We start from the raw sequence: 275,203 nt of genomic DNA, 5'->3' as shown, positions 1-275,203 counted from the left end.
CCTGGCAAAAAAAAAAATCCTAACTTGATGGCTTTATGGGCAAATTGTACCAAGTATCTAAAAAGCCAATACTATACATTTCCATTTTCAAAGACCTATGAGGCCTGCAGTACCTGTTTCTAAATCCTAACAGACAAGTAATCCTCAATAAAATGCTGACACAGTGACTTCAGTAACATACCAAAAGGATTGTACACCATGACCAAGTGGGATTTATTCCTGGAAGGATGACTCAACATAGGAAAATTAATCAGTGTAATAGACCACATTAACACAATGAAAGGGAAAAAGAAATATGACATTATCCCAGTCGATGCAGAAAAAAACACCTGACCGACTCAGCAACCGAAGCTAGGGATGCAGCACGTACCAGGCACTGGGTTCAATGCTCAGCAGGCATTGCTCCCCAAATAAACGCCTTTTCATAATTAAAAAAAACACACACACTTCAAATTTGGGCATGTTGGCACATGCCCACAATCTTATCTCCTCGGGAGACTAAGACAGCAGGCCTGATTTTTAGAGAGTGGGTTGGGTTACATGGCAAATTTCAGTCTAGCCTGGGAAACTTAGCAAGATGCTGTCTCAAAATTTAAAAAAAAAATCAAATAGGTTGGCAATACAGTAATAGAAGATTTACTTTATATATGCAAGGCCCCGGGTACAATCCCTAGCTTTGGAAGAAGACATTCTTCTTCCAAAGCATGGAAGCATGATTCTTCTAAAAGGGAAAAATGCATTTCATTACCTAACTGACTAAACACCATGCCGAAGCATGCTCAGAGAACCTATATTAGCATACAATCTAACACAAAGGCTGTTTTCAGGATTCCTATGGTTCCTGAGGCCTTGGGCCCACAGCTCTCTAAAAGCTAAAATGTAATCTCCAGATAGTAAGCACATCATGACACATGAGAATTTTGTAATACATATTGTAAGACATATGCACAAAAAAGCAGTGACTACACTTGAATAGCTTCTAGGGGCTCTGGGTGACTGGTTCCACTACAGTGAAGTAATTAAGGACATCAGCTCAAGAGCCTAGCTCATCCCAGCTCTGCAACTACTGTGTGGCAAGTTACTTAACCTCCCTCTTCCTCCTCAGCTTGCTCACCTATAACATAAGGATGAGAATCATAACCTAAACATAACCGATTGCAAAGGGTGACTGTAAGTATTAAACAAGTTAAGATAGGTAATGTGTCACACCTGCAATCCCAGCACTCAAGAGGCTGGGGGAGGAAGGCTGCCAAGAGTTTGGAGCCAAGCTGGGCTAAGTAACAAATAGCAGGCCAATGGGGCCTATGTAATCAGACTTTGTCTCAAAAAAAACAGGTAAAGTGCTACAACAGTTTCTGCCCAGAGCAAGTATTATAGAACTGTTAACTAGCTGCTTTCTTAAGAGACAAAATGGACAGTTGCATTAGTTTTCTGTGGAAATGTGTACCTATAGGCTCTGAGGCGTAACACATACTGCTTCTGCCTTCCTTTGACATCGACTTCCAACCATTTACTGGGAGATGATCACTACCTTGAGACGGGGAGTGTAGAAGAGGTCAAGATCCAAGTAACTCTTTTAGCTAAACCCCAAGTGCGTCTGTTTATCGCCTATCCCCACATTCTGTGTGAATTAGGAGGTGACGCCATCAGCAATCATTTTACAGTAAGGTGCTTCGTTTAACTGATTGCTTTTGCTTTCTCCTGTTCAATCTCAAGAGTTGGCAGAGGCATGCAGATTTCGGGAAATTGAAGGAAATCCTAAGAGTCATACGTGAGTCATCTGTCTTTTTTCTTCACATGCAGTCATCAACTCCTGCCTTTTTTTTTTTTTTTTTTTGCTACATCTTTCGTAATCATCCCCAATCACACCAATATTCTCTCCTAAACATTATAAGGTGGGAAGACCTTCTCACCAGTAAGTCGTGATCCTACATAGGAGGTGTATATATGCTGTGCATGTTTCTAATAGAGACTGCCATCTGCCACCAAGCTTCACACTCCAATGGCTCCCTCTACCCAGACCAGTCTCCTTGCTTGCTTTTCTTCAGACTGTGCCCTGATCAAGATGTTTAAGAGCAAACAGAGCTGTTTTGCACAGATTGATTTTACCGGTATCTCTTCTGACCAAGCTGGGCTCTTGACTGGCCACTTCCTCATCGCTGCGCCTGCTTAATCTCCACTATACTGTTTCTCCATCCAAAGTCTACCCTTTCTGAAGCTCTAGCTCAAGTTTTCCTAGTCTGTGAAACTGCCAGCCTTCGTTTCCTCTCTTCTGAATGCCTATTGTTTCAACTACATGTTCCAGCCATTATGAAGCCAGTCTTCAATATATGATTAGTCTACATATATTTTCATGGATCCCAACTAGTCCCCATTCTGGTACCCTGGGAGGTACCTAACTAGCTCTTCTGCATGCCAAGACTCCCTCTTACTTCTTTTGAAAGAGGCACTGGGTACTGAGTGGTTAAGGACATAGCCTGTGGAATCAGGTTGCTAGGATTGGAAGCCTAGCTCCTCGACTTTATTTAGGTAAGAATCTCAGCCTTAGGATGCCTCAGCTTCCTTGTACACAAAAGTGCCCCCCAATAATAACACCTGAAGTTTAGGCTGCTTGTAAAGGTTAAATGAAATAGAAATGAAACTTAAAATTGGGGATGGTGGCACACACCTATAGTCTGAGCATGGAGGAGGCTGAAACAGAATTTCAGGGAGTTCATTCAAGGCTAGCCTGGGCTACAGAGCAAAACTTCAATTATGTATGAAACTACAAGTCAGTCTCTAGTATACTATTCTCTCTAGTGTGTATATACTTTCATGGATCCCAACTAGTCCTATACTGGTACCCTGGAAGGTACCTATCTAGCGCATCTGCATGCCAGCAGTTCAAGACTAGTTGTTATAACAACCATGCCACAATGTGGGCTATGGAGCTAAACAGACTGCACTAAACTAGTAACTAAATTTGTAACCTCCTACCCTGCCGAGTTTCTCTCCATAGTACTTTAGTACTATATTTTACTTAACACAAAGAAACACACAGCTTCTGCCAATAGTATAAACTAGCTTCATGAGACTTGTCAAAACACAGCTTTAAATAAAAAGAAGTAAAGCACTTCGAAAACTGCTGGGCAGACAGTAGACATGGAAATGCTAGCTGTTATTAAGCAAAGCCCCGATTCAGCTGCTGCACTAAACAGACCAAACTAAACCAGTAACCTAATCGGTTTTTAAATATTCAGCAGGATCAAAATGAGAAAAGCACTTAAGATGTACGGCGTTCCCAACACCCAAACACAGAAATTACAATTAGAACAGTGGTTTAAAACATATACAGCACAATCGCTTCATTTCATCCATGAGCAAACTGTCACGGATGGAGGGGATAATGACTAACCTTGAGTCTCACAGCCAGTCAATGTCAGTCACTAAAAACTTCAGCCTCCGAGTAACTAGAGATGGCAAATGCTTTCTACACCACAAACGCAATTCTCTCGATATTTCTAAAAGGAGAAAAGTTTCTGTAGTCTAAGGTACCAACGAACTATCATGACAAAAATAAGTCGGTAAGTTGAGGGTTGACGGTCTTGTCTAGAGGGCCAGCTGTTGTTCCAGGTGTGTGTGGGAAGGGACCTGTAGGAGGGAGTGTGTTGGGATGACACGGCGGCGAAAATCAGGACACCAATGAGATAGGTGACCTAAGGTAAGTCTGTGGACTTCAGTGTTCCTAAATACCTACAGAAACCTGCTGCCTCGGCTGAAGGAGAGATACTTCACGGACAAAGATCATTCCGTACACTCTAAGATTCTAAGTCAACCGACCTTCAGAGCCTGGCTCAACATAAAACAAAGCAGGCCAACACTTGAATAATTATCAAAGGCTGGAGGTCTGACTCAGCCCTAGAGCACTTACCTAGCTTGCATGAAGCCCCAGCTGCCCTCTCCAGGAACCCAGGAAAAACGGGCAATTATAGACGGACAAACTTAAGTGGACCTCAGGTCTCACTCAAATGCCAATCTTTCAGGAAAGTCTTTCTACTCGGTGGTGCCATTACAACTCCCTACGCTGTCTTGTCTCTCTCTGTCTTGTCTCTCTCCGTAGTACTTTAGTAGTATCTGACATACCGTATTTTACTTAACACACCGAAACACACACCCTCTATCAATGATGTAACTAGCTTCATGGCTCGGGGACTTGATCCATTTTGCTCACTGTGACATCCTCAGCCCCTAGAAACACTGCCTGTCACAGATACTACATATATTTTGTTGACAGGGCATGGGAGTTTCCTAATTAACAACATTTCAGCTTTCGTTTCAAAGCACAGTACACTTGGTAAACATTCGTTAAGCAAATTGGTTTTTGTGTGTGTGGATGCGATAATAAAACCTATTTTAAAAGTCCCAGATCTCCATGCTTGCCAGGCCCAGTCCATGAGGAAATCATTCACCTTCGATTTTCACAGCAGCTCTGCAAAGTTCATTAGTTAAAAGTTGCTCACAAGCACAAGGGCAATGGAGCAACTTCTCAAATAATGTATACAACTTTTCCATAAATTTAAGATTTCTCCCCATAATATACGGTTTATTAAAGGTGGGAGGCATCAGATGCTGGTCAGGTCTTCTCAATGGATTTCTTAATGCCAGAGGAGGTCTTGACCCTTTTGTCCTTTTGCTACTAGGACTAAGATCTACCTTTAGAGGCTCCCTTTAAATTCCATCGCCAAAGCCACACTTTCAAACTGAGCATCTGTGAGCCTCTGGGCAAGGAGCCCTGGGAAGTTCCCAGCTCACCAGGACTTGGTCGCCACCCCCTGGGTCCCTCATCTCTTCACAGGCAAAGCCACTTGTTTGGGTCATTTCGGCAAAATTAGGTTCCCTTCAGTCCCCTTCCTCCAGATGCCAGCCTCCTTGGCTCTTCCCTAGTGCGCAAGGGAAGTGAGATGGCTAGTCGGACTCCCCAGCCACCGCGCCTGGGAAACCCCCAGCTCCCAAGTCCCCCAAATCCAGCAGGATCCGGGAGACCCAGCACCGGCGGCGAAGACTGGCGGCCGCTCACAGGGCGTCGAAGTGGCAACCACCTTGGCGCACACCCTGGCCGCGACAATCTACCCCCCCCACCCCACCCCCGGCAACCCCAAGGCACCCTGCCCGCCGGTCCACGTCCCTGCCAGCCACGTCCTCCGGGTGGCTGTCACCAACCTGGGGGCACACTCACCTGTGGCCGCGGCTCCTGGGCTCACGGTGGCACACAGCAGCAGCGCCCACAGCCCACACAGCCGCGCTGGCCGCGCCATGCAGCCCCTCGGCTCGGAGCGCGGCCCGGCTGGAGCCGCCGCAGTCTCCGCCTCCTCGCTTCTCGCTCCCACTTCCCGGCCGAGGCGCGCTGGAGGCCAGAGCCGGCGCAGACGGGAAGGGCGGCCCCGCCCACGGCCGCAGGTAATCCGAGCGCGCGGGGGCGCCAGGGCGCGGGCGGTGGACGGGGCGGGGCACGCGGCTCCCGGGCTCCCACCGGGTGACACCTGGCCTCCGTCCGCGCCACCACCTGTTACAGCTCCAGAGGACTCCTCACTAGGACCCAAGGCGACTTCCTCTGGAGCTTTGTGGCAAGGCTCCAGCCACTGGCCTCTCTCCACTCCCACTTCGATTAGGATGCGTGGTTGTCCCAGGTGCCAAAGGCTGCGCCCTGCTAGGCACTAGGGCAGGGTCATGTAGGAAAGAACCTTGTCCTGGGAGTCTGGAAACCTGGCTTCCAGCCTTAGGTCTCTGAGCCCTTGTTTCCTAAGCTCTGACTCCTACATTAGTAATACCTTATTTATTTCTCTGGGTGGATTTGCTAGTCCAAATACAGGACTTTAGTGGCAGGCACTCTGTTTTGTGGAAGGGGACAATGACGATGTATTTAAAAACTGGTAATACATTGAATGGGATTTTTAAAGTGGCATTCCCCAAACAATGGACAGTGCCACCATCCTATGTACCCGTATTATTAAAACCATCAACTACTAGCCGGGCGGTGGTGGTGCACGCCTTTAATCCCAGCACTCTGGAGGCAGAGGCAGGCGGATCTCTGTGAGTTCGAGGCCAGCCTGGTCTCCAAAGCAAGTTCCAGGAAAGGCTCAAAGCTACACAGAGAAACCCTGTCTCGAAAAACCAAACCAAAACAAAACAAAACCAAAAAAAAAAAAAAACCCACAAACCATCAACTACTATAGATTTAATTTTCAAGATACATATTGTAGACAGGTATGGTGTTTCACACCTGAGCACAGTGGCCTAGATTGGACAAGTACTTAACAATTCTGGGACTGAAGTAGAAGTACTGCCACCAATTCCACACCAGGCCTGGATGCAGTGTAAGACCATGTCTTAAATGATGGACACAGTGAGCATGGAAGAGAGGAAGTGGAAAGAGAAGAGAGAAAGAAAGAGAGAATCATTGAAAAGCTCAGTGACTAAAGGTGATTGCTCCCAAGCCTGACAACCTGAGTTCAATACCCCAAACCCGCATGGAGGAAGAAGAAAAGTGATTCCTGCAAGTTGCCATCTGACCTCCATGTGAGCACCATGGCATGTGCACACACATCTACACAAATAAACGCAATGAAAAATATAAAGAGTATGCACTGAGAAGCTCTAGAATTGTTAAAAGGCTATGCATTGGATACGTAATACTGGGTGCTAATGAGGGTTCCTGAGATTGGTAAAGGAGAGAAATGAATGAGCTTTTAAAGTTTTGTAGTGCTGTTGTAAAAATCACCACAAATTTGGTAACTTAAAGGTTTGGTTCTAGTACATTTCTAGAACTCAGAAGTCTCACTGTGCTAAACCTAAGTGTGGGCAGAGCTCCTTTCCTTTTGGAGATTCTAGAACATAAACTGTTTCCTTGGCTTTTGCAGCTCTGAGACACTGCCCACATTGCTTGGTTTGTTGCTGTTAACACTCAACCCTCTGTTTCCATGGTCCAAATACATCGCTTTCTCTCACTCTGGCCAACCTAGCTCCATTTTCTTCTTATAAAGACCCTTGTGATTAGAGAGAGCAATAGTCCACAGTCATAATCCACACATTTCAAAGGGCTTGATTTGGGGACGAGGGAGGTGGCTCAGTCGATAAAGTGCTTGCCACACAGGCATGAGGACCTGAGTTCAGAGCTCCAGCAGCCACAGAAAAAGCCAAGTACAGAAAAGTGAACCTATAATCCCAGCCCTGGGGAAGTAGAGACAGGAATATTCCTTGGATTTTCTGATTTGCTAATCTGCCAGTTTAGCTAATTTGGCAAGCTCCAGGTCCAGTGAGATACACTGTCTCAAAAAATAAGGTGGAGAGCAATTGAGAAAGACAACTATAATTGATCTCTGACCTCCATCCATATGCACACACACACACACACACACACACACACACACACACACACACACACACACACAAACAAGCACGCATACTCATCTATTGTTTAAGCCTTGATTTAATAATATCCGAAGTCATTTTTACTATGGAAGGTAATATACTCACAAGTGTTAAGCATTAGAATATGGCTGGGGGAAAAATCCCCCTATTTTTGTCCCTCTTTTCATGATAAAGATATTTTGGTTAGATTAAGTCAATATAGACACCCAAAAGTAGCTCTAAAAAGTTGTCAATAACCTATACCCAGTTATAGTATACCTAGCCTCAACCTCACCCAGAGGCCATCAGCATGTTTGGTCTAGCTAAACAAAGACTCCACTCTGGAATGACGGCTCTTGAGTTGAGTAAATATTTGTGAAGTCCAAGAACTGTGGAAGAGAATCATTAAAGGCAGACCTTAGCTGGAGGTGTCTGGCCCTGTGGCTACTTGTGTGCTTAGCACGCACAAGACTCCGAGTTCTGTCCTAAGTGCCAAGCAAAGAAATTTAAAAGAAAAGGTAGAGCTTGCCAACCAAGAGCTGCAAACAGTTTCTGGGGGCAATCACATGAACATGGAACTATGGGATGCAAAGGAGCATGCCTTATTATAGGGAAGGGGCAAGAAAGGTTTCTGAGAGGGGAGATTGCTTGCGGTGAGTCTTGAGACACTGATTCTTACTGTTGAAGGTTCACAATAAAGCCGTAACTATATATGTATTATCAAACAAAATAATGGTTATGAGAATAATACCATCAGAGCCCATGGAACTGGTAGCTAGTACTGCCCTTTTAAACTCCCTCTGTAAGTAGGTTGGCACTCTGTAGCCCAAGGCTCCCCTTCCCTCATCACCTCAAGCATACACACTTGTTGACATGTGCTATAAACATTATACAATAAGTTTATGATAACATTTCCAAAATGATTATGCCATCTGCCTTTTAAGGAGTCTCCAGTTGGAAAAAGAGGCCCTAGGGACTGGCCGCGTGCCATCGTGGGCACTGCCTGGCCTAGATTGAATGAGTGCTTTAGATTTGCACAGTAATGGCAAGCAATGATAACAAAAAGTTAAAGCAACGATTCATCATTAACGTCCAGAAATGGCTTTGAGAGTTGGAACACTGGGAGAGAAAAGACAAAGGGTGGCACAGGCTGGGGGAGGGGACAGGGTTCCTCTCCCCCAGCTGACCCTGGCTTACTGTCCATGAGTGAGTCTATGGAGCCAGTTCCCTTTCCTTCTGACTTAAACATCCATCAGCATTTCTTTTTTCAATCCGGGGGTGGAGCAAGAGAGGGTTTAGGGGTGCTGTTTCCTCAAAATCAAACTCTTATTGTTTATAGGTTCTGTGCTTTTATTCAAAAGGCACATTAGACTGGACGGGGCCATTTCTCTGGTGTACAAGAAGAAGAGAAACAAATGGAAAGCTTTCCAGGAACTGCAGTATACAAGAAACTCTGAGTTTGGCTTAGAATAATCCAAATCATGATGAGGCAACAGCAAGTTTCGTTTTGACCCGTCCAGCCCATGTGACTTGGGCCTGAGACTACCATCTACCTCTTTTGCACTTTGGACTGGACTGTGGCTGGAGTTCTGAGCTGACCTATGAACCTGGATGGGGGTTGAGGCCCGTTGTTCCTTTCTTTCTATTCTTCCTCCTCCCTGTTCCTACGTTTGGACATGGTCTTACTGTGATGCCCAAACTAGCCTCCATAATGCTCTTCTCCCAGCCCAGCCTCCCTATCCCTGATACTGGGATTATCAGTGAGGCCCACCTCCAGTTCAGTTAGCTTCTGCTGTCTTATTTTTCTGTAAAGGAGAGGATGATTTTTCTAGACAGAGTCTCTCATTGTAGCCCAGACTTCCAGACTGTTCTGGAAGTCACTAGTTACTATGTAGGCTGGCCTCAAACCATCAGCGTTTCTTCTGCCTCAATCTCCAGAGTTCTGGAATGACGACAGACAGGCATAGCCTCCATGCCTAGCTTCAGCTAGCTATTTTCATTTTCACTTTCTCACCGAGGCTTTCCTCCTTTCAGGAGCTGGAAAGGAGCAGAAACAAGATACCTCAGAGGAAAGCATACGATGTGCCTCCTTTCCCTAAATCAGGCTTCCCTCTAGCCAGTGAGAAGGAACCTCACAAATTCAAAAAAAGGACACAGACAGCAGAGTACATTTGTGGGTTTAATGAAAACTGCTGATCTCTTAGGAAAACATTCCACAATGTGTCCTCCAGCTTTTATTAAGGAAGATCCAAACAGATCCAGCATGAAGTGCAAGGCAAGAGGGGAAGTCACAGGGAATTTCCCTTTAATGACTCTAGAGCAATGGCTCCTAACCAGGGCCACTCAGCCTCCCCGGCGACATTTTTCGGGATATTTCTGGTTGTCATGCCTGTCAGGGATGGTTAGGGAGAGAACATTCTTGACATATAGTAGATAAGGCCAGGGCTACTGCTGATCATCGTCCAATGCACAGGACAGACCCACAACTAAGATTTAGCTGTTCGGAATGACACACTTGAGCCAAAATTGATAAATCCCAAACTAGGATATTCTTCCTTGGCTTTTATTCTTGACTGTTACTGGCCCATTATCCTGTGCTTGCCTGTATCCGAGGTGAATGCTAAAATCACCTGGTCTTGACAGGCTCCTTCCGTACATCACACCCAGCTCCTCTATCATACTGTCTAGCCATGCAGGCATTTCCTACATTAGAAAAATATTTCTCAGCTCTGACCCTGCCCAGACACACGGGGTCCTATTTCCTGTCCTTATCAGCTGGCCCTGAAAACCAACAGAGTGTGTCTCAGTGCACAAATCTGACCAGTTTACTCTTCCATATAAGCTTCTTAAATGACATCCTTTTCTCTGAGTGTCACACAAGCCTCCAAGTTCTCTGTCTACAGATTTGCCTCATTGGAACAGGTTGATTCTCTAGACTTTCATCACCAGCCCTCTCCTCCTAGGGCATTCAGATTCCTGACACTGCCAGATAGCTCATCACTGGTAGGCTGAATGTTCCCTGAAGAAAACTGGCCTATTTTTTTTCTGTTCAAGGAATGGAACCCATTGCCTCACCCCTGCTAGCCAAGTGTTCCTATGGGGTATTTGTCAGTGTTTGGACATGTTTCTGTTTGTCTTGACTGTCAGGTAGATGAGGAGAAAAATACTCCTGACATGTAGTTGATAAGCACATAATGAGTACCAAGCCAGCCAAGGATGAAAAACAAAATCGTCTTCTAAAAGAGAAGGGGTGGGGGGGGGGTTAAGAGATGATGCCTGGGGTTTGCAGGCCAGCCAGCCCAATCAGCTAGTTACAGGCCAAGCGACAAACCTTATTTCAAAAAAATGGAGTGGGTTCTTGAGAGAGGGCTCAGCCATCAAGAGCACTGGCTGCTCTTGCAGAGGACCTGGGTTTGGTTCACAGCACCCACATGATGGCTCAAAATTATCCATAACTCCAGTTCCAGGGGATTCAGTATCCTCTTGTGACCTCCAGGGACACCAGACATGTACGTAGTACAAATACATACAGACAAACAAAACATTCATACACATAAAATTAAACGATCTAAAAGGGAAAAACAAACAAATGAAAACAAACAAACAAAAAACTGTAGCTGGAGAAATTCTCCAGTTCCTGCTGCCAAGTCCCGCCAGTCCCGGAGCCCACTTATAAAATAAACACACAGACGCTTAGATTATTTAAACTGCTTGGCCATTAGCTCAGGCCTATCATTGTCTAGCTCTTACTCTTATATTTAGCCCATTTCTGTTAATCTTTACTTTGCCACATGGCTCGTGGCTTACGGTACTTTACATCTTCCTTGTCCTGGCGGCCACTCCAGGCAGTCTTCCCTCTCCTTCCTCCTTTCTCCTCTCCGTTAGTCCCGCCTATACTTCCTGTCTGGCTATTGGCCAATCAGGGTTTAATTACATATAGCGATATCCACAGCAAAAAAACAAATATATATATATATGGCATCAGTGGAACAATACCCAAAGCTGACCTCTGGCCTCCACATGCACACACATGTCCCTCCACATAAACACACCCTCTAATACACACATGCACACACATGTCCCTCCACATAAACACACTCTCTAATACACACATGCACACACATGTCCTTCCACATAAAACATACCCTCTAATACACATATGCACACACCTGTAATCCTGGCACTCAGGATTACACAGAGAAACCCTGTCTAGAAAAACCAAAAACAACAAACAAGAAGCTCAAGCCAAAAAAAAAAAAAAAAAAAAAAAAAAGGCTATGGAGACAAGGATAGCCTTGAACTCCTAATCCTCCAGCTGCCACTTCCTGAGTGCTGGGATAGCAGGTAATCATACCCTATATATTCTGAGTGGGGAATCTTCTGCCTCCTCCTCCTCCGTCTCACTACATAGCCCTGGCCATCCTGGAACTCACTCTGCAGACCAGGCTGGCCTCGAACTCACAGAGATCCGCCTGCCTCTGCCTCCCGAGTGCTGGGATTGAAGGCGTGCGCCACCACACCTAGTGAAGGCAGGCTTTCTTTCATGTTAGGCAAGCACTCTGCCGACTGGATTGCGGCCCCAGCACTACAGCTTCTTTAAAGAAACCGAAAGTGCTGTCATTGTATTAGACGCCCAGCCAATGTAGCAGGACTCTGGATGGCGAGCAGAGGTTGCCCCTTGCCCGTGCTGCGGTCTGTCTACAGAGGTTCACTCACTGTTGCTCCCTGGCCAGGCCAGCTTCCATCACCTGCCGGACTCCCATTTGTTGTCTCCACACAGATAGGTTCTCTTTGCTCAGGATCTTTCCCCCTCCTGTCACATGTCACATTGTTGGTAACTACTTTGCTCCCCAAAGCAAAAGTCTTTCCTGCCTCTTTTGTGAGTGTGCCCAGAGCACCCAGTAAGTTCTGCTGCCATAGTAAATAGAGGGGTGTGGAGGGGGAGAGGGAGGGAGAATGATTTCTGCCCCAAGATTCCAGCCTATCCAAGTGACTCTAGTTAGCCTAGGAGAAGGGTGACTGACAAGGGAGAAGGGTGACTGACATCCGGGGACTTGTCCTTAAGCCGTGCATATAGAGCAAGTGGCCCGCTCTTACTTAGACTCTGAGTTTATCTGAGGTGGCTTACAGAAGACATCCCCTGGCACCACCGAAAATACACAGATGACTGTAATGTGGTTAGCAGCACATGCCATGCCCTCATTACTCATGTTTAATTGAATTGAAAGGCCTCGCTCCTTAGCAAGTGTTTTTCTTGTACAGGTTTGTTAGAGGTCACCGAAGGGGTTGCTGTTTGTGAATGAGGCCCTACGGGAACCTTCCAGTGAAACCTGAGCGATAGGAGGCTATCACAGCAGCTGCTGCTGGGTCCGTGTCCTGAAGCCCAGAGACTCCTGAGCCCCTAAACTGAGATCCTATTTTAATTTATGCATAAATCACACATTTTTAGGTGCTTCGAAGAATACTAAACCAACTAACGAAAGGCAACAGTGTCTGTGCTCCTAGCCTAAGCTTTGGAAAGTTACACAAGACAATTGGAGGAAATTCAGAATAATAAGATAAAATGTTATTAAAGATAATTAATAATAAGCAAGTGGCGAAAGTCGTTTGTCTGTGGGTAAAGTTCAGAAAAAAAAAAAAGTTGTCAGGTTTGCTTTGAAGACCTCATAAATTAGGAGTCTGTTAGGTCCCAAAGCTGGGACAAATGGCTGAGGTGCTAGTAACATATCAAAGCAGATGCAGTGCGGGCTGCCAGGTTCTCCCAGCATCCCTCAGTCCCTACCTGTTGTCCGCAGGGGCCTTCTGGCTGACATGCCCCATGCCCTACCCTGAATTCTCCAGCCAAGTTATTGGGCCCCTATAGAACTCAGCCATTTTGGCTATGCCAGTCTCTTGGCCCAGGCCACCCCTCTTGGTCAGCAGCTCCTCTCCTCTTTCCCTCACGTGGCCAGGGTCAGGAGCATGTTTACTCTGGACTCTACCAGATGTCCCTGCCTCTGGCTATGCTCTCTCTTTTATCTCCAATGAACCTTCTCCACCAGCTAGGAGCAATCGTGCCCTTTCTTTTTTTCCTCTCTTTGGCTTTTCTAGACAGGGTTTCTCTGTGTAGCCCCAGCAATCCTGATGTCCTGGAACTCACTCTGTAGACCAAGCTGGCCTCACATTCAGAGAAATCCCCCTGCCTTTGCCCGAGACTGCTGAGATTAAAGGCATGCGCACCACCGCCCATGTCCTTCCTTTTTTTATTTCTTTTTTCATTCAGAACTGAACTAGACCTTCAAGAATGGAGGAGAGATGTGGCTGGGGGTGGGGGTGGGGGGGCAGGGGAGGAGAAGAGAGGAAAGGAGGAAGTCAGCTTGTGTGGCTTGATCTGATAAGCAAGGCTTTCCAAACAAAGTGGTGATGTAATAAAGTGGTGTTTGGAAAAGCTAGCTTTCTAAGATGAGTTACTAAGATTGTTAATTCTTGTCTAGAGGTCTGAAAGTCTGGGGATAATTGAGGTATTGGCAACCAGGCACAAGGGTGGCCTTCCCTCCAGTGACAGTCCAGGGGATGCAAGACTAATGTCAAAGTCGACACAGTGACCTCCAGTGAACCAAGCAGTGCTATTTTGCACAAGAGTATGCCCCTGGGCAAGGAACTCCTCACCCCACCAGAAAACAGAACAGTGCCGGCGCCCTGGCCTCCATTTCTCAGGCTATGAATCCCTATTCTGCTTTCCAACCCTTCAGTCACTGAAAGAGGAAGGACCTCGGAGTGTTAGCATATAAAGGACCTCATTTGGCTTCTGGTACCAGCACCACTGGCATGAGTCCAGCATCCCAATCAGAACCCCCAGTAGCCTGCTCAGTGTCCTCTCTCCACTATGCATCTAAAACCCTCTCCAGGCCCCTCTCCCTTGCCTGGCCCACCCAGGCAGGGCTGGTCCAATCTTACCACTGTCAATAAAGCTTTTTATTTTCTTTTGTCAGTGGAGCTTTTTATTTAGAGCCCAGGGTTAGCCTTGAACTCCAGGCAATTCTCCTGCCTCAGCTTCCCAAGTGGTGGGAAGTTCCAGTCCTGAACTACCATACCTAGTTGAAGAGCAGATTTTAACAGCCAAGTTAATGTAGTGAGTGTATCCTCATTGATCTCTTTAGCATTGCGTTATTACCACATTATTATCCCAGTCTCAGGGTTCTGTGTTTAAATAGTCAAATATACCATTTGCACATTTGAGTCAGCCCCTGCACCTTGAAAGCTGCCCATTGTTTGCTTTGAAAGGGAAGGATGATAATATTTACGTTTAACCAAATAAAAGTGCACTTTCGGACCTCAGTCCACAAAGGTTCTCTGAGTAGGAGGCTCTTTGTACACCAGTAACTCTTCCCCAGGAGACAGGGCTCTGATTTGTATATCATCTTAACTGTATCCCCATGGGCCACTTTGCATATCTGCCTTTTGGCTGGATCCCTATGCAAACGTGGAGTTGAGGCTCCCCCTTTCACTTGGAAAACAACATCTTGGAGTGAGAGCGAAAACCAAACCCATTCCTGTGCAGCCCCTTCCTTACTCCCATCTCTCTCACACCCCTTCAGTGCATTGCCTTTGGGGACCCTGGGGAATAGAAGAAACTGACTTCCACAACAGCACCCTTTGCCCAGTGCTGTGAGTGCAGCCACTTAGCTGAAAGAACTTGCCGGCTTTCGCTCCGATGCAAGGCTCAGTTATTCCACACCCCTGCGGCTGTAGCATCCATGATGGAACCAGTCCTTCTGAATTAGATGAAATTTGCTTCATGGTACAATGATTACTACAAATGATCCATGAGTGTTTGAGGAAAATGTCTAGTCTCCACTCATTGAACCCAGTGGTCTCTATGTATCCATTAAATCAAGTTCCTGGATTGTACAGGCCAAAACAGCGTACTTGTATTTTGTTTGTTTTGTTTGTTTGTGGGGGGGTTGTTTGTTCATTTGCTTGTTTTCTGAAACAGGGACTCTCTATATAGCCCTGGCTGTCCTGGAACTCAGGACATGTAGACCAAGCTGGCTTCGAACTCGCAGTGACCCGCCTGCCTCTGTTTTTGTTTTATGACAGAGTCTTAATGTGTGTAACTCAAGGTTACCTCAAATATATTATGTAGCCCAGACCGGCCTTCTTAAACTCAAAGTCCTCCTGCCTTGGCATCCCCTGAGTGTTAGTATTATAGATGTCTGCCACTACATCTGGTTACTTGTGATTTTTATTTTTTTATTTTATTTTTTTGTCTTCTGGACTTACTAATTATGAGGAGGCGAGTATTAACATATCCTTCTGTGATATTATGTTTACTGTTTTTCTTCTCTTAAATGTGTACTTTGAGGCTATTTCATCAGATGCATGCAAATCTTTAAAATTGCTATTGCTTTTTAGTGAACCAGACCTTCATTATTTAGTTAAGTACTGCTTTTTGCCCTAAAGTCGGTTCTGAGTAATCTGAGGAGGCCTCCATAGATTTCTTTTGGCTGGTATGCACAGGATATATCTCTTTTCAGTACTATTACAGTCTAGGTTTGGAAAAAAAAAAAACCTCCAATGAATGTTTACCCAGTCCCTAGTCCGTAAAACCTACTCAAAATGGGAACTCCTGTTGGAATTGGTAGCACTCTTTCATATTTCACTTTGCAGTTCCCTCATTGCTGTGCTTCCTCATCAGCTCTTCTCCTTTCTGCTAGCATTGTCTTATTTGTTCTCGGCCATTTTTCTTTCATTTCTCCTTTGCTACCACCCAGTTTCCTGTTTCTTCTTATCCTCTATCCCCAGGCCAGCTATGTGTTCAGGCTGCAGTGGTGAAGCCATCTGGGGAAGAGGACCCCTGAGGACCTGCACAGGAGTAGGCTGGCCCTAGTCCACTGATTTTCATGCCACACAGTGGCCAAGATACTGGCCAGCACACATCCATCCAACTGTGGAGGATGCTCTCGGTTGGCCACGGTAAAGCTAGCTTAGCAGGGATCATCGGTCTCTGTGAAGAACTGTAAAGGCAGGAGAGCTTCCCCACAAGGAGGATGTTCAATTCCCTAGCGTGTTCTCTACTTACTGGAGGACAGCTCCAGCTTTACTCTCCATTCCTAAGGAGTCCTGCTATGGGAGAGTGGGTGGGTGGGTGTCACCGCACTACCAATTTATTTATGGTCAGACCTGGGTCTGGAAAGAGGAACCATTTGTACTCAAACACATTGTGGTCAGGGGAAAATTTCATCATCACTGTGTAACAATGCTACAACTAAACTTAGCAAGCTGCATAAATATGAATGTGGGGGGGGGGCGCGCGTGCATGTTTGTGTGTATGTGCGCATGTACTTGTATTCATGTCAATGTGAGAAAACATCTTAGTTTCCAAACTGGAAAAGGGTCCCATCTCATCTGACATTTGTTGTTGTGGAGATTCCTCACTCTGGTTGCTTCAGCTTTTTCTGTGCCCCATGTAGCTCGACATTCTTCTAAGGCCTACTGTGCCACTGCAAGAACAGTGGCGCTGCGGTGGAGTTTTGGGTGCTTTTCTGGTCTCTGGTGGTTTCCACAATCAGACTGAAATAAATAGAGGCGCCGAACTTCCATATTTCCAGTGGGTCTCACTCAGATTGGACAATCTAACCTTTTGATGGCAATTATTTTATTCTTCAGGATGAATTTTAAGTAGATGCTATTGGTATTTTTGAATCTTTCTGATTACAAAGTGCAATTTCACCTAATAGTATAGACAAATGAACTACGTGAGTGATTGTCAGCACAGTTGACAACACAATTCCTTTTTGGTTTCGAGGTTCTAGAAACCAAACTGAATCTAAACTCTCCTATCTATCTTCATCCTATTTCCTGCGTATTTATGGCAATTCCAGGAATAATCCATAGAAAATATACAGAGATAGAACATGAGATATACAAATCCTGGGAAGGGAGAGAGTTTGGAGAAATAAATGGAGAAGAGGGAGAAACAGAAAGAGAAAGAATATGAAGAGAGGAGATGAGACATGAGAGAGTGGGTCTTTTGGTCTCAATATCTAGATAAATATTTGACTGAAGCGACTCGGAGTTTTACCTCTTCTAGTATGCTCTACTAGTGGTTCTTAAGTGTTCCAATCCCAGGACTCTTTAAATGCCTAACAAAATGCTGAGGGCGGGGGAGGTGGCCCAGTGGGTAAGAGCACTTGCTGTGTACGCGTGATGACCTGAGTTCAAATCTCTAGCATGAACACAAAGAAGCTGGCCGTGGTTGCTTGTCCCTGTAACACCAGTGCTGGCAGATGGCCCTAGGCAGACGAGAGCAGCTCACTGGCGCGCCAACCTAACTTCTATCTCGGTGAGGGACCCTGTCTCAAGGAAATAGGGAGACAAATGATAGAGGAAGACCCCAAATGTCCTCCTCTGGACTCTTGCATACATGCAGCACACAGGGGTGTGTACTTACATACTCTCATGCATGCAACATGCCACAACACGTACACACATGCACATGTACGCTCACGAACATACACATGTGCGAGTACACACAATATTTAGCACCTAAATACTGCCTTCTTTCTTCCCTCTCCTAGGACTTCATCCTCTGGTCACTCCTTAACAACTTAGCAGGGAGTTGACTTCTGGTTAACCTAACCTGTGACGAGTGTTTGGCAGTGTCCGCCATAGTAATATTTAAATTTTTAAAGCAATTAGTTTCTTCAGTCACAGGTGCACGCGACTTTAAACAAGCTAAGTTTAGAAACTTGTAGATATGTGGGGATCATTTGTTTCATAAACAGAGTCTTTCATTCTTATAAGGCAATTATAGATGATTTAAAATAAGAAAAAGCAGACAGGGCTGGCGGTGGTGGCGCATGCCTTTAATCCCAGCACTTGGGAGGCAGAGGCAGGCAAATCTCTGTGAGTTCGAGGCCAGCCTGGGCTACCAAGTGAGTTCCAGGATAGCCAAAGTTGTTACATAAAGAAACCCTGTCTGAGAAAACAAGCAAGAAGCAAACAGACTATAAGGAATAAACCTTAGGGCAGTGAAAATAAAAACTGTAATAAGATACTACTTCTCAACTGTTAGCATGCCTACTATTTAAACAGTGAATTGAAGGCAAGCCTGGGCTGCATGAGGCTCTGTGTCAACAACAACAAACCAGAAATAATGGTTAACTGGACTTGATAGTGCACACATGTAATTTCAGGACTTAGAAGGCACAGCCGGGATGATCTCAATAAGTTAGCCAGCCTTTTCTACATAGCAAGTTCTAGGACATTGAGGGCTACATAGTGAGACATTGCCTAAAAGGTCTCCCCCAAATGGCCCCTCCCCCCAAAAAAACAAATGTTGGCAAAGATAAGGAAGTATGAGCTCCTATTACTCACTACTGGCAGGGATGTAAATGGTATAAATGCTATGGGAAACAGTATGGAGTTTACTCAAAACATTAACTGCAGTGCTAGAGATGTAATTTAATTGTAGCACCCTGTTTAAGATGTGTAAAGTGTTGAGTTCAATCCCTGCCACTGGAAATAAACTAGATGTGCTACTCTCCAGTTATCCAGCAAGTACACTCCCAGGTGTGTACCTGAGGGAATTAAAAGCAGGCAATCAAAAAGGATTTGCACCCATGTTCTCAGCAGCACTGTTCACAATAGCTCAATAGCAGCAACAACCCAAATGGTCGGTAGTGGATAAATGGAGGAAAAAAACCATGCTTTATACATACAGTGGAACAGCATCACAACCCATGCTACAACATGGAGGGATTTTGAAGCCTTCTCTCAATAGAATCAAACAATGTCAATCTGGTAAATGCTATGCTATTCATTTTCATCCCCATACAGACACAGGGGTTGGAGATGCAGCTCAGTTGGTAGAAAGAGCTCAGGCTGGGCCTTGCCTGGCAAGTACGAGGCCCTGGTGCCTCAGCACTGCACAAACTGGTTGTGGTGCATTCTAATCTCAGCGCTTGGGGGGTGGAGGTAGGAGTGGAAGGTCAACACAGTCCGCAGCTGTGTAGAGTTGGAGGCCAGCCTGGGCTACATGAGACCCTGTCTCAAAGGAAAAGTATAACAAAATGTATTTAGGGACTGGGGTGATAATTCTATCAATAAAATGCTGTCCCTAATTCATGTAAAAAAAAAAATCTGGGCTTAGTGGCACAGGTTTACAGTCTCAGTACTGTGGAGGAGGCAGAGACAGGTGAATCTCTGTGGTTTTGAGGCTAGCTTGGTCTACATAGTGAGTTCCAGGCCAGCCAGAACTACATAGTGAGACTCAGTCTCAAACAATCAAAAAAAATTTTAAAAAATCTTAAAAAGATAAATATGTTAGAATTAATTTTAAAATGTTTTATATGTATGGGTGTTTTCCTTACATGTATGTCTGATTACCACTTGCTTGTCTGATGCCCATGGAGGGCAGAAGAGTGTATCACATTCTCTGGAAGTGGAATTTTAGATGGTTATGCGCTGCCATGTGGGTGCTAGGAATTGAACCCAGATGCTCTGGAAGAGCAGCCAGTGCTTTTAACTGCTGAGCCATCTCTCCAGCCCAATATGTCTAAATTCCTGTGATACATCATTAAATTAGTTGTGTTAAAAATATTAATGATGGCTTGGTTGTAGCTCATAAGTTACTTACTTACTTACCTGACATGCCCAAGGTCACAGGTTCTATCCCCCAGTACCATAAAAAGGGTTAAATAATCATTTGTTTTTAGTGTCCTACCATGAAAACATCATGTTAAGTAAAAAAAAAAGTTATTCAAAAAAGACTGAATGCTATATTATTCTATTACAGAGGTATTTAGAAAAGTTAATAAACAGAAAGTAATTTAATAGTGACTTAAAGCTGTGTGCGGGTGGTGGGAAGTGACTACCAGTGAGCCTCAGAGCATACTGAAATTGCTCAAGTTTGCTGTAGCCATATTTCATAGGGATGGTTCTGAGGATAGAATCCCGTGCACCAGGCATGTTTAGAAAGTGCTCTATCACTTATCTATATCTCCAGCACTGAACTATGAATGAGTAAATTATATTAAAATAAATCTGCTATCACTGGGCATGATGGCGCAATGCCTATAATGCCAGCACCCAGGAGATGGAGGCAGGAAGAGCAGGAGTTCAAAGCCAGTCTCTGCTATCTAGTCAACTTGAAGGCAGCCTGGGCTACGTGAAATCCAGCTTCAACCTTCACCCCTATCCCACCCACCTCAAAGCTGCTATTGACAAAAAGGTTAATGAAAATGAAAACAATAGACAAGACTCCCTTGAGGACTGTCTTTCCTGACTGGTCTCAGAAAGTAACATTTTCATGCTTCTGTGTGGAAGATTAGTAGTACTGAAAAGCTATAGGCAGATAGTTCTACTAAAGTTGTATTAATGACCTACTAAAAATAGTGCCTATCTGCTTTCAGTTATTAACTCATGCATACACTCCCACTTACTGCACAGCAACAACCTTTGTACTGTTGCTGTAAAATTACTGACACTGAAAACAAGATTTCACCATAGTTAAGAGCAAGGACTCTGTAGCCAGACTGTCGGGTGGGAATCCTTGCTCCAACACTTGCTGTTAGTGTGGCTGCATTCAAGTTCCTTGAATTCTCAGAGCTTCTGCTTCCTCCTTCTGAAAATGGGGATGGTAGCCCAGCGGTGGTGGCACACAACTTTATTCCCAGCACTTGGGAGGCAGAGGCAGGGGATCGCTCTGAGTCTGGTCTACAGAGTGAGATCCAGGATAGCCAGGACTGTTACACAGAGGAAACTTGTCTCAAAAAAAAAAAAACAAATAAAATGAAAAAGAAGGAGGAGGAGGAAAGAGAGGAGGAGGAGGGGGAGGAGAGAAGGAGGAGGAGAAGGAGAGGAAGAAAATGGGGATGCTTATGATGGCCCTTACTTTGGATGTCATTGGATCAAATGTGTTCAAACATGGAAAGTTTTCAGAACAGGGCCCAGCACCTAGCAAACAACCAATAAAAGTATTAGCTACTGTTCTTTTCAGAAAATGGTGGGCAATCTCTTTGACAAATATTGATTTCCAGTCCATTGTAAAACCTTAAACATACATTTTAAAGGTAACAAAGTGAGTCTTTTGACTGCAGCACATGTGCTAAGGTGTCATTCTGGAGCTTTGCAGTATTATTGGTTCATGGAGTATTTTTAAGGTATTAAGTCTAATTAGTGAGAAAGAGGAGGGTTTATATGAGCGAGAATTGTTGAAACCAAGGTTGGATAAAGCACAGGGACAAATAACCAAACGAATGGAAACACAGGATCTATGAACCAAAGGCTGAGGGTCCCCAACTGGATCAGGCCCTCTGAATAGGTGAGACAGTCGATTGACTTGATCAGTTTGGGAGGCATCTAGGCAGTGGTACCAGGTCCTGGGCTCGTTGCATGAGTTAGCTGTTTGAAATCTGGGGCTTATGTAGGGACGCTTGGCTCAATCTGGGAGGAGGGGACTGGACCTGCCTGGACTGAGTCTATCAGCTTGATCTCAGTCCTTGGGGGAGGATTTGCCCTGGAGGAGGTGGGAATGGGGGTTGGGCTGGGGGGGAAGGGGAGGGAGGCAGGAGGGGGGAGGACAAGGGAATCCGTGGCTGATATGTAGAACTGAATAGTGTTGTAAAATAAAATAAAAGGAAAAAAATTATAAAAAAATAAAAAAGAAAATGACATTTTTCAGATGAGCGTGGTGGTGTTCCCCTTTAATCACAGCGCTTGGGAGATAGAGACAGGAGGATCTCTGATTCTGAGGCCAGCCTGGTTTGTACAGAGTTCCAGGACAGCCAAGAGAAACCCCGTGTCAAGAAATGAAAAAGAAAATTAGGGACGTTGTTTTTGCTTTTCTCCTCCTCTTCCTCCTTCTCCTCTCCTTTATTTCTTGAGACAGGGTCTCATATAGCCCAAGTTGACATCATACTCACTATTCTAGTTGAAGACGACCTTGAACTTCTCATCCTGCCTCCACCTCCCAAATGCCAGGATTACAGGGATGCACCACCATGCCAGGCGAAATGGAATTTTCTCTTAAAAAATTGATTATACAATGTAAAGGGCTTATTATTCTACGTGTGTGTGTGTGTGTGTGTGTGTGTGTGTGTGTGTGTGTGTGTGTAGTAGGTTGGGTTTTGTTGACTGACACGATCTCCTTATAGGAAGGAAGGAAGCAGGGACATTTTGCTCAGTGGTTAGAGGGTTTGTTGCCAAGCTTGATAATCTGAGTTTGATCCTTAGGATCCCCATGTTGGAAAGAAAAAATGACACCTACAAGTTGTCCTCTGAGCTCCAAGTGCACACACATAACACACACACACACACACACACACACACACAATAAATAAATAAACAAACAATCATAAAATGTATGTTTTTTTTAATGCAGGCCATTCTATAGCATTCTTGGTTCCAAAGCCGTAGCTCCTCTCTCAGTGTGTGTTGTATTGGTTAGTATAGGTTCATCTGAGAGCAACAAAACTCCAAAACCATAGTGGCATCACCAAGAAGAAAACCCATTTTTCCACAACAGTCCAGACAAAAGCAGCCTGGGGCTGGTATAACGTGTTTGAACCCCCAGTGATTTCAGACACCCAAGTTTCTTCTTCCATTTTACTATGACTCTATAAATCCATTTACTCATGATCTAAGACATCTGCTGGAGCTCTAGGTTTTATCTTCAAGGTCCAGCTCCTGGTCTCCAACTCATGGTAATTCCTGATCCCGCCTCCTGAGTGTTGGGATTGCAAGAATGAACCACCGTGCCCACCTGGCAGCTGTCTCCTAAGGAAGAGCCCAGGTAGCTTTCACATGGCATTTGATTTTATAGCCCTTTGGTTGGAAATTAATCATGGTACTTGTTACTCTGGGTGGTCTTGTGTCTAGCGAACAATGAGGCAATCCATTACCGTGGCAGATAGGAGAATAGCCACTAGAAGATAACCAAGTTTTGCATTGAACTTGAATCTGCCATCACTGAACCCCAAGTCACTTACAAATTACTCCAAGGTTTGAATTTTTTCCTCTTCATTTCTGACACCGTAATTCCTTGTAGTCTCACCTGTGCCTTTCATGTATCTATTTATTTTGCAAGTATCTATTGATCATCTACTATGTACTAGAAATTACTTTAGGAGGAGAAGATCCAGCAGTGAACATGAAAAAGGTCTTGCCCTCATATTTTATATTTATTTGAAGGAGACAGATCAGACACCAAAAAATCCAATGCTATGGACAAAGATGAAGTGGATTAAAGGGATGAGAGTCTTTGCCAAAATGATATGTGAGCTGGCTGGGTTGGTACATTCCTATAATCCTAGCATGTAGGAGGTGGAGGCAGAGGATAAGGAGTTCAAGACTAACCTCCTTGGCTATCTAACAAGTTTGAAAACAGCCTGGGTTACATGAGGACCTCTCTCAAAATTACATTTAAAAAAAAAATTCAGTCTGCTGAGCGGTGGTGGCACATACCTTTAATCCCAGCATTCAGGAGGCAGAGGCAGGTGGATTTCTGTGAGTTCAAGGCCAGCTTGGTCTACAGAGTGAGTTCCAGGCCAGCCAGGACTACACAGAGAAAACCTGTCTAGGGGGAGGGAGGGAGGAAGGACTGGAGAGATGGCACAGTGGATCACAACTGCCTGCACTCCAGTTCCAGGGGCTCCACACCTTCTTCGGGTTTCCCTGGGCATGCAGGCACAACACTCATACACATAAAGTCAAATAAGGTGAAAGACTGCAGTGAGCAGCTCCCGGAGCATACAATCTGAGGCTTACCTGTGGCCCCCACATGCATGTACACACACTCCCACATATGAATAATTCACACACACTCATATACACATGTCCAAACGTTTACAACAAAACAAACAGATTATTTAACTGCTGAGTTGACTCAAGGTGGTAAAGGTGGTAAAGGGTGGAAGCAGGGAGGGAAGCTCAAGGCCATTGTGGTTTGGCAGCCATGAGATGAGAGCTGTTTCGACGAGGATAGTAGTTTGAGAACATGCAGGTTAGGTGTATAGATTTTAAAGGTGGAGCCCAACACATTTTACTGAAGGATCAGAAGTTTTGAAATAAAGGGGGAGGTCACATCTGAGACAACTACATTTCTGGTCTAAGGACATGTTTGAGTGTCCATGTCACTTAATGGATACTGGGAACTCTTGGCATCGAATCTGCTTGGGAGACAGAAACTGAAGTTTGAGCTGGGCCTGGCTGCACAGACCGGTAACCCTAGCTACTTGGAAGGCAGAGACAGGAGGATCCAAAGTTGAAGACTACAGTGACCTAGAGAATGACTTTAAGGCCACCCTGGGCAACTTAGTAAAACCTTGTCTCAAAAATAAAACACAAGAAGAAGGAGGAGGAGAAGGAGAAAGAGGAAGAGGAGGAAGAGAAGAGGAGGAGGAAGAGCAGAAGGAGGAGGGGGAAGAGGAGAAGAAAGAGGAGGAGGAAGAGGAAGAGAAGAAAAAGGGAAGAGGCGACCCAGAGGCTGTCTGCTTCCTGACTATGGACACAATGTCCTGAGCTCCTTTGGTATTTCCCCCTAGAGAGGACTGTACCTGCACACTGAGAAGCAATGTAAACTCTCGCTTCTTTAGACTGCTTTGGTGAGGTATTGTGCTGCTTACAGTCCTAAACCATAGCCTGAAGCAACATAGCCAGACTGTATCTCACAAATCCAACAAACAGAAGTGAGAGGAAAACCTGGGAAGGCCATGCACTGTGTAAAGGACCTTTCCTTGCAGTCCGTATCTTTGCTTAGCTTGTCCGTGTCAGAAAGCACAATGAACAGACATGTTTTAAAACCATGTGAATGTGGGTGAAGAGGGAGATAAGCATAACACCCTCGCAGGGAGTATGCTGCACAGGGCTTGCATGGCTAGATAGAAGGAAAGTCCATCCCTATTTATTTGAAAGAGAGCCTTATTATGTAGCCCAGGCTGGCCTCAAATACAATACATAGCCAAGCATGTCCCTCAACTCTTGATCATCTTGCTTCTGTATCCCAAATACTGGGATTACGGGAATACTCCATGACTCCCCCTCACATTGCCATTTATTGGAGCACAGCCCCATCCCTTCGTTAAAGATTGCTTGTTTGGTTTTTTTGTTTGTTTGTTTGTTGATACAGGGTTTCTCTGTGTAGCTTTGTGCCTTTCCTGGAACTTACTCTGTAGCCCAGGCTGGCCTTGAATTCACAGAGATCCTCCTGCCTGTGCCTCCCGAGTGTCAGGATTAAAGGTGTGCGCCACCACCGCCCGGCCATTTGTCACACATTGTTGATGGCAGCTCTCATTTTGCCATAGCAGAACTGAATATTTGTGACAGATTTTTCTCATTATTCCCTAAACAATTCAGTAAAGTAACTATTTACATAGCTTTTCATTAAGTACTTTAGAGATGATTTAAAATATATATGGGGCTGAAGACACTGCTCAGTGGTTAAGAGCACTTGTTGTTCTTGTAGAAGACCTGGAGTTCGGTTTCTAGCACTCACATGGTAGCTAACAACCATGTGTAACTCCAGCTCTAGGAGATCTGACACCCTCTGATAATGTCTGTGGGCACCAGGCACACACATGGCATACACATGCACAGACATATATGCAGACAAAACACTCATAAAATAAATAAATAAATAATTGAAGAAAGATATGAGGGCATGTGTAAGTTACATGCAAATAGTACATCATTTTCTTTAAGGACATTGAGTTTCCACAGATACCTGTAGGATGTTCTAGAACCCATTTTGTATGGCTACTGAGGGATCACTGTACTTCTATATTTGGCCTTGTATGAGGTTTTTGCTACTATAAATGCAATACCTAATATGGTCTACTTATGAAGAAGAGGTTTACTTGGTGCACAATTCTGCAGGTCCAAAGTCTAAAGAGTATGGACCCGGCTCTGTAGTTTAGGGCTACCCACTGACGCTGACCACCTCATGGCACAGATAGCAATGGTGGAAACCCATTTGGAAAAGAGCCAGATTTTCATTTAGTCAGAAAGCTGAGGAAACAGGAGGACTAGACTTATTCATTTTATAATGGACCTCTCCTGAAAACTACAGAGGGATGACCAGAGAACTACTTCATGCCCCAATGACCTAATGACCTCCCTCTGGACTCCATCTCTTGAAGGCCCACACTACCTCCCAATTTCATCGCTTTGGTGACTAAGTTCCCAACACATAAACTTATGCAGGAATACAAACTGTGTTCAAACCCTAGCAGACCCTTTAGGAAGAAAGTACACTGACTGCTATTCTAGAGCACTTGTAGGTTTATAACCTGCAGAGCTGGATAGAAGTCAGTGTGACCATTGAGATGGAGAGCACAGGAGGAAGAGCGTGTGCAAAAGGAAGAAAATTAAGTGCATAAGTGAGGCTGGCGAGAGAGAGGTAGAATAGAGCAGTGGGTAGGGGTGAGCTAAGCAAAACTAAGGATATACGAAGAAGCTTCATGGAAATCCACTAGCTTATAAGCTAAAATATCTATCTATCTATCTGTACCTATATCATCTATGAAAGAGGAGTTTGAATGGAAATACACTGGGCAGTCAACAAGGCTCCCAGAAGTCATTGGTCATTAAATGAAAAACTCAGTGCCAGGCATGGGATGCATTCCTACAAGTTATTCATTCCTACAAGTTAGCAATGATCTCACCCAGTGCTGGACTTTGAATGCTACTGTCCTGAATGACCCGCCTGGTAAGATGCCGCCACTGTGACAGTTATTGGGAAAACCAGCTGCTTTCTGATTGAATATGAGGCCTGCTCCATAAGAGGGACTTTCATGCCTGACATTGTAAATCTGGTCGAAAGTTCATGACTTGGGAGATCATAGGCTCTAGGAAGAACCTACTATTGTTGTTGTTTTGCTAAATGGTCTTTCTGTCAAACTGCTTTTTAAATATTTATGTTTATAGCTATAGACTTATGTTGCTCCCAGTTTTGGTGAGAGAAGCCTCTTTTTGAAATGGGTAACAATTAATGCAGAGACTGATAACTGATCAAAGTGCAAAGTGTGAAGAACTTGGAGTACACAGCTGTGGATTAATCATCTGTACTACCCTCCCCCAATCCAAGGTTCAGGGAACATCTTGGAAGAGTGGGCAGAAAGAATGTAAGAACTGGCAGATGAGTGGGAGAGCTGTGAAATACTTATTTCTAGACTGGACATGGTTGTTGCATACCTCAACTCACAGCAACTATGATTACCTGCACAATATAAAGCCAGTGAAGATTCCAAGGGGAGTGGGAGGGGCAATGTCTCACTCTTGGCAGAGATGCTGTTGAGTTATTCACCTTTGGGGACATGGCTGCTAGTAGGTTGCTCAGACCTTAATGGATGGCTCTTCACCCATGCACATATGGACAGTGCTAATTTGACTTGGGGGTTAGCAATAACAACAAAAAAGTGGAGGACATGAGGTTGGGTAGAAGATGGAGGGGACACTGGGGAGAGTTGGAAGGAGGTAATGATGGATATGATCAAAATAATTCTATAGATATATGAAAATTTCAGGGAATAAATAAAAATACCATTTGAAAAAGGGAAGAAGAGGAAGATTGTGAGGGCATGATATTGACAAGTGTCCATGGGTCACCTGGAGAGAACAACTCAGTAAACAGTTGGGTATGTGGTTTTGGGGCTCATGAGATTGGCCCTAGCTGGAGACTGAGGAAGTATATATTAACACTCTTCCCCTTCTCCAGAAATAAGTTTATAAACGTCCAGAGTATCTTCCTACTAACTGCATAAAGGGTCCACTTATATCTTAGGCTTTGATTTTTGATTTAGTAATAAAAGTTTGATGTCTACAGAATTCCATGATGATTAATCTTGGTGGTCAACTTAACTGGATTTGGAATCACCTAGGAGACAGCTCCGGGAGTGTCTCCATGGGGATTTCCAGAGAGGTTTAACGGAGGGTGGAAGACTCACCCTAAATGAGGGTGGTACCTCTGCATTGGCTGCAGTCTTAGACTTAATAAAAAGGGAAAAAGGAAAAAGTGAGCTGATCACTGGCATTTGCTTCTTTCAGCTTCTGAGGACACAATGTGACCAGCTGCCTCACCCTGCTGTTGCCATAACAGAGAGCTGCAGTCTCCAACTGTTAGCCAAAAATAAACCTATCCTCCCTTAGCTCGCCTCTCCTCAGGTGTTTAGTCCTGGCAATGAGAAAAAGAACTAATATAAATCCTAGGTTTGACATACACAGCGGATGAAGAGTAGAGGGCTCTTAAGAATTTATTTAAGGGGTTGGACAAAAGGAAAGGAGAGCCCTGCTAGACTCTGGAGTGAATCTAAATTGGCTTTTATTAGTTACGTAAATTATGTTGGGAGAGGCAGAGTATTAGTCAAATGGCACAACGTTGCAGCTAGACAGGAAGAATGGAGCCTGCTAATCTTCCTGACAGTGACCATAGGTTAATGCATTTCTTGACACATCCCAGAATCATTTGAAAAGAGGGGGGAAAAATCTCAATTGAAAAACTATACAAGCCAGGCAGTGGTGGCTCATGCCTTTGATCCCAGCACTTGGGAGGCAGAGGCAGGCAGATCTCTGTGAGTTCAAGGCCAGCTTGGTCTACAGAGTGAGTTCCATGACAGCCAAGGCTACACAGGGAAACCCTGTCTCAAAAAAACAAGAAAAATAAAACAAAAACAGCAAGCAAAGAAAAACTGGATCGCTAAGATTGACCTGTGGGCATGTCTGTAGGTGATTTACTTGATTGTTAATTGATAGAGAAAGCCCGGCCCAACGTGGGTCACACCATTCCTGGGCAGGTGGTCCTGGGCTGGATAAAAGCCTAGATAAGCATTAGCCTGCGTGTGACCCAGCAAGCATCATTTCTCCATGGTTTCTGCTTCAAGGTCCTACCCGAGTTCCTGCCCTGACTTCTCTCAATGATGAACTGTCATCTGTAAGTGTAGTCATATAATCCCTTTTCTCTCCTTAGTTGCTTTTGGTGAGTGTTTTGTCACAGCAACAGAAGGAAAAGTAGAATAGGCATTATGGGTAATAATAGTATTGGCATTGAAAATTTTTGTGTAAGGGTCTGGGAGCATAGCTTCAGGGGTAGAACATTTACCTAGCATGTATAGGCCTGGGTTCCCTTGTCAACACTGTGGGAATAAACAAACAGAATGGATTAGGAAACTGAATGTATCTTCAGTTTACTAAGATGTAATGGTTTCTTACAGCTCAAAATCTGCAGTTTAGCTATGTGGTTTGCCACATGCAATCCCAGCACTCAGAAGGTGGAGACCAGTCTGGTTTACACATAATTCTAGGCCATCCTGGGCTACAAAGAGATTCTGTCTCAAAGAGCCAACAAATAACAAAGCTGCAATTTTATCCTTTCTTGTTTAAATGTCAGCTAAATGCTGGGGGGAAGGGCATAGGGGGACCATTTGATTAGTTGTTGTCTAGGTTCTGCTTAGGCAAACAGGAGGAAAAAGGACCCAAAGCCAGCACAAGTGGATTCCTTCTGAAAAAAAACCGTTTGTCCTGGTATGAAAACAGTGTTTCAGTATGGAACATTATTTCCCTAGATTGAACCCCTCTGACTGGATCATTTCAGGAGGCTTTGGTAACAGAAACCAAGGTGGAGCACTACAAGGCCTTGGGTTAGAACTGCCGAGGAGACTAGGCGTCCTCCGACAACTGCCTCCCAGTGTCTCCTCCACCTTCCTTCTCTTTGTTCTCTCATCTCTCTCTTTTCTCTTTGATTCCTCTCTCAAGGAACCTGAGTGGAAAATGTCCCATCAGCTTGTCTGGATTAGATCCCAGCTCTGCCACTTAGTAATTAATCACAAACAAGTTTGCTAGTTTCACTATCTCTTAGATTATCCACTACTAACAAAGAAATGATTAATAAAATACCTTCAAAGTTATACTGAACACTGAATCAGATACTTTCTTCAAACTTAGAACAGGGTCAAGGACTATGTGCATTTTTTCTGATATCTTCTTCAATTTCTTTCTTTAGAGATTTAAAGTTCTTATCAAAAAGGTCCTTCACTTGTTTAGTTAGTGTTATCCCAAGGTATTTTATATTATTTGTGGCTGTTGTAAAGGGTGATGTTTCTCTGACTTCTTTCTCAGTGCTTTTATCATTTGTGTATAGGAGGGCTACTGATTTTTTTGAGTTGATCGTGTATCCTGCCACTTTTCTGAAGGAGTTTATCAGCTGTAGGAGTTCCCTAGTAGAGTTTTTGGGGTCACTTATGTATACTATCATATCAGACTATGTGCATTTTTAACGACATCATTTCTTTGCACACCCTTCTCTTCCCCCTCCTTACTTACCTGTCTGCACCAATCCAATGTGTTGCGGCCTCAGCTCGAGTCCTCCCTTATGATTGCTGTGCTTGAGTTTTGTTTAGATATTATTCTATTTGGGGCAACAGAAATGTGGAACCTTTGTGACTCAGGGGTGAGTCTTCACCTGGCCAAGTTCATTCTTGGTATTAGTCATCTTGGTGAAAGGTCTGTCTCTCAAACCAGAACAGAAAAGCAACCCACTAGCCAACCAAAAAACAACCTAAGAAATGACACCAACAACCAAATTTGAACAGGTTTGTAATGGGAGTGAAAACCTTTCTTGGCATGTCTAGTGAGATTCTGACCTACTCCATCTTTATCAAGATGGCAAGGAGTCCAGGAGGCGCCTGCTGTGGGGAGAAATAGTTATGGGTGGTGAGAAGCAAAGAGGAAAAAAAAAGCCAGAAACCAAGGGAGGTGATGCAAGTTGTACCCATCTCTTTTTAGATTAGGTGACTTGGTGTTTATTCTGTTTTGGTTTTTCTTAGAGTGTAATAAAGATCTCTCATCGTCTGATCACTATTGTTTTAATTACATTTCTTCATTTCTTGAAGTTTACCCATGAGCTGTAGCCTTTAATGGCTGAGTTCTCTCTCTCTCCACAGCCCTTTATTTCTTCAATAATAAAGTTGAACATCTGTTCATAAGTTTAGTGGACATTCGTACTGTCCTGAAAATTGCCTATTCATATTTTTTTTTGAGACAGTGACTTATGTAACTGCAAACTCACATTGTAGCTCAGGATGACTTTGCATTTTGGATCCTACTGCTTCTAATTCCCAAATGCTCAGATTACAGGCGTGTACCATTGCAACTGGCTGTAAGTGGTACTGGGGAAGAAACTCTGGGCTTCCTGATACTGGGTAAGCACCCTATCAACTGAGCCACATCCCTGGCCTGCACTTACTTTCTTTACCTTGGGTTGAAGCCAGGGTCTCACATATGCTAGGCAAGCAACTAAACCTAAACTGTGTATCCAGCTATACTTTCCTATCTTCTTATTGAGAAATGTCATCTTATAGATTTGTAAGGACTCTTGTTACTATAGTTTGTCTAAGATTTTTTTTCTTAATGTCAAAATCTGTGTGATCAATTCAATCCTCAAATTTTGTGCAAATACATAACTAGTTGTTCCAATGTTATTTACTCAGCATTTCCAGTAATTCATTAAAACTTCTTTTGAACAGTGTCTTGCTATGAAGCACAGGCTGGTCCAGAACTTGGCTTCCTCTTGCTCAGCCTTTTGAGTAGAATGAAGTTGTGCACCACCATACCTGCCATCATTTTTATATTTTTTCTAATAAACTTTAAATCACTTTGTCAAGTTCAAATTTTTAGTCTGGAAGTTTTATTGGGATGATCTTGAAATGATAGACGTTTGGGAGAGAAATCTCATCTTTATGACTGACTTATAAAGGATTTACAGATCCCTTGATTCCAGATTTTATGCTCTTTCTTTCAATTTTTTTTTTGAGACAGGGTTTCTATGTGTAGCCTTGGCTGCCCTGGAACTCACTCTGTAGACCAGGCTAGCTTCTAAGTCAGTTATCTGCCTGCCTGTGCCTCCTGAGTGCTGGGACTACACAGGCATGTGCCACCATTGCCCAGCTAGACTTTTTTTGTTTGTTTTGTTTTGTTTTGTTTAGGACTAATGATCTTGGTTTTCTTTTTCCTTTTAGTTTTTTTGGGGGGTGTGGGTGGGGGCAGGATTTCTCTGTGTAGCCCTGGCTGTCTTGGAACTCACTCTGTAGACCAGGCTGGCCTCAAACTCAGAGCTTCACCTGCCTCTGCCTCCCAAGTGCTGGGATTAAGAGTGTCCACCACTATGCCTTGTTTAGAATTAATAATCTTAGAGGCCCAGTTTTGTTTTAGTATTTTTATTAGAGAACCAAACTGCTTCTCAGGTGGCAACAAGGCATAGGAGTAGAGTTGGTTGGCCTAGTTAGTGCAATGCTGGTTGCTAGTCATGAGAAAGACTTCACTTTTCTGGAGGGCAGAAGGGACAGCCAGAGAGAGCATGAAGCCAGTCTTCAGCAGCCTCTGGTCCCCAAGTCTGGTTAACTTGAAAGTCAAGTGCTGAGCTAGGAACAGAGGTCAAGCTGAGCATTACTGCTTGTGATATGCAAGCATGTGTTGGGATAGATAATTGGAACTAAAGGCAGAAACAGCAATTCATGGGCATGTTACATTTCTTCATTTCTTGAAGTTTGCCCATGAGCTGTAGCCTTTAATGGCTGAGTTCTCTCTTTATTTCCTTCAATAATAAAGTCGAAAATCTGTTCATAAGTTTAGTGGACATTTATACTGTCCTGAAAATTGCCTGTTCATATTCTTTTCCTTTTTCTTTTTTCTTTTTTTGGAGACAGTGACTTATGTAGCTGCAAACTCACATTGTAGCTCAGGATGACTTTGCATTTTGGATCCTACTGCTTCTAATTCCCAAATGCTCAGATTACAGGCGTGTACCATTGCAACTGGCTGTAAGTGGTACTGGGGATGGAACTTGGGTCTTGCATTGACTTACTGGTGAATGACCAGCAGGAGTCCTTAAAGGAATCCAGGCCTGCGAAAGTCCAGTGAAGCAGGTAGTCCTTCCTAGACAGTGTTTCTCATCTTCTATGCTGTTCACACCATCAATTATCTTAAAGATTTATTATGTGCAGATGTGGGTGGGTATGTTCACAGTGAGTAGAGGTGTCAGATCCTCCGGAGCTGGAGTGAAACAGTTGTGAGCCACATGTTGGGCATGCTGAAAACTTAACTCTTGTCCCCTGGAAGAGCAGCCAGTGCTTTAAACCACTGTGCCGCCTCTCCAGGCCAAAGTCAGAGTTTTTGTTGTTGTTGAGGGGGACTGCCTGTTATATATAGTAAGATGTTTAATAGTATTCCCAGCCATCGTCTGTGGAGATGTTGGTAGCAACTCCTCTGCCCAGTTATGGCAACAGAAAGTGTCTCTGAGTATTGCCAAATGTCTAGTGGCCGGTAAAATCACCTCTAGTTCTAGCTGGGCGTTGGTGGTGCACGCCTTTAACCCCAGCACTCGGGAGGCAGAGCCGGGCGGATCTCTGTGAGTTCGAGGCCAGCCTGGGCTACCAAGTGAGTCCCAGGAAAGGCGCAAAGCTACACAGAGAAACCCTGTCTCGAAAAACCAAAAAAAAACAAAACAAAAAAAAACCAAAAAAACCACTGTTCTAAGATGTAGATCAGGGGTTCTCAACCTTCCCAGTGCTCCGACCACTTAATACAGCTAATACAGCTCCTCATGTTGTGGTCACCCCCAACCATAAAATTATTTTCATTGCTATTTCATAACTGTAATTTTACTACTGCTATGAATCCTAGTGTAAATATCTGTGTTTTTCAGTGGTCTTAGGTGAATTAGACTGCCAAAGGCATCTCGATCCACAGGTTGAGAACCACTGATCTAAAGTAACAATCACTACTGAGAAAAAACCATGAAAGTGAGCACTCCAGATCAACTAGTAGGATGTCAGTGGGAAGGATGGAGCAATTTACAGTCAGTTGGCTTCCTGGAAAGAGGAAGTGCAAGGTACCCCACCCCCACTCAGCCACATCCTGGTAGCCCAGCGGGTGGTGACATAACTGATGTCCTAGGGATGTGTCATGATCACAGCAGGAGGGGTAAGAATAGACTAGGGGCCTAAGTTGCTCAAAGCCAAGTGAAAGAAATGCTTCCCGCAGAGCATGGGGCAGGTCGGAGGAGGACCTAGGGTCCAGAGGTATTGCTCCTAGAGAAATTGTAAGTCTTGGTTGAAAGGGGACATTATAGGCAGAACCACCTCAAGACCTATACCCAAATCCTGTCACTCTGTCCCAGTTGCAGCAGCTTTGGGACGTGCTCAAATGCCGTTAGGTGTAATTGGCTCATGGTAGTGGGGCTGGGTTCAGCTCGCTAGTGGAAGCTGAGTAGTAGACTGTAGCATGGGGATATGGGAGTGCTCCTGGAGAGAAGAAAGAACTGAGTGATGGGGAAAATGTGGCTCAGCAATGTTCACGGGAGGCAGAAGCTAGTGCTTCACCATGAAGGGAAGGGGAGGGTATACCCCAACCCTACGCACACTCCCTAAGGTTGGTAGTCCACATGTGCCAACGAAGTTCTTTAGGCTGAGTTGCTTCGAAAGTGCTTGTTATACAGAGAAATGAACTGGGTGTGGTTGCTCATGCCTATAACCTCAGTACTTTGGAACCTGAGGCAGGAGGATTGCTGTGAATTTGAGGCCAGCATTGGCTATGCAGTGAGACCCTTTCTCAAAACAAACAAACAAAAGAACAAACAACAAAAAGTCAAAACCCCCCAAACCCCAAGGCAAAACAACAATAAAATAAAACAAACACAAAGAGGAACGAGTAGGAAAGGAGAAAGGGGAACTCTGAAAAACCTTCCCGGATTCAACTCAAGGGAGCCACGGACTAGTTAACTGTGGGTGTCGGCAGGGAAATCTAAATGAGAGGCAGATGTTCAACTTAAGACTGTTCACGACAGTTTGCTATCCCAAGCAGCTGCCGTATCTTTCTCCCAGTGGAAGGAAGCCAGAGGAGGTTCCAGGAAGCAGCGAGGCAGGTAGAAGCCTGTGCGAGCAAATGAAAGACACTTGGCTTCTGTTTGGAAAACAGGCACAGGACTATTATTCAGCTAGGATATGCAGTGTAGCAGTGCTGATTGGTAAGGCTAACATGTGTATGTGTTTGCAGGTGTCCACACACACAAAATTACCTGCCTAAAATGAGGGCAAAACCTTCCCTCATCTGGCGAGAGTGAGGGAAGCCACAGGTGACCTATGGAATATCAAAAGTCAAAAAGGCCTGACGTTGACCTAATCATTGACCATTCTACCTAGAATGCAGTGGTTAGAACCAGACAGAGAGGGGGTGATGGATAGCAAAATTTTCTCAAGCTTTGGGGACAAGATCAGAATTACAGCTAACATATGATGTAGCAATTGTTTAGATGTAGCAAACACCGTGTGTGTGTGTGTGTGTGTGTGTGTGTGTGTGTGTGTGTGTGTGTACATGCAATGTTCCCATGTAGGTGGGTATACCTGTTACATCAATTACTGTGAAGGTCAGAATATAACAAGAATATATAGGTGTCAGCTCCTTGGATACTTTCCACCTTTTAAGATGGTGTCTCTCATTGGCTTTGAACTCTAGGGACCAGTGAGCTCTAGGGATCTGGTTCTACCATTTTATCTCAGTATTCCTGGAATTACAAGCACACTCTTACCATCCCTGGCTTTTTACATGGGTCCTGGGGCTCCAAACTCAGGTTGTCATGCTTACAAGGCAAGGGCTTTAGTGACTGAGCCATTGCCCTAGCACCTTCAGACATTATTTTCTACGTACATGTCAACTTATTGAGCTCTTAGGGTATGGGTAAAATGAATACCTCCATTCTACAGGTGAGGAAGTGTAGGCATAGACGGATTGAATAATGTGCTCAATGGAGAGTTGGCAATTCTGACACAGCCTGGCTCCAGTCAGTGCACACACTAGCTCTGCTACACAGAAGAATGCCCAAATCCGCATCCGTAAGCGCTCCACACCAGCCAAACTGTGTCATCTAGAATCACAGGGTTTTAATGAAACCCATCCAGAGGCTACTGTGGTGGGTGACAGTTCTAATTAGAAATGAGAAGAATCACAAAATGGTTCAACCTACTGGGAGAGGTGGATTTTTTCCCTCCCAAATACTGAAAACTCCATAGAGAATGTTACACACACACACACACACACACACACACACACACACACACACACACCCTGTGTAGTGGTGATTGGATTTAATGAACAGACCTCACATAGCAATGTAAATGAAGCGGAAAATTTTCCATTTCCCATTTAAGGTTCTGCCTAAGGTTTATTCAGCACATACAAGCTAGTTCCTTCCCGGTGCTTAGAGCTCTGTCCACTGTCATGCTGTGAAGCCTTTGCTTGAGATCTAGACTGGCTGTGCCACTGATTGACTCTTTCATCAGACTGCAACACGTTATCTGTCTTATGCAAATATTTCCTATCTCCTTGAACTACAACCTCTCGGAGAGCTAGGCTGTCTGTCCACATAATTTTGCTCATTACAAAGGGCTCCAGAGAGATCAGTTTCTATAAAATTAGCCTTCTTCTCTTGAGACTACTCAAGTGCCCATTCTGTGCCAGGTTTTGGGTAAACAGAAGAAACTCAGGCACCAATTTCATACTTCTGAAAAAGTGGAAGATGGGCTTGTTCTGGGTTTTCCTGGAAAGTTACAGAATGTTGAAGCAGGACATTACAGGAAGGAGTATAGAATAGTTGAAAACATGGAAGCAGATAACCTGGTGTCATATCTGATTTTATGTATAACTGGGGTCCATTTCCTGATCATTTGTGTGTTAATTTCTATGTGACACATAGGGATTCTATAAATAATTTAAAAGATTAGGAAACAGATGCAAATCCTTTTGGAGGAAACTTCCTGAACTACATTTTAAGAGACCTACTAAAACCCCACAACTAACACCATACTAAAAAGCAATGACTCACACTCTGCTCCCAAAGATGAGTCATACAATGTCTGTTCTCACTATTGTCACTTAAATTATACAGGAAGTTCTAGTGAGGTGCTGGGTAAGAATATAAAACAAAAGGCAACAAGATTAGAAGGGAGCAAGGAAAGATGATAGGATATTAAGTGGAGAAAACCCAAAGTACCCACAGAACCCTATTGAAGGTCATGAATGAACCTACCAAGGTTTCAGCTGAATATAACACTTAACTCAGTAAGATATAAGCTTGAAATAAAAAAAATCAAGCCTGAGGAGGTGGTTCAATTGGTAAAGTGCTTATTGTGAGTGCGGGAGGACTTGCCTTGGATCTCCAGTAGCAACATTGTTTAAAAGTCAGGCATGGTGAATACCCTGTAATCCCCGTACTGGGGACGTGGAAACAGGAAGAGTTCCTTGAGACTTGCTGGCCATCCCCAGTCAGTCTAGCTGAATTGACCAGCTCCAGATTTGGGGAGACCTTGTCTCTGGAGGGGCTGAGAGATGGTTCAGTGGTTAAGAGTACTCGCTGCTCTTGCAGAGGTCCTGAGTTCAATTCCCAGCACCCGCATGCTGGCACACAAACATCTATAATAGAATCTGATGCCCTCTTCTGGCATTCAGGTAGGTATACATGCAGACAGAGCACTCATACATAAATATATAAATAAATAGGGTGGAGAAGCAGTTGAGGAAGACCCTCAACATTGACCTCTGGCATTCACACATATACCACACAGACAAAAAAAAACCCAATTGTTTCTATAAACTAGTAAAAAAAATCTAAAAATGAAATTAAGAAATTTCAATAGTATCAACAAATTAAAAACAATTAAAGAATCAAATAAAAACATAAATACAAGACTTTGACTTCAAAACTACGTAAGAATTAAGAAGACATTATTGCTTTTGCAGAGGACCTGGGTTCAGTTCTCACTACCCACATGGTGGCTCACAACCATCTGTAACTTTAGATCCAGAGGATCTGATGCTCTCTTCTGACCTTCAGGGCACCAGGAAGCACATGGTATATAGACATACATGTGGGCAGAACACTCATACATATAAAATAAATACATCTAAATAAGCTTATGCTAATATTCATACAACAGGACCAGAATAGCCTTTGAAATCTTGAAAATGAACAAGGGCGAATATTTTCCATTTTTGAAACTTACAACAAAGAGAAAGGAATTAAGACACAGACACAGACACACAGACACACAGACACACACACAGAGAGAGAGAGAGAGAGAGAGAGAGAGAGAGAGAGAGAGAGAGAGAGAGAGAGACTATCTTTTTTAAAAAATAAACACCAACTTTGCTTCATACTGACTCATCCTGAAATTCTGTCTTGCAGTGTAAATCAAGATAGGGGCCACACCTGAGTGGAGCATTCTCTAGCTGTCAGTATTCAGCTGTCTCCCCAGCTGCCACTGACAGGCTGAGACAGGAAGATTGCTTAAACACAGGCATTTAGGGCCAGCCCAAGTGGACTAGCAATAGGAGATATATATTCAAATAATATCTGTGAGATGGAATGTTCCACCAGAATGTATATTAAAAAACAAACAACTTTGCAACTCAACAATGAAAAGGCAAACTTCTTGATTTTACCCGACTAATGAGGTAAACAGACATCTTTCCAGAGAGAATGGAAAAATGGTCAGTATGCACATGAAAGAAACCGCAACTTTGTCAGCCACCAGGGGAATTCAAATGCAAGCCACAATTAGATACCACTCCACTCCAACTGGGATGCCAATAATCAAAGAGGCAGATAATAATGCTGGGACAGTCAGGAGAACTTGGAACCCATGTGTACTGCTGATGGAAACGCAAAGTGCTGTAGCTGCTGTGGGAAAGTTTGGACAGTCCTTCAAAAGTTAGAGTTATCATGTGATCCAGTAATCGCACATCTATGCCCAAGAGGAATGAAAATACACTTATACAAGCACCTGTAAACTCATGTTAAGATTAACAGTGTTCATATTACATTCATTCTGTAATGTAAATAGCTCTAATGTCCAAGAATGGATAAAAGACAGTATATTTATATGAAAGAATATTATTCAGGCATGGAAGGGAATGGATTAGTGATTGATATATGCTATATGGATGAGCTATGGACATATTATTCTACGTGAAATAAGTCAGGTACAAAAAGATACATACTGTATGTTTACAAGCGGCAGATCTGTAGAGGAGAGTAGATTAATGGTTGCTTGGTGCTGAAGGCTGAATGGTAAGGACAGGGGAATGATTGCTAATGCATATGGGCCTCTCATGGGTGAGAGAACATTCTATGAGATGATGCTTGTACAACTCTGTGAATGTACCCAAACATCAAACTGTGTACTTCAAACAAATGAATGTATATGGTATGCAAATTGTATCTTAATAAAGAGGAGAACTCAGATGAGGAAAAAAAGAGCATGCCGGAGAAGTTTTCAAATGACACCACAGAGGCAAAGTCTTTGAAGAATTTAGCCTCAATTTCCACTAGGAAAATGGATAAACAGACATACCCCTTCCTTCGAGTGACCTTTATGTGTTTAGGGATTAGGAAAACCAACTAGATAAACAATGTATACTCTTACCGACCAACTCTGCTCCCTGTGCACAAACTTACTCCCCACCTGCTGTTCTTTTCATCTGCCTTCCTTTGTCTGTCCACAGCTGAAGATTTATGCTGTTAGACCAAGCTGCTCTGGCTTAATGCTTAGGTGGTATACTTCACGCTCAACAGACCAAAGCCCAAGGTTCAGGGCGGGCACACACACACACACACACACACACACACACACACACACACACAGGAGGAGAGGAGACGGGATGGGGGAGGGGAAAGGAGTGAGAGATGTTAAATTGATCACTCTGGTCAACCAGTATTTATACTAAAAAGCCTGAGCTCTTATTATGATGACTTGTGTAGTTCATCAGCTAGTGACTCATCCTGAGTTCTATGATGTGTTGGTCACAGTTCAAAGGCTGTTGCTAACACTGCTTTCTATCTTATTTTTTTTTTTTAAAAAAAAGATGTTTATGCTACTTGTAGAGGGAGCCAAATCATATAAATAATGTAACAATAACAATTCCATATATGGGCATGATGACATCTGTGATGGGCTACTACGAAATCTTGCATGAAATGAGCCATTTTATCTATGCTTTTTCCACTGCTAAAAAAGTTCTTTATACCCCTGGGTTACCCTGAATTACTGAAGGGATCTGAGAGTCCTTTGTAGATAGAAATGTAGTTCTAAACTTGCCACTGTTCGATCTGTGTTTCTACACTGACCCACGCCATGTTCATGGAACTACCAAGGTCTCTCACAGTGTTAGCTAATCTTGCAACTGGAGAAAATAGTCCCCACTAAAGCCACCCCAAGGGATTCCTCAACAGCTTTGAAGCTGCACAGGATTTAGAGACTACAGATTCCCAAGGATGTTTTTATTTAGCTTCATGGACATCCTCAGAAATTCCTCCTGCCGTATGAGGTAGAGAGACCTGCTCTGGTGACAAGTGCCCTCAGATCAAAGAGGCAAGCCTGGGGTCTCCAGGATATCCTTTCCTTCCCAAGTATTCCTGTTAAAGCATGGTTTAGGGTCTTTTTTAACCCTGGCCGTAACTACTAACAGGCACTGGTTCAAATTCTCTCCCCAATTATCTATGTCCTGTGGGTTTTAAAAAAATGTTTTCTTCCCCACGGAGTCACATGATAATGACTCCAAGTTCTTATGAAGAACGATGCTAAATTCAAAGCATTATTTCCTTCACTTCCAGTTACAAATAAGTTTTACCTTTTATTGGGTTCCATTATACAATTATACAGTCTTGTTATTATTAAGCAGTAATTAAGCAAAGTGAATGAATGGTTTTGAGCTCTACTTTTCAGCATATAGATTTACCTAAAAAAGTACAAACCAAGCACAGTGGTGCAATTTTCCAGGCACTTTCAAGTTGCTTAACTATTTACAAATACGTAAGCACCCTGTATGAAAGAAAGCATGACGATTTTGGTGTCAGGAGGAAACACTCCACACATATCGAGTCTCTCAATTTGAACATTTGCACAGCTCCGAATATTCCTGAGAAAAGCCGGTCTCATTGTCCTTTCTTTCCCAATCTCTTCATGCTTCAGCGTATCTTGGGGAACCATAAGCTCTGTCACTGGAGGTACCACTAATTGCACAAAATACATGTAATGTGTTGTTCATCCAGGGAGAATGCATTGTGTCTTCTTGTAATATCTGAAACAAAAGCAAACAAAACACCACACAATCATCACCAGCTGAAACTGCTACTGCCAAAAAAGACTATGTATATGAAATTACAGGCATATTTTAATTTATCACTGACACTGGGCTATTTACAATGACGGAAAGCAGAAAGAGCAAAGAATAACATTACCGGCTTCAGTCTTCACAGCTGAGTTACAAAGGCAGCGTATCAAAAAAGCAGAAAAGATTTGGTTACTCATTAGGAAAAACAAAAGGTCAGGAAATGCAAAATTCAATTAAAAGAGACAGGGTTTGACCTTTGAATTCTATTTTAACATGTCATCACAAAAGCTTCAAGTAGGGATTACCCTTGGAAAAGAGTTTATGGATCATCTATCTACTTTCTTTCTTTCTTTCTTTTCTTTTTTTTTTTTTTTTTTTTCTTTTTTCGAGACAGGGTTTCTCTGTGTAGATTTGCACCTTTCCTGGAACTCACTTGGTAGTCCAGGCTGGGCTCGAACTCACAGAGATCCGCCTGGCTCTGCCTCCCGAGTGCTGGGATTAAAGGCGTGCGCCACCACTGCTCGGCCATCTATCCACTTTCTAACAGTCATTCTCAGAATCAAATAGTCCTGCAGACTTGGATAATACTAAATAAAGGTAGAAATCAAAAGTGCCTATTTGAAAGAAACTATGATCATATAAGCTAATCAATATAAAAAATGAAATAAATATAAAATATGAATGTTATATTTCCCATGTATATAAAGATACATTCACGTTGGTATATATATTTTAAAAGTTAGTCTGTTAATGTGATCAAAAGCCAAAGCAACAAAGGTTTTATGCTTAAATGAATTAGAGGAAGGAATGGTATGCATATTACATTGCCTCTCTTTGAGTCCTACCCTAGGTCTTAAGTTTTTTATTTGGTTTGGTTTTTTTTTTTTTAAATATTGGGTTTCGAGGTTGGAAAGATGCTCAGTGGTTAAGAGCAGTTCTGCTTTCTCAAAGGATCTGAGTTTGGCTCCTGGTACTCTCATTGGGAGGCTCACACTGCCTCTAACTCCAGCTCCAAAGGATCCTACATCCTCCCTTTTCTTGCCTCCATATTGCACACACACACACACACACACACACACACACACACACGCACGCACGCACGCACGCACGCACGCACGCACGCGCGCGCGCGCGCGCACGCACGCACGCACGCACATATACACACAAATGAAAAGAAAAATCTAAAAAACTATGGGGTGTGCTGGTTAGGTGTTAAATTGAACACAGGCTAGAGTCATTTGAGAAGAGGGAACTTCAGCTGAGAAAATGTCCCCATCAGATTGGACTGTAAGCAAGCTGTGGGGGGGCATTTTCATGATTAATGATTGATGTGGTAGGGTCCAGCCCACTGGGCAAGTGGGCCTAGTTTGTATTAAGAAACTAGGCTAGCTGGGCAGTAGTGGTGCACACCTTTAATCCCAGCACTCGGGAGGCAGAGGCAGGCGGATCTCTGTGAGTTCGAGCCCAGCCTGGTCTACAGAGTGAGTTCCAGGACAGCAAGGCTACACAGAGAAACCTGGTCTTGAAAAACCAAAAAAAAAAAAGGTAGGCTGAGCGAGGCATGGGGACCATGCCACATGCCAGTAAGCAGCTTTGCTTTACTCCGTGTTTCCTGTCCTAACTTCCTCAGTGATAGACTGTGATAGGGGTGTGGAAGCCAAATAAACCCTTTCCTCTCCGTGTTGCTTTGGGTCAGAATGTGTTCTCATAGCAGCAGAAAGCTAACTAGGACATGAGGTTTGTAAGTTGGCTTTGAAGCTTTAGTATAAAGCCCTGCTTTACAATAACAGTCCTATGCGTCCTGTCATTTGTGTTGTTATAAGTCATAGGCTTAAATCTTATAATAAAGGAATTTCATCTTCCAAAAATCTTAACTCATGACCCTAATCTGAAAGCATACTACAGATTTAATGGATGACTAATCAATTATTCATATCTGTCAGATGTGACAAGCCAATGGGGTTGTTCACTGAGACCATGTCTAAAAACCTACTATATGCTACAGTGGCCACCACCAACTCTACCTAAATAAGAAATCTGCAGTTAATAATCTTAAATTATGCTGGGTTACCTTCCTTGCCCAGCCTTAATACGAGGCCTCAACTTGGTAGGTCATGCTTTGTTAGCACCCATGGGAGAACAGAAACAGAGGTGGATTGGGTGGCACGGGGGCGGGGAGGGAATGGGAGGAGAGAGAGAAGGGAAACTGCGATAAGGATGTAAAATAAATGAAAAAATTTAATTAATAAAAAATAATCAAGTTATTCTTTTAAATTTTTATGGTCAGAAGCTTAAAACAAAGCTTAAAATATAAGTATAAAACTTACTGTATACTTTGCTATACTGTAATAAATTACATGGAAAACAGCCAAAGAATATTCAAGCCATTTCTTTTTCAAGGAATCATTTACAGGGCTCAATGGAATAGTTCTATTTAGTGTGTACTTACTTACATTATGTCTTATTTTGTGGTAGTATTGTCAATCTTAACATTTATGAATGAAAATTCTTTTAACCTAATAATTAATGAAAGATATCAATTCATTTATAATATTCATTCTAAGGTTAATGGTTTGCATAAACATGAACATATAAAAGGAAAAGTTTTCTTAGGTAATGTTAGCTCATGTTAGTCTAAAATATTGGTCTCCAGCTAAGAAAAATAGCAATGGCTTAATGGAGTAATTGATATAGGCAGGTGGGAGATGGCCAGCTTATTTGAAAAATTCATGCTTTAAGGAGGAAAATTACAAAATGACCATTCTAAATATCTTGATCATAGCAGCAATAATAAATTGAATAATTTGCCTTGAATTTGAATAATTTAGAATTCAAGACGAGGCAATGCAGCTGCATGCAAATGAAGTAACTGTCCGTTGTTTTCCGTCTTCCATGAAGGAGTCATTGTTACTGTATGAGGACTGAGACTCAGCAAGCCGACGGCTTCGAAGAAGCAGCTACGTACACCATTGAATAATACAATTCACTGAGGATAATGATGGTGCAGAGAGCTATGCTCCCGGTGTGCTAACAGGTGAGGGTGAGATGCTGACAGTGATGGACGCCCAACACTTCCCTGCCTCCCTAGTCTTCTCCCTTGGCTACTCTGGGAAGGAAGGAGAAAGGGGTCTCTGAAAGCTCATCAGCAAGAGATGCCTCCCTATTTCCATTCAGTCCTAAATAGGCTAGTAAGGCAAAAAGAAGCCGAAGAACACCGAATGCTCCTCAAGCCTCCAAGGTTCCAGCTACGAAGAATGGATGCTTAGGAGACTGGACTTGACCTCATTAACCACTTAATTCTGGTCCACCCTGGTTCTCTATAATGAGCAGATGACAAAGATTAGAAAAGGAACCTCATGGTCACATCCAGTGATGAGATTCCTCGTAGCTCTTTAAGTTAAAGCATACCAAAGAAATGCAAAGACCTAGGAGGTTTAACTGAAAGTCAGCTAGCTTGTGTGGTCTGACGAGTCTTTCTACCATGCCCTGGGCCAAGCTATAAGGAAAGCTATGTGAGAGTCTCCCACAGGGAGTGGCTGCCTTCAATCACTGAAATCCAGGTCTAAGACAAATAAACTTCTCCCTGTGGTTTTGTTTTCCACCCCTGGGATGGTGTCTTGCTTATATAGCACAAGCTGGCCTAGAACTCCATATGTAGTCCAGGTTGGCCTTGAACTCACTATCTTCATACTTTAGCCTCCTGACCACTGGAATTACAGACGGGTATCACCCTGCTAGACTTTAAGGACCAGCTTTCAGAATATACTCTCTGGAGCCTGGCAAAGTGGATCATGCCTATAATTCCAGCACTCAGAAGGCAGGGACAGGCAGGAAGGGCGGGAGTTCAAAACTAGTTTTGGTTGTATGTAAGTTTGAGGCCCGTTTGGGCTATATGAAACTTTGTCTCCGAGACACAGTTTTTATCTGCTCCATGTTTTCATTTATGAGGAAATGAAGAAGGCTTTACGATAAGCTCAAATGTTGTCAGTGAGGAACCAGACCATTATGCCATAACTTTTACAAACATGATAAAAATGTTTAAATGGTTAACTGGCAATCCATATGCAAAGTAAATGTAAACATAACTTCCAGGGCCTCAACAGATAGTCTACCAACACAAATTAGGACTTCTACAAGGGTCAGAGGATATGTAAAAGTGGTAAGTGCTTAATGATGACGGGATTTGGCTATGAGCGAAGATCGAGTGTTGACTTTTATTTTTTCAGGCTGTTTCCCTAAGGTAGTTATAATTGTGACTAATACTCAGTGATTCAGCCTGTCACCTACGTCACAGTATCTAGTTTAAAAAACCTGTTATTGTATTTGCTTATGTGTGATATATGTATTTGTTTATGTGGGTGTGTGCACAGGTTCTTGTGGATGCACTGTCTGTGTATGTGCTTGTGTGTGTGGAAGCCAGAAGGATAACATTTGCTTTCGGAGACAAGTCTCTTACTGAACCTGGGCCTCATAGACTTGGCTAGCCCGGCTGACGAACGAGCTCCAGGTCTCCCCGTCTCCACTGCACTCCAAGCGCTGGGGTTACAGGTGTTCCCTGTTTTATGGAGGTGCTGGAGATCTGAACTCGGGCCCTCATGCTTGTGCGACAGGCACTTTACTGACCGAGTCATCTCCCCAGGGCCAGTATCTAGCTTCTTATAGTCGAGGTAAGAACATTATATAGGAACTGGGTTACCAAGCCAATCTTTTCACCTCTTTGGGATTCTTCTTGAGAGACTCTGGTCAATGTTCACAGAAGATCAATCTGGACTTGCTTAGCTAGCTTTAATGTCATAGCACAAAGGATAAAATGGTCTCTTACTGATCATTACTTCTGCAGCAGTTTTAGGTAACTGCTTCATTCACATTACATGACTAAAATGGCTGAAGATATGAGCTAAGCAAATTTTAAAATATAAGCTAATGGGCCAGTGAAGTGACTCACCAGTAAAAATGCTTGCAGTCAAGCCTAATGATCTGGGTTCAATCCCTGGAAGCCACATGATGGAAGAAAAGAACTGATTTCATACATACCATGGCACACAGGTGTAATGTTACATGCACACATGTGGCATATATGCAACACACACCTACTTACCATATCCACACATGCATACATCCATACAAGGTAAAGAAATTAAAGTGTGATAAAAAATTTAATATAAACCAAATAATTTTAGGGTAATACATTTCAAACTAATGTATTTTGCTAAGTAGTACTTTAGGGAGCCCAGATTCTGTCCTTAGTTTTAAGAATGTTAATACTTGCCTGCTCATGGATAATGTCAGACAATTCCTTTACCATGTCTCTAAAATTGGATTTTAGCCCTTCATGGTACTCGACTTGATCCTCTTTAATTAGCCGCTCATTTAGTTCGAGTGCAATGCTACATGCCTGTATGAATTTCCTGTGGATGAACATGAAAACACAAAAGATTAAAGTTTTGTTACTTATTCTTACAAAGTATCACCAACCATCAGTTTGACAATTTACTTCGACTATGACTTTTGTAAAGAAAGATTAGAAATTTCCCCTTCCTCACCAATAGTTATGGTCACTTCTTAAGTCTCAAATACACTTTAACTTTCTTTTTTATCTTTCTTCTCTGCTTTCTGATCTGTTTGAAAACCTGGCTCAGAACCTGGTGCATGTCTTTAATACCATCACTCAGTAGGCAGAGGCAGGTGGGTCTCTGTGAATTTGAGCTCAGCCTGGTCTACATAGCCAGCTATGGGCTAGCTTAGGCTATGTACTGAGACCCTGTCTCAATCCAAAACAAAAATCAATACCTGGGAAGTTTAATGGAGTTATTTCCTGTCACTCATTCAAAAAGAATTCATTTGGGGCTTACTATTTCGTCAGTAGTGTTGTGTATTACAGGTGTGAAGTACTTGGGCCGGTAGGAATAGGGACACAGAGTAGAGGAACTACCATAAAAGTCTTTCCCCCCATTATTTCTTAAGTTTATATTAATTTTTACTCATTTACTTTTCATGTGTTTAATGCATACAATTAAGAGTGGATGCACAAGCAGAAAAAGTACGCCATGTTTTGTATTCCTGTCATAGCAACTAGTAGAGTCTTTTGTACATGCCAGGCATATACTATTAATAAATACTGGCTACTCTGCAACCTGGAACAGATGATGGCTCGCGGACAGAAAAAGTAAATGACAAAAGTCAGGAGCAAACAAACGTATAGGTTACTATCTTTCTCCTTAGTCTACTTTGCTCAATTTGTCCTCATGTTCTATAATTAAATTCTGTTTACATACGAAGCAGACTTGTTTTTTTCCTGACCGTTCAGACATGCCTTAACTTACAGGGCTCCTGACTGCAGACAAGCTAAGGCATTCTCCAGACCTGCAGAGTCCAAGTGGAAGTGAGAACACAGGGAGCAGAAGGAAGTCTGTGCAACCTTTCCAGCTCCACTTCGCTCCTTCCCTAAATGGTCTGAAATGCTATAATGCAAGGTCAATCGGGCAAAGAAGGAAATCATGTAATGAATGTAGGCTTGTGTTTGTGTCACTTAAAATATCCAAAGCAATAAAGCAAGCTGGCATATTTAATCCCTTGGGTCACAGGAGCAGTGTTAGTACCTCAGAGCATGAAACAGATCATATGGCTCCTGGCTACTTAATGTGCCATTTGGAGGTCAATTAATCAGTGCAAATGCAGAACGCAGAGAATGCCCTTACTTGGTAAACATTTTTATTGCTGTTTTTTGAAGAAAATGAAGAAAAGAAATAGATCCGAAGACCCACACTTACCTAAACATGTCTTTCAACTCGTTCACTTTCTTAGGGGGATACTTGGTCGCATGACTTTCACTTAGGAAAGCCCTCGCATAGGCTAATGGACCAGCATTGACCTAAATTACACAAGAGAAAAAATTGACAGTGTGGCCAGCATGTAATCATGAGGAGATTTTGCATTTTCCTTTTCATTAAAACCTCCAAGGGCTGAGGGATAGCAGATACACAATAAAATACAGAAGAAACCCATAGCTTAGAGATCTATTTATTATGCTCATGAGACGTTTGTGTGAAAAATCATTAACTAAAGGATTTATCTGGTAAAATTGATACACCAATAAATTAGTTAATGATTTCTGACATATAAATACAGGGCTTGGCTGGTCTTAGAGATTTATGTTAAAGTCCTCTGACATAATACACAATTCATAGAAACTGAATGTGATTTATTTCTTACGTTTAAAAGAATACAGATCTTTTTTTCACACCCAATAAGAACATAACACACAACTGGAGCTAGTGCTTGCTCTGTGCCCTTACAAAAGTGAGAGAAACAGCAAAAGCATTTTTGTGCTTATTGGGCAACCAACGTACCTGCACAGAGACACAGCCCTGCAACTTCAGCTGAAGCTGAATCATGTCCACATCAGCCGAGGAGCAAAGCTTGTGCAGCTCTGCGGTTTTATCCTTTATTTCATCAGTAGCAACATCAATTGGTTTTAAATTCACCTGCTGTTCACAGGTTATAGGAATCCTCTTTTTCACATACGGAAATGAGTTTGAAGCTACGAAAAAGCAAAGGCCAACTTTAGAAAACCTTTTATTCGGTGGAATTCAAGGAAAAAATAAACAATCACCTTGTTTTTGCCTTCTACTTTTTCTAGAAAAATTCCTTAGGGTGCCAACCAGTTCCTTCTGCTTTGAGATGAAAGATAAACTATCTTTATGAGACACCTTTAAGCAGCTGGGAGTGACATATGGAGAAACGATGTTTATTACAAGGACATGTTTGTATAAACTTGTAAAGTAACAAGTGATTAACATTTCAGTTAGGTGTTCCTGCTGGCCAGCTGGTACTTGTGTGTAGGAAAAAGTACCAAGACAGATATGAAAGTAACACAAAGATTCCTACTCACTGGTCAAGATGGTCCGCCGTTTACACTGTTCTTCTATGCAGCCTTGCTTTTTTCCTGATAAGGTATAAGGGGCCTCAAAAACAAATCTGTTGATATTATGGTTTCTTTCAAACTCTGTCTTTCTTTCTGTGAGTTCTTTGTCATCGAAATAGGGCTTCACATAAGTGACTTGTATATGAGCAAATTTTGGATCAAGTTCTTTGGCATTTACCTATAAAGAAAAGTTGTTTGTCTTTTTAAAAAAAACAAAATCAATGGAAAGAAAATGGAAGTATTTACTGCTTTGAGACTACACTAGAAACAGTGGCATTACAATGTGCTCCTGATGGACTAGAAAACTACCTAGGGGAGATCGGAGCTGTGTTTTACAGAGAACTTGTTTGTGATTATAAGGGAGGTACAGAAAATCCAAAGAGATTACAGAAATACAGGAAGAACAGAAACCACCACTGTAATCTTAGCCCTCAGCAATTAGCATTATCCACATTTCACACATTTCTTTCCATTTGTTTCTATGCATACATATTATGAAAAGTGAGATCACACCAAACAGTTTTGTAACCTGATTCCTTAAATACTTACTAAAATAGTTCTGCAATATGTAAATCTACCTCCATTAAGAAGATAATATAAGTACTATAGTTTATACTGGGGCATTGACACTGTTTATTTACATTATTTGAAACAGGGTTTCATGCTGTATCTCAGGCTGGCCTGGGATTCATTAGGTAACCCACAGTAGCTTTGAACTTGCAGTTTTCCTCCTACTTTGGCCTCTCCAGTGTTAGAATTATAGGTGTGAGCCACCACATGTGGCTTGAAATGACTTTTAATGGCAGACACTTTGCTTGCTATTGAAAGTCATCCTTTGGTGAACATCCTTGAATTTGTAAGTGTGCTTTTTTGTTCTGATTGTTTGCCTTAGGATACATTTTTCTTAGAAAAAATGTTCAGTTCAAAGATTTATATAGCTTTAAGGATTTTAATAAATTAACCAAATATGCCACAAAGTAGCCTACCGATCTGGACAGCCACAAGCAGTGTTTGATATCATGAGTAGATATTTTTAAAAAGATTTTATTATTTTTATATTTTTATTTTACGTGTATAAGAGTTTGCCTACATGTATGTATGTGCACCATGTGTATGAAGTGCTCGCCAAGGCCAGAAGTAAACATCAAAATCACTGGAACTGGAGTTAAAGATGGTTGTGAGTCACCATGTGGGTGCTGGGAACCAAGCTGGGTCCTCTGCATGAGAAGCAGGGGCACTTAACCACTGAGACACCTCTTCGGCCATCAAGAGTAGTATTCTTGCCTACATCAGTTTAATCCTAGCCAGCAGAGGAAAGGGATCACAAGAAAACACGGGGATTCTATATGGAAGACAGAGAAGTTTAGTTGTAGGGCTGGGGATGTAATTCAGCTACTAGAACGTTTGCCTAGCGTGTCATGTATAAGGTGCTTGGTTCAATTGCCAGTAACAACAACATTGCTGGCCATTTCATGAGGCATCTAAACTCCATGCCAAATATTGCTGCTGCTGCTGCTGCTGCTGCTGCTGCTGCTGCTGCTGCTGTCCTTGCTGAAGGTTCATTCACCTGTGTATTCTCAACCAATAGCATTTCTCCTGAACTCCAGACAAAACTCCGGATCTGCTTTCCGTGTTTTCCCGACAAAATCTGCCTTGTGTCCTGGGTGCTGGTGACTTGCTTACTATCTTTGCCATTTATCAGTCATGTCTGTCTGTGTTTAGTGAGGAGAAAAAAGAAACAAACAAAAGCAACAAAACTCTCCCTGTGAACAGTCTTTGTATCTTTTCACTCTCCACACATGCAGGGGATGGTGTATGTCTTAGCACTGGTTAACTTCTTTAAACCCCTTCCATTTACTTGGCCCTCTCTGGAAACACTAACCTTTCTTTCCTGTTACACTTATCTTAGCCAAAAGACTCAGACATAATTCTCTCACATTTAAAAGCTGGACTTTTCTAGAAAAACCTCAGTCAAAGTAATTATTTAGCTAAGATGAAACACAAATAGGAAATAAAAGGTCAAGTAGTACTAGTATTACACAGTGTACATATGAATAGAAAAAAATCCTTCCTAGCCATGTCTCTAGGCCCATTTCTCAGGGATAGTCATGAACAACACTTTTTTTTTTGTATCTTGGACTTTAGATATTTCTTAAACTTGTATAGATAAGTTTATGTGGATTTCCAGTTTGGATACAAATGTACTTACTATCCCTACTGTCTTGCATCTTGCTTTTTATTCTCTAATGACATACTTTGCTATCGTCAGACTGATATGATAAATCCTTCATGCTGCAGACATGGTGGCTATTAAGACCTACACTACTCGCACCTGGGAAGCTGAAAGAGCTTGAGGCCGACCTGGTCTACACAGGGAGTTCCGAGCCTCGCTCTCAACCCGCGCCCCCCGCCCCAAGGAAAAAAAAACCGCAATAAAAATAAATCACTCTTTTCGTTCCTAGGCAACTAGACATTATACATTACATTATTATACATTATTAGTAGTATTCTCATGCAGGTAGCTATATGAGTATCAGGCTCTTCCTAGGCTTTTATAGCACGAAACTTCTTTAGACAAATAGCATTACAAAATAAATGTACATATAATAGAAAACTTTTGGGCCAAAGGACACATACATTTAAGAAACTTCTATTCAAATCGTCTGTGCCTTCAAGCAGATTTTGTTCTTTGGCAAGCACAGTGACTTGTTTTTGGTTTGCTTGACATGGTATCTCAGGCTCATAATCTGTCCCTCTTCCCCCACACCCCAAACACACACACACACACACACACACACACACAAGAATGCTTTTAGTTTTACTTTTTTTTTTTTTTTTTTTGGTTTTTCGAGACATGGTTTCTCTGTGTAGCTTTACGCCTTTCCTGGAACTCACTTGGTAGCCCAGGCTGGCCTCAAACTCACAGAGATCCGCCTGGCTCTGCCTCCCAAGTGCTGGGATTAAAGGTGTGTGCCACCACCGCCCGGCTTAGTTTTACTTTTAAACTTTAAAAATCGAATTCCTTATATCAAGTGGCAAAATAGTTGTATAGATCCTATGAATTACCCTTCTGCAGCTTTTAAACCATCTCAGGGTGACCTGTGACAGCAAAAACAACATAATGCTAGGCTATTGCTTGTTATGTTATGTTAGTTAGGAACAGCCAGAAGGCAACCATTTTGGGGGAATAGTAATATATACTTATAGTTTCGGCACTCAAAAGGTAGAGGCAGGTCCTGCAGTTTAGGCCTGCCTAGGTCAGATCCTGTTTAAAAAAAAAGTGCTTGGCCAGCATGAGTGTTGTGTAACAACTTTGTAAAGGGTAAAGTCCTCCACCTTGATCCCTAAGTTACAGGCTATTCTAAAGGAGGTGAAACCTTCCATTCATCAAGAGACACAATGTTCTTGACATAAACTATTCCATCTTGCAGGAAAGCTTAGTTAAGGAAGTAGAGAACTCAAAAGCCTCATGGGGTCCCTGAAACTGACCATCTTCACTAGGGCTCTCCTTTGCCAAGCATATATAAGGGCTGCTGAGAGACATTCACAGACAATCAGCTGCTGGGAAGTGGCTCAGCCCATATAAGCTGCCTGAAAGAGACACTTTCTAGTCTGTGGAACTGCCTCCTTTGTGAGCTGTCTTTTAGGGTGGCCTTTTAGTGATACATCTATCTGTCTTCGAGTCATTTCTAGTCTAGTAACTAACATTTTACCTATATTCCTATAAATAACCCTGATAAAACTCACTGGTTTAACAAACTGAACTTTGGTGACATCCTTACTTGGGCCAATCATTGATTTTCTATCTGGGATGAGTAGGTGTTTGTTCATGTCTCCCTGGGAATAGTGACATACAACACTGGGTTACGTAGGGAATTCCAGACCAGCCTGAGCTACAGAGTAAGAGCTTGTCTCATAACAAAGCAAAACGAAATGACAAAAACAAAAGTCTGCACCTGCGCAGTACAGATGCAGTGTTTTCTGAACATTTCAGATCCACAGTTGTTTGACTCTGTGTCTGTAGAATCCACAGCTACAGGGGAGCGGGTGGGGGGGCTCTATTTTTATACAAACAGGAATGGTTTCTTGTACAGAAGTACAGAATGACGTCAGGAGTCCTGACAGTGGTTTATCAGCAGCAATATTGGGCTGGTTTTTGGAGGCAGAATAAAAGAGAAAGATGCATGTGGTCCAGAGAGTCTGGCTCACCCGTTACTTCTACAGCAGTTAACATGGGCACGAGCTGAGATTCTGCGGCTGCAAGGACAGGGAATTTTCTACTATCAATTCCATGAAAAACACAAAACTAATGAAACTAGAGAGGTATTGCCAAATATTCATTTGGAACCTTTCGTCACAGCTACTTTTAAAGGTCTTAAAACCTATGTTCAAGATCACACCATTCCCAAGAGATAGAGGCATGTCTAGGAAGTGAAAAGATGAGATTTTTCTCTGTCAGTGATGTCTACTTGATTTCAGGTGCTTTGTTGAAAGTTACTGAGAAATACAAACTCTGTCCAGTGGAAGTACTTTCCTTTCTACCTCAGTAATGAAGTCTCATCCTGGCAAGTGTTAGGTCAAAGGCATTCCGACCGATTTCCCCAAGGCTGTCTAGAAGGAGCAGTGCATTCCTTACTGCACAGCCTCTCTTGCTAGAATTCTTCACACCTTGGTATAATAGGGCCTAATGGGATGGATAATATTTGGGGCCAGACCAAAAATATCTCTCTGGAAACTGACTTCATTGGAAATGCACAGCACTAGGGATGTTGAAAAGGGAGCACTGTTGTGAGCTCAAGACCAGCCAAAAAACAAAACGAAACATTGGGGGGTTGGGAGCTGCAGTAAAACCTTTGACAGTACAGGCATGAGGACCTGAGTTTGAACCCTAGAACCATATAAAAAAAAGCTGGGTGTGGCAGTGCACACCTGTAATCCTTGTCCCATGGATGTAGAGACAGCAGAATCCCCAGGTTTGTTGGCCAGCCAGGCTAGCTAGTTTGGAGAGCTCTGGGTTCAGGTGGATAGTGACTGAAGAAAACACTGACTTCTACCTTCCCCATGCATGAGTTCACATGTGCATATAATCACATATGTACACATGTAAAATAATAACGATAGTAAAATGTAAGTATGGTCACATTGTTGAATTAGGGTTATTTTTAGCATAATGTAACAGCCTTCTGTGCCTCTGGATGATTTTACTCATACAGTAGTCAACTAAGAATCATGCTGTACTTAATATGAAGGTTTGTGTATAGTCTTATTGTAGCATGCTATGTTGTGTTTGGTTGGTATCTCTGGCAGGACTGCTCTTTTGTTTCAAGGGAAACGGGAGGAGTGGATCTGGGGGAGAGAGGAGATGGGGGGAGGACTGGGAAGGGAAACTGTGGTTGGGATGTAATGTATGAGAGAAGAATAAAAGACAAAAGAATCATGCTGTAGAACTGAATGTTCAACAGCTAAACTGATATCATCGTCTCTTCTATTATTATTATTTTTTTATTTTTACAAGATAAGGTTTCTCTGTGTAGCTTTGGAACCTGTCCTGGAACTTGCTCTGTAGTCCAGGCTGGCCTTGAACTCACAGAGATCCGCCTGCCTCTGCCTCCTGAGTGCTGGGATTAAAGGCGTGCGCCATCACAGCCCAGCCTCTTCTATTATGATTAATGAATGCTCTTAATGTAATTACATAGTCACTTTCTACATAGTAACTCATTTAATGTGTATAACAACCTCATGAGGAAGATACTATTGTCTTCATGCTACCAATGAGAAAAGTCAAGCACAGAGGGGTAAGTGATTTTCCTATAGTCTCACAGCAGAGAATGAAGACTTGAGTGTTGGCCCCCCTGACTTCAAAGCCTCCATTCTTTCTGTCATTATCTAACAGGCTCTACTTCTATGCTTCTATCCCACATATCAGGAGCAATGTACAGAGCCTGGAACAAATGAACAGTGATTTCAAAATGCATGACACAGGTTACCTTGTCTGAATCCTGAATTATTTTGACATTTTCAGTACCAAATTTTTCACCATACAGTTTCACAAGTCTCAAGGAAATCTCTGAAAGGCCTGTGAGCTTGGGTTCTTTATAGATGTACTCTTTTCCATCTTCTTCTTCAAAAAAAGACTATTATAAAAGTAAACAAATAGTATATGAAAAAAAGCATTCCAGGAAAATCTGAACAACTAGTGACAATATATTTGAATACACATAAAATAATACTTATTAATATTAGCTTTAACATATTTATGCTGGCTGTTCTATGTCACCTTGACATAGCTAGAATCATTTGGGAAGTTGGAACCTCAATAGAGAAAATGCCTTATCAGATAGTCCTGTGGGGGCATTTTCTTAATTAACGCTTGATGTGTGAGGGCCCAACTCACTGTGAAGGGGTACTAACCCTGGGCAGGTGGTCCTGGGGTCTATAAGAAAGCAGGCTGAGCAAGGTATGGGGAGCAAGCCAGTAGTAATCAGCACTCCTCCACGGCCTCTGCATCAGTTCCTGCCTCCAGGTTCCTGCCTTGAGCTCCTGCTCTGACTTCCCTCAGTAATGGAGTGTGATCAGAGTTGTAAGCTGAAATAAACCCTCTCCTCCACAAGTTGCTTTTCGTCATGGTGTTTTATCACAGCAATAGAAATTCTAAGACAATATTAATATTTTAATTTTAGTATATTAATAATATATTAAAAGCCACATGCATATATTCAACCTTCTAACTTCGAATAACTGAGAATTGTCAAATGCACAAGTATACAAACATATTGTCTGAAAGAGGGAGGTGTAATCTGGAAATATTTTTTATTTTTATTAAGTAGTCCCATGTTAGATTTTCTTTCTTCTGTATGTACTCAAATTCATAAATATATGAACATATTATTGGTAGGAAGAGGAAACAAACATGGATATCTTTTTTATTTTCATTAGGTTTCCATATTAATGTCTTCCATGTGTTCTTTTTTTAACAGATTGTTTTTGCTTTTTAAAATTTTTAATTATTTATTTTATTCTTTTATTTCATGTGCATTAGTGTTTTTGCCTGCATGTGTATCTGTGTGAAGGCATCAGATCTGCTGGAACTGCAATTACAGACAGTGGTGAACTGCCATGTGGGTGCTGGGAATTGAACCCAGGTCCCCTGGGAGAGCAGCCAGTGTCCTAAACCACTGAGCCATCTCTCCAGCCTCCTTCCATGTGTCTTTAGTCTGTCTTATATTACAAAGCTTTAATGACTAGATACTTAATGTGTATTTCAGAAGCTTAACAGAAAACTAAACTGAGGAAGAAATCTACACCTTGCATCCCTGACCTAATTAGACAGGAGAACCAAAGTGAATGAGAATATTACAAAAGGAGCAACAACTGTCCAAAGGGCATCTAATAAGTCAAAGGAGAACATTTAAAAAGCCAAACAGCTTGGTGAACCAACTTTACTAAAGCACACTTACCTGGCCATAAAAGGCAACTCTGAAGAAAGTACCTAAAAGTCGTTTTTTGGTGTGCATAACCTCCAAAATTTTTGTGTAAGCGCCATGAAGAGTTCTATAGACTTGAGTCAGTTTCTGAAAAATGAGAATATATATTTGTGGTTTTGTCAGTCATTAAGTGTCCTCAAGATCAACGTGCAAGAATAAAAAACCACCAATGTTTAGGTTTTTATTTTAAAGTAGATTTCTTTTGCTTGTTTTTTTTAATTTTATTTTTGAGACGGAGTCTTGCTATATAGGCCAGGATAGCCTGGTACTCACTTCATTACCCAACTATCCTGGGCTATTAGCAAGGCCTCATCTCAAAAGTTGCAATAAAGGGGATCTGACTGCAGTTGAATGGTATAGAAATTGCCTAGCATGTGTGATGGCCTGGGTTCAATCCCCAGAAGTGCAAAACATTTTATAGCATGTGAATATGGGAGTTCTACCTAGTTATGTATAGATTATTAAGTTCTTGTTTTATTTAATTTCTATGTGTGTGTTTTGCCTGCATGTATGCCTGTATATCACAAAGATCAAAAAAGGGCATCAGATCCCCTGGAGGTTTGGTAGTTTTTACAATTCAGGGAAGAAACTTAACATTTGGACTAGAGATAGAGCACGAGCCTAGCATGCCCAGTGTCCTAGGATTCATCCCTGGCACCACAAATAAAAAGGATATTTATTCTATGATAAAACTCCAATGTCACAATACAATGAATCACCTATTTTCTTCAGAAGATATCAGAGTGAAAAGATAGGAACAACATTATGTTAGTGTTTTACCAAGACTGAAACAAAGTATGGAAGGTAATGATGCCAATGTGTCCTACCTCAAACTCACGGCGTTTCTCATAAATTGGAATAATCAACTTGGATATTTCAGAAATGACTTCATAACGCTCTGCCTTCCACAAGCCATCCACACACTGTTCTAGTAACTCCAGCAAAACCTCCTGCATTAAAAGAAATATTCAACTGGATATTAAACTAGCTTTAGATAAATCAATTTGAAACCATTTTAACTTGGAACAAAACAAAATGGGCTATGTTCAAGCAAATGCATAGAGGTATATACAACATATATATATACACATACACACACTAGAGGGGGGCGGGTTCTCTGTGTAGCTATGAGCTATGTCTGTCCTGGAACTCACTCTGTTGCCCAGGCTGGCCTCGAACTCACAGAGATCCACCTGGCTCTGCCTCCTGAGTGCTGGGATTAAAGGCGTGCGCCACCACCGCCTGGTTGCACAGAGGTATATTTGTATGAGCACATCTTCCCCCTCTCTACTTCTTCCTTTTGAAACAGGACCTAGCCATGAAGCTCAGGCTGTCCTGCAACTGGTGAGCTTTCCACCTCAACCTCATTGAATGCTTGGATTACAGGTATGTGCCAGCATAGACTGCTACATGACAGTCTTTTCTAAATCAAATGTTACAAGTACTGGAAAATTAGAAATATTTCTGGAATATGAAACCAATGTCAACAGTAAATTATATTTGTTTTGTTTATGTGAAAATGGAGACTTTACTTACAGATAATATCATGTTGAATTAAATCTTTTGGTTGTTCCAAATTATGGACTAAGTTGACCTGGAAGTTGAAGAATGATTTACTAGGGGATGGAAATCATGCCAGGGTGAGACAGGGTGAGTGGTGAGGGTGGAAGAAAGGTGTGGTTGGATACCAATGAATGCTGTATGCACACATAGAAATATCATAATGAATCCTATTTATATATACATATATATCATGTTTTAGTAAAAGTAATTAATAGAGAATGTATAAATACCTAACAAGGCAAATTTCACTAAGCTTATACATGTCCATTGCTATTCTTTCATATTGAGACAATATTTGCATAGAATATTAGTCTTAAGAGAATGAGACAACTTTTCAAGCTATTGCATTAGTGATTTAGGTCTTCTTTAAACTGATACAATCCAGGGAAAGAACTCTCCCTATGTTTTGACCATTAGGGATAGGATATCCTATGATAGGGCTCTCACACCTTCCGGAATTGTAACAGCTGCTTGAGACAGTTTCGTGAAGCATCATCTCATGTTCTCAACAATAAAAAGATGAGGCCAACTGTTGTGCTGTTGACTACAAGTTTTAGTAACTTGTTTTCCTTCAGATCTAGGGAACTGATTGCCAAAATGGCCTGTTTGTCACTTAGACAATCAAATTTATCTTCTAGTTCCCGTTCCTATTTAGCAGGTGGCAATAATCTATAATTACTTAGGTGGGAAGTAGGTGCAGTTTTGACTTTACCCTGGTATGCGTTGAATTGTATTCCCCTAAATGGTAAGCTGAAGTTCTTACCTGCCTCAGAATGTGACCTAATTTGAGAAAAGGTTGTTATAGATACAATCGATTAAGATAAATATACTGATACAAGGTGAGCCCTCAAGACAATATGGCTGGCATCCTTAAAATAAACAGCAGGTGTCCAGGGAAAATACAATGTGACTACAGGGACAGAGACAGAATCCATGTAGCTATAAGCCAAGGAATGCCAAGGACCAACAGCTATCAGCAGAAGGCAAGGATTTCTGGACTCCAGAATGGTGAGTTAATACATTTTTGTGTTTGAAGCTACCTACTTGGATATGGCAGCCCTAGTGCTATGCTCTTAATATTTGCTTCCCTCAGATTCACATGGGAAAATTCTAACCTTCCAGATGATGGTATCAGAAGGTGAGGCAGTTGGGGGTGATGATGTCATAAGGCAGAGCAACCATTAATAAGATTTCAAGCACCCTTTCAAAAAGAAATCCCAGAGACCTAGCGCATCCCTTCTACCAAGTAAGGGCACAGCAAGCAGGGGTCATCTACGAACCGGGAAATTTGCCCTCCCTGGATACATTACCCACTAGAACTCTGAGAAATTCACTTCTGCTGTTAATAAGCTACCTAGTATAGGGTATTACGTCTAGGGTGCAACTGGGTGTTAAATAGCTTTAGACAAATCAATTTCAAACCATTCTAACAATCTAGGAAACTAATACAATCTCTTCCTTTACTCATCCTCTGAGCTTATTGCCAAGCCCTGTCACTTTAACTTCCTAGGTACTTCTCAAATATGATCCATTTCCTCCATTTCTCCGTTTACTGCTAAGACTCAAGACTTCGGTACCTTTTCCCCTGACTTTCCCCTTGGCACTTCCCAATACATCCTCTACACATAGACCACAGGGTTCTGATCATGTCATTGAAAATCTAAAAACATGCCATCACTCACAGAACAAGGGGCAAGCTCCTTCATGTGGTACACGAGGATTGCAATGATATGGTTAACGCTTCTATGATCTCCTCATTCAACAAGCCAAGTGCTCCAATAACAGAGAAAAGCTTACTAGTAATTCTCCTGAAATATCCTTTGCCCTTCAAGCATCTCTTTAGAATAGCTTAGGTACTACCCTCCTAGATGTTTTTCCTGGTCTGGATAAGGAAGGCAAGGTACAAATACTTTGTTTCCCATTCTATGAATCAATGGGGTAAATATTTATAGTTCTACAATATTTGCACACTGTCTAGGTAGCTGACATTCCAAATAAGCTGAGATTCTTTAAGGGTGGGAACAACCTTATTTATCTAGACTGCCTTCTTTTGTAACTCATAATCAATGTGAATACTTGAATAAAGAATCAGCATATTAACATTCACTGGCTATAATAAGAATTTCAGCAGGCTGGGTATGGTGGCACATATCTCTACTACTAGCTCTCAGGAGGCAGAAACAGACTGATCTCTGTGAGTTCCAGGCCAGCCTGGTCTACATGGCAAGTTTCAGGCCAGCCAGGGATACATAGTGAGATCCTGTCTCAAAATACCAAAAAGTCAGTTAAAAACTAATGGTGTTTATTTCAGGAATTGAAAGTTGTTTAGTAATTATTTTTTAAAAAGCTCAAGGAATATACCACTACATAAGCCTAATAAAAGAAATAAGTGCAGAAAAAGGTGTTTAATCAGATACAAGTAACACACAACTTGAAAAGATTGTATATATGCATTTAGAAATACACACACACACACACAACAACAATGAAATAAAATGAGGCCATGAATTTGAAAAAGTGTGTGGGGGGATACACAGGAAGGTTTGAAGGGAGGAAAGAAAAGGGGGAATGTTGTAGAATATTATTTTAAAGTGTGTTACTTTTATTTATGTTGCGTTTGTTTAACTCTGTGAAGCTGCGATACTTTGCTTGTGTAAAACACCTGATTGGTCTAATAAAGAACTGAACGGCTAATAGGTAGGCAGGAGAAAGGAAAGGAGGAGCTGTCAGGCAGAGAGAATAAATAGAAGGAGAAATCTAGGAGAAGGAGATCTAGGAACCAGAAAAGGAGGAGGACTCCAGGGGCCAGTCACCCAGCTACACAGCAAGCCACAGAGTAAGAGTAAGATTTACAGAAGTAAGAGAATGGGAAAAGTACAGGGGCAAAAGGTAGATGAGATAAATAGGATAAGTTGAGGAAAGCTGGTAAGAAATAAGCCAAGCTAAGGCCAGGCATTTATAATTGAGAATTCGTCTACGTGTGATTTATTTGGGAGCTGGGTGGCAGGCCCCCCAAAAAAGAGTAAAAACAAACAACAACAGGGAAAGTGATATAAATATATTATAATCTCAAAAATATTAAAAATAAATCTTTAAAATTATATCAATATTTTCTTAAAAAATCAGTATCTGTCCATGATAGTAAAACTGAATTCTGGGTGAAAATGAATACAAGGGACCTTCCTTGATCTCAAAGAACATCTACTACACACTTAAGGCCAAACAGTGTTATTGTAAACCTGGAGACAATGCAAGGATATATATATATATAATATTATTATATATAATAATATAGTATATATATATATATACAATATATATACATATATCTGGTGAAATAAGGCAATCAAAAGAAAAAGGGCATACAGACTGACAAAAGTAAAATCGTGTTTCTGTGGTATGATTGCATATGCCCTAAATCATACAGAATACACAGATGACTGTAGAAAAGCTGACAAGCCAATTTCTTTGGGGGCAGAAGCTCCTTATGCTGCTCAGGTTAGCCTAGAATTTGAGATCATTTCTGCCTCTGCCTTCTAAGAATTGGGATTACAGTATTTGCTGCCATGCCTGGCTCATGGCAACTGCTATAAAATATAATTTTGTAGGATGGTATACTGCTTCAATCTCTGCTTCTGTGTGTGTTTTTTCTTTTGCTCATATTTCCAGCCTTTGTGAACTCTTGTCCATGTTCTGTCTGTGTTGTTCACCTTGCTTAGGCTCTGACAAGGCTACAGCTTGCAGATGTTTATGTCCAACCTGATGTCTCTTTACATTCAATTCTGCATTTCAAGCAGTCTGATTATTTCCATTTTGATAACCTTTCACCTCAAGTGAAACCTCTAGTTTCTTTTAAAATAGCACTCACCATTATTCCAGACCCCAAAAGACAAATATGGCATCTGTTCACTTGTATGTTGTGTTGGCTGTTAAGTCTGTGATAAGCAGTCTACAATCCACATAACCACAGAGATTAGGTACAGAGTAAGGGACTCGGGGTAGGATTGGATCACCTTACAAAGGGGAAACAGAATAGTTATGGATTTATGGATGGGGGGGGGTTACTGGAACAGGAGGATCAAACAGGAGGGGGAGGAAAGGGTAGGTTAAGGGGGGACTATGGTGAGGGACAGCTAGAAATAAGGGCTATTTGAGGATTATATTGAATCCTAATACAGTAGAAGCTTCTTAAATTATATACATAAATAAATGCAATCTACATGGAATCATCAAATAATGGCGGGGACAAAGCCCCAGCTAGACATCTCTTGCCACCAAATGAAACCTCCAGTGCTGGGAATGGGTTACATCTACTCAAGTTGTTGGCCAAAGAGGCCCCATGGGAACCACCAAACAACCCAGGCTATTGCCAAGGCTATCATTTGCTGTTCACCAACTGATAGTAAGGTCCTATTGCTGAAGACAACACATAATTCACTGAAAACAGAGAAGTCAAGCTGGTGCCTCTCTAGAGTCCCCATTCCTATTGACTAGTGTTCATAGGACACTGGGCTGCACTCTGTATGCTACCGGAGGAGAAAGGCAAACAAGCCACAAACCTTGTCATCTACAATCTGTCTATAAGTGATCTGTCTATAAGATGCACTGGTGCAACCAGAGCACAAAAGTTGTAGGAGGAACCAACCACTATCTGATTAAAATTAAGGCCTATTTCATGATGGAACCCATGTCCAGCACTGCCTGGGTGACCAAGAACCTGAGACTAGATAGGCCATGGACCTAGGGGATAATGGAATACTATAGTTCTGGTAGAGAAACATTGCTGTGGATATCACTCTGTATAAATAAAACAGCGATTGGCCAATAGCCAGACAGGAAGTATAGGCGGGACTAACAGAGAGGAGAATTGAGGGAACAGAAAGGGAAGGGAGACACTGCTTGCAGCCGCCAGGACAAGAAAGATGTAAGGTACCACTAAGCCACAAGCCACGTAGTAAAGTATAGATTAATAGAAATGGACTAAATATAAGAGTAAGAGCTAGACAGTGATTGGCCTGAGCTAATGGCCAAGCAGTTTAAATAATATAAGTGTCTGTATGTTTATTTTATAAGTGGGCTCAGGGACTGGCAGGGCTTGGCGGGAGCTGGAGAGAAATTCTCCAGCTACAAATGGTGCCCAAAGGGTTGGCAAGAGTTTCCACCTAAAACCTTAAAAAAAAAAAAAAAAAAAAAAAAAAAAAAAAAAAAAAAAAGAGCTAAAAACAGCTTCCTAGTTGTCTCTCTCAAGTTGGCGGGTTCCTGGCGTTCACCACCTTTGACCGGCAGTATGGCCGGAATGAAGCATCTGCCAGTGGCAGATTACACTGTGTGGTAGATTTAGTCTTTACTAGTATTAAAAAAAAAAAGGAAGAAAAAAAAAAAGGTTTCTGGTCTACATGCTGCTTTGATAGAAGCATAGACCCACTATTTCTGAGAGTTGATGGCTCCCAGAGCTGGCAGAAAACGTACCACCATCATGTTGGGAAGCTAAAGTGGGCAGAGCCAGCAGCCACAGCGCCCTTTCAGACTTAGAATGCTGCAGTTTAAAGCAATAAGTTCACAATAAGACTGATTCAGATGGAATAAATTACAATGTATGTAAAAATGTACGTAGGCTTGAAAGGGAGAGAAAAAGTAATATATATAGTTATATAAACAAATAGTTTTTAAAAATAAAGTCTTTAAAGAGACAGTAAAATTAACATAAAATAAGCCATGTAAAGATGGTTATCACACAGAGAATCTGGATTATGTTCTCTGTGATATTCGTAACTAAAGAAAAACATTTGATTATAAAAGCTGTTGAGTTATGCCAAAATGTAAATTTTAAAGGTACCTTGACTTCAAAATTTGGATATAATGATATGTTACTTTGGAAAAGAGGCTCTGCTTTTGTTTCCACAGAAAGCCAGAGGCTATGGATTTGTTCCAGATTAAGATACAGCAGGTTTGACCAGCCAAGACCCCTGAAAGGTCCTTGATGACACCATGGCCCAGATGATCCAACATCCAAAACCATTTCAAGGCAACTGGCTCAGATGATACACCCTCACGGAGTACTCCATAATCCTAAAATTTTCTTTGTGTCCCCATAAGATACAGCGCCCCCTTCCAACAAGAAATAATAAGAGAAGCTACACCCAAATTCCCAAATATATCAAGCTGGCTTTGGAGATGGAATTGGCTTACTACCTCTGTAAACCCAGACATATTGCTAAAATAAAAGGTTAAGAGATTCTTGTGTCCCATATCAGAAGAGCCCTCTTGTGTGGGACAGAGAAAAACCAATATTTTTATTTAAAACAGGTTGATTATAAATGCAATCTCTTTCTAAAGAAAAAAGGGGATATGATACACATATATAGGATATAGATATGATAAAAGGGTAGATTGATGAACCTACTTTTAAAGAACAACTTGTTTAAAATGTTTTACATTGGTATAGATTTTAGTTTATTGATATAAGTTTAAACTTAATTTTGTTATAATGTATATATATATATTTCTATTTTCATTTGAGATATTATGTTTATGTAACTCATTTAAATTGTAATGGATAATTAAGAAATACAGATTAATAATTAGTCTTCTATGATAGTCAAACTTGTAGCCATGTTAGTTAAGTTTTCTAGGTATACATAGATATACTTCAGATAGATAGGTAATCTTCAAACACTTCAAAGACCTACAGAATATGGTATTGTAAGAGCCAGAGGGGATGGAGGACACCAAGGAAACAAGGCCTTCTATGCACAGGAGGGTTGATGTCCATATGAACTCACAGAGACTGTACCATTCACCAACAGTCTCTCCCTGGATATGCAAACTACACCTAAGGGCAGGCCTCATGCTCAGCAGTATATAGCCAACACAAAACAACCTCAATGGTATTTTTGAAGTTTTTTTAACCTTATAGATATTTTGCTCATATATTACAGGTTCAGAGTTTGTTTTGATGGGTTTTCTGTGTGTGTGAATGTATGTGTCAGCATCTGTATGTTTCTTGTGCTTGTTCTTTGGCGCTTTTTTTTTGTCTTATTCTGGTTTGTTTGTTTTTATTTCATCTCATTTTGTTAGTAATAATATTAGTTTTGATACTTGTTTGTATTCTAAAAAAAGAGGAAAGAAAGAGTATGGATTTGGGTGGGTGGGGAAGTGGGGAGCATCTGGGAGGAACTGGGGTGGGGAAACTGTGATCAGAATACATTGTATGAAAAAAATCTATTTTCAATAAAAAAAGAAAAGTTTCTAGAACTGTTATGTCACATTTACCTTTTTTAACGCTTGGCATTTAGAATTTTATTGTATGGGTGGTATTTTTTATTTTAAAATATTTTTATTTCTTCTTGGAAGGCGGTAGACTTCTTTGCAACACTGTCATGTCCACCTGTCATGTCCTCTCGTGATACGCACTCCCCTCTTCTCTTATCCTCTATCATGTAAATACAAACTTTGGATAGTTCAATTATGTATCTCTTAAAGATATTTGCTGGTATATAAGTATAATAATATTTATTTATTGAATTATTTTCTGCATGTAAATTCCACTTAAATATATAATTAAAACTCATTTTTATAGTTAAGAAAATAAGTACTCATCCCTTTCCCTGCAAATAGTAGCTATCATTTTCCCACAATTCCCAAACCTCTTGTAAGCATCAATTCTTTCTTTTTCCCTTCCTATTGTATTTCCTAGGTATTTTTTGGTTTGGTTTGGTTTTTGGTTTTTTGAGACAGGGTTTCTCTGTGTAGTTTTGGTGCTTGTCCTGGATCTCGCTCTATAGACCAGGCTGGCCTTGAACTCACAGAGATCTGCCTGGCTCTGCTTCTCTAGTGCTGGGATTAAAGGTGTGTGCCACTGCCGCCAAGCTTGTTTTGTTTTTTGAGACAGGGTTCCATGTAGCTCAGGCTGGCCTCCTATGCACTATGTTGATGAAGGTGGTCTTGAAATTAAACTTCTGATTCTCCTGTCTCTACCTTCCATACACTGAAGTATAGATGTGTACCATCTTAACCAGTTTATGTGTAGCTGAGAATCAAACTCAGGACTTATGCATGCAAGGCAAGTACTCTGCCAACTGAGCTACATGCCTAACCTGGATCTTTCACTATTCTGGTTTATGCCATGATTATCACACATCTGGACACTTAGGGCAGCCTTCTCCAAGACTCTGCTCCAGCCCCTAGCCAGTCACCTATCATATCACAACCCATCCCTCATATCGCAACCATGGTAACCTTCCTTGCCTTACATCCCTGACTTTGCATGTCACATACCTATATTATTTCAATGACTATCTCCAGAGTTGAACTTGGACATCATATTCCATCATTTTATAGCCTTTCTATTGCCAAGTCGCTAGGCTTGCTCCTATGTTAGTGCTAAACAGACCTTTATTAATGGACAACTAAAACTGTTTTCTATCCATCTGAAGTAGGGAGCAGGATATTTCCATTTGTGCAACTTTGTGACATACTTTGTCTATTTAGAGTTCTACTTCAAAAGAAGATAATGTTAACTCTAGTTTTGTGGAGTCCTTTTTCATATGCTGGATGGGATCTGGTCACAGGTACTGCATTTTAAAAACACCTTTATTAATCTTATTCCTATGGGTGTTTTGCCTGCATGGATGTATGTATGCTATGTGAGTGCCTGGTGTCCATGAAGGTCAGAAGAGGGTATCAGATCCCCTGAAACTGGAATTATAGGTGCTTATGAACCACCACATGAGTGCTGGGAATCAAACCTGGGTCCTCAGAAAGAACAACCAACGCTCCTAACTGCTAAGCCACCTTCGCAGCCCTCTAAACACTGCATTTGAAAACAAGACAATGGGGAGAGTCGCAGAGACAAGATTCTACCCTGTCAACAGGAATTCCTTTGCTTAGAAGTTTTATGACTTAAAGCTCATCAACCCTTACTAACTTTTGAAGTTAAGCCAGATCTAGTAACTTTTAATACAAATAAATCCTGAAATGGGAAATTTCTATAAATGACAAACAATGCAGGTCCTGGGATCTTACTTCACTGTAATGAACATCCATCATTCCAGCATCTTCTTTCATGGCTCCTTCTTCATCTATATTGGGAGTAATTTTCTTGAAGGCTGAACACCCACTAGGGAATAATTCTGTGTGGAAAATCAGAAAGGGAGTATATTTATTACCAAAAAAAATTTGGTAAATAACAGACACCCTTAAAAGGATACACTATTTTTATAACACAAATGACTTTGGGTCAAAGTCATAAGTACAAGTTTCAGCCATGAAAATAATGTCATGTATTACTCAGATCTATTATAGTCTATCACTCTTCTCCCTGCTCAAAGTGAGCCCAAATTCATTATAAGTTGTGTTTTTGGTGCACCATCTTTCAATAGCTGGTGTAGACGATCTCCTAGTATAAAAATTATGTTCAAATACTCATCCCTTGTACATTTGATCTAGCATCTAGACAAGAGGGCAAACAGTTTTGGGGTAGCAACTGAATGACCTTTGGTAATCATCTCTAGTGTTTAAATTTCACTGAGAGTTGGAAAGGGAAGTCAGTCAGTTATTGGAAGAGACTAGCCAAGGATTTACATGACAGACAGGAAGTGAAACACATGGCAGAGATAAAACATCCATGGAGAAACTGAACAGGGCATTAAAAAAACCCATAGATTTGAAAATTAGACAGACCTGACTCTACCATTGCTTCACTGTGTGAACTTGGATGTTTGTCTCCCTAGTACTCACAAGGTTTCTTCATCATCATCATCACTACCTCTACTACCATAATTACAAGAATAATAATAATAAAGATTAGTTTGTGAGAGTTACATGAACACAGGTTTGGAATAGAGCCTAGCATGAATTATTATTGCTAAATAAGCCTATCAATGTTAGGAAGTAACTTTCTCAAGACAGAATTAAAGAACAGCTGGCAGCTGGAGCCTGGGAAGGAGGGAGTAAACTCTAGCCGAAAAGAACTTTTACAGCTGGGGCCCAAATTGTTCTTGTGGAGTGAGACTCTAGCTGGAGAAGGCCACATGGTTTTACTACAATCTGGGTTTTCTAGGATCTTGTGTTTAGAGGACAAAGGCACATTTCAGATGCGCCTGGCATCAAACTCATAGCCATCCTCCTGTCTCTGCCTCCCAAGTGCCGAGATTATGGGTGAGGTACACTCCACCTAGGTTTGATTTGGACCCTTGAGTTAATGCTTCATAGCTATTGCTTTCATATTTCCGCATGCCATTCTAAAGATGGAAACAGTCCAGGTGATCCCAGGAAAAAAATGGGTAGGATTTTGGAGGAGGGGGTAGCAAGGCCAATTCTTAATAGAAGCCAGAAGAGGAAGGGGTAAGATCTTGAGGTGAGAGCATGGGGGGGGGGGTTGACTAGGAATAAACAAGGGAATGAAGTGCTTTGTGGAACTTTAGCTATATGAGACTGAGTAGAAAACTTGGCAATGAAAGCAGCATTACCCTATAAGGAATGAGAAGAGATTCTATGGAGGAGGAAATTACATCTTCTGGGCTTAGGGGGAATCCGAAGGCCTGAAGCTTTGCTGAACGAGGATGCTATGTGGTGATACAGGAATGCAGAAAACTTGACTCTTGTCTTCCCTGGGGGAAAGAGTTGTGCCCTCTCTCAGGAAAAGAGAGAAGAATGCCAAAGTCTAGTCTTTAGAGAGTGAGATCCAGAAACGCTGAGGTTCTCAGACAAAATGAAAGACATTCTGACTTATCTTGGAGGTTATATTTGGGGGCAAGAAAAGAGTAACCACAATGCCCCCATCACTGCTTCCTCTTGACGTGGGGAAAGGGAAAGGCATGAGAATCTGTCTGGAAGGTATCTCTGGTACAAAGAGCAAGGGCAAGGTTGCCGGTTAGAGGGTGGGGTGGGGTCAGGGTCAATTGCATTCCTCCGTCCACTTTCATTTTCTTTCTTTTTTTTCTGACAGGGAGGGGCAGAAATGAGACAAGGTCTCCCACTGTAGCCAGCACTCACTGTGGCCCAGGCTGGCCTCCAGCTTCTAACCCTCCCACGCCTGAGGGCTGCAATTCTAAGTAAGAGCCACCGTCCCAGCTGCCCTCTTCCCCCTCTCCTGGCTCTTCAGTCCTGAAACAAGGAACGAAAGGTTCCAGCAGTGGTCTTTCACTTGTGCAGATATCCCTGGGGGCCAGGAAAATACTGGATAGAACAAACTTGATTTTGATAAAAAAGTCTAAATGATAGAACATTTGCTTCCAATGTATCAGCTAATTGGCATTCTATTCCATTGCGATTAAGAGTATTTTTATAGCTCTCTTCAAGAGAAATGGCTTAGGGGCCAGCCGAGGGCATAACTCAACAATGGAGGACTTGTGTACTATGAGTACACCACCCTGAGTTCCATCCCAGAGGAATGAGCTTCAAGTACAGTGCTTAGAAATTCGTGCTAGACACCTGTCGGGGATTTAAAATGTAAACACGCCTCTTATCTTCAGTATCAATGGACAATTAATTGAAAACAAAGAATTCTAGAATGCTTTGATGGTCATCACTAAATGTTACTTAAAACATATTTTGCTTAAATATTCGGGTCTTTTCTAGACTCTTCTACTGATGCTGGGTTGCAGAGTTTTCACAATGGATAGTAGCCATCCCTAGGGGCCAGGAAACCACCAGATAGAACAAACTTAATTTTTATTTTTTAAAGAAGTCTACATGATAGAACATTTGCTTCCAATGTATTAGCTAAGACAGCATTCTATTCCATCTTGATCAAGAATATTTTTATAGTGCACTTAACTGTTTTAGATTAGCCAACTATCTTGATATCACTCTCATAGTTTAAGCAGCTAATTGAAAAAAGAAGCTGTTTTGGAGAGTTTTTGAATCACTGAAGCTAAGGTGGAAAAAACCCTGAGGATTTTTTTTTTTTTACTACTGCTGCTCTTTTAGAATTAGGTTTTCTGGTTTAAGGAAGTAGAATTCTCCAGGTCCAAAAATAGACAGAACCTATAAGTAAATATATAAACAGCATTCAAAACTAGCATTTAACATTTCTTTGTTTAAAATGCAAAATATCATTTTCCTCCTTTGCTCTTTGATTTTAATGAAGGATAAATTTGAAAGCACCTTAAGGGTAATATGAAATACATAATGACAAGTTTGGGCTACATCCACTTGTTAAGACACATCAGATTGGTGATGAAGGTAGCTAGCTACTTAATATTTAAACAACTAGAGCAAAAATAGTCTTTCTAAAGCTAAGGATGGACTAATGGAGATAACTCATTCTTGGTTTTTCTTAGGCTGAAGGTCTTTGTACCTGTGAATAAGACAAGATTCTTGGGAAGAATTTCTAATATAATTACCTATTTTCAAAATCTAAAGGGTTTATGCATAATGGAACTCTTACTTCAGGTGCTCACTAATTAGAAAGCTGGGCTAATGGGAAGCCAGTTTCTCTGGAAAGCATTTAAAGCCACAGCACTATGTTAAAGATCTTCATGTCAATGGATTGGGAATGCACAACTTCAAGTTTTGTGTTTAGGGTAACCTGAAAACACATCAGTGTTATAATTTAAAAACATGAAATGAATCTTCTTTTAATATCCATTTAAGAACTACTCATAGGGACTGGGTGTGTAGCTTTGGTGCTAGAGCACATGCTAATCATAACTGTAGCCATCTGACCAATCCTTAGAAGCAGAAAACAGAAGAAAATGAAAGCAATATATGCACTAAAAGGAGAAAACTGGAATACACTCATTTTTTGGTATTTTTTTTAGATAAGTCATCCTTAATTTTTGTTTAATTTAAAGCCCTTATACTTGTGAGTAAAACAAGATTCTCAGGAAGAATTTCTAATATAATTACCTATTTTCAAAATCTAGAGAGTTAATTCTTAATAATTCGTAATGAGCCTGGAATTCTATTTCAGGTTCATACTCTGTAATTCACCCTGACTTAGAACTCACCATGTAGCCCAAGCTGCCTTGGGTTGTTTGGGCAGTCTTCCTGCTTTAGCCTCAATGTGCTGGGATTATAGCCCCCATTACACCTAGCTGATATACCAATTTGAAAACTCAGATTGTTCAAAAGCATTTCAGTATCAAAATATTAATTTAAAATACAAGTAAAATGCTGGAGATATTGCTTGGATGGTAGTATGCTTGCTTAGCATTCACAAATCTCTGGGTTTGGTATCCAGTGCTGCATGAACTGGGTGGGCATGGTGGTGCATGCCTATAAACCCAGCACTTGGGAGCAGGAGAAGGAGAAGTTCAAGGTCATCCTTGACTACATAGCAAGTTTGAGGGCTGCTTGGGCTACATGAGATCCTACCCTGCCCCAAATTTAAATGAAAGGACTGCATAGTTTTATCATTATAGTCATGTTTGGGAAGAATCTCTATAGTGGCCATTATTTTACACACGGCACCTGAACACTGAACCTGTGAAATGAAAAACCATTTTTTGAAAATGAGAAACCCCAGAGTTAAAAAGCAAAAAGACAAGGTTGTGTCCTCATAGCCCAAGCCCGACTAATAAGAAGACTTCTTTAAGTTGCTTTCATTTTGCCCTCATGTTATTTGGTTGACTGGCTTGAAGCGAGCAGCTTGAACACTGATACATAGCAGATGTCTCGATTGCAATAATCACTGCAAATTATCTTTTAAACCTTACTCAATTGTTTTGCTATTTGAGTAGTTCTAATACTCCGCAATACTGTTGGGGAACAGAGAAGCATACAGGCCGATCCCTGAATTGGAAATCTTGAATTAGGATGCAGAGCTATTGATGTCTTTCAAGGGCCTGATCCCCATTAACACTCAGGTATCACTGCATAAAAATGGCTCTAGACACCAAGTCCACGGACAGTTGTTGGGGAAGGATAAGGAGGGAGAATGAAGTGATCTGCCTGTATTATGCAGAGAGAGCTTCTCCTAAGCCCTAGGAAGAATTTCATTTGTGGCAGTCATCCAGGGACATAGTCTTGGGAAATAAACACTGGGCACCAGGCCCAGCCGTGTTCTATGTCACTTATTCTTGTAACCTTCTACAGAAACCGAAGCCAAAATGAGCACTCCAGCCTTCTTTTATAACAACGTCTGTTCAGCCCTGAATGAGGCTGAAGGTAAACATATCTTTAAGAGCCCCATTCTATCCCATTCACAATTGCAAGCTGCAAAGATAAAAATCAGTTTGCCAGCCGAGAGTCCTCCCATCTCAGAACAGGAAGGTCTTACTTTTTCGGTGAAGAAACTCTGCAACTAGAGCCGCTACGTGGACATAACACATGGCAGCCTAGAAATGGACGACAGAGAAAGAAGGGTCAGAATGTGTTCAAAGGAGTTGGAGGAGTCCCAGGGGGAACACAATTCTAAGCAGTCACCTCAGAAAAATCTCCATTTTTTATATGAATTTTGGCCATGCTGTCGAGCCAGGTTTTTCTTAGCTCTGGTGTGCTGGCATAAGATTTAGCTAAGCTATACTGGAGGTCAATTAGCATTTCCGGATCTTTCTCATGCTCCTTCATTTGGGCAGTGGCCATAAGAACAGTTCGGATTCTCTTGGTCAAATCTTTGACTTCTGTGGGAAAAGCAGTTGCCTAATTTCAAAACAAAACAAAACAAAACAAAACCCATATATTTAGCAGTATTATCAATAGGCTCTAAGCATGATTATCCAATCCTGGGGAACTTAATAAAGTTTCTATTCCTTGTTAACAGTTCGTGGTACTGTGTTGCATGTGCCAACTCTAAAGAAGTTTTAATTAGTTATTTTTTAAAAATATGTAACTAACTAGGCTTCAAAGGCGTTTGAACTCGATGGCAATATACTTACAGTACATAAAAACATGACCTTTGGAGTCACACTGGCTGGCTTTGGATCCTGGCTCCTCCACTGTGAATTCTGAATGTTTGTGGTTTACTTATAGCAGTAACTGAAAGTTCTTGATAGCACCTCGGTACCAGGTAGTGATCTGGGGGCTTTATATGCTTTCATGTTTACAATGATCCTATATGTTAAGTAGTCTTCTCGTGCATTTCTACCAATGGGAAAACTGGGGCCTGGAGCGGCTGAGAGGCTCAGCCAATGTGGCCAGGCTGGCAAGCCATGGAGACAGGACTTCTGTCCAGGCAATCTGGCTCCACAACTAGTGCTCTACAGGCACGTGTGCCTGTCTTGCCCACCAACTGTAGCACACACCCCAGTGAAGATCCTGCTGCCAATTGTCCATTTCCACAAATGAGAGGTTGTGAGTCACATGACACTCCAGAGAGGTTAAAGAGAACATTAACCTCTCAAAGTGTTCCTGACCTCAAGCTGGGGATGGGACAAGTACATGACTATGGGACTTAATGAGAAGAAGATAATATGCTGTTCTGCCTTTTTGGCTGCTTTAAAAATAATTAGTATATGCATCTTAGCTCTTTCTGCTTATTAACAGAAACTCGACTTCCCGAAGGAAAGGCTTACCTTCTTGTAACAGGGTTTGTTGGTAAGGGTGGCCTTAGGAGATACCACTAAGTCATTCACAAACAAGTCAAGGGAAAGCAAGAGTTCTCAGTCCTATTCACTTGGAAAATGTCACTTGCTACCTGTCTAACATGGCGTTGAGTGTGGTAACCACTGGGAACATGAATTCTTAGAGCATCAGTAAAATAGCTGAAATAGCATACATTGCTTCTGTGCTCCTGGGATTAGTTGGACTGTACACTGATCCCCTGGGAAAGCAGCAGCGCCGCTTGAAAAGCAAACTTTCCCAGACTGGGAGCAGCTGGCACTACTCAGTGTTTTCCTCCCTGCAAGCAGCATTCCTACGGGAATGGTTTTTTCGGTACACAGTTTCTACACGTCCCAAGCATCAATATGTGGTGACTGTGAGCTTTGCATTATTTTTTTTTCAGATTTTATATGATATTGTCAAATATAATAGAACACGACCTTTCCCAAGAATGGGGACAGTTTATCTCCCTGGAAGGACATCAGAACCTGTCTTCCAGGCAACCCAGTAAGAGATGCATTCTTACACTGCTCTAGTTTTTAAGCAGGTGTGACACAGCAATGGTTGTCCGAATCTTAGGTTTGTTTCTGATGAACTGGGGCTGAGGAGTGACAGTTTTGGACTGTCACAGCAAGCCACAACCAGTGAACAGAGCTTTTGGAAGTCACAAACCCAACAAATAATGAAACCCTTCTGTGCCATTTCTCATCTGTTGCCAATGGATCTGTCAGCCATTGTAAGAAGTGAGATTTTTCTCCAATTTCAAACTCGGTGTTTAATTAGCGAGTATTGTAAACGGTAAAAATTGTTAAGAAAGAAAAATACTTTCATTTTCTGAGCAAGTTTAGAAATCAAGCAGAGAAAACGACACCGATTTTATTACTGACAGATGTGCATTTGTTTAATCTATTCAGTTAATGCTGAATATAATTGCTAGAGATCCAGTGATATATAAAAGCTATCAACTCATAAAGCTCACATTCTATACATTCCATACTAACAATCATTGTGAATTCCGTGACACTTTAAGGGCATAAAGTCCCTTTGTTAGTTACAGTGGTTTTTATTCATTACTGTGGTGTTGGGGATCAAAGCCAGGGCATTCATTGTACATGGTAAGTGCACACTCTACCAGTGACTCACAATCGCAGCCAAAGTGGTTTCAGTTTATTCCATACCTTCATAGGTCTGTCGCTATTGGCAAAATTATTGATAATGAATAAAGACTCTTGAAATCTTGAGCCTCCACTTAGGGCTACATCAGCTATCAGCTGACTTACAGCAATTATTATCTGTGGGAAGAAATAAAGGTTATTTTTTTTTTCAAATAGCTTTGAAGAAATCCTGCTCCGGGAGGTAGGGAGGGGAATCGCTATACAGTGTCCCGGCTGGCATCTAACTTCTGTCTTCCTGCCTCAGTCTCTTCAGTAGCTGGGACTGGACTGCAGGCTCTCGCTGCCATGCCCAGCTTCCCAATGCCCCTTTTAAAGATTTTACACAGTCATGTGTTGTGGTGTTTGATTGTAATCCCAGCACTCAGGGGGCAGAGGTGGAGGCAGAGAGGCAGAGAGGCAGAGAGGTAGAGGCAGAGGCAGCAACAGGATCACTGTGAGTTTCAGTGCAGCCAGGATTCTATGGTAAGACTCTGTCTTTAAAAAAGTACTGATAAAAAAGAAGCAGAAATAAGATTCCACACCACACACCAGATACAATGGTGGCGGTCAGGCCTTCCCACCGAATATGCTCACATGACGGTAGTTATGATGAATTTGAGCATGACTGACCTTTTTCTTCAACAGTTTCTCATTCTATATCACTTGTCTATTCTATATAATGTGCTAGTCTACAACCTTGAGTGAATGTCAAAATAATTCATGCTCAGATGTTAACAGCTGGATGCCTTCCTCTTGATCCAAGAAGACAAGATACAGTAGTGACTATGAATGCTCTGGAGTCAGAATGCCTTACATCCAAATTCTGACTTTATTAGCCAGTTGACACTTTCAATTTTCTTACCCTTGTTTATTTTATCTTATTACTTCCTTGGGTGTGGAGGCCTGAAATGCCACAGCATTCATGTACGGGTCAGAAGACTACTTGGGGGACTTATTTCTAGCCTTCTACCACGAAGGACGGGCCCAGGTATCAAACTCCAGTTATCAGGCTCCACAGCAAACACGTGTATTCACTGAGCCATTTCTGCAGCTTATAGTTAACTCTTCATTGAGCACTTACTGTATACTCGATGCTATTCTAAGTCTTTATCTTTATTAACTCATCTATATTAAATAAAGCACCGACAGAGCTGATATTTAGGCCCAGGGAATGGACTCTTAATAGAAAATTTCAGGCATACTGGTAAATGAATCAAAGCCATATTTTAGGGATGGTGGGTATTCAACTGACTTCACACAAAAAGCTCCCAGGTAGTGCTGGCTGGCTCTACTGTGCAACCATACCTCTAGAGAGGGTTTTTAAGTGATTATTATTTTCTAGTAGAATTGTAGTTGATTGATGGCAATTTCAAAAAAGCCGCTAATGGTTGTTTCCCTATCAAAAACCCTTTCTCCAGTAAAGAGCTCTAATGGGTCAGATCAAAGAAGATACATAACTAGAGACTGTCTATATTACACAGTAGCCTACTGAGCCAAGAAGTCCCAACTGTGCTGAGATTCTGAGTTGTTACATCAAATAATCACAACGCCATTGGAGATGTGAAATAATAATAATTGTCACACAGTGTGTTCTCTGTGCTGCTATATGCACTTCCTTTTTCACCTTTCATACTAACCATGCAAGGTAACAAATACTCGGCCTCATTTTACAGACGAGCAAACTGGTTCAGCCAGATTGAGTAACTCGATTAGGGTCACACAGCACATAAGTAGTCGAGCTATGAGCTAAGCAGATAGTTATCTCCATAAAATTCTGTGATTTCCACAAAATCTTGAGACTAATTTCATTGTTTGTTGAGATGGGGTCTTGCTATGTTATCCAGGCTGATCTTGAACTTGTGGGCTCAAGTGATCCTCTTGCCTTCGTCTCTCAAATATATGGGACAGGCGCAAGCGTCCCCAGGTCAATTCTTTTTTAATTTTTTTTTTTTGAGACAGGTTCTTGTCCTGTAGCCCAGGCTAGCTCAAATGTACAATCCTCCTACCTTAGTCTCCATGTTTGGATTTTAGGCATGTGCCATCATGCCTGGCACTCTTTCACTGTTAAATAAAGGTTCTGCTGATGCACGCAAAACAGCCCGTATCACCTGCCGTGTATTATCTAACAATGTAATTCCATCATCTTACTTGAGCCTCCCCAAAATTCTATGAGGTAGAGTTTCTCCCATTTTATGTTTAAAGAGGTACAGAGAGGCCATTGTCATGGAATCTGAGCTAGGGCATACACTCAAAACTTATACCTTAGAGAAGCCTTCTTGAAGAGAAAAAATGTGTGAGTCATATATATAAGTAGCCACAATAAAAAGGAGATGGAAGTGAAACTAGCTTTATTTATTTGTGTGTGTGCGTGTGTGCGTGCGTGCGTGCACGCGTTCTTGCTATGTGTGCATGTGAAGATCAGAGGATAATTTGCAGAAATCCTTTCTCTCCTTCCACCATGTGTTTTTTGGTGATCAAACTCAGGTCGTCAGGCTTGGCAGCAAACACTTTTATCCACTGAGCCATCTTGCTGACCCGAAGTTTATTTTGATATATTTTAACTACCCCCCTCCCCAATTTGACAAATCATTTCAATATATAAACAATATAAGTCAACTTAGATGCTCTATACTTTTATGTACTTAGTCTTTATACTTTCAACACATCTCAGTTTGGACCAGTCACACTTCAAGTAGCAGATGACCATCTGAGAACTACAGCACAGAACGGGAAAGCCAGACAATGATTTCTTTTGCAGTGCTGAAACTGGGACCCAGAGCCTTGTGCATGCTAGGCAAGTACTCTACCACTGAGCTATAACCTCAGCCCTTTTTTGACCTTTTGTTTTGAGACACAATGTCTCTCATGTTACCCAGGCTGGCATTAATCTCACTCTACCCACAAGGCAGGACTTGAAGTTATTAGCTTCCTGCCTTAGTCTCCCAAGTAACTATAGATGTTGATCTTTGTGGAGGGGGGGTGGAGGAGAGCACATGTTTGCAGGTGCACATCTGTGCCTATGTGTGGAGACCAGGGGTCAACCTTGGGTACCATTCTTCAGAAGTTGTCTATTTAATTTGGGGGGGCAAGGTCTCTCACTGGCTTAAAACTTGCCAAGTAAGGTTAGCCTGACTGGCCAGTTGGCCCCAGGTTTTGCCTGTTGGCATTTCCTCAGTCCTGGGATTACAAGTGCATACCACATGCCCAGCTTTAAAATCTGTTTTATCGCTGGGCAGTGGTGGCACATACCTTTAATCCTAGCACTTAGGAGGCAGAGATATTCAGATCTCTGTGAGTTCAAGGCCAGCCTAGTCAAAGAGTGAGTTCCAGGACAGGAAGGCTACACAGAGAAATCCTGTCTAAGAAAACAAAACAAAAAAGCCAAAATCTAACCAAACAAAGAAAACACACAAAAAAATTGTTTTATCTGCATGAGTACAGGTGTTTAGACTACATGTATGTCTGTATCTCTGTGCACGAATCTGCCTTGTACCCAAGGAGGCCAGAACAGGACAACAGATCCCCTGGGCTGGAGTTACCGATGGTTGTGAGCCACCATGTAGGTGCTGGAAATCAAACCTAGGTCCTCTGGAAAAACAACCAGCGCTCTTAACCACTTAGCCATCAGTCCAGCCCCACGCCCAGCTTTTTAATGTGGGTTCTCGGGATCAAATTCAGGTACTCATGCTTGCATAACATGCATCTTACCAACTGAGCTGTCTTTATAGCTACAGATGTTGATTTTGATAGAGGCCAGTGACATTTGATTGCTACTCACCTGCAAGTGTGTCCTCAAGAAGGTTTTCCTTTTCGTATACTCAAAGTTGTTTCTCATCAAAAGATACAAAAGTGCGGATGCCTCATTCCTGGTTGAGCTGATCTTTGAAGTACAACACTTTAAAACCTCATAGCAAAATGCAGCACACATGTTTACTCTTCCTTTGAAAAAGGCTGAGGGAAACTAACCAAGGAAAACAGAATGAGCATCTGAAAATCTAATGAAATCCACCAATTATCAAGCGTCGACTGCTCCTCACCTAAAACCATGCTGGGTGCTTTAGAGGATAACAAATTTATATGAGGTCAGAGCTCTGTTCTCAAGATAGTCTGAACTTGTGACCATGCAGACAAGCATATGTTAATGGTAGGACAAGTCAAGTCAGTGGAGTAGTCGTTACAAAATGTAAAGGTGTTTCGTATAAATGCTGTCAATCTAAGAAGAGCCCAAGACAGTCCAAAACATATGAGGAATAGAGGTTCAGTGATCTACAGAATAAATGAAATGACTGAATGATGAATGACGCCTCTCAAATGGGGTCTTATAATGGGAAGAACAGTTGCATTGCTTAGTGTTTGCTTTATATATAAAGGCTCATTCTAACGTTCCATGTGCTGAGAAAATGATAAGAAAGCCATTAGGAGTGAAATTGATAATTTTATTTTTAATGAAATAGAGATGGGCAGACTGAAATGTTCGTATACATCTGTCTATTTTCTACTCCACAAACAGTGCCAATTAAGACACATTGTGTCATAGAAAAAAAGAGCACCCAAGTGGTCACCAAGTTTTCAAAACAGCCAAGTGGACCGCTGCTTTGAGAATGTATTCAGCCAGCTGTTTTGTGGAAGATAAACTACATATCTAACATGGGCTTGTTAGAATTTCCTGTGCTTGCATGTCCAGACAAGCAAGCTGCTTCAGAATGCATAATGGCAATTTTTGTGGGGATTCTATAGATTCAGTGTCACCTACTTAGAAACCTTGAATTTAAATCCACATTTCAGGAATTTATCTGCTGTTTTTTTTTTTTTTTGCAGTTTTGTTTGTTTGTTTGTTTGTTTGTTTTTACCTTTGTAGCAAGTGCACTGTTAGGCAGGCATCAGAAATTTAATAAATGCATTCTGATGGCAAAATTGGGAAATCTCAAAGTTTCACAAGATTAGATTAACACTTACTAGACAAGATACTCTAGTATGAAAACATTTAAGGGTGGGCATAGCTCCATGCAGTTAATTCCTACAGTAAGTCTTCTTACATCACTTGAGACACGAGCAATGGCCAAAATCATGAATAACTTCCTCAGTGCTAGTTCTAATGCGCCCTTTCACCTCACTTGCCCACTCTGTACCTCATGAGGATGCTGACACTCTTTCGCACTTTGGCTTCCATGACATCTTCCATTCTTGCATTTTTTTGCCACTTCTGTCACTGTTCCCCTTGTCCTCTTCATAGATTTCTCTTTCAACCCCTTCTGTGTTACCAATGTTCTCCAAAGTTCTGATCCCACCTCCGCTTTCCCCCTATATCCTTTCTGGGGAAATCCAGCCATTCTGCTGAGTTCCCTTATTAGCTGATATTCCCCCGACTAAATTCTAGTTATACTAGCCCTTTATGTTCTAGAATATTCCAAATTCTTTCCTGATGCAAGAATTTTGCAAAAGCACATACTTCTTCCTAGGATGTAGCTAGGTCTTTTCATACTTCATATCTTACTATATAATGTATATCAGTTTGAGACAGTCCCCAAATTATGATGGTCAAATGAAGAGTTTAAAATATTACAGTGGAGTAAAAAAGGTATGTGTTCAGTAGAGATTTTAATGTCAAATTCTGAGTTCTGTTCTCTTTCTAAGTGCAATATGAGGTATGAAATTTGTATTCATAGGATCTGGAGGGAAAACAACAAATGCCTTCAGTGTGCTGTGTTGCTAAAGTATGATGCCCAATAAGTCATGTTGAAGGCCATTTTAACTCACTTATTTTCCACTTAAAATGGGTTAATTGGTCTGTCACCCCCCATCACAAGTTAAAGGCATTGGTACTCTACTGTAGCATTTTGCTTGTTTCTGTCCTAGAACTGAATGTAATTATGAATTGTTCTGTTGTTCATTCTCTGTCTCTACCTCCCAAGAGTGAAACATCCTTAGGTCGGAGAGTATTCTTGTTTTGTATCTCCACAATCATCTCTCCAGTACGGCACTTGAGACTGTGCTCAGTAAATACAGAATAGATGAATGGAAAATGACTTCAACCCAGAGCTCTCTCCAGATCCATGGATTTCAATGTTAGAGAGGAACCTTGAATTCAATACAAGACAGTATTCATTATTTTTTACCTTACGGATAGTTTGTCTCCTAGATTTCAGATCTGAGAAAACACCCACCATTTTATTGGTGAACTGGTGATCAAGTCCAATAATTATCTTTGGTGCATATTCTATCTCCATATTCATGCACCACTGACTTTTGCCAGGCCCTCATCTCTTTTTTACTATGTTTTATTTATATCTTTTTTCACTGTTTGGTACTACCACCACCAATCTCTTTTCTTCTCTTCCTCTCTTCCTTTTATTGTTCATTCATCCGTGTTTCATTATGCAGCTTTGACTGGCCTGGAACTAGCTACATAGCCCAGGCTGCCCTTGAATTCACAGAGCGCTGCCTGCCTCTCTCCCAGCCAATGTCTTTCCCACTATTTTTCGAGAGGTTTACTTTCCCCTGGTCACCCCAATTCTCTCTTAGTACATATCGAATTGTGTTATTTCCCTGCTTAAAACCTTTCCGTGCCTGTCTGATTCCTAAAAGATGAAGTCTAGTTCTTACGATGGCTGACTACCCATTTTTCTACATGCCATTTATACTTGCAGTTTTATCTCCCCAGTCCACACTAACTCCTCCACCTACTGCTGAAGGAAAACTTCTGCTAAGCTAGACCCAGTTCTCTGTGCAAACTTCACACCATGATGGCATTTGTCAATGTACATGTATTTTTCAGCTATTGCCAGTAAGCCCTCAGGAGTACATGCAATAACTAAATTCCTAGTAACTGTTAAATGAATTGTTTCTAAATGTATTTCCATTCCTTTATCCTATCATGCTTGTAGAGAACTCACTTTTCCATGGGTTCCTTTATTCTTAAAGTATACTAAAGAATGGAATTTTTTTTTTAAGAATGGAAATGTTTTTAAAGCTTCACATTTACCTAATTTCTACATACAATGAAAAGTAAGGCTTGTTCGTTGGCAGGTTATTATGCAAGATCCCAGAGTTCTAAAAGTTAGTTGCTGCTTTCAAAGTGCTTATGCACAGTTTTTTTTTTAATAAGCAAGACCAGGGCTTCATTAGTGTTAGTCTTATTGTATGATAAGCAAGACAAAGAAAAATTGGTGAATTTGGTGAGTTAAAAATATCATTAGGTCTGGGAATGTGGTGCCTTGGGTTGAATCTTGAGAGAGAAAAGAGGGTGCAGAGGGAGACGGAGACCCTTGAAAAGGGCCTGCTGAAAATGTCAAGGTATAACAGTAAAAGCAAAAGCAGGCTCCGATTTTATAGGATTCTTTGCCCACTCCTCAATATAGGTGTTGCTTTGCTGTGCTTGTATGTAGAAAGGCAGAGGTAGTTAGTGGCTGTTTGTGTGTGTCACCATAACGGCCGGTCTCCGTTCCTCTGTCTTCCCCTGAGCTCCTAGGAGTTCAAAGTTGTTCTTACCTTACTGATGAAAGATCTCAGCGAGGCAAAGACATGTTTCAGTGACACTTCAGATTGTCCATTTTTAAGAAAAGCAAGATGAATATCAAATACTTTTTTCATTAATGGGTTGTGGCCATCATTATTTAAAAGTTGGCTCTATAAAACATAAAAAGCAAAACAAAGCAAAAAAAAAAAAAGCCCAGTTTATAGAAGCATTTAATTTATCCTCTCCCCTACATACAAGAGAACTAATTTTACTGCATGACCAGTATCTGCTTATGAACCTGCTATTTGGCCGTTGGAAGTTTTTAGACTATTTTGAGTACTTTAGTTGAGAATATTCAGGTGATCTTCAACTTAAATTGGAAATCTTGAAACACCATATAAACTCTATCTAGGATACTGAAACTCTTAAGTCAGGCATGCCAGAGCACGCCTTTGATCCTAACACTTGGAAGGCAGAGGCAGGCGGAACCCTGCCTTGAAAAAACAAACAAACAAAAAACCCCCAAAAAACAAAAAAAAGAAAGGGAGAGGAGGAAGGAGGAAGGGAGAGAGGGAAAGAGAGAGAAATGTTAGCATTTAGAATAGCTAAAAAAAAATTATTCCTCCAATGGAACACATCAAAATACATGAATATGAAAAGAATATTTCATCTCTCATCCCTCCTTCATTTTCTTTTGTTCTTAAAGTTCTCTTTATGCAGCTCAGGGTGAGCTAGAACTTGCTACATACATAGCCCAGGCTGGCTCAAAGTCATGATCCTCTTGCTGAGATTAGACTGACTGGGAGGAATTAATTTTAATTTTTTAATTAACTAACATATTCAAAAACTTGAAAACAAATACAAAGGCAACTGGCCTTTGCATTTCTCTAGGAGACTAATAATTAAGACAAATAACAATTCTTTTTAAGTCTGTTATCTAATTTACTTTTGGAAGTCCATTTTGTATAAGACATATTTATGCAATAGTAACAAACTGAACATTCCATGAGTTCAGAAAACAGATACGACAACCGACTATTTAAATGCCTGTTATAAATGGGCATATAAAACAATAAATAGTACAGATGTACAGAGATATCAGTTATTTATGAAATTTGCTTTAAAATAAATCACCAAGGGGCTCCAATGTATAGTTCAGTGCTAAAGTGTCTGTCTATATGTGACGGTCCTGGGTTCAATCCCCAACACTGCAAAAACAAACAACAAACAAAAAACAGAAAGGAGAAAACAAAAATTAAAATGAAAACATGGAGGCTGGAGAGATGGTTCTGTGGGTAAAAGTGCTTGGCATGAAAGTCTGAGGGGCTTAGTTCCAATTCCCAGAATCCATGTAAGATCAGACACAGTAGCACAGCATCTGGAATCCCAGTAACTTCAAAAAGATCCCACATTCTCCTGTGTCATCACCATGGCCATTTATTATTACAAAGTAAGGGAACAGTGACACACTATGTGCTTTGCATGCACCCAAAATAGGAAGTTAGCATTTGTAAAGTGCTTAAGAAATACATAAATATCTATTTAAAAAATAAAAACATATCAGAAAAGCAGGGAGGAACGAAAGCCTAGTCATGAGACCCGATGTCCTATCTGCTGACATGATGAAAAATAGATGTGTGTGTTATTTTAATCAAAACAAACCTAATGTTTTGCAAGATCGCCTACTATAATTTCTTTGTTTGTTTGTTTGGTTTTTGAGAAAGGGTTTCTCTGTATCCTGGTTATACTGGTCACTTTGTAGACCAGGCTGGCCTGGAACTCACAGAGATCCAGTGCCTCTTCCTCCTGAGAGCTGGGATTAAAGGTGTGTGCCACCACCGCCCTGCTTATACCTCTTTATTAGTATGCTATCCAATTCTCCCTTATAATGTCTTTGAGAAGCACGGGGCAAGTTTCCATATTATATCAGGAAGCCCAAAGCAATTAACTATATTACTTAAGAAAGGGGAGGAAACATACTGGATTGCCTTGCCCAGCCTTAATGCAAGGGGAGGTGCTTAGTCTTACTTTACACGCCATGGTTTGTTGCTCTCCAGGGGATATCAGAGGAGAAACAGAGGAGGAGTGCACTGAAGGTGGGCAGAGAGGAGACAGAGGGAGGGGATGGGAGGAGAGGAGGGAAGGGAAATGGGGCCGGGATGGAAAATAAATAAACTATAAAATGAAAGGGGAGGAAAGAAAAACAGACAAACAAACAAACAGACAGACAAACACAGGCCCAAATAATCTGTAACTGGAGAGAAGGCAGGTGTGGTCCCCCTTTGGGGTTCTCATACTTCTGCTACTTCCATTATGCTCACGTAGTTCTTACTTTCAAAGCATCCTCACATCTATTATCTTAGTTCACCCTTCCAGTAAGCCTGCAAACTAACTGCCTTTACTTTCTTTTACAAACCAAAGGAATGATGATTTGGGTTGAGAGAAAAACATCTGAGAAAATCCTGAGCAGCCAGTCAGTTTGCCTGGACATAATCCTTACAAGCTATCTTGTTGATTTTGGCTGACTGATGCTCTCATGATTTCCAGTAAAAATGACGAGTTGTTTTCATAAAAACATGAAAGAAAACCCTCCCTCCTTCTTTCTTCCACTTCTTTCTTCCCCACCCTCTTTCTTTGTCTACCTAGCCTTGGCTGACCTGGAACGTGTTAGACTGACCAGGCTACTCTCAAATTTGTCGCTACCCTCCTGTCTCTGTCGCCCAAGTCCTGACATTATGGGCATGTGGTGCCATGCCTGATAGAAAACTGATTCTAAAGGCAAATATAAAACAATAGAATTTGAGAGGCAGAGCGGGATCGAGGACCTTCTAGCCTGAATCCTTCATGTTATGGATGATTGAGTTTCAGTCATCTCTTAAGGTTTTACCGTAGCACAGTCAACCTTGGCTTGCCACCAGGGTTCCCCCACTGCTCCTACCTCTGACCAGCTGGTTCCTGTCAAATGTTTTCCTCTCCGGGACACCAACTGAACCCAAACTCATGTTTACCTTGAAGCACTGGGTGAAAAATGATATGGTGTCTAGCACTGTCAGGGAAACTTCAGTAGCAGTATTGCCTTCCAGAAGTGCCTGGTGGAAAATGTCTGCTTCTGTCGTCGCGGAACCTAGGGCAAGAGAAGCAAATTAAACCGTGCCCGACACAGACTTACACAATGGCCTCAGTGAGACAGTCTCGCCTTCTTAGAAGGAGCCCATAGTGCCAACAGACCTAATGAGCTTCACTCCACTTATTCCTTACTGGCTTAGTCACTGCCATTCACTTTTCATTCAATGAGTGATAGTTATTATCCGCACTCTATCAACAGCTCAGCAGCATGTACTTAGGGGTCCGTTTCTTTGGTGATGTGATCTCAGTAATGAGCTGTGGTGATGTAACTAGGAAATCACGTGGGAGGCATCTTAGGCCAACGTGGATGGAAAAATGAGAAAGCCACACAAATTCAGTGTCCTATGGTCAGAGGTCTTCAATGCTGCCAGTGACATGAGGCTTGTTTCTAAATCCCAGGCTATTTTATGGGCTGACAGAAGCAGGCTCATTATACTTGTACAAGAAGCAGAAACCTTTAACATGTGCAGTTTGTAAAAGTCCTCAGTCCTTTAGCTCAGGGTCTCCCTGCACACGACATTGTTTACTATTATTAGGCTTCTTTTGCTGGGACCTATGGAGGACCATATGAAAACACAAGTGTTCTTCCCCGGAGTTTTGATTAATTTCTGCTTTAGAGAGGATACTTTCTCTAGTCTTCTGACAGCCCCCAGATTTCTCTCCTCGTCCTCAATGCCTTCTCAGTGCTTTATCCCTTTAAAATATATCTTCAACAAATAGTATTTAGAGCTCATTATTATATTATTATTTGGTGCTACTAGGGATTGAACATATGGCAAGCACTCTGCCACTGAGCTAGGTTCCTGGCTACTGTTCTTTCTTTTTTTAACTTTTTATTGGATGAGACGAGATCAAATTTGCTCAGGCAGGCCTTGAACCTGTGAACTTCCTGCCTCACTCTCCTTGGTAGCTGGGATGATGGGCTTGTACTACCAAGCCCAGCTAGAGTTGATTCATTTCTGCAGTCAGCACGGGACATACATATCATTAGTCATTAAATAAACAATAGTAACTCTAAATGAATATTATATATGCTATCTTATTAGGATATCAGTACTTTCTATTAAAATTTAATGGAGCTAAAGAGATGGCTCAGTAGTTTAGAGCATCTTCCAGAGGACCTAAGTTCAATTTCCAGCACCCACATGGTGACTCACACCCATCTATAACTCCAGTTCCAGGGGATCAAATGTCCTCTTCTGGCCTTTACAAACACCAGGCACACATATGGTGCACATACATACATTTAGGCAAAACACTGATAAACATAAAATGAAATAAATAAATCTAAAATAATTGAAAAATGAAATTTGAAAGTAGCACCAAAGGATATCTAATACAAAAAATATTAATAATGTTTGCATGGGAAAATTCCTTAATACTAAGAAAAAGATTTAATCACTTATAGTTGTTTTAAAAATCATGCATGTTATTAAATAGTCATGCATGATGAAATTATATAAATAAATACATAAGCAGAGATATGAAAGTCTATCTCTATGCATGAGAAATTATGGTGATTTAAACCAGGATTGAAGATTCAAACTGGGCTTTGGTGATGATGACTCAGTGGTTAAAGTGCTTGCCATGAGTTTGATCCCCAGAACCCAACAAAGTGCTGTGTGGGTTTGGAGTGTGACCTGCAAGAAGGCAGAGACAGGGGAATCCCTGGTACAGGCTGGCAAGCGAGACTAGTCATATCTGGGCTTCACTGAGAGATCCTGCCTCAAAGAATAAGGTAGACATATAATTAAGAAAGATCCCTGATCTCAACCTTGGGCTGCCATACACACCTGCACATATGAACCCACACACATGAACATACCTATATACATGCCACACACACAAACACATGAATTAGAAAAAAAGATTAAACAGCGTTACCAGGCTATTTCCTATGGTTCCCCGCTCCCACGTTTACTTACTGTGATTAAGTGTGAAGGAGCTTTCTAAGCTACTAAGATGCTGAAGTCGAGCCTGCATCACTCCTGACCTGTTTCGAAGAGCTGGCATAGTTTGAGATTTTCGGTCTATTCCAAAGTGTTTTGATAGCCAGGCATCATGAACCCTAGAATACAATTTTAAATCAAGAATTAAAATAAAGCCAGATGGTGGTGGTACACACCTTTAGGCCTGTCACTCGGGGAGCAGAAGCATATGGATCTCTGTGGGTTCCAGGTCAGCCTGGTCTACAAAGCAAGTTCCAGGACAGTCAGAATAACACAGAGAAACCCTGTCTGGAAAAAAAAAATAACAACAACAAACAACAAACAAACAAAAAACCTTAAGTGCTGCAATAAAATATGCTGTGGGATATTCTGTATGGCAAATGTGTTGCTCTGATTGGTCAATAAATAAAATACTGATTGGCCAGTGGCTAGGCAGGAAGTATAGGTGGGACTAACAGAGGAGAAAAGAAAGAACAGGAAGGTAGGAGTCACTGCCAGCCGCCGCCAGGACAAGCAGCATGTGAAGATGCCCGTAAGCCATGAGCCACGTGGCAAGGTATAGATTTATGGAAATGGATTAATTTAAGCTATAAGAACAGTTATCAAGAAGCCTGCCACGGCCATACAGTTTATAAGCAATATAAGTCTCTGTGTTTACTTGGTTGGGTCTGAGCGGCTGTGGGACTGGCAGGTGACAGAGATTTGTACTGACTGTGGGCAAGGCAGGAAAATTCTAGCTACAAAAATACTTAATTGTTTGAATCTTTTAAACTAAAATGTGATTTTAATTGATGTTTCCAGATAAATATAATAGGCTGCTCAAGACTCCATCAACTATTACTTGGATTAAATGAGGCCTATAGGAATCTGTGAGCCATCTCTCCATCCCTTAATTGTACAAAGTTTAATGGGTTTTTAAAAAGTGCTTATACTATAATAATAGAACTTATGCATTTAGAAAGAGCTTCCCACTTCTATAACATCTACAAACCATTGGGGTTAAGTAGATAACACTCCAATACTATTCAGTCTTTTTCCAGGAAGTGATTTTTGCAGGAAGTGAGGAAGGAGAAGAGAGAAGACAGACACTGAAAATGGGAATGGGCTGGCATCAGACATTCAAAAATGAGTATCAAAAGGCACTGGGGCACACACCTTTACTCCCAGCACTCGGGAGGCAGAGGCAGGCGGATCTCTGCTAGTTCAAGGCTGGCCTGGTCTACAGAGTGAGTTCCAGGACAGCCAGAACTGTTACACAGAGAAACCCTGTCTCAACAAAAACCAAACCAAAACAAAACAAAACAAGAATGAGTATCAATCTAGTCACCCAGACTGCTTACAACTGGGTCATAGGTAAACTAAGGACGAAAAAGTTTATCTGTTCTCTTCTAACCATAAGGTGGAAGCAACAGAAGCTGAGATGCTAAGGTCTAAGGTGCTACTGATCAGAGCAGCTCACAATCACAGGGAAAAGACAGTGGAAACTGGAACTCTTATCACTTGAGATCTATTACTAGGCTGTTCCAGAGACACAGCAATTAACCCCATCCAAAGGCATCAATTGGTGGAACCAAGCCAGGTGTGGTCACGCATTTTATAATCCCGGCCCTTGAGAAGTTGAGGCAAGAGGATCAGAAGTTCAAGGTCCTCCTTTGAGATAGTGCAAGTCAAGGCAAACTTGGGCTCCATGAGATCCTGTCACCAAAACCAAAACCAAAACCAAACAAGAAAAAGGAACTGCTGTGGACTTGAACTTTGAAAAATGTACCATTTAGTGCTGGAGACATGGCTCAATGGTTAAAGGCGCTTGCCACCAAACCTAACAACCTGAGTTGGATCCCTGGGACACACGTGGTGGAAGGAGAGAACCCACTCCCACGAGCTGTCCTCTGACTTTCATGCATTTGCCATGGTATATACACCTGTGCAAGATGCCACAAACTAAATACATTTCTAAAAGACTGTATTTGAATCCTTTAATGAGTAGTTCTACTTCATACATACACATACACACTCAAACTGAAATAAGCAAGACCTTTCTTTGGCTTAGGGCCCTTCAATCATTCCTGATTTTTTGTCCAGTGCTGAGAACTGAACCCAGGACTTCACATGCTAAGAAGGTACTCAGGTGCTGAGCTATTTTCCAAGCACAAATTTATTTTCCTTTTCTTCTTCTTTTTCTTTTTTTCTTTTCTTTTCTTTTTTTTTTTTTTGGTGTTATTAAGAATTGAATCCAGGGCATTGTGCATGCTAAACAAATATTCTTTCACTGAGCTATGCCGCTGAGCCCCTCACATATTTCTTTATAAAGATTTAAGAGGCAAAAGAATAAATAAATAATATATAGTGTATATCCTAATTATTGTTGAAGGTTGCTAGTCACCTTAATATTTGGCAAAATTTACATCTTTTTTTTTTTGGTTTTTCAAGACAGGGTTTCTCTGTGTAGCTTTGTGCCTTTCCTGGAACTCGCTTTGGAGACCAGGCTGGCCTCGAACTCACAGAGATCCGCCTGGCTCTGCCTCCTGAGTGCTGGGATTAAAGGCGTGTGCCACCACCGCCCAGCAAAATTTATATCTTAGAACTACCCTTGGCTCTTTGATTTTCTGCCTACCCTTATATTTAGCTGTTACTTAAGTCCTCCTGGAAACACAAGAATCTGCTTGAAATTTAGGGGAATCTCAGAAGGTAGAAACCTTCTGTATCACTCTAATCGTTACCATTTTGAAAACACAGTATTGGTTCACATTAGTTTTAACCTTGAATTGGGATCTGTTGAATGAATCACAGCTGCCTTCATGTTCACCTAAAATCAGTATCTTAGGTTTTATATGCTATGGTGGGACTGCTCTCTGTTGGAAAAGAAGGGGAAGAAATGGAACACTGTAGTGCTGCAGGAATTACCTCGCTATGTTTCTTTTTCCCATGTAACGAAAGTGAAACAAACATACTCTGGAAAGGAAAATGACAGCATGTTAGTATATACTGCTACCTGGTGCAGTTTAACAACTATTAACAGTCATATGTTCTAGAGACCAATTTACAAGAACATACATTTCCTCAAAATAAATGCCAGATAACTACTTATAGGCTTGCCAGATCCTATCTTTCCACATATATCTGCTATAGTTACATCAGAGTTATACATGACTGTAATGGCAGGTTTAAAAAAAAAAGGAAAAACTGTGTAAAACATCCTTTGTGTGCTGTACCATACCACAGCCAAGGTCTCTAGCACTCATTAAGACAAAACATGTTCCTTAAATAAAGAAATGGGAGAAATTTTGTACAATGGTATTAAAATACTCTCTATTATTAATAATCATAAACACATGGAAACAGGAAAATTAACATTTAAATCCCTATGTGCTCACAGGTTCAAAAGCTGTCACGAACAGTCTTGTTTAAGTTCCATGAAAAGCAGGCTAATCTTTCTCCACCCTCCCCTTCCTCCTGTTCATTTCAAAAAAATTCTCAACATCAGTTGACTTCAATGGGAGATATTTCCCAGCGTATTGACAGTGTTTACTACAGTGGGGGGGTGGGGGGGTCAGGGAACTAGAAAGGGGGCCTTGAAGGAGAGCAAGAGGTCTTCAGGGAGGGTTAGTGAAAGAAGAAAATAGGAAAAAATGACACATTAGGTGAAGGCAGAAATGGGGCTAATAGAGGGAAGAAGGGGGCCAGCAGGAGTGGGAGGGGTTAGAAGATGGGGCAAGAAAGATGAACAGAAACGATCTGAATGAAAATGCCATAACAGAAATCTCATTATTTTGTATATTAATTAAAAAAAACTAATAAATTCATATATAGAAGAATCCCCCTGAAATGCTAACTGCTATTCAGCAGATATTTTATGTAATATTTTGAAAAACTTGAATGAACTGTTTATGTATCGATTATCCTTTGTATTTTATATGTGCATATAAATCATATATATAATACATATGTACATTTCCTTCTGTTTATAGTTTTCCTTTTAGCTTTTAATAATGATAACATAGTAGCTCAGCATATAACACCTTTCAATCACTATGGATGGTGTGACCAAGTGTTTTTAAATACCTGTAGATATATATTTCTATATAGATCCATAAAATTGTATCTCTCTGTTCCTGAAGTGAGTAGTATTTAGAATTATTCAGCTCTACTTAAGAGTTCAAAATCTGAATTCTAGCTGTTCATCAATCCAGGATCTGCTTCAAATGAACAATACAGGCCAACTGACAGCATCCTAGTTTTCATAAACATAATAAGACTCCCGCTCATCTGTAAAATCACTGGTTAAGAGTTTTTCTATGGGAATCACATGTATTCCACCTCCTTGATTTTCTTTTATCACTGAGTGAAGAATGCCAGACTCTAGATTATTAAGATAATTTGACATTTTCTACCACATTAGCAAATGAGCTGCTAAAAACACAAAAACTGTAACATCTAAACTCCTTCAACTAACTTTTTCTGAATAAGCGGAACATTTAGGAAAATAGTGCAACTTACTCTAGAAGTACGAGAATGTTTATGAGCTCCTGGGGAGACACTTTATTCCAGTACGTCAAGAGAGTATCTGAAAACAGGAGAAAGAACAAAGAATTGAGTGAGTCTAGCATCAAGCACCACCCCACACTTCATCCCTCTTTCTTCTACTGCCCAACACCCCCACGCTCTGTCTTTATGAAGACAGGATGGCACATATTCCAGGCTGACCTCACATCCGCTGTGGAGCCGAGGGTGACTCCGAATCCTCCTGCCTCCACTTCAGAGTGCAGAAATTAGAGGTCTGCACCACCAAGGGGGCTTCCCCTTCCCCTTTCTTTAGACGGGATTTCACTATGAGAACCAGGCTGGCCTTAAACTTACAAGTGCCCTGACTTCCTGCCCTACCTCCTGAGTGCTGGGATTACAAACGTGTTTCATCACACTGTGCTCAGAATAATACACATACATATTTTTTGCATTGGTTTCAAATGCATCACACAATCTTTATTTCAGCTTCTAACCTTCTTTTTATTTTGTAAATGTCCTTTGGGATGGTTTGCTCCAGTCTTCCTATCATAACTGGAGACAAAATAAGGAAAGTTTTGTTTATCTTTTACCCAAGGCTTAGCCAACTCTAAAATTTCACAATGCTAGGTTTATGGACATTTTTCTGAAGTTGGGTGCCTTTATCTGCACTCAAAGGATTCTGTTAACCAAAACATTTAATAACTTTAGAGAAGGAGACAGATTATTTTCTTCCATTTTCCTCTTTGGATAATGAGGCCGATGATCTATCTATGTTTCCAACTATTTCAGACAGAAGAATATTTTAAATCTACCTCATGTAAGTCTCTCTATAACCTATTTCCTTCATTTTTCCAATATATCTTTTCGGATTTACCTACCCACCTACCTATCGGGTTTTATTTTGTTTGTTTGAGACAGGGTCTCATAGTCCAGATTGTCCTTGAATTCCTGATCCTATGCCTCTACCTCCCAAGTGATGAGATAAAGAGAATGTACCACCCTTGCCCAGCTCTGACTAAAAAAAATAAAAGTTATATAACTTTCTTTTTTATATTCCTCTGATATAGCTAACAGTATTGGCTATCCCTGTTGTAAATGACAAAATCTTTTGTCATAAAAGGTAGACAAATGGCTCCTTTTCCATCCAAGCAACAGCCTTTGGTAGACAGGGACTGAGGAGAGACAATGCTGACTTTATGATGGCGTGAGACAGAATGAAAGGGATTTGATGTTGCTTCTCACATTTTTAATACATTTTTTCCTGATACTGGGATCAAACACACACACACACACACACACACACACACACACACACACACACACGTATATATGTATATGTATATGGGGAGAGAGAGAAACAGAGACAGAGAGAGAAGCGCTCTATCATGGAGCTACATGACCTGGGTTTTTTTTTTTTTTTGTTTTTGTTTTTTTAAGTTTTTCGAGACAGGGTTTCTGTAGCTTTAGAGCATGTCCTGGAACTCACTCTGTAGACCAGGCTGGCCTCGAACTCACAGAGATCCCCCTGGCTCTGCCTCCCGAGTGCTGGGATTAAAGGCGTGCGCCACCACCGCCCGGCCTCTAAATTTTATTTTTAAACTGGAGTCTAGCGCCTCAGAAAATTGTTAAGGTTGGCCTTGAACCCACCATCTTCGCAAGTCAACCTTCAGGAGTAACTGGGATTAAAGCATGGGTCACTGTTCTCAGTTTACTCCCACATTTTTTATAAAACCACTAATATTGACAGTTTTCAATGATTCTAAAATAGTAATCATCAATAATCAAAAATAGTTTTGACATGATTTGTTCTAAAATATGATTTTTCTAAAAGACTAAGCCAACAGCAATTTCTGTCCTCCCCCGCCCTGCCTGGCCTTTTGGTATCTCCCAGGAAAAAAAGGGGCGGGGACGTATGAGGTGCGCATGTGGGGGCGCATGCGCACTCTCCTGCAGCTGCCTCCGGCTTTCCCGCCTGTCCTCAGAGGGTGGTGGCGCCATTTTAGAGCGCGGTGGGCTTTTTCCTGCCCTCGCGCTCTGGTAATTTTCTTTTTTTAACAAAAAGTTTTTGGCTTCTTTTCTAGGAAAAAGAAACGGGGCCTTTCTGTCCGTCCTCCACCAGCTCGTGTGGACCGGGTCTTAAGGCAGCTTCTGGGCAGGTCTGTAAAGGGGTAGCCGGGTGAGGCCCGTGAGGCCGGGTGAGGCCCGTGAGGCCAGGCCTGTCGCCTCCGTGGGCAGGGCCGCAGGCGCCAGTGTCCCTCAGGGGCTCCGCTGCCATTTAGTCGGTGCCACCGCCCAGCCACTGGCCACAGCCCCATAGGTATAGGTGGGCCAGTGCGGCTGCCGGTCACTCGCCAGTGACAGGTTCTCAGCGGAGGGGCTTCGGCCATTCCGTCAGGGCTAGCGCCCAAAGCCGCCGCTGCCGCCGCTGCCGCCGCTGCCTGGGGTTCGCAGGAAGTGAGGCGAGATGCAGGCTGTCAGTAGTAGCGGTGAAGACAGGGGAGATGGTCCAAATGCCTCCCATTTAGGGAGAATTAAGCTTAGTGTGAGCGATCTGGTGTCGGATGACTTTAAAAAGGCGTGGTTAGCACTGAAGGACATCCATGATAAAGAGCTTCACCGCTTACAGATGAAATTGACCAATATGAGGAAGGCCAGGTTGACAGAGGGAAGGCGGTGTGGCCCAGTAGCAAAGACTAAATCAGGGGCGGAGACACGGGAGACCTCCGATTCAAAATCATGTGAGCGCTGTTTAATGCATGAAACATACAAGAAAATGCTACAGCAAGAATTTAGTAACATGCAACAAAAAAGTCTAGCGGAGATTGCTGAGCTCACTGTAGAAAATAGCAAATTAAAAGAAGAAAATAGAAAGCTATCTGAAAAGATAAAAGTAAACCTGCCACGTATTTGTTTGAGTTTTTCAGATAGCGATTATGAGGATTTCATTCCCAGTATTCAAATGAAAAGGAAACAAGTTTATATAGTAAAGGAGCCTTCCCAACCAGTACAGTTGTTTCCTAGGAATGTTGTGGAACCACATAATGAACAGAAACAGTCTCTATGTGATTTGGATGGAAAACCAAATCCAGATGATAATCCACCTCAACTAAGCTGTGAGGAAATCTTTGAAGTGCCAGAGACTTCTCTAGATTCCCCATCTGTTGAGGAAAATCTTGCCCAAGAGGCCAGTGTCTTACCCTCATGTACAGCTTATTCTTTAACAACTACATTGGAAACTTCAAAGAAAGATGACTTGATTAGTATCTCGAGCCTTTCTGGAGTAAAAAAAACACAACAATGGGAAAAAAATACCTTTGCTTGGAGCCTTTCCAGTGTGTCCTCTGGAGAAGCTATAATAGTATCTGAAACCTCAGAGGAAAATATGCCTTGTAAGCCTAGTAATGTATTGCCACCTCTGACAAAGAAAAAAAGATCAAATAGTGCACAGGTGTTTCCTGTGGACTATACTTCAAAATACGTTCAGAGAAGGAGATTAGCACTCTCTGGTTTCAGATACAAAAATGACATTCCAGCGAAATCTGGTAATGCTCCTTTACCTTCCAAGGAAAAACCTTCTCTGAATAATACTAGTGAATCTGAAAATGTAAGAACTTGTGAACAGCCTGAAAGTGATTCTGAGAGGGTTCCTTCAGGAACCTCTGTGTTGAAAAGAAAAATTAAGAAATAAAAAGGAAGAAGTTGCAGCTTCCCTTCACATTTTCTTATATGGAAAATGTGTTTTTTCAATAAGATAGTATTCCTGTAAATTCAGACTATAGAATTAACAAAATGAATAAAACAATATGACTTAAAAACTTTGACCCTCAAATAGTTTATTACTGTTAGCAAAATGTAGAGGGCAGAGAAGGAAACTCTTCAGAACACCCCTGTCCTCAAAAGAACAATGTGTACAAGTAGAACAAAAGTTTACATTAAAGTTACTAAGATTATAACAAAATTTAAAAAGCTATGAGCACTTGAATGATATGAACTTGTAGGAGCTCAACATTTAAATGGATATAGAGTAATGGAAATACTATTTACTAGACAAGATAAGGTCAGTAGAACCAACCCATTGAAAAGGATCTAGAAGTGAACATTTTTTTTAGAATAAAATGAGCATAACTTTATGGCATGCAGTGTGACTTTAAACATAACAAGATAAAGAGATTTGATGTAGACAGCATATATATAAGTTATTGAAAATGATGGGGTTGGGGATTTAGCTCAGTGGTAGAGTGCTTGCCTAGCAAGCACAAGGCTCTGGGTTCAGTCCTCAGCTCCGGGAAAAGAAAAGAAAATGTCCTGAAACCACAAAGCAGGAACAGAAGAACAACTTCATAACAAGGGCAAAATATTTGGCAGACTAAGCAAAGCTCTATTTATAAAGGAAACTATTACATTCATAAGAAAGAAAAGTCATGGTTTTATCTGTGACATCAAAACATGCATCCAGACTTGTCTGTGTATATGTGTACACTGGATTAGAAGGAGAGAAGTAGTCAGCAATGTATCTCTCCTCTCCCCCATGCTCTGTCCTTTTACTTTCTTTGCTCAGAAATACCCATGTATCTCTTGGATATCTTTTATATTGTTGGCTCTTGGAATAGATGAATTAATGGTACAGGAATACTTTTGTTAAATCCATACAAAAAAGAATGAATTTAACAGGAGTATTCCCATACTATAATTTTTTTCATTCCAAGAGCCAACAATACAGTATTTCTTTCACCATTACAAAACTATTATAATTGTGATAAAATGTTTTAGAATATTCATGGTTCTAATAAACCCCATAAACATCATAATCAGTTTCCTTATTCTCCCATTTTTTATCTTTGTGGGAAGGCAAAGCATGAGTTGTGGTTGTTATTAGGTAATCTATTATTTCCTGAAATGAACCTCTGGTTTTAAAAATTATTTTACTTCTTTTCCAAAACATGGATGTCCATCACAGAGCTTCAATCTAATTTTGACAGTTTACTCTTAAGTTGTATATTCCTGAAACCAATAGATTGCAGAATTATTTGTATTGTTTTTCGGTATGAAATGGTAGAATCCCAGCCCTTAGGAGGCTGATTAGCCTGTACTACATGGTTAGTTTCAGGCCAAGCTAAGCTAAATAGTGAGATTCCATCTCAAAAAGAAAAAATAACTATTTGAGTTGTATTAACATATTTCACATTTTTTATTCATATGTGGCTAATAGGTTTAATATTTCTACATCAACTTATCTAGTAATCTGTATTATTTGCATAATTTGTATTGTATAATTTTATATTATTTGTATAATTTGTATTATTCATTTTACTTATATTATTTTGTACTATCACAAAAAAGCAAGTAATGTTTACTAAAAATGGGTAAAGATATTCATGTGCCAAGCCCTAGATTTCATCCCCACCACCAGAAAAAAATTAAAACAAAAAATAGTTGAGTATGCTAGCAGCTGCCTCTAGTCCCAAAATTTGGAAGATAGGCAAGAGGATTGTGAATTCAAGACCATCTCTGACTATGAAAAAAAAAGACTATTGTATTGATGTACTATAGAATTTGTTATTCATATCTGACTAATCTGTTTTAATGTTTATGTGTCACAGAAATAAAGTATGTAATAGTCAATAAGATGGATAAAACAGGCTGGTGGTATATAGCTGATGTGCTAGGCCCTGGGTTCATGTCTCTAGTAACCAAAAAAAAGTTCAAAAATATGGCCTAGGTATTTAGTGGCAGTGAAGCATTTGCATATGCATGTGCAAGGCCCTGGGTTCATCATCTGACACCAGGGGGAAAAAATGAAACAACCAAGTGTGGTGGGAAAAAATGAAACAACCAAGTGTGGTGTGTGCCCTTGTAATTCTAGCACTCAAGAGGCTGAAGCAAGAGAATCGGGAGTTGCCATCTTTGGATAAATAGTGAGACCCTGTCTCCAAGAATTACATAAATTGGGGCTGGAGAGATGACACAGCAGGTAAGAGCACTTGTTGCTCTTGCAAAGGACCTGCGGCCAGTTCCCAGCACCCACATGGTGGCTTCTAACCATCTGTAACTCCAGTTCCCGGGGATCTCATGCTCTCTTCTGACCTCTGTAGGCACCAGGCATACATGTGGTACACATACACATAAAAAATCAAATAAGCAGGGCATGGTGGTGCATGCCTTTAATCCCAGCACTTGAGAGGCAGAGGATAGCCTGGTCTACACAGCAAGTTTGAGGCCATTTAGGGTTACAAAATGAGACTGTTTCAAAAAACAAAACAATAAAACAATAACTAAGCAAAAATAAATAAATAAAAATATTAAATTTTAATTATAAAAGTTACATGATTATGGTGATTAGAAACTAGGTGCACTTTGAATTTATTTTAAATTTACTTACTAATTTTTGCAGTGCTAAGAAATTTTCTTTCTTTTTTTTAGTGCTAGGAATTGAACCCAGGGTGTCACATATGCTAGCCATGTACTCTACCATTAGTTTACATGTACTTTGTTAATTGTACATATTTATGAGGAATATAATGTTACCTGTGTACACTGTATGATGCCTACTTTAGTGGATACTTTTTGAGCAAAATATTGAGAAATGGAAAAAGAGGATGAGAATTGTGTAAAGAAATGTGGCATTTGAGAGAAAATAACTTTAACTTTTGAGGGCATGTAGTTAACCCCTTATTTATAGACAGTCATATAGTATAAAAGAAAACTAGTAATGCTAGGAGATAATACCGTTCTTCTCCAAGAAGAGAAGCAGCCTGACAGTCTGACTGCAAATAACACCAGTGGTGCTGCAGAGACAAGGACTGACTCCAGGCAACACAGTGGTGCTGCAGAGACAAGGACTGACTCCAGGCAACACAGTGGTGCTGCAGAGACAAGGACTGACTCCAGACAACACCGGTGCTGCAGAGACAATGGTGGCAACCCCTACCTTCAGAAAACCCTGATTTTTTGTTTCTGTTTTTCAAATCCTGAGTCAAATAAAGCCTAAAATGTTAATTTTGTATTGTGGTTGTTTCCTTCCTGTTATATTAACTACTTAACATATTTTATGCTTTGCATAAAAATCCTTTAAAATTGTTGCATAATTTTTATAAATTAATAGTTATTTTTAAATTTTATCAGACTCAAATCCACAGGAACTTATTTTAATATTCATCTTAAGGGATATTTTATGACTTAAATCTTTAAAGATCTGTTTCTAACATGCATGTTCTCAATTTACAGGCCTGAACCCATGAGGGGGGCATGTCTAGTAGAGTTCCTGCTGAATATGCTCATTTCTTACCTTCAGAAATCATCTTTACTATATATAAGTAGCACATCAAGAGGTTTCTGATTTCATACTGATCCAGACGATTATAGTGGGATACACTACTCCTTGAAGAACTGTGTCGAGTCTGTAAGATAAAAGAGAGGAGACTTAGGGAACAATATGGCAATTTTACACAGCCTTAATCTCAATTATTTTTTAACTACCTGTCCTATTTGAGAAAACTATCAAAACAAATTTTATGGCATATTTGACAGACAAATGGGCTGAGTCTTCATTACCTAGTAATATCACTGGAAATTACTTTGGGGTCTTCATAAAGGCATAGCCATTAATTACGTATTTATGTTTTACTCCCATATGCTTTATGTTATAATTGCAAAATTTTAAAATACATAACTTTCAGGAAGAATAGCTTTTACGTGAAGGAGGGAATTAAGGTATGTGAAAGCATTTTAGGGCTGGAGATAAAGCTCAGAAGTAGATCACTTGCCTACCATATGCAAGTTCCTGGGTTTTATTCCCCATTGCTGCCTAAAAATTACACTTTTAAATTTGAATCGCTACTTAGAATGTACTAATATCCAACTCCCAACCATCAAATAATCTATTTTTTTTTCCTGTTTCCTCCCAGGCCCCGTTCTACGTGGGTAGCTTTGAGCCTGGGTTTCCTCATTTATTAAAGAAAAAAAAAGGAGGGGGTGGTTTAGCAACATAGCTGTTGTTACAGTTTCCAAAGGCTTCCAAAGCGGTGAGATGACTCTCTGGCGAGATCGAAAAGCACTTCCATTCGTCACTGCCCTTCTCTGTGCTCAATGGGTACCCTGGGGCACAAATTACTTAATCTAAGTCTTTAGTCTCAAACCAGCTAGAAAAGAGCTCAGGTACCCGGGCCGCGCCGATTTCAGACAGAGTCCTGGAAAGCTCTGCTCCCTTCGGCCCTTCTCAATATGGCGCCGCCCAGCGGCCACCGCGCGCAGGCAGGCTGCCCAAATAATCTATTTTAAATGGACTAATTATACAATAATTAAAATAAGGAGGGCCAGGTAATATTTCCAAATTATATCAAAATAATGATCCTATTTTTTAATGAGGTCTGTTTAATACCAAATCATGGCAAGATCTCATTTATTTGAGGTTTTATATAAATAGAACAACACAAAGCTTTACCTTTGCTAATAAATCAGTACTCTTGAGCTGAGCTAAGAGGGAACATAGAACTAAGGTAGGACTTACTAAGAACTTTGAGTTGGGGTAAAACAAACCTTGGTTCTGATTGCTTGTCAGCCATTTACTAGTAAATTATTTAATTGCTCTGACCTTATCTACGATAATATCACAATTCAAAGTAGTGTGAAATAGGAACCTTTGTGAATAAATTACTATTTACTCAAAGGTTCAAAGATGTATATTCACGTGGTTCTTAAGGGGTGCTTCCCAACCAGCAGAAGTGGCATCACCTGAGGACTTAGAAATACAAATTAGCAGGCCCTGTTTCAGACCTACTAACACTCTGAGGGTGAGGTGCAGCCACTTCTTTTTAAGCCTCTAGGTGACTCTGATGCACATCGAACATGCCACAAAATAGTAGGAAAATTGCTGATTTCTAAACATGGGGTCAGGTATGGCTGGCTTAAGTCAAAATCCCAGTTTCACTTAAAAACAGGAATGGGAGTTCATTATTTTTAAAAATATTTTACAGATCCTTCTAAGTAATATATGATTTTACATAATGTCACAGAACTTTACTGTCTAAAATGTGGTATTTTGGCCTCAAGGCAGACACATTTTATATTTTACTTTTAGGCTTAAAACAATATGATGGAAGAGTTAGAAGACTCTAAGACTGTCCACTTGAGGACCTAAAGTTTCTCTCATGTTATTTTTATTTTGGGAACCTTTTCCCCCTGCTGGGTTGCCTCACCCAGCCTTGATGCAGGGGGAGGAGCTTGGTCCTGCCTCAACTTGATGTATGCCATGCTTTGTTGACACCCATGGGGGGGCTGCCCCTTTCTGAATGGAGGTGGAGAAGTGGATGGGGGAATAGATGGGAGGCAGGAGTGGGGAGAGTAGATGGGAAGCAGGGCAGGAGGGGGGTGGGGGAAAACAGGAGGAGAGGAGGGAGGGGAAACTGGTTGGTATATAAAATAAATGAAAAAAATTTACTTGGTAAAAAATGTTATTTTTTAAAAAGAAAGATTGAATCAGCCCTGTGCTGATGTTTTGGTTAAAATGCAAGGCAGTTTAGAAATTTTAAACTGGAACCTCCCCTCTAGGTTGCAGTGAGCTACAGCAAAAGAGTTAGACTCCTTGAGGATAATTGCCTTACTCCCTATCAACAGTTTTAAGACAACCAGGTAAGCTGGGCATTGTATTTGCCTGTCATTGCAATTACTCAGGAGGATGAGACAGGAAGATTGCTTGAGGCCAGAAGTTTGACATCAGCCTGAGCAACATAGTAACACCCCAGTTCAAAGCAGTAAATTGGAGGTGGAAGCAGGAGATTGTGAGTTCAACGCTTGTCTGGGCAACATAAAGAGTTTGAGGCATGCTTGAACTTTTTAGCAAAACCTTGTCTCAAATTTCCACTAAAAAATTCAAACCAGCTATGTGGTGATATTTTACTTGTGCAACCCAATAAAGTTTATCTGAGGGTCAGAGGAAAAAGCCACCCACTATATTAAACATAGAAGTCAGGCGATGGTAGCACACTCCTTTAATCCTATCATTCGGGAGGCAGGGATCTGTCTGGATCTCTATGAGTTCAAGGCCACACTGGGAAGAGAGCCAGGCAGTGGTGGTACACGCCTTAAATTCCAACACTAGTTAACCAAAAAGGTTTGGAGGTCTGTACTGATAGACAGAAAGTGATAGAGCTGGGCAGGAAGAGGAAGTGAGATAGCAGAACAGAATGGCATATAGGCATAGGTATACAGGAAGCAGGTCTCTTTGGGAGCTGAGGGTCAGTAAGGTGAAGTTGGCTTATGGCTTTTCCTATTCCTCTAATCTCTCAGGTTTTAACCCCGATATCTGGCTCTGGGGTTTTTATTTAATAAGACTGTTTAGCAATTCATCTATATAACTATGCTTAAGGGGGAAAAAGACATCCAAGTAGCAGCTACAGGGATAGGAAGGTACTACTAAAATATTCAAGAATTGTGGGATGCATTTTATAGATCCAAAATAGACTATATGCGACAATGCATGTTTATTTTAAAAGATCTTGGTAGCCTAGTCACCAGGCTATCCTATATGTTTAGGTTCTTACATTTTCACCAGTGTTGCCAGGATCTGGAAATCCTGTTGCTCCTTCTGGGATAAGGGAACCTCTTGAATCCTCCCTCTTAATTCCATGACCATTCTGAAAAGACCCATAGGCTGGAAAAAAGTCCAAGTTCTTGTTAGCAACAGGAAGAACCATCAAAATAATTTTAAAACTAAGTACTACATTATTTTAAGTAAATACATATTACAGTGAATAGATCCTGGCCTTCTAAAATGTGAAATTCATATATCAAAACACCACAAGGAAACAAGTAAAGGTGAAGTGATTTTCCCCTCCAAAACAATTGGCAATGGATTACAATTCCTTGGAAGTCATGTAATAAAGCCACGTAATTCACAAGACAGCTTATCTATATTATAGGTAAGGAAACAAACCTAGAAAAGGAAGTGTCTTGCCCAATATTGATGAAAGTTGAGAGGAAAAGAAACCACTGTGTTTTGTTTTTTGTTTTTATCTTCTAGTTTTTTCACTATACTTAGCCATTTTGATCATGCTCAGACAAACTAGAAAATGTGGCTGCATGTGTGAGTCATGTTTTAACTAAACTTCAGGAAAGATCAAGCTATGTATAGTTTTATGAAATATTTCAAAAAGAGTAGAGGTGCATTTCTAAACACTCATGTGATGCATAATCACTAAAGAGCTTAGTTACCTGTGTCTTTGTCAGTGGTCAGGCTCCCTCTGTTTGTAGGTGAAACAAAGCCACATGGAAACTCATCCCTGGACGCCTACAACAGAATACAGTGCCTGAGTCATTTAGCCAATTTTTAAACTAGCACAAGAAATCTGAATTAGATTGTCCCTGATTTTAAAACAAAGCTCACTGTGAAAGTTACATCAGGTACTCTTAGTATTTAAGTAGCATGTTTAAAAAAATGGCTGCTAGCATACTGCAGTAATCATAACCTCTGACCAAATGATATAATTAGATGGTTGCAATTGGCATAATCTCAATATTGTTCAGTTCTCTTCCTTGGAACCAGGGACAACGCTAGAAGCTGAAGTGTAACGAAAGTCTCTAAGGGAACATGAGCTATAAAAGAAAGGACAGATAGTGAAACATTTCCAAATATCACTGTCAAATGTGTGGAATGAACTTGACCATGAACTACTGTGTGGAGAGAGACCAGTGTGACACCTAGTGAGATTACATCCACATTCCACTCATTAACACGATCAAGTGCCACAAGCGAGAAAGCCACCAGGCAAGCTTAAGAAGTGGCTTTTCCATCCGGTGTAGTGGTGCATGCCAGTAACCCTAGCACTCAGGACACCAAATCAGGTGAATCATTTCAAGTTCCAAGCCAGCCTGAACTATAGTCACAGTGAGACCCTATCTCAGAAAACAAACACATGGAGCTGGAGAGATGGCTCAGAAATTATGAGTGCCTAATTGCTGTTGACCAGAATTCATTTCTCAGCACCCATGTTGGCTGCCCATAACTCCAGCTCCAGGGCATCTGACACTCTTTGCTGGTGTCCATAGCCAACTGTACTCATGCACAAACCCACATCTGACACATGCATAAACACATAATTAAAAACGAAAATAAAATTCTGCCCTTAACTGATCTTTAAAAAGCTCTTTCTCAGGAACTTAGGAGTGGTTTTCAAAATTAGCAGGGGCATTTTGCAGGGAAAGTTTTTCCAGATTATATTGTAAAGCAGAGTTCAACCTGTCACTGAACAATATGAAATGACTACGCAAAGTACATAGATGATCTTGGACCATTCAGAACATGAAGAGGGATAGGAGTTAACACGTACACGGGCCAACAAGTACAAAGCATACAATTTGGGCATAATTTTTTTTTTTTTGAAATAGTGTCTTACTCTGTAGCCCAAGCTTGCCATGAATTTGCATCATCATGCCCCAGCCTTTCAAGTGTTGGCACGTGGCCTGCATAATTGTTTTAGTAGGGCCACTGGCAAATGGGAGAATATCCAGAAGCATTGACCAAGAAAATAAATAAATGGTTTGGAACAAATGACCAAATGGTGATATGTGTCCTGGAGAAAAATTTAAAAGCATATGTGGAAGGGACAAATTGTGAAGGTGGAAACAAATGTTTTACATGTCTCTAGAGGGCAAAACTAGGAGCAACTGACAGAAACCCTTTTAGGTCTAAGGTGGGGAAGGAATATTTTAATTATTGCAAGGGCAAAGGTTGTTATGACAGACAGAAAGCTAGTCACCCTTTAAGTGCCTTAAGTAAGTCTTAAGTCACCAAGGGGACTAGAAAGAAAGCTCACCCAGCTGTAATAAACTAAAAGGACTTACCAAGAAATACTAATCAGAGACTACTGAGGATAGGGAGAAAGAAGCAAAGGAGTCTTAACCCCCCAGTGTCTGATGCGGCCTCTGAACCTCAGCCTAGGGCCGACTGATTTAAGATCTGGGTTCTAACACATCCCCACATTATTGGATGAGAAGCATTGCTCTAGGAAAAGCAGGAAAAATGTAAAATATACTGAAAAAATAATTGCTTACAATTGAAATCATATAGCAGATGACCTCAATTCCAAGTGCATCAGGTAAAACAAGATGTAACTCCAAAGAGAAATGCATTCACACTTACAGAATTAGGCATGGCTGCACAAGAATACAAAGTATCTTGGCCTGCTAGTCGCTGTATATTTTCCAAGAGCAGTCCAACAAATGGGAGGTACAACTGTGCTATTTTGGCTTGCTGGTTCTGAAAAATATCAAAACTTTATTGACAAATAATATGTATATACGTCAAATGAATGAAATCGGCCCCAAAAATCAGATTAAGAGACTACAAGTGAACTAATAGCTACAAAATTGAGAGGACTAATTGTCCAAGAACTTGGTAGCTGTTTGGACTTACTCATCAGACAGAGTCCAGTGACAGCTTTCAATCATAACCACATAAAGGAAAAGAGTGTTTGCAACATCAGTGTTACATTATTTATAATTTGGCAAAGATATCACAGACTACAATAAAATAATTTATATCATAAAATGAAGGAGTCAATTTACTTTCAGCCAGAATCATGAAAAAAATCTGGCAATATTTCCAAATAAAAAAATCTTGGTAACTAGAAAATACAACAGATAAGAAAATTGTAGAAACAAATCCACCTGTAAATCAGGTTTTCAAAATAATTATAATAACAAATTACATCCTATGTTTTTCTTATATATGAATGTTAAAAATTAAAGGCTGTGTTGTCAAACATGAAATATTATATTTCCTTGAGTTACTAAATACCAGATAAATAATGTAGGGTTAGTCCAAATTAACTCAGTTTGTAGTTTAATTTTCCATGCCCTTAAATTACAATGTTAATGACATTTAAATACATATTTAAAGTAGTAGCAGACAGCAATCAGAGCTATGGTCACACATAAACAATGTTAAATGTATGTAAGATATTTACAGCCATATCCATGCCTATCGACAGTAAAATCCTATCATAACATCTTTTTAGTATAAAGAACAATTCATATTATGTATTTTATATATGATATACTTAATATGTCTTATTGAACAAATATCAATATGTTTATTTAGGGATATGTGTCTATATTTAAGGGCATTAAGGTATTTGACAGTATATTCATGGTACAACTCTATATGATGTTTGTGTGTGTGTGTGTGTGTGTGTGTACGTCCATGTGAACACAGCTGTCCTTGGAGGCTAGAAGAGTGGGATCTCCCTGGAACTGAAGTTACAGGTGGTTAAACAACCAGATGTGGATACTGGAACCAACCTGCAGTCCTTTGCAAGAGCACCAAGCATTCTTAACTCCTGACCCATCTCTCCAGTTCCTCTATGACTTTTCAAAAGTCCTAATTAGTGTATATAGGAAGTCATGAAAGAGTTTGACTGGCCCAAATATTTATACTAAATATAAGAAAAACACATAAAGCAATCTATTCTCATTTCATTGTCACATAAACACAGACCTTAATATATGTTAATTTAAAAATATGGTTGGAGTGGCTGGTGATACAGAGCTCAGTGGTAGAGTATATATCACTATGTGCAGGATCATGGCTTGTTCCATACCCAGCATCAAAATATTAAAAAATGATTTGAGAAAATGTTTTTCTTCAAGTTATTACAGGTATTTTAAAAAATTTAATGGCCTGAAATGGAAAAAAATAACTTATTTATAAAAATACATTTTCACTGATATTCATACTTCATTCTCCACTATAAACATCATCTGGAATGAAAAAAATCTTAGGAGAAATTTACTAGTGTGCTCCCAAGAACTGTATAGACATCCTTACCTTGTGCTGGTATCTAGTATCAAATGCATGTTTTATCAAGAGATTCTTTATGACGGAGATGGCTGTATATCTGATCTCATAATTGTCTTGAAGAGCAATGGAGGTCTCCCGCAGAAGCAGACCAACCAAGAAGTGATGCTTGCAATACTCATCTGATAAACTGTATTCAAGATTGGAATCTGCAGTACAATAAGATTTGTAACTTTTAATGAAAATATACAATTGATTATTAGACAATTAAAATACTGTAATTATCATTTGATCATATGTGGTCATGCTAGCAAGAACTAGAATTTTTATTATTAATCAATCTGAACAATTCCTCTGTAATACAGAATGAGCATGCAAAATTTTTACTAAATAAGAACACTCCTAATTAGGGATAGATGATTGGTTTAATGATTATTCCAGTCAGCAAGATAGTCATGAAGATACTTTTTCCCCTAAATTATTTCAAGTCTTAGTACTCTGACAATAGAACCTAGAATAAAATAATTCTATATTTTACAATCTTTTAATGTATTTCTTTATATCTGAAGAGATTTCATTTCAACTATAGGCTCAACTTTCTAGAATAAAGCTTGATTTCCTTATCCATTTATATTTATAAAGTGGGAAAAGAAGACAAACAAGACAATCTGACCAGCCCAACAGTATTATTGATTGTTGCAGTGATCGTTACATATTGGCTTGAACATTCACAGTAGACACAATGATAATACAAAAGCCACAACATCTCACATCAATTCATCATCACATCTCACATCAATTCATCATCACATCAATACAGATCTTCCATTTCATAAAATCACCACTGCAAACTGTATCTTTCACTCCTTCTTAAATCTTTTGATCTCCCTTAAATCCTACATATTAATTCTATGGTTGAGACTTGCCTTAGAATAACTCAGAGGCAGGAATCAAATTTAGTAATTTCTATAGTAGACTATATTTTCATTTATTTTAGATAAAGCAAAAAGCTAAGGAAAATGCCTTTCTTTTTTTTCCTGTTGGCTGCTTCAGAATTTAATGCAATGCAGTAAGTATATCCAGTTAGGATTTTGAATTGTTGCAAACTGTCCAATTTAATTCTAAATCCCAATGCTCTGTCCACTCCCTTTCCCCAACTTCCTCATCATTCATCAAAATATGGGGGGGAAAGAATGTGAGCCGCACGTGCTCTCAACTTAGTAATGAGGTCGTTAGAAAGTGGTTTTACTAGCTATAATTTCACCACTTCTACAACCACTAGCCCTGAGTAGAGACTTCCCTAAAGACCGAGGCAGAGGCATACGACTGTCCTGAGTTGTCATGCTCTTTTCTCAATTCCATTCACTTTCTAGATATAAGGACAGCATTGAATAACCAAGGTGGACTTATCTGGGTAGATTTTGCAAATGGCAATTGATTTTTTTGCTTCAGTGACTTGAAAAAAATCCAAATTTGGTGTTTTCAACCACACCTTCCAGACTGTGGCCAAGTAGCCCTTCAACAGGGTGACAGAAAGCAGCAAGCCTGAGAGAGGTGACAAACACTTAAACAGATACGCAGCCCATCCCTTGTCCCCAAGCTGCCTTGGAACAGAGGAACTTGCTTTCTAAGAGCAGGCATTTGAAAGTTGACTCTAAATAACACTGAAGCTGATTTTGAGACTAACAAGCACTTGCCTTAAAGATTTTGGGGTACAAGCAATTAAAGGCTCACTTTGTCTAGAGAGAATTTGAAAAGCAAACAAAGCCCCCATTCATCTTGGCCATTCATCAAATCAATTGTGTTTAAACACAGCACACTACCTTAGAGTGAACCGAGTTAAACCTACCTACTGAAGTCAAACGGTCCACCGCAAATGAAAAAAAATCTAATTAATATATGAAAAGAAAAGGGACAAATAAAAAACATAATAACATAAGAATAGTGCTACATAACAAATAAGCATTCAATAAAACTAGCAATGGAGATTAAAACTGAGGCAGTTCATAAATTTAGTACGTACAAGTTATTTTATTTTTTATATTTTTTTTGCTTTCAGCTGAAATGCATTCATATACTTTTTCATTTAGTCTTAAATAAAATTCAATATACTATTATGATAGAAATATTACTAGTATCTGACATCTGTGTCTTAGCAACAATATATGTCACAATCCAATTTTTTCATATTGAGACTATTGCCACTGAGGCAACGAAGGAAATGTAGAATGCCATTACTAAACCTATCTTCAGATGGTAACAATTCTCAAGTTGCCTTCAAGTTAACTGGTTCCATCAGAAAACATTATGCTACACTATTGCTATCACAAAAGGAAAAGCAGTCCCAAGTAATGGAAAATACAAATACGTACCTTGCACTCTCTGTAGCTTAGGTTTTGCAAATGCCATTGGCAAGTTCAGAGGAATGTAATGTTCATGATTGCAGATTGTTTGGAGAAATTCAAACTTGTATTCAGCAAGAACCTAAATGGTAAATCATGCAACATCTCATATGATAGCCGTTTATTTTTTCGATGATTGAAAAATGATCTTTAATTTCCCAACGTAAATGTTTATCTCCCAAAGTATACTTGCAGGTGCAATCTGTACAGGAAGGGGTTAACCTAGCCGGCCCAAGAGTGCAAGATTTTAAAAGGCCTGTTGCAACACTGATGTTGGCTGGCATCTGAGAAAAGGGATTTTGACATGTTCCCTGTGTGATAAGGTTGTGTTCCTGGTGCCAGTCTGCTAGGCTCTTGGTACAAACAATGTGATTTATGGTGAACACCTGTTTTGCTTTCCTTTCTGAGAGTCTAGAGTTTGGATCTGCTTCAAGACAAAACCAGTTCCCCAGTAAGAACTGTGGTAAACGAGTATACCCCAGTATGTATGAGCATTCATGGCATGAACACAGCCATGTCAAAAACCCCAGTGACTCAGACCCATAGAAATGGCAAAGCCTACCCTGAGTCAGGCTCAGGGAATGGCAAGGCCTTCCCCTGGCCATAGTACACAGGTTGACAGTGTGTGCAGAAGTATCAACCACAGCTTCCTATTCCCTACAGATGCAACCTGCGTGACTGCACCCTGAGATTGTTCCCCTACAGTGACCACCACCTACCTCCTCCATCAGTTGTATATAATAAAAGCCTTCCCATTAAGCTACATACAATAAACGTACTGAGTTTCTGGACTTCTGGTGTGTCTCTATCAGAGAGCACGGCTCACCCAGTCCCAGGTTTTCCGAATGTGTATCCGTTGTTTGTTGATTCCCCATCATCCCAGTTGGGGCAATCTCCAAGAACCCTAAACTCTAAAGAGAAATGCTGCAGTCTTTCGGCTGTATTCTCACCCCTAGTGGGAATTATGCCTTCACAAGAGGGAGAAAGCATGACAGGACTGTGTGGCAATCACCAGATTGCACTTGATCCTGCTGAGTATCCATATCCTATCACTCCAGTGAATGTTGGTCAGAATTACAACTATATGTTGAATCCTGTTAGTGAATTGTTGAATCTGTGGGTGGTCTTGGGGACCCCTCCAAACACTATCCAATAGTCTTTGCTTTTGACAATACTTAAAGTACATAAATGAGAAGAGCAGTTCTGAATGCTCTAGAAGAGACTGTAACTGTCACCTTTGACTTCCAACTATGTCCTTAGAACTTACCTTAGGATCTTTGGGGCTAAATCCTGATATATAGTCATTTATCAAATTGAACACAAATCCTCTATCCATTAGCGTCAAGCAGCGCTGTGAACACAGAGAGGGAAGGTTAGTTATGTGATTCTAAGTGTCTCTTATCATGACTTTAAATAATTTTTGAATTTCTTTGGCATTTTTACAGACAATATGAGAATAGCTGTCAGAGTTTGGGATGACCTTAATGAAAAAGAGCAAAATAAATTATCAATGGGATTAAGACTGAAAGGCCTCAACTGTGTAATTTTCAAAATAAGATACATGACAATAACAAAAATTAAAAGTTACCATCTTTTGTAAACATAGGGATTTCTGGCATGTCTCAAAGGAACTCCACTGAGCAAAGCTAACAATTTTTATGTATATGCATTAGCAACATGTACCCTGTGCTGACAACAGCAAATAGGTACCTTTAATTCAAAAGTTGAAAACTTCGGCGTGAGAAATGCTTCAGTAGGTAAGAGTGTTTGCTGTAGTATGAGGACTTGACTTAGAATCCAAGCACTACATAAAAAAGCTGGGCATGGCCAGGTGCACTCCTGTAACCCCAGTGTCCAGTGCCATGGTGAATGTGGGAGACAGGAAGATATTTAGGGCTTTAGGACTGCCAGCCTAGCTAGCTCCAGGTTCAGTGAGAGACACTGTCCCAAAGGAATATGGCAGTAACTGAGAGATGTACTGCTCCAGTCTCAGTACGTGCACCTGCACACGTGTGTGTGTGTACACACACACACACACACACACACACACACACACACACACACACCCAACAGAGAAAGTCATGAACCCAAAAGCCAACTGAACTAGAAAAAAGCCAGAGATATGATGAAGATTGGTGGGGCCTGACTGGAGTAACGATTGCCTACCCTAACAGCAGTCTGTGAAATAAGCATGGCCTGTCTTCTGGCTCAGCCAGAGCCTCTTCTTTACCTGCTTGTTTCAGCGGGAGGGGAAGTAAACCTGGCTGATCTGATCTATCAGTCAATCCAAAGAGTTATTTCAACAGTCTTGTAAGAATCTAGCTGGGGGCTGGGGATATAGTTAAGTAGTGTAACATTTGCGTAGCATGCAGAGGGCTTGTATCCAATCCTCAACAACGGGGGAAATAGTAACCACAAGCACGCAATTTTTCCAGGAGAAAGGGGAAAAGTTGTTCCTTTGTCTTTCCAGACCCTCTCAGTGATGAAGAGATCCTGAACATATTTTGGCTGCCTTTAACTCACCTTTAGGAAGCTGGCCAAGCTATAATTCACATTTCGGGACTCATCAGGAATCTCGGCATAGCGAATGGTCACATGGGGAATTATTGCAAGAAGCAGTGAATGTAAGACATGATGATATGCCTCCGGAAATCTCTGGCCCCTGGGAAGCTTAAATACAAATAGAAAAAGAGTCAGAGTTGGAAAAGGTCTAAATAAATCAACTGCCATTTTACTTCCAAACACGTACCATCATGAAAGTGGCTTTAAAATGAAGTATAATTTTTCTCTCCACTAAAAATGACTTCACTAATTGTCCAAAGTATACTTTATTCTTGACCCTAAACTTACAGGAACTATATGATTCTCTAGTAATGTAAATGTTTGAAATTATCATTACGCATAGTATGGGTCAATAAGCCCAACTCTGGAATCCACACTCCTGGGCTGCAGGCACATTTCTGGTACACAATATAAGCATGTATCACAGTTTCAGTCAGAATACTCTATGAAAGTCCTATGAGATGGATATTTATTTTATTTCACATGCTTGAATATTATAATTTCTATAGCTAAGAAAACATTTTTGTATGGGTTGGTTGTTGCTAATTGAAAAATCTCAAATCTGAAGTGCTCTTAAACCTGAAACTTTTTGAAACTTGACTCAACACCACAAATGGAAAATTCCACACCTGATGTTATGTGACTGGTAGAAGTCAAAACACAGGTGCAAATATAAAGTCAAGCATAAAATTATCTTCAGGCTATGTGTATAAAGTATCCATGACACATGAATGAGTCTCATGTTTAGACATGTGTCCTGTACCAAAGATGCCTATCTCATTATGTATATGCACATATTACAAAATTTGAAAATGTCTGAAATCTGAAACCCTTCCGGTTCTAAGCATTTCAGGTCAGGAGCTCTCAGCATGTGTCTTTAAAAAAATGAAAAGCAAATAAGAGGAGCCTCTGAGACTGCTCAGGGGTAAAATGCTTGCCCTGCAGACCTGGTTATCTGAGTTTCACAGACAGCATCCACATGCGGTGAAGGAGAGAGCTGGCTCCAAAAAGTTGACCTCTGACCTCCACACATGCGCTGTGGCTCACATGGGGTCCCACCCACACATCATACACATAACAACAACAATGAAGAAGAAAATTAAAATACAAAAAAACAAGTGAATGTGCATAACACATTTCAGAAATATATCTAATTACATAAAGCTCTTTTTAAACTTTATATGTACTTTATTCCTTTCTAAGAAAGAATATGTCTGACTTGCTAGTTTTTCTAGTTGAATCTTTTCAACAGACTTTTATTTTTTAAAAAATATTTTATCACATTTATGTGTGTATTTGGGAAGGTGCCTGCAGAGGCCAAACGATGGTACCCCATCCTCTGAAGCTGGAGTAACAGGTGGTGAGGCTAGGAGCCACCCTTAGGCCCTCTGGACAGAGCTCAAGCACTAAGCCATCTCCCCAGCTCCTCAACACTGACATTTTCAAATCACAAAAGAAATGCGAAACTTTAAAGGCAATGCATTCCGTATGCAAATGACTGTAGACTATTACCTGCAATTATTTCTTACGACATAGCAGACGCTGCACATTCACCTGTAAGAACTGTGGGACCTCAGATTTATGTAAAACTCCCACTGTTTCTATAAACAACATTGGAAGAGTTAAGGGCAAGAATACTTGAGAATAAAAGGGGATCTGTACATTATTGCTATGTGTAAAGTTATCTCTATATTTGTTACACGCCATTCTTATAAATATGTAAAAATTACCATTTATCAATTAAAATAAGCCTAATGTGGTGGCTCAGGCCTATAATCCAAGTACTTGGGAGGCTGAGCATGAGTTTCAGACCAGCCTGGACTACAGGTTGTCTCCAACATAATTAATTAATTAATCAAGAAATTATTGTTGCTTACTTACCTTAATTTTATTCTCTTCCAACAAGTATGTGGCCATGGACTTTGCAATTATTTCAAAGAAAAACCATGAGTACTGAAAAACAAACACACAAGCCTTAACTGCCACCCAAATCCTTGAAGCTTTGCAAAAACTTGTCAAATCACTAGAGATCTCGTCTCTGAGGGTGGATAACATTTTCTAGTGATCCCAATTCACTATCAAGGGCTCCCAGCATACCTCTGCAGTGTTCCAGACACAAACAAACAAACAACTAGCCCCGGCCAGTGGGAGAGGCCAGTGGGGGAATGGGAAGGTTTGCTTCATGGGACGGGGTTATTTTACCACGGACACTGTTTTGGAATGCCATGGTTGGTGATAAAAGCAAGCCACCTTTTAGTTACTTGTATTCCTTCTTTTAAATTCTGGACAGTTAACGTTTAAAGGTTTTATTAGCCTATATTAATCCTATATTAAATGGGTTTAATGACATTTTCATACATGCATTATAATGTATTCTGATCATATTCACCCCATTGCCCTCTCTTATCCCCCTTCCCTTCCCTCTTGCCCTCCTTTCCCAAATACATCAGATGATAAACCTCATTGCTGCCTACACTCAGCCTGGATAACCATCTTCGGCCGCGGTACAAAAATTGGCACAGCTTATATCACCTATGCGGTTGCCCATATCATGTAATCGGAAAGCTAGCACCAAGTCTCTAGCCAACACATCCGAAAAGGCCCATAATTTTATCACCAATTAGAGAGTAGCAAAAATAATGAGAATAATAGCTACAACTTACTGAGTGCCTGCTACCTGCAGCAATCTTGTCAAATATTTCAACTTAGATATGCGTTCATAGCAGCCCAGAGCTGGGAAGTAGGTAGCCAAAGGTCTACAAACTATACACTGTAACAGACACAAGATTCTGCCTCATCTGAAATGTATCTTTTACCCATTTAATCGAGGGCGAGGGGTGTGCTGGGAGGGTGGACAAGGCTCTGCAAAGGATACATGTGCAATGTCATCGAATGAAGGAGGCTCCAGGGCAAAAGGGATGAAAGCAAGAATTCAAATGGAAAGTCCCCAACAAGTATGTGGAGGCTGTTTTTGTTTCCAGTTGTGCCTTCCATCCTTACCTTTAGAAGTTTATTTATGGCTAAGAAATCTGCAGACTGTTTCAATATTGCTATCATGGTAGTGGCCAGGGTTTCGTGTATAAGCTGGGTCTGAAGACTGTTTGGTTTTTCAGGTCTGAAGCTATACTGCAAATAGAACCAAATGAACCATCAGACACAGCCGTCCTGGGAAACAGTCAAGTCATCCATCCCGCAAGAAAGCTTGACTCCACAAACCTTGATGAAGGATCTTAAATAGCTATCGAAGCCTTCTTCATGGCACTTGGACACAATGTGCAAGAGAACCCTGAAACGACAGTCATGAAAGCCAGCAGGTCAGGCTTCAGCTAATTACTCTAGTGTGACTCTCAGATAACAGCAGGCCTAACCCAGAAAAGAACCAAACCGAAGCAACGAAATGCCCCAACAACAAAAGAGAGGTAACAGAAGAAAGAGGTGATGATAGCTTAAATCTACAAGATTCCAGTGCCTAATACACTGGGAGCCTTGGACAATGTACTTCCTGGTTCAAAAGGATACTTTCTTTTGACAGCCCGGATGTTTCGTCTCCTTCGAAATCCGGGTATTCACTTAAAGTATGGGCATAGCCCTGTGATGGAAAAGAGCTCAAGTAAAGTAAATACTGAAAGCCCTGCCAGGGAGGACAAAAGGCACTGAAAAGAAAGATGAAGTGGCTGGGAGTGGCAATCCTAGCACTGGCGAGGCTAAGGCAGGAGGCTCACCATGAGTCTGAGTCCTGTCTGGGCTACAGTCTCAACCAAACCCAACCCAACCCAAAGAAACAAACAAAAAACAAGGAAACTGTCAAGGCGAGGGGGGGGGACAGAGCAGGTGAAATAATATGAACGCGGGAGGTAAACTCAAGAGACTAGTCGTGCCTCTGACACTGCAGCAAGCATCAGCATCACCTGGGAGGCTTCCGAAAAGATTGCCTGACTCTCGGCCTGGTGTTTCTGACTTTGTAGAGCTGAGGTCAAGTTATTAGCATTTTGATAAGCTTCCTGAAAATACTGCGGCTGCTGATCTGGGAAGCGCATGCTGAGAACCATTATATTAGGATAATGCTTCTTAAATTTTCAACGGGACTGTTCCTGGCAGTAGAGATGGGCACATAGCATGCAGGGGTTTGTAGCCTAGGGTCTAGAGAAAGAGGCCGTAGCAACAGCAGAAGCAGCAAAGCCAGGGACATCGAGCACTGAGCTCAGCATTTTCATTAAAGTCTCTTATTTTCATTTTGAAAGGCAAGTGTGTTTTACCCTCTACCCTACAATGTATCCTTGTTTGTTTTCCTACAGAAATAACTTATTCTTCCAAGTCAAAATTCATGGCGTAGTGCCACATTCTGTCCAGTAGGAGAAACACTGATCATGGGCGGCTATATTAGTTAAAACTAAAATGAACTACAATTAAGTACTCTTTCCTCAGAAGATATAGGCACACTTCAAGTGCTCACTAGCCAAATGGGGTAAGTGGATACTTTAGTGGACAACACAAGTATAGAACATGGGTAGAGAAAGGTCAGTTGAAATTTATATTTGTCTTATAAATAGGCATGGAGCAGTAATAGTGCGACAGTGTAGGATTCCAATATCTCCTTTTCAACAATGGATATGAAATTAAGAAGCAAGTATTTGACTTGAACTATACTTAAAACAAATGCATCTAAAAGACATATACAGAACATATTCCATTAAACAGTAAAAGAAGACACATTCTTCTTATGGGCACACAAAATATTCTCCAGGATGTTGTATATATTAGGCTGTTCAAAAAGTCTTAACAAGATTTAGGAAGATTGCAATCATATCAAGTATAGTTTTCAACCACAGTATGTTGAAATAAATCAATATGAGAAGAAACTGTGAAAAATGGAAATGACCATGGAAAGTAAACATCATGCTTCTGAACAAGAAGTCAAAAAAAAAGCAAAGAGAAGAAAAGAAAAAAGAAAGATAGAAATAAAAATAAATTTACAGGAAAAATGAAGTACTTAGAATGTATAATATTAAGTGAGGTCACACAATCTCAGAAAGAATATGGTCTCTTATCACATGTCGAACCTAGGCAATAACGTGTGTGTGTGTGTGTGTGTGTGTGTGTGTGTGTGTGTGTGTGTGTGTGTGTATACAAATATGCCGCCTGTGGGCTCAATATAACAAGTATAAAAGAGAACAAGGCTATTAGAGGATTAGGAAGGACTTAACACAGGTAATAAACACAAGTTATGAAAGAAGATAAATGGCTAATTGTTTTTCTAGTTCTACCTCTGTCATGGAGCTGTTGGTTTTGGTGATGGTTGAGTGCATAAAAATATAATAAAAAGTGAAAGTGTAAAGTCCAATGGGAAGTTCCACAGCTTCCATTTTGCACGGCTATTCTGACTGCATAGAAGTTTGGTGAGATGTACAGACTGTGGGCCTGGTTAATGTAATGTGGTGTGTGTTTGTAAGTTTTTATAATAAAGAAAGAAAGAAACCAACAGGCAAATGAAAAACACTCTTTCAGACAAGTGACAATGAGACAACAAACACAGTTCTCAGAGGGAGGTTTACAGCCATGAGCAAAGAAGAACGACCTGACACAATAGCTTCTTTCATCGTAACACCGAAACTCACATGGTGCAGTTGATGGGAACGTCATCTTCATGGGTCATGTTTGTGAGAACTCGGAAGAGTTGCATAAGAATTACAGGTAGAAACTGTATCATGACTTGGATCTCCATGGCATGCAAACACTAAAATAAGTCATTATTAGTTATGGAAACAAACAGAAACATGATCCAATTTGCAAATGTGAAACAATAAGAAAATTAAGTAATGAGCGATATATCGACTAGACTATCACCTTGCTGAAATGTGAGCTTCTGAGAGAGGGGACTTGTTAATGACATAATGCACCCCGTTTGCCATTTGGATTCTGTGAGCTTAACTGACAAGAATGCTTAACTATACAGATATCAAGTGCAATTTACTTATGGGCTTTGAAGAGAAACCCAACTGACTTTTGGTAAATCTATACTCAGTGACAGGGTAGGGGTTGGAAAGATCTGCCTCCAAGCCTCCTGCATGCTTTCGAAGACAATCTTGGCTTCCAGTTAACCTAATTTGGGAAGTTAAATGAGCCTCAGTAAAGAACATGTCTATACTTTCTTTTAACACATGTATTTTGCTTTATCCCACACCTTCTATAAAACAGATAGTTATGCATTTTACCATTCTTTTACGTTTTCTATTACATCTTACTGTGTGTGTGTGTGTGTGTGTGTGTGTGTGTGTGTGTGTGTGTGTGTGCATGTAGGAGCACGTGTGCCCCAGTGCATGAATGTGGTCAGAGGACAGACACCTTGCAGGAGTCAGTTCTCTCTTCTATTATATGGATCCCAGAAATCAAACTCAGATGGTCAGGCCTGCTAGCTTTTCCCACCAAGCCATCTAGTCAGTCCTCTAGCATTCTTTGAGTATATTTATTTCTTTCACATGCTTGCACTCGGTGTCTAACAAAGGGTGCTACAAACATCCAAATGAAGTGTTGACATATATTATATATTCATGTACACAAAGAAATGTTACAGTGCCGTTTGCTACATTTCTTTCTTTTTTCCACATTCATTCACTCCATCAGCGGAGAAAAAAGAAACCCAACTTGGCTGAGAATGTTTGACCCAGTTCTCTGTGTAGTGCTATGGGAAACACAACGATAACAAGCCAAGTCTCCGTACTTAAGGGAACTCATCATTTCTCTGTCTCAGTCTCTGTCTTCATAGCCTCACATGCACCCTCCCTTTCCAGGACTCCATCATCTGTATCTTAATTACTCCAACAAGGACTTTAAGTCCCTGTGTAGCGTCTCTCCCATCAGGTTCACAGGGCAGGTTGGCTAGCTCCAGGAACACGGGGTTGTCCTCTCAAGGTTTTCCCTCCTTTCCACTTGCTCTCCAATCCTCTCTACATTTTTCTAGTTCATCTACAGTTTCTCTGCATTCTCAGTATATCCAAATTTATTGCCTACTTCCCTTATGCTGATTACATTAAACTATCTTCTACCGAAATGGTTTCCTTTTTCTTTTTACTACGGATACTGAAGATGTGACACAGTTTCCCACATGCTAGGTGAGCACTCTCCTGCTGACCTACATCCTCAGCCCTCTAAGAAGGTTTGTGATGTCTTCCCATTACTGTGAGCAGCGGCTCGCATTCGGGAGTCACGTGGGAGGTTTAGTGGCGTCTGGGGATATTTTTGGCCATCACAGCTTGGGTATGTGTGTGCTACTGATTTCTATGGGAAGAGGCCTATAGTTCTGCTAAACCTTCTACACAAAGAACCATCGTCCCCTACATGTCGATAGTGCTGAACTTGAGAAATCCTGCCCTAGGGAATTAAGTTGAATGTACTGAAGACCTGGCCTCCATCTTGAACCTTAGAGCTGATTGCTGTTCTTCAGAAAGGCAAACACCACCACTGTTCTTTAACTATATCACCTGCCTCCCTTTTGTCTTTGTTCACAGCTTTAGCCAAATCCTAATCGCTCCTCCAAGGCAAATTCAAATCCTCATTTCAGTGAAGCCGTTTCATTTCCTCAGGCAGCAAAGGTGTACTGAGTGCACTTCCAGGAGCCAACCAGCAAAGGAGAAACAAGACAACCTGAACACACTTCCTATCATTAAGCAGTTCACTGTCTAAAGGGGGCAAAGACACGGAACTGAGTCGCTGTAGTACAAACAGCAAATAGGAGGACAGGCAACTGGGCTTCGAGGGGCAGAGAATGTGAGCTAAGCAGAAAACGGCAGGCAGACAAGGAAGATAAGCAGTCCACGCAGGACAAAACCAGGTCTGTCTGAGTTTCTCCCAGTTTATGCTCCCAGCACCCAGAACAATGCCGTACCAGGTGCTTAATAAATATTTGGTGAATGGTTGAATAAGTAAATAAGCAATGGAGGGCAAGGCAAAATGGAAGTCCCTGCTCTACACTGGCTTCTCAATGACCTGCATACCCAATGCCTGCAGTCCGCAGATTTAATACCTGTAGTCTGCATCACACATGTAACATCTAATCACATATGTCTTTCGGTGGTCCTCTGTATTATGAAGACGTTGCTAGCTAACTTATTTTTGCTGTGTCTTCGGTTGGGCTGTAATCTCCATACTGAAGTTATGTAGTTCTGCAAGCCCCATAGCACGCACAAAGGTACTAAATACATAACAAAACTCAAGGAATAAACGAATTCATGAAACTGCCATTTACCGGGACAACAGAAGGAAACCTCTGCACAAGCCTTTCTGCACTATTTCTACAATCACATGCCATTCCACTTACTGCCACCAGAGGGTGTGTGTGCATTGTATAACCATCAGACATTCTACACCCTTAAAAACAAACACCAGCGTACATCTTGTTAAATTGGAATACCAGTATTTGAAAATGATGTCGTATCCCATACCACTCTATGAAAATTCTCAAAAAGCTCCCTCCAGAAGGAAAAACAATGGCCTTAACAAATAAACCATCCATCCATATAGTTGGAATCTTCCTAGATAGTACTAAGGACTAGATTTGAAAAAGTTATGAGAAGCAGGCAGATCTTTGTAGGTTCAAGGCCCACCTGAGCTACAGAGTGAGTTCCAGGAAAGGCACAAAGCTACACAGAGAAACCCTCAAAAAAGCAAAAAAAAAACAAAACAAAAACAAAAACAAACTATACAAATGGGGTTGGGGATTTAGCTCAGTCAGTGGTAGAGCGCTTGCCTAGCAAGCGCAAGGCCCTGGGTTTGGTCCTCGGCTCTGAAAAAAAAAAAGTTACATGACTATTACACTTCTAAAGGTCAAAAGACACTACTGATCATCTCTCTTGAACCAAAATTGAACATTTTTATATGGCAGGCAGGATAGTACTACAAAAACTAAATTCAAGCCTGACCTAGTAGCTCTGTTCTATAATCCCAGTCTAGTCCAGTCCAGTATGGGAGGATGAGGCAGGAGTATTGGCAGTTCAAAGCCGATCTGGGCTATATAGTGAGTGACAGACTAGCCTGGGCAACTTAGCAAGGGTGTGTTAAAATTAAAAAATAAAATACAGGGCTGAGCAGATAGCTCTGTAGATAAATTGCTTGCCAGCCAAGTATGAGGACCTGATTTGGATCTCCAGCACCAACGTAAAAATCTGGGCATGGTGTTGCCAGCTTGTAATTCCATTGGTAGGGATGAGACAGAGAGAGACAGACTCCTGGGGCTCTCAGGTCTAGCTGCTCAAGGCAGTGAGAGAGTCTGTCTTAAAAGACAAAGTAGACAGCTCCCGAGAAACAAAACTCAAGATTGACCTCTGGCTTTCACATACACGCACACACGTGTCTGCACATCCTTATTCACACAGGTATCCACACACATAGGAATGTACACGTATATACAAAATACCGGAAAGTGAGGCTATAGCTTCATGGTATGGTGTTTAAGTACCTGGCATGTGTGAAATTAAAGCCCTGGGTTTCATTTCCAACACAACAGCAGAAGAGTCAAAGGCAAAGCATGTCAGTGCACTTGTCAAACTTCTGCAAGGCTTCCTATCTGAACTGCAAAAAAAATTAACTTCCTCACTAGAGCCTCAGAGGCTCCCCAGCTGCCTCCAGGTCAGGCCTTACCACTCTGTGCACCAGCCACACTACCGTCCTTCCTGCTCCACGACACACTCAGCCAAGCTCCTCGGGGACTCTGCGGCTGTTCCCAGCCCTTCCCCAGCCATGCACTCGGCTGCCATCTTTCTTTAAGCTGCCGCTCAAATATCACATCACCAGAGGCATTCTCTCTGGCCTCTCTAAGACAGAAAGTCTAGCACATTCCTCATTTCCTTTTACTGCTTCTGGTCCCTCCAAGACAGTGGCTCTCAACCTTCCTAACGCTATGACCCTTTACCACAGTTCCTCATGTGGTGCTGACCCCCAACCATACAATGATTGCTGTTGCTACTTCATAGCTGTAATTTTGCTACTGTTGTGAATCGCAATGTAAATATCTGACATGCAAGATATCTGATATGTGACCCCTGCACTACAGCCTCTAACATCTCTACTTGCTCATTTCTATGCTCATCCCCTCTACGAGGAGTGAAGCTGCTCGATAAGACACACTGTTTTCTTTGCTTAGATCCTGATGCCTGCTTCCCAGGAAGCCCGCCCTCCAGGAGTCGTGTGTCATGAACAATTCTGACCCAGCAGATGAGCCATCTTATTTAAGCCTCATGACCTCGGGACTGATGGCTATCACTCTTATCCCAGTGGACAACCAAGAGAAGCTCTGTGACAGACCTAGTAAATGACAGCCCTGTGACACAAAATCAGCTTATGAGTCCGGACCCATACACTCTGTCTCAGGCCATACTATCTGTCTGTCTGAAAGAAAGGGTTCCCCGAGGCCATTGGTAGGCAACCGCATATGGATAAAGGGAAACTCTGTAGTGTCTTCAGATCAAAATGCTGCAGATTTCCCACAGCTGACCTACTAAGGAAGCAATGGAAACAGGTCCCAGGATGCACACCACAGGCACAGCACAGAGTGAATAAGCCACCATTAGGTTCTCTGTCTGCTACAGTATGATATCCTAAAGATTCCCTAAGACTCCCTCCCCTGTGCCACGTGCACACAGTGTTTCTATGTTTAGTGGGCCCTCATGATAGTCTCCCACTAACGGGCACAGGAGGACCATTTGACACTTTATTACAAGGAAAAGTGGTTTAGTCCTTTCTGGCCCTTCCCCCATCACAGCGCGCTCTCCTTTAGTGGCAGTTAGCAGGAAGAGCCAAGACCCCCAAAGCAACTCAAATCTGAAGGTTTCTGAACCATGATGTCAAATTTGGGCTGTAATATTTTCTCCCTAATGTAACCATGCTTCTAAGCAGCCACTTGATGGAAAAGCACAAAAGAGAAAGTGTCCTCCTGAGGCCCAAAGGATTTTCAACCGTTTGCCTAGTTCGTTTTTTTTTCCATGTCAAAATGCAACAGCAGAAAGGCACGAAAAACAAACCTTTCGCAGAAAGCTGCTGCTCATTTACCTTTAAATATTTAATGAGCTCCCCTGGAACTTCTTTGGAGCCTGACTGAATCAGCTGGCAATGATGGAAGAATTTGTGCACATGCAGATCCTGGAACACAGATGGAAACAGCCATATGAGATTTGATTCATTAGTCCCAAGCACACGCTTCCAGCTCTCCCTGATCTGGCATCTTGATGGCCTCTCTATCTCGGTATTCTAACGCCTGGACTATGGAGTCATCTCCGCCAGTGAATGCTTTGCACCTGAAGTCCTCTTGACCATCATATAAAGCAGCATAGCCGGATGAAACTGGTGTGTACTGGAAATTGCTAAACATGCCCAACTAGGTAAACACTTATTTAAGCCCTAAAAAAACCCAGTGTGTTCTATCCAGTTGAGATGCTTCTCTCTTTTAGTGAAACGAGCAGGAACAGAGGTCTGAAATGGCAGGTGAAGGAAGCTCCCAGGCAAATCATTTCTGGTATTCAGTGCCCAACTTTGCCATGACACTCTGCTGGGGAGTCCAGTTATCCCATATGAAGTCGGTACATGTCGGTTTTCTGGACAGTGTGGGCCACACCAGGAGGTAGGAAAATGCAAGGTATATTCTGAACTGGAATTCCTAATTGTTATTTTGGGCCTCAGGGTAAACTACCTCTTTTGACTTAGCCTCAGTTTTTTTCAGGTTTAAAATGGTGATGATGGCCTCTACATGCCTTTTAGAGTTCAATTTCTCCAAACGGTGGGAGATTAAAAATAATCTAGTTTAATGAGGAAACATATTCCAGTATTCAGATTGAGAAATCTGAGTGCGGCAGCTTACCTGCGTATAAATGGTTGATTCTAAGTGGCTCTTAATCTTCAACAAAGGTTTTGCACCATCTACCCATTTGATATCCGCATTCGATTGCTGCATAGAAAATACAGCCATGAACATCTATATTATAGCAAGAGACACATGAGCCCCCTACAGCACTACCCATGCATTTTAACAGATTTTAGAAAGGAAGGTATTAGATTCATCCAAAGAAATACTGGAAAAATAAATGTCCTTTAGAATAAATGTATCCTAAATCATTTTAGATTTCCAAACCTCTGAAGATTTATATAAATTACCACCCCCAAAAATGAATTACTTAATAGATGAGGTGTTTTTTAAGTCATGCCCTAAATCCAGTTTTAAGTTAGTAGAATTATCAGCTGTAAACACAGAGCACAGACTTTCCTTGCGAAGGGGGACTACCCTTCAGACCATATTTGAGTATTCCTGTCCCAAACCACACCAACAGAAGTGTACTTGTAAACATCTAAAACACAATCACTTGTGCAAATGCAGACACCCCCTACCCTTCTTGACTCGGCATCATTCACATTCAAGTAGCCCGGGGGAAGATTGGCTGAGACTGGCAGCTGCTGTTCAAACGTGATAACTCTCCCATCCTTCAGCAAAGGTACCCAGGCAAATCCAACTGCCAAGACAATAATCAACCATGAGAGACGAAATCACAAATGCAATTAGCTACGCAAATGTCTGCAAGCTGGGGAAGAAGGCAAGATGGTGGCGTTTCCAGGGAGCCCAGGTGACAGGCGACTGAGGAGCAGGGCAGGAACAATGCTTTTGGATCGTTTCCTAATCCCAGCCCGTCCACTCAAAAGTTACTGGCTCTGTATCTTTGGCAATAAAGATGGGAGCAACATAGCTTTCTCAGTTAAAAGAGTTGAGGGGCTGGCCTCAGAATCCATGAATATATTAAAGTTTAAAATGTGCCTCGACATCACTATCTTCCTGTGCTAGGGACTCTTTGGGTAGACTCATGTTTTAGAAGGTTCAGGTCCTTCTATCCTTCTATTCAGAGTTCAAAGTCTCCCAGCTGACACCATCTCAGACAGCAATCATATGTTCAAAAACCTCTTACGGTAACCCTGGGATACGGGAGTATGGAGAATTAAGGTCGTAAGTCAAGGTTACAGTGTACACTGATCCAAGGTAGTAAAAGTGTCAATCATTTAGACAGGCAGAGTTTTCCTGACTGGAGGTAGAGGAGGAGGAGGAGGACGACGATGACGACGACGACAAGGGAAATGCGGCCAGGCTACAGTGTTTATGACTTCAGTCCACTGAGAGATTTCCTGCCATCTCTACACTTCTTAACACTTCTACCCCACATAGGGAAATCTTGGCTTTCTATTAGAACACTCCTTATGTTTTGCTACAGTAACAAGAGCCATCTGTGTTACTCAAGTTGTGTAGTGTCACTATTTCCATTATACAGATGACTCTGGCCTTTCAGTGTTTCTAACTCAGCTGTAAAAAAAGAAAAAACAACCCAACCTTGCTCTGGATGGACTTCCGGCAAATGAGAAGGGATGGTAGCTGAAGAGCATTTGCAAATCCACTGCTTTCCAAGTCTTTAAAAGTCTTTGCATGAATGCCTGTGCATGCATGTGCATGTGTGTGCATGTGTGTGTTTATACTGTGAACACAGAAGTCAACACAAATCTGGCTAGAACGTCTTCGTGTACATGTTTAATTTGGCAAATGTTTTTATTCTTAAAAGCCAACCAAAACACACTTTCTCTCAGTAGACTAAAGTCTTTCACAGATGCTGTACCATGTCTGAAGAGCATCTTCTCCAACGCAACTTCAAAAATGCTTCTCCCAGACCTCTGCTCTCAGACAAAGCAGGAAAGGGTGCGGAAGGACGACTATAAATGACAATGTCAGGAAACCTACGAGGCCTCAGCCCCACACAAAGAACTACAGCAAAAGAGTGGGAAAAATAGCCTTCCCCAGGGAGGAACAGCAACTGGCTATCCAATACCAAACGGTCAGCCCGGAACACATACATCCAAGTTACAATGTACAGACTGAGCAGGAATATATAAACATACACATACGCATGTAACAACACTTTAAAAGAGGGCATGGATTTGAAAGAGTAGGGAGGGGTATATGGAAAGATTTGGAGGAAAGAAAGGGGAGGGGGAAATGATGTAATTATAATCTCAAAAATAGAAGAAAGAAGGCAAATGAAAAAGGAGGGAAAGAAAGAAACAACACCATCGATGCTCTGAAACTTTGACCAATGGAAAACATTCCAAACTAGAAACTAGGGAAACATATTTCTTGTTGGTTGACAACATTTTTCCTCATGGAGTTTTTATTGAGCTGTAATTTGTGTACTATGTTTTAGTGAATTTGCAGTTGCTCCATTAACAAGGACTGCAGAAATTTTTCATTACTCTAAAAAGAAACTCGACCGACCTTTGCAAGCTCTCCCAACCTCCCCTTACTCCCCCTCCCCATCCCTAGAAACCATCAATCCACTTTCTGTCTGCATGAATCTGCTTAGGTGACAGTTCTGCACTGTGAATTATCAGAGCATGGCCAAGTGTGTCCCTTAGTTGAAACTCACAGGCCGCACTTGGAAGCTGTAAAGATATACTATCAAGCATGCCATCTGGCTCAAAGGTAGGAAGCCACTTAAAGGGTGGGCAGTTAGAATGGATGAGTGGCATGAAGAATCACCACCTCATGCTTCGCTGAACATCTTGCTCATTTCTGACTAGAATTTGGATGAGGAAATTGCAATTTATCACTCTGGAGGAAAGTACCTGCATGGATTCTCATAGTTCTGTTCCCATCCCATTTCTCCAGGCTCCTGCTCTAGACTAAGTGCAGTTTCAATGAGGATCCCTAATATTCAGTCCTGCTGCCTGATGGTATCCTTCAAACTTCCCCTCAGACTCCCCCAAACCCATTAGTCCTGAACCTGTCACATACTGGTGTATCTTCTTTTGAAAGTTCAGACATTTGCCAGGTACAAGAAATATACAGTCATCCCTTGGAATCTGCAGGAGGCTGACCGGTCAAAGATCATCCAAGCAATAGTAAAATAAATCTGTGCATGCTTGATTCAACTATGTAAAATGGCATAGTATTTCCATCCCTACACATACCCTCCTGTATATTTCAAAGCATTCCTTGATCACACATACTATCTACTGGAATGTAAATGCTTTGTAAATAATTGTTTTACTCCACTGATTAGGGGACAAAAACAAGGGGGGAAGCCTGTATGCATTTAGTACAGATGCATTTTTTTTTTTTGGAATTTTTGAGAAAAGGTCTCTCTCTACATAGTTCTGTTTGTCCTGGAACTAGTTATGTAGACTAAGCTGGCCTCAAACTCACAGAGATCCACCTGCCTCTGCCTCCCAAGTGCTGGCATTAAAAGCATGCGCCACCACCGCCTGGCTTTCAGATGCAATTTTTAAGACTAACATTCACAGGGACTGGGAGACAGCTCAGTAGGTAAAATGCTGGCCATGCAAACGTGAAGACATGAGTTCAATCCTCAGAACCAACATTTAAAAAGTCAAGTGTGGCCATGTACAATTCCCAGCTTGTGGTGCTGATGGAGGCAGGTGGATCCCTAGGGCTTGCTAGCCAGTCGGCCCAGCCTTCTTGCAAAGTTCTAGGCCAGTGAGAGACTCTGTCTCAATAAAAGACTGGGTGGCAGGCACCTAAGGGATGGCAGTGGAGACTGTCTTCTGGCCTGGTCATGCATTTATGTATTCATATGCACAATAAACATATACACACATAGAAAATAATATTTTAATCCATGGATGGTTGGATATACTCATAAGGAACCAAAAGAGTTTCTTACTGGGAGGATTTAAACTTTAAACTTTTTCTTTCTTCTTCTTTTTTTTTCATTAAAGACAGGATCATACTCTATAGCATAGGCTAGCATTAAGCTTATGGCAATCCTCCTGCCTCAGCCTTCTGAGTGTTGCAATTACAGATATGAGCCTCCACACTTGACTTTCCTTTTCTATTAATTCTTTATTCTTCTTCCTGATATGGTCATAGTGTACCCTCTTTCTTTTTATGACCTTTTAAACAGGTCCCCAACTGGTGTCCTTCTGTTCTTCCTTGATTCTTCCTGCTTTATCTTACACTGCCCTTCACTTTGCTTCCTGGCCCATTTTCCTCCCAAACAGCGCGTACTGGAGTCAGTAGCCCTTCAAAAACTCCACCCCTGTCACAAAAGAAAGTCCAATTCACAGCCTGGCATTCAAGGCTTTCCAGAATGCTCTTCAATCGGACATCTTGTGGTTCCCCACTCAGCATCCTGGGCTCCTATGTTTGTCAAGTATTTACAGTTTTCTGTCCATATCCCTTCTTACTCTGACTCTGTAAACGCTGTCCCTTCATCCCAGAATGCCGCAGCTTCCAGCCACCAGAGCATTGACAAGCTCGATCCTAGCCTTTAAGACTTCATTCAAATACCATCTCCTGAAAGCCTTCCCAGAGTCACAGCCACTTGTCCTGTCAGCAGCTGGGTAACTCACTCGTCTGTGTTCAGGGATCACAACTTTCTCAGTGCTATTATCTATCTTCTATTAGATTGAATGTCTGCATAGAACCCATGTAGCTAACTAGATGATATGCTCAGTGAAGATGAGCTCTGACCTGGTTGGTTTTTCTGTCAACTTAACGTAAGATAGAGACATTTGGGAATAAGGACCCTCGATTGTGAAAGTACCTCCATAAGACTGACCTATAGCCAAGTCTATCAGGCCTTTTCTTGATTAATGATTGACATGGGGGAGAGAGTCCAGCTCACTGTGGGCAGTCCCATCCCTGGGCATGTGGTCCTGGGTTCTATAAGAAAGCAGGCTGAGCAATCCATAAAGAGCAAGCCAGTAAGCAGCACCCCTGTGTGGTCATTGTTTTAGTTCTTGCCTCCAGGTTCCTTCTCTGAGTTATTGTCCTGACTTCCCTTCATAATGGACTACAAGTTGCAAACTGAAATCAACTCTTTCCTCCTCGAGTTGCTTTGTGATCACGGTGTTTTATCACATCAATAGAAACCCCAAGGCAAGCTCTAGATTAGATTTTTTTTTTTTTTACTACATTCTCTACGGTATCTACTAATATAGTTCACAGAAAAAATATGCAGAAATAGTTGCTGAATGAGTGCATCCTGAGGCATGCTGACATTCATGAAGTGTAGGTGACACAGGCTATGCTCACAGTCCTTGGATGTTCTTCTAAAGCTGTCTTCCGCTGGTTATTTAAAGCCTTCGTGACACAGGACCAGAACGGGTGCCTCAGTGCTGAAGCTTATTCAACTTCATTAAATCTGTTCTCATTAGCAACAGGCAGTCCCCAATCTCCCTCCAGCTCACAGATGTCCCTGGCTCTGGGCTTACTTTTCTCTTCCACAATAAGCATAACTGGAAAATTCTAGTTGCTGGGCAATTCTACATAAAAGACATAACAACACTGTATCATAATATGTGTTTTTCCCTGAGAGCAGCATTATCACTTTATGTTGCTTAAAGTAGTTTGGCTGTGCTGACAAGCATTTGGACAAAGATATTTGATACACATGATAATAAAATCAACATATAATTACTCTTTTTGCCAATGAATTGTTTTCAGATGAAGCTTGTAATGCTGCCCAGGTTGGTCTTGAACTCCTGGGCTCAAGTAATCAATCCTCTACGCTTAGCCCCTTCAGTAGTTGAGACTACAAGTATACACCAATGTGCTGGGCTGAGCAATGACTTTGTAACTCAGAAATGTACATTTTGGTCAAGGAGTGAAGTAGTTGACAGCTTGATGACAAGATTTTAATCTTACAGAAAGAATATATGACCCTGGCTTTGAACCCAACACCACAGTAACCAAACAAACAAATAATTAAACAGCATCACACAGACCTGGAGTTTCCACTGTGTCCTGCTTTTTAGTTGTTCCTTTCGTGTTGATTTCACAGCTTACATGATAAAAAGTAAAGAGCAAATGATGCTTTGGATGCAGGTGAATGGGAAGCTCAATTTTGATCTGAAATGATAGCAAAATTACATATGACGGTTTGTTTCACTTTGTTTTAGTTCTCAGGTTGGACTCTCAGCCGTGTAGGTCACTTTCACCATGTTGTTCCAAAATACTCCCTCCCCGAAGGATAAGCCAAGTGGCCAAATAGCAGGTATCATTTCAATAGACTTCCAATATTTTTTCTGGTCGGTTTCAGTATTCTCCTGAGTTTTGGGGATTTAATACTTGTGTTGACTTAATACTTTATTTCTGTAGAGTTCAGTGGAGTCTCCCAGCTTCAACTTTACAGCAGAATTTTCTAAAACACTAGATTAAAAATCACATCCTTATACCCAGGTGTGCTGTAACCCAGTACAATCCATTTAAAACAAGCACTGAAAAAAACCCTTATGAACAATGTGCAAATACCATGGCATTAGGGTACCCACAAATCAATGCTCACAAAAAATTTCTCTAGAAAAAAAATACTTTTTTTTCAGTTTTTCAAGATGGGTTTCTCTGTGTAACAGTCATGGCTGTCCTGGAACTTGCTGTGTAGATCAGGCTGGCCTTGAACTCATAGAGATATGCCTGCCTCTGCCTCGTGGGTGCTGGAATTCAAGGCATGTGCCAATACCGCCTGACAAGTAACTTGATTCTTGAACAAACAAAAAGAAGTCGCATATGACTTAAAATTTTAGGTTTAAAAGATGCTTATAAGAAATGATCTCAGGTGACTTTCTAATTAGAAACTAATTTCACGCTTATACCTCCTCTTAGCAGATAAGAGACAAATTAAAATTTTAAATGATTTGATGCATATGTCCTAGCTTAGGCACCATACATACCCTACATATACACATGAAAATAACTGTTTTCTGTCTTTCCTAGTCAATATATAGTGAATGAATCAAAAAGTCTATTATTTTAGACATTCTAAAATCAAACCTGATTTATTATGCAATCTAGTTCTTTGCACTGGTTATAAAGCTACATGTAAGAAACAGTTGATAAGACATTTGGTTCAATTATAGTCCATACAAGGCATGGCTTGGAGTATTATCACCAAGGTCTGTTATAGATCTACAGAACATGCCTGTTCACAGCATCCAGACCATCTGGGCATCTAATGCTCTACTGCACATAAACATGGACATACTCTCTCCCTGGGTAGCAAAAATGTAAGGCACTACTAATTCCTTCCCCACCCCCAAAGAAACCAGGGAAAGTACACTGAGAAAAGAGTGAGTGAAGCCCAAAGCTGGGGCAAGATGCTCCGTAGGGGAGCAGGCGGATAGGGAGAAATCCTGAAAGCAGAAGGGATGGTTTCAGACCAAGCCAAGAATGGAGACTTTGGGGTCCAGGCAGACAGAGCAGAGCATCTGGCCCAGGATGCTCACTCAGGCCACATGCAAACACTAGGAATCAAAAGCAGTCTGCAGATTTGGATAAGCAAATATACAGAGGCCAGAAGAGGCCGCGACAGAGGCACACTGGGCAGTTCAAAGAGATATAAAGAGACAAACAGAAAGAAAGAAAGAGCCAGAGACTAGACAGGAACACCACAGCACTCCCCTTCACAGCCATTCCAGTGAGGTGGGCAGAGAGGCCAGCAGGACTGTGGCACCCAGCTGAGCAGCTTTGTCCCTCTGGTGCCTACTTACAGGCAAGCTGTCCCTTCCCACTTAATACCATAAGGGAAGAGCTAGACATGCCCTCAGAAAGGCTATTCTGGATTTAGTTAATTTTACTTTATGTATTTATTTAACTTTGGTTTTAAATTAACAGTTGAAGTATTAAGTTTCAGTATGGCATTTCCAAAGACAGTTTGTCTACAGTATGGTTCCACCTTGGCCCTGCTGCCCCTACCCTTCCACCTCAACCCCTTATCCCCTCAGCCTCATTTCCACTTCATTTACAGGTATTCTGTAGCGTAACCTTTTCCTCAACACCCTTTCTCTATCCTGGTGGTCTCATTTCTCGTTTCATGGCCTACACCCACATTATGGTTATCAATTAGTTAATTTCTGGCCCTGGGGTTTGAACCCAGGGCCTTGTGCACACTAGGCAAGTTATCTACCTGAGAACTACATCTCCAGATCTCTTTTCACTAATTTTTTAGATACAGTTTCATGTAGCCCAGGCCAGCCTCCAACTTGTTTATGTCACTGAGAATGACCTGGAACTTTTGATCCTCCTGCTTCAGCCTCTCGAATGCTGAGATTATGAATGCTGGGATTATAGGTGAGTATGCATGCTTGGCTTATATTTACCTTTTAATGTTTATTTTGAGATACGTTCCCATTAAGTTGCTCAGGGAAGCCTTGAACTTGCAATACTCCAGAATAGCCGGGATTACAGGCATACAGTACCAGGCCTGGCTCTGGGTTTCTTATTTGATTTTTTTTCTTTTTTCTTTTTTGAGACAGAGTTTCTCTATGTAGCTTTGGAGCCTGTCCTGGGACTCACTCTGTAGTCCAGGCTGACCTCGAATTCACAGAGATCCACCTGCCTCTGCCTCCCGAGTGCTGGGATTAAAGGCGTGCACCACCACTGCCCAGCTGGATTTCTTATTTGAAAGGTGAGGAAATGAAGACCACCCCCCACCAAAGAGAAAGTGGTAAAACAGAGCCAGTCTAATGAAAATATGGAGGGCCAGAATCCCAGCTCCACTAGGAAATTTATGTCCTATTTTATCTTAACTCAGAGACGCCTTTAAAATTGTGAATAAATCTCTCACTGTCATCATAGGACACTGGGAAAACAGGAGCCTCTCCTTTTGATGTGACATTTTCTATTTTCATGGAACAAAACATTCAGGGATTGCATGGGCAGATGAATGGCTTGAAAATTTTTTTAAAAAAAGGAATTAGAAAGGGCTGCTGTAAATAGTGAAATTATGTTTTTACCTCATCATAGAACTCTGGATTTTGGTTGTGATGCGAGACCACAGCATAAGCATTTGTGGTAAAGACAGAGCCTGCGGGTTTTCCATAGATGCACTGCAAAAGAAGGAAAGCGAGTCACCACTGCTAACAAGGTGCTACAGTACCACATCCATTCAGAGACAGTGGGGGGGGGGGCGACGGCCGAGGCCGCCCAGCTACCATCGGGAGCCTGCACGCTCAAGCACTACGTAATCACTCCAGATGCACCCCAGACAGTGCCTAACTCAGCCACCGAAGGGTTTGCAACTTCTGGCCACAGTGAGAAGCTGTGTAGCTCCTCTCCTTTAGAAGAGAGATCCTCTCTACTAAGCTTCTGGCTCTTCACTTGACAGACAAGTGAACCTTAGCCAGCAAGATTGTTTGGATGCTCCTTGTTCAGTGGTAAAAAGATGTTTTTAAAAATCAACAAACTAGCCGGGCGTTGGTGGCGCACGCCTTTAATCCCAGCACTCGGGAGGCAGAGCCAGGCGGATCTCTGTGAGTTCGAGGCCAGCCTGGGCTACCAAGTGAGCTCCAGGAAAGGCGCAAAGCTGCACAGAGAAACCCTGTCTCTAAAAACCAAAAAAAAAAAAAAAAAAAAAAAAATCAACAAACTAAACATTAAAAAAAAATGTCTATTAAGCTCCAGACAAACTAACTGTTCTCTTACATTTAAAAAAAATTTTTTTTTGAGGCAAAGTTTTACTCTATGTAGCCCTGGCTGGTCTGGAACTCTCTGCATGATTCCCACCTCTGCCTCTCAAGTGCTGGAATTAAAGGTGTGCCCAGCTTCTTTTTACATTTTTTTTTTTTTTGTTTTCCGAGTCAGGGTTTCTCTGTGTAGCTTTGTGCCTTTTCCTGGAACTCACTCTGTAGCCCAGGCTGGCCTTGAACTCACAGAGATCCGCCTGCCTCTGCCTCCCGAGTGCTGGATTAAAGGCGTGCGCCACCACCGCCCGGCATCTTTTTACATTTTTTAATGTGACGTTTTATGAGACAATTTTTTTTTCAAAATCATTTTCTGGTATTAGATGGTAAGGCTTCCTATGGTTCCTTGGGATGTTCCCATTCCATGACTACTCTGATTTTCTTCCTCCCACTGACTCAATAAGCTTAAGGATGAATACAGAGCCTCTGGGCCAGCTAAGAAATGAAACTGAGACTCCATGAGTCCACAGCCAATTCTCCCGAAATACAGTTCTCAAGGCATTTTCCAAGAACTGCTGAGACGTGACCAAAGGGCTTCTAAAGTATATCAAAGGATGCTGCAGGCAGGAACGGGAACCAGTTGTCCTTATTTCTAGTGAAGAGACAAGCAGAGGGAGAAAAAAACCCACTGCATTTGAGCCAGCTAATCTTTAATTTAATTTAATGTTCTCTTTGAGAAACATAGGGTCAATACGATATTCACCAATTCCTCGGGAGTGCATAGGCAGCTTTCTCTACTCATCCATTTGGCTGACTTAGACTCAAGCTAGAAGCGAGGAACCAGACACACACTTGGTGATGGCTACCTGGTTTGGGGTTTTTGTCTCAGGCTTCTGATCACCAGGTTTGAAAAGAAAATGTGATGCTGGGGATCCATGGCCGCACTGGATGCTATGGCGATCACAGAACTAAGTTTGGAGGTACTGTTTGGCCAGCCCTGGGGCAGAAGTCCTACCTCAGATCAAAGCCATCCTGCTGTGCTTCTGTCAGCTCAAAAAGCCTCTTCAGGTTTCAAAGAGAAAGGAGTTTAAGGTGTCCTGATGGTAACATTATAAGGTCCCCTGAAGGGAACATTATAAACTATTGAGTCATAAAAGAGGGACCTTGTGATTAGGCCAGTGAAGCAAATGCCAAAACTGAGTAAGTCGACCTTATCCATGCTCTCCTTTTCGCGATGGAACCCAGGGCCTTGTGCATGCTAAGCAAGTTCTCTACTACAGAGCAATACCACCATATCAATCAACATCCCCAGCCCAAACTGACCCCTCTTCCCAGCTGCAGATCCTCCCCATTTTGTAATATATGATTATTGAAACCAATTCTTTACTTCGCATGTAAAATGTCTACTCCACTCTAGCACATTAAACTTATAGCATGACACCATCAAGTACTAAACTTTTCGTCACTACAGTCTGTTCCCAAAATACACACTGATCGACACCAGAAACAAACCTTTAGCGCAGAGGCGTCACTTTCATCCGAATCCCGGAATTCTACACAGACGGCAATGTTCCTAGCCTAAAATCATGAATCAGCCAAAATGAGTCACACAGTGAGTAGAGTAGACGGCAAATAACATTGCAGACGCCAAGAATGTATAGTTTCCTTACCTTGGCAAATGATTTCTGGCTGTCATATTTTAATTGCAAGGGATAGACATACAGATGGTTTTTGTAAATAGTGAAGGGATAACAATATTTTGTCATTTCTGGAACAAACTCTTCGACCTCCACAGTAATATTTTGACAATTCTTCTCAAAAGGCTTCAGGGGCACATATGAAGAGGTAATACAATCTATGGTAGGAAAAAATAAGCAAGCACAGTACATGCAATTTAGCAGTCATTAACACATGGCTGCATTTGTAAAAATATACATAGATTGTGTTTGCAAAGAATGATTTCAAAACAGAGTTCTTGGTGACAAAAAGTCAAACAACTCTAAGAAGCCGAAAAGGACACAACAGTGCTGCTGATCTTCATGGGACCTTTTACACCAGACAGGGGGTGTTATTTCACTCTCAACATCAAATGCCTTGCCAAATATAACACATCATAATTTTGACAAATTTAAACTCTGCAAAGAAACTCACTGCATTTTCCCTCCCGTGGCTGCAATTTCAGCTTTCGCTGCACGTTTTTATTGGTATCAGGGAAAGGAATAAGAGTAAATTTATGCTTCCAATTAGCTCATGGAGAGTCACTTTTAAAAAGTTAACTTGGTGCAGGTGCAAATTTTCACTAAAGAAATAATGGATGCCTGCTGAAATTACAGACCTTATGGTGTGTTACCAATAATAAAATAAAATCCACCAAGTCTCTGGCAGTTTAACCATATGGTCTGTGAGGCTGCCACTGCAGTAATGGTGACGAGCAATCTGCAGGGCTGTGAGACTGTCCTGAGTGTAGACCTAGAACCATGTGGATGGACAAAACAGACCCAGGCGAAAGTGAGTCTAAGACCATCGCAGTTTGGTTGCCTTTTTTCTGATTACTAAGGCAATACATACTAATAATAGAACTTCTGGAGCACAGAACAAAGGTTACAATAGCAATCGATCATGCCACTACCCACAGATAAGTAGCGTGGGCATTTGAGTGTGGCATCTTCTACTCTTCTTTCTTTGCACATTTTATATAGCAAAATGAAAATCTTACAGTATGTATCCAACTCAATCTTGATTACTTACATTTTATCCGAAATCTCACTGAACAAATTATGAGCACCAATTTGAATCATTGCATCAAATTTTATGGTACTTGTGTGCCATATGTACTTGAAGCATACTGACAATCTTGATTCTATTAATTTCCAAGTTCCCTCTAATGTAAAGAATGTTGCAATGACCATCTATATGCATATTCATAAGCTCCTGCCTAGATTTCAATTATTTTATTAAAGATGTATTTCATTATTTGTGTAGGTGCCCACGGAGGCCAAGTTGTCAGAATTCCCGAAGCTGAAGTGCTGGGATCTGAAGTTGGGTCCTCTAGAAGAGTAGCAAGTGCTCTTAACTACTGGGCCATCTCTCCATTCCCCTCAATGATTTTTTTCTATGAAAAAATCTCACTCTTACATGTTTTGAAATACACATTGACTATTGCCCCATGTGTACAATCTTGTAGTGACTTCTCAATGTACTTAAAATAAAATGCAAATCTAAGGTGTTACTATAGTCTATACAATTCTCTACTTCCATTTCCTGCTCCATTGTTCCCAGCACATCCTACCACGGAGCCACACCGGCTTCCTCCCTATTCATACAAAACAAGTTTGTTTTGTATGTACCTTGTTTGGAAACAAAGACCTTGTTTCCATCTCAAGGTCTTTACAATATATAGGATGACCTCCGTTTGCAATGTATGACCCCAAACTTCCTTTGCTGGCTGCCTCCTTCCCTTGTTGGTTAGGGCAGCTGTATGGAGTTAAGACACTGTGCAAACCTGCAGTACACTAATGATAAGTACTCAAGCTCCAATTACAAATGTCAATGTGTATTTGCAATACATTCTTACTTGGCAAATCTACAGGAACACATTCCACTGTGATGTTCAGCTGTCCAGGGATAATCTGCAATTTTGTCTTTTCTGGCCTAGAGATAAAGCAAGAATATTTTAGGGCTAAAAATGATGATTGTTGAATGATTAGTTACCTGAAATCCAACTCAAATTTTTAAGCATTCAGTTTTGTCCAAGTATAACTCACGGTCACTACTTTAAGAAATTGGTAATTCATCCATCCTATTCATTGAGTACAATCATATCACATACTTACTTTTTGTATTCTGATAGCAACTTGAGAATGTCTTCATTTGAAAGCTTGCTACTATCTTGTTTATACAAAGGGGAAAATCTCCCGTCCAGATCCAGAGAGCCCTGAACGTCTTTGAAAATGGGTCTAGAACAGCAGTAGAAAAGCTTTTTAAACCAAGTTGGAAGTGCCAATAAACTCCACTAGCACTGGTGAGAATGCAAACCGTCCAAGTGCTGTGGCGATGCCCACACCACTCACTCTACAACAATGCCACTCTATTTCCAAGCATGGTCCACATGCTACCTGGATGCTCACAGCAGATCTATTTGCTATCACTCCAAACTGCTAATAAATCAGAAATTGACCAACTAGTAAAGGAATGAACAAACCTGCATATCACACAGTGGAATGCCACACAAAACACCCAAAATGAATTACCACACAACATGGATAAATCTAAAAAATACACTGAGCATAAGTAACCAACCCCACGAATACATGCTGCAGGATTCCACTTCTATGGTGAGTTCAGGACAGATAAAATTTCATCTACCGTGACAGTCAGATGGGTGGTTGCCTGGGTGGGTAAGGGTGCAATAGGTGACTGGACAGGTCCAGGAGGAACATTTCTGGGGAGAAATATCCCTTTTATACCTTATCAGTCATGGTGAAAGTGGTCATTACATTTGTGAACACTTACTAAGGTCCATTCTTGAAATTTATGTATATTATCAAAAGTGATGTATTTTATGACCATAAAGTGATAAAAATTGCATTGAATCTTAAAGATAACTTAATATAAGGCATATATATATATAGTTATATATATATATAGTTATATTATTTTGAGGCCCTACCCTCCTAATTTATTTTTTTTGAGACAGGGTCTCACTATGTAGCCTGAGTGGTCTGGAATTTACTATGTAAGACCAGGCTGGCCTCAAACCCAGAGATCTGCCTTCTTCCCTCTACAACGTGAGTGCTGGGATTAAAGATGCATGCATCACCACACCCAGCCTCTTCTACCATTTTAAGCAGCTATTTTACTACTAAAATGGAAAGTAATATATAGGCAGCTAATGCACTGGAAGTAGCAACAGCCAGAAACCCAGTTCTCCATAGCAGAGCCCGTTGCTCCTACTTTAAATATTTATATCTACTAACAGGGGCTTATCATACACTTTGTAAATGCCAAACTTTTATAAGACAAACATTTAGAGTAAATTCTTGCTACTGCTGCTGATAGAAACAATCCAGGAAGGAGAAAATAGCATACTTTCTCACCAGAACTGGGTATCAGAGTTGCTCTCTGAAGCTTTCAGAATTAGTTTTCTCAACTGACCAAACAGCATCAGGCAGTTCCTGTAACTGTCTGGGAACAGGAGAATGCCCCAGTGGCCTAGAGTTAGTGCTAAGGCTGGGTAGCCCATAGCCTCATCTCTACTCTGCCGCATGCTGTAACACTTAGGCATGGGTTTCATTTTCTTTTCCTGTCTTTCTGTGTCTCCATTCCCGTATGCCAAAGATGGGGCAATGGGACCTGTCTCTTAAAAAAATAAACATTAGGCCATGCATGGCAGTGCATGCCCATAACCCCCAGCATTCTAAAGCCAAGTTCGAGCCCAGCCTGGTCAACATAATAGTGAGCTCTAAGTTAAGCAGAGATATGTGGCAAAACTGTACTTTAAAAAATAAATCAATAAACAAAATATGCAGTAAGAACTTATATCAGTATGTTCCGAACAGAGTTAACACTTAATGAATACTATTAATAATAAACAGTAGCAGCAACAGCAATGGACTTTGAAGGTAGAAGCATTACAAGTAATTGTATATCTATATTTCTAAGCCTCACTTTACCTTCTGGAATGTCAACCTTCATTAATTTTTGCCATTCACCTATCCTTGGCAATCATTTGTTTTAACCAGTGTATAAAACAAGGAAAATAGTGCCTTCTCATCTATTAGCACATGAAACATTTTGAGATCCTTACCCCAAATAAAATGGTTATAAATAGCGACAGAAGAGTTGATTCACTTCAAATCTCCTACCTTGTGCTATTCCCCAGCACACAGTGAACATAACTGATTGAATTATTCAGAACATGGTGCCCTTTCCCAAGAACTGCCAGTCAGTTGTACAGGCTGTACCACAAACAAGCTGATGAATTTACACTTTGAAGTGGGGATAAGCAAGAAACAGGCTTCAAGTCCTCACCGCCTGTAGATTTGTAAGATTTGGATAAAATACCTTCATAAACTACAATAACAGAAGAGTCAGAGAAAATGTATGCTTCTAAATACACTATTCCCAAAGGGTTGGCTGAGCTTGTCACCAGGAAACAAGAGAATCTATTAATTATAAGCTTGCACTTCATGACTGCATTCTTTGTCATCGAATATTTAGTACATATTCCAGAATGATTCTATGATAATTTTTAAAGCCATAAACTCAGCCAACTCTGAAAAACTGGGCATATTGTACATAATTCGTCACACATTTTAGTTCTCTGGGGGAAAATTCTATCACGTTAGCAATGAGCTGTATTAAAATATAAGATTAAGTGGCATCCATCAGACTAACCCAAGCCAAAAAAAAAATTCCCTAAAGCAAGAATCCACAAACACAAGAGGGGTTTGGAAGGGAGTCTTGGAAGCACAGAAAATTCTAAAGAAAGAAGCTATACATCCCACGTATCCCAGGACACTACTGGCCTGCCAGAAATAGACCACTGAATTGCTGGTAAGGACACTGGCCCCCAACTTCGGAAAACCGAAAATAGAAGGGTCAGGATTTTGTTGACACGAACCTGGTTGCCCAAGCAAAGGGCATTCTGTATTGTCCAAGGCGACTACACACTTGTTTTGCTGTCCTGTGTACCTTCTGGGCGGTCTGTGGTCAGAAAGAAGAAGAAGAGTTTAAATTTGTTCAGTCTGCCACGGATTCACCCCCAAACCTCCCCCCAAGTCATCATTATAAAACACCAAAATCTAGGAAGAAGCATCTATAAATAAATAAAATATTAAAATATAACATATCCCTGCTACCCATTTTCCAAGACTAAAGTATCTCTTTTAAAATCCTGTGGAGGGCTGGGGGGTGGCGAGTGACTGGAGATGAAACCCAGAGCCTTCCACACTACCACTGAGCCAAATCCCTAACCAAAAAGTGAATTCTTTTCGGCATGTGGTTTTCTCCACGGAAGACAGACTAAAGAGATGTAGGACTCCTCTGAACCACCGTCCTCTGCTAGGAACACTTTGAGCAGTATTAACATGCATTTCCTTCCACACTGTTGACAGAGCCTCATTAGTCATGGAAGAAGTGTGCTCTAGATACAGTTGACCTTTCGACCGCCAAGATAAGGCACAAGTGACAAAAGTCACTGCAATTAGTCTCGTGTGGGCAGCAGCCGCTGTTTGAACAGGCGAAGCTGTCTATAAGGCCTAACTAGGCGGCAAAGCACAGGCTGGATGCCTAGCCCTAGGGACACGAACAGGCTAGAGGCTTTTGTGTACATTGCAAAGACTTTCGTCCACAAATCAGTCGGGTCTCCTCAGCAGCCGCTACTTAATACATGTTATTTGAATACAGTAAAATGCAACATACCACAGATTGACGGCTCTGAAATAGACAGTAACTATAGTGCTATGAATGAATTGTTCCACAAACACTTCCCTTCCCTGGGTCTCAGATTTCTTACTTATAGCATGAGAGGGCAGGCCTCAAGCAAATGGTGTCTAAATAGTCAGAGGCATGATCTAGAGATTCTGATAATGACAAAAATGGCCATTTGAGAACATTCAGAAAAAAAAAAGAAAAGAAAAATCCCCACCATGTATATGTGAACACATCATGCAAGAAAGGAATAAATAACACTGAAAAAGTCTGAAGAATGAAATGGAGCATGACAAATGGCAGCCCTTCAAAGTCAATAATACCCTGAGGAAGTGCTCACTGGCCAGCCTCACTGCATCAGAGACAGGAGTCGACAGAGGTACAGCTCTCACAGACAGTGCCATTTGAAATACTGGTAAAAGCTAAGCTCTCTATTAAGCAGGCGTCTTCATCAATGGTGTTTTACAATACCTTTACTGGATCCGAGTTTTTGATGTAGGGTTCCGCACAGTGTGTGATGTTTCCCTGCAGCACCTTTTCAATTCTCACAACTAGAAAAATTTCAGGATGTGGATTCGTCACTGAAAAGATTCCCTGGGGAAAAATGACTTCTGTTAGCTATTTTTATGCAACATACATATGGCTGTTTGGCAACTGCTATCTTGTAGTGTGGAGAGTACAGAATGTTGATATTCAACATAGGATCATGTCCAGGATTCTAGGAATAGGTAGAAGAACATTTTGTTACTTGGGGGACTTTCTGAGACAGGGTCTAGCTATATACAGCCCAGGCTAGGTTTGAACTCCAAACAATCCTCTTGGCCCTGCCACCTGCATGCTGGAGCACTAGATCCCAGGCCTGTACCAGCATGTCCAGAGGGTAATGCTGGCGGCTTCCAATGTAGCTTTCCAAATGCATGCCGTTCCTGTTTTCTTACTAGCGCGTCACCTGTGTTCAGTCCCAAGTACACGTCCCACTATGCTGCCAAGCTCCTCCTGTTCGGCTGTTTTGCAAGTTGAGTTCTTAGACCTAGTGACTACAATACACATTGTTTGGTTTCACTGCTATGTGCTAAAGATAATGCGGGTCTCCCAAGTAGCTCTAACGACTGAGCGGTTCACTCCCAATTCACACCGAACGAGGTGAAGTAGGAAGGAAGATCACACTTCTGCTGCTCTGCCTAATATAAAAATCTCACCAGCGGGGGCTGAGAAGATGGCCCAGCAGTAAAGTGTTTGCCACACGAGCAGGAGCGCCTGAGTTTGACAGTCACGTAAAGCCAGGAGTAGGTCTGAAACCCCAGTGCTGGGGAGGGGATAGGTCGATCTCTGGAGTTCACAGGCCAACCAGTCCAGCTGAATAGAAGAGTTCCCAGCTTCACTGAGAGATGCTGATTCAAAATAATTAAGTAGAAAGTTGGCTCATGCTCTTCTTGCAAGGGCCAAGAGTTCAGTTCCCAGCACCCATGTTGGGAACGGGGCTCACAGATGCCTGTATCTCCAGCTCCAGGAACCTACATGGACACTCACACCCATTTGTCCATATAGGCACACATCAACACACTCTCAATTAAAAACAAAAAAATTAAAATCTCTTTAAAAAATAAGGTAGAGAATGATTGAGGAAGACACCACCATTGACCTTTGACCTCCACACCTGCATGCACATGTACATACATATACCCTCATGGACATATACAGGCAACACACACACACACACACACACACACACACACACACACACACACACACACACACCTTAAACCATATTATGGACAACTCTGAAGATTCAAAGCTTTGGTGCTGTCATATAAAGGGAAGAAGCAGAGGCTCTAGAACTTGCCTGGTCTCTTTATACTGTTTAAAGGCACAAATACGGACACAGCCAAAGTTACATCATTTTCTTTGAATGTGTGTGGAATAACAACGTCATCTTTTGTCTTTCCAAATGAAAAAAAAATCCTCTAATTACTGTTAGTGGTTTTTGTCTCTCAATTGGATAAACAAATGAATCTGAACAGAATAATCCATCATTGGGTCTTTACCAAGTTTTATTTTCCTGTTTGGTATATTACCAAGTTTGTTAATACATTGCTTTATAGTTTTCAAAGCATTTCAGACACATCATCTCATTAGTTCCACATTGGAGCTGCTGAGTTTGACAGAACACAATAGAAAACAGTTGAAGAGGTTAGCAATGTCCCCTCCCCTCCCAAGTCAAAGAGCCTGGAGAAAGTCTGGGCGATCGACTCCCAAGCAGCAAGCATGAGCAAACACGGAACAAACTATGTCAAATAGGGATGAGGATGTAGACTGCTGGGTTCACATTCTGGCACCATCCACCTCGGGTTTCTAACCCATGAAATGATGGCACTAAGAGTGACAGTGATCTCAAAAACTTCTTGTATGGATTAAATGAAATATCGTACATTAGATGTCTGGTTACCACTAGGGTGGCCCATCAAACGATATCACGGTCACAGAACTTGGCTTCTGGTATTGCAGGAAACATGCTGCGTGAGCTCTAAGCTGGGCTAACAGACTATTCAAGCTGCCCTTGCAGAAGGTATGCTTAGCACTGGACCTTGAGCCTAGTAAATTTTACTTTTTAAATTATTTTTAAGGGGATAAGAGTTTATTCTGTTATTGTGTCTGCCAAATATGGCCTGGTAACAAAGATTCAGGATACCCAAAATTCTATGTTTCAAAGCGGTGACAATGTAGTGAAGGTTTCATAGAGACGGAACAAAGGAAGTCATAAAGTAATGCTTATTTCAAATTCAGGCGTGGAGCCATCAGGAAGGTTGAGAAGAGGGTCCAGAGGCATTTATTGTGTGTATGCATGTGTGTGGTGTGTGAAAATGTGTGTGTTCCCATGCATGTATGCTACACATGTGTGTGCATGGAGGAGCCCAATGTTGACATCAGGTGTCTTCTTCGATGGCTCCCCATTTTAAATCCTGGAGAAGGGTCCGTAACTGAACCCAGAGCTCACTATGTTGACTAGTCCGAATAGTCTCCTTATCAAGGAGATAATTTATAAAATGTGTTCAAAGCCGGGCGGTGGTGGCGCACGCCTTTAATCCCAGCATTCAGGAGGCAGAGCCAGGCGGATCTCTGTGAGTTCGAGGCCAGCCTGGTCTACAGAGTGAGATCCAGGAAAGGCGCAAAGCTACACAGAGAAACCCTGTCTCGAAAAAAAATGTGTCAAAATGTATGTATGCAGGTGTGCAATGTAGCATTATGATACAAAAAAAATTACAAATATCCTAACTAAATCAGTATATCATGTTAGCCTTTAACATGAATGTCACATATCAGTATCTATACAGGATAAATAAGACAACAAATGCATAGAGCAGGTATAAGATATCATGAATATGATACAAATTTTATAAAAGTATCCAGAATTTATATATACAACAGAAACATCTGGAAAAATGTATGAAAAGAGTATTTCATATGGGTGGTTACTTCTACTTTCTTCTTTATAGCATTTAGACTACGTTTTTTCCATAACAATGTAATATTGTAATCAGAAGACAACAATTTTACCTGGGGACAAATCATTCTCTTTATTATCTGAGCATCTCTGCTCATGTGACTCTCACCACTCTGCCTCTGGGCCACACTCTCATTTCTGTCGCATTATAAAAGTCCTTTGTGGCCTCCATTCCAGTCACAGGTCGGAATGCCAAGGAACTGCGAGGCTCTTTGTAAAGGCAATGCTTGGCATCAGCCATTACAGGTGGGACACTGTGGTTTCATCCCTTTGCTTTTTCAAGAACCATTTTCAAAAGGAATTGTTATGCTCCATTAGAACTACCTACTTATAAGAGACACGAGAATGTAGAGTCAGTTTTTCTTCAGAGAATAAACATTTGTGGCACCTACTGCCACACCCAGAAGATCAAACCAGTGTGAATGAGTGTGTGTACATGTGTTCACATGTGTGTGTCTGGCTCTATATTTGTGTTGTATTTCACAAAATGTTTCCACTGACTTTCATAGCATGGAGCCACTAAAAGATGTGGTTCTGCCAATGTGTTCCTAACATGTTCACTGCTTTCCATTTCCCCCTGCCAACCTCAGTCAGCAGAAGACTGTCTGTGGACAGATCTTCTAAGAGGTGGGATGCCCTAAGAAAAACGCCTGGCACTATGAAGTAAGGCAAAGATGCTCCTCTTTCTTGTTCTGAATGTGCTGCAAAAGCTAGCGCTCAACACTCACCTGTTTTATGTAGCATAACTGTGACTCGGCAATTCCATGGACAAGAGACTCAGGTGAATAGCCCTTTGCGCTGCCTTCATTGGCCAGTTGAGTCGAGGCGCCCCACAGCATTTCACGGACAGAGGGCGGGTTCAAGTCTACATGAAAGTCGGCTGAAATTTTACAATTGTTCTTTACATCAAATAAGGCGAGGTTGATGAAAAAGGGCTCAACCTAGGAAGGAAGACAGCTGACATTTTAAAATTCAGACTTTGGGAGATAAACTGCAAAATGAGTTTTTTCTTCAAGTTTGAGTTATTGTGTTACCATCCCAGTTCAATATTTAGTTAAAATTGCACTATTGTTATTCTGCAGAGAAGGAAAGGCATTCAGAAATGAAAACTAGTCAAATTTTAATTTTGTGTAGTGTAAATTCCCAAGTTATCAATTCCCAAAAATTTACAAGTCACATTTTTTAAAAGATGAGTAGAATCCAAAAGTTTCATCTAAAGAAAAACTGATCTATGATAAAATTTAAATCTCTACACATTTAGTGATATGACTCCTAAAACAATGCTAACCTTATAGATCAGTTTTAAAAATTTCTGTCTGGTATATTGCAATGTACTAGACTATACATTTCATAAGAGCTAATATCAGTCAATAGTAAATTACTCAACGCTCTGCCCCATCAGCAAATTCGGAAGACATGATTCCTCCCTACAGATGGCATTTGAAAGCTGGTCACAAAGAGAAATTTCATGCCAGATGGCATAAAGATTAACCCTTTACAGGCAGAAAAGTGCTCGGGTATATTTTAGCTACTTTGTGAAAGAATCAATCATTACTTGGTATTTCTGAAACAACTCAAAACACAAAGATGAACATCAAATACAGTGTCTTTGAAGATTTGACATTTACACAGGCAAGTATTTCTGACCACCTCGATTTATGATTCCTAATATTTACACAGAGCAAAAGTGAATTCCATTCTATAGAACAGTAAGGGAGCCCGCAGGCTGCATAGCATCTGTGTCTCACCAGGGCTTGGGGATACTAATTCATTCTGTGAACCAATTTTCCAAAAGAATTCCTATTCCTTAGTCAAATCCAGTGTGAGGGATATTTTTTCCAGGTTCTGAGGACGTGCTGCTCCTGAAAAGGAAGCACCTTCTCCATCTGCTACTCTAAGTAGGTAAGCTTGCAGGAATCCTCTCAAGATGAGAACACATGTGTATTTTGGCCAAAGAAAGAGATGGAATTCTTCCTGTCAAACTTATCATAGTATGTAAGAGTGGAATTTTCATCCTGCCAATTAGTCCTTACTCATTAAAAAAAGAAAGAAAAGTATTTCTTTACTTTACTGGATGCAGGGCAGTAGAAAGAAAGGTCATACATACATTTGTGGGTGGTCCTTTTGTATTGTCTCCAATGTGACCCAAGATGTTGAAAGTTAAATCATGGCAATTCACCAGGAAACGCTTGGTACACTTTTCTTCAAATGGCTTTACATCAGGCTCAATTCCTGAAAAGTCCAACCTCTACAAAACAGACAGTCTGAGTTATCTAAAAAGACAGGATTCATAGTGACACTGATTGATACAGATTCAGATCGGTATAGTAGACATGGCAGCAGAGTCCAATAGCTCTGTCCAGTCTCCATTGAAGCCTTCTAATGCTTCCATTCAACCAGTTTCAGGAGCCCTTACAGTAGCTTTCAAGTACTGACAGGGAGCTCCTGGAGGCAGATGCTGAGAATGGTCACTAAGGCAATGAACACATCAGAAATCCACACCTTGACCTACAAAGCCCTCCCCTATACAGCAGGACTCCCTTTCCTCCCATTTCCCACATTTGTGGCCTTGTCTTTTACTATTTTTGTCTTTCCCCCTCATTTACTGTTCCAAATCGCACATCCCTCCTTGGTTCTTTTTCTGTTTAGTGCATCTAGTGCGTCCGTCACCACAGGGTCTTTGTGCTTGCTGCTCTACAAGGAACTCTACCCCCAGGGAGCTGGGTGGCTTGCTCCATTCTTTCCTTCAAGTCTCTCTCATCAATTGGCACTTGGGAAGGGAAGTATTTCCCCAACTTCCTGTAAAAAATTATGCATACGGACAGTCTATACCTCCTTTCTCAGATTTATCTCACATTTTTAGTATGCATTTATTTGGTTTTCTTCTTGTTTATAAAATATATCCTCAAAGATGGTAGAATCTGTCTCCTTCAGAAGCCCTTCTGGAGGCCAGGGGACAGGAATAGGTATGAAAGCCTACAAGAATCACACAGTGGTGTCAGACAGCAGATCACATAGACACGGATGTTAAAAACTCTGTTGTGGCATACACATGAATGATAGGTTGGGGGGAGTGAATAGAAATGAGTGATTCGTTTAGGGATGTTTTGAGTTTGAGGTGATTAGTGGGTGACTGGAAAACTAGGGGAGGTCTGGGCTGAAGATAAGGATTTGAAGGTCATTGGCATCTAAGGGTGAGAGACAGCCAAGGAGCCCAGGGAGACCACCTACATTTAAATGATGGGCAGAGAGAGGGGGGCCTGCCTAGAAGGGGTAAACATGAGCTCAGCTGCTAACAGAACTGAGGAATGTACCAGAACTGCCACAAAGATGTATGTCTTTAAAAGGACTTGTAGTTCAAGATAAATACAACTTTTAAACAAAAGATACTGAGAGTCGGTCCCTCTGAGTAGGGCAGCATCTGTGTCTCCTCAGAGAAAGCTCAAGAAAACTCCCCAGCTCCCAAGGCTCACACAGTCTAAGTACCTCTGTCCACTGTCTTTGCAAGGAGGAAGCCAAGTATAGATTATGAGACAACTTATACTTTCATTAAGACCATAGGCACGGTACGCAAGAAGTGACACAAAAGGAATTTGATCAGAGACTACTGCCAATAAGGAAAAGTCAAGCCAAGAAACATAAGAGAGTTCTCAGTTACCTAAGCAGCCCAAGTCAAGACAGGTGTTAGACCTGAAGACTCTTAGATATTACAGCTGTTTTGACCCAGCCTGTGTCTCCGACAAAACTCCTCTTGAAAGGGCCTAGCGCATAAAATTTGTACCTGAATGCATGGTTTTCTCTCTCTCTCTGAGTCTATTTATCTACAAAATAATGCAAATGTGGGACTAGGCAGCTCCCTTTTGAATGTTTATCTATGGAGCCAACGGAAGCAAGTCATGGCCACGGAGATGAAGTCTAATTTCTGCCCATTTATCTGCTCTCTTTTCTGTCTTACTCAGACAGCAGAATGTGGGGTAACTGGCCCAAAGTGCCTCCAGCCCCCCAGTCCTTTCCTTTCTAAGTCCCCCAAGTACAAACGTTGAGACACATGGCCTTCCCCAGCAGTTCATACCCCTTCAGTCAAACTAGCTTTATTGTTCCCTAAGGTCACAGACAAAAATCTTATCTCTCTATGTTGAAATGTGAGCAAAAGAGGAAGTTGAAATTATGGGTTAGTATTTCACCTTTTCTACCTGACACAACATGAATTCCTCTGTGGTGAGATGCCCTTCCAAAATCAACATTAAATTCAAATTCTTTGTGCTTAAAGATTCATCGCCACTGTGGGTTTTCTCATTGGAGCTCACCGATAAACACAGAATCAGTTCAGTTTCATGACCACAAAAACACTACACCACAAGTTTTTAAAGATACTGGATTTAGTTTCAACCGCCGTCAATTGCCTCCTTTGTACTCAGTCAAAGAGCCTGACATGTCCAATTAGAGCCCAGTCACCCAGGGCAATCAAAGGCTCAGTCATGCTTGCAACAAGTACATTTCTGAAGGAGAATCCCAGAGCTGCCATCTCTGAAACTCCTCGCTATTCTAGTTTTTTCTATGTGTCTGTGGGTGTGTGTCTGTGTGTGTGTGTGTGTGTGTGTGTGTGTGTGTGTGTGTGTGTGTGTATCTGTGTGTGTACACGATAGCACATGCGTGAAGGTCAGAGGACAGTTTTCTGGAGTTGATTCTCTTCTTCCACTTTTAAGTAGGTTTCAGGAATTTAAGTCCTCAGGCTTGGTAGCAAGCACCTTTACCAACTGGACCATCTCACCAGCATATATGTATGTATGTATGTATGTATGTATCTATCTATCTATCTATCTCATAACTGACATTAAAACAATATATAAAACTGCTATGAGGAAACAGCAAATGTTTTGTTTTTCTTCAATTTGCTAGGGCTAGGATTGCTGGGTAAAGCGCCTACTGTGCACACATGAGGACCTGCGTTGGGAGTCTAGCTATCCACACACAAAGCCTGCCACAGCACTCTACATCTCTAAGCCCAGAGCTGGAGGGGAGCATGGAGACAGGAGACAGGTGGGGGCCAGGGGCTTGCTGGCCAGTCTGGCTACAACAGTGAGCCCCAGGTTCAGTGAGAGATCCTTTTCAAAATATAAGTTAGGGAAAACGCTCCAAGTCAAACTCTGGCCTCCATGGGTGCACAGAAAGGTTCACACATTCCCTCCCTTGGACACACTCATATGCCACACATGCACACCACACAGTATCAGTTTTACATGGTAATTTTATTAATGTATCCATCATACATACACACTTTTTCAATTTCAAGCCACATTTAAAAGTCAATTAGAGAGCTCTATGAAGCATAAAGAAAAAAGAAATAACAAAATCAGTTTTCCTCAAATTATTTTATACTTTTACTGGACTAAAAACTACTATGCTAGTGTAATACTTTACTTAAAACAAAACCAAGCCAGGTGGTGGTGGAGCACATCTTTAATCCCAGCACTCGGGAGGCAGAGCCAGGCGGATCTCTGTGAGTTTAAGGCCAGCCTGGGCTACCAAGTGAGTTCCAGGAAAGGTGCAAAGCTACACAGAGAAACCATGTCTCGAAAAAACAAATAAATAAATGAATAAATGAATGAATGAATGAATACATGAATAAATAATAAAACAAAATCAAGATGGTTCCGTGGGTAAAGGCACTACCATCCAAGCCAGACAACCTAAGTTCAATCTCCAGCACCCATTAAGGGCTAACTGACTCCACAAAGTTATCTTTTGACTTCCACATATGTACCATAGCATATCTGCCTACACAAATCTCTCTCTCTCTCTCTCTCTCTCTCTCTCTCTCTCTCTCTCTCTCTCTCTCTCTCTCTCTCACACACACACACACACACACACAGACACACACACACACAAATAATAATAATAATAATAATAATAATAATAATATGTTTTTTAAAGTTTCATATAGAAAAGGGGGAAAGAAAACAAAAATTCACTCCCCCAAATAATTTTGTGAAATATTCTTAGTTAGGAAAACTATCCAAATAGTCATATACTATATACTTTTCCTGTTCTACATGCCAACATCAAATAGAGAAAATCCGTATTTCATTAAATTCAGTTCTCTTTGTATTACAGATGTTCATTGCCACTAGATCACAGCTGTACGTAATGGATTCAGAGAACACTGAAATCATCTTTAGGCATTATTTAAATTATCCATGGTGAGCAGCAAGACAAAAGGATCTAAGGGACTGAAAAAAGATATACACATTCTGTCCCATGCTATTAACAGTCCTCTTGAATGAGGAGTCAGTTAGAACACATGTTCAAAGTAAGTAAAGCGATTCTAAAACAATCTGCTACCCCTATTGCTGAACAAAAATCAAGGATTTCAATATTTCACTAATGGTTTTTTGTTGTTGCTGTTGCTGGGGGAAGGAGTTGTTTTGTTTTTTGAGACAGGGTTTCTCTGTGTAGCCCTGGCTGTCCTGGAACTCACTCTGTAGACCAGGCTAGCCATGAACTCACAAATATCCACCAGCCTCTGCCTCCAAGTACTGGGATTAAAGGTGTGAGCCACCCACCTCCTGTTCACTGATGATTATTTGAATTAGAAATACATCAATACCTGAACCTCCGAGTCGAAAGAAAAGAGATTCTGTCTTCCATCTCCTCTACTGAGTTTGTTCAGCTGTTCTGTTTCTCTGCCATACTAGAATTTAAAAATATGTAACATTGCTGTAGTTCCTTCAAAAGAATACTAAATTTTATTTATTATTTAAGTTAATTCTATCGTTTATACAGATCAGTGACACAATGTGCTATTCTTTGCTTCCATGTATGTAATATGGCTTAAAAATCCTTGATTGGCTGGGGAGTCACCATCACTGAGACTAATAATAAGCTATATATCTGATTCATATACATTTCCATAATGTCTAAAATATTCTACATTTTGTGCTCTTTATAAAAAATCCAAAAGTCTTGGGATGCAAACAAGAAATAAAAGAGAACAATGCCATATTTGACATCTCCATAGTGCTAGTCGAGAGTTATATACAATTCTATTGTCTTAGGGAAGATAATGACCACACATCTAGCACGACTGAAAAACACAAAAAGGATTCAACTAAAATCCACAAAATCATAGAAAGCACAGACCATGGGGTCATGAGTAGGTTGTGATATTTTAAAGATGTTTTTAAATTTTAAGAGGGGTGAATTTAAAACAGAAAATCAGGACTAAGTTTGTATAATTAGTCCAAGGAAATGAATAACATAAAATGTAAGTAGGCTCAGCAAAGATGGAAATGAATAAACTTATAACTTCTAAGTAATTATAACATAGAGCACAGAGGGAATATACATTCTACTAAGATACACATGCTAATAAGTGTCTACTTTCAAAATTCGTTCATTTCAAACTCCACAAAGAAGGATAAATAACACAAACAATATCTGCTCACCAAAGTCTTTATCTGAGTAAATTATTAACGTAATTTACAAAAGAAATTAGCATGTGTCGTTGGACTGAATACCATTTGCATTAGTCCATTGAAAGTATTTATTTAATGATATATATCAATCAAATTGAATAAAAATAGATAAAATTAGTAAGGTTACAAAAGTTTAGAAGTTTGTCTATTTGTGTGGTGTCTCCATGCTGAGAGTAGGTTACCAAGTCCATCTCTGGAATGTACCTTTTTTTTTTCTACCTGTTTAATCAGTTTGGTGAGGTGCTGAACTTGAAAATGACATTTCCAAATGTAATCCAGCACTAAAACCTTACTAGCTTGCCCTGCATTATGTCAGTGGAAGATAAGCTGCCATAAGAGATACCTTCATCAGTTCCGGATGCATGCTCCTTTCCAAACTGGCCATGATGTTCTCGGCTTTCCCTTGGCTGCTAGTTTCATCATCTGCAAATTCATTAAAAGCAGATGTTCCAGACCATACAGACCATTACTAATCACCTAAGAGAACTATCCTCTCCCCCACCCCATCCTCTTCTACGAGATTTATGGCCAAGAATTGTGATTATGAAAGCACAGGGGAAACTTTTACGGCCTTTTGAAAATCTGCCACGACTTTCTTATCCATTTCAGCGTGGTTGCTTTTTAAGTGTCAGGTACCATGCAGTACCAACACGTTTAAAAGCCTAGCCTGTAGTCACTCTTCGTGAAGAAGCAGGTTGGCCTTTGTTGTTAAGGTTGTATCTTCATCGAGCACAAAGGACATTCCCGTGGATTAAAGATGAGGCGCTTACTCTCAAGAATGAATCATTTCAAAACTCTTACCTTGTACTGCTTCGACTGTCTCCTTTTTCTCTTGCACTAAGCTGTCAGTATTGATCTGAATAATCTTTTTCAACGTTATCAACCATTCCTCCATTTCCTGCTCAGTTTCAGCCGCCAGATAATGGCTATACTTATCTAACATCTTGAGTTCAAAAGCATGACGGCGCATTTTGGGGCACTAGAGAAGGGGAAAAAGGAAAACACCTGTTCAATTAGATTAGCCGCCCTTTTTAACATTAATTGCATTCATTTATTTATTTTTACCTCAGTTCAGTCTATATGTACACCAACACTTCCACAAAATCATTGCTCCTTTCAATGAGGTATAGATATAGGTATAGATATCTTCGGTCCTCCTCCCAGGACTGAGCAAAATGGAGTAAGGAAAAAGTGGGCATAAATCATTGAAGGCCTTTGGGACCCTTCACATTAAGAAAACCAAACCACCACCATTAAAACAAGGACATATTTTGCTATCTTCATTCACAAATTTTCCTTGCTTTACTTACACTTTTCAAAACTAGATGTTAGAAGCAAGCTAAAATGTGACCTGAAACAAATACAATACTCCTTTATATTTCCTCATTAACACAGATATGTGATTCACTTCAACATGCACAGTATCAAATAGTACCACTAGGGTAAAAGAAGGCCATAACTGTTTTACATCAAATTGTGACTCTCAACAGAATATATGAAGTGGCCCACACTGAATATTAGAATAGAAGGAAAAGAAAAACCCTTTTCTGGCTTCAAATCCTAATAACACTTTTTACCACCTTCTCTGTCGTGACAAAAGAAATTACCCCCTCTTTTGTGCCTTAGCACAAATCAGTGCCTCGGCAAGCATTTCAAGAAAGGCTCATAAATCAATAATTCTCCACTGCATGGTCATTATTTAAGAAGAAATCATCGAAGTTCCTCCTTTTTGTCTTCAAAGAATAGAAAAGGGTGAAATCACAGCAGTGTAGCAAGCCGTAAAGATTTATGCATTTGAAAACACCAGGGAGGGGGAATCAGAAATAGATGACTGTGGGAGAACTACGAAGAAAGGTCACTGGAAGAGGGCTGATTGAAAAACTCCAGCAATCTTGTGTGCCTTTCTTTGCTTCCAGTCAAATTAAAAGATGCGATTATCATTTATTTTCAAAAGCACCTTGGGCTGGGGCTGATGCTCAGAGGTAGAGCCCTTGCCAGGTATACTTAGGACATGAAGTTCAAGGCTCAGCTCTGTGCACACAAAACCGAACCAAATAAAAAGCATGTTGAATTTACATAGATGGCTAGTTTTAAAATTTTTTATTTGAACCTCATGGCAATCTTATTGGACAGAGTGTGGCAGATATTATTAATCTGACATTACAGTTTTGAAAATATCCAAATAAATTGAAATTATTGAACCAGTCCCCCTGCCTCTTCATTAGCTCAATGTTATTTGAATCACAGTGCCGTGCCGCAGCACGTAACAATGTCCCTCTCCCAGACTTACCATTCAATAATTTCTCTGCCTTCTCATTTCCACCTGACCTTTGTCTGTCTCCAGTAATCCAAATCAATAAACACTTGCTAACTCCCTAAGGTGTGCACAGCCTTGTTAATTATTATAGGAGTTACAGGAATGAGTGAGACAGGGTCTTTGCAATCCAACCCCCCAAAAGGAAGAAAACACAATTTAATGTGTGATTTTGATAAAGGAAACAGCCCGGGGTAGATCGGAGGACACAGGGCTGGATTGGACCAGTGGAAAAGCTAGTGAGGAAGGAAACAGAAAGCAATGCAAGGTTAAAAGGGAACTGAAACTGAGTTTTAAAAGGCAAGAGTAACTGAACAAGGCTTTGTGTCAAAATAAAACATGAGCTAGGGATATTGTGTAGTACACACAAAACCCTAGGTTCAACTCCCAGCATCACAAAAAGAAATAAAAAAGAAATAGGGAAGCCACAAACCTGCCTTAACTCCATGGAAAACACAGCTGGTTGTGATCAGAACAGAGATGTATAGAGAGATGCAAAGGAATAAAACTAGACAATAGGTTAAAGGCATATCACCATGAGCCTTGAATCCCATGGGAGGAAATCAAAGGTTTTGAAAAGACAAGTGAAGGAGCCACTCTATGTCTCAGAAGATGGACTCAAGTAAAACAGTAAATTGGGAGTTAGGAAGGCAAGACTTGGGGATAGAAAGATGGCTCTGTGTTTAGGAGTATCTACTGTTTACACAGAGGACCTGAGTCCAGTTCTCAGCATCTGCTTTAGGCAAGGTATATTTACTCCAGGGGAATCCAATGCCCTCTTCTGGACTCCACAGGCACCTGCACTCATGTGCACATATCCACATACATGAATAAACATAATAAAAAGTAATGATAAAAAAAAAGAAATCGTCAAAAAAATTGAAAAAAATTGGCAAAATTCTAAGGTAGGCAGTATACAAGGGATACCTAGAAAAAAAAATCAGGGAAAATTCAAAGAAAACGCAAATCAAGAAGCACTTTGGAGTCAGACTCAAAGGATTTGATAAACTTCTAAATACTGAGAAGTGGTATACTGAGAAGATTTAGAGATTTCAAATACAGGTGTTTGGGAGCATGGAGATGCCATCAACCAAGAGGGAAAAAATGCTTAGATTTTTTTAATAGTTCATCAACAACCCACTTGGAGAAAGAGAAAGAATGATTACTGTGATAGCCTTACCTGAACAACGTCAATGCAGGCATCCAAGTAGATGCAACCTTTAGACTCTTTGGAATTTTTCTCATCTTTATAAGAATTGAGGATATATGAACCATCAGGAAGTTGAGTCAAGTAAAAGTACCGTCTCTTGAACACCTAAGAAGGAGAAATGCAGCAAAGATCTACTTGTAACATAGCCTCAGGGCAGAAGAGCTGTTTATTTGAACTAAAAACCTTAAACATCTTGCCAGCCACCATACCTGAACTACCTGAATTCCTTCCTGTTCTCCCTGAAAACATTCCCATAGAGCACAATGAGCAAAGGAGATTACAAACACTTGGATGTTTCCACGCTTTTTTTTTTCCAATGGGTCAGAAACTATAGGCTGTGTCAAGCATTTGTCAGAGGGGAAGTAAAACTTACTCCAGTCATAACTTCTCAGGATGGTGGGTCTAAAACCGCTTCAGAATGAGAATGGTAGCAGACACAGAAAAACAGACTCCAAGTGATTACTGAGGAAATACTCGCTTACTCACAAAAGCTGTTTAAGATTTAAGCTTCGATTTACAACCAGCCATCTGACAATCAATATGATCTATGATCTGATATTTAAAGGACTTTAATCATGAAAAGAGCATTATGTGACCCAATCATTCATACCAACTACTTAAAACTTCTGGCAAAGCATCTCGAAACACCAACAATCTATTTCTCTGTAGCATGAACAAGTAAAATTAGACAGATGTGTTATGGGTATTTCATTTTAGAAAAAAAACAGTAAAATAACAATAATGCTTACAAACATTTTGGACTTGTTTAAGTATCATCTATTTGTGAATGAATACAAAAATGTACTAGTATGAGGAGCCCTCGCCAAGTCAGACTGATAAATGCTACAGCTTCTATTTCAGGTAGTAGCCATACAGGCTATATGGTATCAGCAGAAGTGAGAGCAAGCAGAAGATACCAGCTAGTTTTTTAGTGCCTCAACTATATGTTACTTTACTGAGACACAGAAATAGAGTGTGCTTGTAAGTGCATTTATGTCTTTTTATATTTATACGCAAATGGAGTAGCCTTTAACTAAAGTGCCTGGGGCCAGAGAAGCATTTTAAATTACATTCTTAAACTGAAAATCTGAAGTCAGTGAATTTGGGATTTTTCAGATTGGAGGTAACTCATGTATTTCACAGATATGAATACATATTTAATGTGTATAGTTATAATAACATAATTATACCATTGTAATATAATGTAATGCATATAATACATATTTAATTAACACACATTTGTATTTATAAAAAGGAATCTATATTAATATGGAAGAAAAATGTTAAACAAAATGATTACTATATCTAGGCATGTTGGCACATGCCTGTAATCCCAGTACTCAGAAGGCAGAAAGATCAGGATTTAAAGCCTTCCTTGGCTATACAGTGAGTTCCAGGTCAGTCTGGGTTATATGACATTCTGTCTCAAAAACAAACAACAAAATTGGTGATGATGTTATTTACATTTATGTATTTTTCATGACAATGGTTCACATCTCTTAATAAAATAATGGAACCAAAAAAAAAAAAAAAACAAAAACTAAAATTATATACCGAGCTTATTTTAAATGAGTAATTTACTGAGCATTGAGACTTTGTATAATTATGACTTTTTCAAAAGTTATGACATTAATTACATGAGAAAAAACATCTTCTAGGCAAAAAGAATATGATTTAAAAACCTTGCAATTGTGAGCAAATCTAAAGCTGAAAGTGTATAGATTCAGGGATGCAGCTGGCCGAATCTGCTGGCAAAACCCACAAGTCAACCACAAAGAGAGGATAGAGAAAGAAAGACAGAGCAAAACATGTGTGGCCTGGAGTCAAATTACAGTGTGCACAAATGCTGTCGAATACAGCTGTCTCACCAAGCAAAGACATTCTGCAGCCGTCACCACTTCCAAGATTAGTGAAAGGATGTGAAATTATAGGAAATCATCCCCCCCCCCCCCCGTAACATAGCAATTACACCTCGTAGTGACACCGTAGGAAGTTCACAGCTCTGAGAGAGCATTTTCGTAAAAGAGCACTTGGAAGGAGCAGATGTCTCAAAGGCTGAGGCTCTTGACCCTCACATCCAGGATTCCCTGTGACATTGTCCTGGAGGCTGCTTCTTTAAGTCCCCTCACTTGTAACCTGACTGGACCAGACTAGGTGATCTGGGAGATCATTTGTCAGACTCTACAAACTATTTTACTGAACATGAACAAGTTATACATTAGCTGTCCTAGGCTGACAGCCACCACACACATATACACACACACACAAACACCTCAATGTGAGATGGCCCACACATTAAATGTTCACTGGACAAGTTATACATTAGCTTTCCTAGGCTGACAATTACTTACACACACACACACACACACACACACACACACACACACACACACACATACACACACACACACATTTACACGAGACAGCCTATATATTAGAAGCACACTGTTTGCACAGCAAAGAATTATTTTGTTTGCTCTTTTTTGAAATGGAGGTCCCACTGCATTGCTCAGGATGACCTTTTATTCCTGGTTCAATTGATCCTCTTGCCTCAGATACCAGAGTAGCTGTGACTACATGGGTGTGACAATGTGTGGCTTAGGAATTATTTTTAAGTCACCCATGTGTAGAAATTGTGAATGAACAACAGAGCAGGAGAGGTTATGATCTCTTCTCATTCTAAATTTCAGTGATGTATCTGTTTTTTTTTTATTTATTTATTTATTTTTTTGTTTTTTTTTTTTTTTGGTTTTTCGAGACAGGGTTTCTCTGTGTAGCTTTGCGCCTTTCCTGGAACTCACTTGGTAGCCCAGGCTGGCCTCGAACTCACAGAGATACGCCTGCCTCTGCCTCCCAAGTGCTGGGATTAAAGGCGTGCGCCACCACCACCCGGCTATATCTGTTTTTTTTTTTTTTTAATAATTTTTAAAATTATTTTTTATGTGTATGGGTGTTTTGCCTCCATGTATGTATGTGCACCACTTGCATGCCTAGCGCGCACAGGGGCTAACAGAGGGCATCAGATCTCCTGGAACTGGGGTTACAGATAGCTTAGACCATGATGCATATGACCTCAGGTTAGTGTGTGTGTGTGTGTGTGTGTGTGTGTGTGTGTGTGTGTGTGTGTGTGTGTGTGTTTTCAATTGCTCTCCATCTTATTTTTTGAGACAGGGTCTCTCAGTGAACCTGACTCTCCCAGAGTTGGCTGGATTGGCTGACCAGCAAGTAGCATGATCCTCCTATCTCTCTGCCTTCTGGATGCTGGGATTACAAGGACTGCATGCAGCACTGGCCTTTGTACATTGGTTCTGAGGGATCCCATGCAGCTCCTCATGCCATCTCCCGAGTCTGCCCCTGTGTATCGAATCACACTACTCACATTGGTTTGCATGCAATACTGAAGAAGCCCAAAGGAACTCCTTTAAGTCTTTTCTCTTCCTGCCTTTAGCTTGGGATCCTCTTGCCTAAATAGCCACACAATTCCCCCTGCCTTCTTTCAGGACTGTACTTGAGCCTCATCTCCTTGGACTGGTTTTCTGTAACTCTAAACATTGGAGCATTCTTCTGCAGTGTGAACCCTATGTAAATCTACTTCATCTATCTCTTCTTTAAAATTTACTGTTTCTTTCTAGACTATTAAGGTAAGCTATTGATTTGAGTCCAAAATATGCTTTATAACTCATTAAAGTTTTTCAAAAGGAAAAAAATGAATAATTCATCCTCTAACATATCAATGGTTTCATTCAATAGAATGGTATTTCTCTGTAATACAAAATCCTTCACTTCCTCCTTGCCTTTATTATTTGTCTTAGACAGTGAGCACAGATGACAATTCTCCATCTTACTTAATGAGAAGCATTTTTCTCATTAAGAGTAGTCTTTTCAGGAGATTAAGCCAGACAGCAAGCTGGAAGAGCTGATTATCAGGAATCAGGTCATGTCAAGTCTTAAGGCCCTGAGATGTTGGGACAGTAACCTTTTGGACCTCTTCTGGACCAAGCACAAAGGTCATTTGTCACTTAGTTGCATAAAAGATGGAAGACTGTTGTAATATTATTTTAAGATGTGTTACATTTGTTTATGCTGTGAACATTTGTTTAATGATGCAAAGATGTGTTGCATTCTTTTATGCTGCACTTGTTTAACTCTGTGAAGCTGTTACTTTGCCTGTCTAAAACACCTGATTGGTCTAATGAAGAGCTGAACAGCCAATAGCAAGGCAGAAGAAAGGATAGGCAGGGCTGGCAGGCAGAGAGAATAAACAGGAGGATAAATCTGGGAGGAAAAAAATAAATGAGAGAAGGAGGAGGACATCAGGGACCAGCCACCCAGCTACATAGCAAGCTATTGTGAAAGAAGTAAAGAAAAGAAATAAAGAATAGAGAAAGGGAAAAGCCCAGAGGCAAAAGATAGATGGGATCATTTAAGTTAAGAAAAGTTGGCTAGAAACAAGCCATGCTAAGGCCGGGCATTCATAAGAAAGAATAAGTCTCCGTGTATGGATTTATTTGGGAGCTGGGTGGTGGGGCCCCAAAAGAGTCAAAGAGTAAACACAACAACAGAAGACAAGCAGGAACGGTAGTGTACCTAGTACCCTGCCTTCCAATTAGGAAAACCTTTTATCATCGTAAATAACAAACCACAAGGGTGTCTGGCTACGTTGTGTCACCTAGAGTGTGGATACATCCTCTACAATATAAGAACCAGAAGTCCTAAGACGGATGCTCTAAAGGCTAAGGGACAGGACAGGAGGGCCAGCAGCAATACAGAAATGAGGCAGGTGGATCTGCTTAACTGAAGTGTTAAACTAAGCAGCACTGAACAGGAGGAAGCAGGATCCTGAGACAGAGATGGGAGGACTACAAACTCAGGACCAGCCTGGGGCTGTATTATGAAACTCTTGCCTCAAAGGAAAGGGGGTAGCAAGAGCCACGATGAGTCTCAGAACTGTTCTAAGCAAACAAGGAAAAAACAGTAGGGAAGAAAACCCCAAGACTTTACTTAAAAAAAAAAACTGACTTATACTTAATTATACTAGAATGGCAAGAATTTGGTTTTTCTGGAGAACCCCTCCAGAAGCTGGCAACCTATCATTATCTCTCTCCGTATCATTTTATACTCCTATCATGTTTTAATAGACTTCATAATTCTACACTATGGGGCGGGGGAATCAAGTCCACTTTTCTTGAATAATTCTATCATAGCTGAGCACTGGAAATTTTTTAACCAATTTGAAGCAAACCATAAAAGAGGGTAGCTACAACCCTCCCTCACCATTGCATCTCAGACATATTTCAACAAAGATGGCCTTGCTCAACTTCCTTCTGTCCTTCCCTCCTGTTTCTTCTTCCTCCTTCTCTATCTTTTTTTTTTTTTTTTGAGACAGGGTCTACTCTACAGCCCAGACTGGCCTTAATCTCAAGGTGATATTCCTGCTCCAATCCCCAAGTTCTGGGCTACAAGCAAGAGCCAGCATATCCAACTTTTTTCTTGCTTAAACTTTTGATGGTATCACGTTTCTTGCCTGACCTCTCATAATTCTCCTGATATAAAATAATACTGACTGGCATGCTTCCTGTCTTATGGTCCCTGACTAAGTGCTTTGCTCACGTACACAACTCTGTACAGTGCCCACCATCCTCATTACCATATCACAAAAGAGAAATTGTGGCACAGAAGGATACTGGGGAGCAAATCAACTTACCCTAGAATGGCTATCAGACCTCCTCTAATATGTGCTCTCTATATACTGCGACCACACCCATATTCTCTCTTGGGTCCCCCTTCTTCAAGGCCTGGCCATCTCAGACCCCATGTTCATATAGTTGGTATCTGGATAACCATTAACTAATTATTTTCATTATTTTTTGAGACAGGCTTTCTCTGTGTAGTTTTGGTGCCTGTCCTCGATCTCACTCTGTAGACCAGGCTGGCCTCAAACTCACAGAGATCCACCTGCCTCTGCCTCCCAAGTGCTGGGATTAAAGGTGTGTGCCACCACAGCCTAAACAATTATTTTTATTGTGTGTCTCACATATCCAAAGAGGTACTAAGCCCTCAGGGGCACATGTGATACTTCTGTCTACCTACCAGAATACTAATTTCATGTACTAATAAGGTATCCATTGTATATTTGGCGATGGATTTGATGATCTTAGGAGTGTCTGGCATATAGGAAGCACCTAATAAGTAAGTTTTGAGCAGCAGTCACCAAATGAGGGGAAACAAGACAGAAAAACAAATTAGTGAGAACCCCCTGCCTATGATAAACAAGTATTAATCCATATTATTTATTGTAAGATGCAGTCTAGTGGGTGGGCGCATACAACTGGAGAAAAAAATCAAAATAATAGATCTTATCCTCCTCTTGTTCCAATACACACAGTGACCTTGAACTCCAGGCAATTACTTTCATATTGTATGTGCTTTCTTGGATGAAATCCTCTTTTGATTTGCTGTTCTCCCCCTATCAAGAGGAAAATGCTCCTTTAACAGTCAAAGAGTAATAAGGACTTTTGGACTCTGGATGTATAACAAATGGCTCTCTTTTTGTGGGGGGAAAGAAAACGAAAGAAAGGGCACCAGAAGTGAGTCATACATCAAGCAGCTGAACTTGCAACCCCGATAGCACAGCAAGGCACTTCAACATTTAATTGCTGCAAATGGGGAGTAGAGAGCCTGAGGAATGCGATCAAACTGAGCCAAGAAGATGCACAAAGGTGGGTGTCCCAAGGGTTAGCCAAGAATGTGCAACTCTTTTAAACTAAAAACCACCCTCAAGATCAAATTTTCCTTATTCCATATATCATTATATTCCTTAGGAAAAATAGTTCTAAACACCAGGGGAAGGTCATGCCCGATAGCACAGCTATCTACTTCACAGTAATTTTTCTCAGTGAAAGAGGACAAGCTGAATAAAGCAGATGTCTCCAGCAGCTACTCAGGGAAGAGCGCAACCGAATAGGCTACTCTTAGGACTACGGGCTCTGCCTAAGTGATCCTGTATTCTCCATGATTACCTTCAGCTTCTCTCCGGTCCTTTTCCGGGAATTGGAATGGGGTTACGGGATGGGTTCTCACTAACCAGAAAGCACGAATTGAGGAAGTGGCTCACTGTAATAAAGCTTGTCCTGTCTTAACATGACCGCTGACAACAAGGCAATTTACAAGTGCTGGATAAAAAACAGTCACTGTGCCCAGACAACAATCAGCGCCTTTGCAAGAGCTGCATGAGGCCAGCATCCTCTTCAGGGAGAGGAAGTGCTTGGGCACTGTGACTCTGTGGAGTGACTGACTGTGTCTCTCTGTGAAGTTACATATATCATTAGCAGCTCTCCCACCGCCTGGATGTCTCAGTGATACTTTGTTGGTAGATAATGAGGTTACCCAGAAAGCACTTTGGGGAAGATAATGACTATTGCAGTCAATGTCACGGTACTGACTATAACTTAACTGTTCCGGGCTAGAGGGTGCAGTACACTGGGGAAAATATAATCTTTATTCCAGCATCAAGAACTCAGTGTAGTCCATGTGCTAGCCCTTCTTTCCTGTGGAGTCCATCACTATCAACCTGAATGCCCTGGCAGAGTTCTGGCAGGCACCAGAGTGGGCTTACTTTTTGGAAGTAGTCCAGGCAGAAATTGCATTGGCTGTGCTGCCGATATTGCATTAAGATGCATGGTTGCTTGCTCAAATGATCACATAAATTAACAGTCTTCTGGTTCCTTTTGTAAATCAACTGGACGATGCTGAGCGATTTCTGATCCTTTTTTATTTGACTTTTACACCCTCAGTCGTGATTCTAGCTTTTTATTTCCTTGCTCTTTGATTCTCTTACTCCTAACAATTCAAAGGTCTAGGAGAAAGTCTCAGACTTGTTTATCAAAAAAAAAAAAAAAAAAAAAAAAAGCTGCAGTTACTGGACATAATTTCAAACATCTTAAAGGAGAGCTTCTACAACAGTGTTCTTGGGTTGGTTGTCTGAGACACCATTTCACTATATGGCTAGGCTGGCCTGACTTAACTCTTCCTGCCTGCTGCTGTCTTATGAGTACTGGGATTACAAGCCTGTGCCACCAGGCCCAGCTACTCCAACGGAAATTTTTTTTTTAATTAGCAAATTTTTGGGTTTGTATGTTTTAAAATGAATTTTAAAAGAACTTTTGAATACATAACTTGGCTAGTGTTGAGGCATGGCCCATCACAGAGACTCGAATAAAAATACGGAGAAAGAAGCTTGGCTTCTGTGGGCTGTTATTTGCCAATGAGTCATGATTAATACCTACCCCCTTCTGAGGAAGCTTCCTGGCTGCTGGGAGTTAGCAAAGCCTCTCAGAAGCACGAATTTGACGATAAGAAAGATTCTCTGGGGTCAGCTGTGGAGCTCGGGCCCTGTGGAGCTGCTTGCTAAAGCTCCCACTGCTTCCCACCAGTGCAGGAGGAGGCCCCATCAGGCAGGGACCTCCAGCTGCACCCAGGAGAAGAAACCTGCCTCGAGTGCAGGGAACATCACTCAGATATAGCACACCTGAATCATCTTTCCATTTGCTTATGAGATTGAGTAATGGTCTTTATTTTGAAGATTCACATATTAGAAACTAACAGAAAATGTCCTTCCAGCACACCTCTAATCCTGTCACCCTTTGGCTTTACTTATGCCTCTGTCTACTACTCCAAAGAGCTAGCTAGGCTGGCTGCTCACCTGACCCATGCGCACTCAGCATCTTATTATGCCTGCACCAATGCAAACTTCAGAAGAACTGCTCCCCACCCTGAGACAGCGCACCTAAGGTTGCAAGGTCTACGTCCTCAGTATGCCTTGCTTCACAGGACAGGACCCCCGATTTAGCAACTTCAAGACCACTCCCATTTCCAATCCTTTGCTACACACGCTCATAGCCCCTCTGTTCACAGAGGAAGCGAGCAGAGTAAAACTATAAGAGTAAACACTCCAGGTGCAACCAAGACCATGCATGAATGCTGAAGTGCACAATAGGACAATCATGAAAATACTTTAGTCTATACAGGATGGAGAAACATTGGCAAAATCTCTCAGAAAGTTCTGGCTGATACTTCCTCTCATGCCCGTTCTAGGTTTGGCAGATCCCCAAGTACAATGGCACTGCTTTGGCCTAAGAGGTGAAGGCAAAGAGTACAGGACATATGCTTAACTTGCAAAATTCCATGGTGGTGGCGCATGCCTTTAATCCCAGCACTCGGGAGGCAGAGGCAGGTGGATCTCTGTGAGTTTGAGGCCAGCCTGAGCTACAAGGAGTTCCAGAACAGCGAGGACTGTTTCACAGAGAAACCCTGTCTCAAAAAACAAAACAAAACAAAAAAAAATTTCAAATACCTGGGTTCCATCCCTGGAGGTTGAGGCAGGAGGACCAGAAATTCAAGTTCATCCTCAGCTACACAGCAAGTTTGAGGCTAGTTTGGGATACATGGACCATATCTCAAAAATAACAGACAGAAGGAGAAGAATTAGATGAGAATTGTATTCCATGGAGAGAGGAGGGGGAGAGATCACAGGAGGGAAGAGAGAGGAAGGGAAAGACAGAGGAAGGGGGGAGGGAGGGAGGGAGGAGAGAGAGAGAGAGGAGAGAGAGAGAGAGAGAGAGAGAGAGAGAGAGAAGAGAGAGAGAGAGGTGAAGATATAAGCAGATGGAATAAAAAGACAAAATGCAAAGAACCTAGCTCAAACAGGGCAATGTTTGCCGACAAAAAGCAGTAAGTGCCCATGTGGTCACCAGGTTACCTCAGACCTACCATTCACTCCATGAATTTATGGCTCCTCCATGGCCCCTGTAAGTGTGGGAGTTTTCATCCTCAGAGATAGATAACAGCCAAGCTGAACAATCAATCTTTGGCTGACTGTATTAGTTTGCTAGTGCTATAATAAATTACTTCAAACGTGATGGCTAGAAACAACACAGATTTATTACGTTACAGTTCTGGAGGGTGGAAGTCTGACTGGTCTCTATGTAGGGGAGGGTCCATTTCCACTCTCTTGCCTTCTCTTTACCTTCAAGAGGATGCCCAATTGTCTTTGGGCTTGTGATGCCTTTCTTCATCTTCAAAGTTAGCCACATGGCATCTCCCCTTGACCCTGCCTCTGCTCACATCTCTTCCTCTGACTATCCTTTCCTGCTTCCTCTCTCTTTCACACTATCAGGGTCTTTGTGCTGATTCTGGGCCTGCCTGGATAAATCAAAATGGTCTCCCTATTGGCTTATTAGCAGCTTGAATTCCCCTTTGTCACGTAAGCAAACATTTACAGGTTCCAGGGATTAGGACTTCTTTAGGGATTTGTTAGTCTTGCTACCACATCAATGTGTATTTTAAAAATTATGAAAGAAGTTTATAAACCATGAACTTTTTTTTACAGGAAACTGATCTTTTTACCTAAAATAATGTCTTCTTAATAAGTTGAAAACTTGTCAGTAAAGCCAAAATGTAGTTCAATGGTATGTGAGAAATCATTTAAAACAGGCTTGTGGTGAATTGCTTAGTAAATATTAATTTGCCAGTGTCTTATGGATCTAGCTTTCTACATAGCACACTTGCTTAGTGTTGTGCTAAACCTAAGGTCCAGGTAGAACAGTTTAATATTTTGAGAATGTTAGGGGAGGGGTGGAGTTTAATGTATAGCACACAGGGGTACAGTCAGATGAGGGCAATAATTTCTACAGATCAGCAGAGTGCAGCTGGCAACAATTAGCCATATATTTCAAAACAGCTAGTGAAGATTATTTCAAATGTTTTCAACACACATACATAAACACACACACACACACACACACGCACACGCACGCACATGCACACGCACACGCACAGCACACACACATGCAATAGTGATGAATCTTTAGGCTGGTGCATGTGCCAATTACACCAATCTATTCATATGTTCATTATGCATTATACATGCATTGAAAGTTTACCATGAAACCCATAAGTATGTCCATCATGTATCTTTTTAAGCGTGTAAAGTCCTAGATCCATTTTCCGACAATCTGCACTTAGTTACAACCTCCACTCGTGGGCATCTGAACCTGATGACTCATAGGCCTGTATTATGGCACTTGGCTAACGACAAGGACCAAGAGGAGAGACCTCCATAGGCGCAGATCCTACTTCTGAAAACTTGGGGCGCTGTTTTTCTTTTTTTAAATGCGTATGTGTGGTATGCACACACATATGCACACATCTGTTCTGGTGTGTTCACCCTGTGCATTCACACGCAGAGCTAGCGGTCAATACTGTCTTCCTTCACCATTTTCCACCCTATTTTCTGAGACAAGGTTTCTCGGGAAAGCTGGAGCTTGTTGTTTCCCTTGACTTGCTGGCCTGCAAGCCCATGCTCCACCTGTCTCAGCATCCCCAAGTGTTGTGATTACAGCCGGATGTAGTGTCTCCCAGCTTTCTTGTTTATGTGGGTACTGAGGATCTAAACTCAGGCCCCCATGTCTGCACAGCAAGCACCTTACCCCACTGAGACGTCTCCCCAGCCCGGGAGCTCTGCTCAGCCACACATTACCATATCTGTAATCTAAGAAGAAGAAGAATAACAGTGCCGATCAAATGCAGAATATAAAAATGAGATGCAAAATAAACTGGGTATGGTGCTTGGCATACACTGAGCCTCCAGTAAATGGATTCTCTTCCTATCTCACATGAGAAAAAAATCCCATGTTCAGACACAACAGATACACAGGAAACATCCTACAACTTGGATTCATTATCTGAGGGGCCGGAAAATGAAAGTGAGAACAGGACACAGCCACTAAAGGGAAGCAGCAAGCAAATATTAAATTAAGATAGAATTTGAGTCTTCCTTTGGTAGACACCCATGGTTTCTGCTTTCAGGCTATTTGAAAGCTAGAATGACCTTCAATACTTAATGGAACTGTGAATCATCCTCAGCAAGCCACATGATCTTATATTGAATATCTGAAAGAACAGTTATATTTGGTATCATGGAATAATTTGTTTGGTTTCTCTGCTGAGAATCTTTAAAAGCTCACTTGTTCTTCCTCTGGATTGTAATGGTTCTCCACTGCCTCCCAAAGGCATCCAAGGCTCACTGGGGTACATTTTCCCTTTCAGTGTTCTTGGTTTTGTCTCCCACAAGTCCCTTACCCAAATTCACTATGTTGTCAAACTACTCCATTTTCTAACTAGACTCTTCTGAGCACCCTAAGGAACTGTTTCATGTAGAAGTTAACGTGGTATGTTTCTAACATAATTATGAAGCTACTGGACACAAGGAACTCCCCATCTTAGATATCCATGTTTCCCAGTATGCACTAGTATTCAATAAGCGCCAAATTCATTCATTAAATTCCCTTCTACATAGGAACCTCTGATGCCTGTTTTTGCAAAGCTATTTTCTTTATTCAACCGACAACTTCCTTCTTAAGATCCCTTATTCCGACAATAAGAACTTCATTACATGTCTTTAAAAAGTTAACATTTCTAAATTTGTTCTGAGATTAGAGTTTTAATATTCCATGCATCTGTAAAAATTCTCTCATTAAAGGTATTTTTTAGTAGGGGAACAGATGAGAACAAAATATAGTGACATATGTATTTTTAAAGCCATAATGAAACCTATTATTCTACATGTTAACTTGAAGATAATAAAAGGGTTCATTAGAAAATAAACATTTCTCCAGATTCACTATATATGTCAATGTACTTCAAATGATGGAAGAATACAGTAACTATTTCCTACCTTCATGGTTACTGTGATGGTGCTGTTCACATTTGCTTTATGCAACCAACCTTGTTTTATCACACCACCCTTCTGAGAACATAAAGAAGATGAATCCTGAAATAGAATAAAAGCCATCAGTAAAATAGCAGTCATCCAACTATTTATTTAATAATCAGCACTCAGTACACACAGAACTAGCCCTATTCCCGTTTCCTAATTAAACATAAAGTTAGCGGTCTCCATAAGTATTTGAAATTACTGTCTATACAATGAAAGGCCCAGTAGTATAAGCACAGTAGGCACTCAATAGTTGCTGAAGTGTCTGAGTTGCCGCCTAAGAAAGTCTTCTTGTTATGTAAACAGTAAAGCTATACCTTGAAATGTCACGGACATCCAGACCACCTGTCCCAGGAGGGATGTACCAGGCAGGCAAGTCCACATGAAATCACCATACCACATGTCCAACATAAGAGAAGTAACTCTATACGCCCATCCCACAGGCAAGTGAACAAATTTATATACATATCACTGCCCATTTCACTGGAGATTTTCTAAACCTCACTTGGAAATGTAACCTTTTTCTTCGATTAAAAAACACTCATTGGTTATAACGCTGGCCACAGATACCCATAACCACTTGTTCCAGCATCTCTCCTCAAGGAATTCCCTCTGGAACCCTTTCAGCAGAAGTGGCCTTGAAGAAAGGCATACAGCGAAGCCATCATTACCTCATCTTTCTCACAGTCTTCATCAATTTCAAACACATGATTAGGAATCTTTTCTGGTCTCAAAGATTTGCTGAAAATTCGAAGAAAATTACTTTAGACACTGAACATAATCCATGACCACCAACAACAACAAACAAAAGCTAAAAAAAAGGTGACTTCACTCTTTGGAAAACAGGAAAATGCAAGACAAGAGATGGAAAAGTACTCTCTTCTTCCTAAACGTAGACCTGCCCCAAAGCAAACACGCAGAGCTCCTGTTTGCTTGTTTGATTTTTGCTAAGCAAGAACTCCTGACTAAGCTACCTCTTTGGCCCCGCTTTATTTGTATATAAGGACTCCCACATATGCAGCCAGCTGCGAAGATAAAACAGAGACCAGATAGGAGTCGAGGAGAGCAGAAGTTGCTAAGGAACGTAGGCTAGGGCTGCTAGCAGGGACAGAACTTTATCTTTTCACAGGTCAGAAAGCAACACAGTGTCCTTCCGGCTCTCCCATTTGTGTGCTTCGGGAACTTGGACTGCTAATGTTAGTAGTTTCGTTCCTGGGGAAATGTTTTTGAATGACATACAGGGTTGCACAAATGTCTTGTTTCTCCTTCATTTTTTTTCATGTTTCTCTAGATGAAATGCTGTGAGACCAGCAGTCATACAATGGAGAAATGGGAGAGCTCAAACAGGTTGATTTGGTGGGTCAAACCTGGCCGGCTATTAAACAGCAGAAAGATGACTTAAACCATAACTCCTGGCACATTGTTCCGACGACATTCCTTCAACTTCACTGACAGAGATCCTGCCTGGCGACCCCCGTGCAAGGGACATCAGCAGGTGTCGAACTGATCAAATAGCTTCTAACTTCTTCACTGATACCACTGGAAAAAAGGTTCCCTATATTTTCCAGAATGAACTAAAGATTATTCTGTGATCTATATGGATGCACCAAAATATGTGAGCTCATGGAGACTGGGAAGAGTATCAATAAGCAAAGTTAAAACACACTCAACTAGTCAAAATATTGCACGAGCCAAATGCGCTGCTGTTTCAAGTTTGGTTTATTATAAACTATAACAGGGGTTTCAGAAGAGGTTTCTAAAGCCAAATAATAACAATGATAATAATGGTGATGATGATTATAATAATATTAATTCTCCCGTTAACCCTGACTTCAAAACTTACCATGGCAACATTCGAAAGTCCCCAGAGAAGTCTTCGTACTTGTAGTTTACCACGTGCCAATCTGTGCTGTAGGTCTTAATACACTACAAGAAAAGAGGAATTGTTCATGTGAAACATAGGAAAAGAATACACTGAAATATTTTGTTTTAAAGTCTGGCAGAGCTGACCATGGTACCACACACTGTAATCTCCAGCATCCAGAGACCCAAGGAAGAAGGATAAGGAATTTAAAGGCAGCCTAGGCTGCAAAGCAAGTCCCTGTCTCAAACACACAAACCAAAGTCTGGTGAAATATCGACAGACTTTTTTAAATGAGTTGAGAAATGTTGGTTTGGTGATCGAGTGTGATTGTCTAGCCCTATTGACAACAAGCCCTAATTCATGTCTTTTTGAAAACTCTGACTTCAAGACTATGAAGAAGTACTCAAGTCTAAAGGAAAAATACAAACAACAAAACCATGCACTAATTATGTTTAAGTTTTACCCTCACATCATACAGACCTGTTACATAGGTTAATTAAGCTTAGTAATTTTATTTCTCTTTTATGATAAAGGAGAAGGTATTTTCAATAGTTTATAAAATATATTTGAAATTCGTAGATATATAGCTATTTTTTAATACCAAAAACATGATCGGTGGCTGGAGAACTGGCTCAGCAGTTAAGAGCATACACTGCTTTTGCAGAGCACCTGGGTTCAGCTCCCAGAACCAATATCAGGTGATCTACAACTGTCTGTACCTCTAGTTTCAGGGGATCCAATGGCCTTTTCTGGCCTGTATGGGCATCTGCATGCACACGGTGCACATAAACTTACTCAGGCACACGCGCGCCACACACACACAGATAATAAAAGAATAAAATAAAAATGAAAAATATGTTCCCTGGCTGACCACTGATCCCCTTACCTCTTTGACAAATAAACTCTGGGCCCTCTTTTCAGCATCTTCTGGTACAGTAGACTGCACTGTTCTGCGCTGACGACCGATCACTGAGATCTAGAAAAAAAAATCGCATTCTTGCTTTAAGAACTGGCTTGGGAAATAAAGTGCTTATTCTTTTAAAAAGCGCGTGTGAACTCACAGATATGTCTTCCATGGGGAACATAAGCAGATCTCTGAGGGGATCGCTGTAAATCTGTGTTTTCCGTTGTGTGATAACATTCTCGTAGTCCAGGGGTTCAACTACCTTGGCCTTTTCCTTTGTAAGAGACCAAAGACATAAATTGTTACTGTCAGAGTCCCAGAAGAGGGAAATTCCTCTCCATGTAGCAAAGATACACTATTTCACAAAAAAGGGATTGTTGTTACTAAGTACATAAAGCTACTTTAATAAGAGAAACCTTCTCCATAAGTGCATACACACACACACACAGCAAACACATGTCAACACCAAACGCATGCATAAACAAACTCCTCCTTGCTGTAGATAAGAATTCTAAAGAAATAGCACCATAATCTATATATCTGTATGTCTTCCAAAAATTCCCTGAATTTGAAGTCAAACAAAAATGGCACATTTAAAAGCCTGTGAGTCATTTGGTGAACATGCACTATTTGCTGGGTAACTAACGGAGAGAAAATCTCAACCTTCAAGCGCCCTCTCTGTGCCAGACACACAATCCAAAGAGTGTATTACATTCCAGCTTTGCTATGGCAAGCATGAGGCCTGGAGATGCTTCATCCTGCTGACAGGGCCTGAACGGGTGAGGTTCCAGGAGGCAAAGTCTGTGGACTCCTGTCAGAGAGCTAAGTGAGCTGGCCATTGATAGCAGGGCACCAGCCTGAGGCTCATGTTACCAGGAGTGGGGTCAATAAAGCTGAGAAATCATAATATAACATGGTAAGAGGACTAATCATAATAAATGCACCAACCGGAATCTTATTCATGTACTTAATCATGTCTATAGTGTGTTTTGATGAAGTCCACAGCCATTCTTCTCCTACTTCCCTCTGCTTTTCTCTCTCAACTTCTTGTTTAAATTCCACTGAGTTCATTTAGAGCTGCCTATATGTGCATGGGTGTGGGAGCATGTACTAGAGCGTGGATGGCTTCTCGGGGCTCATGTCCTTGAAGAAAACTGACCCTCCCTCACTCAGCAGCCATCCATTTCCAATAATTCCTGAGCTCTTTCTATACAGCAGGTAAATGCTTTCTGCGTATTTTCCAATGTAACGCTCCGAACAGCCTACGAAATAGGTATAATTGATTCCCCCACAATACCGTTGAGAAAGCACTGGACTTAACTCAGGTTAAATCATTTGCCTGTCTTCAGAGTCAAAAGTCAACCCCAGGTCTGTGCCTGAAAAGACTCAATATTCTCTCGTTCTCTCATGCAGAAATACACAAAGATATTATATGCAAGGTCTTGAACTGGGATTATTCCACTACCTACCTGCCTATCATTTTCTTTCACTGAACATACTGGGTTCTATTTTTACCTCTCTGACTATTCGAAGGCAGGGAGCTTCCCACAATAGAAAACCTAGCCCTGTGAAGCGAGCCTCATCTCTATGAGAAGTAAAGGGAGGAAGGACTGAAGCCCCGCCTTTCCCTTCCAGCGGGATTCAGTTGTGAGCTGCTAGCCTTGGAGCCAAAGAAAAGCTTTCATTTGTTCACGGTCATAACCCTAGCACCTAAAACACCCGCACCTGGTAGGCATCCAAGCATTAATTATGGAATGAACTTTCAGATATTCAGACTCAGTTAACATGTCTCTACATGCTATTTTAAACAATTACATGTTAATTGTTTAAACAATGTATGTTAATAATTTCTAATAAGGATGTTTTATTTAAATGAAATGATTCAAATTTATTAATAGAAGCTGAATCAAGAAAGTTCAGACTTAAGGTATATTAAATCAGGGCTGGAAAGCTGGTTTGGGTTAGGAGTACTTCTTCTTGCAAAGGACCCAATGCCCACAAAGAGGCTCGCCATTTCCTTGGCACCAAGCATGCATCTGGTGCAAAACACTTATACACAAAAACTAATAATAAAATAAATCTAAAAAAAAGTAAAAAGACAATCAGGCAGCGGTGATGCACACCTTTAATCCCAGCACTCAGGAGGCAGAAGCAGGTAGATCTCTGTGAGTTCGAGGCCAGCCTGGTCTACAAATCAAGTTCCAGGACAGCTACGGCTGATACACAGAGAAACCCTGTCTCGAAAAATCACAAATAAATACATAAATAGATAGATAAATGGCATGTTAAACCTTCACCACAAAGAAATGATATATTTAAAGAGATAAATATGTTTACCATGATTTAAGCATTGCATGTTATATACTTATTTATAACATTACACGGCACCCTTTAGTATGTACAATTTCCATGGTTTTGTGTGTCACTTAAATGTTGAAAAATGAGGTGGGCATGGTGCTGCATGCCTTTAATCCCAGTATTCAAAAGGCAGAAGCAGGCAAAATTCTGAGTTCGTGGCCAGCCTGGTCTACATGGCGAATTCCAGGTCAGCCATGTAGACCAGGGGTTGGGGTGTATCTCAATAGCAGAGCACTTACCTAGTATGTAAAAGGCCCTGGGTTCAGTCTCCAACCCACAAAGTTAAACAAATAAGATATATGAAATATAGCCCTCAGAGCCGGCGTCTAACTGATTGAATCAGCGTCCATTAACGCACTGTGTATGGTCATTCCACATGGATCTGCTTCAAGTAACTCAGGAAAACGACAAAAAAGAAATTCCTCTTTTGGCTTTCTCATGTCACATTAATAGAAAAGGCCTATGTCAAAATGAATTGTGTGTTTAGATGTTAACTATATGCCCTCTAAAACTGAATCAACAGTTTCCCCCTGCTACATAAAAAATGTTCTTTTTTAAGGTTTTACTTTTCATTTCAAACTGATTCAACCTAATGTTCTGAGTCTCCATTTCCTCTGTCACAGGCAGCAAGATGTTAGAAGAATTAAAGTAACCATTCTGTGTACCACAATGCTTCCCCTGAGAGTTGTTCTCAACATGTGTATTGCAACCCCTTTGGGATCAAATGTCCCTTTCACGGGGGTCACATATCAGATAGCCTGCATATCAGACATTTACATTACAATTCCTAACAGCAGCTAAATTTCAGTTATGAAGTAGCAACTAAGTAATTGTATGGTTGGGGGTCCCCACAACTTGAGGAACTGTGTAAAAGGGTCCCAGCATTAGGAAGACTGAGAACCACTCTCCTAACAGAAGACCTAGACCTATGAACCAGGCTTCACCTCTACGAGAAAAAACAAGAGAGGCCTGACAACCCTGTATTTCCCTTCAGTGGAATTAAGTCATTAGAAACAAGGAAAAGTTTGGACTCAAGGAATTATCATGATTTAATAGACCTAATAGCTATTCTTCCCAGCAATCTAGACAATAACCTTATGGAGTTTTTTTGTTTTGTTTTGTTTTGGTTTTTTTTTTGCCATTCTATCGTTAGACTTCTATGGTTACCAAACAGAAAGTTCTTACCATACTTACAGATTTTTCATGGCCAGGGTGGGTTTGATCAAAACACATTATATACATGTGTGAATATTCAATAAAATATTTTAAATTAAAAAAGAAAGCTGAGCATGCCCTTAATCCCAGAACTTGGGGTGGAGAAAGGAAGAAAGGAAGGAAAGAATATGGAATTTTTCCATGGTCTTTACTTATCCTTTTAGTTTTTACAATGATTAGCCTACAAAGACTTTTTATAGGCCCAGAAACCTGCATTATAATAAATATGACTTTACTAATCACTCAAGTAACATCAAGGCCTCACTGTATGCTCCTGTCACAGGTTAAACAAAAGGCATTTACACCATCTGGAGTGAAGTGGGCAAATGTTTCAGTCTTGCCTTACTAAGGAGTGACAAGAAAATGGTCAACCTAAATCTGGAACCTACTCAGTTTTCACCAGGGTCAAGAAAACAATGTGATCTCTCTTTCAACATTCTCATTCATCGGTCCCCTAAGCGCCCTTGAAATGACTTGGCGGTGGTATTCTTAGTATTTTCTTGCCTTTCTGCTCATTTAAAGATCACTCTGTAACATTAAGAAAGCACTCACAACTGCATTCCATTGCTGTTAGGAAAGGTCCATCAAGCACACACATAAACTACTTTTAACTTTATACATGACGGAAGCGGCCCAGAGGATTCAGCTGTCAGTCAGTATCAGCAGAATCACCATTACTACCATTCAAGCTGGGATTCTGCCTTTTGCCATGTCGGAAATCAGACCTTGTTCATGGCAGGCAAGCACTCTATGACTGAGCTATACTGCAGCCCCAAAGTACATCTTCTAACTCCTGATCCTTTTCTTTTTCTTGTCAGTGTTTCACAAACTGAATGTATTTTTATATAATCCTCAAAGAATCAAATATGTTCACTGAATCTGGAGATGTAGCTCAGTGGTAGAGGGCTTGCCTGGACTATCATATGAGACCCTGGGCTCAATCTCAGCTCTAAAAACATCTCCACTAAGATGCATTTAAAAAAAAAAAGCTTTCTGAGCCTCCTGTAAAGAAGAATAAAATCATTATTTACCTAGTTCTAGTAAAAAAAAAAATTGGATATTCATTTGGAACCATGGCTTTAGATATAGCCCATTGCTTCGTGTTCAGTTAAGCTACCTAAGTGGAACTTTCAATTGCCTTTGGTGTGTAAATCCCAAAACTAGGAAGAATGCACAGTTCCACAAACAGAACATCGTATCATTTCTAGTACAGGGGAAACAGCAAAGTCATCAGCATGGATTCAGCTGCAGCATGCCTCTCGGCCAACTGACTAGAAAGAACAGATCCCAACTGAGGGTCTATGCACAGCGTCAGAACTTGAACATTCTTCTTTGTGGCAGCTCTTACACATCCATTGTGGGGATCTTTCATCATTTTAACTATACACTTACAAAATACAAAAGCACGTCTAGAATCCTAAAGCATGTAAATATGGGCATGCTTGCATCACAGTTGACAGCGAAAGCACTGATGGTGACAATCACTGAGTGTCTCCAAAGCACACACGGCTAGCACGTCTGTGTAGATTATCATTAGAAACACAAGCACAAATCCTCTCATTTAAGACCCAATAAAGGGGCCTGAGAATGAAGCCACGGAAGCCTGACCACCTCGGGTAGATCTGGGAACCCACACAAGGTGGGAGAACCAACCTATTCTACAGAGCTGTTCTCTGACCTACGCATGCACACCATGGTACATATGCACAACCCCCCCTACATGCACACCACACATGTATACAACAACAGTAAGCAATGATAGCACTGAAACCACAAATAACCTGGTATTTCTCTACAAACACCACAAGAATCAGCCCGACTTACTTCTGCTTAGGTATTATACTAAAGGTCATGAGTCTACCAGTAAATCTTCTATTTTAGAAACCAGTTCTTATGAAGAATTCAGAGAATGCATCCTCTGCAAGTCTAAAGTGAGCACTGGCTGCACAGAATCCCTTCTTTATCACATTGGGAGGGCGAGCAGAAGGCTTAGCAGTGAGGCACGGGGCCAATTCCAAACCTCCTCCCACCACCTGCTCTGACCCATCCACCACATTAGGTTTCGGGGCAAGAAGGGCATGGCGACTTGTCTGGTTTAAGACAACAATTTTGTCCAAATGTTCATTTTGTAGTTTTGAGACAGGCCCATAGTTGCAGGGGCATCTGAATTCTTTGGTTTTGTTCCTTTGTTGTTTTAGAGAGAGAAAGGGTTTTTTTTACTCTGTAGTCCAGGCTGGCCTGGAACCTACGAGGTATCGCAGGCCAGTCCCAAACAATCCTCCCAAGAGCTAGGATCACAGGCATAAGGCACTACGCCTTGCTGAACGTTTTTTGATGGATGAGGACGGTGTGGAGAAAGAAGTACCATGCTCAAAAAGAGGTGAGGCACTCCATCCCATGGTTCCGCCACCCCCTTCACTTGGAACTTTCTGCACTGCCCCTTGCCATTCAGCTCCCCCTTCCTTTCAGCCACTCAAGAGCAGTTTCTAGTTTTCTCTCCAGAGAATACCTTAAAATAACGCTCTGCACTCAAAATGGCCACTGGGGGCATGGAATTTCCGGCAGGAGAGCAAACAAAGCAGGTTCAGTGTGTGATACATTGTTTGGGTCCTACTAAGGTCCAGCCGCTGTGTTGGGTCCTGGTGATGGGGACATAAAAAGAATTAGACCTTGCCACTAAGGACCCCCCTAGTGCGGAAGGTAGAGAAACCCAAGACACATGACTTGATTCTAGAAACTGTCTGAACTTAAAGCCACACTCGGCTCCTGCACCTCTATCATACCTTCCAGTGGCCACTGCTGCTTCTAGCAAAGTGCTGAGCCAAACCATTTGACACATGAAAACATGGAAATCCATCATTAGCATTTATTTAAATCAGAAGTTTTCATTGCGTGACAATATGCAGTCTCGGATCACTTCTGCATTTCTACTTCTGTTCATAAACTCTAGAAGAAAGCCAGACATGGTGGTGTACCTGGTGTCCAACCACTCAGGAGGCTGAAGATTACAAGTTTGAGGCCAGGCAGTCCTTATCAGAACAGGAAGTCCTTATTAGAATATGCTAGCGCAGGCCCTCTGGATAAGTGAGACTTAACCATACTATGAACCCATAGTGCACTCTAAACTCCACAGACTCATACATTTTTGTTAACCAAAGTGAGACCTTCCCTCCTTATCCTGATGCTGAGCATGGCTAACTTGGAGAGCTTGTATCTTAATTGGATAAGGAGTTTTGCATTTCTCGGCTGTTGCTTCCAATTTAGCATTTGTCTCCAATGAGTAGGGATTAACACCTTGGGTCTTTTACTTTGAGGAAAGGAGCTGGCAGATTCAAGTGGGGAAGAATCAAATTACAAAAAAAAAAAAAAAGTAAGATATTGTCAAGGGACCGTATCTAATTCATCTCAATATCCTCCACAGAACCTAGCAGAGAGCCGTGAGAACTCCAAAGCCAGCTTTTGTGGTTCCTGGGGATAGCCAGCTGCCTAACACAAAGAGGCCAGTCTTGTGAACAAGTTTTCTAAGCCAGAATGGCCACCCAGGAGGTCAGAAGCATGAACAGCCTTCAGAACCGATTTTCAGTTCCCAGGTTTAATTAAGGAATGACTTACAACTCTAAGAGTCAACAAAAATGGGATTTCAAAGGTACTTAAAATTGAACATAAAAACAACCAGGAAAAATAACCCTACCTACCCCTCCCTATTTTTTTTTTCCAATTTCAGAACTTTAACACGGGAAATTTTTTAATGTGAAATTACTTCCCCTTTCCAATTCTACTTGCTATGTATTTTGAGAACTAGTCTGAAAAACTCAAGAAGATTTTATTCTGAAGAAACGACTACATACATGCTCTGTAAGTGGTTTCATGCTTGCTTTAACAAATATCTTCTTTACTGCCAACTCAGATATTATGCAAATAATCCATATTCTCTCCAAAGAGGGAAGTAGAATTCTGATGAACTCTCTACCCCGAATTTCATTGTAGTCAATAATTATAACTTGACTCAATCCACTGGATTTGGATTCAGTTCCTCCTGGCTTGGTATTCACTTTGTGGGAATAAGTTTTAAATGACTCAAACGTAAGAGGGGGAAATGAACAGAAGGGCTTGAATAAATTGAGAGGATGTCAATTCGAATAATACTATTTTTATTCTTAGCTCACCCTTATTGATAGGGAAAAATGCACCTTGGTTGTTCTGGTGGAAGCACCACCTCAACTCCCCTCCTCCATATCGTTCCCCAAACCCACCCCCTCAAAGCCCACCAAACACGGCTCCTCCCCCAGAGATGCTCAAGACCACTCCCACAGGGTATTTAAACTGCATCCCAGAAAACAGGTTTTCCGGTCTCTGGTCCCCATCTCCTCTCTGCGGGGCTGGAGATCACCCGGGAATGCTTTATCCATTAAACCAGGGCTTTTTCTAATTCGGTCTGATTTGGATTGCTGTGTCGGCGGAGAGGCTTATTGGGGTGGGGAAAAAAAAAGCCTTTTCATTGGTAATACATAATGATTTTCCAGAAAAAGCAAACACTTGAAAAGGTTCTCAAGACATACACAATTATGACAATTTATTCCATGCCTATCAACTAATTTCAATCTTCCTTGGACATTTGTGCTCACCATAGAATTGCAAAACTACGAGAAAATTCTCACTAGAAGCAGTGACCCACCTGTATAGTCCCAGCTACTTGGGAAGCTGAGACAGAGAACTACGTAATCCCAGGGGGTTCAAGGTCAGTTGTGACCTTTAAAAAATGTTATTACTATCCCGGTGGTGGTGGCATACACATTTAATTCCAAGCACTCGTGAGGCAAAGGCAAGTAGATCTCTGAGTTTGAGGACAGTCTATAGAGCAAGTTCCAGGACAGCCAGGGCTACATAGAGAAGCCTTGTCTCCAAAAAAAAATCCTCACTGACTTGTTCCTTACTTATAAACAGAGCCATAACATACTTGGCATTCTTCAGCAAAAAAAGAAGTCAAATGTACTTAGTCAGTGAAAAACCAAACACCTAAAGACCTGAAGTCCCTTCAGCATCATCAGAATACTGCTGTTTACACTTTAAAATGTGGCCACACATTTCCCACAGCTCCACAGGTCTGTGCATCTCATTGATTTGCTTCTGATAACGGACTAAAGAAAACTGAAAGGCCCCAGTTTGAAAATAAACCTTAAACAGGACAAAAAGGCATCCTGCAACAAATATTCTAGTCTTCCCATAGTTGGCCATCTTGGATCTTCTCATTAACTAAAATGACCCCCCCTCCTCATTTTTTTTTTTGTGTGTGAACTTCCTCCCAGTCCTAGAAGTCAGCACCACTATATGAGATAATACAGTTGTAAAAGCTACTTAAAGAAAATAAGGGCAAAGTACCTTTGGCTTTTCTTAAGTTTACATCTGTTAAAAGTTGAGAGCTTTTCTATTTCTTTGCATAATATTACAGGACATAGTGACCCAATCCATGTTAACCCTATCTATCCTAGTATAAGTCAACAGGCACACATGCCTGAAAGTGGTTCTCCATTTTACTACCCTGCTAACCCACAGACCCTCTGGGCAATCTACAATCATATCCATGTTGATTGAGTCTAGTCTAAAGAAGCTCAGCTTGAGCCGGGCAGTGGTGGCGCACGCCTTTAATCCCAGCACTCGGGAGGCAGAGGCAGGCGTATCTCTGTGAGTTCGAGGCCAGCCTGGTCTACCAAGTGAGTTCCAGGAAAGGCGCAAAGCTACACAGAGAAACCCTGTCTCAAAAAAAAAAAAAAAAAAAAAAAAAAAAAGAAGAAGAAGAAGCTCAGCTTGCACTCCCCTATTAATATGTTTGATTTGTTTCCCCAACTCTCACATACCCAGAAACACCCCTCTCACTCCCCTGTCCACATTATCACAACTTTATGAGGCCTTACTTCTTCTGTGCTTAGCGTCTATCAGTCCTTAGGAGGATGCTCAATCTGCCCAGCATCCCTTGGGTACATGTCTTGGATTAGCCTACCATGACTATGCTCTTTGTTTTCCTCTTTAAGCCAATTCTCTTCCCCACGACAAATGTCCTATCACTACAGACAGTATTTGAAAGTTCTGGTGTGAGAGGGATGTAGTTGAATAGTGGAATGGCTTGGCTAACATGAGCAAGCTCTTGTGTTTGATCTCAAGAAGTGAGCATGTGCGCACGCGCGCGCAGCACACACACACACACACACACACACTCAGCAGGGGTCCTACTTTTGCTTCTTATTGCTGTGATAAAACACTGACCAAAAAAAAGCAACTTGGGGAGGAAAGGGTCTGTTTCATCATGGAGAAGTCAGGGCAGGCGCTGAAGCAGAGGCCATGGAGGAAGGCTGCTTACTGGCTTGCTTTCTCACACCCCAGACCCACTTGTTCAGAGGCGGCACCACTCACAGTGGGCCAGGTCTGCCATATCAATTATTAATCAAGAAACTGCCCCATAGGCTTTCTTACAGGCCAATCTGATGGGGGCATTTCTCAATTGAGGTTCTCTCTCCTCAGATGACTTCTGCTTGTGTTGAGGTAACAAAAACCAAACCAACACACAAAGAAAGGGAATTTGAAGTATTAGGGGTCAAGACTTATGAGAGGCTTCTTGAACACCTAAAGTGTAATGAGGGATGATGAAACCCAATTACTCCTTATGCTAACTTTAACAAAAATTAAGAGAAAAGCGAAAACATAAAAAAGCTTCACTTTCTTGTACATTCAAAAAGATAAAACACCTCCAGTGTCGCCTAAGAGATACATTCCCAGTTATTCATTAGCATAGTTAGATTTTGATGTGTGAGAAGATCCTACCTCAGTCAAAACTTTTGCTGGCCAAGCTGCTACACCAGTGAGGCTCCCTGGTCACTCATCCCCTGAGAATTCTTCCAGGGCACTTACAAAATAAAATGTAAAACACTTAACTTAGTCACACACATTCACTGAGCTTCAGCCCTGGGTCAGGCAGTGAGCTACGAACTGCTGAAAGGTGGACAAGATGCAGACCGGGCCCTTGGTGACCTCATGAGCCCGAGGGGGCAGACAGCCATGCTTTCCCACAGAGAGCTAGGATGAGGCATGGGATGGACTGGGACAGTGCCATAGTAATCTTTCCTGGGTAGAGATAAATGTGTATTTAGTTCAAATAGGGCACCAACGACAGAAGAGAAAACTGATTTAACCCAAGTCTACCTTGGTGAACCAATGAGGTTAGCTGGAGTTACTTACAGGAGTGTGGGCAACTTATCATCAAAAAAGTCCCGTCTCTGGCAATTGTTAACTGCTTCTATACCCTGGAGGAGGGAAGCAGGGCCTAGGGAAGCTCTCCAGCAGTGCCACGGGAGCCCTCCCTCCACCCAGTGAGGGAATGCCAGTCTCCTGACAGCCTCATGCAGGTGACTCCAGCTGCTCAGATTTCAATACAGCAAGGGCCATGTTATGGCTGGAGGACAGAATTCCACAACAGATCTAGCTATACAGAGGGTGCTGTGTGGACCCCCAGTCAGGGAGACATTCATTCTGCTGGTGAAGGAGAAATAAGCAGGTGGGCTGCTCCCGGGACAATGGAAGACAGACCATCATCCCACAGCAGGCAAGGTGAGTATAGGCAGCATGGAAAACAGAGGACAGAGGGCTGAGTCCATGAGTTTGCTGATGTGCATCCAAGGGAGAGACAGATGAGCTGAGCTGGAGAGGTCCATTCATGGAGGGCTGCATGGACTAAGACAAATAGTTCCATTTGTGGAGGGTTGCATGCACCAAGAAAACAACCTGGGACTGTTTCCTAGCATAGGAGTGGGGAGCCAGCAGAGTTTTGTTTTTTTCTCTTTAAGCAAGGGAATGACATGAACAGATGTTTTACTCATATTTATGCAGTGAAAGCCAGAAGGTCCATAAGAATGGAAATTAATCCATAAAATGACAACATAGCCTGAAAATGTACCGCACTGTCTCTATTTTCCAGGAGCACTACACTGAATTATGGAAAGCTGCTCATTAGAGTTGCATACAAAACTCTTGAGGGAAAGCAAGTAGAAACTTTGTACAGAGAATCTTTCTTCAAAGGACACCGAGAGAATACTTGCATCTATCTCCCTTGTGACAGACTAAATTAACCCGAACAGTTCATTCTGAAAAGATCAGCTGCCAATCCTGCAACTCAATTGGTTCCCAACACCTCTTCATTGGCTAATTTGATCCATATCGGTTAAACTTTTCATGAGATGAAAGCTGGTTCATAATAAATTCCTTCAGTGGCCTCTCGGAACCTTCACTGTAAGACCCAAACTGCTGAGAAAGGTCTCTAAGACACCTTGGGATCTGGCCTCCAATGCCATTCTCCAGCGTATGCCCTCCAACTAGCCGTAGCTCCCTGGTAGCTCACATGATCTCACTTTTGCTGACCCTGATTCCTCTGCTTGGTTTTCTCCTCCACTACATCACAGAGCCCTGTAAAGCTCCCTGATGGATCCAGGTACACGTGGCCAGCCCCTGATAACCAGTGGTACTCACCTCCTGAAGCACAGACCAAGTAACTTGCTTCCTTTCCCATCCTAGCCTTTAACCAAAGGTCTCAGATGCAGTCAGTGTTCATCAATTTCCTCCCTTCCCCTCCCCACCAAAAGATGAGATGGCTGGGTCCCCAGTTCCCCCACATTATATCCTGAATGAGTGAATAAGGAAACTACAGATCCACTGCCAAGATCTTTCTCACCCTCAGCATTAAGGCTGTCTTCCTCTTGCAATCTTCCCAGGATGCGCACTCACTGAGAGACACTCATTAGGGAGGGACCCAGGAGCCCTGCCCTGTACATGTGAATAGCATGAACAGCACTCACATATTATTCTTAGACATTACTCTTTGGATACATTCATAGTGCGGTATCTGAAGTTCTCAGAGGACAAGGCATACCTGCACAGAGGAACACCAGGGCTGGGCAGTTGAAAATGGTGTCAGTTTGGGCATTCGAGTTAAAACCAAGAGGACGAGGATGACCCAAGCAAAAGTCCATTCATACTGATTGTAGTGTTTTTCTTCAATGGGCTTCCTCCCAATCAATCAATCAATCAATCAATCAGTCTTCGTCTCTCCCTCCAGCTCTCTCTCCCGCTGTTGAGTTCACATTTAGTCTGTGAGCGGAATAGGCCCACAAGAACATTCCCTGATTTGCTCCTGCTAAAAGCACTCCAAAGTACAGTCCTACGTGCTCAGAAAGCAAGAAAGGCTTTAGCTCCAACCAGCACTCCCCCATTCCCTTACCTTAGCACTCCCACTTTGCAGTGCCTACCCCACCTCCTGCAAATTCTGCCATGAGGGGTGGAGGCCTCTACAGGCCTCGGCCCTACAGCACTGACTGAATGGCTATCCCAGTGAAAACCACCATCTGTCCTCGAAAATACTCTCTGCACTTCCCCCCTATAAAGTCTGGAGCTAGATGGACATAACTGCCATGCTCTCCCCACGACAGCGCACTAGTGGTCTACTTTCACTGGCAGGTGAACTGGAGCCTACGGGCCCAGAGTGCTCTCATTTCACACTACACCGGCCACCGCCGCCGCCATTCCAAGCCCCAAATCAGCCTCCTTGCCGTTTTCTCCACTATGCCCTATTCCCGACTTGATGCTCATAGACTTACTTCTTCGCTGATTCAAGTTCTAAGCTTCGCTGGGCTCTCAGCCCTGCCCCGAAGGCTTTGCCTTAATTCCTTCAAAGCCTCCTGTATTCCAGGGACCTGTGTCACAGGCCTACAAAAGACTAGGAAAGAGCTGGAGGATCCAGCGCAGTGACAGAGCACCTGCCTAGAAGAACAGGAAACTTGAGCTTTCATGAATGGAAAGAATTCATTGACGGCCAGCATGTGTACAGCTCTACCTCCTTCTAGAAGGGTCTGGAACTTCCGGTAATCTCAAAGGAATGTATGGCCCGAGAAAAAGTTAAGATCAACTGCCATGCTAGCTTTCCTATACCCACGCTGCATTATTTTATGTAAGAACTCTGGTTTTCTGTAATTGTAAAAGCGAAACACGTTCAAGGAAGAATTCTGAATCCAAAACTACAACTTAGAAAATAAAAGTCGCTTAGCAACTAACTCAGTGCCTAGGCTGCCTGTTGTTCCTCGGCTCCCTTCTATTTGGATTTCCAGTTGGTTTCTGGTAGCCACAATGTTTCAAATGATGTCAGAGAGACTTTAGCAAACAAGGAATTTTGGGTGAGTGTTCAAAAACCCCCTTTAGTTTCTAAGACACAGCCATGAACATAATCACTATGTGAATGTCATACCACTAGGCAAGTAAAGGCTATAAACTTTAAAAGTCTAGGCATTTTGATGGGCATGGTCGTGGTCCCCTGTGATCTCAGCAGTTAAAAGGAGGAACCAGAAGCGTCACAAGTTCAAGGAATGCCAGGGCTACATAAGGAGCTCTGTCTCAAACAAACAAACTTGCTAGGATTTCAATAGGCTATGGCAATCCCTGGCCTACCAAATAGCATCTTTTCACTTAAAATGTCTGGACTTGCATCAATTAGGGGAAAAACAAAGACAGATGGCAGTAATAATCCAATTACCAACTTGAGGAGAAGCAATTAAACCATTACGAGTCAGTTTATTATTATTTTTTATATTTACTTACTTATCTTTCTATTTATTGAGAGAGAGACAGACAGACAGTTCATTCCCTTGCGGGGGGGGGGGGGGGGGGGGGTCAGTGGAGAGCTGGCAGAAATCGGATCTCTGCTTTGAGTATCTGGGTCCCAGGGAATCAAACTCCGATTGCCGGGCTTGGTGACAAGTGCCTTTACCTGCTTGAACCCTCTCATCCACCCAGTGCTCCTATCGTTCAGAGACAAGTGATCTGTAGGTGTGTGGCGGCACAAGCATGGCCATCAGTGGACAGCTTGTGGAAGTCAGTTCTCTCCTTGCCCCTTCTGGATCCCAGGGATCAAACTCAGCTCATCAGGCCTGGCAGCCAGCAGCTTTACCTGCCAAACCATCTCAGTGGTCCATAGACTTTTAAAATAATCAAGTTTCCTTTACTCCCAAAGTGCGCTTGTGATAAAAACATACAGTACATGAAATATCATTGCAAGCAAAGGCCCTCGTCATCTCTCTCATACAGTCACAAACTTGTGACGTAAACCCCTTCTTTCCATCAATGACATTAGAGAGTAAGTATATGGCTTCCCATGCAGGCGGCTTTTCAAAGAACGTCCATTTGGTGCAGTAATCTCAATACTGCCTACGTATTTCACAATCAAGATAATTCCGGCAAAATAAGATTATTGATTTTCTTGAATCAAGTGAGAGATTCATGGCCACATGTGAACTGTATGGCGAGATTTCCTTCCCCGCCCCATCACCTTCCGGTTTGTAGTGCTGGGGATGAAATCCAGGATCAGTCGCTTGTTAGGCAAGTGTCCTATCACTACACCCACAGCCCAATAATACTCTGAGTCAAGAGGGACAGCAAAGACAGCTCTCTCCAAAAGTCCGGCAGCGCCCATAGAAAGGCGGAATACCTTTCTACAACATTCCGCCCGGGGCCCCTGCTCAACTGTTTCAGTTTCTCTTCCTTCCTTTGCCACTAGGCTCACCCAGGAGGAGCTGTAAAGCACTCAGGAACCCACTGTCACCCACTGTAGGCGCTGCAGCCCCCAGCCAGATCAGGGACTTGCCCCTGCTTTCTGGTGAACTGGCAGTGACCACGTTCCAGCTTTAAGCCAGATGGTCAACCCACACACAGGCGGTCAGTCTCCTTAGGTTCCTGAAGCACATTCCCTTTCCCAGACTATCCACTGGAAGGCGCGGAGAGAAACACAAGTGGACAGGGCAGAACTCAGAGCTGAAAGGGCAGTAGGTGTCTTCAGCATCCCTCTGGAACCAAGAGCCCGACTTGGTATAACGAGGTGTTGAATCGCCCTCTGCAATGTGAACCGCAGCTGCAGTTCTCTGTGTGTAGTCTGACCATAGCCGCAGACTTCCCCACCCTGTCAGATACCGTTCTTGCTGCTGTAGCTGAGAGCCAGCCTTGCTGATCCCAGCTCTCCGCTCTTCCCTACAGCTGCTCTCATGGTGTGGCCACAGCCCGAGAACCACTGCTGCGGAGGACAGCCTGAGCGACTGAATGCCAGCCGGCAGCTATGTTTGTCTCGACCCTGAGGCCTTTTCTATTCCTCTTCCAATAGTGGATGAAGACTGTGAAGGTTCACTAGGGACCAAGTAGACGGCGGTGTGCCGCTTACACAGGAAGTGGTGGAAAATGACTTAACTTTACTGACAAAGGCAAGGTGGTTAAGAATAAATACGGTGAAATTAGAACATCAGCTTCACTTCTTCAGAGTGGTGGGTGTGGACGTGATGATTTTTCCCTTTCAGTGTCTGGGTTTCCCTCAGAGATTTCTAACACTAAGTATTCCTGGTACAATCCAAAAACATACAAGGACTAAACTTGAGGAGGGTTATTATCGTGGGGAAAATCTACATACTGTTTATCTCTCACGTTCATCCTTTTAAGGGTACATTTCTGTGGTAGTAAGTACACTCCCACTGCCATGTGCAGTGATGCACGCCTCTAACTCTGAGGCAGGGGGATTGAGAGGTTGAAACCACCCTGGGTTACATGGCAACACCGTGTCTCAAAAGCCAAATTACCAAAATAGAGTAGTCATTGAATGACTAATTTCCAAACTTTAAATTATCCATCCGAAACCCCAGTCATTAAACATCACCTGTCCACTCTGTTCCTGCTAGTCCCTGGTGATCCCTATTTTCTATTTCGATGTATTTGCCTCATCAACATACCTTATAATTGGAATTGTCTGTTTCTGTCTGGTTTGTACCACCTGCATGAGGCTTTCAAGATTCGCCCATCCTGCCATGTATGTTAGAATTTCATTTGTAAAACTGAGTAACACCCCACTGCACATATATACCACGTTTTGGTTTTGTCTTCATCTGGAATGTTTCCAACTTTTGGCGACTGTGAGTAATGCACCTATGAGCCTAAATACACAGATTATGTTTTGGAGTCTCTGTTTCAGTTCTTTGGTGAGGAGTTCCTATTTCTACCTAGAGGCAGTTCTATGTTTAAATTTCCGAGGAACCACTAAGTTATTTTTCACAGCAGTTATAGCATTTTCAATTCTCAACAGCAACCGACGAACGTCCAGTTTCTCCACATCTTCACACCTGCTATGGTGCAGGGTCCTTTTGGAGGGCATATGGGTGGCATGGCATGGCATCGGAATTCTGCTGTTTCCACAATTATTGAGCAGCAGCAGTGTCTATTTAACTCCTTTGCTTGTTTAAAAACAAGGCTTCTCCATAGTTGCTGAGTTGGAGGAGTTCTTCCTGTGTTCTAGATGTTAGTCCCTTTGCAGATATGTATGTGGGAAATTTTCCCAACCATTTTGTGGGTTGCCTTTTCACTCTCTGGCAAGTGACCTCTCATGGGAACAAAAATACTGGGCTTTGTTTTATTTTTTTTGTTTTGTTTTTGTACACAGTTTTGCTGTGTAGCCCAGGCTGGGTCCAAGCTAGCCTTAAACTGATACTGATCCTAATGTCTCTACTTCCTAAGTGCTAGGATTCCAGATGTGTTCCACTAAATCCCAGTCTCTTTATGTTTTAAAAGATAGGATCTTTGCTTTGTAGCCTGACTGTTTACAATGTACTCAGTACATAGCCCGGAGCTGACCTTGAACTCCCAAGTCCTAAGATCACTGTCTACTACCATGTTCAGCCTCAATTTAGTTTCTTTTTTGTTTTTTTTTGTTTTTTTTTTTTTTTTTTTTGAGACAGGGTTTCTCTGTGTAGCTTTGCGCCTTTCCTGGAACTCACTTGGTAGCCCAGGCTGGCCTCGAACTCACAGAGATCCGCCTGCCTCTGCCTCCTGAGTGCTGGGATTAAAGGCGTGCGCCACCACCACCCGGCTCAATTTAGTTTCTTAAAGAAAGTCTGGGGAAAAAAATTCAAGATCCAACAGACAATCTGGAGAAATTGGTCCCTACTGTTTTCAGGCTTTATGAGAAATCAAAGCTTTATGGCTTCATTGGAAAAGGAACAAGCACCAAGGTCTTTCTCTTAAGATTACAAACTCATGACTCCTTCCCTCTAGGTTCCTCTTTGGAGCAGCTAAGGCTATTGAACCTTGGTGGAGTAATGAAAGCCACAGAAAGGGAACCCATACTGGTTATGGCAGTGAATGCATTGGGTACAGGCAAAATGATGGAGACATGGGATCTTACATAGTTCCTGAGTTTCATCAGCTCCCTTTTTTCTAAGCAGTCCTCAAATACACAAAGCCTCAGAATTGCCAGCACTGAAGAGAATAGAGTATTTGTCATTATTGTGAAAAGGTGGCGGGGGGGGGGGGAGGATGATATGGACACCCAGGTTTATTTCTGCCGTGAAGAATCAAATCCTTCAGAACTGATTCAGATTCTGAATTGCAGGCCAACCCTTTCGTTTTGGTTTGTTTGTTGACATGTGGTCTCACAATGCAGGGTGATCTGGCCTCAAATTCAAGACCTTCCTCCTTTGGCTTCCCAAGCACAAGGATAACAGCCCATCCAGCATCAGTCACTCAGAAGCCGGGATTCTTTCATGCCAGCTGAGTGCTCTACCACTGAGTGGAGTCCAAGCCTTTTTCTTCCCTCTCTGCCCCTTTTTCTTTTCTCTTTGCATCTCTCCATCCTATCCCCTTCTCTTGCTTGCAAAAATGGGCCTTCTAAACAAGTGTTTGTCATATGGGGGGGTCATTTTCTAACTATTGTTGAAGCATAATTCCTCTGGGCAGTGAGGAAGGAGTTACACTCAGTTTCTTCTAAGGATGGCCATGTGCTCATACTCAAATGCCCTAAAACGGCCATGGCTCAGTAGTTCATGTGAATAAACTGAGCGCACATTTCTAGAACTTCAATGTCCTTAGTCTATAGGTTAGAAACACATGGCAGGTTTTGAATATTGCTATCTTCAAAAAGATTTATTTATGTATGTATGTATTCACATGTGTGCACCTGTGTGCACAGGGGTCAAAGAGAATATCAGAACTCTCAGAGCTGGAGTTACAAGTGTTTAGAGGATGCTTAGACTGTCACATGGGTTCTGAAATCCAGTCTTCATGATTGAACTGTGAGTGCTGAGCCATATTTCCAGCACCCCACCCCACCCCACGCCAAGCATGAGGACTAGAATTCGGCTCCTCAGCACATAAGTGAAAGCCAGGGAGTCAGACACAGGGATCTCTGGGACAAGCTGGCTACCTATACTGATTAGAACTGGCCAGTTCTGGATTTAGCAAGAGACTCTGCCTCAATAAACACAAGCTGAGAATGGTCAGGGAAGACACTAGACACCAACCTCGGGCCTCCACATGTTGAGTGCATACACACCTGCAAATATGTGTGCCCCCACACATACAAACATGCATACACACGGACACACACACACACACACACACACACACAAACAGTACTGTCAATTACAGACCACTGACCTACCAAACTCGTTTTCTTTTTTTTGTTTGTTTGTTTTTGAGTTTGGGTTTTCAAGACAGGGTCTCACTATGTAGCTCTGGCTGTTCTAGAACTCACTGTGAAGAACAGGCAGGCCTCTGATCTGCCTGCTTTTGCCTCCTGAGTGCTGGGATTAAATGTGTGTGCCACTACACCTGGCTCCAAACTGTTTTTTATAGGCAGACTAACATCTGAAGGTTTTATGTTATCTAAGAAACACACCTCACACAGGGAGAAAATCAGGAACCAAATTATCTCCATGTGTTCACTTAGCAAATAATCAAGTTAGAAACTTCTAGAAAGGTTGTCACCTGGACATCCTAATACAAATAACTAAGAAATCTGAGTGTTAAATATTAAGAACCTGTTTATCTTTTCCTTTTTTGTTTTGACATAGGGTCCTAGTCTGTAGCTCAAGCTGGCTGGGAACTCACAAGCATCCCCTTTGAGCCTCCCTAGAGCTGGGATTACAGGTGTGTGTCATCTCTCTTTGAAGTAATGCAAATCACTAGGGGAAAACCCTGAACATTTTTAGCGTGTTAGCATAAGCTTCGCCCTCAAAACCATTTCATTATGGGTAGGAGTAAAGACAAGGTAGGAGAGAAGGGAAAAAAAAAGAAGCGCTTCTGTGCTCTGACTCTGGTGTTTATGGAAAGCTCCATTAGTACCTGGGCTATGCTGAGATGCATTTCATTACAAGTGTCATTTCATGCAATTCTAGCAACAACCTCATGAGGTGGAGAATACTACCATGACTTCTATTTTATCAATGGGAAAACAGAAGAAGAGAGCTTAGGCAACATGCCCAAGGGACTGATGGAGCTGCTACAGTGCAGTTCTAGGATGCCCCCTAGGACTGTTCTGCAGTCTACCTGCCTCTTACACGTAAGTGGGAACTGTGACTATTAGGAAATACTGCTCCCCCAATTAGGTTACCAAATAATTGACTCTGAGGCCATCAAAGGGAGGCCTAACTGAATTAGATGATTCCTAGAAGATGGACAGGGCTCGTCTTGAAGAGAAAGACTCACCTGCTGAGTTTGGACCAATAGACTGCCATGTAATAAGACAGCCAAGAGGCTAGGACTGACACCATTCTGATGGAGGCCGCCAGCTGCCAGCCAGCAAACGGGACCAGTTCCGACAACTAACCACTGAATTACGAAACTGAATTCTGCCAACCTGCACGAGCTCGGAAAAAGCCTCTAAGCTTGCAGATGACAGTGCTACCAAGGCCTGTGGCCTCAGAGGAGCGTCTTCCACTGAGCCCTGCCCATGCTACTGCCCCAGAGAAACTGGGACCTAGTCAGTGTGCACTATTTTAAGCTGCTGGATTTGTGGTAATATGCCATGCAGTGATAGAAAAGTAATATGGTAGGGATTCAAAGCCAGGGCTGCTTAACCGTGAAGTGCACACTCCTAACCACTACAGAAATTTCTGTAGCACTTTTTTATGAGTTCCTAAACATTTTAACGCTTCAAAACCAGTAGAGAGGCTGTATAAAACTCAATTGTAGAATGTTTGCCTTGCAGGTGTGAGGCCCTGGGTTCTGTCCCCAGTTGCAGGGTTTGAGAGAACAGAGGCAGACATAGAAGGAAAAGAGAGAAATCTGTAAATCTATGGAATCGCAGTGTTCATCATCGTTTCCTTTTCTGATGAAGTTTTTCAAGTTCAGGAATTGGGGGGGGCCTAGATCCTAGCACATAAGCACGCTTGCTGCTGCTGTCTTTGAGATCTCCTGAGAGAATACACATTCAGTAGGAAACCGTTCAAATATGATGTGAGACAAGGTAAGTCACGGAAAATGAGCAAGACAGAAACATAAGTTTTTATTTACCAAAACCCCCTTATTAGAGAGGACCTGGATTTTGCTAGAGCTCCAGGCTGTGCTACTGGCCAATATTTTCCTTCTGACTGGTGCACAAGCTACAGAATCTGTCGTCTGTTGCTTGCAAGCAGATGACAACACGGTACCTCTTTTTCCAGGGCTCAATCAAAACTTCACTGAATGTGAGAAGCCCGCGGATTCCCTACTGGAGTCAAGTATCCTAAGGAGGAAGTGTAAAACCCTAACACTGTGATGGCTTCCTGGAGAGCATCCATCTGCAAGTCAGATCTCCCGCTCCTCCTTCACACAAAACTACACACACAGTCAACTCAGAGAAGAACGATGTGAAGTGTTTACAAGGGATGACCTCATTCAGATTATTATTACTACTGCTCCCCTTGTATAAATAAAGAAACAGAGATGCTAAAGTTAACTTTCCCATCTTCTATAGATAGAAAGTGGTTTTCCAACCCAGACACCAGAGCAGCCGCTTACTGTGTTACCCATTCTGTTCCTACTCTGCCACTAAGGTATTCTCCCATCCTTCGCAGCACCTATCAAGAAGAAACATTCCCACGGGAATGCACAACAAATGCTCACTGATGATGATAAGGAACAAGGCCAGAGTCCAGGGGAATAGGGATCATTATGAAAACATGGGGAGACTTGAAGAGGACAGAAGGTAACATGGGATAAAGGGGCAGCCTGGGGACAGGCCTCACTTTTGTGGATGTCATTCTAAAAAATATGTGAACAGGATCTTACCACCGAGAACTCCAAATAAACGTTGACAAACCACAAACAAGAAGAACTGACTAACTCTGGCTCTAAGATTATTGAAAAGAAAGAAAACTAACCCAGTTTTCCAGCGTTGATTTCTTCCTTTTGGAAAAGTTTCTGCTACACATCTGGAAATGATTTTCTAACACACTAATTTCAATGAGTCATCTACAATATTAAGCAATGATTCCATAGGGTGAACCCTGATCCTATTTTTCCATTAACCGGCATTCGCTGAGGTCAATGAAAGGCAAGATTTGACCCAGGCTTGGAGAAGCTCACCCTCCACAGCCCCATACTCGACTGCCAAGAACACGTGTTTTCAGAGGAACAGAAAGGAATCTATCTCCCAGCACCAGTGCAAGACACACTGATACCCTTCCTTCCCTTTCACTGGTCACACGTGGAAGTTGGATCCAAAGGCTACTTAAGAGAGAAACAACCAGGAATAAAGCTGGCAGACTATTACTATGGAAGCATGGGAAAACAGGACACTCCGAAATGCAGGAGGTCGGAAGTAGGGGTGGACAAAAGAGGAAGGCAGGCCACAGTACAGTCTCACCAAAGTTCAAAACCCATGAGGCTGCCAGTAAGAATTCCTCAAAGAAAGCCAGGCGGCAGTGGCACATGCCTTAAATCCCAGCCCTCAGGAGGCAGAGGCAGGTGGATCTCTGTGAGTTCAAGGCCAGCCTGGTCTACAGTTAGTCCCAGGACAGCCAAGGCTGTCTAAAAACAAACAAGCAGAATCCCCCAAAGGAACAATCTGAAAATGGCTGCCAGTCCACCCTTTGCTCTTTCAGCCACATATTAATATAGTTGCTCCACCCACCTACTTTTAACCCACATCACATAAGCTTTCTAACATTTAACATTTCCAGTATTTATATTGAGAAGCAGAACTTAAATCTTTTTTCTCGGTGTCTTCTGGTCCTTGGATTTCTTTCAGGTTTCAATGAAGGAATGAATCATGTGTTCACAGAAGCAGTAGGCACTTTAGAGCCAGTGTGGTGGTACATGCATTGTAATCTCAACAGTTGGGAGCTAAAGGCAGGAAGATAAGTAGTTCAATGGCAACCTGGGCTATATAAGAATCTGCCCCAAATATGGTATGTAGTCACTTATAAGTGGATATTAGCAGTTACGTAAATGATCACCAAGAGGTTGGGTAAAGAGGAGGGCTCTAGGGGGACACATGGATCTCCCCAGGAAGGAGAAACAGAATAGGTTTTGGGGTGGACTTGGGAGCAGGAGGGGTGATGGAGGATGGAATTAAGGGAGAGCGATGGTAGGAACTGGGGGATATTTCAGGGAGTGGAAACCTAGTGCAGTGGAAACTTCCTGGTATCTATGAAGATGACCCTAGTGAAGACACCTAGTCATGGGGAATACAGAGCCTGAACTGGTCATCTCTCGTAGCCAAGCAAGGCTTCCAGTGGTGGGACTGGGATGCATTTGGTTGAGTTGTTGGCAGAAGGGGTCCCATGGAGATCTCCAAACAACCCAGGCTGAATCTAGGACAGAGGATTGCTCTCCAAAAACTAACAGCAGCACCCCACTGCTGAGGACAACATCCACAGGACTCATTTGCTGTGGGATGTTCTGCATGTTCTGTGGGAGCCCGTTCTCGGGTTCCTCGTGGCTTTACTCAGCAGGTCCGCATAGAGGATGATTAGGACCATGGGCCTGAGTGCAGGTGTCTGAGATGGTCTGCACTTGGCTGTGCTGGGGGATGGTCTGTATGTCAAGTTGCTCTGATTGGTCAATAAATAAAACACTGATTGGCCCGTGGCTAGGCAGGAAGTATAGGCGGGACTAACAGAGAGGAGAAATAAAAGAACAGGAAGGCAGAAGGAGTCACTGCCAGCCGCCACCCTGACAAGCACCATGTGAAGATGCCGGTAAGCCACGAGCCACATGGCAGGGTATAGATTTGTGGAAATGGATTAATTTAAGCTATAAGAACAGTTAGCAAGAAGCCTGCCACGGCCACACAGTTTGTAAACAATATAAATCTCTGTGTTTACTTGGTTGGGTCTGAGCGGCTGTGGGACTGGTGGGTGACAGAGATTTGTCCTGACTGTGGGCCGGGCAGGAAAACTCTAGCTACACTCATTGAACGTGGAGAAGTTGAGCTGGTGCTTGCACAGAGCCTTCTTCCTATGTTCTATTCTCTTTGGTGTGCGAAGGTACTCTGCTGGCTACAGAAAGAGAAACATGGACACCGACCCAGTCACAAAACCTTTGAACTACAATCTGCCCAGCCTGCAAGATGTGCTGGGGCAATGGTGGTGAAGAACTTGTGGGAATCGCCAACCAACATCTGGTTTAACTTTAAGTCCACTCCTGTGCCCAACACTGCTTAGATGGCCAGGAAACAGAAACTGGATTACCCAGAGATATGGGGTAAAACTAAACATGACTGGTAAAAAAAAAAAAAATGAAATGATTCCTAATGATATTCTGTTATACTCATCAATTGGTGCCTTGTCCAGTTGTCATCAGAGACCATTCCCAAGCAGCAGATGGAGCAGGTGCAGAAACCCACAGCCAGACATTAAGTGGAGAGAGAATCTAAACTGGCAGTCTCCATTGGATCCCTCCCCTCAGAGCTAATGGAATCCTGTAGCAAAGGTGGTGGAAAGATTGTAGGAGTCAGCAGGGATGGAGGACACCAGGAGCACACGGTCCACTGAATGAACTAACCAGGGCACATACAGGCTTACAGAGACTGAAACAGCAGCACTGGGCCTGTGTGTATATGTTGTGGCTGGTAGCTTGGTCTTTTGTGGGACTGGGTGTGTTTTTGACTCTTTTCCTCCTGTTGGATTGTCTTATGCAGCCTCTGTGTGAGGGCTTTTGCCCTGTCTTATTGTATCTTCTTTTTGTCATGTTTGGTTGTTGTCTCTTAGAGGAAATGGAGGGGAGGTGAATCTGGGGGAGAGGAAGGAGTGGAGGGAGGGAAAACTGATCACAATGTATTGTATAAGAGAAGAATCTATTTTCAATAATAATAATAATAAAGAACCTGTCTCAAAAGACAAAATAAGCAAGAACTATATTAGTTCCCAGAAACAAGAATTGATATATTACTTATTTGATTATATGGTTTCTTCAGGCCAGAAGGAGTTAATGAAACTTCCTAGATTGACTATATTTACAAATCTCATGTTAGGAGAGCCTACAAACAAATGCCACTTTACTAAGCCAGCATAATCCCTAACTACACTCTAAACATTTGTCCTGTAGCCCTCACCTCTCATCAGGGAACCTTGTATTGCAACAGAGATTACTACAGAAGACCACAACCAATCAAAATGCAAGATTATGGAATCTGATCCAACTGGTAGTAATTTCAGAAGCTACACCCATAAAATCTCACCAACATGACTGCCTAAACATAAGCTGAAAAGGCCAACAACAGACATGCTCAAGTGGATGGGGGTAAAGCCCTCAACCCTACACAAATAACTCCAGGAAACTACGGACTGCTGAGAGTGGGGGAAATAGCCTTCCCTAGGGAAGAGCACACCAATTGGTTATTTAATACCAGTCATCCCTGAAAACATACACACAAGGAATATTACACAGACCAAGCAAGTTATATTTGGGAATATGTACATACACAACCATATCTGTATATAACAACAATTAATGAAAAGAGACCATGAATGAGAAAGAGAACAAGGAGGGGTTTATGGGAGGGTTTGGAAGGAGGAAAGGGAAGGGGAAATGGTATAATTCTATTATGATCTTAAAAATAAAAGAAAGAAGAAAAATCTTTATCATTCTCAAGAGCCTAAAAACCTTTTTCTTTTGGGCCACCAACCCAGTCCCAAAACATGACACAGAGACTTCTTATTAGTTATGAATGCTGGGCCTTAGCTCCTATTTTAATCTGTTTCTCTTTATCTACATTTTGCCTTGGGGCTTTCTACCTTCTTTCTTTCTGTATATCTTACTTTCTTACTGTATCTGTGTCTGGCTGGCTGGTGGCTCACTGGCTTCTGGCCCCAAGCATGTCCCTCTCTTTCTCCCTCATTCTCTTCTCCTTCTTCTCTCTTGAGCCTAGATTTCTCCTCCTATTTATTCTCTCTGCCTGCCAGCCCCGCCTATCCCTCTTCTGCCTAGCTATTGGCTGCTCAGCTTTTTATTACACCAATCAGGTGCCTTAGGTAAGCAAGGTGGAAATAGCAATACGTCTTTACATAACTAAACAAATGCAGCATAAACAAATGTAACACATCTTTACTAGTTAAAAATAATATCCCACAACATAAAAACAAATGGATGGGAGCCAGGCATGGCAGCACACACCTTTAATCCGAGCATTCAGGAGGCAGAGGCAGGTGGATTTCTGTGAGTTTGAGGCCAGCCTGGCCTATGTAGTGAGTTTCATTTCAGCCATGATTATGTGGTGAGACCCTCCAAACATAACACAACGAAAAGAATAGCTGGGTAAACTGCTGATGAAGCAGGAGCTTTGAATGGCAGGGCTTGCCTCTGACATTTAAGACGCTCAGATCAGAGCACTGATCTTGGGAAGTGAGCAGCGCCTCCTTTTCCCTCTGCACTTGTGTGCCCTTCTTCTCGACAGCATGCACATCTTTGAATTCCCTCTTTCTTCTTGATTTTGTTTCTAGCTTCTTTCCACTGCACTGTCCCATCCCAGCCTGTTCTTTTCAAATACTATTCTCATCATAATGTAAGATGGACATATAAAATGATTTTTTGTATTTAAATTGAGTTTTGACTATTTCCTCATAACTTAAAAAATAGAGAGGGATGGGGTAAATAGTCAGAACACAGGATGTTTAGTCTAGTGGCAACATTCTGTAGTACCAGAGTGATAAATACAGGTACAGGTTTGTACTTACGGAGCGTTTAATATGAAGAGTAATCCCTAACATACACTGGAGACTTTGGGTGTCACATCAGTGTGACTTTGTTTGTTTCTTGTTCTCTTTTTTAATTTATAGCATAGCATGCCTTGAACTAGTCATCTTCCTTCTGAAGGCTCCCAAATGCTGGGATTACAGGTGTGCAACACCATGCCCAACTATTTTTTTAAAATTAAAATCTTTTAATATTACATCATTATCCCCTAACCTTTCCTTCCTCTAACACCTCTCTTCCTCCTTCACTCCCTCTCAATCTGATGGATTCTTTTTTTATTATTGCTACGTGTGTGTGTGTGTGTGTGTGTGTGTGTGTGTGTGTATGCATAGATATATAAATGCAACATTCTGAGTCCACTTAGTGTCGCTTGTGTATATATGATTTCAGGGCTGACCACTTGGTATTGGATAACCAATTAGAGGGCTCATCCCTGGTAGAGGCTAATTCTCCCTCTCTCAGCAGTCATTAGTTGCCTGCAGTTCTTTGTCTAGGGACAGGACCCCATTCGATTACCCCTTTCACATTAGCGTGTCTATTGATATAGTCATTGTTCAGGTCTTGTTTAGGCAGCCATACTGTAGAGGTATCACGGGGTAGCTTCCCTGCCATTTCTAGGATACACAATCTCATAGCAGACTTCCTGGCCTTCCAGCTCTTACAATCTTTCCATCCCCTCTTGTCTTAGTTAGGGTTGCCATTGCTATGATGAAATATCATGACCAAAAGCAAGTTAGGGAGGAAAGGGTTTATTTGGCTTACATTTCCACATAGTCCACCCCTGAAGGAAGTCAGAGCAGGAACCTGGAGACAGGAGCTGATGCAGAGGCCACCAGAGGACGGCTGCTTACTGGCTTGCTCAGTCTGTCATCTTATAGCACCCGGGACTACCAGCCCAGGGTGGCAACACCCAAAATGGGATGAGTCCTCCCCCATCAATCACTAATTAAGAAAATGTCCTACAGGCCTGTGTACCGCCCCATCATTTGGAAGCATTTTTTTTCAATTGAGGTTCCCTCCTCTCCTATGATTCTAGCTTGTATCAGATTGATATAAAACTAGCCGGCACACCTTTTCTGTGATGTTCCTAAGCCTTAGGTGCAGGAATTGTGTTGTAGATGTATCCGTTGGTACTGGGCTCCCCAAGAGCTATTGATCTCTGCACTATGACCAGTTGTGGTTTTCTGGAATGGTCTCTGCTTGCTGTAATGCGAAGTTTCTTTAATGAGGGGGTGAGAGCTGCACTTATCTGTGGGTATACGAAGAAGTTTTGGAATGCAGTTAGGAATTATGGTGGTCTAGAACAGAGCCTGTAGAAGGTTCCCCTCCAATATCCATGACCTCACTAGCCCCAGGTAGTTACCTAGGTTTCTAGTACCAGGCATGATTTCCCTCCTGTTGAGTAGCCTTACATCCAATTAGACAGCTGTTGGTTTACCACCATGATATGAGTGCCACTATCACACTTTTAAGGATAGCTTGTTATGCTGGTCATTGTAGTTCACAGGCATCACATCACTGTTGGATGCGATTATTGACTGCTTCCCTCCCTTGGTAGCTTACATAGCACTTTATGGTACTATGAAAACTAGACTGCAGGAGGGAGACTTTCAGATTAAGGCCAGCTAGAGTCTTCCAAGATCACAGAAGTCCTGTGTCTGAAGTGTGTGATGTCTGAGGCAACAGGGAATTACTCTCAACCTCTTGGAGGTCACTTGGACTAGCCTGACCAACTACTTCATGCTTGGTTGTTGTGTAACAAGTCTCCTCCATGGAGACTGAAACATTCCATCCTGCAGGAAGCTCCTAAAGCAGGAAGGTAAACTACTCAAAATAGCCTCAGGAGGTCGCTGAAACTGATGGGATTCACCAGGCCCGTCCCTGCCAGAGTAATCAATAAAAACCAAGAGTCGCTCTCAGAAGAGCAGAGTCAAGCTACAAAGACCCTGAGACCAGGCCAGCTGCCTAGAGGAAGCAGAACCAGCTCAGCTGCCCGGAAGGGATTTAGACCAACTGAGTCACTTGGAAAGGACACTCTCCAACCTGCTGAGCTGCCCGCAAGCTGTGCAGTGTACTCCAGGCTCCCGGCTTTTGTGAGCTGTCACCCGTGCTGGAGTCGGCTTTGGTGATGCAGCCATCTTTGAGTCGTTTCTGCTCCTGTAACTAACTCCTCACCCACACTCCTGTAAGTAAAACCAATAAAACTTACTAGTTCACCAAGTTGGACTTCGGTGGTATCCAAACCTTGGTCTGTCATGGGCTCCTTATCTGGGGTGAGTAGATGTGTGTGTTGAATCTCCCCACAAAAAAAATTTTTTTTTTGACACACAACACTGGTACTGGGGCTTGTGTTAGATAGTCTACGGCTCTTGTGGGGAGCATTGTGAGTACAAGTAGCATAACTTCATCGTGTGTGTGTGTGTGTGTGTGTGTGTGTGTGTGTGTGAGAGAGAGAGAGAGAGAGAGAGAGAGAGAGAGACAGAGACAGAGAGAGACAGAGACACAGACAGAGACAGAGAAAGAGAAATGGGAAAACGGGAAGTGGGCTTTAATTGGGAAGGGGGAGGTAAGTTAATATGGAAGGAGAGGCAGGGAGGAAGGACAGATAACACCAAAGATACTTGATAAAGATTCAAAGAATCATTATTTTATATTTACCTCAAATTTGATTCCATTTTATTTTTTGCCTTTTAAGGAGAAAACCCAAGACCTTGCACATGCTTAGGCAAGCGCTTACTCCTGAGATACCCTCTCTACCTCATATTTCAAAAACATTTTTGTACTATGGATTAGAACCCAGCTGCAACCCAATCTAATCTTTATTTATTTCTAGTAAACACTACCCACATTGAATATTTTTATTTAAAAAGGAAGACTAGAGATAGAGCTCAGTGGTACAGCATAATCCCCAGAGCTGGAAAAAAAATGTTGTAATAATGCAGGATGTAAAGATATTGAATAAACCAATAGCCAACTAGTTATAGAAAAGTTAAAATAAATCATTAACTGGGACTGATTGTACATGCCTATAATCTCAGTTATTTAGGAGGCTGAAGTAAGAGAGTCCCTGAGTTCAAGACCTGCCTGAACTACAGAGTAGGTTCAATGATAACCTGAGCAACTTAAGAGAGCCGCTGTCTCAAAATAAAAGGTAAAAAGAGGTCTGGGAATATAGACCAATGGCAAAGTACTATCCATACCATGTCTAAAGCCCACTTAGTCTCAGTACTGAAAAAAATATTAGCCAGATATGAATAATGAAGTGTAAAATGCATCAATATATATTCATATTTATTTGATATGTGTGTGTGGTGTCTGTATATGTGCACATGTAATTCTGTGGGTGCGCTCAAGTGTGTGTGCGTGTATAGAGACTAAAGGTTGATGCTGGCCGTCTTCTTCGATCCATTTCCACCTTGATTTTGAGACCAATCTCTCACTGAGCCTAAGGAGCGCTGTTTTGGCTAGCCTGGCCAGCTAGTGCACCAACTGGAGATCTGCCTGCCTCTGCCTCCCAGCACGCCTGGCTTTCACTGGGTACAGCAGTACTTTACCCATGGGGCCAACTCTCTAGTCTCCTATAGGAGTCTCCTCTTTATTTTTAAGACCAGCTCTCTCACTGTGTAGCCCAGGCTGCCCTCCAATTAACTATCTTCTTACCTTAACCTACCAGGTGTGAGATTACAGACCTGTGCTACCACACCTGACCACTCAATTCGGGTTTTTTGTTGTTCTAACTTACCACTTTGATAACAGAGGGAGGCAGTATATGAGAAGTGAATGCCATGCTTGCTGTTCTGTTTGGGCCCGAACTTTACAATTCCTCTAAAAAGAGTTCATAAGAGATACATAAAATATCATATTTATCTCTATAAAAATAAGCTAACTGTAATGGTTTTGTGTGGTATTTTCTGTGCTGTCAGTGGACATACAGAGAATTAGTTTCTCCGGTTGCTGGTAGTTTGAGAGGCTGCATTCCTGGTTCTGTTGCTGACTCATTTGTATAATTATGGAGAAGCAAATGAGGATTGAACACTTTGAAGGTTTTGGATGAAAGCTACTAGGTAAAAGCCAAGCAATTTTATTGTTAGAATGAGGGATTATGAGTCAGAAAGTATAACATTTACTCTTCACTTTGTGACCTGGGTGGCAGTGTGTCCAATAAAATGGGTTTGTGAACAGCCCAAAGTCACAGTGCATAGAGAGCTGCCAGTCACTGTTCAGGCTTTGGTACAGCTGTGTTTATACAATACAGCCTGTAGGGAAGTTAAATCTGGGGGAAATCAAATCATTTAAGCATACACTTAATCCATTTTTCTTTAAAAAATAAACTCTATTGACATTCTTTGCAAAAAAAATAATTCCTTTCGGATGCAAATGACCATCCCATAATATATATCTTTTGTAAGGTAGGATTTTGTAAAGTCATATGTAATTTCTAACACAGGGACACTCCTATGCCAAAAGATCTTAAGATTTTTTTTAAATAAAAGAACCAAAACACAGGCCTATTCAAAACTCAGGAAAATCACTGCCATGAGTCCTTATAATAGCAATGCATGTAATATACTGATTAATTTTACTTGAAATTTAAGTCCCCACCAGATATGGTGGCTCACAGGTATGAGCAGTTGGAAGGAAGCAGCAGGAAGGTTTCAAGTTCAAGGCCAGGCTGGTCTACATAATGAGTTCCAAGCTAACCTGGGATACAGGATGAAATCCTCTCTCTCTCTCTCTCTCTCTCTCTCTCTCTCTCTCTCTCTCTCTCTCTCTCTCTCTCTCTCTCTCTTAAAAAATAACATTATAAAGCTAGATGTGGTGACACAACCTGTAATCTCTGTGAATGGAAGGCTGAGGTTGGATAGTCACAAGTTCAAGGCCAGCCTGAGCTCTATAATGAGACCTTGTCAAGAAAGACAGACTAGAGAGTAGTGGTTCTCAACCTTGTGGGTCGTGACTCCTCTAGGAGTCAAATGACCCTTCACAGGGGTCACCTAAGACCATTGGAAAACGTAGAGATTTATGTTATGATTCATAACAGTAGCAAATTACAGTTATGAAGTAGCAATTAAAATAATTTTATGGTTGGGGTCATCACAGCATAAGGAAATGTACTAAAGGGTCACAGCATAAGGAAATGTATTAAATGGTTGTAGTATTAGGAAAGTTGAGAACCACTGGTCTAGAGACACAGAATGGGTGGGTGGTGGGCAAAGAAAGCAAAGTATATTATGATGAAAGCTTGAAATAATTAAGCAAGCAGGAATGAAAGGAAATAGGAATCGAAGTCTATAATTTCTAGACCATGAAAATCGTGTTCATTCAACCGACAGAGAACTTGAGAGGTACAAAGCACTGGGCAAGGAGCTGAAGATTTTGTCAGGAGAAATTGTCTTAATAATCATACTAGAAGCTGGGTATGATATTACATGCCTTTAATCCCAGCACTCAAGATGCAGAGGCAGGTGGATCTCTGTGAGTTTGAGGACAGCTTGGTCTACAGAAGCAAGTTCCAGGACAGCCAGAGCTACATAATAGAGAGACCATGTCTCAAAAATTAATAATAACAATCAGGGCTGGAAATGGCTCAATGGTTTAGAGTAGTCTTCTAGAGGACCTGAGTTCGGTTTCCTGGCACTCACATCAGGCAACTCACAACTGCCTATAGCTCAGGCTCCATGGGATCCAACACCCTCTTCCAGCCTCCATGGGAACCCTCACACATGGCAGACATACACACACACACACACACACACACACACACACACACACACGCACACGCAAATAAATAAATAATAGGAAATTGAACTGTGCTAGTGTATGAACTGTGGTAGTACATACTCAGTGAGAGACTGAGACAGGAAAATTGCCATGAGTTCTAAGGCCAGACTGGGTTACATAGTGAATACCAGGTTAAGGAGAACTACATAGCAAGACTCTGTCTAAAAAAAATATTAAACACATAGTAAATTACAGATGGTGTTATATGTTCGTCTATATAGTCACCCAAAAACTAAGCACAGTTCTTGTCTTTTAAAAATTACTGTGATCAATGTAGAAATAAGATGAATTAAAAACAAAAAGCATGCTAGGAGTGATACACTCCTTTGATCCTTGCTCTCAAAAGGCGGAGCCAGGAGGATCACAAGTTCAAGACTTGACTGGTCTACCTAGCAAGTTCCAGGCTATATAGTGAAACTCTGTCAAAAAAAAAAAAAAAAAACGGCATGGCGGCACGTACTTGTAATTCCAGTACTTGGGAGGCAGAGGCAGGGGGATATCTGTGGGTTCCAGGTCCGCCTGGTCTACAGAGTGAGTTCTCGCCTGGAAGGACTATGAGACTCTGTCTCAAACAGAAACAAAACACAGACAACATAAAGCAAGAATAAAACTTATCCACAATACCACCATCCAGAGTATAGACTCTCATATCCACATGCACGTATCCATTATAAACACGCAATGTCCCACCCATACTCTCTTTGAGAACATCAGTACTACCTACCAGTGGTTTCCAGGCATTGTTTTAAGAACTTTACTGCATTCTTTCAATGAAGCTTCACAACAATTTCATTGTGGTCTTATACCAGCATTGTCTCTATATTGCAGGTGAGGAAACTGAGGTGGGGAGTAATTAAAGAACTAAATTCACACAGATTTGCATTATTCCACAAAATAAAATCATGCTTTATATGCAGTTTCATAACTGAAACTTTTCCCTAATGTGAATCATATAGTAAGAAGTCATATCAAAGACTGCATCATTTTCTGGTGGGTGGGTATTAATTTGTCCAGCCCCTCATTATTTTATGTTTTTATTTTTTATTTGTTTGTTTGTTTGTTTTTTGAGACAATTTCTCCATATAACATCCCTGGCCATCCTGGTACTAGCTCTATAGCCCAGGCTGGCCTTGACCTCACAGAGATCCACCTGCCTCTGCCTCTTGAGTGCTGGGATCAAAGGTGTGAGCCACCACCACCCAGCTAGCCCCTTACTTTTTAAGAGGATTTATTTTTATTATTTTCAAGCACGTGTGTGTACATGTGCACACACACATGAGTGTGTGTGTGAATCTGGAGGCCCCAGGAGCTGGAGTTTCAGGTGGTTTTGAGCCTCTCTGCACGGGTCCTTTGCAAGTGCAGTATGCACTCTTAACCCTTATTTTTGAACACTTAAATTTGTGTTTCTTTTGCTCTTGTGAACAACTCTACCAAGTCCCAAAGACAATGCTATTCTTTCCCTTTCGCAAATGACTGGAAGGAAATCCCCCAAGTTAAACATCCTCCCCAAGGTAAGACAAAGGATCCGTGCTGGCTCCTCTGACTGCTGTACATTAGCTCCTGCCATTCTCCTGCGGGTCCCTGAAGGCCTCCACATTCAAACGGAAGAGCAAAGCTATCAACAGCTACACTGATGAGGCAGAATGAAATCGATGCGCTCTAAAACCTAAGAACGTTACTGCATTGTTCAGTTAGCAGGGCAAACTGAAAACGGACCTCTGACACACATTCCCCTCTCGAAAGTCTGCGACCTTCTAATGTGACTTTACGGCAAAAAGGCCCGTAGAGATGTGGTTGAGTTCAAGATCTTGAAATGTGGGGATCAGTGTGGTTTGTAAAGCTGGGCCCTAAACGCTACTGCAGATGTCCTTTAATAGAAGGAAGAAGCAGAGGGAAATTTTTCATGGGTCAAAAAGATGACAGCAGGCCCTCAAAAGCAAAGACTAGAATTACTTACTCAGCCTCAGACCAAGGAAGGTGGTAGCTACCAAAGCTGGCAGGAGAAAGCAATAGTGCTTTTCTGAAGTCTCCTGAGGGAATGTGACCCTGTGATTCTGATGTTAGACTTCTGAACTCCAAAACTATGAGAGAATAAATGTATTGTTTCATGCCTCTTAATCTGCAGCATTTTTTATGGCAGCCATAGAGTAGCAACCAGACTAGAAGCAAGCTAACCTGCTTTCAGAAAGAAAACATGCTACCTGATGGTAGTGTTGAAGATGGCCATTGGTGTGAGCCCTGCAGGATAGACAGGCCTCCCTTTTGTAAGAGAAGGGATGGAAGGGCATTCCAGAATAAGGAGGTGTTTTGCAAAGACCGGAAGGGGAAAAGGACAGTGTCTTGGGCGCAATGATAGCTCTGAGGATGTGGTAGGCAAAGATGAGACAAAGGTGAGACTATGTACTTGACTGGTAGACATGAAGAAATTCTGAGGGCTTATTTGCAGTCACATGAACCCAATGCAAATGGAGCTGGCATTTTTCTGGTCTTGGGAATTTGAATTTCCCCCACCTTCATGAGAGGTAGCAGAATGGCAGACTATGTCCATGTATTTCAAGAAGCTTGCTTTTGGGCGAATTGTCAAGATAGTCACCTCTAATTTGTTCCAGCCCTAGGGGATATGCAAGCAAAACCTTGCCCAGGTTATTTCTCCAGGGAAGAAGCAAGACACATGAGGGTGGGGTTCATCTACTCAACTCCACCTAGTAACATTTGGGAGGATGCTCCGGTGCCCCAGGAGACCCACTCGGGTTACTCTGAAATGGAGCTGGCCTCTGCCAAATAATGACTCCAACAAAGTGAAATCCTCAATTAAGTTGAGCTGTGAGAGCTGCATTTGTTTCTTATGCATTTGGTTTCTTAGGCCTCTAGAAAGGCCTAAGAAGCCAAAGGCTATTCTTTCCCAATTAAGCCCAGAAGCAGAGAAAAAGAAAGTGATGTAAACTGGGATGTTTAGTTGTAATTACTATTTCATCATTACACAGCTAAAAACTTCCTTTTCTTTCACATGGACCTAAATTCAAATCCAGGACATTTTAGGGAACGACTTTTCCAGATGTGCAGCCCCATGACATCTCCTTGGCACTCCAGCTTCTGGATTTCCAGAAAAGGCACCTAGCCATCACTAACTCAGGCCTTTGGAATTTTCCACCCTTGGCTTTAAAAAAAGGTTAAAGAAAAAATAAACAAAGTAATGTCTCTGCCCCCATGGTGAACACTTTGTAGTCAAGCCAAAGAGAAAAAAAAAGGAGACGGAGAAAAGATGATGGGGGTGGGGGGCGATGTGGGAGCTGGATGTGGTGGTGCCTACCTGTCATCCTAGCGTTAGGGAAGGAAAGAGAGAAAAAGAAGGAAGGAAGGAGGACATAAAGTGGGCATGTGCCCACACTAGAAATGATGCTAGCATGATGGGAAGTGAAGAAGGGAGGCCATGAAGAGGAGCACAGCGGATCCAGCTCCACAGATTCACAGTACAGAGAGGTGAGAACCAGGAACATCAACAGAGCCCGCATGGGAGAAAGGAATGTAACCGGTAGAATGCCTGCTGGGCACAACACACTGGAGGGGGGTGGACTACGAGGCAGGCGAGAACAGTGGAGCAGTGAGCACTAAGTAGAAGGTAGACAAGAGAAGAAGGTGGTTGAGAAGAGAAAGACCAGTAAGAGGAAGCTGGAGGCCGCTCGGGCAGAGTTACAATGGCTCAGAGGTACAGTCTCCATCGGCCGCTGTTCCTGTCCAGCAGGGTCTGCTGCCTCAGGAAATACAGGTTTGGGAGAGGTGTGGCCACTCAAGGCTAAGAAAAGCTAGGATGAAGGAAGAGAGGCGGGCATGCCTTGTCCCAGAATCCCTCCACCCTTGGCCCCCAAAAGAAGTCTTGCACCTGGAGGTGTCTGCTGGTCAGTAAACTCGGACCTCCCCTGGAGCTGGACAGTTGGTTTGGTTTTCAACTGTAATATTCAATGGAGAACAAGGGCTTTTGAAACTCCTCTGTTAACTGATTTGGGGTCATGAATTATGCTGGTTGACAGCATGCAGCATCTTTAGGCTTGAATACATGTCTACTCCCCAAGCTTTCCTCCTACCTAGCACAAGGTCTGGAGCTTTTGATTTCTTCCTGTCTGGTTCTCTAAAAATAGGCTGCTACCCTCATTGAATATTGTTAATATTTTAATCTCTGGCCTTTTGGTCTATTGTGATGCAAAAAAAAATCCTTTAGTTCTCTCAAACTATATCCTCTTGGCTTCTCTCATGTCCACAAGTTTGCTCTAAATAGACCTAATCCATTATAATAAAAAAAAAAAAAAAAAGCAGCGGAAATAGAACCTGGGCTTCCGTACGGCTCCAGCAACAGTTCGAAAAGCAGGGCCCTTGGGACTTTTAGCATCAAGTGAATGGAAGTATCTGGATTGACCATCAGCCAGTGCAGCTGTGTACCACATCACAATGTACCTTCTTCTCTGGTTAGCACACGCCTCAACAATACATTGCTTTCGATTTCCTTCTGCTTACCTACCACAGGCCAAGAAGTTCCAGGCATCTAAGGCATCAAGTCTGTTCTGAAATTCATTGATGCAGTGTACACTACCTGTGAGCCATGGAGCTCAATGGAAGGCAAGCAGAAAAGGGGAGACTCTGCAACAGAGATCCATCAATCAGGAAAATGAACCAAAAATTAAAGGCCAGTATGAAGGAAAGGAACCTATAACTTAGCTAAAATAAACACCATCTTAGAAGTGTTTCTAAAGAAGTCCCCAGAAGGATTATAGTTAATAAATACACTTGCACATTTAAAAATTAGTAGAATACTCTTATATAACAGTAGACCACTTAACACAACCCCACTGAAAATACCTGAAGATTTATCCTGTCAGCTTAGAAAAAAGAATGGGAATTATTTTCCCCTGGAAGAGCACCAGAAAAGAACATGGACCAGAAGAAAGTGAGGAGAGTTTCTGGACATTTTGTTGCTCCAGATTTTGAAATAAAATCTGTGATTTTCCTGGACCTTTTCATAAGGCTTTTCAATGCACAGCCAGATCAGTTACCCGAGGACCTGTAAAAGGATAGGTTGAGCCAGGGAGAAATACAGCCGTGGCCAATTGGAACCGCTGTAAAAATAGCGAACACAACCCACATCTATGATAGAGTGCTTCTTCAGAGCTGCAAGGCTCTGTGCCATCAGACCATCATGGATATTATACTGGCCAGCACGAGGAGGCTGAAACAAAAGCAGCCAGGAAGCTTTTGTGGTGCGGCTCTCTAAAATGGCAGGGGCTGCGTTCTGTGGAGAGAGGAAGTTTCGATTTATCTCTCAGTTAAAATCACCATGAAGTCAAGAAGGAAGTCAGAGATTTCCCGGTCTTCTCCTCCGCCTTCTCCAGCCTATCCGAAAGGGGTCCTGTGTTTACCCATCTAACGTGACCTTCAGCCTTCAGCCTAGGTGAAGTATCTCTTACAGAGGACACATGAGAGGCATCTTGGGACTTGTCAGCCAGTTACTCTCTGTGATGTGAAACCATCCCTTTCTCTTTTAAACATGTCTCCTGCACACATATCTACACCCCTGCCCCCCCCAACACCTACACACCCCTACTGCTGAGAGTGGAAAATTCCATAGGCCTCAAATGGCTAAGTGCCTGCATGTGTCTGGCCAACTTGTATCCTGAAACACCTCAAGTCTGAAAGCAGTGCCCTCTATAAGAACTGCAGACTAATGGAGTCCTCTGTGGGGAGAATAATTAATTATGAAGAATTTCAGAAAAATATGCGAATGGAAATCGCAGATGACAAGCCTGCGTTCCTTTCTTTCAGCTATAATTCTCAAAAGGGATCATGCTCCTTCACTAGAATTCAGGGAAGGCGTCCGCACCTAGCTCACTGTTGGCTAGTCTATCAGAAAAACTCGTTTCCTGTTTTCTCTTCCATCATAAAGTCAGGAACCTACCTGACCTCACCAGCCCATCAGGAGCCCACCGTGAAGTCATCAACCTGTAACAACACTTCATGGAGTTCAAGCACAAAAATGGCTCCCCAAACATGGCTGCATCTCGGTCCCTCAAACCAGGGACAATGGACTTTACACATCAGAGGAAAGCACAGATGTGATAAAGTCAAAGAGTTTGAGACGGGTTATCCAGGTGGGCGGGACCAAAGCCATCACAAAGGTTCTTCTACATGGCTGGGGGTGTAGCACAGTCATAGAGCAGTTGCCCAGCAGGTGCAAGGCCATGTTTCCAATGACGAATACTATCAAAACAAGGCAAAGCGGTTTAGACATGAAAGAGGGAGACTAGCCCATCAGAGGCAGGGAAGAGAAGATGAGACCGACGCAGAGGCAGGGTGTATGGTGTGCAACACGGCCAGCCATTGCTGTGCAGAAGATGGAGACAGAGGTTGAATGTCAAAGGGCGCAGGAAGCCTCTGGAAAGTGGAAAGGAAGGCAGCATACGGGACTCTCCACTAGAGCTGCTGAAGGCCGTGCAGATTTGCCAAATCTTGGTTCCATCCCAGTGAAATCTGTGTCAGACTTGTGGCCTCCAAAATAGGAAAAAGGGCTGTGTTCTTCCTAGGAGTAGCTAGGCCACCCATCCAGGGGAAAACCAAATACTACTGGTCTGTTAAAGCTGCAGTTCTTCACCTGTGGGTTGTGACCCCACCTGGAGTCACATAGCAGATATTCTGCCCATCAGATATTTACATTAGGATTCATAACAGTAGCCATGTAACAGTTATGAATTAGCAACAAAAATAATTGTATGGTTGGGGGTCACCACAACATGAGGAACTATATTAAAGAGTTGCAGTATTAGGAAGGCTGAGAACCACCGTGCTAAAGGAATGTAGCAATAAAATAAACGTAGTGACAAAATGACTCTTAATAATATTCTGCTATACTTGTAGATCAGTGTCATGCTCAGCCATCATCACAGAAGCTTCCCTGCGGTAGAAACAGGAACAGTAGGGACAAATAGAGACCCACAGCCAGACATCGTGCAGAGTGAAAGACCTTGGAACACTCCATCCTAAATGGGATGACACCAACAAATCCCTCCCCTCAGGACTCAGCCAGAGGGGATGGAGGACTGGGAGGGATCAAGGTCTTCTAAACACAACACAGCTGACACAACTATGACCTCCCAGAGACCGTGGCAGCACGCACAGGGCCTGCGCAGGTGTAAGCCGGACGGGGCCCCAACACTGAGATGGGGAGTGAACGCAAGACCCTAGCCCTAACCCAGAAGCTAGCTCCAACTGACAAGTACTCACAAAGGAAAAATGAGTTTTCTCCAAGCAAAAATGGGCACACATACCACACTTAAGAGCAGGCCTCATGTCCAGCAACAGATACCGAACACAAAATGACCTCATAATACCTTGGGGATTCTCTTTTTTACCATATAGGTCTTTCGCTTACATATTATGGTTTCTGGTTTTGTGTTTTTATGGACTTTCTGTATATGTGAATGTGTGTGTATCTACATCTATGTGTTTCCTATGTGCTTTTTCTTTTATTCTTTATTAAAAATTTTTTTATTAATTTTGCATACCAACCATAGATCCCCCTCTCTTCCCTCCTCTCGCTCCCCCCAAACTTTCCCCTCAACCCACCTCCCATTCCCTCCTCCAAAAAGGTAAAGCCTCCCATGTACAAAACCTGGTACATTCAGTTGAGGCAGGGCCAAGCCCCTCCCCCTGCAATAAGGCTGAGCAATGCATCCCACCATAGGCACTGGGCTCCAGAAAGCCGGCTCATGTACCAGGGATAGATCCTGATCCCACTGCCAGGGGCCCCTCAAACAGACCAAACTACACAACTGTCTCCCATATGCAGAGGGCCCTGTGTGCTTTTTCTTTGGCTCTTTTTTTTCCTGTTTGTTTGTATTGTCCTATTCTGCTTTGTTTATTATTATTATTATTATTATTATTATTATTATCATTATCATTATTATTACTATATGCTTGTTTTCTAATGAGAGAAAGAAAGGATGTGGATTTGGGTGGATGGGAAAGGATCTGGGAGGAGTTAGGGGAAGGGAACCTCAATCAGAATATATTGCATGAAAATATTATTTTCAATAAAATAAATAAATAATTTGGGCAGTGATGGCATATGCCTTCAATCCCAGCATTTTGGAGGCAGGAGGATCTCCATGAGATGGGAGCCAGCCTGGTCTACAGAGTGAGTTCCAGGACAGCCCCAGGGCGGTTTCACAGAGAAACCCTATCTCAGAAAAACAAACAAACAATAAATTAAAAAGTCTGTACTTTGAAGACACTTAACTTTGTGACAATATACTATAGTGGGAATGGAAAACTGATACGCCATGTGTGCCGCTGGTCCAACTCTATAAGGCCCATCTGCTGGGCCTCCTCACCTGGGCACTCAGCCTCCTCTGATTTGCTAAGAGCCCCCCTCCCTCCGCCAGTGCATTGGCCAGTTCCACTGCACAGAGCTTAAGCTGAGCAGCTGTAGAGATACAGCATCCCGGCTCAGGAGGCCTAGCAGTACAACGAGAAGTCACTTGTAGAGGAGTTGGTAACCTGCCAGGAAACCAAGGAGGGGCTCAGATATGGGTGAGCAAAGGGATCAGGTTAGGGACACAGGAGCTGGAAATTTGATACAGGGTTGATTACCTGCTCAATGTATGGGAATCTGTTGGTTCCGTATCTAGCAACACATACACACACACACACACACACACACACACACACACACACACACACACACACACACACACACACACACACACACACACCACACACACACACACACACACACACACAAACACACAACAAAAAAAACAAAACACAAAAAAAAAAAAACACACAGAGTCATAAAACTCAAGGTAGACAAAAAAATAACACCAGAACCCAGTAAGTAGAAGTTAATTTTAAAGACACAGCAGATGCTGGGTCTGGCAGCATAGATCTGTAACCCCAGCTGCTCAGAAGGGATTAAAAGCATTCGCCACCACACCTGGCAACAATATTTTCTTTTAAGTTTAAGGTCAGCCTGGGCTACATGAGACCCTGTCTCAAAATAAGTAAATGGATGAATAAATAAATATAAGCAAATAAATGGACATACACAAATATACAGGGTACAACCAATAGTTTATGCAACTTGAAACCAGGGCCCTGGACACTGAATGTGAGAAACTCTTGATGCTTCTTCCACTAGTAGAGAAAGGAAGGAAGGTGGGAAACAAGGAGAAAGCTCGTGTGCCATTAGAAAATTGAAGCAAGAATTCTTCAAATTATCAAATTCACCTTGGCGACACTTTGGCGCTACTAGTGAGAATTCTGACCGACTATTTGGAAGGGACAGAGAGAGGCCAATTTCCTCTGTGAGCAGTCAGGTCAGTCACTAGAAGTGACAGAACAAGTCTCCTGGGGTCAAGTTTGAGAGGAGCGCATTCTTTGCTTCCGGAGTAATAGAGTGAGTCAGAAACACTCGCTGGACACAAATGAGAGCCACTGGCCCCTGTGAGATCTTAAAGAATGATTGATTCACTTTATGCAACAGTTGATGCCAAGTCTCCTTGGACGTCAGCCGTTTCTTGATGGTAAGGTAGACAGACACCTGCGGAAGGTGGCATTCCTTCCTTCAGGTCTCTAGGTAGCCAGCCATCTGGTGCACTGGAGTATTGAGAACTTGTTAGCCTGGGAAAAGAAACTGGTCATGCCAACAGTACTGTTCCATGTACTCGTGACCACTGTGATAAGAGGCGTTGTAAGGCATAGAGCTGGCATTTCTTCGGGGAGAAACCTAAACTAATAGAAAAGGCACGGACAGATCTTATACATATGGTGTTACTTTGGGATAGTGGTAACCTAAAAGCAGTTCCATGAAAACCATCCCAGCCAGGTACCTTTGCAGAGCTAAAGTTCTAGAGTGTCCTATTTCAGTATATCTATTCAAATAGTAAAGAAATGAAGAACAGCCAACTGTAAGCAGTTCACAAAATCTGAACTAATCTGCCTTAACTTCTACTTTCCCACTAAAGAAACCGAGCTTGTTTGGAAAGAAATATGGCTTTCCATAAGCCATCACTCAGCCACACAGGAAAAGTTTCTTTCCCCTGCTTGCTTGTGGAATCTGGTAGCTTCTTCACATGGCTACTCTTAAGAAGTACAGACACCTGGAGTTCATTACCTGCCCAGTCATGTGGAAACCAGGCCTCTGTTTCTCCATCTAAAGGAGATGATGACAATGTGGTATGTGTTGAACAGTGACCCGTAACCATATGACCTCACAGACATAACAGCCTTTTGAACTCTTCTTAAAAGTGGGGCTATAAGAGGGCTGGAGCAATGAATGACTCAGCAGTAAAGAGCACTGGCTGCTCTTCTAGGGGACCTGGGTTCAATTCCCGGCACCCACATGGAGGCTCACACCTGCCTGTAACTCCAGTTCCAGGGGATATGCATGTACGCAAAATACCCACAAAAATTCTGGGAACAGAAAGGCTGAGGCAAAGAGACGCTGCCAGCTGCCACCATGAGAAGATGTTAAAATACCGATAAGCCACAAGCCACGTGGCAACTTATAGACTAATAGAAATGGGTTAATTTAAGATCTAAAAACAGCTAGCTAGAAGCCTGAGCCATTAGGCCGAACAGTTTAAATAATATAAGCGTCTGTGTGTTTATTTTATAAGTGGGCTGCTGGGGCTTGGCGGACCCAGAGAGAAGCTCTCCAGCTACACACATACATAAAATAAAATAAATATTTTTTTTTTTAAAAAATAGGGCCATGGAAATACAAGGCCTTGCCAGCATCTGAAAAACATTCCACACAAATGAACTTGCGGGACTTCTGTCACAATGCACTGAAATGCTTCAAATAAAGATATTCTGTCCAGGGACTTCAAAATATCTCCAGTTACATCTCACCCAGTAAAATATGGCCAGTCATTAGAGAAAACAATATGGTGGGGAAACAGAAGACTCTAAACATCATCTAACACTTTTCTTTTCTTTTTTTTTTTTTTTTTTTTTTTTTGAACTTTCATTTTATGGACATTGGTGTGAAGGTGCCAGATCTCTTGGAACTGGAGTTACAGACATTTGTGAGCTGCCATGTGGGTCCTGGGACTTGAACCCAGGTCCTCTGAGGAACGGTGGGTGCTGGAGGAGCAGTGGGTGCTCTTAACTGCTGAGCCATCTCTCCAGCCCTGATGAGTCTAACACTTCCACCTCCTTGAAACATATACAGTCCAACACAAGCTGTCAAGACAGCAGGGGGGAAAACTTCCTGTGGATGGTAAACTCCACAGGCAATAAAAAATAAAGTGGCCAAGAATCACAGGAAATCATTAAGAGCAAAATTTAGGTGTGATTGTGCAAGGTTGTGCATGAACAATAGAGAAACCACGTGTAGCCGGAATGACTCTGTGTTTTCCAGACTGACTTGACCGGGAAGCTGGATACGCCACCCTTAACAAAGCCAGCCTGCTATTACAAAACCTGAATAGCAGAATAGAACAGGACATTAGGATGACAGGTGTAGCTCAGCAGTAAGTGGCACACGTGTTGAGCATCTGTGCGGTCCATAGAATGGACCTCAACACCACAAAAAAAAAAAAAAAAAAAAAAAAGGACATAAAGCCTGGGAATGATGTGAGAAACAAGGCATGCTTTGTGTGTGTGTGTGTATGTGTGTGTGTGTGTGTGTGTGTGTGTGTGTGTGTGTGTGCGCGTGTGTGCGTACACAGGTGTATACAGGGAGGTAAGCATGCACATGTATGCATATCCATATGGAGGCCAAAGAAAAAGCAGCAGTGTTGTGGTTTCTCAGGTTCATATTCATATTCTCTCTGTGTCTCAGTAAGCCCAGGGATCCACCTGTTTATTCTACCTCCTCAGAATTGGGAATACAAGGGCGCACCACCACACCTGGCTTTTCTTCCATCCACGGGTTCTGGGGGCTCAAGGTCATGTCCTCATCTAAGCATTTCACTGACCAAGCTATCTCCCCAGCACAACATTCATTGGGGTCATATGTTCTGACTGATGGGTTCTACACGCACTGGCCTGATGTCAGCCTGCCAGCAAGCAGCTGGGCTGAACTCTGAACACAGGAGTGGTATGCTCCCTGAGCTCAGGCTCTTACCCCTTGCTCTAACAAACAGGAGCTTAGAGGCAGTAGCAGCTTAGCAAGTCTGTCCCTTTGCCCCACTCCAGTTTCTGCTCAGGAAGCCTCCGGGGTGGGGCTGTGCAAAGAATCAAAAAGGCATCTGGCTCCAGACTGATCCAAAAGGCAGAGCAATGTTAGGCTGGAATTCTTCCGCCCTCCGGGCCAAATCTATAGGAAACTCTGAGATCTAAATCCCAAGGAGAAACTTATTCTAAAAGCACCCTTATGATTTATAAATCATAAAACAAAACAAAAACCATAAGAAAGGAGGAACTTCTTGAGCTCCCTCTCCCTCCCGTGGTTTCCGGTTTCAGTGGTAAATAAAATTTAGAGAATATGAATACATTTTTCAACACATCTTGTCGATGATTCTGTATCTCAGGAGAAAAAAAAATCCGGCAGGTGAATTAATCCTCTGTACTAAGTTGTAACATTAAATGGACTCAGTAGGTTGTATCTGTGTGTGTGTGTGTGTGTGTGTGTGTGTGTGTGTGTGTGTGTGTGTAATAATTAAAGAAGAGGAGGTCATGAATTTGGGGGAAAATGGGAGGAGTTGGAGAGCTGAGAGGGGTAGGAGTTATGTCAATATACTGCTCAAGTATGAGGTTCTCAAAACAATTTCAAAATTAAATATTTTTTTTCAAGCAAGGGTGGGCTAGCAAGGTAGCTCAGCAGGCTAAGGCATACTTCCAAAGTCTGACGACCTGAGTTCAATCCCAGAGACTCACATGGTGGTAGGAGAGAACCAACTCCTGTAAGATACCCTCAGACCTGCACAGGCATATTGTGCCATACTTACGTACTTGTACACACACACACACACAGAGAGAGAGAGAGAGAGAGAGAGAGAGAGAGAGAGAGAGAGAGAGAGAGAGAGAGAAATTGTAATATGTTAAATTAATTAATTTAAAGCCAGATATGTGGAATTTTGGGAGGTAACAACTACTGCCACAGAGGTCAAAAAAGGGAATGCCAAGATGAGCTATACATGTATACTACAAATTTCTCACCATTACACGTGACTGCTAACTCTTACCATTGCCATAAAGCATGGGGGAGGGGAACTCCATAGGAAAAGCCACAGAGACTAACAGCGTTCATTAGTAAAGGCCTGTTGGGCCTGGTTAAGACCAGAAGAGACTACAAAGTCTTAACAAATGTAAAAAAATCAGGAAGTCAGTGGGGGGTGGACGAGGGTGAACGGATTAACCAACTGAAACTAGAAGGCAATACCATAGCGTCTTATCTGTGTTTACTGTGTGTGTATCCCATCTTCAGGTCTGGATCTGGAGTCCCTTAGGGGTAGAGACTATTACATTAGCCTCTCTGGGCACCCAGAGGAATCTGGCTAGCTCCTTGTCCCCATGAACTGCTAAAGCCAATTACTAAAACAAGATCTCACCACACCCACCCGCGTGTGTGTGTGTGTGTGTGTGTGTGTGTGTGTGTGTGTGTGTGTGTGTACTTCTACTATCATTCTAATGGGAAGTCTAGGGCTAGCCTCCAGATTATTCTTTCCCCACCCTGCCTTCTACTTCCTAATCACCCCCAAAGGGGCAAGCCTCTTCCACCAGCTAATCACTCCTACAATCTCATCTCTGTCAGTGCGGCCGGCTCCTTTCCTGGTTCTTCCTCCCTTTCCTGATTCCACTTGGAACACTTTCCTCTCTGCCCTCAGGAACCCAGGGCTTCTGCCAAAACACAAGCCTACATGCTCAGCCTCCCTTTAGACCGCTCTTACCGAAACCTGGCCTTGCCCTCCCAATGTTTTCAAACAGAGCTTGCTCATTTTCTCTTCCCTTCCTGTCACCTTCCTTCTGCTCACCCAAGCTGTAAAACCTCAACTAGCTTGACTCCACCTCTCTCACCTCTCTCTTCCTCCCCTTCGTTTCTCTTCCCTCTTCAACAATCACCAAATGCTATAGATTTTATCACTGAACTGCCTCTTATCTCCATTCTCAGCGCTTCAGCTAAAGCCTTTGTTGGTTAAACCTTTTGTTATCACTCTCCTGGACTGTATGGTTTCCCCGGTTTCCTGCCTCCAGGCCCTGCTCCCAATACACACAAAATGTAAACCGTGTACCTCCTGCCTTCCAAGCACCATGTGAAGTGCTCATACCCAGAATGAGTAGGGAACATTCTGTGGTAGATGCTGAGGTGTTTCCCCCCAACATTCTCTTTATTTATTTTTCACTTTTTCTTAGGTTTTGTTTTGTTTTGTTTTAGTTCTTTGAGTATTTCATTAACATGCTTTGATCATGTTCATCCCCTCCCCTGGCTCTTCCCAGATCCACATTCCCTTCCCTACCCACTCACTCAACTCTGTGTCCTTTTTGTTTTAAACCCATTAAGACCAACTGGTGCTGCCCAAATGTTCTTGAACGTGTGGTCTTCCATTGAGTGTGGTCGACTTCCCAGGAAAATTGTCTCTCCCTCGACCTTCATTTTAAAACTCTTATGAACCACCCACACACCCTTTTCATTCATTACTTCTTTACTCCTCACCAGGGAGCGCCACATGTCTGTCCCCATTTCACAGACAATTACCTGCCTTCATTCACAATGCAAGGAGCAACAGAAGCCAGACTTGGGACCAGGTCTCACTCCAGTCCTGATGCTCTCTGCCTCTGCTATTCAGTAGGACACTGAACACTTGGACCAGAGTCAAACAGAATGACCATGATGTGAGGAATCTTGAAACCAAGTCATGTGTGAAATGAAGGGGGACAAAAAGAGAAGGCTCTCTGACCTTGTGAAGAGTGAACTTTTTAAATGGCATGGTGGTTGTCTCCACATGTTTCAAGGGTGGGCATGTCAAAGAGGAAGCAAACATTCCATGTAGCTCCAAACAGTAGGGTTTGGTGCAGGTCAGCAGAGAACCCAGCGGAGTAAATTTTGATTCAAGTTTTCCAACACAGCCTCCTAACACGAAGGGGGGGGGGTAAGGAGAATCCACACAATCCTTTGTCAGATGTGTCTAAGAGACGCTCTTGCCTTGAACAGATGAGAGGCCTAGATCAGCATTTCTGTGCACATCAGAATCCCCTGGGAGTGGCTTTAAAGAATATGGACGTGTGGCCTCACCCTTGACTTCGCCAAACAGAATTGTGAAGGGTGGAGATGATTATCTCAAGAGTCCAAAACAAGGAAAAAAGTCTGCGTCAAGGTTCCCTGTCCTTAAAGGAAGAAATATGAATGGGCCATCAACACAGGAAACACTATTCAGTTTCAACAGTAATTGAAGAAATACAAATTATAACAACGATGTACTCGATAGCTTATCAGATCATAGAGATGATAAATGCTGAGCAGTGTCAACATGGGAGAGGAGAAATATATACACATACTCTACCGGTGGAGTAAACTGGAACAACCTTCTGCAGGATAATTTAAGTGGTTTTTGTTTGTTTGTTTTGTTTACCAGGAATTGTTTATAGTGCTAAAGATGGAACTCAAGGCCTGACACACTGAGTTACCCCTCTATCCCTAAGAGAAAATTTCAATCCTAAAAATGCATGTGGGCTTTGAACAGGCATTTTGATAGCCAGAAATTTAATCTATGGGCAAAATGTAGCAAATTTGAAAGTACCCTCTCTAAGCTGTTTGACCCGGTGGTAACCCACTGTAGTGACGGAAATGCTGTATTTTAGCACTGTCTTCTAACAGCGACCAGCCACATGTAGCTACTAAGAAGCTGCTGTGCCGAGGGCCATTTAGGAATTGATTTTCAACTCACTTAAGTTTAAAGTGCCGGACATAGTAGCTGAGGCACAAGGGTTAGAAATTCAAAGCCAGCCTCAGCTACACAGAAAGATGCTATCTCAAAAACGAAAATACGTGAAAATGTAAAGGTATCTAAGACACTAGAGAGCTCATGTTTATTCGGCCCAGGAGCTTTGGGCCAGGGAGATAAGCTAGCTCAGCAGGTGAAAGGACTCAGAGGCGGCCTGATGACCTGAGTTCAATCCCTGGAACACACACAGCAAGCCAGGTGCAGAGACGCTCACCTGTCATTCCAGCACCCCTACTGAGACAAGAGAATTGCCTCGAAGCTCCTGGGCAGGCCAGCCAGCCAGGAGCGCACAGCTCAGCAGAAACAAAAGAGGCCCTGCCTTAACAAAGCAGAAGAGCACCAACTCCTGAAAACTGTTTTCTGAGCCCCCCAGGCACTGCGATGCAAATACCCAGTATGCACTCGTATGCACACGCATGCACAACACACACACACACACACACACACACAAATATTTTTTAAATCTAAAAACTATAAAGAATCAATCAATAAAGGATGATTTATCTATGAAAACCTCCTAATAGAATTGTTGGCATCTTATTAAACATGCTTAAGGGTATGTTGACTAATATGAGTAAATACTAATAAGATATGGATAAGAGAAGAGTTATTTGAGGTCTGGGCATAACCACACAATAAAAAATTGAAATATTCATATATAAAAGTCAAAATACATACACTAGACTATTAACAGAGTTCCTTCTGAGCAATGAGCTGGTGATGCTTCAATCTTTTTCTTCTCTAGTTTTTCTTTAATGACTATGCACTTTCAGTGATAAAGCAATAAAAGTTTAAAGGGAGATTGCTGGTGATCAGGCTAGGGAAAGACTCAACCTGGAGGACGGATTTAAGTCGTCAAACTTAGAAAAGAAACGCCAGGGCTGGGAAGACAGCTAAGGGTATCAGAGTGCTTGCTGTACACGCAGGAGGACCACATTAAAAAGCCAGGTGTGGCTGTGGGCACAGTGGGTGGGAACAGAGTGCGGAGACACATCAGTCTGGCCAAAGAATAGCTAGTTCCAGTCAGTGCGAGACCCTGAGTCAAGGAAATCAAGTGGCAAGTGCTATAACAGGGCACCAGTGTTCTCTGATTTCTGCATGGGTGCGCACAGATGAGTACACCTGCATACACATGCACCACAGAGAGGAGGGGGATTCTGTTTGTTGTTTCAGTGAGGGCTTAGTGAGGTGGCCTCGCTGGTTTTATAAGCAGAGTTGGGCTTTTGGACAAACCGTAGAGGTGTGGGTCTCCCAGAGCCCTTCTAACCAAGAGAAACTACCAAAAGGAATGAAAAGAAGGGGTGTCTATGCTCAGGCACCAAGGTTATAGCTAATCTTTCTCACGCTCAGCTCAATAAGAGCTGAACTAAGTCTCTGACCTGGAAAGGCGTGATCAAGAAGCCAAAACTGAAGCCAGGTATATGGGTACATGCCTATGAAACCCTAGCATTCAGGAGGATGGGGTACAAGCATCATGAGTTAAAGTCTTGATACACAGGCAAACAAACACAACCAAGTTGGGCTAGGAGTGTGGCCAGGTAGTAGGGTAGCACCTAGCCTATTCCAGGGTCCTGAGTTCGGTCCCCAGCATCTAAGGGACTTTATTCCACAGTGGAAGCTGTCACCTCCTTCCAGATGAAGCTGTGGGTTTTGTCATACATTAAGTACTTTCCAGAAACCCCCTGGGGAGAGGGAACCGAGGAGCTGCTGAGTTTTTCAGGCTAGCATTACAACCGTTCTGCTCAAAGGGAGGTGTGAGTGGCTGGGGGAGGAGTCAACAGCTGTTGACCCTTGTCAGCCTTTCTCAACTCCGGAGAGCTATTCCATGTGAAATCCCTTGCTGCCGGCCAAAGGACCTGCCCAAATGACCTCGCCTCAAGGGGCTGTGACTGGTAATATCTAACAACTTTTTGCTGATCGTAAGTAGCAAGCACTATTTAAACACCTACTAAGTAAGAGATACAGTAGGTTTCTCAAATGTCTTTGGTCCCCTCCAAGCACCAAGGACTATAACAAAAAGACAATCAGAACTCTGCCCTTTAAACATGCATATATGTGAACATTCTCCATTAGCCCCACTGCTCGCTGGTGGACTATCATGCCGCTCCCCAGACCTCTCTTGAGAAATCTTGGTCAATGGCAGTTCAATAATTATCCCTTTCCCTGGTTTAAAATTGACCTTCATAAAAATGCTGAACTCACAGGAACATGCAGCCATGAAACGGCCTCTCTTTCTCTGCCTGTTTCATTATATAGTTAATAGATTCGTGGAAGTACTAATAATGACATGCTATAGATAGCCAAGGCCCAAGCCTTCTGCCTTTTTGAACAGTGAGCAAAACTCAATGATGTTATAGAGATGCCAACAAGGGTGTAACTGTAAAAAAGAAAAAAAAAACTAAACAGGAAATAGTGTATATTTGTTCAGCTTGGTAGGGCTTCCAGGTTTACCAAGAATTACATGGGAGGAAAGCATGGCCCTGCTGTGCTCATAATGACTCCAACTTCTGCAGAAACTCTAATACCATCTTGGGTTTACGGCAGCAAGTGTAAATCCCACTTCAGCTGTCCCTCAATAAACACTTGGGGCTTACGTCACAACTGAACCAGAAGTGGACAGCAGCTGCCACATGCTTGTTCTGCTCTCCAGTCACCCATGGCTTTCCTAACACTTGTTAGCAGTTCTATGAAGAAAAACAAAAAACAAAAAACAAACCAAAACTAAAACAAAAACAGGAAGAAAAGGAATACATGAGAGACAAATTTCAAGTCTCTCACATATTAATGGTGCACGGGCTATTTAAAGTGATTTATTTCTTAATCGACAAAGAGCATGATTGAAGACCCTAGGAAATCCCTAAGACTATACACACGCGCGTGCACACACACAAACCTAGGCTGGAACTAATGAAAATAAATGAAGAAAGGGTCATCTTCACTCCTTTATAACTATAAAGCATCTAACACTGTGCCTTGCACAGAGTGAGGGCTCACTAGATGTTGATTTAGATCACTGGGAACTGCTCTCCCAACTCCCCAAATCTTTTTTTTTTGTTTTGTTTTTTTTTGTTTTTTTGTTTTGTTTTGTTTTTCGAGACAGGGTTTCTCTGCGTAGCTTAGTGCCTTTCCTGGAACTCACTTGGTAGCCCAGGCTTGGTAGCCTCGAACTCACAGAGATCCACCTGGCTCTGCCTCCCGAGTGCTGGGATTAAAGGCGTGCGCCACCACCGCCCGGCTCAACTCCCCAAATCTTAATACAGCTCAAAAACTACAGAAATGAATAGACTGCACTCCTCTACATCCCCTGACATAAAAGTGATGTCAGCTGACCAGGAAACTGTGGCCACTGGCTGTAGCTCCAAGAAGAGTCTTTCTCTGTTATGGACTGTTTTCCCTCTGCTTTGTCAAGAACAGACAGCTAGGAAATCACTGCACCTGTGCTGCACAAAACTTATTGGTGGCACATGCCTGTCATCCCGGTACTCAGTAAGCTAGCACCAAGTACAAGGCCAGACTTCCAGCCTGGGCTACAGACGGACACCCTGTCTCAAAACTGAAATTTTTTTGAAAGCTTAAAACCTGGGAAAGAATGTTAACTTTCTACTGCTGCAGGAAGCTGGTCAAATCCCAGCAGAGGTTACTTGTGTCCCATTTATTCTCTTGATACCATCTGTCCATCTTCCCTCTCCCTTCACAGGCTGTGGTAGGTGGCCATGCACCACTGCTCAGGGAAGATTTTCTTTCTTTACGATTTGAGAAAAGCCATCCTTGTGCTAGGCTGTCTGGATCGCTTGCTAATAAGCATGGAAGAAGACAGTCTGGTATAAATAAATGCCTTGCACACAGCTTGTGGTCCTCTCTTAACTGGTTGTGATGACAAGTGAGGTCTGATCTGACCTCAACAGGTTCTTGCTCCAAAATCCGAGTGAAATATACAATAAGCCAAATCCATTAAAACAACATTAAAGGTCTGGGTTTAGCTTCACCAAACAGCAGGATTAAACTTCAAGGGTCCTGCCACGATGAAGAGATTTCTTTAAAGTCACTTGGCTCTGCACAGTTGCAGCTATTAGAAATCCGATTTTTATCTCAAAGGTACATTTTTTACCTTTGATCCTCCTCCAGAACTCCCACTAATGTCAACTTTCCCCACTGTTAGGATCAGGCCCCTTGCCTCGCTTTAATGTTGGTTTTATTGCTGATTCTACAAGATCAACATAAAAATTACAAGGGAAAGCTGCGAGGTTCCCTTCTCTGGATAAGTTGTGCTAACAAAAAAGCCCTCTCTTAAATGGTGAGATTTAAACACAGCAAATGACATAAAATAATATAGGAGTGGAATGAGACAAAAGCCAGCAAATCTCCCGCAAAACAAAGTAACAAAACGCACGCTAATGAACCAGTCCCGCAGCTTATTTAAGGTTTGATCTCCAATCTAAAAAAAAAAAAAAATGGCAATGGGGGTCTTTAAAAGCGAAGGAGCAAGTGTCCTTTACCACCTACGGCTTCCCTCCAGATTTAGACAATCCGAACAGGGCAGAGGGTGTACTGGGAGGGTTCCCAGGGGGTCAGAATGCTCTCCAATCCCCATCCCCCAGCCCTGCCCGCCGCCAAGACAACCCCAGTCCGCTGCGGTAGGCGTCTGGTTCTAGGCTCTTCATCCTAACACAGGCACACCCCATCTTTCCCCCATCCTCTTGCCTCCAAGCTCTTGAAAGTCTCAGGGGCCATCCTCTCCCAGAAGCGACCGACCTAAAGCCCACTCAGGCGCAGAACCCCGTTGTTTCCAATCCCCTCCCTCTGCCTTAGTGGCAGTACCCTTCAACACCCACCACAGCCCTCCCTCTCCCCAGTAGCAGGAGGAAGTCGCTGTGCTTCCTCTGTCCACACCGCCCGCCAGAGCTCGGGCGCCCCGGGCTTTTTGGGTGGGGTTGTGTGTGTGTGCGTGTGTGTGTGTGTGTGTGTGTGTAAGTGTGTGTGCGCGCGCGTGTGTGTGCGTACTCGATGTGTATCCACACTCAAGTGTGTCTGTGCAAGAGGCTCATCGCATCCTTCCGCCTAGGCTGCCCCAGGTGCTCTCCCAAGGGGATCCAGATCTCCTCGTGCCCTCGCCCCCAGCTCTTTGTGCGGGGTCCGGGGGAGTGGGAGGTGCGCTCTGCAGCTCTCAGCCGCCCCCGCCCGGGGTGGGAACCCGCGCTCCATCCGCAGCTGTCCGCGACCCGCTTTGCCCTCCAGCTTCTAGCCCAGCGCATGCTGGTGGGACAGCCAGAGCGCTGTCCCCTGGAGCCCGGGACTCCCACCCCGGGGCGGCCAGTCGCCAAATCGAAAACTTAACTAGAACACAGAGAGAAAGAGCTCTTAGCGCACCGGGCTGCCGCCCAGGCGTCCATCCGGCCCGCCGTCCCCAGCGCGCGCGCGGGAAGCCACCGCGCCTCTCCCGGCGTGAGCGCGTCTCCCCCGCCCGGGACTCCCCGTCGCTCGGCCACTCACCAGCACCACGGATCCCCGCACGGCCTCCGACACGCTCTGGCGGAGCTCGGCTGCCGTGCCGGGCTTGCTCAGCCGCTTGGTGAATTTGCGCACTTCGGCCATGGCAGCGGCGGCGGGCAGGTCTCGGCGGGCGCGCTCAGTGCCCCGGGCCCCGGCGGCCGCGGCCGCTGCTGCTGCCTGCGCTGCTGCCTGTGTTTACACGCCGGCCGGCCGGCCACATCTCAGCTCGCCGCCCCGCGCCCAGCTCCCGCGGCTCCTCCTCCCGCGCGCCGCTCCTCCCTCTTTCCCTCCTTTTCTCTCTTTTGCAAGCTCAGCCACGGCTCCCTCTGCTCCAGGGCCCCGGCTGGAGGAGCCACCAGCCTAAGAAGGAGGGTGTGTCTGCTGGAGGGGGAGGGAGTGCTGGAGGTGGGGGCGAGGGTCACGCGGGAAGAGGGGGGAAGTGGCAAGCTCCCGGGCTCCGCCCGCAGCTGATGTTGCTGGTGCAGCCGCATCCGGGAGGCGAGATGAGGCTGCTTCTTTTTCTAGTGTGTGGGGCGGGAGGGGGTCAGAGGTGGATGAAGAAATGTCTCCAAGACTAGGGTGTGCCATGCCCCAAGGCTTCTCTGCCTCCCTAAAGATTGTAGGACCACCAAGGGGGTGAGAGAAGTCTCACTTGCCCTCACCCAGCAAGCCTCTGGGTCCCAGGCGGCTAGAGGCTGGGAAACAACATGGAGCTGCATGCCGCCTATTGTGTACTCAGCCTGGTTGGGTCTCGCCTATGTCAAAGGAAGGAAGAGCAGGTTTGGTGCAGGACAGACTTGCCTGGGTCCCACACCCAACCCACTTCATTTCTTTGCCCAGGCATCCACCTCACAGGGCAACTCAAAGGAGGGAACAGGCTTCTGGATGTGTGACTTGCCCCGGAGACCTGGGTGGTGGTGGGAGTACCAGAGCCTGTGGCAGGTTGTGTAGTTCTGGAGTGACTCCACCAGCAGTGGGTGGCCCTGGCGCTGGGAAGGCCATGGCCTTGGTTTTGGAGGACCTGTCAATGTTTAGCTTTTACATGTGCCCTGCAACCCTCTGGCTTCTCCAGCTTCTAAGAAATTGTTTTTCCAAGAATCAAAGAACATCTTCTGACTAGGTGTAAAGTGTGCATGCTTAAAACACAAACAAGAAGAATCTTGAAGCGCTCGTGACCCTGCCAAGACTTAACTCTGAAATGAAAGGGCCCATTTCATTTTTTAAAAGTTTGAAAATGGCCCATCACCAGGGATCCAATCTGCTCATCTGAGAGGATTCTCACCAGTGCCCATATGGCACTGTCCACACTTCTCCAGACTTCTAAGAGCAAACAGTCATACGTACAAAAGGATTTTGTTATAGAAACAAGAGCATAGGAATGAACTCCATGAACCCAGAAAAGACCAATTCTCTTAGCAGCAAGCCCGTTCAGTCACTTTCACAGTGGTCCTGATTAAAGCACAGATGGAGGCTTCCTCCAGGACCTGGGACAGGTATTGTCACAAACATTGACTTTATGGTGTGGTGGTGGTGGTGGTGGGTGTGTGTAATGTGGGAACTGTTGCCTGCAGGTGATTCAGCACAAGTTCATGCGATATGTTCCATGAATGATGAATGTCTGGATGCCTGGATTCTGGCTGATGACCTCCACAATGCTCCAGCATTTTTTCTTGCTAAGAGAACCCAGATTCGTTGCTCTAGGGACAAGGCAGAGGCACAGGGTTTAGGAAAGAGAAGTAGCACTCTAGGTCGGATGAATCATAATTGGTGACTACTAACCCATGCTAACCTCTCTCCTGTACTAGTAGGATGGCCTAGGCTTCTGCTCAGTTTGGGGAAATGGGGTATATGACAGCAGACTGAGAGGACTGCTGGGGAAATTTTCCACCTTGATAGAAAGAGAAGGGTGTTCATTTCCCAGCCTATAGGTTCAATTCTGAGGTCATGCAGAGCCTAGTCCCCTTTGGGGCTAGAGAGATGGCTTACAGGTTGAGAGCACTTGTTGCTCTTGCAGAGGACATGGACTCAGTTCCCAACACCCACATGGTGGCTTACAACCACCTTAACTCCAGGTCCAGGGCAGCCAGTGCTTCTAAACTCTTTGGGCACCAAGCACAGATGTGGTACACGTCTACACATTCAGGCCAAATGTGCCCACACTATTGCTAAAATTCCTTCCCTGGGCAAGATGTAAACAACATCTACCCACTCCCACTGAGGTCCCAATGGCAATCAAAGGTAGAATTTCACCAAAGTTCACCTGAGAAAGCAGAGCAATAGATGAGGTGTGACTGGGAAGAGTGTGGGTGACCTGGAAGCAGTCACAGTGAAAGGTCTGCACCCAGCAGATAGCGTCCCTGCCTCTGCAGTGTAGACGGATCCCCACTCCCTCACTCATCCTTCCTTATGTATATCCTCTAGTCCTTCCCAGAGCCCCTGAGGCCGTGAGCAATTGGGATAGAGCTGCTTGGGAGGGAGTACTGGACACTTCAGTGAGGGTCATATGACCTTCCACACCTCCTCCTTCCAAGAGTCAACAAGTCAACAGTCAACACGCCCAGGGTTGATGGTCTTTGGAAAACAGGCCCTGCTGGACTCCTGAAGGTGGCAACACACATGAAATACATAGAGACAGACAGACAGACAGACAGAACCCTCTGTCCCTCCTTCTTCTCAAGAGCAATATAATTTTGTGTGTGAAGGGTCAGCCCTGGCCAGCTGTATTGTAACCAAGAGGGAAGACCAGAAGAGCCTTAAAGAAGCCAAACCAGAATTCAGCAGTGTGGAGCTCTCAAATCTCTTTCATACTACATAGCTCTGAACTCCTTTTCATGGAAGGAAAACAAATTCTGGAGTCAACCAGTGTCTCTCCCCTCTCTCTGCCAGGCTGCCTCGACACTCTCCAGGTAGCTAAAGCTTGCCTTGAACTCACACCTGGTAGGTGGAGTGCTGGGGCTCAAGCCTAGGGCTCTGTACTCCACCACCTGAATGATATCTCCAGCCCTTTATGTCACTTTTCTGTAGTCAAGCAGTCTGTCACCTTTAGCCAAAAGCATCCTTAGTGCCGAAGGCTCTCCGCAGCTGCAAAAGGTACACAGCATTGAGCATGACAAACACAGTCTCTCTTCTCATGGAGCTGACATTCCACTCTAAACAAATGAGCATGAAGATAAATTCCATACAGAGAGTTAAAGTAATATGATTAAGAGTCGGTGGAGTTAAGGGCCTAATGTAGATGATATGGTCAGGAAAAGCCTCTTTGACCTGAATCGCAGGGAGGTGGGCACTGCAAGCCGAGCAAGAATGCAAGGAATAGCCTGAAGATGGAGGCCGACTTGATGTATTCAAAGATCAGATTTTTTTTTTTTAAAAGGCCCGGGGGGCTGAAGGGTTGAAGTGAGAAGAATGGGTAAGAGATGGAGGCAGAGAAGTAGCAGTTTCTACGGAGCCTTGTGAGCCATGGGAAGCATATGTCATGCTGATGGTGCACAAACACCATCTGGCCATTGTGCGGTCTCCATGCTCATTCATGAGAGTGTAGGTTTTCCATTTTCCGCTTTAGGACTTCTGTTTAATTACTTACACATCAGGAGCGGTGCTATCCACCGAGAGGATGATGAATTAATGGTGCTGTCCATTTCCTTCATGGGAAAAAAACTGAAGTTTAATGAGAGTGTGTTTGTGATGCAAGGTAGTCTGTGATAAGGAGCTTCTTCCAGATTTGTTTGTTTGTGTTTAATGGGAGCGATCACATCTGTGGGACCCTTCTGAAGAAGGGGCTGTTAAAGCTGGACAGTGCAGAATGAGCGGGATGCGGACAGGACTTCACTCACTCACATGGTAAAGAGAAACTGTAGTGTCCTCTAAGAGGACATTTCATTAGGTGGTTTCTTGTCTGCATTTGTTAAATAGCTTGCACGTTTCTTACACATTTACCTGGCACGTTAACACTATCGTAACCAGACATGGTGGCACATGCCTGCAATCCCTGCAAACTCAGATGGCTGAGGCAGGAGGATTGTGAGTTCAAAGTTTGAAGCTACTCTGAAGTTCATAGGGAGTTTGAGACCAGCATGCAGCATAAAAAGAGTTGCTCTCAGAAACAAAGGAGGTGGTGATGGTGGTGGTGGTGGTGTGGAGGGAGAAGAGGCTGAAAACTATTTTACTTATGAAAAATCATTTATGCATTTTCTGTCCTAATATGTGAATTAAGGGGGGTAGTAAAAACCAACAAGACTTTACATTTTATTATCCAACTAAGACTGCAAGTGTGTGCATGTACACACATCTAGCTTGTTTAAGCATAAGTGAATTTAATAACAAATTTCATCCCTCCTTCACATGAGCCATATTTCACATGCTCAACAGCCAAATGCAGGGTAGGCTTAGAAGAAGGCTCAGAGCATAAAAGCTATTCAGGACAGAATTGTGTGAGCCTTTTCCAGTGAGAATATAGTGATTGTTATGTGAATGACAGCAATAATGCTGTGCCCACCTCTTGAGCGTTTTTGAGGCCTTTCTAACAACTGAATAGTCATTGTGGGGAGCTGAATAGTCTCCAAAACACACTCATGTCCACATCTCTTTTGTAGTAGGTGGTTGTCTGTTCCATGCCCTGAAGCACCGCCCCTAGTGAAGTAAGTACCTGCCCCTTGGGCATGGCCAGGATGGGGACCCTTAAGACCTGGGGTGCACATACGTGCACTCTCTTCTCTTTGCTACCTCGTGGTCTTGGATGCTGGTGTGGATCAGGGCAGAGCTCTCCGGAGAACAGCGCTGGACAGTGCCTCACCTTTCCGGGATTCTGCTACAATCCCTATTTCCTGTATTGTGAGTTTCCTGTATTATGAGTTAACCCCCCAATAAGTTCCTATAATCATTAAGCTATTTCCGTGGATTAGTAGTGATTTAATCGCATTACTCTTTCTTTTTCATTTTTTAGATTTATGTATTTATTTCTTTAATGCACATGAGCATTCTGTCCGAATGTATGTGTATGCACCATGTTCATGGTTGATGCCTGCAGAGGTCAGAGGAAGGCATTGGATCCCATGGAACAGAAATTATGAATGATTTTGATCTACCATGTGGGTCATGGAAAATGAACCTGGGTCTCCCTCAAGAGCACCAAGTGCTCTTAACCACTGAGGTCCATATGTCCATAACTCTTTTAGTCCTCAGAACAATTGTGAGAGGTAGGCAAATTTGAGGTCATTTTTCCCATTTTATAATTGAAGAAACCCAGCAGTTGGCAGAAACAGGCCTTTGAGGTTTATTTTGCAGATAATGCCATATAGTGTCCAGAAACCCAACTGTTCCAGAGAACAATTCCATTGTATTTTATACACTGTGAACTCATCATCACTAATTTATACTGAGGTGTCAAACTGGATGTAATAATATATGCAGTATATGAAAATGTGCATGGAAAGCCCTGTTGCAATTATAAGGCATTTTAAGTAATAGAAATCTTACTGGGTATCTATTATTAAATGGTTGTGTTGTTTGGTGTAATGGGAGATTTTTGTTTTCCCAGACAAAGTCACACACATTTTAATGTTTTCTAAATTCACTTTCTTCCAATGGACCATGGTGATGCACTTACACCAACACTCGGAGGCTGAGGAGGGAGAACTGCCCTCAGTTACATCAGACCTGCCCTCAGTTTACCCTGTCTTAAAACAACAACTAATACTCATTGTGAGAAAAATGGAAGAAGGTATTCAAGGAGCATGCACACACACACACACACACACACACACACACACAGACACACACACACACACACACACACACACACACACAATCACATGCATGTATATACATACACACACCAAAACATAAAAAAATTAAAGGTACCTCTACACATAGTACTTTGTAGATTTAAAGATGACCTTTCTCAGCCGGGCGGTGGTGGCGCACACCTTTAATCCCAGCACTCGGGAGGCAGAGCCAGGCAGATCTCTGTGAGTTCCAGGCCAGCCTGGGCTTTACAAAGTGAGTTCCAGGAAAGGCACAAAGCTACACAGAGAAACCCTGTCTCGAAAAACAAAAAAACAAAAAACAAAAAAAGATGACCTTTTCTCTTCCAGGAATGAGGTAATAGGTCTATGAAAATGTCAATGTGTGCTTCTTATGTATTTCAAATGTTACAGAAAGTGTTGGAGATTGCTTTTTCCAATGTAAAAGAAATGTAAACTCCTGAGTGACATTTCAAGCCATAGAGGGGAAATCAGTAAGCAGTACTACTCTGTGGCCTCTGCTTCAGTTCCTCCTTCCTGCCCTGACTTCCTTCAATGATGGACTGTGACGTGGAAGTGTTAGGAAAATAAACCCTTTCCTTCCAAAACTGCTTTTGGTCATGATGTTTATCACAGCAATGAAAAACAAACCAGAGCGCCAACCCTGGGGCTGAACAGAGCAAAGGAGGACTTTCAGGGGCCTTTTGGGAACAGGCTTGCAGGAACTAGGATCACAGCAAGAAGAGGACAGGGGCTGGCCAACGGTGGCGCATGCCTTTAATCCTAGCACTTGGGAAGCAGAGGGAAATGGATCTCTGTGAGTTCGAGGCCAGCCTGGTCTACAAAGTGAATTCCAGGACAGCCAGGACTGTTACACAGAGAAACCCCATCTCGGAAATAAAGAAGAAGAAGGAGAAGGTGAAGACGAAGAAGAAGCCAGGGAAGGCACATATGTGGAACTTGGAACAGATCTTAGACATTATACAGTGACTGGTTGGTAGGGCAAAGTACACATTTTGTAGAGAAGTCAAAGCTAGGTTTTATCTAGATACAGACTCACAAGCCACTCAGAAGGTGGGGCCATCTTACAAACGGAAGACAAGATAAAAAGCTAGCTTGACTCTCAGTCGGTATATAATCCTCATAAATGAAGACAAAAACCTTCTACTGATACCCCCAAAGCAGCCCTAGAGGTAAGTACTGGAAGGTTATACCATGGGAAAGGGAGGGGTAAAAGTTACTGAACTTCTACTATGCTGCACCAGGCAGTGTGATAACTAACTTCTGTTGTCTGGCCACTCTAGAGACCAAGCATGGACACAACCCACATGGCTAGGCCTATTGAGGCTGCTGATCAACACGAATAGGGTAACGTAGTTGGTAAGCAGTAGGGGCCAGAGTAGCACTGCACTGGGTCACATCTTGCTCCTTCACCCTCTACTAGATTACAAAATGGAAATATGAACAGTGCTTGGCTCACACGATTATAGACACTTAATAAGATAAAATGCCCTAGTCCACACTAAGCATTTAAGGATTAACTGTGGCAGATTGTGTTCCCCAAAGGTATCTGCAACAATACCTCCCATCTCGTGGGCTCTTCTTAAAATGTGGCTCTGGCATTTCTCCTTTCAAGGCAAAACTGGCTATAAAATCTGCTAGGCTCAGGGTGAAATGAAAATGCAGGGACCCGTGTTCGTATTTTAGTACAAACTTCAAGACAGCAGTAGGAGAACATGAAGTCAAATGCAGAGACCTTCTGAGTGAGGAGCCCTATGGGGCTGCAGAGGCGGCACACCCGCAACACTCACAACAGAGGAAAGGGTCTGCGATTACCTCTGTTTGACTCTGGGAGGACTTGTGATTAAGTCGGAGCTGACGCAGATAATTTCTGATACTAGGACAAAAGAGAGATCTAGTACCTGTGTACTCTTTGGATACCTTTGCTGGAGCCCTCGGCTGCCATATAAACTGTCTAGCTAGCCATCCTGAGCCTACCATGCAGAGGTCAAAACTGCCCATGAGGAGAGCAACCTCCGTCCATGAGGCGAAGTCAATGCATGCCCAGCTTTGGCAACTGTCCAATTCCGGCTCCAATCACCAGCTCACCAGCTCGCCTCTCCCTCACACGGCACCATGCGCAGCCTGCTCAGCCAGAAGGATCTGAGAACTTTATCTTTCAACTCAGCACAGCTGTGCCAGCAATTCATGAAGTCTCTTGTTTTAGAACTTTTTTCTATTATTTTGTTTCCACTATTTGTGTATATGTCTCATGGTAGTTTTTCTTTGGTGTGTATATTACTCAGGCTTTGGACTGTTGGCTCACTGTAAGGAGATGGCAAGACAATGTGTACACTTGGGGCGCAAGACACAGAGAAATCAATCTGGAACTGACTGGGAACACCTCCTTGCTGGCTAGCTTTCAGAGTGCTAAAAGGTGCTGCGTGGATGCTGGGGGGCAGGGAGAGGGGGCGGGGTGGCACATCAGTGGTCTTACCCAGAGCTGGAAGCTGCGGCTGCATACTACAATATCAGATGTGCTTACTGGTAAAAAGAGTGGCAAGGCTGTTTGTGGGGGCAACCAATTGCTCTCTTTATATATGAGACTCACTCCACAGGAGGGACTTTACATCTGGCATTGTAAATCCAGTCAAAAGCCCACAAGGGAGAGCATAGGCTCTAGAGGAACCTACTATTGTTATTTTGCTAAGTGGTCATGCCATCAAACCTCCTTCCAAATACTTGTGTTTCTACCCAGAGATCAGTGCTTCTCTCACCCTTGCTCAGGAAGGCTCTCTCTGCAGCGGGCAGCAGTTAATACAGAGGCTCATAACTGGTCAGAGTGCCCATACATGATGGTGAGTGCTCAGCCCTAAATAGGACATCTGTAACAACCACTCACCTAAGGCAGAGGGAATATTGAGGAAAAGGGGGGAGGCTGTTATGAAATACTGTCTTCTGGACACGACAAGGATGTATTTAAGAATGCCACAGCAGCTGGGGTTGCCTGAACAAGATCAAGTTAGTCAGAATTCCAGCCCTAACCCTCCTTGAGGAACTATTGGCAGTTTTTGTTGGGTTTCTCCGTATGATTTTGGTGCCTGTCCTGCAACTCACTCTGTAGACCAGGCTGGCCTTGAACTCACAGAGATCCATCTGGCTCTGCCTCTGGAGTGCTGGGAATAAAGGCATGTGCCACCACTGCCCGGCGAGAGCATCACTTTTCTTTGGGGATATGGCCACTGGTAGGTCGTCCATGCTCCAGTGGATGGCCAGCACCCATGTACATGAGGAATGGACCAATTAGACAAAGTGGGTTATTATTTTTTAAAAAAGGATAAGGGGGCAGGCCTGCAGAGATGGCTCAGTGGTTAAGAACACTGACTGCTCTTCTAGAAGACCTGGGTTCAATACTCGGCAACCACATGGCAGCTCACAACTGTCTGTAACTCCAGTTCCAGGGGTTCTGACACTCTTTTCTGGCCCCATAGATACAAGGCATGCATGTGGTATGCAGACATATATTCAGGCAAAGTTTAGACACATAAAATATTAAAAATTAAAAAAAAAATTAAAGAAGGGGTCGCATGATAGCGGTAAGGGGACATGTTGGGAGGAGTTAGAGTTGGGAGTGGATATGAGCAAACTACATTCTGAACTTGTATGAAATTCTCTAAGTATTATATTTAAAAAGCCAAAAAGGGGCTGGAGAGATGCCTCAGCAGTTAAAAAGCTCTTGCAGAGGACCCAGGTTTGGTTCCCAGCACTCAGATGGTGGCTCACAATCATCTGTAACTCCATTTCCAGGGGATCTGAGACCTCTGCTGAACTCAGTGGGCAGTGGACATGGATGTAGTGTGTGTACATACATGCAGACAAAACACTTGAATACAAAAAAAAAAAAAAAACAGATCTTTAAAAAGGCACAGGTTGAAGCTGGGTGATAGATACATGAGAAGTAATTCAGCCACCTTTCCTCCGTCATGTTCATTGATATGACAGGGTCTCACTATGTAGCCCAGGCAGGACTTAAAGTCCCAGAAACCCTCTGCTGCAGCCTACTGAGTGCTAGGGTTGTAGGTGGATGTCCGCATGCCCCAAACTTTTTTAGCCTCTCAGACCTAAGTCATTTGTGCCACTCTGTACTCATCTTGCACAGATTGCATCTGACCCATAACGAACCCTGGCAGCTCTACCTTCAAGCAGTTTTCACAGGGCCGCTAATGCCAGGGTCCAGAGCTCCATTATCTCTTCTGAAATGACCCTATCTCCTCCTGAGAATGCGAGCCTCCCCAAGGGCCTCTCTCCTTGCAGCCCTGGTCCCTTCCCACAAAACAACGACCAAATGAAAGTCATATCGGAAAAAGGCGGCTCAGAGACTGCCATGCTTCTCCATCCCCTCGGCAAGACCCCGGAGTCCTTTGGGTGGCTCTGTACCCTCGCCTCCTGGGACCTCTGTGCTCTCCTGCCCCAGTAATCTCTCCTTGGCCCAATCACGTCAGGCCTACTGGCTTCCTTGCTCTTTCTTCAACCAGTAAATGCTCTAGCCTCAGGCCTTTACATTGATCGGCCCCTCCTTTTGGAATGCTGTCACCCCAGACAGCTGCAAGGCTATCTCACCCCTCTCCTTTACGCAAATGCATATTTTCTCAGGAAGGCTTTCCTTGAGCACCTTGTTTAAAATTGCAACCCATTCCCTACCCTAAGGCTTGCTAGTTTTTTCGTCTAACCTGTTCGCTGCCCACAGCACACACTACTTAAATGTTTTGCATACTGATTTTCTTTCCCCAGCGGAGTCTAAGCTCTGGGGAGCTGAGCCTTTTGTCTGTTTCATTAAGGTAGCTTTAGCACCTAGCACAGTGCCTGGCATATGGCAGGTGCCCCATGCTTACATGCTGGATGATATGGGTGACTGACAATTCCTACCCAGCAGGATTAGTCACAATGGACAGAAAACTTGTGCTGGCATTAGTAAATATTGCTTCATGTCAATCAATCATATTTTATAAAAAAAAAATCTAAAAACACAAGATGGCTGAAGTTAGTATATTTTAAATAAAAAATACCATTCAATCTTTTACATGTTACCTTATAAAGCCAGTGAATCAAACTGTAATAGTTTTGAGGAACAATTCATTTGCCAATAAATCATTTTTGCTGCTTGCCAGTCTACTGTAATTCAAACGAACATTATATCTTGAGTTCCTGGTGTTATTCTAGCTGTACATATTAATTTCAAGGCTGTCCCTTGCCAAGTGTGGCGGCTCATGCCTGGAATCATGGTACTCTGGAGGCTGAAGGAGGAGGATCACAAGTTCTAGGCAAATCTGGTCTAAGTAGGGAGCAGTAGGCCAGCCTGGGCTACACTGTGAGACACTGTCTCTGACAATCAGAACAATGGGCTGGCAAGGCCTGGCAAGATGACTCACTGGATAAGAGTGCTTGTCTGCAAGGCTGATGACCCAAGTTCCATCTCTGGGACTCCCATGGTGGCAGGAAAGAACTGACTCCTGGCCGTCGTCCTCTGACCTCCACATGCGTGGTGTGGCATTCATTCAGCTTCAAAGAAATAAATAGGTGGAAAAATTTTAATAAAATAATTGAGTTTCCCTTGATGCTGGGTAGTAGCTTAGTTATGGATTGTTTGAGTTCCACTCTAGCATGGCAAAAGGGGGGTGAATGGGGATGGAGAGCTGGTTTTGGGGTTAAGAATGTTTACTGTGTTATAGAGTGCCTGGGTTTGGTTCCCAGCACCCATATGGTAACTCATAACCCGGGGATCTGATGTCTCTTCTAACCTCGGAGCTCTGCACACACTTGGTGTACATACGCATACCAGTTACAAACATACATAAACACAACATGAAATAAATGAATGTTTTAAGAGTGTCCCCTGGTCAGGGTTTCTCTGTGTAACTTTGGAGCCTGTCCTGGAACTCACTCTCTGGACCAGGCTGGCCTCGAACTCACAGAGATCTGCCTGCCTCTGCCTCCCGAATGCTAGGATTAAAAGTGTGTGCCACCATGCCTGACTGGGTTTTCCTCCTTAAGCTGCTGCAAACTGTGACGTGGGGCCATTTCCTGGGAACCTGGGTATGGACCTGGCCAGAGGCCATCCACCTGGCCAGTCTTTAATTAAAGCTTGCTTCAGATTTAGCTTTAAAAAAAAAAAGTGTCCCCTGGCTATATACCTGTGAGAACTGTTGCTAAGTCTGTTATTCTGTGACAACTCCTCCATCTCCTTATTCTTTCCTCTGCTGTCTGCCTCCCTCTAGCTCAGGGGACTTCATTTAACTACATGCACTCCTGATTGGTGCCTACCTCTCTCCAGGTGTTGTCTTTCTTTAGTAGTTAGGGTGCCATTTTCAAGTTTTCCCTGTTGAAGGACCTGTTTCTTTGAGTCCAATTCCTAATGGCTATTATCTTCAGTTTCATATTCTCTCTCTCTCTTTTGTTTTTGTTTTTGATTTTGGAGACAGGGTTTCTCTGTGTAGCTTTGGAGCCTGTCCTGGAACTCACTTTATAGACCAGGCTGGCCTTGAACTCACAGAGATCCACCTTCCTCTGCCTCTTTTTTTGCAGCAGGCTGGTCTCAAACTCCCTATGGGAGTGTGCTAAAGGCGTGTGCTACCACCGCCCAGCTCATATTTCTCTTGAAATGGCTGAACATGTCTCATAGTCAATGTTTTTATTTCTTTCTAGTCCTCCTAACAGTACCTCTAATGAATAGCTTTCTAATACTAACTCTTTCTATCATGAAAACATGGAGCCTGAGATCATCCCAAATGCAAAACATCTACACAAACATATATCATCTTGTATACGTCACAGTCATGTGTATGTATGTATTTATTCACTGTGAGGGACTTTGGAAAGCATATTAATTAGTACTGTGAGTGATGAAAACATATTCCACAACATATATATATATATATGCATATATACAATTCATGCAGTTTACACACATGTATATTCTTGTACCTAGTCTATATTTTCCATCACTATAATAGTTTTTACACTTTACTACATATATACATATCCATAAACGATATTTCACAGTGCCCTACTTTTCATTGCCCACCTTCTAAAGTGAATGGTCTATCACTTCCCTCTTGTCACTCAGCCCTGGAGCTCTCTGTCACCTGGCCTGTTGGAACTGTTAATCAGCAACCTTTCTTCAGTCCCCGTCGTCTGAGCTCATCATTGTCCCTCCTCCTCTCCTTCTGGAATCTGTTAAATGCTTTTCTGGCCTGGCCCTCGGGACACATGAGACATTGGTGCCCAGGGGGAATGAGCTGATTTGTCATTCAGTCTTTGCAGCCGGTTTCCTGTGCTGACCCCACAGCATGACACATCTTGATGTGCATCTCTGCTCTATTATTGCTTGACGCTTATCATGTCTGCATCCTCCGTGAAGCCAGCGTCTGAGCTTCTCTGTGTCACTGACATCAGCACCAGATATACAACCTGAGTCAGTCCTGACTCCCTTCCTGACTTCACACCCACATTCCATCAATCATCTCCTCTTGTTGATTCTTTTTTTAAAAAATGTTTTGAATCTATGGACTATTTCAAACACACAAAGGACAGGATAAACCCCAGTTACAGAACCACTCAGTTTCATAACAAGCATTTTCAATTCATGTGAAGTCCTCTCCACGCCTTCCTCAATCCCCTTCTCTTCGGCACTATCTTGGAAGTAATTTCTAGCTTCTTTTCTCCTGTCTCTTCTTTTTCTCTTCCCCTTCCTCCCTTCTACTTTTCTTTCATTCCTCCCTGCCTCCCTCCCTCCTTCTCCTCCCTCCCTTCCTTTCTTCCTTTTTCCCTCCCTTTCCCCTCCTCTCCCTTCTTTCTTTCCTTCTTTTTTTTAATCCTGAGGGGACATCACAGCCCAGGTTGGCCCCAAACTTGATTTTCTCCTGTTTCAACCTTCTGAGTATTGGGATTGTAGGCTTATGCCATATTGCCTGGCTCAGAAGAAACCACTATCTAATGTCTGTGCATATATCTCCTAAGAAAAATTTTATACTTTACTATATATGCATTTATCCATATAGCACACATAGTATTGCTTTGTGCATTTAAGAAAATTAAGGATTTATTTAATGCCTGTGCTTAAGTATGTCCACCACATCCGTACCTGGTGTCCAAGGAAGTCAGATCCCCTGGAGCTGGAGTTACCCTATGGTTGTGAGTCATGGTGTGGGTGCTGGGAATCAAACTTGGATCCTCTGCAAGAGCAATAATTGCTCTTCATCACTGAGCGGTCTCTCCAGTCCCTCTCTGTGTATTGAATTTTTACATGGCTTATTGGGCATATCATGCTCTAACCTATGCTTGTACTTGAGCATAATGACTTGTTGGGGCAGTGCAAAAAAATGGTCATGTGCATGCTATGTAGGGGCTCACCACTGAACCATCCCCAGACCCTTCAGAAGGATTTTGAGTGTCTTTTGTTTCCCATAATGTTGTGTGACATCCTGGGGACAGAGAGACATATGTCTATTCATCACAAACCAGGTCCTAATGGCAGAACAAAGAAATGATTTGATGTAGGCTTAGGTTGGTGAATCAGTGAATTTATTGGGGTTATACTCACTACTCAAAAGTAACTGCCCAACCCGCAGGCAGCTCCAACAGAGCCTCAGGTCCTGGAGCGACTGTTTCCTGCTTTTTATAATCTTAGGGAAGGGCTTTATGAATCATATAACTTTCTAAGCTTCTTAAGCCTCCTGTCTTATGAGCCTCTAGTCTTCCCTCCCAGGAGAACTTGTTTCATTTCAAAGAAATACTTTAATCAATTACTTAACATATTTACATCTAGTTTGTTCTTTTGAACTTCATTTCATTCTCGTTACCTTTCTGTTGGTGTGATAAGACGCTTGACCAAAAGTGACTTAGGGGAGGAAAGAGTTTATTTCAGTTTACAGGCCACAGTCCATCACCGAGGGAAGTCAGGCCAGGAACTCAAACGGGAACTTGAAGTAGAAACCGTGGAGGAATGCTGTTTGCTGGCTCATTCCAGCTCAGCTCATGCTTAGCCAGCTTCCTTATATAGTCCAGGGCCACCTTCCTGGGGAATGGTGGGGAATGGTGCTGCCCATAGTGGACTCCCACATCAATTAACAATCAGGACTCACCCAGCCAAACATACCCACAGGCCAATCTGATTTTTGCAATTCCCCTTTCAATAACACAAGGCTGTGTCAAATTGACAGTCAAAGATAACTAGGCCATTGTACTATCCCATAAATACACTATCTTAGTGGAATTTTGCATTATGTGTACATATCTGAGAGTCTCTCTGGGTTTGTATAATGTAGTCCTTTCTTATCTTTCTCATCTATTGTCAAATTGTTCTTCAACATGGTGGAATACCACAGATTTGTTTGTTTGTTTGTTTGTTTGTTTTTTCAAGACAGGGTTTCTCTGTGTAGTTTTGGTGCCTGTCCTGGTGCCTGTAGACCAGGCTGGCCTCGAACTCACAGAGATCCACCTTCCTCTGCCTCCCAAGTGCTGGAATTAAAGGTGTGGGCCACCACTGCCCGGCCACCACAGACTTTTTAAAAACTTTCCATTTCCAATTTCTCCCTATCCTCATTTTCCTGAGTGCTATCACCAGACTTCTAGAAGTCGTTTTAAAATACCCAAGTGTTTAGTTAACCTGGGGTGTATTTGTGTGCATAGCACATGCTCAGGATCACTTATCTGAAAACCAGTTGTCCTGGCACCATATCATAGTCTACCATTTCATGTGTGCATGCATGTGTGTCTGTGTGTCTCTGTGTGTTCCCATGTGTGTAGGTGCATATGGAAAGTCAGAGGACAGTCTTGGCTGTCATTGCTCACGTGTTGCCCTCCCCTCTTTGAGACAGTGTGTCTTCCTCCTGTTAGCTCTCCAAGTAGGCTAGGTCTGTTGGCCACTGAGCCTTCACCTCTCCAGTGCCAGGATTACCAGAGTCTGCCACAGTAGCTGCCTTTTTTTCACACGGGTTGTGAGCCTCTCGAACTCAGTTTCTCATGGGAGGTACATGCTTCACTCCCTGAGACATTGCCCAGTCCTAAAGAATCTATCCTTTCTTCTCTTCGCTCTGAAGTCACCTCTGTCATCTAGCAGATTTCCACCTTGGGGTAGTCTAGTGGATACCTGTTCTACCTATGACCTTGAAGTACCAGCCCCTTAAAACCTGAAGGGCATGTTCATACACCTCGTCCTGTTCTCCCTCGTGGACTTGAACAGTGGAGACTGACTCAGGCAGAGAAGCGGCGTGGGACAGACCATCAGCCTTCCAGGACCCTGTGATGATTTGCCTACTCAGTTTAGTGAGTTGTTTTCTCCAGTTTATGTTCTAATAAATTCTCTATACCCCTTGAGCAGACTCCCTTGGATTTCTCGCTATAGGGTAGGTCTGTCCTGGCTTCTCTGATCTACCCTTGTGTCAATGCCACCATGTCATCATTGCTACAACTTTATAATAAGGAAAATGTCCTCATGTTCTTGAAAATTGATTGTTATTGGCACCTTTTCTCTTACACACACACACACACACACACACACACACACACACACACATATATATATATATATATATATATATGAAGATTGATTTACCAAACTTTACAAAAGATTTGTAGAAATTTTGGTCCAATCATAGGAGTTTCTATGTCACTTGGAAGGAGCTTATATTTTTACTATGCTACTCTTTCTATCACTGAACATACTGTACTTGGGTACTTGTTTTTTTCTGCCACAATTTTGATGTTCTTACTTTTTTAAGTTCCATTTTATTTGTGTGTGTGTGTGTGTGTGTGTGTGTGTTGTGTGTGTTGTGTGTGTTGTGTGTGTTGTGTGTGTGTGCATGTAGGCTGGAGGACAATTTGTTAGAGTTGATTCGCTCCTGCTACTCTGTGGCTCCCTGAGATTGAACTTGGTTTATCTTGCTTGGTGGCAGGCACTTCTAAGCCATTTCACTGGTCTGTCTACTGCATTTTTAACATTTACCATGAGCCTAGCAATCTTGCTGAATTCTTTGTGTTCCTATAATTTGTATATTATATGATTAGCTTGGATTTTCTATCTAGAAATGATTCTGTAACTAACAATAGTTAGTTTTGTCCCTTTCTTTTCAACTCTTGTATTTCTTTTGTTCCTCTCTTACTGCACTGTCTAGACCAGCCAGAACAATGCTAAAAATTAGGGGCAGGTCCTAAGTAATAAAACTATCACCAGCAGGGCGGTGGTGGCACACACCTTTAACCCCAGCACGGGGGGGGGGGGGCCCGGGGAGGGAGGGGCAGAGACAAGCGGATCTCTGTGAGTTGGAGGCCATCCTGGTCTACAGAGTGAGTTCCAAAGCTACACAGAGAAACCCTGTCTCGAAAAACAAACAAACAAACAAACAAACAAACAAAAAACAAACAAAACCCAAAAAACTATCAGCAAGTAGTATGAACATTAAGCATTAAATTTAAAGCAAGTAGGTTTTTGATAGTGCTCTTCATCAATTTGAGGGCACTCCTTTTCATTCAAGCTTGTTTGTCATAAATGACTGATGGATTTTTTGAGTATAATTTTCATGGATGTGCTGATACAATTACATATTCCTATTCTTTAACCATTGACTAGTGATTTACATTAAATGACTTTCTTTTCCCTTTCTTCATCCCTACCATCCTGGAGCCAAACTCAGAACCTCCCTCCTCACACCTGCTAATTAAGGGCTCTACCACTGAGCCCTTCCATCCTCAGCTCTTTTTTCACTTCTCATTTTGAAACAGGCTGGCTTTGAACTAACTTACTCTGTGGCTCAAGCAGGCTGTGAACTTGCAATTCTCCTTTCTTAACCTCTTCAGTAGCTGGAATGACAGGCCTGTGTCACCATGCCCTACTACATTAAATGGGTTTCTTTCCAAAGACTGTTTTTTTATTGTCTAGAAAAAAGTCAAGCTGGATGGTGGTGGTGCATACCTTTAATCCCAGCATTTGGGAGGCAGAGGTGGATCTCTGTGAGTTTGAGACCAGCCTGGTCTATAGAGCAAGATCCAGGACAGGCATAGCTACACAGAGAAACCCTGCTGTGGGATGATCCTCCTGTATTTAGTGAATATGTATTGGTTAATAATAAAGCTGTTTAGCCTATAGCAAGGCAGGATAAAGTTAGGTGAGACAATCAAATTGAGAACTGCAATGAAGTAGGGTGGAGTTGAGAGAGACACGAGAGAGCTGCCTAAGAAGCAAGATGCTAGAGGACCAGTAAAGCCATGGGCTACATGGCAATACATAGATTAATAGAAATGGGTTAATTTAGAAGTAAAAGCTAGTTAATAATAAGTCCAAGCTATTGGCCTTACACCTTATAAGTAATATAAGCCTCTGAGTGGATTTTTGGGAACTGGCAGGAGGGAGAGGAAATGTCTGTTTACAAAACCCTGTCTCAAAAAGAAAGAAAGAAAGAAAGAAAGAAAGAAAGAAAGAAAGAAAGAAAGAAAGAAAGAAAAGAAGGAAGGAAGGAAGGAAGAAAGAAAGGAAGAAAGAAAGGAAGGAAGGAAGAAAGAAAAGAAAAGAAAAAAATTCAACCACCTTTACCAGATATTTTTCAAATCATCTGTATCATTTTCTAACTTTATTCCAGCTGGGCTCATTTAATCATTAACTACCTGCTGTGGGATGGTCTTTCTGTATGCTGTGAATATGTGTTGCTCTCATTAGTTGATAAATAAAACTATTTTGGCCTACAGCCAGGCAGAATAAGGCTAGGCGGGAAAGCCAAACAGAGATACAGGGAGAAGAAGATAGAGTCAGGGAGAGTCTATCCAGCTGCCCAAGGAACAAGATGTTAGAAAACCAGTAAGCCACAGGCCATGTGGTGATGCATAGATTAATAGAAATGGGTTAATTTAAATGTAAGATCTAGTTAGTAATAAGCCTGAACCATCAGCCAAATATTTATAATTAATATAAGCCTCTGAGTGGTTATTTGAAAATGGCTGTGGGATGGGGCGGGACAGAGAAAAGCCTCCAATTACATATACCCTTAACCTTTTCCCATTTCCACACCTATGCCTTGCCTCACAGGGAGCAAAATTTTAATCCAGAGGAGACACTGTATATTTTTTTTTAGTTTAATTCCTTTAGTTTTCTGAAAAATAACTAGCCATTGAAGAGTTTTAAGGCAAAGATTAACATAATCCATATACATGTTATTCTATGATTACTATAGTTTCTTTGTGGAGAATGAATTATAGGAGGCCAGGAATAGAAGATCAAGGTCAGCAAGATGGCTGAGTGAGTAAGGTGCTTGCAGCCAAGGCTGATAATCTGAGTTTGATCCCTAGAACCCACATGGTGGAAGGAGAGAGCCAACTCCTGATAGTTGTGCCCTGACCTCCATACTCATGCTATGACACACACACACACACACACACACACACACACACATGCACGCACATGCACACACATGCACAAACACACTAAATGTATAAAAATTAAAATAATGGAAAAATTAGTTAAGCAGCAATTATAATAGTCTAAATAATAGATTGTAGTAGCATGGAATAGAGCAATAGCTGTAAAGATGAAAATATTTAGACAGGATAGAGATATGTGTCTGTGTGTGTATGTACATATATACCATATATATGTATGTATATATACACATATTTGGTTGTAGTATTTATATAACTTGTTAAAGATACACACACAGAGACACACACAAAGTGCATGCCTGATGCCCAAAGAGGTCATAACCCTTGGAATTGGAGTTACAGATGGCTGTGAGACACCATGTGGATACTGGAACTGAACTCAGGTCCTCTGGAAGAACAACAAATGCTCTTAACCACTTAACCATCTCTCTAGCTAAAACTTGTTAAAGAACGGATGTCAAGACCAAGAAGGAAGAAGTGAGGCTAACTCCCAGACATGGGGCTCTACAAATGGCTTGGGTGTAGAACTGAAACTGTCTAGGCCCTAGACTCTAGGGGAACAACGGGGACTAATGGGATTGGCAGGAAAAAGTAGGGGGCAGGGAATTATGGGGGAGATATACTCAGTACATACTTGTATCAAAATATCCTTATACAACACAGAGACGTGTGCAATGAATATATACAATGAAATTTGAAAGTTGAAACTTCTCTCTGTGAGAGCAGATGGACTTCTTTACGCCTGCCTATGGAGTTCGTACAGTCACATCTCTATATAGATTTATTGTACAACACAGCTTCTCGAACTGTGGGTTGTGAACCATATGGGAAAAATGCCAATCGTAAAAGGTTTCTAAGACGCCATGACTGAAAACTTATTCAAGATCAGACAATGAATCCAAGGTGGTTTGGGCAGCATTCAGCCATGTCTCACCTGGTGACATCATTGCAGCCTTGGTTTTGAGCATAGACATGTGCATATTTGTATGTGTTGTCAAGACATGAACCACAAGTGAACGTGGAATCTCTCAGTTTGGGTTTAGGAATATTGTATGCTGTGGACTGTAGCATATGACATTTCACTGTGCACATTGTTTTCTGTTCTTTTTTTGTTTTTGGTTTTGGTTTTTCGAGACAGGGTCTCTCTGTGTGGCTTTGCGCCTTTCCTGGAACTCACTTGGTAGCCCACGCTGGCCTCAAACTCACAGAGATCCGCCTGCGTCTGCCTCCCGAGTGCTGGGATTAAAGGCATGTGCCACCACCGCCCGGCACAAGTTTTCTGTTCTTAAAGAAACGTCATAGTTGTATTATAGAAAACAAAGACTTTCAATATTTTCCTATCACCTTCTTTCATTATGTAAAAGTCAAACCAGTGTATCTTTATATTGTATTGTGTTATAATATTTAATTTTCAACATTGTTGTTTAAGTTACTGATTTAAATCTCATAAAAATGTCATTATTTATTTTGGCTTGGTTTTAGAACAATAATTTCTGAATGTCCGTAATCATACTTCTCCCGTTTTACACTACCCATTAGGTGAAGCAGTGTCTTCAGCATGGGCGATTATAAAGTCAAACTATCAATCAATTCTGACAAACATTCCCACAGAATCAATGTTCAGCCAAGACTTAATTATCTATGTAAAAATAAACAACTACATTTATCTCAGTATGTAAATCCACTTTTATCTTTACTAAGTGGTCAAATTATATATATGTTGTTTTATGATAAATTTCTTTACAATTTTGGGTATACATAAACATTTTCTAAGGCAGAAATTGGTTGCAAGTAGAATCAATTTAAGAAGCCTTGCCATAGAGTATCCAATGATAGAGAAAAGAAATTTCTAGCCCCTTTTATTAGACATATGGACCTCAGCAGCTGTTATGGCTACTCTTCTCATCTATTCCCACAATTTCCTGCTGAAACAAGTGGCCTCAATGGTAGGTACTGATTGGTCAAAGACAGGCATGCACTTACCTTATGCAATCAATCTATATACCAGTTGACAGTAAACGAATTGGCTTTCGTAATAGTCTCTGCCCGACATAAGTGTTGATAATTAATTTGATCAATAGTTTTTCTTTCTGAAATAAAATACTTTTATTGCCAGAAGAAAGGAGACAACATAAAATGAGGCACAGCATCCCCTTGTTGATAAGGAGCCAAATTAAAGATTTATCGTTTGTCCAGATGAGAGGGTGCCAAGGTGCGTGGTCCTTAAATCTTTTAACAGAAGAATATAGGTTGAAAATTACCTTATGGTGAGCAGTAATATATATTCCTCTGAAGCAGAGTTTGGTTACATATTCTGGGCTGCCTTGAAACTATGTGCTCTAGGCTAGCCTCAAACTTTTCTTGCCTCAGTTTCCCCGGTCCTGGGATTATAACTATATGCCACCACATCCAGTGAGGAAATCTTTTTATCCCTCCACAAACATTTAAATAGGACTTATAAATTTGGCAATATGGAGTGTGCTGGCTAGTTGTATGTCAACTTGACATAAGCTAAAATCATTTGGAAAGAAGGAACCTCAGTTAAGAAAATGTCCCCACTTGATTGGCCTGTAGACAAGCCTGTGGCACATTTTCTTAATTAGTGATTGATGGGTGAGTGGCTTAGGGTTTCTATTGCTGTGAAGACACACCGTGACCATGGCAACTCTTATAAAGGAAAATGCTTAATTGGGGTGGCTTACAGTTTCAGAGGTTTAGCTCATTATCATCATGGTGGGACATGGCTGCGTGCAGGCAGACATGGTGCTGGAATTGAGAGTCCTACATTTTGATTGTTTAAGGCAACAGAAAGTGGACTGAGACACTGGGTGTGGCTTCAGCATAGATGAGACATCAAAACCCTCCTCCACAGTGACACACTTCCTCCAACAAGGCCACACCCACTCCAACAAAGCCACACCTCTTAGTAGTGCCACTCCCTTTGTGGAACATTTTCTTTCAAGCCACCACAGGGAGGGCTCAGCTCACTGTGGGTGGGGCCATCCCTAGGCTGGTGGTCCTAGGTTATATAAGAAAGCAGGCTGAGCAAAGTTATGAAAATCAAGCCAGTAAGCAGCACTCCTCCATGGCCTCTGCATCAGCTCCTACCTCCTGGTTCCTGCTCTCCTGACTTTCTTCAGTGATGAACAACATGTGGAAGTATAAGTCAAATAAACCTTTTCCTCCCCAACTTGCTTTTGGTCATGGTGTTTCACTGCAACAAAAGTAATCCTAACTAAAACAATCAGGATGTGTATACCTTTTCTAAACAATGGAATAAGTTCCTCCCCCCTTAAAGACCAGACTATCACACATGGACAGTTTCAGTGCAAATTTATTACTCATATAAGGGGATGCAAGTGTCAGAGGGTCAATCGAGCCTGAACTGGTTTTGCGTGCATGCAAATGTCCTCCGGGTGAACTTTTAGGGAGAATCCCCTAGTTGCCATCGTATTAATCAGGCATGCATATGATTAAAGATATATGCATTATGGGAAGGGACATGTGTAGTGAACAAAGTCTTACACAGTCAAAATCTATTAACCAAAATGGAGAACCACCCACACTACACCTCTTAGCAACCAAACTCCTCCCTTTGAATTCCATAAAAGGAGTCACAAACAAGTATCTTCACTCCTGGGCTGGCTTTACCTGCTACTCTCTTGCAGCATGTCCCACCTGTTAAAATCCTTTAAATCTTCAATTCTCTCTGCTGGGACTGAACCTAGGTTCAGTCTGTGTGCACTTTTATTTCGTTCTTGAATAAGAGCACGGAAACACTCGATTCAGACCCTGAAAGCCATTTGGTAGCAAAAATACAATTTAATCTTCGTTTGAGTTACTTAAATATCAGATAAGATTCTTGGGTGTGTGCAGAGAAGGTTTGCTGCTGCCAATTGTTTGTTTATTTGATCAGTGGCAAGCCCAGGGTGGCTTTGAACTTGACACAATTCTCTTTCAGCTTCCCGAATGTTGAGATTACAGGTGTGCACTGCTACACATGTCCTGAAGAAAGAACTTATTACTGTCTTGACTTATGAACCCAAGGGTATAGAGCGAGATTTCTTTTATTATTGGCACATGTTGCTTTTGAGTCACACAGGGAAATGCTAAAAGCAGGAGTTGTCAGAAAACGGAAGAGGAAACGGACGACACCGAGAAATAGTCTGAGAAAAGAAATCCTTTGGGCTGTTCAAGGACCCCTGTCAGGATAATTGGTTCACTGTTTAGAAAAAAGTCTTTTTCTTCATCATCCTTCTCCACATACATGAAGCAGGGGAAAAAATCTCCAGGGGAAACTCTTCTAAGTATAGGGCAGAGAGAAAAGCATTGGGGGAAAGCTCTGTGAAAACAAACAAACAAACAAACAAACAAACAAAACAAAACAAAAACCACCAAAAAGAAACTATGGGCCAGCAAGATGGCTCACGGGATAAAGGCACTTGCTGAAAAACCTGATGATGTGAGTTCAAATCCTTCTACCCACGTGGTGAAAAGAACCAACTCCTACAAGTTCTTCTCTGACTTCCACATGTGCCCCTCCTCACATACACACAAAAGACACAAATAAATACAGAGATGTAATTAGACTTGCTTTTAAATATTTTGGGTCTGCTTATGTCTAAAAATGATTTCTTGTTTATCTAAAATCAAATTTATCTAAGCATCCTTTCTATTTTTAGTGCTGAAAATCAAACCCAGGACCTTGTTTGGGGTAAGTGTGTTAGGCAGGGTTCTCTACAAGAACAGAACTGGTGTGTGTGTGTGTGTGTGTGTGTGTGTGTAGAAAGGAATTCATTAATTTGGCTTTCACAAGAGAGAATGTGTAGTCCAACAATAGCCTGCATACCCGAAGAAGCCGAACCTGGTGGCTTCTCAGCCCATGAAGCTGAATGCCTCAGTGGGTCCATTCTGATCCTGAAGACCTAGACGATTCCTGAAGCATCATTGATCTTCAGTCCAGGTTGGGATGCCCAAAACTCTTTATCCTCGGACTTCTTTCTAACTGAACCATCCCTTGGAAGTGCTGCACCTTCTGAAGAAGGACTTTCTCTCAGTTTATTTCATGAACCCAAACATCCTGTATCTTTTTTCTTTCTTTCTTTTTGAGACAAGTTCTCACTGTGTAGCTCTGATTGGACTGGAAATCGAATCTCTCTATATAGACCGGGCTGACCTGGAACTCCCAGAGCTCTCTGCCTCTGCCTCCTGAGTGCTGGGATTAAACGTCTGTACTATCACAGCTGGCCTAGCATATCTGGAAAACTTACTTTCTAGATTTGTGGGCACCCTCTAAGACTCTCCATGTCCTTTGGAGCTAGCCTACAAGAGTGTGAGTTTGGCTTTGGTTTCAGGAGACCGACACAGTGAGGCAGATGGGTAAAGCAGAGTCATCATGGACTTCCATGGGGAAACCTCTTTTACAACAAGGCTTAAGACCACTGCTGGTACAACTCTACAGAATGTCATTTATCTATACTTTGAATGCTCCCCCATACCCCCCCCCACGCCACTACATTTTGATTTTGATTCAAGGGCTCAGTATGTAGCCTTATAGCCATGGCCAGCCTGGAACTCACACAAGACTGGCCATAAACTTAAAATAATGCTCCTGTCACTGTCTCCTCAGTACTGCTGGAATTATAGGTACTTGCTGGCTCTGTGACTTGGTTGGGGTAACTTAGCCCTCCACATCAGTCTGGTGTGGGATGTTCTGTATGGCAAATGTGTTGCTCTGATTGGTCAATAAATAAAACACTGATTAGCCAGTGGCTAGGCAGGAAGTATAGGTGGGACTAACAGAGAGGAGAAAAGAAAGAACAGGAAGGCAGAAGGAGTCACTGCCAGCCACCGCCAGGACAAGCAGCATGTGAAGATGCTGGTAAGCCATGAGCCATGTGGCAAGGTATAGATTTATGGAAATGGATTAATTTAAGCTATAAGTACAGTTAGCAAGAAGCCTGCCACGGCCATACAGTTTGTAAGCAATATAAGTCTCTGTGTTTACTTGGTTGGGTCTGAGCGGCTGTGGGACTGGCGGGTGACAAAGATCTGTCCTGACTGTGGGCAAGACAGGAAAACTCTAGCTACAGGGAAAGACTCAAGATCCTTTAGTAAACTACTCTGCTCAATGTCCCCCAATCAGGCTTGTTATTTGGGCCTAAGAACTCTGACTGATGCACAATGGATCAGACCCATAAAAACATGTAAGATACCTGTTCTAAGAGTCCATGGCAATGTACATTTTATAATACTGACAATATTTTGTATGCAAGATGTTCACCTAAGATTCAATTTAGAACACTGAGCAATTAGCAGCAATTTAAACCTCTGACATCAAAGGGAGGGTTGAATACATTTTGGTACATTTACATACTGGGACACTGATGTAGTCATTAATCAGAATCATTAGAGGATTCTTTAAGGACATGGGAAAATGCTATGATGTTAAGTGATATATAATGTTAAGTGATAAAATTGAGATAATTTATGTCTTGTGATCCATTACATAAAAGAAGTCAGAGAAAAATCTGGAAGAAAATATGACAAAATAGGTTGCTCTGGGTTGCCAGCTTATGTTTTCTTGTTTTTCCTCCCAATAAGAATTACTTTTGTAGCCGGGTGGTCGTGGTGCATGCCTTTAATCCCAGCACTCGGGAGGCAGAGCCAGGCGGATCTCTGTGAGTTCGAGGCCAGCCTGGGCTACCAAGTGAGTTCCAGGAAAAGGCACAAAGCTACACAGAGAAACCCTGTCTCGAAAAACCAAAAAAAAAAAAAAAAAAGAATTACTTTTGTAGCTACCAAAACAAACACCTCACTACCACCACCAAAACAGTAAACAACCTTTGCTCTAGTCATACTGAATGACCTATACCACAGCAGACTTTTCTACTGTGCAAAACCTTGGTGACTTCCCCAGGCATGGGGATTGCAGGAGCAGGGCTTTCTCAAATTAGGCCAGGGGGCAGAATCGTTCTCTGCTCCTTTCTGTATCATTCATAAACGGGTTTCTTTGGATTGCGATATGGCTCAGCAGTAAAGACACCTGCTGCCAAGCCTGGCGACCTGAGCTCAATCTCCCAGGACCCACATGGTGGAAGGAGAGAACTGAATCCTGCAAGTTTTCCCTTGACTTTCACATGCACACCATGGCACATGGACACACTACTCCCACACAAGACAAACAAACAAATATAAAAGGAAATTAACTTTGGGGGGAGTACCTCAAAGCCCTTAGGGCAATGTTGCTCTTACTGACTATAAACAGTTGGTTTCCACTTGTCAAAGAGCCTTTCAATTCCTTTGTGGCATCCCTTTTGGGAATTCCTCTTATATAAGGTGTATCCATGAACACATAAATGCACTAATCTTGTTGATATCATAAACGTGATAATTTTAAATAAAGTCTGCTTGTCATTGAAAATAAATGAGCCTGACCAAGGGCTGGACATGATGGAAGACAGACAATTAACTTGCAGTGGAATTTTTATAGTAAACTTGGAAGTTGGGGTTGTGGCTCAATGATAGAATGTTCCGGATTTAATCCTCAGCATCACAAATCCAACAAACAAAATCCCACCAAAAACTTGGTTATACCGTGGAATAGAAAGCAAGCATTGCATAGATTTTGTAAGCAAAACCTGAAGCTTGAGCAAAACTTGGTGCTCACAGCAGCACTTATACTTTGTCACAGGCAGGCTGAGAATGAGGGCCATTTCTTTATCAAGTTAAGATTCATTCAGTGGCCCAACGCCTTTGATCCCAGCACTCGGGAGGCAGAGGCAGGCAGATCTCTGTGAGTTCGAGGCCAGCCTGGGCTACAGAGAGAGTTCTAGGACAGCCAGGGCTACACAGAGAAACCGTGTCATGAAATAAAAAGGCACAAAAACATTATTCAGTGTAGCTTAGGAAATGAGCAGCAATGATTTCTTTATTCCCGTCAAAACTTGTGTAATGATTTTTTTGCCTTTGCTTGCTTGGTGTCCTGGAGCTTTTGTGAAAGACAGACATATTTCTATCCGACTTTACATGATGACAATAGAAATCAAATGTAGGCATCAAGGTCCTTCTTATACAGGCTTTCCAGATCCATTCTGAGTTTGCAGAGTCAACATCTAAACTCCAGCTTATAGGCTCCCCTTTCAGAATCTCTTAAACTAGCTGTGGTGATATTGTGTTCCCCAATATACTGTGCACCCTAATAAACTTATCTGGGGTCAGAGAACAGAACAGCCACTAGATAGACATAGGGGCCAGAAAATGGTGGCACACACACCTTTAATCCTAGCATTCCAGAGGCAGAGATCCATTGGATCTCTGTGAGTTCAAAGCCACACTGGAAACAGCCAGGCATGGTGACATGCCTTTAATCCCAGGAACTGATGGCAGGAAGCATAAGGCATGAAAACCAGGAACTAGAGCCTGTTAAGCTTTTAGGCTTTTGAGCAGCATTTCAGCTGAGATCTGTTTGGATGAGGACACAGGCTTCCAGTCTGAGGCAACAGGATCAGTTGAGGAATTGGTGAGGTGAGGTGGCTGTGGCTGGTTCTGTTTCTCTGATCTTCCAGCATTCACCTGGCTTCAGGATTGTTTTTAATAAGCCCATTTAAGCTTCGTGCTAAAACTGGCTTTGGCCCTTTTCTAATATTGTCTTCCTAACTTTCACAGTGACCCCCTGCTCTACAAAATGATTTCAGGGCATCCATGACAGAACTGTGAAGTACTGGCCTTCCAGACAGAGAAGTGGCTGCTGTAGCTGTGGTCCGACAGAAACAAAGAGAGTCCCAGAGTCAGAGCCAACCTGGGCTACCTTGTGAGACCTTGTCTCAAGAAAGAAAAACAACCACAGACATTCAGAATAGCCCACAAGCTTCAAGAATATGATTTTTACAAACCCCACCATATATCCATTGCCCAGATCCACATGGTATTACCACTACAGCCCATTCATCCCAGCATGTTCTCTCTCAGCCATTATAGATAGCCATAGTTTTTGGAAGCCCTTGCATTCTCCATTATTTATGGGCCTTAAATACCTTAATGAATCTTTGCTAAGAAGGATGTTCTGATACACAACCACAGAAACGACCAACTTCAACTAAATATTGATACAATGATTTAATCAAATTCAATCTCCATATTCCAGTTTTGTCTAGTTACCCAGTGTCCTCCATAGCGTTCCCTCCCTCACCCTTTACAGGATCCAGCCTAGAATCAGGAATGCATATAACTGTCACGCTGCTTTAATCTGGACACATTTCTGCAGATGTTATCGTTTATAACCTTGCCATTTTTGATGAATACAATCCCCAGGCCCCTCCTCTTTTTCCCACCCAATAAAATGTCCTTTGCTTCTGATTTTTCTTAGCATCCTATCATGATTAGATTCAGGTGATACCATCTCAGCTAAGATTGATCGAAGTGCCTCACACATGCTATGGAACTGCTCTGCCATTGGCTTGGCTTATATTCCCAGCATTTTATATTATGTGCTTTTTTTTGAGGCACCATCTCAAACTTACGATCCTCCTGCCTCAGTTTCCCAGGTTTACAGGCATTCACCACCAGACCTGGCTACTTAATTTATTACACAAATGATGTTGGGTCATCCATCTGTTCCTTATTGGTGATGTTAATTTTATTTATTTATTTATTTATTTATTTATTTATTTATTTATTTATTTATGTTTTTTTTCGAGACAGGATTTCTCTGTGTAGCTTTGTGCCTTTCCTGGAACTCACTCTGTAGACCAGGCTGGCCTCGAACTCACAGAGATCCACCTGCCTCTGCCTCATGAGTGCTGGGATTAAAGGCGTGCGCCGCCGCCCCCCGGCAAGTGATGTTAATTTTAATCATTTGGTCAGATGACATTTGCATTGGTCACTGCTTACTGTTTGCTGTGCAATTAGCTTAATAAGTATTGCTTCAAACAGAGTAGGATTATTATGAAGTCTTAAAATTTGGATGTAATTTAATATATATGTATATATACGTGTGTGTGTGTAAAATGTGTGTGTGTGTGTGTGTGTGTGTGTGTGTGTGTGCATGAGAGTGAATGTGGGGATCAGCGGGTGACCTTAGAATGTTAGTCCTTGCCTTCCATTTGTGCCAGAGTAGCTGGTCTGTGGATTTCTGGTGATTCTTGGCTCTGGCTGCCATTTTGCAGTAGGAGCATTGGGATTGGAGATGCATACCACTTGGCCTGGCTTTCAAGGTTTTATAAAAAGTATTTTATTTTTTATGTGTTTGTTTTGCCTGCATATATGTCTGTGCACCATGTGCATGCCTGGTGACTATGGAAGTCAGAAGAGGGCATCAGATCCCCTGGAACTGGAGTTACAGATGTTTATGAGCTGCCGTATTGTGTGTGTGTGTGTGTGTGTGTGTGTGTGTGTGTGTGTGTGTGTGTTGTGGTGGGATTGTGTTCACCAAAATATTGTGTACTCTAATAAATTTATCTGGGGTCAGAGAACAGACAGCCACTAGATACAAAGGCTAGAAAATGGTGGCACTCACACCTTTAATCCTAGCATTCCAGAGATAGAAATCCCTCTGGATCTCTGTGAGTTCAAGGCCACATTGGAAATAGCCAAGCATGGTGACACGCCTTTAATCCCAGAAAGCCAGCCTTTAATCCCAGGGAGTGGTGGTAGAAAGTAGAAAGATATATAAGGCGTGAGGACCAGAAACTAGAAACATTTGGCTGTTTAAGCATTTGGCTGTTCAAGCATTTGGCTGGTGAAGCTTTCAGGCTTTGGAGCAACACAGTTCAGCTGAGATTCATTCTGGATGAGGACTCAGAGGCTTCCAATCTGAGGAAACAGGACCAGCTGAGGAACTGGCAAGGTGAGATAGCTGTGGCTTGTTCTGTCTCTCTGGTCTACCAGCATTGACCCCAATAACTGGCCTCGGGTTTGATTTTATTAATAAGAACTTTTAAGATTCCTGCTACAGTGTGTGCTCTCTACCAGAGCATCAAATAGTCCCAGCTGCTGAGCCATCCCTCCCGCCCCTTCGGCCTGGCTTTATACAGGCTCTGGGGCTCTGGGAGTTCCTTACGCTTGTGCTCTACATACTTTATCCCTCTCCCAACCCATGTTGTAGGATCTTTATAAAGATCAGTCTTTTCTGAATCGGTATTTACCATGATGGTCACTGAATTCTGGCTTCCCAGTTCTGTCATTTCCTCCATACTCAACAATGAATCATTTCGTAAGCAAGATCCTCCCTTACCTTATTTTATTTCTTGAGCTATTGTCTAGATATTATTAGTAGGGAATCATGGCTTTCTATTTTTAATACTTCCCAGTGTACTACTATACTTCATTTGGTTTTAGTTCTGCTTGTTCCATATTTTAGACTATGAGTACTTGAAGCTGATTCATGCCCTTGTAATATACCCCCACCACTTATTTTGTGCACCTTGTAATTTCTGGACCAACAATATATTCCCCCTATGCCTACCTCACCATGCACTGGAATGAGCTAATTACCCTGGTGCCATACCATCTTTGGACTCCAGCTCAAAGTTCTTTTCTTTCTTTTTCTCTTTTTTGTTTTTATTTTTGTTTGTTTCCAGACAGGGTTTCATTGTGTAGCTGCCTGCCGCTGCCTCCCAGGTGCTGGCATTAAACGTGTGCATCACCACCACCTGGCTAGCTCTAAGTTCTTATTAGGTAACTGGGCAAAATTATTTTCAACATCAATCTTACAAACACCAAGATTATGTTTGTTGGATTTCTATGGAAAACTGCCTTTGTGGAAATGCAAGGTATTTTTGAAGAAAGTAATAGCAAACAAAGTTGATTAGAAAGTTGTTCAGAGTGCCAGAAATTTCTGTGCTGATCAAATGGGGGAGACATGAAGTTTCTGATAGGAATTCTCAATTGTAAATACTAATAAAGAGAATGAGAAGTCCATGTGAATGTCAAGCCTTAATAAACACTGCATTTATGGATGTATTGATTGAAAACATTCCAGACAGACACATGCACACACATATGCTTTCTCCATATGAAAAAGGAAATTATGTAAATCACCTCCCTCATATTTTCTTTGGTTAATACAAGATCTTAGATGAATACAAATAAAAACTCACAGAAATCAGAAATCTCAATTTCATTTTGTCCTCCATGGACCATCCATTTCTTCTGCTTCCTATTTCCTTTCTGAGACTGACTGCAAACACAAGAATTTGGTCTGAGCCTCATCTCCTCTCCCTGGCCACCCTCTAGTGGAAGTGAACTGAAATTAGGCAGTGGCCCATAAACAGCAGAGAAAAAGAAGTAACTAAGTTCTCAACCCCAGAGACCATCAGAAAACACAGATATTTACATTAGGATTCCTAACAGTAGCAAAATTACAGTTATGAAGTAGCAACAAAAATAATTTTATGACTAGGGGTCACCACAATGTGAGGAACTGTATTAAAGGGTCACAGCCTTAGGAAGGTTGAGAACCCATGAATTAGGAGAACCAGGTAGAGAGCTCACCAATGAGAGTTGGGAAAACTTGAAAAGTTTTTATGTTTACTCTCATATTTTTTTGAAGTCGAGGAAAAGGGAAGCTATTTGCCCAAAGGCAGAAAGCTAATAATAGAGCACTCATATGTACCATCATTTTGAAGATATTCTTAAGCCAGTCACTTGGGAGGTGGAGGCAAGAGGATCAGAAGTTCAAAGTCAGCATCTGCTTCATAGTAAATTCCAGGTCAGACAAAACAACAAAGCTGGGCGGTGGTGGCTCACGCCTTTAGTCCCAGCATTCGGGAGGCAGAGGCAGGCGGATCTCTGTGAGTTCGAGGCCAGCCTGGTCTCCAAAGCGAGTTCCAGGAAAGGTGCAAATCTACACAGAGAAACCCTGTCTCTTAAAACCAAACAAAAAACAAAACAAAACAACAAAACAAAAATACTTTCCTGACAATGTTTCCATTGTTTGTCATGTGATCAGGTCCCCATCCTCTCTACCTGAAATCTGCTGTAGAGCCATGCTCCTTTGATGACCTCTTGTAGCGACGCTGGCCATCCTCCTTTAAAATTGTGCAGCCACCATGGTGGCGGGGCGACAGGAGGCAGCGGTTTTTGAGTCTGATGTGCATAACCTGAGATCCTAGCTGTGTCCAGCGCTGGTGGTGCCAGGCTGCCCACCGGGATGCAGTGGGCTGTGGGCTGGCGGTGGACATGAATCACCCTATTTCTGGCTGTTGCCGCGGTGCTGACCCAGGCGGTCTGGCTGTGCCTGGGTACGTAGAGCTTCGTCTTCCAGCGAGAAGAGATAGCGCAGCTTGCTCGGCAGTACTCTGGACTGGACCATGAGCGGGCCCTCTCTCGGCTGATCGTGGAGCTGCGGAGGCTGCACCCAGGCCACGTGCTGCCGGATGAGGAGCTGCAGTGGGTGTTTGTGAACGCGGGCGGCTGGATGGGCGCCATGTGTCTTCTGCACGCCTCGCTGTCTGAGTATGTGCTGCTCTTCGGCACCGCCCTGGGCTCCCGTGGCCATTCGGGACGATATTGGGCTGAGATTTCTGACACCATCATCTCTGGCACCTTCTCGAAGTGGAGAGAGGGCACCACGAAAAGTGAGGAGAAACAGTTGTGCATGGGCCTGGGGAGGCAACGGCCGTGGGGTGGGGGCCAAACCCATGGATGGTGGAGTATGGCCGAGGTGTCATTCCGTCTACCTTGGCCTTTGCAGTGGCTGACACTGTCTTCAGCACCCAGGACTCCCTCACCCTCTTCTATCCCCTTCGCTCGATGCCCAGTGCCTCCGGCTTGAACTCACCACCTACCTCTTTGACCAAGACCCCTGACCAGCCAGGACTGAGGAAGACTGTGGATGGACAGGAGCGAGCAGGACCACATTCATCTACTTGCTGGAACTCATGTGCACAGACAGCAGCATACACCATGCAGGTATTAAGTTCCTGCTGTATGAGGAAGGACATACACAGTTATACATCCAGGCACAGCTCTTTGGGAGCGAATGAGACACATAGAAATGCTAAGATTTGTATGTACTGTAAGACTGTACACTCACATCCATCCAGAGAGGGTCCTTACATCTATACCAAGGGGTCAGTCACGTTTGAACACCTATCACAAGCTTGACTCACTGACTCAGGCTTTTTCAGAGCTTCCTGCTGGCATTCAGGACTCTGGGATTAAGGATTGGGGTGGATGTTACATTCTGCCTCACTCTGATGCCTCAATCCAATAGTAATCTTCCTGAGTCCAAGGAGCCACCCCAGTCTAAAAGAAGCCTTTAGTGTATGTGCATACCCCTCAGTTTCCAGACATTTCTGTTGCATTCTCCGTCTACCTGTCTATCTCTGTTAATAAAAACTTGTTAAACAGTTAAAAAAAAAATTGTGCAGCCAACCTCGGAAGACATCTTGCAGAGGGGCTGAGCTGTCTGATGACCGAGACACTGAACTTCGATGACTTCTTAAAGACTGGCCTGCTTTCCTCTGATGACTTCCGAGGTTCTATGACAGAGCCAGGCAACATGCTGACCTCCTCTAATGAGAACCTTCAGAGGGGCTTCCCTGTTTGATGATGTCTTATAGCAGAGACAGTAGCCTTTTTATTTGTTTATTTTATCTATAGGAGTGCTTTGTTTTCATCCATACCAGAAGAGGGCACCAGATCGCATTACAGATGGTTGTGAGCCACCATGTGGGTGCTGGGAATTGAACTCAGGACCTCTAGAAGAACAGCCAGTGCTCTTAACCGCTGAGCCATCTCTCCAGCCCAACAGTAGTCTTTTTGGATGGTGTCTTAAAGGCTGGTCTGTTCTTCTCTAAGGACAGCTTCATAGGGGACACCCTTTGTGGGAGGTAAAGATTTATCTTTATTATTTTAATTATGTACATGTGTGTAGGAGGTATGTACACATGAATGCAAGGGCCTACAGAGGTCAGAGATGTGAGGACTTGTAACAACAAGCAGTTGTAAGGCACCTGACGTGGGTGCTGTAATTGAACTCAGGTCCTCAGGAAGAGCAGTATGTGCTCTTAACCACTGAGCCATCTCTGTAGCCCTGGGGACACCCTTTTGACAAAAAAAAATAGCAGCAGAGCAAGGCACCACTCCCAATGATGTCTTTTTTAAAATATTTTATTTTATAATTAACTTAATTTCACATATCAGCCATGGATTCCCCCCTTTCTCCCTCCTCCCATCCCCCAGCCCTCCCCTCCCCAATCCACTCCCCATGCCGACCTCCTCCAAGGCAAGGTCTCCCCTGGGGAGTCAGTCGAGGCAGGTCCAGTCCCCTCTTCCCTACACCCAGGCTGAGCAAAGTGTCCCAGCATAGGCCCCAGGCTCCAAAAAGCCAGCCCACACACCAAGGACAGGTCTCTGTCCCACTGTCTGGATGCCTCCCAAACAGATCAAGCTAATCAACTGTCTCACTTATCTGGAGGGCCCGATCCAGTTGGGGGCTCCTCAGCCATTGGTTCACAGTTCATGTGTGAACTAGTTTGGCTATTTGTCCCTGTGCTTTTCCAATCATGGTCTCAACATCTCTCGTTCATACAATCCCTCTTCTCTCTCACCAATTGGACCCCTGGAGTTCCACCTGGGGCCTGGCCATGGATCTCTGCATCTGCTTCCATCAGTCACTGGATGAGAGTTCTACCACGACAGTTAGGGTGTTTGGCCATCCGATCACCAGGGGTTACCAGGGCTGGAGAGGTGGCTCAGCCGTTAAAGGCTAGGCTCACAACCCAATGATGTCTTAAAGGAGGGCTCCTGACCTTCCCTGATGATATCTTCCAGAGAGAAATCCTTGTTTGATGACATCTAGCAACAGAGTCATTTTTTGATGATGTCTTTCAGGGAGCTTGCTCTGATGACATCTTGCAGAGGGTCCACCCTGTTTGATTTTGTCTTATGACGAAGTCTAGTCTCGGACGACTTCTTAAGGCTGGCCTGCCCTCCTCTGGTGACCTTCAACCTACTTGATGTCATCATGCAGCGGAGCCAGCTGCCATCCTGAGGGGATGTTTTCCGGTGGTGGTGGTGACACCTTCTGTTGATGACAACGACACCCTGTTTGTTAATGCGGTGCTGGTGAATCACCCACCTTCCCTTAGTAACAGCCTGGGGCCTATGCAGGGACACTCAGCCTGGGTGAAGGGAGGAGGGGACTGGACCTGCCTCGACTGAATCTACCAGACTGAGCTGAACCCCCAGGGGAGTCCTTGCCCTGGAGGAGGTGGGAATGGGGGGTGGGTTGGGGAAGGGTGGGGGGTAGTGGGGAGAGGGAGGACAGGGGAATCCGTGGTTGATATGTAAAATTAAATTAAATTATAAAATAAAAAAGTAACATCTTGCTGCCAAGGGGCCACACTCCCTCATTCACCGATTTTTTGCAGAGGGAGACCTTTGATGATTCTCTGAGGTTGGCCACGCTCCTAAGTTGGTCTCTAAGCTGAGACTTCACCTCCCCTTGCTTTCCACCTTTCTGATGTGTTTAGTTGTTTTTTGTCTATTCGGTTTAGTTTTCTTTTTAAAAATCCAGCCTGACTGTCCCAGACATTTGACACCCCCAGCATTTGAAAGCAGAACGTTTATTACTTTTTTTTTTTTTTTTTTGGTTTTTTGAGACAGGGTTTCTCTGTGTAGCTTTGTGCCTTTCCTGGATCTTGCTCTGTAGACCAGGCTGGCCTTGAACTCACAAAGATTTACCTGCCTCTGCCTCCTGAGTGCTGGAATTAAAGGCGTGTGCCACCACCACCCGGCTAAAGTTTTTTTTTAAAAAAAATATTTATTTATTTATTATGTATACAATGTTCTGCCTGCATGTATACCTGCACACCAGAAGAGGGCACCAGATCTCATTATAGATGATTGGGAGCCACCATGCAGTTGCTGGGAATTGAACTCAGGACCTCTGCAAGAGCAGTCAATGTTCTTAACCTCTGAGTCATCTCTCCAGCCACCTGTTTATTACATTTTTTGATGTTTTGTCCATGGATATTCGGAAATTCATTTTTAGGAATGAGGTGGGCAATAAATAGTTACTCCAAAACACTATGACTTCATCCTATCCACATTTTATCTCCTGTTTTTGTTTTTTTGAGACAGGATCTCACTCTGTAGTGCAGGCTGTATCTCAAACTCACTATTGCCTTGCCCAGGCACCTAAATGCTGGGATTCAGGCATGTAAAATCAGGCCTACCTCAATTGTTTTTAAGACTGGTGAACAGAGAAGTGATTAACAAAAATTGTCATCCAGACAGATGTAAGTTGAGGAAGATGGTTTCAATTCAAGTGATAGTATTGTGAATTCAGAGGAATTTATATATAAGTCTGAATACAGGATGTAATTATAAATATATATGACTTTCAGGTCCACAACTTATAGACTCTCTAGTTGTCAATTTAGAGGGAAGTGTTTTAAGTAGCCTATTTAAATAAGAGATTTGAAATGCCCTTTACAATTATTTGAGAATATCACACATATACAAGGAAATAGGTATACCCTCCATTTGCCTCCTCCAATTCTCATATTACCTCCCAGCATCTCTCCCTCTTAGGGTATCTATTGCTGTGAAGAGACACCATGATCATGGCAACTTTTACAAAGGAAAACTTTTCACTCGGGTGGCTTACATTTTCAGAGGTTTAGTCCATTATTATTATGGTGGGACATAGCAGTGTGCAGGCAGACATGGTGTGGAGACGAAGCTGAGTTTTACATCTTGATATACAGGCAACAGGAAGTGGTCGGTCTTACTAGGTGTGGCTTAAGCATATATAAGACCTCAAAGCCCACCCTCACAGTGACACACGTCCTCCAACAAGGTCACACCTACTCCAACAAAGTCACACTTAATAGTGCCACTCCCTATGCGCTTATGGGGGCCAATTGCATTCAAACCGCCACACTCTGCTAACTTCACGTTGTTGTTGTTGTTGTTGTTTTCTAACTTACGAAGTCCAGTTAATGCAGTCCACATGTGCATGGATGTGGGGCATCCACTGGAGCATGGCAAACTTACAAGTGGTTACATCCTCAGAGAGCAAAGCTTTCCCCTTCCCCAGCAGCTGTCCATTGCCGTCCGCTCCTCGGTAAGAGGTGGGATCATGGACATGGACATTTTGGCTGACTTGATCTTGTGTAGGTGCGGGTAACCATAGCTGGTGTGACTTCATGAGTGCAACAGCCACGAAATTGGGCAGATTTTGGTATCTGTGTATCAGGAATGTTGATCTCTAAATGACATAGTACCCTGTTGTTGGTATACAAATGTACCAAACACTTCGTTTTCCTCAATGATTTAGAGTTTGATTGGATCTTGTGGTCTAAGGCATCACATTGCTTTACGAGGTCTGTGTTTAACCAGAGCAGTAGCACTTTCCCACACTCAGTCCTTTTCCTGATCAGTTTCATCTGCAAAGGAATCCTTTGAGGGAATCACCAGGCGACGGCTCCAGCTCTTGTCCAGGCCACTGCTAGCTCTTGCCTGGATTACTGCAATGTCCTAAGTGGTTGCTCAGGCTTTTGCTTGTAACTCCCTTTTTAAAATAAAAGGTTTGTTTTTACTATTTTTAAGTGTGTGTGTGTGTGTGTGTGTGTGTGTGTGTGTGTGTGTGTATACACCTGAGTGCAGATACACAAAGAGGCCAGAGAGCTGTATCCATCTGGAGCTGGAGTTACAAGCAACTGTGGGACTTATTCCTCTTCAATCCTCTCTACCCACTGCCCTTCCCACCATGCAGCCTGTTCTTACAATTATGCCCCAATGGCCAAAAGCTCACCTTTCCCCAGCCTGCCTTATCTTTTAAGTTCTGCCTCAGTAGGCTTCAAGATGCATTGTTCAAAATAATTTCTGACACTTTCCTTAAAATCATGCACTTCTTGGTATTGAACCTAGGTCCTTGTATCGCGTAGGAAAATACTCTACCATTGAGCTATATCCCCAGTTCTTTCTGCTAAATTAAAAAAATAGGCCGGGTGGTGGTGGTGCACGCCTTTAATCCCAGCACTCAGGAGGCAGAGGCAGGCGGATCTCTGTGAGTTCGAGGCCAGCCTGGTCTACCAAGTGAGTCCCAGGAAAGGCGCAAAGCTACACAGAGAAACCCTGTCTCAAAAAAACCAAAAAAAAATAAAAAATAAAAAAATAGACACCTAAATGTTTATAACATGAGTGAAAATATCAAGACATGATTGTAGAATTTTTTAAGTATCATATAAGAAATATTACATGATCTTTAGTGGAATCCTAATAGCATTATAAAGTTTTCCCACTTCTTAAATAGCTTTATTAAGAAACATTTTTATATGTTATACTGCAGAAATTTCACCACTACCATCATGCCTTTCCAGTCATGGCGAGGTGCCTTGCAACAGCTGACAAGTGCGCATCCTCCCCTTACTTTGAATTTAAAGCCCCGCTCCTCCTCTCCCACAGTTTTGCCCTAATGCAAGTTATTTTCATTCTTTAAAACGTTCTTATTGATCATCCTGTAAGACTTCTTTGTTGAAAATAATCAATGAAAAACCTACCTGGCACACAGGCACACACACACACACACACACACACACACACACACACACACACACAGAGAGAGAGACAGACAGACAGACAGACACACACACACACAGACAGAGGCAGAGAGGCAGACACACACACACACACAGAGACAGAGACAGAGAGGCAGAGAGAGAGAGAGAGAGAGAGAGAGAGAGAGAAAGTCAGTCACTAGTCTTCTGGATTTTCATTTGTCCCTCAACCTTCTCTCCCTGCGGGTCTTCTGCAGTCATGTGCCATACTGAGCTGTGAGGATGGCTGAGAGCTATGATTTGCTTTTGTCAATCACAAAAGTAGAGGAGAGAGAGAGAGTCTGATTGTTGCTCACTTTCTTGAGCAGCTGGATTTGGGGAAGTCTGAGGCCACGGAAGAGTGGGCTGGAAATTGATCCTTCCCAGCCCTTTGTCCCTGAAGATGACTGTACTCATTGTCTTCAGCTGCTTCAGCCCAGGGTTCAAGTTAGGCGCTTATCGAATTTGCTAGGAAAGGCTAGGGCTACACATTCCAGACTCTGTTCCCAGTCATTCTGAGTCCAGAGCTCTGGTGTTAGGCCCAGGACTCTGCATTCTAAACATACCTCTTCTCCCTCTATCCTCTAGGTTGGTTGTGCTTGAGCTAGAATATAAAATATTGAGGCTAGTTTGCCTGCAGGGTGAGAGCACACAGCCCTATGAACCTGGGGTCAATTTTCTTAGCTCAGAACCCATGACAGGTCTCAGAATGAGGCTAAAGTGGCTGCCTAGTTAGGTCAATGTCACAAATATTCATGTTGGTTCCTGGCCCGATACACTCCTCAACAATGCCTTCTTGCACCAACTCCATACTTTCCCCTTCTTACATGGCAGAAGAGAGGCTCTCTATGATTGCTCATGTGGGATGGTTAGTCTGGCGGCTAAGAGTGTTATGCGTCTTTGAAGAATGACTGTATGCAGTGGTGTCCTAACTGGCTGTCGAAACTTCCAAGCCATAAAATATAGCCATAATTAAAATTTTAATGATTAATTTTTTACTTACATGCAGTCACTTGTGTGTGTATGTGTGTACATATGGAATTGTGTACCATGTGCCGTAGTGTGTGAGTAGAGATCAGAAGACAACTTTCAGGAGTTGGTTCTCTCCTCCCATGTGAAGTCTGGAACTCAAACTTAGGTTGTCAGGCTTGGTGGCAGCGACTTTTACTCACTGAGTTATCTCGCTGGCTCCCATAATTAAATTTTATATAACAACAAAGTACAAAGGCAATACTCAGCACATTCTGTTACTATGCTCTACTAAGATTATTTACATTCACTGCACCTTTTGGGTAGAAATCGTATGTTAACAGTGTGCACACCAGGCTAAGTGATGTAGCGTTAACTTGACATTGGACATGGTGGGAGTAGCTCTGCTGTGGGAACTGGCAGATGCACCAGGCTGGCTGGTTTGGTTGGTTGGTTTGTATGTTGACAGCCCACGAGGACACACAACATCCAGTAGCCCACTGTTGAAAGACTGTAGGTCTTGGGCAGTCTATGGCTCTATTTGTCTGTTTCTTGGCCTTTACGAAAATGAGTTAGCTGCCTGAAATTCTATTCCTAGCTCGAAGATTCTTCAATTTGAGGGTGTGAAACAATTCCCTAGAAAATTGTTGAAAACAGATCCCTACCTCCCCTCCCACAGAGACCGAGACTCACCATTTCTCAGGAAGCTAACAAGCCCACTCCCCCTCCCCCTCCCTGCCCAGGACTCTAAAAGGCGGATGCAGACAGAGCACCATTTGAGAAGTCCTCATTAGACTGAGAGGACCTTGAAAAAGGAAGAACAAATTGTCCTGTTCTTGGCAATAATGCATGAAAGTGAAATGCTTTCATGTCATTATTTATATTTATAAACTTAAAACAAGTCGTTTCCCCAATGGAGAGGCATGAAAGGTTGGCTGACTGAACCCAGCATGCACAACAAGGCAAGAATCAAAGCCAATGAAGCCACAGAGGGGTTTTGACATCTCTTCCATTTTCCTAGCTCTTTCTTGTGCACTCTCCTCTACGCACTATTGTAGCTACTCTTTGGATCGGACGGTTGTTGAGTGCCTCCTACTTCTAAGGCCTTAGGATTGATTGGCTTTCAGATCCTTTCCATGGGTGAAGTTCCTCCAGAGAAATCACCAAGCATGTGAGACAGTTCTCTTCTTTATCTCTTTCAACTTGACTCCCAGTGCTTTTGAAGGCTCCCCCAGCTTTCCACTCCCCCTGCTGCGGGTCTATGGCCAGTTGCTGCTGCTTCTGCAGCCTGTCTGCACCCGCTCTGCTCCCCACCTCCAACAGCATTTGCCTTTTCTCATCTTGCCGTACTTAGCGCATCTTCAGGACCAAGGCAGCATGCCCTTTGTTTGGCCGCGTCCAGAACTGACCTTGAAGAAGACTATTCTGATTAAGGATTCTGACTTAGCCAAGGTTAGGTTCCACTTAAATCTTCTTTGGCCAAGTGTTTTTTTTTCCCCCTTGAGACAGCATCTTGCTACACTGTGCAAGCTGGCCTCAAACTTGTGATCTCTCCCTCAGCCTCCTAAGTAGCTGTGATTATGATACTCTTGGCCATCATTTTAACAGTTGAGACTTGCTGATGCTCAACACATTTAGGAAAAAGGTTCAGTTCTAGTTTGTACTCTTTACGAAATACCTAAGGTTAATTTCCTGGCTCACTAAAGACTTAATCTGAAATCTCTTTGGGCATCAGAAGATAAGGCCAAATCATCGCTGCTGTTTGGTTCCCATTCTGTTTCGTGTTGATCCTAACAGGGGCAAAGTACCAACATCTGCTCCAGGGTTCCTTCTTCCCCTTCTCTAACCAGGGATGTTGAGCATCTACGGCATTTTGTCCCAGCAGTTTTAAATTATGCTATTGGTCCTTCTATCCAGGAAATGAATAATATGCACTAAAAGATTCTAAATATTAGCTGGGCGGGGTGGCACAAGCCTTTAATCCCAGCACTCGGGAAGCAGAGGCAGGCAGATCTCTGAGTTCAAAGCCAGCCTGGTCTATAGATTGAGTTCCAAGACATCCAGGGATACACAGAGAAACCCTATCTAAAAAAAAACAAACAAACAAACAACAAAACAAAATCAAAAGGATTCTAACTGTCACCATTTACTAGAACCAGGACTTCCAACCAGGGGTCTCACCTTGTATGCAGGAGCTTCCTATAATCTAGGATAACTAATTTCCCTTAAGGAGTTGTGTTTTACATTCATATTTTAAAGAGCTACCTCAAGTCACAGTACATCTTCCAGTGTTACAATGATACAGACAGGTGGGTATTGGATATGAGAAGGTTGTCTAAATTGTGCCTGTAAGAGTGAATGTTTTGGGGCTCGAAAGGTGGCTTAGCATTTAAGAGCACTGGCTGCTCTTCCAGAGAATCTGGGTTAAATTCCCAGCTCCCACATGGCAGCTCACACCTGTCTGTAACTCCCGTTCCAGGGGATCTGACACCTCACAGACATACATGCAGGCAAAATACCAATGCACATAAAATAAAAAGAAATAAATTATTTAAAACACCATATACATATAATAAATAAATAAATAAATAAGTAAATGAATACATCTTTAAAAAATTTAAAATAGTAAGGCCATCTCTGAATGGTATTTTAGGTAATTATATAGCTGGTAGAAATGCAAAAAGTCAGGGTTGTGAAGAACATCTTGATAGGTTCTCAAAAATTAAAAATATGACCAAGGAAAAATGTAAACAAATGTTCACACAAAACAAGTGTGCGTAAATGATCTGAACAACATTATTCATAATAGCCAAAGATTAGAAACTGCTTCCCAAATGATGACTGGGTAAACTAAATGTGCCACGGATCATTATATAGAAGTTAAACAGAATCAAGTGCCAATCTGTGCTATAGCACAAAAGAAGCTAATCACAGAGGGCTACATGTCATTTCATTCCCCTTCCACAAAATGTCCACGGTGAGCAGGTCTCCATGGAGACAAACCGTTTATTGGTAGGCTGGGAGAAGTGAAAAGTGGCGGCTAATGGGTACAGTGTGTCTTCTTGGAACGATGACGATATTCTAAAGTTAGGAGCAGTAGTTGCACAAATCAGATTATATGCAGGAACCATTGCACTGGTGTACTTTAACTGGGTAAATTTTTGTGGTGCATAAATAAATCCCAAAGGTTTTATAAAATGCACCCAAGGGAATGAATTGGGGTTTGAGGCATTTATTTCAGTATCTGTATGTGTCTAATCTCATGCTTATCAATTCCTCCTAAACCCTGACATTCTATGCTGCCAATGTGTCCCATCATTGTCCGATTTAGATATATATTACATATACAGCCTTCCACGCTGAGCCAAAAAAACAACCATGGGCTATTTAATTTTACTTTCAATTTTCCAGCTTACCATTGTTACTACAGTTTCATCACTTTAAGATTTTATTTTATTTTAAATCCAAGTGTGGTGGAGCATGCTTGAAGGGCCAGAAATCTGGGGGACTAGGACAAAGGATCATTTGAGCTGCAGAGTTCAAGACCAGCCTGAGAAATATAGCAACATCCTGTTCATTAAATTATTTTTTGGAATACAATGACTGCTTGGGGTAGTGTTGTGGACTGGAGATAGTCCTTAAAGAGGAGACTAAATTAAAAGGAGGTTATGGGGTGGGCCCTAGTCCAAGTTGAATAGTGTCCTTATCAAAAGAGGAGATTGTTGCACACAGAGATACACCTGGGGCTCATACGTACAGAAAGAGACAACAAAACATGTTCACTTGCAAGCCAAGGAGTAAGCCACCTGATACTTGGTTGTGGCAGCCCTGGCAAAAGGATAGAGCAAAGTCATCGCAGTCAACCTAAGGCTCTTTCTTACTTGTTCTTATCAAGATCTATAGTATGCCTAACAGTGAGCAGTGCTGCAGCCTGAACTTTTAAAGTATCCATTCTAATGGCTTCACCTTCCTGTCTTTTCACCAGGAGGAATGAATGCTTAACTACAGAACTGGATTCCTATTTAAACAGACCTTCAGACCATTCCACCCCCACATTCACTTTAGCCATGGCCCAGAAGGGAAGAAAATCCCAGAAGAGCCCTTTCCTCGTGCAAATACACATTCTAGGCAGTGTCTTCCCCCAGGTAGATTTGTTCAAGGTCTTGACATAGAGTAAGCACTCGCTATTGGCTGAATAAACAAAAACTCAGTGCTATAAAATGACAGCAGGATAATGCTTAGGTATCTGAATTTAACTTACTAAGTCCTGCTGAGTGAAAATAGTATGACTTTGTAGATCATTGAATCCCGAGGACTGTGTTAGAGGAACAGGCAGTTTAATCAAAATGAATATTTACTTATTCGGCAAAATAAAAAGATTTTAATTTGCAGTTCATCATTAGAAAAGGAGCAAGGCGGGCAGTGTCCCAGTCTGTTTTCATAGTTTACTTGGAAGGTTCTCACTGAGTGACGGTTTAGGAGACTCCATGGCTCACTTGTGCGGGACTTTCTGGTTTTACATTTACTCCCCAGATGCAAACGGCTCACCTCCAGCAAGATTTTTCATAACTCAAGGTTTTGTGGAAGGAATTAGTGTCCATCAGAAACCACTCTGTCTACCAAACAATATCCTGACTGCAGAGCTTCTCTGACTACTGGTGGATCAATAATGACACGGCACAGCCGCTATCACCATGGCAACAGTACCCAGGACCTATCAGAGGGAAACTGCACATGGAAGCCCTGGCTGTCAAACAGCATGCCTCAGCTTCCTGTGGAGCATGCTTTTTCCTCGAGTCTGGTGTGCTCTCAGGTACCACCACCAAGACACTACAGATAGAACCTAGTATTTAAAAGGGAATATAAATAGAGAAAAAGGGTACTGCTTTGGTGTGGCAAAGTCGTTTCTTAGTAGAGTACAAATTGGTGATCTTGCAACTCTTGAATACGCTGTGTTGAGGCTGAACAAACAAGTAACTAACTTGATTAAGTGTCAGCAGGTTTTCAACGCTAGAAGCGGTTTTAGATAAACAAGGAGCTGGTGCTACAGCGATTCATGCGCCAAAGAAACTCTAATAGAAATGCTCAGAAATATTTATATATGTGCATTGATGTGTGTATATACACATATTAGTGTGTAGACACACAGGTTAGCGTGTACATACACAGATTAGTGTACACACATCTTTGTTGTGTCTACTTTGATAGCTTAAGAGAAAGAAGCACATGGCTGTCTTGGTACCTAATACACTCATTTAAAATTTATTTTTATTTTTTAAATTACTTTTTATGTGCTGATGTGTTGCCTGCATGGATGTCTGTGTACCATGGCTGTGCAGTGCCCACAGAGGCCAGAAGAGGGCGGTGTATGCTCCGGGGCTACCATGTGGTCTTTGGGACCAAATCAAGTCCTCTGGAAGAGCAGTAAGCATTCTTAACTGCTAGCCCCCAAACAATACTTCTCATTAATGAACATGCACACATCTGACTGTCGCAAACTCTCTGATATTCCAGGCCGGATTGTAGGTAATGGAATCACTTGTGTCTTGAAAGATCAAGATTGAAACAACATTTAATATGATCAAACGAGGCTTGTCCTGGGCATGTTGCCCAACTGTTACACTCAACCGTAGTATTAGAACTCAGGTCCTGTTCTTATTCATGGGTGAGACCTGTTCTCCACCGAGTCTCATATATTTGGTTTCACAAAATGCCACTAGTCATGCTCCTGAGATCAATCAAGTTTTGGAAATGCTAGATGGGACAGACAGACCTCCAGATCCGTTTACAAGCATCACTGATCTCCAGGAACACTGAGGATCAGAGCAGGCATCAACCTCAGAGCCCGAGGCAGAAACTAGGAATCAGCCCGCAAAGGAGAATGCTGGAGTGAACTGCTCCACCTAGTGGCCTCACTACTGTAGAACTCAGGGTGATCATGACTTTTTGTTTTTTTCCCCTAAAAAACCAACAAAACAAAACCCTATTAAATCAGGGCTTTCTTTGCTAAAGCTCTGTTTTGATGTACAATTGCCACACATTTAAACTGCCCATCTCCTGTTGTCAAGGTGGCAGTGAGTCCCACACTTGAAGAAGGGAACTGTTTATCAGGGCAGGTTGAGGGACAAACTGTTGGAAAACATCAACCCAATAGACCAATTGGACCCCAAGTTATACCTCCAGGACTGAGAAAGTTGACAGTGCAGAAAATGGATAGCAAGAAGCAGTTTTACTCCACGTATGTTAGTTTGGGGGTTCATCAAAGTAGGAAAAAATGGCAAAAGAAATGTTTGCCAACTTGGTGGAAATAAAACGGGAAGTGAGGCTTAAAACCCTTCCAACCCTTGAGATTGGGCAACGATTAAGTGATTCACTTCTGCTATGGCTTGGATCTTACCTTTCCCCCAAAGCCCCATGTGTTAAAGGCTTAATCCCTAGAGTTCATGGTGGAACTTTGTAAAAACAAACCAGAAAAAAGGTTTGTTTTTATGTGTCCGTGTGTATTCCAGCATGAGTTTATGTGCGCATGTGTGCAGGTACCCATAGAAGCCAGAAGGCATCAGATCCCCTGGAACTGAGGTGGTGGTGGGAACTAAACTCAGATCTGCAAGAGCAGTAAGCACTTTAAAAACATTTTTTTTCAAGACAGGGTTTCTCTGTTTAGCCCTGATTGTCCTTGTACTCACTTTGTAGACCAAGCTGGCCTGGAACTCACGGAGATCTGAATTGCTTTGCCTCCCGTGTTGGAATTAAAGGTGTGCGATGGAAGGCGTGCACCACCAGGCCCAGTGGCAGTGGGAAGCACACTTTTAAGCATTGAGCTGCCTCTCCGGCCCCTATGGTGGAACTTATAAGGAGTAGGTATGCCACTGAAGGTGTTCATGGGGCCCCAGGCCTTTCTTCTGTCCCTGTTTTGCTGCACTCTGCCACATGATTTTCCCACAGTGTGCTACCTCACCACAGGTCCAAAGCAGCAGGCTCAATTATCAGGGACTGCACAAACCATTTCCTTTTTAAAGTTGATTGCCTTGGGTACTTGCCAGAAAGAGGAGCAACAGCACTTCCAAGAGTTCTAAGTGTATAAAAGACAAGGTTGACAGCTACTACCTACCTCAGCCAGGTGCTACGTCATAGCAACCGATGTGATAGAATAAAAAGTAATTTACCACCCAGTGGTGGTGGCGCACAGGCCTTTAATTCCAGCACTCGGGAGGCAGAGGCAGGTAGATTTCTGTGAGTTCAAGGCCAGCCTGGTCTACAGAGCGAGCTGCAGGACAGGCACCAAAACTACACAAAGAAACCCCGCCCCCCCCAAAAAAAAGTAATTTACCTCAGTGGTTTGCCTTGTGAAAGTCCATAACCCTAACTGCATCATGAAAAAATTATCAGATGAGACCCAAATTGAGGGACACTCACAAAATAATTAAATGCAGATTATGCTTGGTGGCAGGTGCCTTCATCCAATGAACCATCTTGCTGGCCCCCTCGTAATTTCTTAATTGTGAAGAAAGTACGCCACATTAATGTAAGCCTAACAGTAGGAGAAATGGGTGTGGGTGGATACAGGTATACTTTCCAACTTCTATGAAAATCTAAAACTATTTGAAAATTTAAAAAGCACGACATCTATAAATGCAATGTGGCATCTAGGCCGGACCTCAGAATGGTAGAAAACTGGTAGAATCCAAATAAAATCTGACATTTACCTAATGATAATGTATTGCTGGTGTTTCTTACTTTTGATGAACGTACTCTGATAATATGAGACACACATTAACGGAGACTGGGTAGGGAGTGTAAGAGAACTTTGCATTTCACTAATTACTATCATTATTACATGCGTGTATAATGGGTATGTGTGGTGAGTGCACATGTGTGCAGGAGTGCACACCTCTGCAACTGTTCCCAGACCAAAGGACTAACATAGTAACTTACTATGTCTGCTCTCCCGCTCTCCTCTCTGCCTATCCCTTGAGGCACTTTCTCCCTGAAGCTGGAACTAGGCCGGCAGCCAGCAAGCCCCATTCATCTTCCTGTTCCTGCTCCCTATAGACCTGCAGTGTAGGCACATATGTGGCATGCTACGTCTTTATACATGGGTGACAGCATCTGGACTCAGGTTCTCATGCTTTAGCACCAAGAACTCATACTCACTAAGCCATCTCTCCAGTGCTATTATTTTATATTTTTATGAGGCTGAAGATTATGGGGCTTCACACATACTAGCATACTAAGCATGTCTCTGAGAATTCTCTATTTTTTTTGCAATATTTCTATAAATCTAAAGTGATTGTAAAATAAAAAGAGAATAATATAGTGCAGGGTAGATGAATGTACCAAAAAAAATCTGCTTGGATTACTTCTGATAACCCGCACAAGGGGCACAAGGGCACTTGACTTAATTAGGACTCTGTGGTAAAGTCTTTCCTTTGACACATATCTTTTTTTTTTTTTTTTTTTTTTTTTTTTTTTTTTTTTTTGAGACAGGGTTTCTCTGTGTAGCTTTGCGCCTTTCCTGGAACTCACTCTGTAGACCAGGCTGGCCTCGAACTCACAGAGATCCGCCTGGCTCTGCCTCCCGAGTGCTGGGATTAAAGGCGTGCGCCGCCGCCGCCGCCGCCGCCACCGCCGCCGCCACCGCCGCCGCCGCCGCCGCCGCCGCCACCCGGAGACACATATCTTAATACTTAGTAGTGTCCCTGTTACAACAGTGGGAATGTATTTCCTGTGCACATATTTATTGAAAAAAGTGGCTATGGTGAACAATGGAAACTAGATGACCTAAACTAGAGAATAAAACAAAACAGAAAGGGCCCAGTCATGGAAAGATGGGAACAACTGGAAGCTAGTGCTATTAACCACTGAGTTAGCTCAAAGCAGACGGCCAACATTCTTCAGGAAGCCAGTGGTTCTCACAGCTGGAAAGAGGGAAGGGCCAGAAACTAAGGGAAATGTTGACAGCTTGGCTAATACTCCATTTTGTGTGCCTTAGCTATGTCTTATGCACAAACTCTTTGACCATAGTTTCCTTAGTGCGTTATCTGAGATTAGCAAAGATCGGCTTGATAACCTAGTGTCTGCCATGATTTACTAAGGGTAAAAGACACAGAATAGGGAGAGAAGGGGATAGATCTAGGCAACAGTCACAAGATAGTTCCAGGCTTCTTGTTTCTGCAGCCATCTTCTCTCCAGACAGAGAGCTCTTCCGGCATAGGAATCTGCCTGTTTTTGTCTCAGCCCAGCAGTTTTCTATATGCACTAAAAACTTACTACACATTGTGTAGTTAGTGAGCAAAGTGGGAAGTCAGAAACTAATGCAAGTGGCAAAATCTTCCTTTTGAATTTTTCTATGAAGCCAGGTGTAGTGGTACATACCTGTAATCACTACACTGTAGAGATAGAGAAAAAAGGATCAGGAGTTCAAGGTCATCATTTACTCATCATTTACTACATAGACAGTCTGAATCCAACCCAGGTGTGCTGGCTAGTGTTAGATCAACTTGACACAAGCTAGAGTCATCTGAGAGGAGGGAACCTCAATTAAGAAAATGCCCCTATAACACTGGGTCTGTAAGGCATTTTCTTAATTAGTGATTGATAAAGGAGGGCCCAGCCCATTGTGGGTGGTGCCATCCCTGGGCTGGTGGTCCTGGGGTCTATAAGAAAGTAGGCTGAGCAAGTCATGGGGAGCAAGCCAGTAAGCAGCACCCCTTCATGGCCTCTATAACAGTTCCTGCCACCAGATTCCTACCCTGCTTAAGTTCCTGTCCTGACTTCCTTTGATGATAACAGCAATGTGGAAGTGTAAGCCAAGTAAACCCTTTCCTCCCCAACTTGCTTTTTTGTCATGGTGTTTCCTCAGCAATAGAAACCCTAATGAAGACAGTAAGCTACATAAAACTGTCTTGAAAGACCAAAAAGGCAGGTTGGAGAGATGGTTCAATATTTAAAGTGCTTGCAATACAAGCATGAAGACTGGAGTTTGGATCTTCCAAAAGCCATGTCACTTGCTAGGTGGATGTAGTGGCCTGCCTGTAATCCCAACCTCTGAAGGGTGAGACAAGAGATTCCCAGAGCAAGCTGGTTAGCAAGACTAGCCACATCAGTAGGCTCTGGGTTTGATGTGCGAGAGCCTGCCTCAAAGAATAAGGTGGAAGAGTAACTGAAGATGATTTTTGTTTTGTTTTGTTTTTCAAGACAGGGTTTCTCCGTGTAACAGCCCTGGCTGTTTTGGAACTCGCTTTGTGGACCAGGCTGGTCTTGAACTCACAGAGATCCACTTGCCTCTGCCTCTCAAGTGCTGGGATTAAAGGCATGCACCACCATGTCTGGCGAATATGATTCTTGACATCAACCTCAGGCCTTATGTGTACATGTACAGAGTTATCTGCACACCCATACCACACAGATACCCACACATGCCAAAACATGTGTACACACTAACACAGGAAAATATGGAAAAAAAGGAATAAACCAAAGTAGAGATAAAACAGTAAAAAGACGACTAAATATACGAGGAAACAATCTCAAACATGTCCTCATATTGAAGCAATTGAAAATATTTTGATAATTCATTTTTTTCACTTCAATGAAGAGACACATGGCCCTTATTCTTGAAATTATAAGCTAGAAACAGAAATTAAGGGATGGGCATGTGAATACTAAGTAAACATTTCAAAGGATAAGTTACTGCCCAATTGGGTTATCTGAAGACTAGTGGAAAATGGCATGATAAATTATGTTGTGAAAAGGATAACCAGACTACAACCCACAACTCCAGAGAAGCTAGGTAACATGGAGGACCGCAAGAGGGATGCATGGATCGCCCTGGGAAGGGGAAACAGATGAAATATCCTGTGTAAACTGCTGGTGGGGGCAACAGAGGGGAGGGGGTGGGGGATG

At 42.3% G+C, this 275,203-nt stretch overlaps 2 protein-coding genes, 1 non-coding gene and 1 pseudogene across 5 annotated transcripts in view; 1 reads left to right on the top strand and 3 right to left on the bottom strand.

Annotated features, from left to right (window-relative positions):
• The window catches only part of Il13ra1 (interleukin 13 receptor subunit alpha 1), a 61,769-nt gene extending 56,162 nt beyond the window's left edge, over positions 1–5,607 (bottom strand). Inside the window, exon 1 of the mRNA XM_028887322.2 lies at positions 5,216–5,607. Coding sequence (XP_028743155.1) covers positions 5,216–5,294 — 79 coding nt within the window. The 5' untranslated portion in view covers positions 5,295–5,607. The remainder of the gene's footprint in view (positions 1–5,215) is intronic.
• Positions 5,608–41,020: 35,413 nt separating this feature from the next.
• Dock11 (dedicator of cytokinesis 11) lies at positions 41,021–224,989 on the bottom strand. 3 transcript variants are annotated; one of them, XM_037199256.1, is made up of 55 exons: positions 224,617–224,989; positions 170,982–171,098; positions 170,807–170,896; positions 169,900–169,982; positions 168,728–168,797; positions 168,018–168,113; positions 155,255–155,389; positions 152,562–152,739; positions 152,104–152,183; positions 150,893–150,976; positions 146,393–146,533; positions 145,014–145,226; positions 141,255–141,377; positions 139,975–140,057; positions 137,186–137,308; positions 136,927–137,003; positions 135,023–135,207; positions 134,865–134,930; positions 132,687–132,779; positions 129,681–129,804; positions 124,290–124,411; positions 123,766–123,852; positions 122,961–123,050; positions 117,536–117,654; positions 115,137–115,206; positions 114,921–115,046; positions 113,802–113,873; positions 111,882–112,028; positions 110,626–110,709; positions 109,329–109,440; positions 108,806–108,844; positions 106,987–107,165; positions 105,301–105,417; positions 103,374–103,449; positions 102,704–102,813; positions 99,451–99,562; positions 92,160–92,226; positions 90,567–90,614; positions 87,639–87,781; positions 85,596–85,711; positions 82,620–82,757; positions 78,910–79,092; positions 75,156–75,269; positions 72,862–73,077; positions 72,716–72,773; positions 67,516–67,622; positions 57,756–57,878; positions 56,902–57,015; positions 55,432–55,578; positions 49,412–49,622; positions 48,870–49,060; positions 48,291–48,391; positions 46,790–46,928; positions 41,648–41,665; positions 41,396–41,487 (listed from the first exon to the last, which is right to left on the bottom strand). In XM_037199256.1, the coding sequence occupies exons 1-54, from the start codon at positions 224,716–224,718 to the stop codon at positions 41,660–41,662; spliced, it is 6,147 nt and encodes a 2,048-aa protein (XP_037055151.1). In that variant the 5' UTR covers positions 224,719–224,989; the 3' UTR covers positions 41,396–41,487; positions 41,648–41,659. The 3 variants fall into 3 exon arrangements, with proteins under 3 accessions (XP_037055150.1, XP_028743130.1, XP_037055151.1); XM_037199255.1 differs by lacking the exon at positions 41,648–41,665 and having other exon boundaries at positions 41,021–41,487; positions 224,617–224,988; XM_028887297.2 differs by lacking the exons at positions 41,648–41,665; positions 108,806–108,844 and having other exon boundaries at positions 41,028–41,487; positions 224,617–224,988.
• Positions 224,990–256,932: 31,943 nt separating this feature from the next.
• LOC114705431 lies at positions 256,933–257,732 on the top strand (annotated as a pseudogene).
• Positions 257,733–268,877: 11,145 nt separating this feature from the next.
• On the bottom strand, positions 268,878–269,140 carry LOC114705450. Its single transcript, XR_003736393.1, has one exon.
• Between the last annotated feature and the right edge of the window lie 6,063 nt (positions 269,141–275,203).

Source organism: Peromyscus leucopus, chromosome X (assembly GCF_004664715.2).
Source record: "Peromyscus leucopus breed LL Stock chromosome X, UCI_PerLeu_2.1, whole genome shotgun sequence".
In the NCBI taxonomy this organism is placed as follows: Eukaryota; Metazoa; Chordata; class Mammalia; order Rodentia; family Cricetidae; genus Peromyscus; species Peromyscus leucopus.
Note: the sequence above shows the minus strand (reverse complement) of the source record. Positions and strands in the feature narration are given on the sequence as shown.

Bases quoted from the DNA above. Each gene is read 5' to 3' on its own strand.
- Dock11 (XM_037199255.1), bottom strand. From the start codon at position 224,718: ATGGCCGAAGTGCGCAAATTCACCAAGCGGCTGAGCAAGCCCGGCACG. The intron at 152,184-152,561 runs GTAAGAGTTTTG...ATGAATTTGCAG, and splicing joins GACAGTCGAAGCAGTACAAG to ATGATGAAACTAGCAGCCAA. The intron at 112,029-113,801 runs GTAAGTAAGCAA...TTTGTATTTAAG, and splicing joins TGGAAGAGAATAAAATTAAG to CTTCCCAGGGGCCAGAGATT.